This window comes from Gopherus flavomarginatus, chromosome 2 (genome assembly GCF_025201925.1).
Source record: "Gopherus flavomarginatus isolate rGopFla2 chromosome 2, rGopFla2.mat.asm, whole genome shotgun sequence".
Taxonomy (NCBI): domain Eukaryota; kingdom Metazoa; phylum Chordata; order Testudines; family Testudinidae; genus Gopherus; species Gopherus flavomarginatus.
This window is the reverse complement of record NC_066618.1, coordinates 222,263,114-222,551,471: the sequence shown is the minus strand read 5'-3', so window position 1 is coordinate 222,551,471 and position 288,358 is coordinate 222,263,114. Positions and strand designations below refer to the sequence as shown.

At 42.5% G+C, this 288,358-nt stretch overlaps 3 protein-coding genes across 17 annotated transcripts; 1 reads left to right on the top strand and 2 right to left on the bottom strand.

Annotated features, from left to right (window-relative positions):
- Window positions 1-6,751: 6,751 nt before the first annotated feature.
- On the bottom strand, window positions 6,752-15,540 carry RNF138 (ring finger protein 138). 6 transcript variants are annotated; one of them, XM_050942068.1, is made up of 8 exons: window positions 15,436-15,540; window positions 14,488-14,614; window positions 13,235-13,400; window positions 11,747-11,862; window positions 10,192-10,263; window positions 9,608-9,713; window positions 8,626-8,733; window positions 6,752-6,917 (listed from the first exon to the last, which is right to left on the bottom strand). In XM_050942068.1, the coding sequence occupies exons 2-8, from the start codon at window positions 14,592-14,594 to the stop codon at window positions 6,849-6,851; spliced, it is 744 nt and encodes a 247-aa protein (XP_050798025.1). In that variant the 5' UTR covers window positions 14,595-14,614; window positions 15,436-15,540; the 3' UTR covers window positions 6,752-6,848. The 6 variants fall into 6 exon arrangements, with proteins under 6 accessions (XP_050798025.1, XP_050798022.1, XP_050798024.1 ...); XM_050942065.1 differs by lacking the exon at window positions 15,436-15,540 and adding an exon at window positions 15,255-15,366; XM_050942067.1 differs by lacking the exon at window positions 15,436-15,540 and adding an exon at window positions 15,095-15,193.
- Window positions 15,541-100,001: 84,461 nt separating this feature from the next.
- On the top strand, window positions 100,002-215,397 carry TRAPPC8 (trafficking protein particle complex subunit 8). 10 transcript variants are annotated; one of them, XM_050941909.1, is made up of 32 exons: window positions 100,002-100,327; window positions 110,290-110,484; window positions 113,175-113,258; window positions 122,839-122,928; window positions 125,654-125,828; window positions 127,299-127,452; window positions 128,676-128,763; window positions 138,629-138,885; window positions 142,226-142,341; window positions 144,421-144,571; window positions 146,235-146,335; window positions 146,960-147,065; window positions 149,054-149,074; window positions 150,715-150,846; window positions 160,383-160,607; window positions 166,483-166,591; window positions 171,050-171,244; window positions 171,465-171,595; window positions 173,207-173,278; window positions 173,751-173,877; window positions 176,458-176,615; window positions 177,243-177,685; window positions 180,947-181,091; window positions 183,996-184,092; window positions 185,803-185,871; window positions 186,010-186,050; window positions 194,439-194,618; window positions 196,847-196,948; window positions 206,485-206,532; window positions 208,270-208,415; window positions 212,717-212,806; window positions 214,307-215,397. In XM_050941909.1, exons 1-32 carry the CDS (start codon window positions 100,171-100,173, stop codon window positions 214,539-214,541), a joined length of 4,440 nt encoding a protein of 1,479 aa, XP_050797866.1. In that variant the 5' UTR covers window positions 100,002-100,170; the 3' UTR covers window positions 214,542-215,397. The 10 variants fall into 10 exon arrangements, with proteins under 10 accessions (XP_050797866.1, XP_050797865.1, XP_050797871.1 ...); XM_050941908.1 differs by having other exon boundaries at window positions 138,626-138,885; XM_050941914.1 differs by lacking the exon at window positions 113,175-113,258 and having other exon boundaries at window positions 138,626-138,885.
- Window positions 215,398-242,315: 26,918 nt separating this feature from the next.
- On the bottom strand, window positions 242,316-244,703 carry CATSPERD (cation channel sperm associated auxiliary subunit delta). Its single transcript, XM_050939777.1, has one exon. It carries the CDS (start codon window positions 244,701-244,703, stop codon window positions 242,316-242,318), a length of 2,388 nt encoding a protein of 795 aa, XP_050795734.1.
- Between the last annotated feature and the right edge of the window lie 43,655 nt (window positions 244,704-288,358).

Here is a 288,358-nt window from a genome sequence, read left to right as displayed (position 1 = left end):
ACCTCCCATTGATATTCATGGAACATAAGAATGGCCATACTGGGTCAGACCAAAGGTCTAGCTAGCCCAGTAGCCTATCTTCTGACAGTGGCCAATGCCAGGTGCCCCAGAGGGAATGAACAGAACAGGTAATCATCAAGTGATCCATACCGCCATCCATTCCCAGCTTCTGGGAAACAGAGGCTAGGGACACCATCCCTGCCCATTCTGGTTAATAACCACTGATGGACCTACCCTCCAGTAATTTATCTAGTTCTTTTTTGACCCTTGCTATAGTCTTGGCCTTCACATCCTCTGTCAAGGAGTTCCACAAGTTGACTGTGCACTATGTGAAAAAATACTTACTTTTGTTGTTTTAAACCTGCTGCCTAATAATTTCATTTGGCGTTCCCTAGTTCTCGTGTTATGAGGAGTAAATAACACTTCCTTATCTACTTTCTCCACACCAGTCATGATTTTATACACCGCTATAATACCCCCTTAGTCGTCTCTTTTCCAAAATGAAAAGTCCCAGATTTATTAAGCTCACCTTATACGCCAGCCATTCCATACCTCTAATAATTTTTGTTACCCTTTTCTGAACCTTTTCCAAGTCCAATGTATCTTTTTTGAGATGGGGTGACCACATCTGCACGCAGTATTCAAGATGTGGGCATACCATGGCTTTATATAGCGACAATATGATATTTTCTGCTTTATTATCTAACCCTGGGGTTGGCAACCTTTCAGAAGTGGCATGCCGAGTCTTCATTTATTCACTTTAATTTAAGGTTTCGCATGCTGGTAATACATTTTAATGTTTTTCAGAAGGTCTCTCGCTATAAGTCTACATATTATATAACTAAACTAGTGTTGTATTGTAAAATAAACAAGGGTTTCAAAATGCTTCATTTAAAATTAAAATTAAATTAAAATGTTGATCTTACACTGCTGGCCCACTCAGCCCGCTCCTGGTCTGGGGTTCTGTTCATCTAGGCCAGCAGCGGGCTGAGCGGGGCCTGTGGCCAGCACCCCGGCTCGCAAGGGTCCGGCAGCCAGAACCCCAGACTAGCAGCAGGCTCTGTGGGGCCAGCAACCAGGACCCTAGACCAGCAGAGGGCTGAGCAGCTCAGCTCACTGCTGCCCAAGGGTTCCATCTGCCGGCTCCTGCCAGCCGGGACCCTGGACCCGCTCAGCCCGCAGCCAGTCTGGGGTCCCGGCTCTGCCCACATACAGTGGGTACCTACCTTCTCCCTCGTTCTGGCCCATTCTCTTCCTCTCTCTGCACTGAGCTGAGGGTGGGAGTGCACTGAGCACAGGGCTGGGGGTGAAGAAGCAGGCTGGGGGTTGGGGTTTAAGGTCTAGCCAGGAGCTAGAATGAGGGAGGGGGCTCAGGGCTGGGGCAGGAGGTTTGGGTGTGGGGCACTTACCTGGGCAGCTCCCATTTGATGCAAGGGGTGCAGGGTGGGAATGTGGGGTGGGGGTGCAGGAGCTCCCATTTGGTGCTCGGGGATAGGGGATGTGGGAGTTCCAAGAGTTAGGATGTGGGGGTTTGGCGCGGCAGTGCAACAGTCAGGACAGAGGGTGGGGGGGCATGTGAGAGGGCGCAGGTGTCAGAGTGTGGGGGTGGGGGGCTGGGTAAGTGTGGGAGTGCCAGAGTCAGGGCTGGGTTCGTGGGGGAGGGGGTGGAGTCAAGCAGCGGGCTGGGTGTGTATGAGGGGGGTAGAGGGCTCAGGGCAGAGGGCTGGGTGTGTGTGAAGGGGGTCAGGGCAGAGGGCTGGGCGGTGTGTGTGGGGGGGGTCAGGGGGCTGGAGGAGATATACCCCTATTCCACCCACCCACCCCTTCCCCCACGCCCTGCCCCTGCTTCTTCTCTGCCTCCGCCGGGAGCAGCGAGCATGCAGTGACTCTGCTCCTTCCCGACCCCCTCCCTCGTAAGGGCCATCAGCTGATCGGCCTGCAGGGAAGGAGGGACGGAGAGGCAGAGGAGGGGCAGGAACCCAGCACACTACGGGAAGAGCCAGGGAAGCTGGCAGGACCAAGTTTCTGCCTATAGGCATGCGTAGAACATTTCATTAGGGTGTGCACCCAGGGAGCCCTTGTCTAGCCCTGCACCCATCCACTCCCTCCTACTTCCTGCCCCCGACTGCCCCCCTCAGAATCCCCAACCCCCCTGCTCCTTGTACCCTCACTACCCCCTCCTGGGACTCCTGCCCTTAACTGCCCCCCAGGACCCCACCCCCTATCTAAGCCTCCCTGCTCCTTGTCCCCTGACTGCCCCCTAGGACAGTACCCCCTACCTGTCCCAACTGCCCTGACCCTTATCCACACCCCCACCCCCAGACAGACCCCCGGGTCTCCCATGCCTATCCAACCTCTCCCTGCCCCCTGACAGAACCCCCAGAACTCCCAACCCATACAACCCACCCCGCTCCCTGCCTGCCCCAACCCCTCTCCACACCTGCCTCCTGCCAGCGCCCCCAAACTCCCAACTCATCCAACCCCCACAGCTCCTTGCCTGACCACCCCCTCCAGAGACCACCCCCCCCAACTACCCCCCAGACCCTCCTTGCTCCCTGTCCTCAGACTACCCTGATCCCTATCCACTCCATGCCCCCTGACAGACCCTAGGACTCCAATGCCCCATCCAAGCCCCCCGCTCCCTGACTGCCCCCTCCAGAGACCTCCCACCCCTAACCACCCCCTATCCAACCCACCCTGAGAGTGACCTGGGTGAGAAGGGTATGGTCCAGCAATGCAATCAACCATATCTTCCCTTATGAAATGTTGCCTTCTTTAAGTAGATATATGGCTTGTCAACACACACAGTTACTCCTGATAGAAAAGGCCTAAAAATCAACAGGCCCAGGCCTGTATCTTCCTCTCTTTCCCTGGCTTTAGCCCAAAGAGGGGCCTAGGGATTTGAATAACAAGCAAAACCTGGGAATCCAGGACAAGACATGTATCTAGTCTTATTTAACCATGTCAGCTATTTACTAATTAGTCCGCTTGGCACAAAAGTTTATGCAGCTGTTTTCTCATGTATCCTCAAAGATATGTAATACCAAAGGTCAAGGTATGTACCTTATACTCCCTTCAAAATGATAAATGTATCCGCAACAGATGTATCTTGTATCCCCTTCCCCAAAATAATCATGTATTCTGTGTGACCTGTTATCTATAGGTCAGTATAATGACGTTTACTAAAGTTGTTTGTTACTGATTATAAAAGGGACTCATGTCCCCCATGTAAGGTGTGCTCTTCTCTGGCATTAGTCGAGAAGAAACACCCGCTCAGCTGAACGAAAATAAAGGTGTGGTACCCGTCTTCTTGTTCTCCGTGCCTCCTTGGTGTAATTAGGTAAGCTCCAGGGGGAAACGGGCCCTGTTTGGCCAACACTCCTGATCAGGTTCATCTGTAAACAAGCCCTTAAGATATCTCTTCAGCAACCAGATTTGCCATCTTCGCTAATGGCTGCAAGGCCACTCATACCCCTCCCTTTTAATACATTCTGCTTTTATCCGTTATGACCCTGGGGACAGCTGTAGCTGAATCTGCAAGTAGACTTGGGAGCATGTACCTCTCTGCACTGCTGGAACCAGTCTTGTGCTTCTAGCCCCAAAACTGAATGAAGAACATAAGGCCTCTGTCACTATATTGATAATGACCAGCTCAGAACGGATCATACAGTCAAACCAATATTAATTAGCTCACAGGACAGGTTATTAGTAATGTTCATGCTTAAATATTTATCATCATTTAAACTGTGATGCCACCAGAAGTAGTTATAGAGTTCCTGAATTAGAATGTCAAAGGACAAATAATTCCCAGCCTTATGACAAGATCCTCCTTGTTAGAGAGTGAAGACACATAGAAAATAAAGTGTTTTAATAGAAAACCAAGAAGTTACAATTCAAGCATCAGGCACCTGTCTTCAACATCAGTACATTAGAATGTGTTAATAAAATGGTTTCTCAACAGCACACTTCCAATAAAATGTGTACACTTTAGTGCAATCATCACCCATTACCAATATACAGCCTCCTCCTGCATACATTTGAGATGCAGAGTGGGAAAGAGAATGACAATGGCAGTGTAATATCTGATCAAACTGTTTATTTTCTTGTCATTCATCTGTTATCTAAAAAATGTAGTTGGAGGCTGTCTCACCACAGTAAAAATATAAAAACTTACACAAGGAAGATTTGCCAATATAAAGTTTACGATATGCAAAATAGGGAAAACATACCAGGCATTAAGGATTTTTATATTGTATTTAAATATACAAAATAGAATGCAAGAAATGAAAATTACTGTTCAAAGATTAAATTCCATGTAACATACTGCAAAAGGATCTGATATTTTTAAAATATGAATTCAAGTCTCAAAACATTTAAACTCTATTTCAATAATCACATCAAATGTGAATTATTAATTATTGCTGTAACAGTAGGAATATTTGTCTCTGAGTTAGTGTTTCAAAACATAAGTAATTTAAACTAGAGTTCTCAAGACATGTTCAGGTAGCTGAAATGACTTGTTCAGAGTCAATCAGGTGTTGATCTCAGAATGATTCAAAATAATCTGTATTGGCTCTATGCGTTTATTGCTATCTCCACTATATCAGTATTTTGTTGACTCTGAGAACAAATGTATTCATAACTGAACTTTGAAAAATAAACAAGTTCTATAAGAAGTGTACACAGTAGAAGAGTTAGCATGTTCTGAGCTTTTTTTTTTTTTTTTTTTAAATTACAAACTTTTTAGCAGCAGAATACCTTGAAATTTAATCCCCTCCCTCACATTTTAAGATATTGTAAACAGGCTAGAACTTTAGGGGATCTGTGAAATAGCCCATTCCGCTACATTTTTGGCAATCTAAGCCAGCAGGAGAGATAGTATAGTATCCGTTTACACTTTCAAATAAAGAATAAACATTTCAAATAATTCATATATATCCGGCATTATAGCTTTATATACCGCCCTCTCTCCCCTACCCACTGTAGATTCTGGTCTTTACATACATTCCAGTCTGGACAGATCTGGAATATGAAGCACTTAAGGAAAATGCATTGCATTCTCCAGATTACTTCGTTTGGAAATAGCATCACATACCTTTTAGGTGGAGGTTTTCCAAAGGCACAAATGAGTTAGCCACCTGAATGCCGTCTGTACTGTTGCTTGTGCTTAGACAATACCATTACTCAGATCACTAGCTGCACAGCAAAATTACTGAATGTTCTCTTTATGTACACAACACCCATGTACAATAATGACAGTTAGGGATATGGGTTAGGTGAAAAATATTGTGTCCCAATTGACTACACCTCTACCCTGATATAAACACGACCCAATATAACACGAATTCAGATATAACGCGGAAAACAGTGTTCCAGGGGAACGGGGCTTCGCACTCTGGCGGATCAAAGCAAGGTCGATATAACGTGGTTTCATCTATAACGCGGTAAGATTTTTTGGCTCCCGAGAACAGCATTATATCAGAGTAGAGGTGTATTTGGAAACATCCTATTTCTCCCAGCCTTGGGAATTCTCCATACACCTGATAAAGCCATTTTTTAAGGGGCATGCAAGGGAACAAAACAGGGCTTTTTGGTTCTTATATATAAAGGTCCAAACTTAAAAATGAAAGTTGTTTTTTTTAAAATTGTGGGAATATCAAGTCTTGCCTTCTCTGTTTTTGTTGGAGGTCATCTTGGAGGGAGAACTAGAATAGGAACTTTCGCAGCCCTTAGTGTATGGTATGGAGGTAGTGAATCTTCTCAGCAAGATTTTTTTTCCTCTCAACTGCTTATTCAGGTTTACAACACATGTTAAAGTTTTAAACGACTGACAAAACATATATCAATGCCTTGATACCAATTATGTCCTAATTCTACCAGTTTTCAAGTTTAATGTCTTCCCTGTTTTTCATGGTAGACACAACCTGGATTTCTAATGTAACTAACAAGAAAAATTATGTAAATTATGTAAAATTATGCAAAACACTCTGGCCTTTTTATCAAAAAGACACTTTTTTTTCTTTGCATGTTGTTATCTTTAAATCATTCACAAGGCACTCTGTCAAGTGACACAAATCACTTCCTCTCCCCACCAGTTTGGGGTGCATGGGAAGAGCTCACAGCCTCTCCGCCCAGGAAGCAAGATGTCCTATTTTAGTGATATACCAGAGAATCAACAAAATAGAAATAATTTCCTCCAGGCCATGCTATAGCATTCCTTCTTAGTGATGTAAGTGAAACCAATCTGCTCTAAAATGCTGCACTATTGAAAAGAACTATTTCAAACTTTCCAAATTGGCCATTTTCACGTTTATTATTAGAAATTAATGGTAGTAAAAATATCACGTCAGCTTTAAACAAAAGTTATAAACAAATATTCTCCCGAAGATATAATTTTGCAAATGAAACCCTGCCTATAAAAAGCAAAGTGCAAAACAGCATCTTTGCCTCTGATTCCCACCCCAAGCCCCAAATTTGGCATTAACAAAAATATAACTGCAAGATCAACAAAACCATGAAAATGTACACAGAAATCAAAAGACACCAGTGAATAACTCCTGCAAGGTCCCCACTAAAAGTAAAAGAACTCTACTCAGTAAAATGACTTAACACCTTTCCAATAGCTGTACGATCAATTATGTAGAATTAAGAAATATAGTAATAAAATTTACTCCATTTTTTTTCTAATCACAAAGCATTTTAAAAACTCTTGTTCTTGGAAAAGATATTTAACCAGAAAAAAAAAAAAAGATACTGAATTCCCTTTTTATTAATATACATTTCAGATTACTGATTGGATTCATGTAGCTTTTCCCTCAGAGTGCAGTAAGATGCAGAGGACCTACACTTTAAATAGCCACATGACAAGATTCTTCAACAGCATTTTGGTACTGGGTTTCTTCATCAAGCTGAAGATTCTAAACACAATAAGACATTTGATCAAAAACTGAGAAACGCTGTACACGCTTATCAAACTGTTTGACTCCATCCTGTTTTGTATTATTTGTTGCTCACATATGGTACTGTAAATGGCACCTAGATAATCTCTTGTGTTACAATATACGTATCAAGAACAGGATGAATAAAAATCAGTGAATTTAAAAAAAATCTGTTTTATTTAAATTGGATTTCTGAGATAAAATGTTTTTTTGAGGAAAAACCCTATGTAAACAGTTTTAATTAAGATACATTATAGCTCAAAGATATCTCATCATGGAATAGGGATTATAAATTCAAATTCTATAGTATGAGACAATATATTCATGTAATGTTTAAGAAAAGTTTTGTAAATGAGTTCCAATAGTTCATGGATTAGGGACCCAACCTTAGGGGGCTCCAGTATAGATTATTTAGATTAATCTTTCTATCTACCCAATGGGACTCAGTGCTCAGTATAGAAGCAACCATCAGAGATGCTTACTTTTGCAGTTCTCAAACTGTGGACTGTGTCTCCAGAGATAACATGTTGCTTAACAGCAAAAATGTTTTAAAATAAATAAAATAGAGAGGTGAGAAATAATAGACTTCCACCCTACTGTCCCTCTGTAAATTTGTGTACACAGAGTCAGTCCCTTACGTCTCTCTAAAAGTGCAAAGTTTCAAAAAGTTCAATGAATAGAAGATTGTTGGGGGTGGAATAGATCTGGACAAGGAGAAGAAGTCTGGAGATAAATGTGAGAAGGGAGGGACAGGCAATAGAAGCAAAAGTGAAACTATTTGAGCAGAGTATTCCAGGAGTCTTGAGGTCCTTCTGAGTGTAGCCTTCATTGATTTAAGATCTACCATATCATTTTCTCACTAGAAGGGAAAATCTATAATAGCAGCAGGCCGTAAAAGAGACCCAGTGTGGGTCTCATCTATTTCTGAGTTGTGAAGAATATGTATTCAGGTTATAACAACCAACAAGAATGCACTTGTATGTAGAAATCCATGATTAAATTGAGTCTTCCTGACTTCCTGATTTAAATCAAATTCACCCTGATCAAGAAGGTTGGCTAAACACTCAGTACTATATCTTACACAGATACCAAAGAGAGATGAAAGCAGAGGTGTAGAACTCTTCAGCTGAATGAACCCAATCCATCTCCTCTCCCTGATTTTATTGTGGACTAGTTAGCTAGGGAGAGGGATTCTCTACCATATAATTCTTATGAGAGGGTTTTCAGTCAGCCAGTATACCTCTAGGACATCAAAGGTGCACCCTAAAACCGTATTTCCAAGGCCTCTGATTGTTCTCTCTTTTGGCTGGCAAAGCAACAGACAAAATAAACGTGGCAGTCTGGAGTCTGTCACACTTCCCTTGAGATTAGGGGTAGTCTTGGGCAGCTGTGCAAGGCTGAAATTAGCTTTATGCAACAACCTCGTCTACACTAGATGGTGTTCAGCATGATTTAGCAGCATCTGTTGCCAATACCACTGTCAATGGCAGTTACTGTTTATAGTGTAGACAACAGTTTAGAAGTGGCAGAACTACCGCTAAATAGCAGGTTCCACAGCAGCTAAGCATGTAAAAGTTGCAAATCTTTTGTGGGCTCTGCAGCACAGAGGCTAATTTAGTACTTCCCTTCAGAGAAAAAAAAAGTTTCCCATTTCTTTGAAGATCAAGAAAAAAGGAAAAATACTTACCACAAATTCTCCATAGTCAAACTGGTGTCTTAGATTTAGATGGCTAACAAGATTTCTAGTAACCTGCCTGGGATCTGCCCATGGAAGAGACACACAAATTGGACAAATCTAAATTTGAAAAATTATTTAAAGAAAAAGTATTAGCCAATAAGACGACATCATTATATTGTGTATTCTATGTAAAACCTTAATCTGATACTTATCCACCTCAAAAGTGAATGTACTAGAGTTTTACATAAACATCATTTTGAATGTTACACAACTTACAATTTTCCAGAACAATATGACTAACACTTGAGACTGTCAACTTGAAGTTTAGTCTGTTTTTAAAAAGAGGTTAAAAGTAATTTGTTACTACATCTGCCTGTAAGTCCTTCTGCCAATTTGCCTTTTAAATAAAAATTTCCTGTATTTAAAAAAAATTATTCTGTCTTCTGCTCACTGATGTTTGTGTGGGTCTTGCACACAACTAGGGTGCAAGAGGAAACTATACAGAGGAAACAGTGAACCTGACTACACATAGAGTAAAATAAAAATATCTTTCCCTCTTTATCTTTTGGTTTTAGAAATGTTAGGTTTTACACATAATAATAGTAAGTTACAAGACAAATAAGATTTTTAAATTGACAATGTTTCTATAAGTAACAGCAGTTCTAGTTAAGGGACAAGAAAATAAAAGCATCAAGCTCAAAAAACGAAACAGTTTACATTTCAACTCAACACAGCAACTGAAACTAATGTGACAAAGAAAAAACAAATGCCTTATGACTGAAGTGAAGTAAGAAAAGTTATAGTTAATAGGGAAATGTTTTTGAATGAAAACCCCTTCTTCAACTTAACTACAGTGTCATCAATGCAATTATTTTCTTAGAGCATAATACTTGTTTGGAACTGTAAGAGCCCATAGAAATTAACTATTACTCTAAGTAACTAAAATAAGGGAAGTTTAAGGTGCTTACATTGAAAATATATATATACTTACGACAGGAACTATCTGATAAAGGTGTCTATTGTTACAATGATCCAGTAGGTGTTGCCGGGTAAAGTTGGTTTCCTGACACAGGGGGCACTTGAATGTGGGATGCGCACTGGAAATGGAAGTTATACAGTATTATATAGATCTATTAAAACAAAATTTAAGAGATATCAGAGGGAGATAACAGAACATCTGCCGACGTTGTCATAACTTTTTTGTTAGTAGTCAAAATAAAGGAATTCTGATGCCATTTTGCTAAATTGTAAATTTCAAGCAAAACTGTAGATTTGTGTGTCAATATGTATTCTATTACATTAGGGAGTTTAGACAATTCTTTTGTCTTTTTTATTAAGGCCATACAATGCATCCTAGAGATTCTCAAGTAAGAAGAAGCAACCAAGAACACCAGATTCTAACTGATAAACTTGCACGTACATGAATCAAAGGATTTAAAAAAAAAATTTTTTTTTAAAAGAAGTTTGTCAGACTCTCCTAAGAAGTTTGAATTGTCTTCTCCCTACTGGAAATATATCTGGAACTAAATATGGACAACTTAATCACTTTTACAATATTGAATTGAAGAAGCCTACCTTGCATCTCCCTGAAGTGTCTGAAGATTAGCCATCTCTCCGTTATCAAATGTAGATGTATCACTCCTATTACTTCATATAAAATGTTAGATAAAGTATACAAGTTTAATTTGTGTTTGAATATCTAGACACCAAAAATATAGTTTTTTTAAAAGAAAAAAAAATCCATTGAGTACCATTAATTGTAAACTGATCATATAGGTAGATCATATCGTAAGCATATATAACATGACAAAAAAATATCACCCCTGCTCAGAACTTTTATTTTGCACCAAGATGTTATTTTTCACTTGATTAGCAGGATGAACTTTAACAGAATGCAAAGTAATTTAGTATGAAAATAATGTTTAGTATATGCTTATCTATTCAACAGCAAGACTGAATTTTTGGGGCAGGGAGGGAACAGAAAGAGGACGAATAGCTCCAATGGCAGTATGGACTTTGTAAACAGAAGACAGGGGCTGTCTTCTAAAAGGTATTAGACAAATGTTTGCAACAGTAGTTACAGGCATTAATCCTCCATAATTTGAAACTGTAGAAAGGAGTTTCTCCAGTTTGTGCACACTAGATACTTCATACAGTGTGTCATAAGCAAGAATGCTACTTTCTTTAAATGCAGGTTTTGACCATGTATCTTTAACTAAGCAAGGCCAAACTGCTCGACTGTGCATGTCTTATAGCGTTAGACATGGGAATTCTGTGTGTGTAATTTGGTGTGCAGTAGCATGACAACTTCCAGAATATTTTTCCAACTCAACCACTTCAGAGCAGTATGGCGTGATAGTTATGGAAAATGCCCATATTTGAGTCCACTTCCAAATATTCCTCGTTCTTTACCACAGATTCATTTGAAACTCAAATGGATTTTTTTTCCCCCAACTGGTCGAACTACTAAAAATAGACGGTGATAAACGAAGGTACGCAGTATGTGTAAGTATCTATTAAACTAAATGTGAATTCTGAATGCCTGGCTTTGTTTTTACTCTGGTATTGGCAAAACAGGTTCTTTAGCCTTATGGCTTGCACCTGAGAAAGGGTAAATGGCATCTGGTTATATAATTTATAAACCAACATGTAAAGATGCCAAAGGGCTATTATTCACTTTCAAGATTAACTCAAGATGAGTCAAATCTGAAGACAAAATCCTAAACAGAAGACAGCAACATTCTGAAACAAGAGGAGGTTAGTGACAATCTATCCATTTAAATAGTAATAAGAATAAGGGAAAAATAAAACTTCTCTAAACCTAAGAGCAATTAGACCTCCTACAAAGCAACTTACTCAATTGCTGTTAAAGCAAAAAAAAAAAAGTCGGAGGTACAACCTTTAGGGAAGGCTTCTAGAAGTTATTCCAAAACATGCTGTAGAGCACTTTTCTAAATCCCACAGAATGAAGAATAAAGAACAGGATCTAAAGGTTGTTTCTAGAGAAATATTCATTTTTGAAGCACAAGAACTTAGACAATACTGTTTACAAAAAGAAAATGTGCCCTAGAAAAACTATTTCCCTTTCACAAAAAAAGGATCTGAGTCATACATGAAATACACTAATTACCTGTTCCCTGTTGAATCTTGGGAAATCTGAAAGTTTGGAACAATAGAAGGAACACCATATTCATCCTGATACTTCTTACATGTTTTATAATGGTGTCTCATGCGAGAAAACCTAACCTGTAAATGAAATTTCAAACCATTTAGATTTTACAGTGTAACTAGAACATCTGGGAAAAAAATTATGGTACTTCTGCCAACAGATAAAATAATGCATGTAAGAAAGGAAAACAGAACAACCCTGTACAACAATATATTAAATTCTAATTCCTCTTCTAATGCAACTTTAACAACTACATTCTGTATCCACTCCATCTATGCACTGAACACTTAATAATGTATTAGGCATTATATTCAACTCTTGATACAAAAGGAAAAGGCACTATGGGGTATTCATTTGTTTTAAATGCACCTTTCCCCTTCAGCAACTTTGCGATCCTAGCCCTCTTGCCATTTATGCAGTCAGTTACACCTCAAATTAACATTTTCAGGGATTCCTATTGTCAAGCAGGAGTACTGGCTCCCTTGAGCACAATGAAGAGCTTCACAGAAGGAAGGGAGAGCAGGACAGCTACAGATAGAAACATGTCCAAAGGTTCTAAGAACACATCTTTCACAGCTAGTATGCTCAATGACGTATGTAAGCCACTTTGTTATTTCCAGTCTACCAGTTTGCAACTGAGTGTAAATGGCATTTGGTTTTACAGTTTATCAACCTGAATGTTTAAATGATTCTCTCACCTTATTTCATTTTAAGCAGAGATCATGAGTAACAAAGCACCAAACTCAGTACTAATGGAGAAGCTTGTGTGATATCCTGAGATCCAAGAGTGAGGAAGGGTAACATTAAGACTTCTTGGATTCAAATGCTTCATAAACAAAATCTATTGGGTGAAATCCTGACTCCATTTAAGGAAAGACTCCTATTGACCACAATGGGGCAAGGATTCCACAAACAGTGTTGTGAACATTAGTGATCTCTTTACCAAAGGGAAAGCAGAGAGATTAAATAATATGGTAGTGTTTAATGGCATTTGTATTGCTGTTTGCATTTTTTATTTTTGTGCTCTTCTGCTGTAAATTTGAGCATTTAAAAAAAAATATAGCAGATTATGAGCTCTCGTTTATTTTCTAGTTGTTCTCCATTTCTCATTGTCATCGTTATTCGTGTTCTCTTGGCCTGTTTTAGAGTTTTCATTCATTTCTCTCACTTATTTTAACTTATGGAACACTATCAGTTTGGCACTTTACAAAAAAGAAAGTTAAATCTTTCTTGAAAAGCAACTTTTTCAGCAGCCACTTTGCTCTGATTTCAAATTTTGTTTCATAGCTAAGGACCAGCTTCTACTTCAGATGCATGTGTATGCACACCTGCCTCACTTAGTGCTCAATGCTGCAAGTCATTAATGACACATAGTAGCATGAAGAATCAGGTCCCAAGGAAGGAAAGTTTATTCCCTTGTAATAAGTAACTTTTATGTTTTTACTCCACCTGTTTTTCACAGCATCTACAACACCCAGAAAGCTTCTTCATGTTGTTTTCAACATCCAGAGCCCTTTTGGGACATGATCTTTCTTTTTTAGTCACAGTTCCACGGCATAGAGGACAATGTGTTCCACTTTCTCTGATTGCTGTCAGGAAACATTTCCTGCAGAAGCTAATTCAAAGTTAACACAAACACAAATTAGTAAAAAAGAAAAAAAAGTTGGGTAGGTCAATATCTTCTGCTTTAGCACCAAGGATAGTTGAGTAGCTATATTATTATTTATTATAAAAATAGTAGAGTAGGGCCCTGAACCAGCAATAAATTCTGCAGGATAAGGATCACTGGCTGAAGTCTGTATCTACAAGTCTTCACAAAAACAATATAGATCAAAAGAGGAAAAGTTATTATAGAAACATACTACTGATCTCAAGTTATGGGATGTTTGGCAATTCATTTTATACAGAGATTGCACTTTCTAATTCCAGTAAACCTGAGTTGTATAACTTGAATGATCATTAACGAGATACTGAACATGTGACATTGATCAGATGCTAATGTTTATTTCTAGACCAATAGCAATATAGCCCAAGAGTGCAGCCATTCACTCACCAACTGCCCCCATAAATTCCAATTTGTTGGTTTTTGCAGTCCTCCTTACTTTCCATACATAAACAGCATTCTTTTAAGTGTCTCTGTTGATTTTAAAAGGAATACTTTTGGGGTGGTTTTGGCAAATTTCTAATTTGTAATTAAACATTTCTCAGAAGTAACATACACTTTTTGCAGCATTGTGAATGACAGCTAGAAAATGAAACAGATTACACTCTTTCCATTTTCCAATCTGAGAGAATAGCCAATTGATAACAAATTAAGTAGCCATTCAATAAAATTTGTAAAATTACTTCACTTCTAAATATATAAGATAACATTAGTAATACAGGCAAGGGATTTTTTAAAAAAAAATTTTTCACCTGATGGTTCTTTCATTACAAATGAAATGAGGATGATAAAAACTCTGAAACACCTCCATACACAAGCTAAATTCAGCATTGGATAGAGGTTTATTATCAGCACAGTAGACTGGAAAAGCTTTAAAAAGATCTGTAAAGTTTTACTGTATGTATCATACTGCACTACAGGCTGCTTCCAGGCCAAGTGTTGGAAAGCTGGGGGGAAGAAACAAAAGGAATAACAGCTTCTCAGGAGGCTAGAGGACAAGCACTGGTAGAGGGGAAGGTCAGGGGCAACAGATACCTACACGTGTTGGCAGGTTACTGTCCTCACAGGCGTTTTGAACACCTCCTGGCACACGGGGCAGTAAAAATCCTCTTCATTGAAACAAATAGTGGCAGGTTCCTCGGCCATGGCAGTGAGTCTTGACCGCTCTGTGGGAGGAAGGGGGGAAATCACTCACGTAAGGAGCTTTAGGTCTTAACCGATCTCCCCCTTGTGAGGATGAAGGGCTGGTGGGGGAACAGGCCTGTGCCCTCTGGTTGGCAGCGTCCCTCGCCAGCTTACTGCGAGGGGGCGCTGATGCGGGCGGCTGGGGCAGAGCGTGCTCCGACGAACCAGGGCCAGAGCTGCAGGAAGGCTGCGGTGGCCAATGGGGAAGGGGGCTGGCACCGGGAGGGGATCGGTCTCTTCCCCCCCCCCCCCGCTCTGTTTCCGTCTCTCTACCGGGCCCGAATGGCAGCAGGAAGCGCCCTCCCCCCTCCGGGGCCGAGAGCGCGGCCCGCGGTACCTGGCGGGGGCCCCCTGGGCGGGGCCGCCGCTCCAGCGTCTCAGGGTCGCTCAGCCGCAGCCCCCGCCGGACCCCATGCTGCAGCCGCAGCAGCTGTCCCGGGGCGGGTTTCCATGGCGATTACCTGCGGCTGGGCCCGGCGGGATTGTTATGAAACAAGCGTCCCCTCCCCCCGCCGCGGCCTGCTGGATGGCCCTTGCGGGACGGCCCCGTTCCCGCCGCCACTCCGCTAGTGCAGAGCCCCCGGGAGCCCGCCACGCGCCCTGCCGCGCCCGCCTTCCCACCCCTTTGCTCCAGCCCCTCCGGCGGTGTCAGGCCCTGAGCTTCCCCTTTGCGTCGGCCAAGGAGGGGCCCAGCCTGTGACAGCAGTTCCGGGGCCCTGGGCGCCCGGCCCGTTCAGCCCCGCCGCTTGCACCGAACGCCTCGCGCCCGGGGCGAGCAGCCCCCGCGTCCCGCGGGAGTGACCTGCGTTGCGTTCGCACGGGGCCAACCCAGCCTGGCAGCAGAGGTGCCCGCAGCTCCCTCCCTCCCTCTTTTGTTTTCTGCTGTGTGGCTTTTCCTAGACCATTGTCCTTCCTGATGGATTTGTCCATTGCCCCGGGTCAAGCAAAGTGGGCGGAGTGGGCAGCAATTGTGCTTCTTCAATGGGGAATTAGCTCTGATTTCAGCCTGTATTGTAGCTGCATTGGTGCAAACCCCTAGGGATATGGCGGTGCTCAGGTGTTGGATGGGTGATCGACTTGAGCCGTTTTGTAAAGGTTAATCGAGGCACTCTCCAAATATTTGCCCCACAAGCAGATATTTGTCCCAAGTTAACTCAAGAGAAAAAACTAGCAGAGACACTCCCCAGAATTGGCACCTCCTGTGCACTAGGGGTTGGCACTGGGGTAGCTACACTGCGGTGGCTGAAATTGAAGCTGATTCCTAGCATAAACTAGACATTGATGCTGAGATCTCACAATTCTCAATCCTGATGAGAGGGAACAAGCAATGTTCACTATACAGCAATAATATGCAAGATGGTGCGGCAGTTGTAGGAGTACCTAATAGGGGAATTACAGCTGCTGGCCTGTGCTGAGCAGATTGCTTAACAGGAAACTAACTGGCTGTGTCTGCAGGAGGAAAATGATGAGATTGTTGGCCAGCATGGTTTGGGACATAAGAATGGCCCTACTGGGTCAGACTAAAGGTACATCTAGGCCAGTATCCCCAGAGGGAATGAACAGAACAGGTAATCATCAAGTGATCTATCTTCTGTCACCTATTCCCAGCTTCTGGCAAACAGGCTAGGCACACGTTTTCTGACCATCCTGGCTAATAGCCATTGATGGACCTATCCTCCATGAATTTATCGAGTTCTTTTTTTTAATATAGTTATGATCTTGGCCTTCACAACATCCTCTGGCAAGAAGTTCCACAGATTGACTGTGCATTTTGTGAAGAAATACTTAAATATAAGAATGGCCATACTGGGGCAAACTACTGGTCCATCTAACCCAGTATCTGGCCAATGCCAGGTGTTTCAGAGGGAATGAACAGAATAGGCAATCATCAAGTGATCCATCCCGTGTCCTCCACTTCCAGCTTCTGGCAGAAGTGTCCACAGAGCTGCCTTTTTTGAAATGTCCAACCATCATTCCCAATTGCTGTGCTTTCCAGTTACATTTGCAGCAGTGTGTTCTGGGGAAATCTGGCTAGTTACCTTAGACTGTGACAGTGTCTGTTGCCAGACAGAGGGGCTGTGTATTCACTTGATGAGTACACTGTGCAGGCAGTGACATCAGGGAATAACATTATTGCCAATGGCCATGATTATATGGTGACTAGCAATTGTGGGGTGTGGTTTTACCTGTCTCTTGTATACATAATAAAAGATGCCAACACACAATTTTTCCCTTATTCAAAATGGCCACCATCTCCTTTTACAGTCAATGGGGGTGAAGCCAGGATGATGGCTGTCATTTCCTTACATATGCTATCTGCATGTGGAAGTGTGTGTGTGTGGGGGGGGACCTTAATAAAGGTGGCTACCACTTCCCTCTCTTCTCAAAGAGATTTAAACCAGGCAAAATGGCTGTCAGTCTGTGCTTCAGGGGGCTAGATGGACACAGGGACTGTGAGGAGCAGCAGTGGCACTGTGAAAGGTGGATGAGAAAAGTGAGGAGTTGCAGAGGATAGAGATGGGGTGAGAGATGCATGAGTTGATGGCAGCTGCCTCAGCATAGAGATAGTGGTGAGCAAAGGGAGTCCCCTCCAAACAGCCAGGGGAAGGCAGGGTTGTAGTATTGTCAATTCTCACAAACTGATTGTGTGAGACAGGGGATGTTGGTGCCTGCAGGAGGAGTTGTCACAATGACATCAGAAGCTCCTGTGGACCTATGATTTTCAGGGCTAGGTGCATGGGCAGAGGTCTGTGTAAGAGTCTTGGGGCTAAGGACACAGACCTGACCTGCATTCCGGTAAGGGCCTAGTTCAGAGAGAGGAGGCCTAGAGTAGCAGCAGGAAGGACTTAGGATGGAGAGTAGGACCCTGATGGAGGAGAAACTCTCGGGGGAGGGAAGAAGTCAGCAAACAGCTGCCACTGGGTCACAGACAGAGAAGTCTGGAAGCAGAGAAGCATTGCTGTTAGGTCAAGACAGTAATAGAAAATAGATGGCGATTTCCTGTATTAGAGGTGAAAAGAAGAAGAGGAGGTAGAGGTAGGTGTGTATTTTTGTATGCATTAAAGACTTTTCAACCTGACGTTATCTCACACACATTGGCAGAAGAGTTAAAGTCAAAAAACAGACTAAAAAACACAATTTGAATGCACACACACACAAACAGGATTTCAGCTAATCTCATGATTTGGAAGGAGGAACACTCACTCATTAGTTTTGATCTCTACAGGTTGATAATAATCAAAAAATAATATTCACAGTATGTGCTTGCCAATATAACTATAGTGGTATAATTATGCTGGTAAATTTCCCTGTGTAGGTAAACCCTCAGACATTAAGCAGATTCTGTAGTGACCTACCTGAATTTGGGTCTTGGTGATTAACAAAAAAACAAGCAAACCATTAGTTCCTCTTTTAAAGATAAACAGGCCTCATCTGTAGAGATTAGATGACTTTAAAATAAAGCACAGTGCCTTTATTTGAGGCCTTTGTTGAAAAAAAGGAGGATGGGAGGATTGACTTCTACTCTGCCACCACTTTGAAGCTGACAACCCTCCACAGTGAATGTATAGAAGGGGTTGCCAGGCAGGGGAACCCCCACCCCTCTTTCTAAGTCCATGGGTCTTCAGATGGGAGGAATGCAACCTGAAACCCTAAACCCCTGGGCCTATGTGGCCTTTCAGGACCATTTATGATCCTAACAACCAACCAGAGCTCTATACTGCATCAGCCAGTGGTGGTTGCAACAGGTAGCCTTATGCTACTTTCTGGTACAGTGAGGACTACCCAAATAAACAGAATAATACCCTGAATATTGGTGGCCCTGCCTGACTGATCTTGCATGTCTGGAGGGTAAGAGCCCTGGCTCAAGATCAAAGCCTGCAGTCCAGTGGTTCTCAAACTCTTGTACTGGAGACCCTTTTCACATAGCAAGCCACTGAGTGCAACCCCCCCTTATAAATTAAAAAAAACACTTTTATATATTGAACATTATTATTAATGTTGGAGACAAAGCACGGTTTGGGATGGAGGCTGACAGCTCACAAACCCCCATGTAATGACCTGGTGACCCCCTCAGGGGTCCCAACCCCCAGTTTGAGAACCCCTGCTGTAGCCCCTTATACAAAGACTCACACTGGGCCTGTAGTTTTTGGGGAGGTTGAAGGTAAATCTGTTGGAGGAAACTGAGCTGGAGCTGAGGTCTATCCTTCAGGATCAGATCAGGAGATGTTGGGTATGGAGTCCTGATTCAGGCCTAACTCCAGTTACTATTAATATTGTTATGCAGAAAGATGCTAATTGATGCACCTGATGGCAATCTTTGATCCAGGCCATGGCTACACTAGAGAGTTGCAGCGCTGGTGAGGGGGTTACAGCGCTGCAACTTAGGATGTGGCCACACTTGCAAAGCACGGCCAGCGCTGCAACTCCCTGGTTGCAGCGCTGGCTGTACACCCGGTTGAGCCTCGGGTATAGCGATTCCAGCGCTGGTGATCCAGCGCTGGTCAGCAAGTGTGGACACCCACCAGCGCTTTTATTGACCTCCGGGGTATAAGGAGGTATCCCAGCATACCTTTTAAGCCTCTCTGGTAATCCTGCACACTCCACTACCCTGGGCTCAGCTGACCCCACCTTTAAATGCCCCGGGAATTTTAAAAATCCCCTTCCCGTTTGCTCAGCCAGGTGTGGAGTGCAATCAATCGATCAATCAATCAATCAACGATCATGCCTCCACGCCCCAGACGAGCCCCAGCATGGAACAGTTCCGAGCTGCAGGACCTCATCAGTGTTTGGGGTGAGGAAGCTGTGCAAGCACAGCTGCGCTCCAGCCGGAGAAATTATGATATTTATGGGCAGATATCACAGTCCTTGCTGAGAAGGGGCCATGAACGGGACGTGTTGCAGTGCAGGGTAAAAATTAAGGAGCTGCGCAGTGCTTACTGCAAAGCCCGTGAGGGAAATCGCCGCTCAGGAGCTGCCCCCACGACCTGCTGTTTTTACAAGGAGCTGGATGCCATACTTGGGTGTGACCCCACTGTCACTCCTAGGAGCACGATGGAGAGTTCAGAGCACGGAGAAGTGGGGGAGGGTGTAGAGGAAGCCGAGAGTCAGGCTACTGTGGTGGAGGGAGACACCCCGGAGTCCCAGAAGGCATGCAGCCAGGAGCTCTTCTCAAGCCAGGAGGAGGCTAGCCAGTCACAGCAGCTGGAAGTTGCTGGTGAGGAAGAAGCAGAGGATCGTGCTCGGGGTAAGCATATTTTTATGTTTTGGGAGAGGACGGTTTGGGTTATGGCTGCCTGCATGCATGCCTAAATGTGGAATAGCCCATTGATTTGCTCTATCACGTCTCTGTAATCTGCCTCGGTAATCTCTTGAAAAGTTGCAGCCAGAGCGTGGGCAATGTGCTTTCGCAAGTTTATAGGGAGAGCCACCGTGGTCCTTGTCCCGGTCAGGCTAACTCGTCCGATCCACTGTGCAGCGAGGGGTGGGGGGTACCATGGCTGCACACAGGCAAGCTGCATAGGGACCAGGGCGGAATCCACATTGCTGTAGAAGACCCTCCCTCTCTTCCCAGGTAACACGCAGCAGTGATATATCTGGCAGTAGGAAACCCTGTTGAGAATTTAGGGATACTTCAGTGCAGGGCTCCAGGTTCGCGGTCCCCCCCCCTTCCAGCAGGTAGCCAGCCCCGCGGTGCGCTCCAGGCTCCCCCCTCCCCCTTCCAGCAGGTAGCCAGCCCCGCGGTGTGCTCCAGGCTCCCCCCTCCCCCTTCCAGCAGGTAGCCAGCCCCGCGGTGCGTTCCGGTCTCCCCCCACCCTTCCAGTAGGTAGCCAGCCCCGCGGTGCGTTCCGGTCTCGCCCCACCCCCTTCCAGCAGGTAGCCAGCCCCGCGGTGCGCTCCGGTCTCGCCCCCCCCCCCCCCTTCCAGCAGGCAGCCAGCCCCGCGGTGCGTTCCAGTCTCCCCCGCCCCGCTTCCAGCAGGTAGCCAGCCCCGCGGTGCGTTCCGGTCTCGCCCCACCCCCTTCCAGCAGGTAGCCAGCCCCGCGGTGCGTTCCGGTCTCGCCCCACCCCCTTCCAGCAGGTAGCCAGCCCCGCGGTGCGCTCCGGTCTCCCCACCCCCTTCCAGCAGGTAGCCAGCCCCGCGGTGCGTTCCAGTCTGCCCCCCCCCCTCCTTCCAGCAGGCAGCCAGCCCTGCGGTGCGTTCCGGTCTCGCCCCCCCCCCCCTCCAGCAGGCAGCCAGCACCATGGTGCGTTTCCCCCCCCCACCAGCAGGCCGGCAGTTCCGCGGACCGCCCCCCCCCACCAGCAGCTCGCCAGCTTCATGTTCCCTACTGTCCCCTGTGCAGGCCACCAGCTACCTCCTGTACCCAGTGCAGATAAACCCCAGTGAGCCATCAGTCAATTCCCCCTCCCAGGTGAAGTCGGGGCAGAAACACTCACCCCATTGCTCGCCATGCCTTCGCTTCCCTGGCCTCTCTGTGTTATGTCAGTGTAAGCAGAGTCAGGATAAGCTCTACCCTGACATCTGGTAGAAAGAATTTCAGAGAGTGTATTTGCATAGGCACGCCTACCCTATCCCAGACTGCTGAGCTGTGGGACTGCTTGGTGACAAATGACTCACCCTCAGTTGGGTGGTACTTGCTAGACAAGGGACATGGGTTCCAAAACCCAGTGAATTGAGAGAGGCTGGGGACAGGTATCTGTGCCTGGTGGTGTAGTTGCCTTGTGGAGCTAGAAGCACCAGTTGCACCCCCCTCCTCTCTCCACTGTGGAATGTCAGAGTTGATTTTTTTATTCCCTCAAGAATCTAAATACAGGTTACTGAGCTGAACTCACTTTGGGCTAATGGTGCACTAGCATTGGGGCTCCCCCACTAAGAGCTGAGATCACTAAGAGTTGAAATCACTAAAGAGCTGAAATAACTGAGCTGAGAGCACTGAGTACTGTGCTAACTAGTGGGGGAGCCTGAAGTTATACTGTGGAACAGAGCAGCTGGTGGAGTGGAGCAGTTGCGGGGACGGCTGGAGCGGACCACGGGACGGCTGGTGGCAGCAGAGCGGCTGGCAGAGCGGAGTAGCTGTGGGACGGGTGGAGCGGCCCACAGAGTGAGCGGAGCTGAGCAGTTTGCAGAGCAGCTCATGGAGCAGAGCAGCTGCTGGAGCGGAGCAGTTTCTGAGGATGGCTGGAGGAGCAGAGTGGAGCAGCTGGTAAAGCGGAGCAGTTCGTGGAGAAGGCAGAAGCAGAACCCACGGAGAGGCAGGGCAGTTGGCCCTGGACCACATAAGGTGCCCCTTTCTACCCAGGCTGGGGGGAGGGACCTCTACAGATAAACTCTCGAACTCTGGGGTGGCATTGACCAGAGACTTTTGGGTTGTTGGACTTTGGGGTGATTGGACTTAAAACCCTAAGGGGAAAAGGGACAGTGCCAAACGTACTTGGAGGTGGGTTTTTGTTTATGGTTTGTGTTATAACCCTGTTTGTGGTGTTTCTCCAATGGGATGCCGCATTGATTCCTTCCTTTATTAAAAAGATTTTGCTACACTCAGACTCTGTGCTTGCGAGAGGGGAAGTATTGCCTCCTAGAGGCGCCCAGGGGGGTGTGGTATGTGAGTGTCCCAGGTCACTGGGTGGGGGCTCGAGCCGGTTATGCATTGTGTTACTGAAACGGAACCCCTGGATACTGAACCCGGCCCTTGTTGCTGCCAACTCAGAGGGGCAGAAGGGTTACATTTTTGGGGTCTCGTCCGGGATCCCTGGGTCAGTACCCCTCGCAAGCACCTATTGAGTGTTCCGCTGTATTGGGAAATAATTGTGTTTATATTTTGAGGAAACTACTGTTTGTATAATGGCTAATATGTCAGGTTTGTTGGGCCCCAGTCCTGCAGCCTCTAGCTCAGGGGCGGCAGACTCAGCCTATGATTGGGCAAAAGCACTGGGGCATATATTGGAAAAGATTGTGTTGGCCTATGCTACGTCAAACTCTTGTCGTAAGTTAAGGTTATTTGATGGGGAAGAGGAGTTTGAACTCTGGTCGGAGCATACTACTGAAATGCTGCGGGAGTGGGCCGTACCCGATGTAGAAAAGCGACGATGTCTAATAGAGAGCCTTAGTGGCCCAGCATTAGATGTAATTTGCACCCTGAAGCTCACTGACCCTGAGGTCAGTGTGAAGGACTGCCTAGAGGCCCTTGATAATACCTTTGGGAGCGTAGAGGGCCCTGAGGACAGTTACTGTAAATTCATTAATACCCGACAGCAAAGGGGTGAGAAAATTTCAGCCTATATACAGAGGCTGGAGAGACTACTTCAGAGAGCTGTTATGAGGGGAGCAGTGACTGCTGAGCAGATGGATCAGACCAGACTGGCTCAAGTTGTAAGAGGGACTCAGTATCGGAACCCAATCCTACTTCATCTCCGACTGAGAGAACGGCAGGAACATCCCCCAAGTTACTCCCAGCTGATAAAGGAGGTCAGGGAGGAAGAAGAAAGGCAGGCAGCCAGCGAGTGTTGGGAAGCCCAAACATTGGGGCCAGCCAGCACGACGCCACCGCCAATGGCCAGTGTACTGATGGTGAGCACCACAGAGGAACTTGCCCAACAAATGCAGGTCCTGACAGAACGGATAGCTGAGCTGCAAAGCATCATTGACCGAGCTAAGATTTCCAGGAATAAGGAGCCTCAGACTGTGATGATAGAGAAGTCAGTATCTAGAGTCACCGTCCCACCTCGCCGAATGGGGAAAGGACAATTCTTTTGCTACCGGTGTGGTCAGGATGGGCACAGTGCTGCTAACTGCCATAAGGAAGAGAACCCCTCCTTAGTGTATGAAAAGCTGAGGATTAGTTGGAAGAGATCCAGTAGCTGCCAGAAGGTCTGGGGACAGAGACCACCTAGGCCTAGAGGATTTGAAGATTCCCCCAGAAGAGACCATCCAGCTGGGATCCCTGCAGGACTGATAGGGCCTCGAGCAGAGGTCATGGTGAGGATTGAAGGGGCGGAGTGTAAAGCCGTGCTTGACACTGGATCTCAAGTGACTATTATATTTCAGTCATTCTACCAACAGATGCTTAGGCACCTGCCCATACAGCCACTGACTGGCATTGGTCTGTGTGGCCTCAGCATGGATGAATACCCCTATCAAAGGTATGTCATAGTGCACCTGGAATTCCCAGAGGAGGTTGCTGGGGTAAAGCAAGAGGTGGACACCGCTGCCTTAATATGCCCTGACCCGAAAGGGACCTCTGATGTGTCTGTGCTGATAGGGACCAACTCCAGCCTCTTCAAGGTGCTCGCGGATTACTGCAGACAACGGGCTGGGGACCAGTACCTGAGTACCCTGATGATCCATACGCTTTGTGCTGAAGCCTATAGGAAGATTGAGAGCACCAAGAAGGAGACATCTGAGCTACCGATTGGGGCACTGAAGTACATGGGTACAACCCCTTTAGTAGTGCCTGCAAGGACGGAGCAAGAAGTACTTGTCATGAGTACAAGGCTGAAAGGCAGTAAAGGGGCATTAGCAATGATAGAGCAGTCGGCTGAAGGACAGCTCCCGGAAGGAGTGCTGGTCCCCAGTGGAGTCATAACCCTACCTGCTGAAGCCCAGGAAAAGGTGACTATACTGATTGCTAATGAAACAAGTAGAGATATTGTGAGGCAAGGACAAAAGATAGCAGACCTCTTTGAGCCTGAATCAATTGTAAAACCCCAGTGTGAGACTCAAGTGCCAACAATAGACCCAGCAAAGTTTGACTTTGGAGATTCACCATTGTCCGAGGAGTGGAAAGATCGCCTAAGAAGGAAACTTTGTGAAAGATCCAAGGTGTTCTCATTGCATGAGTGGGATGTGGGATGTGCAAAAGGAGTAGAGCACAACATCAGACTACATGACTCTCGACCTTTCAGAGAGAGATCTAGGAGGCTTGCTGTCTCCGAGATGGAAGATGTGCGACAACATCTTCAAGAGCTGGCTGCAAATGGCATCATTACAGAGTCCCGCAGCTCATACGCCTCGCCCATTGTGGTGGTCCGTAAAAAGAATGGGAAAATCCGGATGTGTATTGACTACCGCACCCTAAACCGCCGTACTGTGGTTGACCAGTACACAATGCCTCGAGTTCAAGATGCCTTAGACTGTTTGCTGGGAAGCCAGTGGTTCTCTGTGTTGGATCTTCGGAGTGGATACTACCAGATCCCTCTGGGTGAAGAAGATAAGGAGAAGATAGCCTTCATCTGCCCGTTAGGGTTTTATCAGTTCGAACGCATGCCCCAAGGGATTTCTGGAGCACCTGCCACATTTCAACGTCTTATGGAGAAAGTTGTGGGAGACATGAATTTACTGCAAGTGTTAGTTTATTTGGATGACCTGATTGTGTTTGGAAGAACTTTGGAGGAGCATGAAGAAAGACTTCTTAAAGTGCTTGATAGGCTGGAGGATTATGGTTTGAAGCTTTCAATTGACAAATGCCAGTTCTGCAGGACCTCGGTGAAGTATGTGGGGCACATCGTGTCCCAAGAGGGTGTGAGTACTGATCCTGATAAAATAGAAGCACTCACTACATGGCCACGTCCAAGCAACTACAGAGAACTCAAGACCTTCCTTGGGTTTAGTGGTTATTACCGCAGATTTGTGAAAAACTATGCTACAATTGTAAAACCCCTCAATGATCTTACCAGGGGATATCAGTCCAGCAAGGACAAATCTAAGACCAAGAATAAAAGGCCTTCCGTTCAGAGACACTATGGCCCCTTCGAACCCTTTGGGCCACGGTGGGATGAGAGATGTGAAAGGGCTTTTCGAGCAATCATTACTTGCCTAATTCATGCCCCAGTCCTAGTATTTGCTGACCCAAGCAAGCCATTTATCCTGCATACTGATGCCAGTTTGGAGGCTCTGGGGGCAGTACTGTACCAGGAGGTGGAAGGCAAGCGTAAACCTGTAGCCTTTGCCAGCCGAGGACTGTCTGATAGTGAAACCCGCTATCCCACCCACAAGCTGGAGTTCTTGGCCTTGAAATGGGCCATCACTGAGAAATTTCGAGACTACTTGTATGGGGCTCAGTTCCAGGTGTGGACAGACAACAACCCACTGACTTATGTGTTAACAAGTGCTAAACTGGATGCTACAGGGCAAAGATGGGTGGCCGCTTTGGCTAGCTATGACTTCAGCATTCAATACCGATCAGGGAGAAGCAATGTAGATGCAGATGCATTGTCCAGGCGGCCACAGGCACCACGACTTGCTGTGATACCCACGGATGGAGTGAGAGCTATTTGCAGTGTAAGTCGCCGAGAGCCGGAGGCCCATGAGAGCCTTCATGGATGTGTTGCTGAAACTTTGGGCCTACCCCCTGAATGCGTGCCTTCTGCTTCAGTAAACTATATTGCTTTGGACCAATCTCCCTTGCCCATGCTCAATACGGCTGACTGGCAAGAGGCCCAGCTGCAAGATATTGACATTCGTGATACACTACTTGCCAAAAGAGAGGGGCGAGGCCCAGCTGAGGTTGTCCCACCTACCCCAGAGGGCAAACTACTATTGAGAGAATGGACCAAACTAAAACTGATTCAGGGAGTGCTACACCGCACGACCACAGACCCTCTACAAAAGCAACGGAATCAACTAGTGCTGCCAAAAGATTACAGAGCCCTGGCCATGAGGGCCCTGCATGATGACTTTGGACATTTAGGGATGGAGAGGACCCTGGAACTTATCCGCAGTAGATTCTATTGGCCACGGATGGCTGAAGATGTTCGCAGGAAATGTGAGACCTGTGCACGATGTGTTCAAAGGAAAACTCTGCCCACGAGGGCTGCATATCTGAAGAACATCACCAGCAACAAACCTCTGGAGCTGGTTTGCATTGATTTCTTGTCTTTAGAAGTGGACAAGAGGAATATTGGGAACATCCTAGTAGTGACCGACCATTACACGCGATATGCGCAGGCATATCCCACACGTGATCAGAGGGCCACCACTGTCGCTCGAGTACTGTGGGAAAAATATTTCTCAGTCTATGGATTTCCAGCCAGGATACACTCGGATCAGGGACGAGATTTTTCTGAAGGAGGTGCTGAGGATAGCAGGTATTAAAAAGTCGAAGACAACGCCTTACCACCCACAAGGTGACCCTCAGCCAGAGAGGTTCAACCGAACCCTATTGGATATGTTAGGGACTTTGCGGCCAGAGCAGAAGGCAACCTGGAGCCAACATGTTGCATTTCTGGTGCACGCCTACAATGCCACAAAGAACGATGCTACGGGGGTCACCCCATATCTCTTGATGTTTGGGCGAGAACCAAGACTACCCATAGATTTGTGCTTTGGTGTATCAGAGGATGGCGATAGCTATGAAACCCATCAGCAATATGTATCCCGACTACGAGAAAAGCTACGGGATGCTTATCACTTAGCTACGTCACAGCTCGGAAGAACGCAGACCGCAACAAACAGCGATATGATGCTAGGGTGCGTCTGCAAGAGCTCCAGCCAGGGGACAGAGTCCTGCTGCGAAATTTGGGTATTGCTGGCAAACACAAGATAGCTGACAGATGAAAGGCAATACCTTACTTAGTGATGGAAAAGCTAGGAGACCTGCCGGTCTACAAGATCAAACCTGAAGAGGGTCCAGGGCAGACCAAAACCGTGCATAGAAACCTTTTGCTCCCTGTGGGAGAATTGGTAGGCAGCCCTTATGAGATGGGCCACAACAGGGCAACTGGGCAGAACGAAGGTGTTGTACCAAAGCCACCTTCCAACGTGGACAGCCGGCCTACTGCAGCTAACCTACCCCTACTCAGCACATCTGACAGTGAGTCTGAGGAGGAAGACACAACCATGGTGTATCCTGGGATGAAGACAAGATTTCAGTCTCGATCCGCTGAATCAGAAGAGAGCACATCCTCTTCCGCCCTAAACCCTATGGCAGAAGTATTTAGGCCCATTCCTGACATCCCTGAGCCACTGGTGGGACCCCCGTGTAATGACTTACACAGGCTATTGGACAGTGGTGATATACAGATGGAGGATGTCCAGAGCACCTGCGACTCTCCACTGTTAGGACTAGAAATGCAGGAGCCTATGCCAGTATCTGAGGGGAACTCACAGGAAACCTCCCCATCCGGCACTCAAGAGGATGTCCCCCCTACCATAGCAACAGAGATTCTCAATAGGCAAGACAGGGTAATAAGACCAGTGAAACGGTTAACTTACGATGCACCTGGGGTGATTAGTGAGGAGCCTATACATTTAGCACACAGATTTTTGAAAGCTAAAGTAGGCTATCTAATGCCTTTCGGAGGGGACCAATAAGTTGGTATAGTAGGGAATGTGATTTGTCGGGACGACAAATTCTTGGCTGGGAGGAGGATGTAAGCAGAGTCAGGATAAGCTCTACCCTGACATCTGGTGGAAAGAATTTCAGAGAGTGTATTTGCATAGGCACGCCTACCCTATCCCAGACTGCTGAGCTGTGGGACTGCTTGGTGACAAATGACTTACCCTCAGTTGGGTGGTACTTGCTAGACAAGGGACATGGGTTCCAAAACCCAGTGAATTGAGAGAGGCTGGGGACAGGTATCTGTGCCTGGTGGTGCAGTCTCCTTGTGGAGCTAGAAGCACCAGTTGCACCCCCTCCTCTCTCCACTGTGGAATGTCAGAGTTGATTTTTTTATTCCCTCAAGAATCTAAATACAGGTTACTGAGCTGAACTCACTTTGGGCTAATGGTGCACTAGCACTGGGGCTCCCCCACTAAGAGCTGAGATCACTAAGAGTTGAAATCACTAAAGAGCTGAAATAACTGAGCTGAGAGCACTGAGTACTGTGCTAACTAGTGGGGGAGCCTGAAGTTATACTGTGGAACAGAGCAGCTGGTGGAGTGGAGCAGTTGCGGGGACGGCTGGAGCGGACCACGGGACAGCTGGTGGCAGCAGAGCGGCTGGCAGAGCGGAGTAGCTGTGGGACGGGTGGAGCGGCCCACAGAGTGAGCGGAGCTGAGCAGTTTGCAGAGCAGCTCATGGAGCAGAGCAGCTGCTGGAGCGGAGCAGTTTCTGAGGATGGCTGGAGGAGCAGAGTGGAGCAGCTGGTAAAGCGGAGCAGTTCGTGGAGAAGGCAGAAGCAGAACCCACGGAGAGGCAGGGCAGTTGGCCCCGGACCACGTAAGGTGCCCCTTTCTACCCAGGCTGGGGGGAGGGACCTCTACAGATAAACTCTCGAACTCTGGGGTGGCATTGACCAGAGACTTTTGGGTTGTTGGACTTTGGGGTGATTGGACTTAAAACCCTAAGGGGAAAAGGGACAGTGCCAAACGTACTTGGAGGTGGGTTTTTGTTTATGGTTTGTGTTATAACCCTGTTTGTGGTGTTTCTCCAATGGGATGCCGCATTGATTCCTTCCTTTATTAAAAAGATTTTGCTACACTCAGACTCCGTGCTTGCGAGAGGGGAAGTATTGCCTCCTAGAGGCGCCCAGGGGGGTGTGGTATGTGAGTGTCCCAGGTCACTGGGTGGGGGCTCGAGCCGGTTATGCATTGTGTTACTGAAACGGAACCCCTGGATACTGAACCCGGCCCTTGTTGCTGCCAACTCAGAGGGGCAGAAGGGTTACATTAGGTATGTGGGAATGATGCTACAAAAAGTCTACAAACTCCTTCACTGTGTGATAATAAACAATGTAGCCTCTGTGTATTACATGTTTCTATCTGTTTTTTTTAGTGACCTTGATTAATGCAGCCAGATCACCGGCCTCCCGTCGGTTGCAGAACTTGAGAAAAAATCCACGAAAATCAAAAGAGGAGTTGATCAAAGCAGTTATGAATCACTACAACAGAGAAAGTAGGAAGACGCAGGAATGGAGAGAGAAAATGTATGAGTGGAGGCAAACACAAAGCAGGAGAAAGGAATTGGCTACCAAAAAAACTTCAAAGCACATGATAAGCCTCCTGGCTCGCCAAACTGACTCTTTCGAGTCTCTCGTAGCCATGCAGGCAGATCTGTACCGTGGTAACCCACACCCCTCCCAAAGCTCTCTTTCTTGTTCCCCAGTATTTGCACAAAACACCTTTCTCCAGCAGCCAGTTTCTTATTACCCCCAGCTGCCCCCAACACCTGTACGATCACCTACCAGCCCTGATAACTACAATTCTTACCCTGTGCACTCCACCCCCATTACTCTGCAGCATAGTAATCCTGAAGTGCAGCAGACATTGAACAGTAATCCAAACAGGACATATTCAAACCTCTGAATGTACAGTCCACCACCCTAACCCCCCTGGACTTTTATGTACTTTACTTTGAATAAAGGATTTTATGGCTTTTACAATACTTTTTATTATTGCAGAAAGTGGTAAATACTGTACCCCAAGGTAGAAAGGAGCACAGCAAAGGCACCAAACATTACTGTTGGCTCTCAGCATCAAATTGCTCCCTTAAGGCATCCCTAATCCTTGAAGCCCTTTCCTGGGCCTCTCTAGTAGCCCTGCTCTCTGGCTGTGCAAATTCATCCTCTAGGCGTCGAATCTCGGAGGTCCATTCCTCACTGAATCTTTCACCCTTCCCTTCACAAATATTAGGGAGGGTACAGCACGTGGATATAACAGCGGAGATGCTGCTTTCCCCCAAATCTAGCTTCCCATAAAGACACCTCCAGCGGGCTTTCAAACGGCCAAAAGCACACTCCACAGTCATTCTGCACTGGCTCAGCCTGTAGTTGAACCGTTCCTTGCTCCTGTCAAGCTTCCCTGTATACGGTTTCATGAGCCATGGCATTAAGGGGTAAGCGGGGTCTCCAAGGATCACAGTGGGCATTTCGACGTCCCCTACTGTGATCTTGCGGTCTGGGAAAAAAGTCCCGGCCCTCAGCTTCCTGAACAGGGCACTGTTCCGAAAGATGCGTGCATCATGCACCTTTCCAGGCCATCCTGAGTAAATGTCAGTGAAACGCCCACAGTGATCCACAAGCGCTTGCAGAACCACGGAGAAATACCCCTTGCGATTAACGTACTCTGATGCCAGGTGGGTGGTGCCAGAATAGGAATATACGTCCCATCTATTGCCCCTCCACAGTTAGGGAAAGCCATTTCTGCAAAGCCATCCACAATGTCCTGCACGTTCCCCAGAGTCACAGTTCTTCTTAGCAGGGTGCGATTAATGGCTGTGAAAACTTGCATCAGCACCATTCCAACGGTGGATTTTCCCACTCCAAACTGGTTCGCCACCGATCGGTAGCTGTCTGGATTTGCCAGCTTCCAGACTGCAATAGCCACCCGCTTCTCCACTGGCAGGGCAGCTCTCAATCTCGTGTCCCTGCGCCGCAGGGTAGGGGCGAGCTCAGCACACAGTCCCATGAAAGTGGCTTTTCTCATCCGAAAGTTCTGCAGCCACTGCTCGTCATCCCAGGCTTGCAGGGCGATGTGATCCCACCACTGAGTGCTGGTTTCCCGAGCCCAAAGGCGCCGTTCCACGGTGCTGAGCACGTCTGTTACTGCCACAAGCAATTGAGTGTCTTGAGCGTCAGGCATTTCAATATCATCATCTGACTCCTCACTGTCACTTTGCAGCTGAAGGAATAGCTCCACTGCCATGCGTGATGTGCTGGCAACATTCATCAGCAAGGTCCTCAGCAGCTCAGGCTCCATTTGTAACAGAAATCTCAGAAATCGCGCTGCAGACTCACAATGCCGCCAAACTGCTCGGAATGTGTAGCAAAGCACCACGAGGCGTTGGAACAGGAAGCGGAAAGACCCGCACACTTCCTTCCCCTTCCCACAAGCCACAGCGCCAAAATGGGACGAGGTGCTCTGTGGGATAGCTGCTCACAATGCACCACTCCCAACAGCGCTGCAAGTGCTGCAAATGTGGCCACACTGCAGCGCTGGTAGCTGTCAGTGTGGCCACACTGCAGCGCTGGCCCTACACAGCTGTACGAACACAGCTGTAACTACCAGCGCTGCAAAACTGTAAGTGTAGCCATGGCCCCAGAGACTATCAAAGACCTGGTTAAAGCTGTTGGGTGTGCTAAGCACCTTTCTTTCAGACTTAGTCGGAGGAGCAGTAAAATCCCTTTTATGTTACTTAAGAGCTGGAAACCATGGTTACTGCCCAAAGTGATGGGCCACATGGTGAGGCCTTGTGAGAGTTTGCTGCTTGAAAATGCAGGAAGGGGTTAAGGGTTTGAGTTTGTGTCTGTTTTGTAGGAGAGACAAAGTGGGTGAGATATTATTGTTTACTTAACCAACTTCTGTTGGTGAGAGGGACAAGCTTTGGAGCCACACAGAGCTTTTCTTCCTGTCTGGGAAAGGTATTCCTAGTGTTACAACTAAATGCAAGGTGGAACAGATTGTTTAGCATAAGTAGTTAGCATATATTGTAATCTAAGGAACCATTCAAAATAGACAGAGAGTTCTATGGCACTTTATAGACTAACAGACGTATTGGAGCATGAGCTTTTGTGAGTCAGGACTCTGTCGCTTTTTACAGATCCAGACTAACACAGCTACCCCTCTGATTCAAAAAGAGTGGCCTGTTAACACCTTTGCAGCCATAGGACAAGAGGGAGTTAGTGGGTTGCAAATTGTTGTAATAAGCCATAAATCCAGTGTCTCTATTCAGTCCATGATTTTTAGAGTCTGGCAGAGTAATAAATTTAAGATCCCAGGCTCATCTTTTAAAGTCTCGTGCAGGTTTCCTTTGAGGATGAGAACTGACAGATCAGACACAGAGTGATTGCTTTGTGAAAAGTGTTCACTCACAGGTGATAGGGTGTTTTTGTCTTTTATCATTTTCCTGTGTGAGTTCATTTGACAGTGTAAAAAGCAACAAAGAGTCCTGTGGCACCTTATAGACTAAGAGACGTATTGGAGCACCCACAAAAGTTTATGCTCCAATACATCTGTTAGTCTATAAAATGGCACGGGCTCTTTATTGCTTCGGCTACCCCTCTGACATGGGCAGCAGGTTTGTAGAAATTTTGGTGGTGCCCAGAACCCACCCCTGCCCAAACTCTGCCCCCTCAAGCTCTGCCCCTCACCTGTCCAAGGCTCTGGGAGGGAGTTTGGGTGAGGGAGGAGGTGTGGGGTGCAGCTGCTGGGAGGGAGTTTGGGGATGGGAGGGGGTGTGGAGGAAGGAGGAGCAGCTTCTGGGAGGGAGTTTTGGGGGACAGAGGAGGTTTGGACTGGGGCTGGGTTTGGGGTGAGGATGAGAGGTTTGGAGTGTGGGAGGGGGCTCAGGGCTATGGCAGAGGGGTGGGGGGTGGGGTGAGGGATGTAGGTTGGGGCTGGGGATGAGGGGTTCATGATGCAGGAGGGGGCTCAGAGTTGGGGTAGACAGGGTGCGGGGGGATGAGGGCTCTGGCTGGGACTGGGGATGAGGGGTTTGGGGTTTGGGAGGGGCTCAGGGCAATGGTAGGGATGTAGGGGGTGAGGGCTCAATCTGGGGCTGGGAATGAGGGGTTTGGAGTGTGGGAGGGGCTCAGGGCGAGAGTATGAGTGTGGGGGGTGAGGGCTGGGGCTAGGGATGAGGGGTTTGGGTGTTGGAGAGGCTCAGGGCTAGAGCAAAGAGTAGGGGTAAAGGGAGTGAGGGCTCTGGGGCTGGGGGGTTTGGGGTATTGGAGAGGCTCAGGGCTGGGGCAAAGGTTTAGGGTGCGGTGGAATGAGGGTTCTGTCTGGGATGGGGATAAGGTGTTTGGGGTGTGGGAGGGGCTCAGGGCTAGGGCAGAGTGTTGGGGTGCAGGCAGGGGGATGAGAGGGCTCTGTCTGGGGCTGTAGATGAGAGGTTTGTGGTGTTGGAGGGGGCTCAGGGCTGGGGCAGAGGGTTGGGATGTGGGGGGGATGAGGGTTTTCAGAGTCTTGTTTCAAAGGTGCTAGATTAGAACATGGAAGAGTATTATTTAATTGTTGAGTTTCAATCAATGGTATACATTCTCATGCTTGATACCATTTAGTTAGTTACTATGTGACATGCTGTCATGTCTGTGTGTGAGGTTTCCTGGTTCTTTGTTCCCATTAGTGTGACCATGTCAGTGAGATGAGAAGTGGAATGTTCCACAGCTGTGGGGACCTGATGAGCCCATTAGGAAGAGGCTACACTGAACCCAGATTTGTGACATCTCCTTCCTCTGGAGCAGGCAGCTTGGCCTGAAAACCCAGAGCCAGTCTGCAGTCCTGACAGTTCCGTGGGGAGATCAACAACTTTTCTCCCTGCTGGGAAGGAAGCAGCCAAAAGCATGGACCTCCAGTAAGAGAAAGGACAAGTAGAAGACCAAGGCCAGGCTCTGAAGGAGAAGAGCCATGTCCCAGACCCAAGGGGAGATGAAAACTCTTTCCAAAGATCTGTGAAACCAGAGAGAGAAACCCTGATTGATGAGCTCTAGACTGCATGGATGCAGTGTGTGGGGAGGAGATGTATGAGGGCCTGTTTACATGTTGAGATTGACCAGATAGCTGTCCTGGAATAGCTCCCTGTGTGGACATTCTTATTCTGGAATAAGAGTGCCTTTTTCTGGTTTAGTTTAGCCCAGTTTGCACTACTATTCCAAAATAAGAGTGTCCACATGAAGAGTTACTCTGGAATAGCAAGAGGACTTTAAATTCACATCTGACCTTATTCCAGAATAATTTCCCTATGTAGACAAGCCCCCCCGAGAGTGAAGATTGTTCTGGTCTCCTGAGTTTTAGAATCTACATTGTGGATCCCCCAGGTTTTCTGGAACCTGCTGTTCCAGTAGAATGTAGATGTATCCAGAGACCTCAGGGCCAGAAACAAGAGCAAAGATGCTTCCTGAGCGTCTCTGTCCATTGGATGTATGGTTAATGACTTCTGAGAGCTGATTAAAGATTTTGTGTGTGTCACATATCCTAGGTGGGGAGCAGAAGTGAAAGTAAGCTGGTACAGGCCGGTACGGAGGTTCGGTAAGAAAAGGAGACTGCCTGAGGGAGAGAGAAGCCTGCCCCCTGCATAAGAATAGTTTAAACTCAGCTGTTCCTTGAGTGGTTCAGCCCCTGGGGGTTAGGAGTGGTTTCTGGCATCCTTGTTAATTTCACTCACAGTAGCTGGGGGGAGGGTGTGTTTGACCATGGCAGGGGCAGTCCTTTTGTGCCCCTGGAATGAGGGGATCTCTCCAATATTAATATACACAACAAATACAAGCATTTGGCTGCACAGCTTAAATCCAGAGCTAATAAAAGCAGGTGGAAGGGGAAAACTCACTGTCACATTGGTTTCTCGTTGCCTCCCTGCCCCTCCTCCAGCCAGAATGCAGAAAAGGCTTTGCCTTCCTCCTCCCCGGGGTTCTCCTCTAGGCTCTAACTTGCAGTAAGGAGACTGGCTGAGATGCCTGCTGCTGCCGCTGCCTGCACAAGAACAGTTTAAACTCAGCTGTTCCCTGCGCAGTTCAACCTCCAGGTTTAGGAGCCATTTCTGGCATCCTTGTTAATTTCATTCTCAGTTGTTGCTGGGGGGGGAGGGTGTGTGTGACCATGCCCCTGGGATGAGGGGGATCTCCTCTATACAAAAAACGCAATCAAAATCAGGAACCATTTCCAAGTTCAAATCTATCCCATTCCCTCCCCAGCAGAGGATCATGGTTGTGATGTCCAAACTGCTTGCAGATCCTCTTTGAAATGTTACTGAACTGCACAGGGAACAGCTGAGTTTAAACTGTTCTTATGCAGGAGGCAGGCTTCTCCCTCCCTTAGCCAGTCTCCCTGCTGCAAGCTAGAAGGAAGCCCCTGCAGCTGCTGAGTGCCAGCCAGGGAGAAAGCACAGAGCCTAGTGTTGGCAACCTGGCTGGAGAAGGAGGGAAGACACGGAGAAAAATCTGAGGGCTTGTCTACATCAGAAAGTTGCAGCGCTGGTGAGGGAGTTACAGCGCTGCAACTTAGGAGGTGTACACATCTGCAGGGCACCACCAGCGCTGCAACTCCCTGTTTGCAGCGCTGGCCGTACTCCCGTTTTGTCTCGGGTGTAGAGGATCCAGCGCTGGTGATCCAGTGCTGGTAATCAAATATAGACACTTACCAGCGCTTTTCTTGACCTCCGTGGAATAAGCAGGTATCCCAGCATACCTGAGGAAGCCTCTGGTAATCAAGCTGGTCTCCTTCCCCGGTTTGCTCTCGCGTTCCCCGAACCCCGAGCAAGCAGGTCTCCTTCCCTGAGGTTTGCTGGGTGGTTCCGGGAACGCGAGAGCAAACCGGGAAAGGAGACCAGCTTCGCCGCGGTTTGCTCTCGCGTTCCCCGAACCACCCAGCAAACCGCAGGGAAGGAGACCTGCTTGTTCGGGGGTTCGGGGAACGAGAGAGCAAACCGGGAAAGGAGACCAGCTTCGCCGCGGTTTGCTCTCGCGTTTCCCGGAACCACCCTGCAAACCGCAGGGAAGGAGACCTGCTTGTTCGGGGAACGCGAGAGCAAACCGCGGCGAAGCTGGTCTCCTTTCCCGGGTTTGCTCTCGCGTTCCCCGAACCACCCAGCAAACCGCAGGGAAGGAGACCTGCTTGTTCGGGGGTTCGGGGAACGAGAGAGCAAACCCGGAAAGGAGACCAGCTTCGCCGCGGTTTGCTCTCGCGTTCCCCGAACCTCCCTTGAAGCCGCCCAACAGCGCTGCAGTGTGGCCACATCTAACACCACTTGCAGCGCTGGTTGCTGTAAGTGTGGCCACTCTGCAGCGCTGGCCCTATACAGCTGTACTAATACAGCTGTAACAACCAGCGCTGCAAAATTTTAGATGTAGACATGGCCTGACAGTGAGTTTTCACTTTTTCAGGCTTATTCCAATAGTAAAGTTTTATTACAGAGTATTGGTAGTAGTAATAGTAGCTTTATTTTCTCTATCTATGTCATGCAATGGGAGGGATCCATGAAGTACATAGGAGAGGTGGGTTGCTTGCGATTGGACCATATGGGTAAGAAATGTAAATTACTTTCGCCCCTGCTCAAACCCCAGGGCTCCCAGCCGCCTCTGCAGCTGGTAGCTCTGGGGGTGATTTAAAGGGCCCAGCTCCTAGATTCAGTTGACTCCTCGAGCCCTTTAAATCCTGATTTAAAAGCCTGGGGGTTTAAAGGCCCCACCTCTTCCAACAGAGGCCATGCCTCTTCCAGTTGAGGTCCCTCCCCAGGACTCTGGAGTACTGGTAAGTCCGTTGTTACTTTCACCTCGGTGGGGAGTTGGGGGAGCTAAAGAAGATGGAGAGCTCAGCCTGGTTCCCAGTCAAACAGGTGTCTGCATCACACAAATAACCACAAATGGGCCTAACTGTCCCCCTCATTATAAGCCTCAGTAGAGAGATTAAGGGCTGAATGGCCCAGAGAGGCTGAACTCTCTTCTTGATCCTACAGGTTCCTTTCAGGCCGTGCTGAGATACATTGGCCAGGAGTCAGTGGGAAGACTCTCCCAGCTGTTGCCCAGGCTGTGCCCGCTCTAGGGATATGTGGGGTTTCAGTCTCCAAGGGCTGCTGATTTCTGCTCTTTTACCCTCCTCCCACAATGCCAAAGCAGCTTTCTCTTTTTCTGACCTGACATGAAGCTGCTGATAGCAGCAAGCCTGGCAGCATCTCTAGGGTATGTCTTTGCTGCAGAGTTATCTCAGGTAATTGGTGTCTGAGACTAAGTGCTTGGCTCCCAAAAGTGAGCAACCACACTGCAAAGCCATACTTGAGTTGCTGTGTCCTCACTAGTGGTGCACTCATCTATATATGCCACTAGGACTTCTGGGAGTGTATCACATGGTTCTTTGTACTGCAGTAAGATGAGCAGCTCTATGGTTCTTTCTTACTGAATTGTGGGAAAACCTGTCTGTCCTGGGCACCTGGGGGAATGATGGGAAGGCACTGGAGAACTATCAGCACTCTAGTTGTTCAGCCTGTGTCCTCATTGCAAAGTGGGAAGGTTACCAGCCCGACTGAAAGCCTCTCTCCGGCTTTAGCCTATAGCTCCAGCTACATTAGCTAGTTCAGGCTGAAAGCACCATCAGACTTGGTCACAGGTTTTTGTGCGGGGACAGGAGGATTAAGCTAACACCCAGTTGGAACCTGTGCTAACTCTGCAGTGAAGACATACCCCCCGAGAACATGTGCTAGCCTTCCCTATCACTAAAGAGAAAAAATGGTTCCTTAGCTGGAGCTTTCCCATGCAGAGCTGATCACAAGATCTGCATGTAACTGCAGCTCAGTGTGTCCCTATGTGTCTGTGTGCTGGTGAAAGTGCAAGCTGGACACAGCTGTACAGTGTAAAGGGAGCCCAGGCTGGTGGGTCGGGGGCTCAGTGCTACCCCAGTTCCAGTTGGCACCCTGGGGGGAGCCCGTCATAAACAGCTCTTTATACCAGCCCAGAAACAGTTGTGCAAGCTAATGAGGTTAATTCTTTCCTGTTTGAATTATAGATGGGAACTAGGCAGGGGTGTTCATTGCTTCCTTTACTCTGCAAACAGTTCCATGGCCAATGTGAAGAGGATAGGACTAGTGAATTTATCTCAAAAATAAAACTTGCAGGAATACATCAGAAAAAAAACATGGATGACCTAATGTTATTTTTATCTAATCTGAACATTTATCTAAAATTAGTGTCTGAAGAAATCTTTGGTCTGGTTTAAAATGAATTATGCCAGATCTGAAATGCTAGTTATAAATTTGCCCAATTTAGAGAACCTATCCCTCCGTAAAACATTGGGGTACAAATGGGCAACAAATGCTATAAAATACTGGTGAATTCAACTCTCAAACAGCCTACAAGAGCTATATGATTTAAATGTCAAATTGCTGTTTCAGCAAATGAAAAAAGATTTGGGATGTGGGAAAAGTATACAATGTATTGCTTAGGAAAAATAGTCAAAATGACTATTCTGCCAAGGATATCTTTCTTGTTTCAAAATATTCCTATAATCATCCTAGACAAAACTCTAGCAGGAATAGAGACTCTTTGAATTTATATGTAATAATAATAATTAAAAAAAAAACAGTGAGTGCAGATACTTTGTACAGACCCACTACACAGGGTGGACTAGCTGTTCCAAATGTATGGTACTATCAACCCAAAATGTTAGTGGATTGGGGTGCTCTAATTCAGCCAAACACTGGATCTTTACTGATTAAGAAAATGGTGGGAGTGTAAATATTGCTAGGTTACCAGTTTAATAAAAAAATCACACCCTTCAGCAATTTATATACATCTTTTAGCAAAGTCTACTCTGTGTTTAGGATAGAACTCGAAATGCAATATTTTTCTTCGCTAATGAAACCCAGTGCAAATAATTGAGATTTTAAATCAAATCACAAATCAGAGTTGTAAAGGTTCTGTGAGCCATGTAATAGATATGTCCGGCCAGCTGTTCATTGAAGAAACCTTTTTCTAACTTCTTAGAAATCAAAACCAACTTTAACTCACCAGCTCTCTCATAGTACAAGTATTTTCAAGATAGGCATTATGTTTATCAACATTATAAGAAAAGTTGTTTTATAGAGAAACTTTAGTAGACGTGCTGGCTTCTGGTAGATTTGGGGAAAAAAAAAACCTAATTTATTTCTGTCTTTGCAGTCAACATTCCTAACAAACAAGTGTCCATATATGACATGGTGGGGGAAAAGATTTGGATGACAGATTGATTTGGAAAAGATGAGCAACCTGAGTTTGTATTATGGTAAATAAAAATGTCTTTATGATTGTACCTCACATCAGTCAGGTTAAAAATATATAGAGAGATTTTCAGGCATATATGGTGGATATGCCCAGTTATTGGGATGTGATTAGTAACTAAATATTACAAATTGTTGGATATTTATTACCAAATGACCCTTTGCTAATCCTTCTGGGCTTCCTAACAGAAGTGTTCAGACTCAAAGAAATGAAGAATTAATCTGTCATCTGCTAGTAGCTGCTAGACTGCTGATAGCTTCTCACTGGAAAAAAAAAATAGCCCAAAATTAGAGGAATCATTCCAAAAACTATGGGAGTTTGTTATAGAAATATTGATGCATGTTGTGTACCCAGCAAAATAGACAAGGACAGATACTTAGATACGTGGTTATTGTTTAGCCAATACTCTTACAAATTACTGAAAAAATCCCAGCATACCTATCCAATGGTTTTGAACATTAATGTTTGATGTATACATCTGGTTTGATAAATATGAGCAGTGAGTACTTTCATTCAGTTTAATAAAATCACCAGAGACATAACTTGGGTGCTGTAAGGAGGTTGACTCTGTAATATGCTAACACCGGCTAGAGAGTTCATTATTATAATTACGTGCTGCATGTTTCCTCAGACAAAATGATTGTAATGATTAGTGTTTTATTTCTGATGATTACATGGCAGTGATTTGACTCCTGAGTACTGTTCCCAGCTCTGCTAGTACCTTTTCGGGTACATACACACTGGGAAAAGTTGAAGCCTTTTTTTATTTTTGCATTGATGCAGTTTCCCTGATGCTACTAGTTATAGCAGCTGCCATGTAGACAGAACAGTTTTTCCACACTTTGTTTCAAGGATTGGAAAAGGGGTGAATCTTACAAATCCTGTTCATATCCAGCACAGGTTTGAAAGTCATCATGGCCTTGTGATTAAAGCACATGACTGGGAGTCAGGGAGATCTGTATTTCAGGCTCTGCTACAGCTTTCTTGTGTTGCTTTAAGCAAGACACTTAACTTCTTTTGTGCTTCAGTTTCCACATCTGTAAATAGGAAATAATTTTTACCTACTTCATAGAGATGTTAGGAAGCTAAATTAATTACTGTTGGTAAAGAGGGTTAGGTACTATAGAAAACCAAATAAGATAAAAAGAAAGTGCTGGTCCATTTGAACTGTATTCATTAGACTGCAATAATTATTGATTAGCAGCTTCTGGAAGTGCTGTTGACCTCAAAGAAGTAAACTACAGGGAGGTTTGTGTGAAGGTGTTCATGTTGTTAATGTCATTGTAAATCTTAATCCTTTAATAAAGCTGTGACCTTGATGTTGACAGTATGCCATAGAGCAATATATAATGTGGCACCAACCTTGTACATCTCATGTCATTTTTGCCACTGACATAGACAACATGTAAAAAGAAATCAGACAGCAGAGGTTTATGAAGAACATTTATTTGAAGAAAAGCCTTTTAAATCAGACTATTTTTTTAAATGAAATCAACAATGAAAATGTGTAGAATTACACACAGAAGTTTGTGTGCTTACTTCTCTGTTGGAGGTACATTTTGAAAGAATGCTATAGCCCTATCTTCCGGTCACTTTAGAGCAGGGGTGGCCAAACGTACTGATCCTTGGAGCCACATATGACAAACTTCCGAAGTTAGAGAGCCAGGGTGTGATTGCCGGAGCTCCTGCCCCACAGGAGGCACCTGCTGATGTCCTGAGCCCCAGCAGGCATGCCCCTCAGGGCTGAAGCCACGGGACCCCATCCCTGCTGGGCAGAGAAGACCCTAACCCCACCACCCTGGTGCAGGCCAGAAGCGCTGAGTCCCCCTCCCCCCCGAGTCTGATAGGCTACCGAATCCAAAAAAGGCTGTGCCTTGTTTGCTGTCTGTCCCAAGCATTGCAACATCAGCAGTATCATGGAGACTCTGGCTTGCTCATGAAATGTGCAATCACAAGCTGCTCTCTGCTCCAGTCATTGCTTTTCCTTTGTATAAAGGTAAAGGTGTTTGTCAATGAGGAGTAGGGTAGTACAGGCAGACAGTAACTATTGCATTTTAGGTGTTCAAACCAGCAATATGTCAGTGTGATCTTTTACAGTTTCTGTGATGGAGTTGGAATTTAATTTAAAACAAAACTATTTTTTAAGTCAACCTGTTTAGGTCTAAAATCTGACAATGTCCCGGTAACGGTAAAAACTGAATTTGAATGAACAATGTAATCTGTTGAACATCTATCTCACCCTTTTCAGTAGAATTATGTGCTGTTTGGATGATTCACTTGCACATATTCTAAAAACAACAGGTGTAGAATGTTTTCAGTAAGGACTTCTTCTACTATGTTTATATTCTGGAATAAGAAAATAAAAAGATATTTAGGCATGCTGATAAAAACAAATACCGCTTTAACAAGCTACTTCTATTCTTGAGAGCTTGCTTAGACCATGACCCAACTAAACACTGATTTCAGTGGAAATCTGTGTTTATTCATGCTTAAAGTTAAGCACATACATAAGTAGTTTGCAGGATTGGGGACTTATTTTATACTAAATTTTAAGCAGTGGGAGAAATCTTTACTATGAAACTAATTTAATTATAAAAGAAAGAATTCCAGAGGAGATAGACAAGTAAAATACGATATGCAAACACCAGTAACTCCTATGTTATTTATTACAGGCCCCAGACATAGAGATGCATATTATGTAATTACATATACAAATAACAAAATGTTGTGTATCTCAGCACTCTGTTGCAAACAAGATAAAAAAATACATGAGTCATCAATAAAATATTACCCAACCCAGGTGTATTACTCTTATATGCATTTAGTATAGATTAACATTTTATTGATGGCACATGCAGTTCTCTCAAGTCTGGCACCACTTCCTCAGGGGTCTGCCCTCACTTTAGAAAGTATTAGATTCATCTCTTTTTTCAGGATGGTGTCTGGATGGACATCAGTCAGGGAGATAAAGGAAACCACTGAAAAATGTTTTTGGAATTTTTAATAGTGTTGTGACTTGTGATGAATAGTCTAAATTTTATTGAGTTAGGAGAGTGTAAGTAGCTGTTCTTTAATAGCTCAATCCATAGAAGCCAGTGGGGTAAGTTGAGGAACAGAGAGAGGTTAATATTTGCCAAAAGTCACACCATAACTTAGTAGCAGGGGAATAGAATCCATGTCTCCCAACTCTGCCTTGTATCTGTTAGATCTTTGTAACCTCACAACACGCGCTAAGCATGACATTCTGGCAATCTAATGCATACTCTCACATGACATATTGATCATCAGAGGTACGGAGGGAGATATGTAAAGAAGTCAGGATAGTAGCTTATAAAAATGATTATTTACTCACTATGTAGTCTTCATGGTAGAATGTGTGTCTGAGTTGAAGATGCCTTATAAAATTCCTGCTAAAATAGCTTGGATCTCCACCAGGTATTAAACGACAAATTGGACAGTACTATAAATATTGGAAAAACTATAAATATTGAGTTTTCATTACAAAGACGTTGCAGAAGGAAATATTATCAGTATTAAGGGGAGAGTGAAATATCTGGAACAGTAATAGCTAAATGGCATTATTTGAGTGACATAAATATATTTACCACCAGACACAATACCCCCGCAGACCAGCAGTAAAATTAGGTTAATCCCAGATGCGTGTTTTCTGTTCAGTAGATACCCATGGGGATGTCTGTCTGCCCTCATCTCATGCTTAACTCCTTCCCTGGTACTGGCTAACCCAAGACTGTAAAATGAAATGTTATTTGTTGTGCTCCCAATCTATGTGCCACATGATTTACTCTTCCACTGAATATAATAGGGCTCCCACCTACACATGTGGTGGTTTACTGTGCTACTTAAAACAAAAATGCCTTCATTGTTTTGGAAGGAGATTTTAGTTCCTTCATAATTTTTGGTCCTCTGCAATATAGCTAACCATTGTAATTGTTGCAACATTTACTTCAAATAATATCATAAAAATATTAGTACACACTTAAAACAGCATTAGAATAACATGCTTATAGCAAAGTGTAAAAGGCTAACTTATTGATTGATACTTTTACAGCTAAATCCTGCTCTGTGCTCTTCTGGTATGAAAGAGGAGGTAGAAACAGCAGACCTCAACTGAGCACTCTCAGAAACAGACATCTAATGTGCCAACCCACACAATACATCCCAGGGAGGGTGGATGGTCTAGTTATTACTTAGTCCTGCCTTGAGTGTAGGGGACTGGACTAGATGACCTACTGAGGTCCCTTCCAGTCCGACCCTTCTAGCAGTTTTAAGATTAAGGGGACAGGCCAGTCTTCTAGCTGCAACCACTGCCCTATGGAGTGTTCCCTCAACCTGCCCTGGAGAACCCTTTGCTATGTGGCAGGATTCTGGTAGCAAATTATGCAATAAACAGTGTCTATGCTCTTGCTGTACTAGTTAGTCACATTTATAGATCATGTTGTTATGACATCAGTCTGACAGAGAAATTTCTTGACTCTTTTTGGGGTTCTATAATCTAAACATTATTTAAATTAAACTATAGTTTGTATATTTGTGTGAGGTTTTCAAGGAAGGTGTAGACCATTTTAATGAAATGCTGTGTAATGTATATTATTTACTAGTCTATAAGGGATAAACTTGTTTAATTGCGGAGTGAGACCTTTTAACACAAGAGGGTTAACTAAGTTTTAAGGGCCTTATTCTGCCCCATAACTGCACACAGCTACTGCTTATGCTTTTGCTCTAAGTTCTATAAACAAACATATTTATGCTAAAAAAAATAACATTTTTGTTTGGCTATTACCAGGTTGGCTTCTGTATGTGCTGAACAATCAGTGGACTTGAACAAATAAATGCTGAACCTAATTTAAAACCACACAACTAAAATTTGGCAAAATATGGTCTGCTAGGGTAGTAACTCTTAACAGTGAACCCAATCTTTAACTGTAACCTTATTTATTCTTTCCTTAATTTGTACTCTCAGTACTAGACACCAGGGGTGGGCAAATTATGGCCCGGGGGCCAGATCCGGCCCTTTAGATGTTGTAATCTGGCCCTTGAGCTCCCAATGGGGAATGGGGTCCAGGGCTTGCCCTGCTCCGCACATACCGGGGCTCCGCGCAGCTCCCAGAAGCAGAGGCATGGCCCCACTCTGGCTTCTAAGCATAGGGGCAGCCAGAGGGCTCCGCATGCTGCCCCTGCCCCAAGCACTGCCCCTGCAGCTCCCATTGGCTGGGAACCGTGAGCGTTCATGGCCCGCCATACAATTTGCATACCCAGATGTGGCCCTCGGGCCAAAAAGTTTACCCACCCTGATGTACACAGACCTACCAAAATGTTAACATCAATATGACAGTAGTTAAGCAGACTGAGAACTAACCTTCACCATAAGAGAGAAGAGAGTGTCCTCCTTTGTTTTGTTAGTGATGAGGGATGGTTGTGTCATATATCAGTCATTCAATCTGTTAACTTTTTGACTTGGCATCCCTCAAGATCAGGTCTTAAGCAAATTTAACTCCAGTGAAGTCAATGGGAATCGTGCACAGAACTTGTCAAGATCAGGCCCATATAGAGGTCTTGATCCTGTAATGTGATCCACATAGTCAGATCCTTATGCCTCATGGAGCCCTAGGCTTGGGGCCATTCTTTATATTTTTGTTTGTACAACTGGAATAATTTGTCCTTGTCCTATGAATCCTTTGTAGCTCTTATGAATCACTGGAGTAGTTCTCAAATAATGATCCATAGATCGTTTTGTGCTCGGCAAGAGGACTATCAAGACAGACAGAAAATACTGCACAGAAAGTGGAGTCTGTGAGGTTAGGCACTGATATTGGGTCCATGGAGAGAAATGATGAATACAGAATTTTAAAAGTGGAAGAATTACTGAATCTAGTAAAGATGTTGGTGGCATGGCATTTTGAAAATGCATGCCATTAGTCCAAAGGGCTAACTATAAACTCTCCTTTGGAGCCATCATGACATATTGAGTGTATTTCTAGCGTAGAACTTTTGATACCATTTTCTAGCACCTGTGCTAGCTGGGGTGGAATCATTGGTACAGATTTAGCACAGGCCACTTATTTTTTTAATTACTGTGTCATCCAAGCCAAATTTGTAATTAACGCTTTTTTTTGGCCTGTTGTCATGTCTACTAGTGTCTGCAGCCAAACAGAATCAGTTTAATATGTAAGTTCAATAAAATACATATTTGCACATATAACTGACTGCAAGATAGTTACCACTGCTCTCCTTTCTGTTCTATGATAAGTGAGACAATGGTCCATTAGATCATCTTCATGCAACTCACATTGGCAAAATGGACAGGCATATCTGGGAATTACAAAGATGGTTGATTATGAATGACTTTTTGTTTATAAAAAAAAATGGGTAGATTTTGTTTTCCAAAAAGTAATGAGGATTTTAATTACCGTAAATATTTTAAAATGCTGATTCTTAGCTTTATGCTACATGATGGTTGACGTTTTTCAAAGAAAGAATATGATTTTTAAAAAGACCTTTTTTCAAAAATAAAAATGTTAATGAAAAAGCTATTGACTTGAATTTTTTTATTTTTGCAGTGTCAAGTTTCATATTTGTTTTTTATTGAAACATTCTCAAAATCATTATTACTGGGTTTCAATATACAAAAAACTGATGACCTTTTTGATAAAAAAGTGACAAATTGTGAAAAAACTGAAAATGGCTACATGTCAAACTCTGTGAAATGGAAACAACTTCCAAATTTTGACCTTTTTCTTTTTTTAACTGACAAGCTGTACTTCATACTATTTTATCCCAACACCTATACATAGTAAACTCAACAGCACAGTGGTTACATTATGATCATCAAAGGGTTGTACCTTGTTACTGTGTCTCCAAGCTCTTGCAGAGGTCCATATTTTTCTATATACTGCTCACAAGTCCTTAAATGAACTCTCATTTCACTCAGACATACCTAGGCAATGTTAAAAAGCAACAGACATGTTATACACCCAGTGGTCTTGTTCACTTAGCATAGCTTATTATCTTTGCCATTCTGAGGCCAGGTTTACATTATCTGCACTACAGTAGCATAGCAATGATGCTGTAGCTATCCTGCTATAACCCTGTAGTGTAGATGCAGACTACAGTGATGGGAGGGTTTTTTCCCTTCCCTTGGATTTTTCACCCCACTGAGTACCATAGCTGTATCAACTTATTGTAAACCAAGCCTGAAAACTTAAGAGGCCAGTTTGCTTAAGAGCTATTTTCATTAGAGTGGTAGCACTTTAATTATGAATATACCATATTTTCTTTTATTAGCCCAACTTCTCAGGAGTTACAAGATCTTACTGACTAAGCACATTATTTTAATATATTACCTAACAAAAAACTGCATGTTTTGAGTGTAAAATTAATTAGAACTAGATATCTAGCAGATTGGGGCTTTTGTTCTGGTTTTCAGACTAACACTTTAGATTGTGAAATGAACTGTTGGAGATAGTGGGCCCTACCAACCGGGTCTTATGCAGGTAAAAAGACCTATTTGATCACATTGTGCTCTGTTATACTGGTGCAAATCTTGACTGACTCCACTAAAATCAACGACACTTTTACTAGGCTGAGGGCCAAATCCCAGTCCTGACAAAGTGAGTAGCAAAACTCTCATTGCTGCATTGGGGCTGGTATTTGGGTCTTACACTGATGTAACTGAGATCTGGCCCATTCACTTTACTTCAGGACTGTGGTACGGTAAATCTTGTGAACTGGGCCCTTTAAGTATTTTCTACAAAGAAAAACAACAAGAGCCTTGTACTCCTTGACACATCAATGACATTTTCATTGCCTCTAATATGTCTCAAATAAAAAAAATTCAAAAATGCACATGTAGTAATATTAAGGCACTGCCTTAAACTATCCATTACCAATGAAATATAGTTTTCTGAAATACAAAACAGAAGGCAAAAATAAAAATTAAAAGTCACACTATTATCATATAACATTCCTGATATGTTTCTCATGCTGTTTGTAATCTAACTAATCAGATAACAACAGCCCTTCCTAAATTCATCCCTTCCTTTTGGCATATATGTTCATTTTACAGTTGATATAAAAGAATTTAGGTTTTATTTTGCAGCTTACAAAAGGAAGTAAGACACTGAGAAAGAAGCATGAGGAAGGCGATGCTGTTCTGGCCTGTACTTAAAATCAAAAGAGGGTGGATATTCATTATGCAGAATGAAAAGGGGACAAGTAAGCAGTGAAAAGTTGTGAACAAAGTGAAAAAATGTTTTGGTTTTGTATAAACTTTCAAATTAATGTATATGAGTAAAGTACCAATCAACTGTCTCCCTTGTCCAGACCTGTTAATTTACTCTTGCACTGCCCTGCAAAGTTAGAAACGATGGGCCTAATTCTCTACAGTTTTGCAATTTGTCTAGTGATTTACACATGTGCACAATGGTAGCATTTTACAAGCAAATTTGCATAAGTGTAAATAATAACACACTTTGCCTAAATTAAGAAAAAAGGTGTGTGTGTCGCTCCTCCCCCAGTTGTTAGCTCAATTGAGGTAGTTTAACTTGATGGGAAAACACGAGTAACTTTAATGTAGATGCAATTTAGTTTGATTCTAGCAGGTTGTTATAGCATAGGGTCTTGCAGCTGAGCTAACTCAATTTAAAAAAGCACTTTTCCCCCTCGTCTAAACAAGGCCACAGTCTAAGGTAGCAGAGACTCAACCCTGGCAAATCTGGACCTGGGATAAGTAGGTCTAATTGGTCTGAGTTTATTTTAGAATTTGTTTATATGAGGAAATTGACTGGCTACGCTACAGCAAAATATTCTGCTTGCCCGGAGGCCAGGTCTCTGCTAAAAAAATAGGTCTACCCAGCTACATTGTTCAGGGGTATGAAAATCCACACGCCAGAGTGACATAGTTCAAGGGACATGAGCCCCCAGGTTCACAGCACTAGGTCAATGGCAAAACATTCAGTTATATCACTTCAGTTATATCATGATTGTGTTTATCCCAAGATGAAACTGGAGCCTACAAACTGGGAAAGTTGGAAAGAAAGTAGTGTAAGGAGCTGGAAGAATTATCTAGTCAGACACCAGTCCTATTGGAAATGTGATAGAATTGGCTTTGGAGGTGTCTTTTAAGGCAGAATATTAATATAAATTGGTATAGAGGTGTGGTGTTGTGGCGTATCAAAGGGGTAGGTGTGTTAATCTGTATTCACAAAAACAACGAAGAGTCTGGTGGCACTTTAAAGACTAAGGGATTTATTTGGGAATAAGCTTTCGTGGGTAAAAAACCCCACGTCTTCAGATGCATGGAGTGAAAATTACAGATACAGGCATAAATATACCGGCACATGCAGAGAAGGGAGTTGCCTTACCTTACATCCTTAGAAGTTTTTAAGGCCCAGCTTGACAAAGCCCTGGCTGGGATGATTTAGCTGGTGTTGGTCCTGCTTTGAGCAGGGTGTTGGATTAGATGACCTCCTGAGGTCTCTTCGAACCCTAATCTTCTATGATTAGAAGTGGAGAACCAGTGTTGACAAGGCCAATTCAGTCAGGGTGGATGTGGTTCACTCCCAATAACTGATGAGGAGGTGTCAATACCAAAAGAGGGAAAATTGCTTTTGTAGTGAGCCAGCCATTTCCAGTCCCTATTCAAGCCCAAATTAATGGTGGTAAGTTTGCAAATTAATTGTAGCTCTGCAGTTTCTCTTTGAAGTCTGTTTTTGAAGGGTTTTTTTGTTGAAGGATGGCTGCTTTAAAATCTTTTATTGAATGTACTGAGAGATTGGAGTGTCCTCCTGGCTTTTGTATGTTACCATTCCTGATGTCTGATTTGTGTCCATTTATTCTTTTACGTAGAGACTGTCCGGTTTGGCCAATGCACATGGCAGTGGGGCACTGCTGACACACGATGGCATATATCATATTAGTAGATGTGCAGGTGAATGAGCCCCTGATGGTGTGGCTGATATGGCTGGGTCCTCTGATGGTGTCGCTAGAGTCGATATGGGGACAGAGTAGGCAATGGGTTTTGTTAGAGGTATTGGTTCTGGGTTGGTGTTTCTGTGGTGTGGTGTGTAGTTACTGGTGAGTATTTGCTTCAGGTTGGGGGGCTATCTGTAAGCGAGGACTGGCCTGCCTCTCAAGGTCTGAGAGAGTAAGGGATCGTTTTCCAGGATAGGTTGTAGATTGCTGATGGTGTGCTGGAGAGGTTTTAGCTGGGCGTTGTATGTGATGGACAGTGGTGTTCTGTTATTTTCCTTGTTGGACCTATCCAGTAGTAGGTGACTTCAGGGTACCCATCTCGCTCTCTCAGTCTGTTCCCTCACTTCCCCAGGTGGGTACTGTAGTTTTAAGAATGATTGATAAAGATCTTGTAGGTGTTTGTCTCTGTCTGAGGGATTGGAGCAAATGCAGTTGTATCTTAGGGCTTGGCTGTAGACAATGGATTGTGTGATGTGTCCTGGATGGAATCTGGAGATACGTAGCTAAATATAGCAGTCAGTAGGTTTCCAGTATAGGGTGGTATTTATGTGACCATCACTTATTTGCACTGTAGTGTCCAGGAAATGGATCTCCTGTGTGGACTGATCCAGGCTGAGGATGATGGTGGGGTAGAAATTGTTGAAATCCAGGTGGCATTCTTCAAAGGCCTCCTTCCCGTGGGTCCATATGATGAAGATGCCATCAATCCAGCACAAGTAGAGGAGGGGCGCAAGGGGACGAGAGTTGAGGAAGTGTTATTCTAAGTCAGCCATAAAAATGTTGGCATACTGTGGAGCCATGAGGGTACCCATAGCAGTGCCAATGACTTGAAGGTATAAGTTGTCCCCAAATCTGAAATGGTTGTGGGTGAGGACAAAGTCACAAAGCTCAGGCACCAGGTGTGCCAGGGCCTCATCAGGGATACTGTTCCTGACAGCTTGTAGTCCATCCTTGTGCAGAATATTGGTAAAGAGCTTCTACATCCATGGTGGCCAGGACGGTATTTTCAGGAAGATCACCAATGCATTGTAGTTTCCTCAGGAAGTCCATGATGTCTCAAAGATAGCTGAGAGTGCTGATAGTCTGAGGAGAGAATCCAAATAGCCAGATAATCCTGCTGTAAGAGTGCCAATGCCTGAGCCGATGGGGCAGTCAGGATTTCCAGGTTTATGGAGATATGTTCCTGTGCTAGAGCATGGAGTTTCTTGAGCAGATGGTGTAGTTTCTTTTGGTACTCCACGGAGGTAAGTGGTCTGTAGAATGTGGTGTTGGAGAGTTGCCTGGCAGCCTCCTCTTCATAATCCGACGTGTTCATGATGACCACAGAACCTTCCTTGTCAGATCTTTTGATTATAATGTCAGAGTTGTTTCTGGGGCTGTGGATGATGTTGCGTTCTGTACGGCTGAGGTTATGGGGCAAGTGATGCTGTTTGTTCACAATTTCAGCCTGTGAACGCATGAGGAATTTTGACCACGCATCCCCTGCCGTGCCAGCTCTACCATTTTTGCCAAGCAAAAAAAAAATAAAAAAAGCTGCTTGGGAACTAACGCATTTTCCTGCTATTACTAATCTCTGTAATTTTAGATGTATCATTTCAGGATCTTTTTCGGAAATGTTTTTTCCTGCCCTGGTCCCTCCCTCTGTCTGAGAAGGCATACACAAAGAGAGCACAAACATATGCCCTTCCCCCTCCCCCCATTTTAAAGTATCTTCTTTCTCCATTGGGCCTTCTGGTCAGGTGCCAGCTAGGTTAATTGAACTGATTGGCCCCTTTCAAGTAAGTGATTCTATACCTCTGGCCAAGAGGGACTTTACATTACTGCATACATAAAGGTTGTTACTCTTCCCTTTATATTTATGACAGCTGTATTGCGGAGTTATCAAATAAAAGTGTTAAGCAGAGCTTCTTAAAAAAAATTGTGGGGGGATAGGGCCTGCCACCCTAGTTATGTTAAATAAGGATTGAAAATAGCAGGCAGTCTGGACTAAGTCGTCATCTCATTAAAGTCAGTAGAGACTTACTCCTAACATGAGAGACATCAGGATTTGGTTTGTTAAGATTAGTGAAGTTATCAAGAATGTGATGGGATGAAACTGGGACTCTGGAAATTACACTGTGAAGCTTTCAACAGCAGGCGCACAAAAACTGTTATCAGATTTCTCTGTGGACATGCTTGACAAATGGCAGACTGCCAGAGAGTGTCCATGATTCTCTGAGATCATGCTGTGAGCATGCTGAAAGCTTTTATGATGTTTTGTCTAGGCTTGTTGTAATGAGAGCTGAAGCAATAAACCTTGATATTTTCACTTCATTTTTACCTTAATTTTTCCATTTTCTCCTCCTTCAGTGTGTCCAACAAGCCAAAAATGCAGTGAGGAAACAGCCTGCATATTGCACAAAATGGGCAACGAATATAGCTTCCTCAAATATACCTTTTTGATCCAGAATGTGCTAAACCATCACTCGCAGGTCCAGATGCTTCATTTCAGCCAATACTTAGTTCAGATAAATATATATTTTTTAAACTAGCGACCTAAGTGTGCCTCTGTTAGGAGACAGACTTATCTAGGGAGTCAATGAACCTGTAGTCAATAATCCAGAGCAGTGTGGTTATTTTCAGAGTAAATATCCCATTACAAGTTGGAAAAAAAAATTGTGTCATGTTATCTGAAGTTTATATTTCCCTAGTAAAAAGATTATCATCATAGCAATCTAATCAATGGGTCTGCAGTATGTAAATTAACCATGTGGAAACTGGCTGATAATAATGAGTTTTTCATAATTGTCCTTTACTCAAACTATACATTTAACAAGGTCTAAGGACCCAGCTGCACTAAAAAACCCTACCACATTTGACTATGAATGCGGGAAAATTGTATGATATTTTTTTCTTTCTTGCCAGGTGCAGTAGCACTGGTCCTGAGGATTTGGACCTAGAGCTCCAAATGTTGCTAACAGTGCTAGAGCTCAGCTGGTGTTAGCAACACTGGGAAATCTTTGGAAAATGTCCAAAATGTAGACACCCCCACCTAGGCTAAAACAATTCTGTAACACAGTTGTAGTGGTTCTGAATCTTCACTGCCTTGCCCCTTGTATAGTAATTTACACCTGTGCAAAGTAGGTGCCAAATCAGACTTCTCAGACTGATGGTGGCATTTTGCACCTACTTTGCCAAGTGCAAACAACTACACAGAGCACAAGGGAGTGGTACATCAAGCCTAACAAGTTTTCCATCTAAGAATAAACCATGTCCTAACATGATTTGATCTCAGCCATGTTTCACAGCCAGGTTTTAATCTGGATTATTTTTGTATTTTAGACAGGTTTTAAAAGGTGTTTCTGTTTCTCTAATAAACGGAATAGTCTTCCATAAACATCCATGATCATGGTTCAGGTGAGTTGTCGGGGGCCTTCCCCTATTAATGTCACATGGCATAAAACTGGATTGCTCTTTGTCCACCCTATCAAATCGCCATTGGGGAAGGGTGATATAGCATATCAGGACTGATGGAAACACAAGAATTTATTGCATACAGATAATATTCGGTTACTGGGCAGACTTCTTCCCTCTACTGACTAATCAGGAAACAATCTGGATACATTTCAGGCTATAACATAAATTACTTTACAGCTGAAATCCCCTACCATTAAAACAGTTTGTCATTCAGTTTTATTTGCTCCCTACAAATGTAAATACATAAATACCACAAAACAGCCAGGACAGAGGTAGAAGAAATAAGCTCTGAGCTTCTCAGGATGTTGTCCTTGAATCTTGTTGAGGGCCCTATTCCTCTGCTCTCCAAATACAGCTTCTGGATGATTGATTGAAATCTTGTGCAAGAACTCGTCTCTCAGGGGCACATGGGGAGGAATTGTAGGAAGGTTATTGGGAGGACAGCCTGCGTAGTGTGATGAGTTGTGCTAACTTGAGCTTTAGCCTGTATCCGCTACTAGGCCAGCCAACTTGAGTTAAAAGCAGCACCAAGTTGAAATTAAGGGGTTTTCTTTTTGGTCAGGACTTGATTTAGGGGCAAGACTTGAGTTCTAACCTAAGTTAACTTTGCAATGAAGACAAGACCTAAGAATACTCATCTGCAGTCTAAAGACATTGGGCCAAACAGATCTGTGATATAACTCTACTGAAGTTAATAGTTACCATGTCAGTTATGCTCTCTCTCCACCTTTTCCCCCCTAAGGATTGATGAGGTTTGGGGTTTTTTAGGGTTGTCCATTAATCGCAGTTAACTCACACGATTAACTCAAAAAAATTAATCGCAATTAAAAAAATTAATTGTGATTAATTGCACCGTTAAACAATAAAATACCAATTGAAATTTATTAAATATGTGGATTTTTTCTACGTTTTCAAATACAATGATTGCTGTTACAATGCAGAACAAAGTGTACAGTGCTCACTTTATATTATTTTTATTACAAATATTTGCACTGTAAAAAAGATAAACAAAAGAAATAGTATTTTTCAATTCAGCTCATACAAGTACTGTAGTACAATCTCTTTATCCTGAAAGTGTAACTTACACATGTTGATTTTTTTTGTTTGTTACATAACTGCACTCAAAAACAAAACAATGTAAAACTTGAGACTACAAGTCCACTCAGTCCTACTGCTGCCTTCTTATTTATAATGTCACCAGAAAGTGAGAACAGATGTTTGCATCACACTTTTATAGCTGGCTTTGCAAGGTATTTATGTGCCAGATATGCTAAACAGTCGGATGCCCCTTCATGCTTCAGCCACCATTCCAGAGGACATGCTTCCATGCAGATGATGCTCATTTAAAAAAATAATGAATTAATTAAATTTGGGACTGAGCTCCTTGGGGGAGAATTGTATGTCCCCTGCTCTGTTTTACCTGCATTCTGCCATATATTTCATGCCATTACAGACTTAGATGATGAACCAGCAGATGTTCGTTTTAAGAACATTTTCACAGCAGATTTGACAAAACGCAAAGAAAGTACCAATGTGAGATTTCTAAAAACTGCTACAGCACTTGACCCAAGGTTTAAGAATCAGAAGTGCTGTCCAAAATCTGAGATGGACGAGGTGTGGAGAATGCTTTCAGAAGTCTTAAAATAGCAACATTCCACTGTGGAAACTACAGGACCTGAATCACCAAAAAAAAACCAAAAACCAAAAAAACCCACAACCTTCTGCTGGTGGCATCTGACTCAGATGATGAAAATGAACACACATCAGTCCACTCTGCTTTAGATAATTATCAAGCAGAACCCATCATCAGCATGGACGCATGTCCTCTGGAATGGTGATTGAAGCATAAAGGGACATATGAATCTTTAGCACATCTGGCACATAAATATCTTGCGACACTGGCTACAACATTGCCATGCAAATACCTATTCTTACTTTCAGGTGACATTGTAAACAAGTGGGCAGCATTATCTGCTGCAAATTGTAACCAAACTTGTTTTGCTTAAGCTATTGGCTGAAGTAGGACTGAGTGGACTTGTAGGCTCTAAAGTTTTACATTGTTTTATTTTTGAATGCAGTTATTTTTTGTACATAATTCTATATTTTTAAGTTCAAGTTTAATTATAGAGATTGCACTACAGTACTTGTATTAGGTGAATTGAAAAATACTATTTCTTTTGTTTCTTTTTTACAGTGCAAATATTTGTAATAAAAATAATATAAAGTGAGCACTGTACACTTTGTATTTTGTTGTAACTGAAATCAATATTTGAACATGTAGAAAACATCCAGAAATATTTAAATAAATGATATTCAATTGTTTAACAGCACGATTTTTAATCGCTTGACAGTCCTCGTTTTTTTGTTTGTTTTGATAGTGGTTCTGTTTAGTTTAGGGTTTTTTTGAAAGGGAGGAAGTTGGGGGATAAATGGACTGAAGTGTTATTTTTTTAAACTACTTCACCCAGTTCTATTTTTATTTAGCAGGCTGGCAGCTAAGAAACTTGCCAACTTTCTAATTGCACAAAACCGAGCACCCTTACCATGCCCCTTCTCTGAGCAGGGCCGGCGCTACCATTTAGGCAGCCTAGGCAATCGCCTAGGGCGCCAGAATAATTGGTGGGCGCCATTTTGCCGGAGTGGGCGGGAGGCTGCTCCGGTGGAGCTGGCGCAATGGTGCCTGCAGAGGGTCCGGTGCTCCGTGGTTCCGGTGGAGCTGCCGCAGTCGTGCCTGCGGATGGTCGGCGGTTCGCGCGGCTCCGGTGGACCTCCCGCAGGCACGACTGCGGTAGCTCCACCGGAGCCACGAAGCACCGGACCCTCCGCAGGCACCACTGCGCCAGCTCCACCGGAGCCGCAGGACCAGCGCGCGGGGCGACAAAATTGCCGTCCGCCTAGGGCACTCAAACCCTTAGCGCCGGTCCTGTGTCTGAGCACTACTCCTGCACACCCTCACCCACTTTCATCGGGCTGCGGCAGGGGGCTGGGGTGTGGGAGGGGGTGAGGTCTTCACCTGGGGGGTGCAGGCTCTGGGGTAAGGCCAGAAATGAGGGAGGTAAGAGCTCTGGAAGGGGGTGAGGACTCTGGGGTGAGGCTGAGGATGAAGGGTTTGGGGGGCAGGAGGGGACTCCGAGCTGGGGCTGAAGGGTTCGGTGTGCGGGAGGGGGCTCAGGGCTGGGGAGTGGGCTGGGGTGTGGGCTCCAGCTGGGGGGTACAGGCTCTGGGATAGGGCCAGGGACGAGAGGTTTAGGGTGCAGCAGGGGGCTCAGCACTGGGGCAGGGAGTTGGGGTGCAGGGTGCAGGCTCCAGGCTCCGGGAGGGAGTTTGGGTGCAGGAGAGGTCTCGGGGTGGGCAGGGGGTTGGGGTGTGGGAGGCGGTGCAGGCCCCGGCCAGGTGGCGCAGGCTCCGGCCAGGTGGCGCTTACCTTAGGAAGGCTCCCTGCCTGCCCTGGCTCAATGTGGCTCCCTGAAGCAGCGGCATATCCCAGCGGCTCCTAGGTGGAGGACCCGCAAGCACAGCCCCCGCAGCTCCCATTGGCTGTGGTTCCCAGCCTAGAGGCTGCAGGGACATGCCACCGCTTCTGGGAGCCACACGGAGCCAGGGCAGGCAGGAAGCCTGCCTTAGCCCTGCTGTACTGCCAACTGGACTTTTAATGGCCCAGTCAGTGCTGACTGGAGCCTCCAGGGTCCCTTTTCAACTGGGCGTTCCGGTCCAAAACTGGACACCTGGCAACACCACCCTATGCGTTACTATAAAAAACTTGATTAATAATGAATAACTGCAAATGTAATTTAAAAGTGACAACTACAAATATTATAGCAAACATATAGTAAGTAGTTATTTATATGTACACAAACAATGCACTCAACATAAAACAATGAGGAGCAGTTACACAAAACCAAATTTAAATGTTACAAGTGGCCAATCACTAGGGCCATAAAAATCAGACCAATCCTCACCCTCTTCCAATTAGCTCCTGACCCATCTAAAAGAAGTATGCTGTCTTGAACAGTTCATTTACTTCAAAAGGACTACTCCACTGCATAAGTATTTGCAGGATCAGGCAGCTCCTGACATCTTACTTTGAATTATACAGAGAATGGAGTCTTCTAAATGCCATATATCTTATCTGTAATTTTTACTAGTGTTTTCCTTTAAAGAGGAAATGTTTGGCCATAGGTTATGTTAGGTTTTTATTACTTGACTACTTCATTCATATTGTTTGTTTCTGAGCTATTTCATAGAGCTTTTTCTGGGTTTGTATTTCTTGCTCTGCTTTAAAAACTGATCCATGGCCAGGGCCAGTGCAACCATTTAGGCAAACTAGACGGCCACCTAGGGAGCCTAGTGGTTGGGGGCGCCTAAAAGTCCCCTCAGGCGAGGAGGTGGAGTGGAGGTGAGCTGGGTGGGGGGCATGCGGGGAGGGCTGCCTGCAGTAACGGGGGAGCGCACAGGGGAACCGCTCCCCGCCCCAGCTTACCTCCACTCTGCCTCCTCCACTGACCACACAGCCCAGCTCTAAGTCTCCTTCAATCAGCGCCCTGGGCGGGGAGGAGAATTAGAGCAGTACCAGTGCTCAGTGGAGGAGTAAGAGCTGAGGTGAGCTGGGACGGGCTACCCAGGCAGGGTTAGCTGCCGTGGCTGGGGGAGGAGAGAGGAGAAGTCTCCCCAGGCAGGGTTAGCTGCCGTGGCGGGAGTCTCCCTGGGCAGGGTTAGTTGCCATGGCGGGACGGGGGGAGAGGGGTTAGCTGTCATGGTGGTGGAGGGTAGCTGCTGTGGGGGGGGGGAGCTCCCCGGGTCTGATGCTGAGTTAGCTGCCGTGGGTGGGGGGTTAGCTGGGGGGGGGGTGCAAGGTGGAAGTTTCGCCTAGGGTGCAAAACTTCCTTGCACTGGCCCTGCCTGTGGCCAAATATTACATCTTTAGTCAAAAAATTTGAGTCTTATCCTTCAGCCCTTCCTCTCTAGTGTAGTGGAAATAATTCACCTGAGCAAAGACTCTTGCATTAGACCCCAAATCTTTTTTTTTCTTCTGTGCTTCCCATTTAAATTATTGAATCAAAAGGAAACTTCCCCTGGGGTTCCAAACACAAGCACAGTTTAAACAAAGCTTTTCGTTACCAACTTTGGCAGAATAAATAAGTGTTTGTGCGGACTGGCATGATTTTCTAGTTTCAAGATCAGCTCTTTCCTGGCTGCCTCAAGTGTAAAAATCCTACTAATGGCATTTGTATGCTTGGCACAGCCAGGATAGGCAAATACATGCAGCCACTTTTTGGCTGTGTCTACAGCAGGAATCTTCTGGGCCCATAATTTCCAACAGTAGCATTAACAGAGGCTGTAAAACAGACATGGCTCAGGCATTTTTACCACTATACTATCTGACACTAATGTGACATGCTGTTAAAAATGCCTCAACTTATTTGAACCTGGTTTACACTACCCACATTCTCCCTCAATACCAAGTCTAGTGGAGCTGCATGCTCTGAAAATTACAGGTCAGAAAATAGGCCCAAAACAAGCTAACACATCAGGTTGCTGATCATACAACTGCTAGACATTGAAACTGAACAGAAACCATAGCATGCGCCTCGGTTACTGATTGATGACAAATTCCCTGGAGTTTTTTTCCTACCAAAAATATTAAGAATAGGCTGCAGAATAACAATGATAAAAAAAAACACAATAATCCTTCCCACTTTTAAAACCCCTTTGGACACAGTAAGTTGCTAGTGTAGCCTGGGTACAGAAAACTGGTTCTCCAACCCCAGCCTCACTTGTTAACCTGATCTCCAGCTTACTTGCCTTAAAGTCCCAGGTTAACCAGCTCTTGTGTGGGGGGTTTTAAATCGTGTTAGAGACAGTTTGTTTTAATCTTTGGCACTGCTGAAAAACAGAATATTGGTTCTGATCCTAAACTGGCCCAATTCTCCTTCCTATCCCCCCGCCCCAGTTTGTTTACACTCTTTGGGGCCAAGTTTGTCCCTGGTGTAACACCATTAGATTCAACTGAGTTACGCCAAGACCTGCTCCTTTCTTTGCAATCTTTCAAGCAGAAGAAGCCGGGCTTCAGCGGAAAACCAACAAGGGGTGTGGTGGTGGCTCAGTGGGAGGAAGTCTCTAGTCCCCCAGCCCTTTCCCCTGGCTGGGAGGAAACTACTCTTCCCGGCTGGAGCCAGACACAAAACGGCTGCGCTTACACGTGGCCACACTGGGTCCTCATGGGCTGGTGCAGCACCTCCAGGCAGATGGAGCAGTCAAAGGACGGAACCCGCTGCTGCTGCTCAGCAGCTCCCCCCAGATCCAGCGCGCACCGAGAGGTGGCCGCGCCGGTCCCGTGACTCTCGCACGGGAGCCCATAGCGCGAGGGGGTCGCTGGTGGCAAGGCCGGCGGGCTGGTTGTTTCGCTGTGTAGCTCTCAGCAATTGGGCGGGGCCGGGAGGGAGCAGACCCAGGCCCTTCCCCCTCAGCCTCCGCCGTTCAGAGTCAGACGAGGGCACCTGGGGGCTGGTGTGGCGCTGGAGGTGGGACGTGGCAGCGTGAGTCCCGCGGGTGCTAGTAGCAGAGACAAGCGTCCCCGAGCCACCCCCCTCCCACTGAAGTTTAGCTGCACACAAGAGGCTCTGGCTGCTTAAATCCGTCCCTCCTCCTCCCTGCCCCCCACGAGAAAGAAAATGGGGATTCTTTTCACTGGCAAGTGTTCACACGGGGACATTATTGTACATGGCAGCTGGGCCAGGGGCACTAACTCAATGAGTGTTCAACTTCCTTCAGCCTCTGCCTTTATATTTTACCCGCCTCCCTCTGTATTGTGACTAGATAGGGTTGCCAACTTTGTAATATTTAAAAACTCTAGCAGGAGTGCCCGAACCTCCCCTTGCCCACCAGACTTCACCCTGCCCTGCCCCTTCTCCCTGGGGTCCCACCCCCCATTTGCTCCTCTTTTCACCTTCCGCCCTGGCTCTCACTGCTTTTCCTCTCCCCACCCTGGTGGGTCTGAAGAGACTCACCTGCAGAGCCAGGGCTGGGAGTTGAAGCCACCGGATGCAGGTAGGAGGTGACCCTAGCTGAGTCGGGGCTGGTGCTGATGATGACTTGGTGCCTTCCCTGTCCACAGTAACCGGATTTTGGGTGTCTGGTCAGTAGAACTGACGACACCATCAGGTCCCCTTTTTGACCCGACTTTCTGGTCAAAAACCAGACACCTGGCCACCCTATGACTGATTGTAAATGTTTGATTACTGAGTATCTTGTCTTCAAATGTGTCTATAAAGTACCACAGTGCTGGCACTATGAGCAGTGGCTCTCAACCTTTTCAGACTAGTGTACTTCTTCTAGGAGTCCGATTTGTCTTGTGTACCCCCAAGTGTCACCTGACTTAAAAACTACAGTACTTGCTTAGAAAATCAAACATAAAAATGCAAGTGTCACAGCACACTATTACTGCAAAATTGCTTATGTTCTCATTTTTAGCATATAACAGTGAAATAAATCAATTGGAGTATAAATATTGTACTTACATTTCAGTGTATAGTATGTAGAACAGTATAAACAACTCATTGTCTGTATGAAATTTTAGTTTGTCCTGACTTTGCTAGTGCTTTTTATATAGCCTGTTGTAAAATAAGTCATATGTGGATAAGTTGATGTACCCCCTGGAAGACCGCTGCATATCACCAGAGGTACATGTACACGGTTGAGAACCACTGCTATAGCTTCATAATATGTGGATCTTAAAATGAAGCGAATTGTGTTTGTAAAGGTGTGTTTCTCCTTCTCTTACATTCTGCTTCCATGACTCTGGTTCTTAGACTCGCTAAGGTCCCAGTTCTACTGCTCTTACACTGGGTAAAACTCAATGTGAGTAAGGCTGGCAGAATATGGCCCTAAATTATTATTATGCTCTGCTTACTATTTTATTTCTAGCAATTCTAGTCTAAACAATACATACACAATAGATATTTGTTCAGGTACAATATTGTCATATGTGCCCTTTTTTTTTTTTGTTTGTTTATAAGCACAGGGAATTTCTAAATTCAGGTAACAGTTGGATACCAATTTGTTTTGTGATGGATCCACATTATATTACCTGCAGAGTTCCATTGTCCAGAAGATAGCCCTTGGGAGAATGACCCCCTTTAGCAAATGGCAAAAAAAATTTTGCAGGGAGGGGAGTAATAATCATTTTGGATGACATTTTACTTTCCTTAATTGCGTATAGGTACCTGGATAGTGTGGTGATAGGTGCCTTTAAAAGGTCAGGTCAAATCTATCTACGTATGTATTTTTAGAGAATGACAAAGATCAAAATGAAATATGGCCCAATGAGATCATAGAGCTGCTCGGGTGGAAGGCAGTATATGCATGAGTAATAATGTTATAAAATAAAATATAAGGATGCTTGAAAAGAGGTGATTTTAACCACTCTGCCACTTAACCCTGTTTGGTGTCAGTCTAATCGACAGTGTGCTTAAAACGGTGAAAGCAGTTAGCAGGTTTTTATGCTAGGGCTAGTGAAGCTATTAACATAGGTTCAAACACATTTTAAAGAAATTTTCCTTTGTGTTAAGTTATTGTTTCAGATGCAAACAGCCATGGGCCAGATTCACGTCTGTGGGCACAGGAGGAATGCAAATTACACCCATCCATCTCCTCCTCTGCCTAATGCAACCACAGGGCAGCTGCACTGGCATGCAGATACACCCTTAGGAAGGGTATGTATTTACCTGTTAAAAAAAACTTGCCCACTAACCATGCTAGCTTGCAGATTATCTAGTCTGTGAAAAGGCACCAAACTTTTGGAATTCAAAATCCAACAGGCTGGACTCCAAAGTACCAGTCTGAGATGTTGAGGTAATGATGGAAGCAGAGCTCTTTGCCTTTCAGTAAATCACAGCGTAACCCAAGTTGATACTCCATTGATTTAGAATGTTTTCCAGTGAAGATTCTTAAAGTGACCTGTGAAAGATATTGAAAAATTGGGATTGGGCACTTTTTTATTTGCTTCTTTATGATGCATAAAGGAGGCCTGTAAAGTTATGTAGTTTTTTATTTAAGGGATTTTTTTTTCTGTTTGTTTGCTTAGCTTCAAACTATCAGATATCTCAAGTCTAGTCTTTCCCTGGTTTTTCTGGTGGACTTCACATATGTGTGGGTGTGTATGTGTAGTGTTATTGAGCTTTCCCACCTTAAGTGAGGGCTACGGTATCCACCGCTGACTGCAGCTCCAGAGGCCTGCAGCAGCCTTGAGATCAGCAGTTCCCCCACAGCAGCTGGGAGCTGTGGGGTACTCCCACTGCCAGCCGCCAGCCGTGGCTGGGAGCTGCAGAGTATCCCGGCTGCCTGCAGCTCTGGGAGCCCGTGGTGGCCGGGAGCTCAGGGGTTCCCGCACCGCCTGCTGCGGCTGGGATGGAAGCTGTGGGATATCCTACTGCCTGCGGCGGCTTGGAGCTCTGGGGGCTGCCACAGACGGTGGGGGTACCTTGCAACTTCCTGCCCTTGCGGGGGGACGGGGAACCCTGCAGCTCCCAACTACCGCAGGCTGACGTCACAGAGGTCACTGAAAATAATGGATTCTGTGACTTCTGCAACCTCTTTGACTAAATCATAGCTTTAACTATAATCCCTGTAATGAAGACATGTCCTGAATATGCCTATGGTGTTGAATCTTTAACAAAGATATCCTTTGTCCAAAGAGTTTATTAGACACCGTAATTATAAAAGTGCTTCCAAAAGCTAGCAAAAACCAAAGTTTTAAATGGATAAAAATGCTTTTCCTTCTCAAACGCACACCTTTCAATTTGTTGTCACTTGTGGTGTCATTACTTCACTAGTTTTTTTATAAGGCCTACCTGATAGACAAACCTTGAATTTATAATATAAGAAACAAGCAGAAAATGAATACTTTTGAGGGGGTAGGAGTGGGCCTTTCTGCATATGTTATAATGAAACAACAATGGGTAACAAGCTCAATACCTTTAAAAAGACTGAGCAAAAGAATCCTGGAAGGAATCCTCAAATCTAAGAAGAATAAACAAAACAGAGAAATGGTGCAACCAGACATGTTTTCTTACAAATGATGCTTACTTTTTCTTGTCAGGTGTTAAAATCTGTAAGTATTCTACAGTGCATAGAATTGTAGGTTGTGGGTTATCAGTAGAATTGCATTGTTACTTCACTGATTAATGATCTTGAAAGTAAAATAACTTCATTTTTTTGAAAGGTCAGTACATTCATTCTGTATTATGTTAGGATGCAGTTTACTATTGCTTTGCAGTGTCAAATTAATGAAGAGAAGATTTTTAATTTGCTTTTCTGCTGACAGATCATTTTGAAAGCAGCCCTTTCATTTCTAATGACATAGATGTCACATGCAGGGAAAGTGGAGCAGATTTTTAAAACGACTCATTCAAATTCAGGAAACAGCTTGGGAGATAGAGCTTATAAACAAGGACAACAGGAATCTGTAGAGTATTGCAGCGATTTCTCACCGTCTTGCTTCCTGCAGTGGTGGAATTTTTGAAGAGTTTTATTTTTTTATTCTACCTATTCTAACTTCTGATTTTGTACTCAATACCCTGATGTTAAGCGCTTTAGAAATTCATGTAGCAAATAAAAATAGTTAACATTATTTACCAGAAAGATATAAGCAATGCATTGTCTTTGCTCAGGGGTTCTCAAACTGGGGATCAAGATCCCTCAGGGGATCATGAAGTTATTACATGGGGGTTGTGAGCAGTCAGCCTCCACGCCAAACCCCGCTTTGCCTCTAGTATTTATAATGATGTTAAATATATTTAAAAGTGGTTTTAATTTATAAAGGGGGTCAAACTCAGAGGCTTGCTGTGTGAAAGGGGTCACCAGTACAAGAGTTTGAGAACCACTGACTTAGCTGTTGCTGGACAAAGGGCATGATCCTGTGTTCATTGCCCACCCAAAATGGGCACTAATTGCACTGGAAGTTTTTGAGGCCCAGGGAATGCAGGATTGGGGAACAAGGCCTTGATTGTTTTTGCCAGATCCTCTCATAGAGGAAACGCTCCATACCTGGATCTCTCATACCCATATTGAAATTACTACTGATGGAAATGTAAAAGACAGGGAGATAATTATGAAAAAGGTGAATAAGCCTGAGCTTCTCACATTGGTCTTAATACTGCTCTCTGTTGTGGGTATGTCTGCACTGCACTTGGGAGGTGTGATTGCACCATCTGCAGACATACTAGAGTTAGTTTTGATGTATTTCAGAGTAGTTAGCTGGAATAACAATAGTTGTGAAGCCAACATGGCATGGGCTAGCCCCACCTGCCCAGAACTCTGGGCACAAACTAGAGTGGCTAGTGCATGACGCGGTGTGCTGCTGCTGCGTCACTGCTATTGTTGCTGGAGTTAGCTTTGCAGCACATGTAGCTAGATCAATTATACCTCCTGACTGCAGTGTAATCATACCAGTGACATAAACCCAGAGCAATTGATGCTAGCGGGGATACTCAGGAGTTACATCAATAAAAATGAAAGCAGCATTTCACCCATTACATTTGTTAATATGCAAGTATATGTTGAACAAAAATGGCATTCTGAAAATTATTAATATTAATATATAACAAGTACTGAAAGTTTTAAGTTTTTGATTGCTATATTCCAAATTTAGTAATGCACAGAAATTTATGCAGATTTTGATTCTGATTTTTAATATTTGGTTAAGAATGGAACCTGATATATAAGATATATTTGGAATGTGCCAGTTATCTTTTTGTGGTACATATTTTTGCTAAGAAAATGGGACCATTTATTAATATTAACAAAATATAAATACATTATCATGAAGCTTGCATAAATATTCAAGTTCTAGTCTATATTTTCTGTAGTTTAATACCTTTATATGAGAAAAATCAAATGTGACCCACTTTTTAGTAAGAAATAAAAATGAGAACCCTAAAGGTTTGACATAGCCCAGACAGAACCAGAATACTCTGTCATATAGATAATTTACATAGCTGTATCCAGACCTGACTGGAATTAGCCAGCTCTTGTTAAAGTTGTTTTCTTTATAAATTTAAGTTGTAGTTTTGATTTGGGAGTAAAATAATTTTTTTTCCAGTTTCTGGCATCATACTTTACAGGGGTGATTACATCTCCTTAATGTTTAAATATAAGTAACTTTTATAGTATTATTATTAACTTACCAAATAAAAGATGTAATGATAGTAAAAGGAATACTTCCTCTTCATGTAGAATATGCTTATACATCACACTACTGATGAATGATTACAATAAGTGTAACAGGAGTTATATTTATATTTCATGACAAATAATAAGTGGGGAAAATATAAAATGATGTACTTTTCTATTAAAAAATTGCAGCTAAACATGCCTTAATGCATATGATATATTTTAAGAGCTCAAATGCTGGTGCTGAAAAATTGATCAGGTCAGGATTACATTCCTGTCAGACCCCTGGAATTTAGTATTTTCTGTAAGTAAATGTACTTCCTTTTACCAGTTACTATTTTCCCTTACTTTTTCATGCTGCTAAAGAGCAAGGAAACAGTGTGTATATTCTCTGTTTATGGGCCAAACTCTAATCTAGGGTTTCTCAAACTTCACTGCACCATGACCCCTTTCGGACAACAAATAATACTACCGTATTCCAGGGGAGTGGGGGGGTGCTGAAGCCTGAACCAACCCAAGCCCCGCTCTCCGGGCAGGGATGCCAAAGCTAAGGCCCAAGGGCTTCAGCCCCGGGCGGGAGGCCTATAACCTGAGCTTCACCACCCAGGGCTGAAGCTGAAGCCTGAGCCCCACTGCCCAGGGCTCAGGCATTAGGCTTGGGCCTGGGCCCCAGCAAGTTTAACGCCATCCCTGGCGACCCCATTAAAACAGGGTCCTGACCCACAGTTTGAGAATCACTGCTCTAATCTAATTTATACCTGTGTAATAATGGAGACATTTTATGAGTGTAATCTCACCCTATGTCAGCTCAAAGTCAGTGGCAGACATTAGTAATACTACATGATAAAAATGTCATTAGCCAATACTCAGTGTATATCAATTCAATTTTCTCCAACAACAATGCAAGGAAATGTAATCAGTGACTAACAAACTATAGGCTTCCTGGTAAATTAGACTGTGCTCAAAGATTAACCACACTGATCTACTTTCTGTATGAATAATGTGTGAAATACACTATATTGTGCAAGATAAGAGCAATATGAATTAATAAGCAATTACACACTTATCTCTAATGTGTGGAAAGAAAAATTGCATATGCATGGAGCCAATAGTAAAATATCACTAGAATTTCTAAAAATTATAGATGATGATGAGGAAGGTGAGGTAAGGAAGATTATAAGTGAAATTGATTGGAAGGAAAAAATCAGACAGAAAAATGTGAATGAAAATTGGGATTTAATTTTAGAAGAGTTTATTAGATTACCAAAATACCACAATTCCACAAACATGAAAGAAGACAACATTAAAAGCCCATCCTGGTTAAGAGTAGTGAAGGCAGAAATTATCTACATAACAAATGGAAAAGAAGGGAAGTAGATAGCAATCAAAATAAATTAGATATAATGAAAATTGAAAAGGGAAGCTAATCACATCAGGGAAATATCCATTGCTGTCATGACTAAGAACAATAAGGAGGATTTTTTAAAGTATTCTAGGAACAAAAAATGCTGGCATGGGTATTTAGGCCCATTGCTAGATGGAGGTGGTAAAACTGTTATTCATGATCCAAAAAAGGCAGAAGCATTTAATAAATATTTCTGTTCTGTGTTTGGAAAGAAGCAGGATGATGTGTTTATATCACAGAAGGGTGATGACCTGCTTTCCAATCCATTAGTAACAGAGGCCTTTTCTATACTACAAAGTTAGACAGACATAAACTGCCTCTTGTTGACCAATTGTGCATGTGTCTACACTTAAATGTGTCTCCCAATGTCTATTATTGTCTGTTATTCTGATGTAGTGATCCCACATCCCCAAGAGGCATTGAGCCATGGTCAATGCACTGAATTTGATGCAGTACGAATGTAGCCACTGTGTTACCTATGTTGACCCTAACAGTCCTCTAGAAGCTGTCCCACAATGCTCGACACTGAGTGCTCTGGTTACAATTGTGAATTTCACTGGCCAGGGTCATGGAGATCAGAAGGTCCCTTCTGCTTTCAAGCCCTGCGAATTTTTGAAGTGCTTTTTCCTGGTTGTCCAAGTTGGTGAGCATACGTAGCAGCTCTCCTTTGTTGTGCACAACTGCCCAGCTGACCATCCCGTTTACATGATCCAGATGTGCTCTTGTTTGGAGTAGACAGAAGATATTGGATCTCCTCTGGGGAGAAGAGGCTGTCCAAGAACAGCTATGGACTAGCTGTAGAAAGGTGGACATCTGTGAGTGGATTGCACCCGGGATTCAGGAGAAGAGCTGCAACAGGGATCAGGAAAAGTGCCGTATGAAAGCAAAGAAACTGTGGCAAGCATATTAGAAGGCCAGGGAGCAGGGGCGACTCTAGGAATTTTGCTGCCCTCCGAAGCCGTGGGACCAGCGGACCCTCTTGTAGGCAAGCTGCGGATGGCAGCCTGCCTGCCGCCCTGGCAGAGCGCCCCCCACAGCTTGCCGCCCCAAGCACGCGCTTGGCATGCTGGGGCCTGGAGCTGCCCCTGCCAGGCAGGCCAAAAGTAGATACAGTGCTAGGTCGCAGACCTACTGCTTTTACAAACAGCTGCATGCCATAATTGTTTTAGATCACCACCACCACCATTGTGGAGACCTGTGAGGATCCTGAGTCACTGGCTGTCATAACATATTTCCCAGATTTGGACCTTAGCGTCCAAAATATGGGTGTTAGCATGAAAACCTCCAAGCTTAGTTACCAGCTTGGACCTGGTAAAGCTGCCACCACCCAAAAAATTAGTGTGTTTTGGGGCACTCTGGTCCCCCCAGCAACCTTCTCTGGGGACCCCAAGACCCAAATTCCTTGAGTCTTACAACAAAGGGGAATAAACCATTTCCCCTCCCTTCTCCCTTCCAGGTGTTCCTCCCTGGGTTCCTGGAGAGATACACAGAAGCAAGCTCCGTGAATCTAAACAGAGGGACTCCACCCTCTCTATTTCCAGTCCTCGAAACAGAAGTACCGAGAGGTCTAATCCCCCCCCCTCCTTCACCCAGAGGGTATGCAAAGTCAGGCTTAGTAAATCTAACACAAAGAGATTTTCCCCCTGACTTCTTCCTCTCACCAATTCCCTGGTGAGCTGCAGACTCAATTCCCTGGAGTCCCCACTAAAGAAAAACTCCAACAGGTCTAAAAAAAGAAAGCTTTATAAGAAGAAAGAAAAATATATAAAAATGGTCTCTCTGTATTAAGGTGACAAATACAGGGTCAATTGCTTAAAAGAAATATGAATAAACAGCCTTATTCAAAAAGAATACAATTCAAAACACTCCAGCAACTACACACATGTAAATACAAAAAGAAAACAATATAAACCTTATCGTCTTACTATCTTGTACTTACAACTTGGAAACAGAAGATTAGAAAGGCAGGAGACAGAAAGATCACTCTCAGAGCCGAGAGGGTCAGACACAAGACAAAGAACAAAGAACTCACACACAAACTTCCCTCCACCCAGATTTGAAAAAGTCTTGTTTCCTGATTGGTCTCTCTGGTCAGGTGTTTCAGGTTACTGGTGTTATCCCTTTACAGGTAAAAGAACATTAACCCGTAGCTATCTGTTTATGACATGCCCCCTAAATTGCAGACAGTGGGGAACCTCACTGGCGGCGAATTCCTCCTAGAACTTTAAAATAAACAGATTAATACAACACATGCACCTTTACATATACCACTAAGTATATAACTAACAGACTTTTACATTTTAAGAACACTTTTTAACTACTGGATTCTGGGAAACTCTCACGGGAGAAAGTGCGTGGCATTGGATAGTTGTCCGGACAAGTTACCGCATTTAGCTTACGGTAGTCCACGCAAAAGCGTATTTCCCCATCTGGTTTAGGTACCAGAACCACTGGAGATGCTCATGCACTGGTAGATGAGCGGATTATACCCATCTGTAGCATGTTCTGGATCTCCCGTTCTATAGCAGCTTGGGCATGAGGAGACACCCGGTAGGGTGGGGTTCTAATGGGGTGAGCATTACCTGTGTCAATGGAGTGATATGCCCGTTCAGTCCGTCCTGGGGTGGCTGAGAACAATGGGGCGAAGCTAGTGCACAGCTCCTTGATTTGTCACCGCTGCAGACGTTCCAGGGTGGTTGAGAGGTTCACCTCTTCCACGCCACCGTCTTTTTTCCCGTTGTAGTAGACACCGTCAGGCCACTCAGCATCATCTCCCTGGACTGTAAACTGACAAACCTGTAAGTCTCTGGAATAGAAAGGCTTGAGAGAATTAACATGGTACACGCTGGGCTTTAGTGAGGAATTGGGAAATGCTATGAGGTAGTTCACAGTTCCCAGGCGCTCTTGGACCGTGAATGGCCCTTCCCATGATGCTTCCATCTTATGGGCCTGTTGCGCCTTCAAGACCATAACCTGGTTTCCTACCTTGAAGGAACGTTCTCTGGTATGTTTGTCATACCAGGCCTTTTGCTCTTCCTGAGCATCCTTTAGGTTTTCTTTAGCAAGGGCTAAAGAGTGTTGGAGGGTGTTTTGTAGGTTGCTTACAAAGTCCAGAATGTTAGTCCCTGGAGAAGGCATAAACCCTTCCCATTGCTGCTTCACCAATTGTAATGGCCCCTTAACCTCGTGACCATACACAAGTTCAAACGGTGAAAACCCTAAACTGGGATGTGGTACAGCCCTGTAGGCAAACAGCAACTGCTGCAACACTGGGTCCCAGTTATTGGAGTGTTCGTTGATGAATTTACGTATCATGGCCCCCAAAGTTCCATTAAACCTTTCCACCAGGCCATTGGTTTGATGGTGGTACGGGGTGGCAACCAAGTGGTTCACCCCATGAGTTTCCCACAGTTTTTGCATGGTCCCTGCCAGGAAGTTAGATCCTGAATCTGTAAGGATGTCAGAGGGCCAACCTACCCTGGCAAAAATGTCTGTTAGGGCCTGACACACAGCGTTAGCCCTGGTGTTGCCTAGAGCTACTGCTTCCGGCCATCGGGTAGCAAAGTCCACAAAAGTCAGTCCGTACTGCTTTCCTCTGGGTGTCTTTTTTGGGAAAGGACCCAGAATATTCACAGCTACTCGCTGAAATGGGACCTCAATTATGAGGAGTGGCTGGAGAGGGGCCTTGACCTGGTCTTGGGGCTTTCCCACTCTTTGGCATACCTCACAAGACTGGACATACTTGGCAACATCCTTGCCCATCCCCTCCCAGTGGAAGGACTTCCCCAACCGGTCCTTGGTTCTGTTCAGCCCAGCATGGCCACTGGGATGATCATGGGCTAAGCTTAAGAGCTTCCCCCGGTACTTAGTTGGAACCACCAACTGTTTTTGCAGCTGCCATTCTTCCCGGTGTCCACCAGAAAGAATCTCCTTAAAAAGTCCTTGGTCTATAACAAACCGGGATCGATTAGAAGAGCTGAGAGGCGGTGGGGTGCTCCGTGCCACCGCCCAAGCTTTCTAAAGGCTGTCATCTGCTTCCTGCTCAGTCTGGAACTGTTCCCTTGAGGCTGGGGTCACCAGTTCTTTCTCAGACTGTGGACTTGGGCTTGGTCCCTCTGGAAGCGATGTAGGTGATGGTGTTGTTTCCGTTGCTGGTGAACCGCTCTCCGCTGGTGCACCTGAGGGTATTTCAGGCTCTGGCTGAGCCTTTTGGGTATGACTGTCTGTTGCTTCTGCCAGTTTTGGCTCGCTGGCACCCTCTGGCGTTGAGTTTGAAGATGTGGTTGCACTTGCTGGTGTTGGTTGCTGTTCCATTTCCGGGCCTGGGACTGGAGGTGCTGTGGCTGTTTCAGTGGTTGGCATGAAATCTGGGTCCACTACCTCTGTCTGGGTCTCTGGTAACGCAGACGGGGCGTCTGTGGACGGCTCAGGAACAGGAATGGGTCTGGAAGCTTGTCTGGTTTGGCTGCGTGTAACCATTCCCACTCTCTTGGCCCGCTTCACCTGGTTGGCCAAGTCTTCCCCCAGTAGCATGGGGATGGAATAATTGTCATAGACTGCAAAAGTCCACATTCCTGACCAGCCTTTGTACTGGACAGGCAGTTCAGCTGTAGGCAAGTCTACAGCTTGTGACATAAAGGGGTAAATTGTCACTTGGGCCTTTGGGTTGATGAATTTGGGGTCTACGAAGGAAGGATAGCTGACACTTGTGCCCCCGTGTCTCTCCACGCAGTAACCTTCTTTCTGCCCACTCTCAAATTTTCCCTTCGCTCCAAGGGTATTTGAGAGGCATCTGGGCCTGGGAATCTTTGGTGTGATGGTGGTGTAATGAACTGCACTCGGTTGGGGTTCTTTGGGCAGTTGGCCTTGATATGTCCCAGTTCATTACACTTAAAGCATCTTCCATCTGACTGGTCACTGGGTCGAGGTGGGTTACTGGAGACTGGTGAAGTGGAAGAATAGGGCATCTTTGGCTTTACTTGGGTTGTGGGTGGGGTCTTTGGTTGCCCTCAGTTGTAGGATTTATTGTCGGTGTGCCCTCTGGGGTATTCGCTCCCCTTGACAGTAGCTTTCTTGCTTTCTGCCACTTCCATCCATCTGGCTCCAATCTCCCCCGCCTCGGTGAGATTTTTGGGTTTTCCATCTTGTATGTACCGTGTTATGTCCTCAGGAACACCATCCAAGAACTGCTCCATTTGTATGAGGAGGTGCAGTTCGTCTATGGATTTAACATTGTTTCCTGATATCCAAGCCTCATAATTTTTCCCAGCGTAGTAGGCGTGTTTGGGAAATGACACATCTGGTTTCCATTTTTGGGTTCTGAAACGCCGACGGGCATGATCTGGGGTTATCCCCATTCTGTATCTGGCCTTGGTTTGAAAAAGTTTATAGTCGTTCATTTTCTCCTTAGGCATTTCAGCCGCCACCTCTGCTAAAAGTCCACTGAGCTGTGGCCTCAATTCTACCATGTACTGGTCTTCAGGGATGCTGTACCCAAGACAGGATCTTTCAAAATTTTCCAAGAAGGCCTCGGTGTCATCACCTGCCTTGTAGGTGGGAAATTTCTTGGGATGTGGAACCATAATTGGCGAAGGGTTGTTAGGATTGGCTGGAGCCTGTTGCTTAGCCTTTTCTAATTCCATGGCCTGTCGGTGGGTCTGCCTCTGGAGTTCTATCTGTCTTCTGTAGGCTGCCTCTTCTTCTTCTTGTTTCCTTCTGTGGGCCACCTCTTCTTCTTCTTGTTTCCTTTTGTGGGCTGCCTCTTTGGCTGCTTGTTCTCTTTTGTAGGCTGCCAGTTTGATGTTTTCTTCCTTTTCTTTCAGCTCCACCTCTTTTTGTCTTTTTTCCAGTTGTCGCCTGTGTTCAACTTCTCTGATTTGTTCTTCGGCCCCCATTTTTGTATTAGAAGGCATGGTTCTTGTTTTCTTGTGTTGGGGTGCCCTCTGGTGTTTATTGTCTGAACTGCACGCTCTGTTGCCTCCTGGGGTCTGCCTAACAACAGTGCCTTTTTCCCTTTCTTCCTCTAGCTAATCATTTAAATGTAAAGTAAACCAGAAAAACCACTTTATTTGCATGTCTATTGCTGGATACCTGACTCTTAATGGGAGTGCTATTGTCTCACAAAAGACCCGTAATAGTTCCTTAATGGTTCCTTGCTTAATATGCAAGCTACTGCCAGGAGAGAACAGAAAAAAAAATTCTCTCTGGTTCCTTTTAAAACCAAACCCTCTCTGCTTAAAAGCCCCTAGCAGACAAAAGAAAAATATAATATTCCTACTGGCTTCTGGATTCTATCTATCCCACAACGCTGCACACCATGTCATAACATATTTCCCAGATTTGGACCTTAGCGTCCAAAATATGGGTGTTAGCATGAAAACCTCCAAGCTTAGTTACCAGCTTGGACCTGGTAAAGCTGCCACCACCCAAAAAATTAGTGTGTTTTGGGGCACTCTGGTCCCCCCAGCAACCTTCCCTGGGGACCCCAAGACCCAAATTCCTTGAGTCTTACAACAAAGGGGAATAAACCATTTCCCCCCTCCTTCTCCCTTCCAGGTGTTCCTCCCTGGGTTCCTGGAGAGATACACAGAAGCAAGCTCCGTGAATCTAAACAGAGGGACTCCACCCTCTCTATTTCCAGTCCTCGAAACAGAAGTACCGAGAGGTCTATTCCCCCCCCCCGTTCACCCAGAGGGTATGCAAAGTCAGGCTTAGTAAATCTAACACAAAGAGATTTTCCCCCTGACTTCTTCCTCTCACCAATTCCCTGGTGAGCTGCAGACTCAATTCCCTGGAGTCCCCACTAAAGAAAAACTCCAACAGGTCTAAAAAAAGAAAGCTTTATAAGAAGAAAGAAAAATATATAAAAATGGTCTCTCTGTATTAAGGTGACAAATACAGGGTCAATTGCTTAAAAGAAATATGAATAAACAGCCTTATTCAAAAAGAATACAATTCAAAACACTCCAGCAACTACACACATGTAAATACAAAAAGAAAACAATATAAACCTTATCGTCTTACTATCTTGTACTTACAACTTGGAAACAGAAGATTAGAAAGGCAGGAGACAGAAAGATCACTCTCAGAGCCGAGAGGGTCAGACACAAGACAAAGAACAAAGAACTCACACACAAACTTCCCTCCTTGTTTCCTGATTGGTCTCTCTGGTCAGGTGTTTCAGGTTACTGGTGTTATCCCTTTACAGATAAAAGAACATTAACCCTTAGCTATCTGTTTATGACACTGGCCCATGGTATGAACAGCATGGATGAGAAGAAGGTGGAGGAGAAAGAAGAGGATTTGGAACATGTGACGGGGGGCCAGCTATGCTGTGAGCCAGGACTTGATTGAGACTCCACTGAAATCTAGTCAGTCCTGGTAGTTGAGCACAGGCAAGCCTGACGCAGGAGATGGAACCTCAGGTAAGAGTGTAAATTTATTTCCCATTACAGTGCTGGTGCCCCCAACTTAGCAGGACAGAGCTGTTAACTTTTCATTAATTTATTTTTTACTAGAAGAGGTAGCAGAACAACAAAGAGAGGTAGCACTGTTATTGGCTTTTCATTCCCCCTGTAGAGTTATGCAGAGTAGTTTATGTACACAGGGATGTCCCTTGGATCCTCCTGAGAGATCTTGGTGAAACTTTCATGGAGGTATTCTGCTATCCTCTGCTGAAGGTTTCTAGGGATGAGAGCCTTATTTCTTCTGCAGTAGGACACTTTCCCTTGCCAATTGACAATAACTATTGCAGTAAACAGTAAATGATAGAATATCAGGGTTGGAAGGGACCTCAGGAGGTCATCTAGTCCAACACCCTGTTCAAAGCAGGACCAATTCCCAACTAAATCATCCCAGCCAGGGCTTTGTCAAGCCTGCCCTTAAAAACCTCTAAGGAAGGAGATTCCATCACCTCCCTAGGTAACTCTTTCCAGTGCTTCACCACCCTCCTAATGAAAAAGTTTTTCCTAATATCCAACCTAAACCTCTCCCACTGCAACTTGAGACCATTGCTCCTTGTTCTGTCATCTGGTACCACTGAGAACAGTCTGGATCCATCCTCTTTTGAACCCTCTTTCAGGTAGTTGAAAGCAGCTATCAAAGCCCCCCTCATTCTTCTCTTCTGCAGATTAAACAATCCAAGTTCCTTCAGCCTCTCCTCATAAGTCATGTGCTCCACCGCCCTAATCATTTTTGTTGCCCTCCACTGGACTCTTTCCAATTTTTCCACATCCTTCTTGTAATGTGGGGCCCAAAACTGGACACAGTACTCCAGATGAGGCCTCACCAATGTCGAATAGAGGGGAATGATCACGTCCTTCAATCTGCTGGCAATGCCACTACTTATACAGCCCAAAATGCTATTAGCCTTCTTGGCAACAAGGGCACACTGTCAACTCATATCCAGCTTCTCGTCCATTGTAACCCCTAGGTTTTTTTCTGCAGCACTGCCGCCTAGCCATTTGGTCCCTAGTCTGTAGCAGTGCATGGGATTCTTCTGTCCTAAGTGCAGGACTTTGCACTTGTCCTTGTTAAACCTCATCAGATTTCTTTTGGCCCAATCCTCTAATTTGTCTAGGTCCCTCTGTATCCTATCCCTACCCTCCAGTGTATCTTCCACTCCTCCCAGTTTAGTGTCATCTGCAAACTTGCTGAGGGTGCAGTCCACGCCATCCTCCAGATCATTAATGAAGATATTGAACAAAAATGGCCCAAGGACCGACCCTTGGGGCACTTCGCTTGATACTGGCTGCCAACTAGACATGGAGCCACTGATCACTACCCATTGAGCCCGACAATCTAGCCAGCTTTCTATCCACCTTATAGTCCATTCATCCAGCCCATACTTCTTTAACTTGCCGGCAAGAATACTGTGGGAGACAGTATCAAAAGCTTTGCTAAAGTCAAAGAATAACACATCCATTGCTTCCCCTCATCCACAGACCCAGTTATCTCATAAAAGGCAATTAAGTTAGTCAGGCATGACTTGCCCTTGGTGAATCCATGCTGACCGTTCCTGATCACTTTCCTCTCCTCTAATTCCTTGAAGACCTGCTCCACGATTTTTCCAGAGATTGAGGTGAGGCTGAGTGGCCTGTAGTTCCCCGGATCCTCCTCCTTCTCTTTTTTAAAGATGGGCACTACATTAGCCTTTTTCCAGTCATCTGGGACCTCCCTCGATCTCTAGGAGTTTTCAAAGATAATGACCAATGGCTCTGCAATCACATCCGCCAACTTCTTTAGCACCCCTGGATGCAGTGCATCCGGCCCCATGGATTTGTGATCGTCCAGCTTTTCTAAATAGTCCTGAACCACTTCTTTCTCCACGGAGGGCTGGTCACCTCCTCCCCATACTGTGCTGCCCAGTGCAGCAGTCTGGGAGCTGACCTTGTTCGTGAAGATGGAGGCAAAAAAGCATTGAGTAAATTAGCTTTTTCCACATCCTCTGTCGTTAGGTTGCCTCCCTCATTTAGTAAGGGGCCCACACTTTCCTTGACTTTCTTCTTGTTGCTAACATACCTGAAGAAACCCTTCTTGTTACTCTTAACATCTCTTCCTAGCTGCAACTGCAAGTGTGATTTGGCCTTCCTGGTTTCACCTCTGCATGCCTGAGCAATATGTTTATACTCTTCCCTGGTCATTTGTCCAGTCTTCCACTTCTTGTAACATTCTTTTTTGTGTTTAAGATCAACAAGGATTTCACTGTTAAGGCAAGCTGATCGCCTGCCATATTTACTATTCTTTCTACACATCGGGATGGTTTGTTCCTGCAACCTCAATAAGGATTCTTTAAAATACAGCCAGACCTCTTGTGGTCTCCTACTCATGCTTCCTCCCGGTATCCCATTTCCCCATTTACCTCAGGGCTTTGGTCTCCTTCCCCTGGTGAACCTAGTTTAAAGCCCCCCTCACTAGGTTAGCCAGCCTGCTTGTGAAGATGCTCTTCCCTCTCTTCGTTAGGTGGAGCCTGTCTCTACCTGGCAGTCCTCCTTCTTGGAACACCATCCGATGGTCAAATAATCCAAAGCCTTCTCTCTGACACCACCTGTGTAGCCATTCATTGACTTCCAGGATTCGATGGTTTCTACCCGGGCCTTTTCCTTTCACAGAGAGGATGGACAACACCACCACTTGTGCCTCAAACTCCTTTATCCTTCTTTCCAGAACCACATAGTCTGCAGTGATCCGCTCAAGGTCATTCTTGGCAGTATCATTGATGCCACGTGGAGAAGTAGGAAGGGGCAACGATCCGAGGGCTTGATGAGTCTCGGCAGTCTCTCCGTCACATTGTGAATCCTAGCTCCTGGGAAGCAGCAGACCTCTTGGTTTTCCCGGTTGGGGAGGCAGATAGATGACTCAGTCCCGCTGAGGAGGGTGTCCCCGACCACCACCACCTGCCTCCTTCTCTTGGGAGTGGTGGTCGTGGAACCCCCATCCCTAGGACAGTGCATCTTATGCCTTCCAATCGGTGGAGTCTCCTTCTGCTCCCTTCCCTTAGATGTTTCATCTAGTCCACTCTCTGCATTAGTACCTGTGGAGAGAACATGAAAATGGTTGCTCACCTGTACCTCCATTGCTGGTACATGGACACTCCTCTTTCTTCTTCTGGAGGTCACGTGCTGCCAATTTTCTTCCTCATGCTTCTGTTCCCGCTGCGCAACCAGTCTAATTCTTCAAAATGTTGTTCCTGTAGAAGCATATCCTGACATCTGTCCAGGAAATCTTCATTTTCTCTTATGCAATGCAGGGTTGATACTTGTTTCTCCAGACCTCGAACCTTCTCTTCCAACATGGGGACCAGCTTGCACTTTGTACAGACAAAGTTGCTTCTGTCCTGTGGAAGAAAGACTAACGTGGCACAACCTGTGCAGGTTACAACAGGCCCAGGCGGCTTCAGGACACCAATAGGAGCAGCTATGCTTTCTTTGCATTTGTTGCCCTCATGTTCTTCCTTCCCTATTGGCTCCCCCCACCCCCGCCTTCAGAGTCAGGTGAGCATTGCCTCATCTCAGTCCCAAACTGACCAAAGGAAGGGGGGCGACTCACTTGAGAGTCCAACAGATCCTTTGTTGCTGCTTAGGCCAGTCTCCTTTGTTCCTGTGAGGCTGGGCTGGGTTTGTCCCATATATGCCCTGATGAGGTGTGAACTGCCTCTCTGCTCTTGGAGAGTTTTTCCTGGGCCTGCTTTAAGCCATGAAGACACATTTTCAGCCTCATAACTATATACATGAAATTACAACCTATAACATAACATTACTATAACAACAATGCTCAGTACATCATGAGCCTTCCGAAGACACTCAACATGACAAACTTTGCATTAGAGACCACACAATCATATTATAAGGATGAACATGGGCATGTAGTATGTTCCCCCCGAGGTACATAATGTCACAATTATTAAACCCAGTTTCTGGAATTTCTAACTAGGGGAGGGGAAAGAAGTTGTGCATGTCTCCCTCCATATTGAGGGAGGGGAGACATTTCTTTGGGTTTGTACCCCTTTAAGGGAGTTGGTACCAGAATGTTGGGGCGAGCCCCTAAGGCTGAATCTTTCCAGAATGGATCTCTGTCTCTCTCTGCAGCTGGGTGTAGCCCTGCCTGTGTGCCTGGCTGGAAGAGGCTTGTGATCCTAACCCACCAAGGCCAGGTAAAGGAGACCCAGGCTGGTAGAATAGGCTGACTCAGTGGCACCCCAGCACATCAGGTGATACCCCAAAGAGCCCAAACCCATCACAAGGGGAAGGGGTGGCATGGAGGTTTGTCAGGAAGGGGCAGTGTGAAGGCAGGGCCTTGGGTGGAAGGGGTGTCCCAGGGGTTGGGCCATGGTTCAGATGCTGATGTCCCCTCCCCCCCCGTTAGGAAGCTTCCGCTGCCCCTGTCAGATGCACAAGGTGGAGTGGAGCTTTTGGGCACCAAAACAAGCACTGGAAAATGGAATTTTATCATACCTGGGACTATCAGCAGTGGCTGCAGAACTTTTGGATACAGTGGGCCACATTCCTGGATCTGGGTGCTGAGCCCTTTAGGCAAGAGACACCAGAATGAGAGCTTCTTTGAGAGTGGCGATAGAACACATCCAAATGTCATCCAGGGATGCCACTAAGCATGTGCTGTGGCACACTGGGGAAATCTGAGAAGAGTTGAAGAGTTCTAATCTTGTGCCAATATTTGGAAAAGGCAAGTTGGATGACCCAGGTAATTCTGTCCTAGTTAGCCTGACATATATCCCGGGCAAAATAATGGAAAAGCGGATGTGGGATTCGGTCAATAATGAACTAAAGGATATGAATATAGTTAATAGCAGTCAACATGGTTTTATGGAAAATAGGCCTTGTCAAACAAATTGATTTTATTCTTTGAGGAGATTACAAGTATAGTGGATAAAGATAACCATGTAGATTTCTGTAAGTAATTTGACTTAGTACCTCACAACATTCTAATTAAGAAATTAGCACCATAATATATCAATAAATCACATATTAAATAAATTAAGAACTAGCTAGCTGAGTGATCTCAACAATAATAGTTAATGAAGAATCATCAAATGATGGTTTTCTAGTGGGGTATGCAGGGATTGGTTTTAGGCCTGATACTCTTAAATACCTTTATCAAGTATGTAAATATAAAATGAAGTAAATATAAAATTGCTGATAACATTTGTGGATGATACAAATATTGGCAGAAAGATAAATAACAATGAAGACAGCGCATTCATATAGAGCAGTCTGGATCTGCTGATAAGCTGGGCCTGTTCAAACAAAATATCTCTTAATACAGGCAAATCCAATGACCATACGTCTAGGAACAACGAGTGCAGGCAGTACCTACAGGATGGTCCTGGAAAGCAGCGACACTGAAAAGGATTTAAGGGTCAGTGTGACAGGGCACTCTGGCGCCTGCCTCTGCTCAGAGACCATTGCGCTGGCCAAACATCTTGTGCAGTTTATTTCTAATATGGGTTCCCACCACCTTCAGTACTTTAAACAGCTCTGCTCCAACAATCCTAAGGAGCCCCCAGCTCCTGCAATAGGCAAGGAAAACATCCTCCCCTTACTACCTGCTTTCTCCCCCTTTCTACTTCCTTCCTGTGCCTATTTGTAACCTCTGCCTAATGGCTTAATCAGCCTTCCAGCTCTGCTCCATCCACTAATTAGGCACAGCTCTGTTTAACCAACTCCACTCTGCATTGTTTGATTAGAGCTGCCATGATCAGAGTGCTGGATCAGATTCTTGCCTAGCGCTCTGTCACAGAATGGACAAAAAACTGAATATGTGCTCCCAGTGCGCTGCTGTGCCAAAAAGGGCTAATGTGTTCCTTATATAAACAGGGGAGTAGGAGTAGAAGGGAGGTAGTTTTACCTTTGTATATGGCATTGGTGAGACTGATACTGGAATACTGCATCTAGTTCAGGTATCCACGTTTGTAAAAAGATTTGAAAAATTGGTGAGAGTGCAGAGAAGATCCACAAAAATGATTCAAGGACTGGAGAAAATGCCTTACGGTGAGAGACTTAAGGAGCTTCATCTGTTTATCAAAAAGAATTTCAAGAGCTGACTTAATCACCGTGTATAAGTACATTCACGAGAAGGAAATGCAGGCTACAAAGGCTCTCTTTAATCTACCAGAGAAAGATACAACTTGAAGTGGCTGGAAGTTAAAGCCTGACAAATATAAATTAGAAATGAGGCACACATTTTTAACAACAAGGATAATTAGCTATTGTAACAAACTACCAAGGTAAGTGTAGAGTCTCCATTGCTTGAAATCTTCAAGTGAAGATTGGATGCCTTTGTGTAAGATATGCTTTAGTCAAACACAATGTGAAATTTACTGGATGAAATTCTACAGCTGTATTATAGGTCAAATTAGATCTCTAATGGTACCTTCCGGCCTTAAAATTTAAATTATAAGTAATCTGAACTCATGCATCAGAGCTAAATTAACAATTTGGGGTAAAACATAGGTACATTTCTACTTCTATTTATTTTTATAATACACATTATAATAAAAATTAGAGGTGGGTCAAAACCAGAATCTTGAAATGGAGCCCCTTTGAATTTTGGGAGGGATTCATTTTGAATTCTTGGCCAATCTCAAGTGCTGGTAAACTGGGAAATTCAGAGTTAAGGTCCTAAAATATACCTTTTAAAAAAAGTAAAATTACAAAGAAAACCAAAGAGGAAGTGTTTGAAAACAGGGAGATGCAGAGTTAGGGTGGCACTCCCACAGAAGACAACCTCATAAATTTAATGCTGTCCCAATATGAAAGTGAAGAAGAAATCAGAACATCACAGTACCTTACCCCTCCCTGACAAAAACAAATGAACAAACTCAATTTTCTTTATATCTGCTACATGTCCAAATCAGGATTTATATTCATATTCATGTTCTCTTGTAAGACTATGTGATTTGTATAGCAATACTGATCCAGGGAATAACTGCTCCTGAGTTGACTGAGATCACAATTGACACACTGAGCTGTCTCTCCTTATTGCCAGCTGCACAATCACAATTAAATATACTAAAACTCAGGGGATTTCCTCAAATTACTTTCCTGCAGTTTACACAAGTCACAAACAAAAAAAAAAAAAAAAAAAAAGCCAGGTGCTACACAGGCATCAGAACAGAGTACAGATTATGTGGTTGTCTCCTTGAAATGTGAATTCAGTCTTCAGTAAGCTTGTTTGCATGATGACGGTTCACCTATTTTACCTGGTTTGCTTTAGTAAACTATATTATAAGAAAGAACACTAGGAAAGGCCTGTTGCATAAGGAAGCAGCTATAACAAGGATGTTACTTCAGCTCATCTCTCAAAATTTTTAATAACTTTAACCTTCATTACACTGAGTAACATTTTACAACTAAAGAATACAATTAAGTAATCGGATAAGGTAATCTTGGGTAGACAAATACTTCCCACTGACAATGTGCTGCTGCCATGTAGCCAGTTCTTCACAAATTTCCTGGAATAACTCTAATCTTTAATGTATATGGCTTGTTCATTAATAGCAGTAATGGTTTAAGCCCTTTTATCTGCTTAATGGACAAGGTAGATAAAGAGAGAATTTTTAAAGAACTTGTCTGACTACAAGCATTTGTTTTATACCCGGACTATTAAGAGTGCATTACAATCCAAATCTTGTCACTGATTTATAAAGTTATTGATAACCTCAAATTTGTCTTTGTTTTATATGAGAAAGTGCCACAAGAATAACCAGAAAAAATACCCTGGCATTTTAATATTTCTGGTTATCAACATACGTGGAAGTAATTATTTTGCAGACAAATAGTAAAACCTTCCTTGTTCTGTGTTTTCATTTCTGTCCATTTTTTTAAATAAGACAGCTGTATCTCTGAATCTCTCCATAATTGGAACTACTACCTCAGTTGCTACTGTTACTCCAGATTGAATCATCTTTCTCTCTCACTTCCCACCTTCAACCAGATATGCCATTCACTCCACTTGTTCTTAGCTTAATCTGAAATCATGAGCTTCTCCTCTGATTGTCCTATCTATAATAACGCTAGTCCAACTCTTACTCCTTATGCCACCACCCTTCATACCGTAGCTCCATTCATACATTATTCCATCCACGTCCTCTCTGTGACTCAGTAATTCCATGTTCCTTATCTTATGCTCCTGAACTTTCTGTTCATCCTCACTTACTATTGTGCAATCAGCAGCATCTGGTGTTGTGCTAATTCCCTGGTTACTCTGATCAGTTTGAAGTAGAGCTGAGCAAATTATTTTTAACTGATTCACTTAATTAATTTTGTCTCTGTTTCTGTGTGAGAATGCATGTCTGAGGCTGCAATACATTTTCCATGCCCCCTCTCCAGTGCATGTCACAATGCGAAATTTTCCTTGAAAATGGGCGTCTGTGGCAGCTGCTAGCTGGGGATTCCTGGCAGCATGCTCCACAGGATGTGTGCTGTCAGAGAACTGCGGGGGGCTCAGGAGACGGAAGAGCTGGCATGAGGCCTTTGTGTGAATTACCCTGGTCTTTGGAATCTGTATGTGTGTCAAGGCATCTGGGAGTTCTGAGGACAGAATCATTGTTCATTCGAAGAATGTGACAACTCTGCCTTCAGTTGAATAATTTTAGGTTCTTCTTCGAGTGCTTGCTCATATCCATTCCAGTTAGGTGTGTGCGCGGCACGTGCACGTTCGTCGGAAGATTTTTTCCCTAGCAACACTCGGTGAGTTGGCTGGGCGCCCCTGGAGTGGCGCTGCTATGGCGCCGGATATATACCCCTGCCAACCCAGCCACTCTTCAGTTCCTTCTTACCGCCCATGTCGGTCATTGGAACAGTGGAGTGCGGCTTAGCTGACCTCCACTTCCCTAGCTACTTGTAGTTCTCGTTTGTTATCGTGTATATAGTTATATAGTTATAATCCTTTTATATTTATATATATAGTTGTTATATATATATATATATAGTTATACTTTTTTTCTTTACTAGCATAGTTAGTTTAGTAATAGTTAGCAGGGTTTGGGGAGTGGCCCCTTCCCCACACCCAGTGCCGGAGCCCATGTCCGGCTCACCGGGTTTCAAACCGGGCTCGGCCTGCCACAAGCCGATGCCGACAGAATATCCGCACGACTCCTGTTCGAAGCACCTCGGGGAATCGCACTTGACAGCTAAGTGCCCCATTTGCAAGGCTTTTAAGCCGAGAACAAAAAGGAGCGGGACTTTCACTTACCCCTCCACCTTTGGCACCGAGCGCTGGTCACTTGGCGAGCAGAAGCACCTCCTCGGCACCGGACCATGCCGGTACTGCCAAGGCCTCTCGGCACCGGCCGTGGCCGGCACCGTCGTCGACTCGGCACCACTCCCTCTCTCCGAGGTCGAGAAAGCCTAAGACTCCTCCTGCTTCCGTGCCAACTGCACCGCAGCCAGAGAGCTCGTCTAAGTCGGATCGCCTGGCACCCACACCTGCAGAGGCACCGATGACGTCGGCACTGTCGATTCCGGTCCCACGGGGCCGCCGAATCCAGTGCCTGACAGCTCCCCGGCACGCGCCGTGGTTGAGCTCCCTGCTCCTGCTGCTTCCGTGCCAACTGCACCGCAGCCTGAGAGCTCATCTAAGTCGGATCACCCGGCACCGACACCTGCCGAGGCACTGGTGACATCAGCACTGTCGATCTCGGTCCCATGAGGGCCATCGAATCCGGTGCCTGACAGCTCCCTGGTACGCGCTGTGGTTGAGCTTACTGTTCCCTCCACGCCGGAGACATTCCCAACGGCGAGGGATCTCATTGCCATGACAGAGTTGATGCTTCCTGAACCCCCGGCACCGCCGGTGTGCATATTACAGTCTCTTGGCAAGCCTCCCTTGATAAGACCATCCTCTGTCGGCACAGCAGAGCGGCACCGTTCATGATAACGGTCCCGCAGACGCTCTAGGTCTTGTCGGCACTCTCGCTCCTGAAGCCACTTGGAGTCCCAGTGCTGTTCTCTTCCTCGGTACCGGTCGCACTCGCCGCACCAGTCGGTATCCCATTCGCCGACCTGCTACTCTTGGCACTGTTCCAGCTCCCGGCACCGCTACAGGCACCGTGACTCCCGCAGCCGCTCCCGGCCTCGAGATCTCGGTCGACCTCCCGGCACCGCTCTGGCCGCAGGTCCGGATCTCGTTCCAGGTACCGGTACGCCCCCCGGCACCGGTCCCCGGCACCAAGTTGGGCAAGGTCCAATAGAGACAGAGACTCTGCCTATGGCTTTTCAGCACCTCCATGGCCATCCAGACACGCATCAGTGTCATCCCACGCGGACAGCTCTTATGCTCAGGACTGCGATTCTGATGTGCCCACCAACAACCTGAGAGCCCATCAGGACCTCTTAAGGAGGGTAGCACTCAATATGGACCTCCAGGTGGAGGAGGTCCCGGAGGTAGAGGACCTGGTAGTGGACATTCTATCGCCGGATGCCCCGCTAGAGGGGCCCTACCCGTTTATTCGGACCATCCAGGTGAATGCCGATACTATATGGCAGTCCCCAGCCTCTATCCCTCCTGCGGCCAGGGGAGTCGAGTGTAAATATATGGTGCCTTCTAAAGGGTAGGACTACATGTATCTCCGTCCTCCTCCCTGCTCACTAGTCATTCAGTCTGTTAAGGAGAGGCTATGGCATGGCCAGCAGGCGCCAGCCCCGAAATCGAAGGAGGCTAGGTGAATGAACCTACTCGGCTGCAAGGTGTACTCTGCAGGGGCCTTACAGCTCTGGGTGGCAAATCAACAAGCCTTGCTTAGTCACTATAATTATAACACCTGTGTGGCGGTGGGTAAGTTTATGGAGCTTCTCCCTCAAGACTCCTGCCAAGAGTTCGTTGCCCCCTTGGAGGAAGGGAAAAAGGTGGCCAGAACTTCCCTCCAGGCCTCGTTGGATGCAGCAGACTCAGCAGCCAGGACTCTGGTCTTGGGTGTTACCATGAGGCGCATCTCATGGCTTCAGGTTTCAAACCTCCTGCCGGAGGTGCAGTATACCATTCAGGACTTACCATTTGATGGTAAAAGGCCTCTTCGCGGCAAAGACTGCCCCAGGCTGCAAAGCCTGAAGGACAACAGGATCCTAATGCGCTCTCTTGGCATGCATACGCCGGTGACCAAACGCAGGCCTTTCCGTCCCCAGCCACACCGCCGTACTCTGTGCCTAGCCAGGGACAGGACTTTGGCAGGCGGCGTGGCCGAGGTGGTCGCAGACGGCCTTCAGGATCTCAAGAGGGCCAAGATCAAGGTCCCTCGCAACCACCACCGGGACCAAAGACGAACTTTCGAAGGTGTGCCCGAGGGTGGCGTACCAGTTACAGGCCGGGATCCCACTCCTACTTCCTCCTGGCGGGGTCCCAGTTAACTTCAGATCGCTGGGTCCTACGCATGGTGGAGTATGGGTACCACCTCCAATTTGTTCCAACCCTGTCCCTCTTCAGGGACCCCTCTCACTAGCAATTCCTCTTACAAGAGGTGCAGTGCCGATGGACGAAAGGGGCAAGGGGTTTTACTCCCGTTATTCCCTAATCCCCAAGTCGAACGGAGGCCTCAGACCTATCCTAGACCTGCGAGGACCCAACCAGTTTATGATAAGGTTGAAGTTCCGCATGGACCATTATCCCGTCCTTGGATCCTGGAGACTGGTATGCCACCCTCGATATGAAGGACGCGTACTTTCATATCGCCATCTTCCCTCCGCACAGGAGATACCTCCGCTTTCTAGCCAACCATCAGTACTTCCAGTTTACGATCCTGCTGTTTGGCCTTTCTGCAGCCCCACTGGTATTGACCAAGTGTATGGCCGTAGTCGCCGCCTACCTCCGCCGATGTCAGATATGCGTTTTTCCGTATCTGGACGATTGGCTTATCCGAGGAGACTCCGAGACACAAATCACTCAGCATGTGGGTATCGTCAAGGACCTATTCACACGTCTAGGCCTGATGATCACTATAGAAAAATCCACTCTGGTTCCCACGCAGAGGTTAGACTTCATAGGAGCTATCCTGGACTCCGATCTAGCCGGAGCCTGCTTACCACACCTGCGGTTTCAGGCGATGGCAACAATCATCCGAGGTCTGCAGACTTTCCCAACGACCTCGGCTTGCACTTGTCTCGGTCTTCTGGATCCCATGGCTGCCTGCAAGTTTGTAACCAAAACGCCAGGCTCCGTCTCTGTCCTCTCCAAGTTTGGCTCAACTTGGTGTACCGCCCGGACAGGAACCCAATGGTCACGATAGTCACCATTCCCTCGAGCACCCTAGGCTCCCTAGAATGGTGGCTAACTCCCTCCCTGGTGTGGGCAGGGATGCCATTCCATCTGCCCCAGCCCTCAATGTCCCTGACGACGGACGCGTCATCTCTCGGCTGGGGTGCTCACCTCGGTCACCTTCGAGCTTAAGGCCTTTGGTCTTCTCAGGAGCTGGCATTCCACATAAATGTCCAAAAATGAGAGCAGTCCGCCTGGTGTGCCAGGGGTTCCAGCAACAGCTGCGAGGCCATAGTGTCTCAGTGTTTACAGCCAACACAACAGCCATGTGCTACATAAACAACCAAGGAGGGACATGGTCCTCCCCGTTTTTTCAGGAGGCCATCCATCTCTGGGACTTTTGCGTAGCCTGCTCGATAAATCTGGTAGCGTCCTTTCTCCCAGGTGTTTGGAACACCTTGGCGCATTGACTCAGCAGGTCTTTCCTGTCTCACAAGTGGTCGATCTGCCCCGATGTAATGCATTCTGTTTTCCAGAAGTGGTTTTTTTTCCCCCCACATAGACCTGTTCACTTACAGTGAGAACTGGACATGCCAGCTGTTCTGTTGCTTCCAAGGTCTCTCCCGGGATTGATCTCGGACGCTTTCCTGATGCCGTGGAAGGGCCAACTCCTTTATGCCTTCCCACCGTTCCCGCTGATTCATAGGGTCCTGCTGAAACTCCACAGGGGCTGAACGCGCATCATTATGATCATCTAGGCAGCACTGATACATTATGTTGCTCGACCTGTCGATAGCCAACCCAATTACCCTGCCACTCCACCCAGACCTCATAACTCAGGACCACAGCGGGCTTCGCCACCCGGACCTGCAGTCTCTTTACCTCATGGTGTGGCTGCTGCGTGGCTAAGCCAGGGTAGCAGGAAGCCTTCTACCTGGTCAACGTACCTGGCCGAGTGGAAGCATTTCTCCTACAGGTGCGAAATGCTTGATCTTACTCCTACTGAGATCTCCATCCCTCTATTTTGGACTACCCCTGGCCTAAAACAACAGGGCCTAGTGGTATCATCGCTGAGGGTACACTTGGCAGACATCTCTACCTTCCACCCAGGCTAAGGTGGGCGTTCCGTGTTCTCACACTCTATGGTTTCGAGGTTCCTCAAGGGCTTGGAGCGCTTATACGCTCAAGTACGCCGCCCAGCCCCAACCTGGGACCTCAACCTGGTTTCAACCAGACTTATGTCTCCCCCATTCGAGCCATTAGCGACCTGCTCGCTGCTATACCTGCTTGGAAGACAGCTTTCCTTCTAGCCATTACATCGGCCAGACGAGTCTCCGAGCTCAGGGCTCTTATGGTGGTTCCGCCGTACACTATGTTCCACAAAGACAAGGTGCAGTTACGACCACACCCGGCTTTCCTCCCTAAGGTGGTTTTGGCCTTTCATGTTAACCACACTCAACGCAATGGGAGCAACAATTGCACTCCCTGGACGTCCGTAGAGCGCTTGCATTTTATATTGAGCAGACAAAACCATTTCGTAAACCCCCCAACTCTCTGTCGCGGTAGCAGACTGAAGGATAGGCCTACCGTTTCCTCTGAGGATCTCATCTTGGGTGATGGCGTGCATCTGCACTGGTTGTGATTTGGCTCATATTTCCCCAAGCCACATCACCGTGCCTTCTACCAGGGCTCAGGCTTTATCTGTCGCCTTGCTGGCTCGTGTACCTACCCACAAGATCTGTCGCGCAGCTCCATGGTCCTCGGTCCACACCTTTGCTTCGCATTATGCTCTAGTTCAACAGTCAAGAGATGCTGCAGCCTCTTGCTCAGCAATTTTAATTCTGCCACATTTCACTCCAACTCCCCGCCTATGTAAGGCTTGGGAATCAGCTAACTGGAATGGATATGAGCAAGCACTCGAAGAAGACTGTTACTCACCTTTGTAACTGTTGTTCTTCGAGATTTGTTGCTCATATCCATTCCAAACCCATCCTCCTTCCCCACTGTCGGAGTAGCTGGCAAGAAGGAACTGAAGGGTGGCTGGGTCGGCAGGGGTATATATCTGGCGCCTTAGTGGCGCCACTTCAGGGGGCACCCAACCGACCCACCGAGTGTTGCTAGGGTAAAAATCTTCCAACGAACGTGCTTGCGGTGCGCACACACCTAACTGGAATGGATATGAGCAACACATCTCGAAGAACAACAGTTACAAAGGTGAGTAACCGTCTTTTTCCTTTCCCAGAACGTGCTCCATTTCTAAAGGGAGCTGCATCCTGGCTCAAGACAGTGTGATGACTTGAGTGAAATGGTAGAGTGTAGAGCTGGTTGGCAACTGGGGATGTCCAACACTTTTTGAAAAACAACATTTGTTGTGAAATTGACCGAAAAGCAGAAATTTCACAACTTCCCACAAAACAAAATGTTCAAAAAACCTTTTTTGATAAGTGTTTTGTTTCAGTGTGGACTTATTTTTAATTTTTTGTAATTTTATTTGTTGCATGTTTTGTATTTCATATTATAATTTACAATGTATTATAAAATAAATTTCAAAACAAAAGGTCATTTCAAAACATAAAATCAAAATGTTCCCTTCCAAAAAGGTTTCTTTCAATTTTTTTTAAAACTAAATTTGATCAAAATTGGCATATTCCTGTGGAATATTTGTGAGAAATCATTTTCCAAAAGAAAAATGTTCTGTTAGGAAATTTCTGACCTGATCTAGGTAGGTGCATACTTTTAAAACTTTTTTTAAAAATTAGAGAAATACTTGAGACATTGGCCCTGATAGATTTGGCTGCACTGCAGCTAGCACATGACATAAGCAATGGGGGAAGAAGTCCTTATATGCCATATTTTTGCTTCTTTGATCTGGGAACCAGGACTGCCAGAGCTTGGTTTGATCCTCTAGCACAAGACAGAACTATTTGAACTGCTCCATTACCAGTGGTAATGGCCCCCCAAAGGTATTTATGCTGGCTGGAAGGGGATGGAGCCTGGAATGCTCTGGCCGTACTCCTCTTCATTCACATCTCACTTCCCTGTCCCAGCTATTGACTGTATCCATATAGATGACCTACGGTAGTAACAAGTATCCAGGAATGGTATATTAAGATAATTCACTTCTAGAGTAACTAGGATCAGAATTTAGCCCTATGAGCTTAAGAAAACAAGTGGAAAATCAGGAGGGAAATATATTACAGAATTAAAAATTACTTTTTGTGCCCAGGAAAAAGACGACACTAAATAGAACTATTACACTTTGCTTACTCTAATTAAACACAGTTGTAACCTGCTTTATAGTGTCTTACCTGTTAATTTACAATCTTTTGGATCACCTGGGAGAAGACATCCTCTGGCTGTCTACTGAGATACTTTGTGGAAATCCCACTGGCTAGCTCCCCTGCCCCCCTTTAGGGAGTAGTAGGGGTAATAGGACTATTAATTCTCCAACCTTTTAAAAGGCTATTTGGACTGTTCCAGTTTCTCCCAAACACTCCTGTCAAAAGTCAGCGTACTTTCTCCCAGTTACCTTCCAACTTTAGTGTCCAACCTTTAATGGATCCTGGGGATCACTCTCCAATATAAAGGTGCACAGGATATGTATCTGTTGTATTTAAAATGTCATTAAGCCATTCTACATGTTCCACAGCAGCCAGCTGACACTCTCCTTGATTATCATAGATTTAAAGTGTTTTTATAGTTCTACAGAAGTGTGCATTATACAGGCACAGATGGGCATTTCAAGGGCTAGTAATTCAACTATGATTCAGAAATATTTGTATATTGGCAAAGTTAATTGGTTTCCTCTTTGGCAACAATTTTAAGATTCTTGCTCAGTATTATTGTTGTGAATTGTCTTTTTAAGGGAATGCTGGATCATGACATTGGTAGGAAAAAGCATCTCTTGAATACTGTTTTTTGCTGGCACGGATATATTCATGGTACTTTGGGGAGTTTAAATGTTATTTTTCCAGCAGCACTGCAAATTCGCATCGTTAAAATCTGAGTGGCAAAAATGGTAAGTTCATACTATAACTTTTCAAATCTGATAGAATGCAATATAAACAGGTTTCCTAGTTTATCTTGTTTATTTGTTCTTTTAATTTTTTTTGTTTGGCATGTGGTACAGTAGATGTATGCTGTCTATTATACCATTGCTACTGTTATGCTGTATTAAAGTTTAAGATGGCATTTCTGTTGCCTGTTTTCAGTCACTTATAATGCACTAAAATACCTTTTGCACTTGTGAGCCAAGGAATTAATTCCTTAAAATGTTTAGTAAAATTCTGTTTGGACTTATTTGAATGTGGTTAAAAAAAAGCTATGTCAGTGCAATGTTAAAGCTGAGATTTTAATCGTGCAGAAGACAAGAAATTCTAGATTAACTTTACTACCCTGAGCAATATCTGGAGAGAAATAATAAGAACTCAGATTCCATTTTTTAAGACATTTTTAATATTAATAGCCTGAAAAATAATTATTGTAATGTTTTGTTTGGTGACTATAACCTGAGAAAATAATTCTTAGTGAGCTAGAGAGTTCTACGTAGAATAGACTCTACTCTTATTCATGGCCTCACAGAGGTTTTTTGATGCCTGGGGCAAAATCTGAAACTAAGGCCTGCCACCCTTCAAAACAAACCAACCAACCGAAAACAAACAATCTGCTCCCTCAAACACCAAGGGTGCAAAAACACTAAAGGGAGGACCTGAGGAGGATGAGGGTTTTGGGGAACATGCCCATCTCAAATTCCCCCTGCAGCAACAACTACTGTCCTGCGGAGTTGGGCCCAGCTCTCTACTTTGGGTGTTGGACCTGGTGCACATGCTCAGAGCACCATATCTGAGCGGTCCTGTCTGCGACCCAATGCGCCAGGTGACAGCATCACTCAAATTAGGCCCTGCAGCCATAATGGAGGGCTGGTAGGGCCAAACCTGAGCGGTGCTGCAACCAACCCTACCTGCTTTGGTTGGCCTCTCAAATGGGGGCCTGGAGAAAACTGCCCCTTTTCCCCTCACCTTTTGGTGATCCTGTTCCTATGCTGTTTCTAAAGAGAAGTGCATCTGCTGTTTATTTTTTCCAAAAGTAAATTGCTTATATGTTCTGATAAGCAGAACTATCTGCAATAATAACAGCTGGAAACCTCCAATAATGTTAACCCTCTTTTTATATGAGAAAAGGAAATGATCAAATTTACTATTAAAATACATTTAAAAGTTGCTCTAACCAAGTATTCCAGCACATTGCCATTTAACTCCAAAAATATTACTAAAATATGAACTTAATAGCAAATATTTATACATTGAATATTTCAGGGGATTTAACAACATGGCTAGCATAGATAACAGAAGTATTGTCAAAATCTTTTGTTTTTTCCATTGACTATGGGAACAAAAACCTAGGTGCTATAAGAGGTGGTGTATTCTGGTTTTAAATCAAAATACACATCAGAAATTTAATCCATATGGTTCTTATTAATTTCATGCAACTTGAGCAAATGATTACTTCTAAACTTTCCTCTATTGTCTGTCTGTCTGTACCAAATAGGGTTGCAGTGTGCATAACTTGGTTTTAAGAGTGCTTCGCTGGAACTGATGAATCACTCAAGATTTTACATATCCATGCTCTCTGCTTGCTAGGTTTTCGTGTTCCTGCGGCAACAATATTGTTCTTAAAACTCACCCCTGCCATAATGGTTACAAAAAACTGCCTCTTGATAATAGTTGGACAAGTTGGTTGGTTAAGATTTGTGCACATGGCTACTCTGCTAAAAACCCTATTATATTTTATCCTTTCCACTCCCGCACCTGCTTGTTTGTGCCATCCACCTCTTATGTCCTGTCTTTTCATCCATAAATTCTTTGGTGCAAAGACTGTCATTTAGTATTTTTAAACTGACTCAGATTTTTTTAAACCGTAAGCTTCACACTATGTGCATATTCAGGAATTAGAGCGGTTGGCAATCCGGATGCCAATAGTCAATAGCACCATCTACTGTAGAAACAGTAATTGGAATTCAAGAGCATCAGGGATAAAATCAATGGGAGTTTGCCACTGACTGCAGTGGAGCCAGATGTATAAAACAAAAACACAGCTATGGGATCTCAAGAGCTCCCTAATTTCTGACTACAGTTGCATGAAGATGACAAAATCTGTTTGCAGAATGGTCTTGTACTATATTACATAGAATTTGTTTGTGTGATCACTTTTCTTAGTCAAGACAACCCCTCTGTGATTGTGCATTTCCAGGAGCTTGAAATGAACCAAAGCTCAACTTCGGCTTTCAAGATCCCAGGCAATAGGGAGTCGATGGTGCAAATTTCCAAGCACCTGGTGTAACCACTAACATGTATATGTATAAATTGGCTTCTGCTCATATGTGAATAATTGCAAATGAACTTATTGGGTTCATTTGCAGATCCCAATGTTTGCAAGTTTGATTAAGTTTATTTTATTTTTCTCTGCAATCAACATGTCCAACAGTAAGTGCAACATTCTGGAGCTGTGGAAGAGCTTCTTCAAGGGCATCAGGCCCCAGCACACTCCCCATTGCCTAGCTGCATGAGCTGGGAAAAGAATCACAACACTTCTAGGGTCAGAGTCAATTCTAGGAGCAAGAGTCTGCTGGGCGATTGCTGGGAGCAAAAGTGGCGTAGAGTGAGGTGCCTTAAGACACAATGATGTCAGTATCCTGCTTTTTACAATTTGAGTTTTAGACATTATTCTCTGTCTGCTGGTTGGTTGTTTGCTTTGATCTCCCACAACCCATTCTCTCATTCTCTGGGCTGCTATCATAACCTTAGTCCCAAATTTGGACCTTAGCGTCCAAAATATGGGGGTTAGCATGAAAACCTCCAAGCTTAGTTACCAGCTTGGACCTGGTACTTGCTGCCACCACCCAAAAAATTAGAGTGTTTTGGGGCACTCTGGTCCCCCTGAAAAACCTTCCCTGGGGACCCCAAGACCCAAATCCCTTGAGTCTCACAACAAAGGGAAATAATCATTTTTCCCTTCCCCCCTCCAGGTGCTCCTGGAGAGATACACAGACACAAGCTCTGTGAATCCAAACAGAGTGACTCCCCCTCTACGTTCCCAGTCCTGGAAACAAAAAGCACTTTCCTTTTCACCCAGAGGGAATGCAAAATCAGGCTAGCAAATTCAACACACACAGATCTCCCCCTGATTTCTTCCTCCCACCAATTCCCTGGTGAGTATAGACTCAATTTCCCTGAAATTTCCCAGAAAAGAAAACTCCAACAGGTCTTAAAAGAAAGCTTTATATAAAAAAGAAAGAAAAAATACATACAAATGGTCTCTCTGTTTTAAGGTGACAAAATACAGGGTCGATTGCTTAAAAGAATATTGAATAAACAGCCTTATTCAAAAAGAATACAAATCAAAGCACTCCAGCACTTATATTCATGCAAATACCAAAGAAAAGAAACCATATAACTTACTATCTGATCTCTTTGTCCTTACACTTAGAAACAGAAGATTAGAAAACAGAAACTACTTCTCCAAAGCTCAGAGAAAGCAGGCAGACAGAAAACAAAGACTCAGACACCAACTTCCCTCCACCCAGAGTTGAAAAAATCCGGTTTCCTGATTGGTCCTCTGGTCAGGTGCTTCAGGTGAAAGAGACATTAACCCTTAGCTATCTGTTTATGACAGCTGCCAGCCTCACTCTCTCTTCCTTCTGCTTCTTTCCTTCCTTCCATCTGTCCTCTCATTCATTTACTCTCTCAAGCGTCCTCCATGTCCCACTTCCCCTTTCTTTTTTTCCTCCTCCTTCCTGCCATTTTTCTCACCTCCATCTCTTCCCTAATAATAATGGCTCTGAATCGTTTAAATTTTTTATTATTTATTATTATTTTTTATAGCTAGGCTGTGGAACTATGTTAACTTATTACTATTACCCTTATCCTATCTTTTTATCCTTTCCTCCTACCATTTATCACACCCACTTGTAAACTGTAAGCTCTTCAAAGCAGAGATTGTTTCTTTGTACAATGGAGCCACAATCCTGACTGAGGCTTTTGGGTGCTACTATAATACAAATAATTAATAATAATAGCATGTGTCCTATCCAGTGCCCCTCTGGCCTTGTAAATAAAAGTGGTTTTATCTGAATCCTTTTTGACTGCACAATGTTAAGGGATGGTGAATCTGGGATACAACACCCTGAAGCAAATCTGTGCATTGAAGATTGGGCTATCTGACTTCCATTAGAAAGGCAGACAAGTGAATGCTTGAAACAAAAACTCCAAAGCATAATAAAGCCCTTGTCTCATTCTAAGACAAGCCCGGTGTCGACGAGAGGGGGGGGTGCCGATACAAATTACCGGGGCCCCTGCTTTGTCGGCCCTGTTTAGCCGGTCCGCCCTTGCTGGGGAGGCCGAAAATTTTTTTTCATTGGGGCCTGAACCCGCTCTCAGTGGCCCTGGACAAGCCAGGAGACCACACCACAGAGATGAAAATTTGGGTGTCTGGGATAAGATCAGGGCTTATATTGAAATAAGTATTCCAGAAAAATTGTTCCAGAATAACTATTTCAGTACATTTCCAAGTGTAGACAAGCCCTAAATCTTTGCAGGATCTGAGCCTTGCAGCCTGATCCAAGCCCAGTGAAGTCAAAGAGTATTTTTCCATGTCTTCAATGGGCTTTGGGCCAGGTCCATCAGTCTTGCAAGATGCTGAGCACTCTAGCCCCATCATCTTGCAGAAGTGAGCTCTTAATACATAATACAATAATGTCATAGTTTTTCTTAATGTTCCAATTTACCTAAGAACTATAGTAGTCCTTCACCAGAGGAGAAGGTGCAGAATTGAGTTGAGGCAGGAGGTGGAGTTGCAGTGAAACCTGGAGTGCAGGAAAAGGTTCAGAGAACATTGAGGGGGACTTGAATTTGCTGGGGAAGACAATTAGATACTCTGTACTGGTAATTCATAAAGTTGTTGAGTTTTATTTGATTTTTCTATTAAGACACACCTCATAAAAAAAATTAACATTCTCTTGGCTTTTTTCAAAATCTTATTTATGAGTAATGAAGAATAAATACTGCAAAAATAAGATGAGTCTAAAAAAGGTAAAAAAACAAGCCTTGTGCAGAATGTGATGCATTGTTCTGTATTTCAATAAAATTAAATTAATACTTAAATATAATATTAGATAATTATGTGGTGCTCAATATATACCACCTTGGACTGCTCGCGCAGAACCTGTAGTAAGTCTAACCGGGACTCCTGGCTTTCCATGGATCTGTGACCACAGAATTTGTTACACAGTTCACTCACTGTGGAATCTCCAATATCTGAGATTTCATTTTGTTTTAAAATTATGTTTCTAGTGCTTATGGTTAAAAAGGCTTGTTCTATACTAAAAACTTGTATCAGCATAGCTTTGTAGGTTAGGGGTGTGAAATAAATCACACCCCTGACTGATACAGCTATGACAACAAAACTCCCAGTGTAGATGCAGCTGTGCCAACAGAGGAGTGCTTCTGTTGACATGGCTAACATTGTTTGGGAAGGTGATGTTCCTGCATTGTCTGAAAAACTCCTTCTATAGGGTGTTTTTATCTGCATCTGTGCTGGTATAGTGTAGAGACAGCCATAGAAAACTTCCAGAATATGAATCATATGTAAACCAATGCAGTGTCCTCTACCTGTGTGTTTCGAGAGCTTGAAACAATGGGTGTGAAAGGTTATTCATTTCAATCAGGGTCCTGTGGATACCATGCTTCCATGGCTGTAGAATATGGTAGTTTCTCACGATTTAATAGAATTCAGCATTTCTGCCACGGAATTCACTAATTTGCTACAGTCAGGTGTCAGACATTTTGTTTTCTATCTCCTTGCCCAGCCGGGTCCTGCTCACAGCTGCCTCTTGCTTGCAGCTATCCCCACAGTCACAGTGAGAGTAAATTGGCTAAAGTGTATGTTCCCTGCACTATTCCATGGAAGTAGACACAAGAAGTTTGCCACCCAGAGATCGAGAACTGGAGTTCAGCTTCCAGCCAGGTAGGGGAGAAGAAACAAGTGTAGGCTGTGTAGTGATAATGTACAAAGCAGGTAGCCTGGAAAACAGCACAACTGTTGAGCTTTGGGGAACAAGGGAGATAAATGCTGTAGCTGGTTAAAAGAGCTGAGGCTCAAGAAGTGGAATAGCTGCCTGGTGAGCAGAAAAAAAATCCCATCCTCAAAAATAACCATGGCTGGAAAAACCAGCAAAGAGTCCTGTGGTACCTTATAGACTAACAGATGTATTGGAACACCCACTTCATCAGATGCATGGTTGGAAACAATCACCAAAAATACAGATGTCAATGAGTGTTTTCACCTATGAGCCACAGCTGTGTGTTTTTGAGGGCCTGTGGGTGAGGGAAGATGGAAACAGGAACACCTGCTGTGGAAAGTAAGGTTGCTGCTGTAAAATTTAGGCATGGTCTCGGGTGCCAGAATGGGGGGCAGCAGGGGGCTATGGCCCCCCTCACTTTTTACTGGCTGTAAGGGCGAACAATGGGGGAAGGGAGAGTGGGGGAAGAGGACCAAGTGGGGGACGAGGTCTTGGTGGGAGAGGCGGTCTGGGAACAGGGCCCTGGGGAGAGAGGTGGTTCAAGGACAGAAGCTTGGGGAGAAGGGGCAGCGCGAAGGCAGACCCTCAGGGGAATAGGCAGTGTGGGGACAGGGCCTCAGAAGGAAGGGGCGGGGCAGTGGGGCCACGGTTCGGCTTCTGTTGCCCGCTGACTTTTAGGGACCTTCTGCCACTCCTGCCTGGTCTATACTTAAAACTTGGACTGAAATAGCTACAGAAGCCAGGGAAGTGAAAAATCCACACCCCTGATCATTGTAGCTATGCCAACCAGTGTAGCTGTAGCTAGATTGGAATACTTCCGTCAGCCTAACTACCATCACTCAGTGAAGTGGAGTTCCTACAGCGATGGAAAAGCTCTTTCTGTTGCTGTAGTCTGCGTTTACACTATGGGGTTACACTGGCATAGCTATGCCACTGTAGTGTCCATAGTGTAGACGTGACCTTTGGAAGCTGAGATTCTCATGTAATCATATGACTCCAGTAGTGGGGTTTATAAAAAACATGAAATATCATATGACTTGCAATAAAATCATAAGAGTTGGCAACACTACCATGGGGTACCCCTCTCCCCACAAAGGAGAAAACCTCCTTCCTCTGTGAGTCTTTGTTTCTGAAGCTCTTAATAAAGACAGGTGAGTAACAGAAGTTTTGGTTCTCTGGCAATTCAGGTCAAACAGAAAACAATTTTAAATTATTTCTCCCTCCCCACCCCCCACCCCCGCAAATTGAAAAGTTTTAAAAAAAAATGTTTCCGGTTGACTGAAAAGTTTTGTTTAGATGTTGACCATTTAAAAACATTTTTGATTTTTTAAAAAATAAAATTAAAGGAAATTTTGAAACAAAGTTGTTTTGAACTAAAGTATCAAAATGTTTATAGATTTTGAGGTTTTTCTAACTGAAACCAGTTGATGAAATCAACACAAATTTTGAAAATGTTTTGATGTCACCAAATGTACATTATTTGTCAAAAAAGCATCAGCTGAATATTTTCACTTAGTTCTAGCAGTCAGCATTGTGGGTCACAGTGCTTAATTGTGCATTGTGCCCTCTGGAGACAATCATCTCTGTGATGTTCTGTTTGGTTCAATGTGGTGTTCTCTAAAAGCCGTATACGCTGTGGGATTTCCTGGTTTGCTCTCGGTGTTCTGTCCCCTGGGGGCTGGATACTGTGTGATGCTTGGTAAAGCATGAATCATGTTGGGGCTGTATGCGTCTCAGGATTTATGTTCCTTGGCACAGGAACTGTACACAACTGGCTGTTTGCCTGAACCCTGGGAGCTGGGGTCAGTGCTAGTTTTACAGTGGCGCCAGTAGTGTCATGGAGCCAGGCTATGCTCAGAAGGGGCCTTGGCCTGCTCTGCTTGCACTGTGCCCTGAGACCCCAGGAGCCTGCTGGCTCTCCTCTCTCTGCCTCCCGCTCACCACTTGCTCCTCTCAGCCTGCTCGCTGGCCAGCTGAGGGCTCCTCTCCACCCTTTGGCCACACCCACCAGCTTCTCTCTGCCTCCTGGCTGGACCCCAGTACATCTCCGGCTCTGGACAGTCTCTGCTTCCTATCACCTGAGGGGCCCCACCTGTCTCCCTGGAGCTGAGCCACCTGGCATAGGTGCAGAAGCCTGGCCAGTCTCGGTCAGTTTGTGGAGGCCGACAGTGTGAGGGGCTTGGCTGGGTCCCTCAGGCAAGTGGGTCCTGAGACAGCCTGGCCAGAGCAGTCCCTGTCCTGGCTGATAGTGCTACTCCTGAGGGGCAGGAGCAATTCCTCAACCCGGGACCTGCCCTGGCCCCTGGCTGCACTGGTGGTGCAGCCTGGCAGATATAGTCACCTTGCAGAGGGCTGGTGAGTGTGCGGGGAGGCAGGGCGTGTGGGAATGGGTCTCTGGAGGGCCTGAGTGGGGGTGCTGGGCTGTGAGGGGGTAGGAAAGATCTCTGGGAAATGGGGGTTCTGGGGGGGATGCTTGGCAATTGCGGTGGGGCTGTGAGCAGGGGGGCGCTAGGCAGAGGTGGTGGTGTGCAGGACGCTGTGCATTTGTGGTGGATTCTGGGGTGGCTCTAGCCATAGGGAATCATGGGTGTTCTGGTGTTGGGCAGCGGGATGTGTGGTGCGGCACGCAGGGCTGGTGCTACCATTTAGGCAGCCTAGGCAATCGCCTAGGGGGCCAGAATAAATGGTGGGCACCATTTTGCTGGAGGGGGCAGCAGGCAGCTCCGGTGGAGCTGCCGCAGTGGTGCCTGCGGATGGTCGGCTGCTCGCGCGGCTCCGGTGGGCCGCCCGCAGGCACCACTGCGGCAGCTCCACCGGAGCCGTGGAGCACTGGACCCTCCGCAGGCACCACTGCGGCAGCTCCACCGGAGCCGTGGAGCACTGGACCCTCCGCAGGCACCACTGCGGCAGCTCCAACGGAGCTGCGGAACCAGCGCGCGGGGCGGCGAAATTGCCGTCCGCCTAGGGCGCTCAACCCCCTAGCGCCGGTCCTGGCGGCATGGCCCACCCGAGGGGAAGGGGCATACTGGCAGCACAGGGCCGGGTGGGCGATTGTGTATCTGGCAACTGCTGATCTGGAAATAGTGCCCTCGCACTGGGCTGGGTGGAGCGGGGCCGCACCTCACTACAGAGACCAACCTCCCCATGTCATGCTCCACTGCCCCCAAGGGAGCCCACAAATAGGTTTGGCACCGGGTTAAGCCAGCCCTGCATAGAGTCCCCTGGGTGGTTGAAGGCTGCAGGGCCAGCTTTGGTAAATGCGGGGCCCAATCTGAATACCCGGTGGCAGTCCAGGTCTTCAGTGGCACTTCGCTGGGTCCTTCACTCGCTCCGGGTCTTCCGCAGCACTGAAAGACCCGCTCCCGAAATGCCACCGAAGACCCGGAGTGAAGGACCCGCCACCAACGACCCTGACCGCCACTGGCTGAGTAAAAAAATTAAAAAGGAGCCTAAGTTAGGTGCTTTCCTTATGAGCACAGGGCCCGCGTCGGGGGAATTGGCCTAAAGCTGGTCCTGCAGGGCTGTGCCTTTGGTTGAGCGTTATGCTCCCCAGCAGTGTGGGGTCTACACATTTGGCGGGGCAGGTGCCCCCTGGCACGTTAGAAGCTGTGCATTTGGGTGGGCCCGGTGCCCGCCCGGCTGGTTGGGGCTGCACACGGTGCACCTGGGCCGGAGCGCTGTGTAAGGCGGGAACGCGCCCTCAGGGGTCGATGGGGGACGGGGAGCTCCCTGCCGGGGTGACAGAGGAGGGCGCGCACGGGCACTCAGCCGCGCTCGTGCTGGCAGCCCGAGAACGAACGCGCGCAGCGTCTCACTGTGACGCGTCGCCTCACAGCGGCCAGAAGTCTCGCTTTGCGCGCGGGGCCGTCACCGTTCCACGCCGGCGCTCCGCTCAGCTGGCGGCCCCGCCCCTACCTTCCGCCCCATCACGTGAGCGGCCGCGGAGGCTGCCGGGGTCGGGCTGTAGTCTCGGTTCGGGCTCAATATGGCGGCTCTGGGCGAGCGCTGAGGAGCCGGCGGGGTAGATTTGGTGGCGCTGGGGGTGCGTGCGGCCCTGTCCCGGCCGGAGCGCGTTATCCGGTTCGCGGCTGAGGGGGGCGGCGCGGGGCCTGCGGCGGGGAGATGGCCCAGTGCGTGCAGTCGGTGCAGGAGTTCATCCAGGACTCGTTCGTGCCCTTGGTGGCCGCGCTGTGCAGCGAGGAGGCGGAGAGACTCACCCGCAAGAACAACCTGGGCTTCTCCGAGCTGGTGAAGCCCTTCTGCCGCCTCACCTCGGAAGGTCTGTGCCGGCGGCGGGTGGGACGGGGCTTGTTTACATGGCAGTCCCGGGGCGGGGCAGAGGAGCTGTCACTTGCACCCTCCCTAGGGCTGGGGGTGGGGTGGGGTGGGGTGGGGGGGAGGTTATTGGGGGCGTCCTGCTGCCGCGGCCCGGGCTGAACGGTACTTGTCCTCCTCGTCAAGCCACCGGGGCCAGGAGATGCGAGCCCCTCCCAGTCCTGGGCCCGAGTGGTTGTCGGGGAACAGATGCAGATGGGGGCAGGTGTCCCCGAGCCCCGCTACCGTGTCACGCCGGGGGAAGGGGCGATTCTCAGTCAGTCTTATCTGACCCGGGTGGTGGCGGGGGGGAGCTCCTGGATATAGGGCTGCTCCGGGGCGTAGCAGTACACACAGCTTAGAAGTGACTCTCTTTTCGGGGAGGTATTAACCCGTGAAGTTCTTTGTTTTAAATACCAGTGTAGTGAAATCTCGCTTAGTCAGGTTTTCCCCCGGAACGTTTGACATCCCACTTACTGCAGTAGATGCTTGCAAACTTCTGGCAAGGCCAGTTTTAGAGGAACAGTGACTTTAAATTGAATGTCTTTTTAAAGTTCAGCTCATGAGAATTACAGGTTGTTCTGCAGCATTTAGTATTGGTTTGTTGTCTAATCAGCATCAACTGAACTGAGTTTTATGTCAGTTTCTTATGGTGGGGAAAAATTACAGAAGTTCAAGCAAGTCCAGTTCCTCAAAATGCTTCTTGAATTGCATCTGAGTTACTTTATAAAGTGTTTCAGTGGATTCTACCAACTTGAAATCTAAACAGTTTAAAATGTTAAAAGTAGTTCCATGTATTACACCTGCCCTGAATTCACCTGCCAATCTTTGTTTGCAACCATATTTTTCTGCTTTCAAAAATATTTTCTCCCTCTTTTTGTTGCAATATGGAAAAACTCTCAAACTACAGAGGAATCTGGCTGATGGAAGATGACAGACAAAATGTGCATAGTAAATACAATGCACAAAATACATTTTTTTAATTGTCCTTTAGTTATAGCCATTTTAGGTGTTGTAATAGTAGTAGGTTAAAAAGTGAGCCCTTTTTTAAGGAGAGTAGCAGCAAAAGTAGGCCGCCTCCAACCCACTGCTATCATTTGAATGTCTCACAATTGCCAATAGGCAAAATTGAAAGTCAAATTTGTATGAGATAAACTTACATTTAATCTTTCTCGTCTGAGGCAGACCCAAGTAAACCTTGACCATTCCTGGCAGGGGTTTATCCTGTTTTTAAAATCTCTAAGATGGGAATTCCAGAACCTCCCTTGGAACCCTATTCCAGTATTTAACTGTCCACGTGGTTAGGTTAGATAGAGGGAAGAACTTTCTAACTCTCCCCTGCTGTAGATTAGGCTGATATTCTTATCCTATCTTCAGTGGACATGGAGAACAATTAATAGTTATCCTCTTTATAATAGCTCTTAACATAGGCTGCATCTATACTTGGAGCTGGGGGCTGTGATTCTTAGCTCAGGTAGATGTACTTGTGCTAGCTCTTGAGCTGTCATACTAAAAATAGTAGTGTAGCCAAAGTGGCAATGGCGAGAAGCAAGGAGGGCTAGCTTCCCCAAAATTTTATGCAAAGGTCCAAATGGATTTGTACTCAGGGTGACTAGCCCGTGCCATTGCCTGCCACTTCCCATTCTACACTACTGTTTTTAGCACGCTCGCTAGATGAGAGCTAACATGAGTATATCTAGTTGAGCTGAGAATCCTACCCCCAGCTCCAAATGTAGATGGAGCCATAGTTGAAGATTATCAGGTTTTCCCTCAGCATTTTTTTCTCTAGACTAAACATGCCCAGCTTTTTAACCTTTCCTCATAGGTCAGGTTTCCTAAACCTTTTATCATTTTTCATTGCTGTCTTTTGGACTCTCTCCAGTTTTTCTGCATCTTTCTTAAAGTGTTATACACAAAACCAGACACAGGACTGTGTGGGACAGTTACCTCCTGTGTTTTAAATATGACAGGAAAGTTGCAGGAAAAGTTGTAGTGGACAACTAGGGAAAAATTTTGCTATAGAGGAAGTTTCTTCCCAATGTCTGTCTGGTTACATTTGTCAGAGGCAGAAATATTTAATTTCTTAACTTTTTCCATCCTGTTAATAGATCCCAGGATATTAGCCTTTTTGACAATAGCATCACCTGGTTGGCTTGTAGTCGACTTATAATGCCCTATAGCCCCTAGCTCTTTTCCAACAGTACTATTTTTGCCTTGCCAACTATTCTCCATTTTGTATCTATTTGATTATTTTTTTCTTAAGTGTAGTACTTTGTACATTTTTGAATTTTATCTTGTTGATTTTTAGACCAGTTCTCCAATTTCAGTTATTTTGAATTCTAATCCTGTCCTCCTTAAGTGCTTGGAACTCCTCCCAACTTGGTATCATCTGCAGATTTTATAAACATGCTTTCCATTCCATTATCCAAGTCATTGATGAAATTGTTGAATAATAGTGGACCCAGGGCAGACTGCTTCAAGACTAGATACTTCCTCCCAGTTTGACAGTGAAACATTGATAGCTACTGTTTTGCGTACAGTCTTTCAACCAGTTATACATCTACTTTACAGTAATTTAATCTAGATCACATTTCCTTAGTTTGCTTATGAGAATGTCACGTAGGCCTGCGTCAAAAGGCTTGCTAAAATGAAGATGTATCACGTCTACTGCTTCCCTCATCCAGTAGGCCAGTCAAGGAAGGAAGCAGTGCTGGTTTGGCATGATTTGGTTCCCTCTTGTACCAGTTGTAAATGTTCCATATTTTTCTAAATTACAGCTATTAACTTATTCTATAGTCAGTGATGTAAAGATGCTGTGTTTGTGACTTCAGTCACTACCTGCTACTTTTGTTGATGCCCATATAAACAGCTCTGTTTACTCCATGGCAAGGTGGAACTAACTTCCAAAGCAATGTTAATTTATTTTTATCGGAGTGAAATATCTTCAATCCTCCGTCCAAACACATACAACCATGGCTCATAGTTGAAGACTTATTTGATGACTTTTGAGGATGAATTTTTTCCACTGTTTTCTCCAGGCACCTCGGCTCCATTGTCCAGGCTGCCTGGTTCCAAATGTCCTATGTATGTCAGGGAAGTGAAGAGCTTGTAGCCACTTCCAGTGGCTTGGCTCTCTGGGCTTTGGCTGATATATCTTAATTCAGCAGATCGCACTCTCTGGCTGCAAGTTGACTCCTGCTTTAATTGCATGGAAAATACAGGGAATACACACTATAGTTAACTCCCTCTTATGAGGAAAGCTGGAGAGCAAGAGGCAGCTTTAAATCAGAGCAGAAAATGTAGTATCAGGTTCTTAGCTGTGGCCAAATGGAGAGTTCTGTTTATGCTATGGCATAGCTATGCTACCTGTATCTATGCCACCCTCTTGGTCCAACTTAGGTGACTGTCCTGAGCCATTGCCTCAGTGTTCACACTGCTAGTTTGAGCCCCAGCACCAGCCTGTCTGCTCGTGCTGAGAGGCTTGTTCCCAGCTGCAGTGCAGACACACCCTTATTGGCAGTTTCATAGACTCTAGGACTGGAAGGGAGCTCGAGAGGTCATCGAGTCTAGTCCCCTGCCCTCATGGCAGGACCAAATACTGTCTAGACCATCCCTGATAGACATTTATCTTTACTCTTAAATATCTCCAGAGATGGAGATTCCACAACTTCCCTAGGCAATTTATTCCAATGTTTAACTACCCTGACAGTTAGGAACTTTTTCCTAATGTCCAACCTAAATCTCCCTTGCTGCAGTTTAAGCCCATTGCTTCTTGTTCTATCATTAGAGGCTAAGGTGAACAAGTTTTCTCCCTCCTCCCGATGACACCCTTTTAGATACCTGAAAACTGCTATCATGTCCCCTCTCAGTCTTCTCTTTTCCAAACTAAATAAACCCAGTTCTTTCAGCCTTCCTTCATAGGTCATGTTCTCTAGACCTTTAATCATTCTTGTTGCTCTTCTCTGACCCTCTCCAATTTCTCCACATCTTTCTTGAAATGCGGTGCCCAGAACTGAACACAATACTCCAGTTGAGGCCTAACCAGCGCAGAGTAGAGCGGAAGAATGACTTCTCATGTCTTGTTTACAACACACCTGTTAATGCATCTCAGAATCACATTTGCTTTTTTTGCAACAGTATCACACTGTTGACTCATATTAACTTGTGGTCTACTATGACCCCTAGATCTCTTTCTGCCATACTCCTTCCTAGACAGTCTCTTCCCATTCTGTATGTGTGAAACTGATTGTTCCTTCCTAAGTGGAGCACTTTGCATTTGTCTTTATTGAACTCATCCTGTTTACGTCAGACCATTTCTCCAATTTGTCCAGATCATTTTGAATTTTGACCCTGTCCTCCAAAGCAGGTGCAATCCCTCCCAGTTTATCGTCTTCAAACTTAATAAGCGTACTTTCTATGCCAACATCTAAGTCGTTGATGAAGATATTGAACAGAGCCAGTCCCAAAACAGACCCCTGCGGAACTTGTTATACCTTTCCAGCAGGATTGGGAGCCATTAATAACTACTCTCTGAGTACAGTTATCCAGCCAGTTATGCACCCACCTTATAGTAGCCCCATCTAAATTGTATTTGCCTAGTTTATCGATAAAGATATCATGCAAGACCGTATCAAATGCCTTACTAAAGTCTAGGTATACCACATCCACCGCTTCTCCCTTATCCACAAGACTCGTTATCCTATCAAAGTAAGCGATCAGATTGGTTTGACACGATTTGTTCTTTACAAATCCATGCTGGCTATTCTCTATCACCTTACCACCTTCCAAGTGTTTGCAGATGATTTCTTTAATTACTTGCTCCATTATCTTCCCTGGCACAGAAGTTAAACTAACTGGTCTGTAGTTTCCTGGGTTGCTTTTATTTCCCTTTTTATAGATGGGCACTATATTTGCCCTTTTCCAGTCTTCTGGAATCTCTCCTGTCTCCCATGACTTTCCAAAGATAATAACTAGAGGCTCAGATACCTTCTCTATTAACTCCTTGAGTATTCTAGGGTGCATTTCATCAGGCCCTGGTGACTTGCAGGCATCTAACTTTTCTAAGTGATTTTTAACTTGCTCTTTTTGTATTTTATCTTCTAAACCTACCCCCTTCCCATAAGCATTCACTATGTTAGACATTCCTTCAGACTTCTCAGTGAAGACCGAAACAAGGAAGTCATTAAGCATCTCTGCCATTTCCAAGTTTCCTGTTATTGTTTCTCCCTCCTCACTGAGCAGTGGGCCTGCCCTGTCCTTGGTCTTCCTCTTGCTTCTAATGTATTGATAAAAATTGATGCCGCCAATTTGTAGCTTGGTTCTTTTTAAGATTAATTTATTTACTGAAAAAGTGTATTCCTACTTTACAAGGGCTTGTCTAGATGGGGAAATAGCCCACAGTAGCTATTCCTCAGTAGCTACCTGTGAACATTCTTATTCTGAATTAGTTTAAAACCGCACAAAGGCACTCTTAATGAGGAATATGAGTGTCAACTTGGGGAGTTAATGTGGAATAGCTGTTGTGCTTTGGATTCACACTATAGCTTATTTTGCAATAGCTTTCACCTGTGGACAAGCCCTTTTATATAATAAAAAGGATATGAATTGCCACACTGGACCAGATTAGTGGTTCTTCTAGTGCCATATTCTGTTTCTGACATCAGCCAGTACAAGATGCTTTAGAGAAAGTTGCACGAAACCTTGTAGTGGACAACTAGGGAATAATTTTGCTATAGGAGAAGTTTCTTCCTAGTGTCCATCAGATTAGCACTTGTCAGAGGTAGGAAGAATTAATCCCTTAACTTTTTGTATCCTGTGTAATTTATACTCTTGTTTATATAAATGTCTATTCCTCTTTTTGAATCTTGCAAAACTATTGGTTTCAGTGATGATTTGTGGAACTCATGAGCACAAGTTAATTATTCATTGTCTTGATTAAAGAAAACCATTTTTTTTTAAAGTTTAAATTTGTCACCTTTTGAATTTCATCAAATAACCCATTTTATTATGGAAAAGAATAAGTAACTGTAGGAGTCCTCAGATTATTTTTGGTATCCGATTCAATATTTTGTATACTTCTTTCATGTTGCCTCATAATTGTTTCCTAACTGAACAGTTGCAGTTTCTTCAGTCTTCATTTGGAAGCCTTTTCTTACTTCTGATTGTTACTGGTGCCTGTCGCTGAACCCCTGATTTCTGCTGTATCTTTTTTTGAGCAAGAGTAACCAGAGCTGAATATAGTATTTCAGGAATTAATATGAAAGTTATTAGCTATATCATGCCATGTGTCATCTCAGTTTATGGGTTGTTGCCCACTGCTACATTCTGAGCAGAAGTTTTAATTGACCTTTTATTTTTATTTAATTTAATTGACCTCTGATTATTGCCTGATTAATCAAAAAGTCACCTAGAACAGTAACATCTTACATAGTAAATTCTTTGGAGCAGATAGCTATCATCATGTTATCTGTTTGTACTGTGCCTAGCACAGTGGGACTCTGATCCACAGCTGGGGCCTCTAGGTACTACCATAATACAAATAATACCTAAAGCATGGCTCTACTTATAAGATAAAATTAGTACCATCAAACATATAAGACTTATTTTGCATAAACTGCCAAATTAGAGAGGGAAATTTAAAAGGGCATCTTAAACCTCTCTGTTTCATTATTTTGAGTTTCTGGTATTTTGGCAGAAGAGCTCTCTTTTGTATGTGTATAAAGCTGTTTCACAGTGAGGGCCAATCACTGTTTGAGATTCTTGAGATGCTACTGCAATACAAATAACTTTTGTACAAAGAAATGTAGTTTTGGTTAAATAATGGATCTCGGTTTTAAATAAAAAGACGAATGGGAAACTGATGAATATGCCATGGTTTGTCACAGCATTTACAGGAAATCTATTCCTGTCAAGAATAATTTGAAAAAAATTCTGACTTTATCAAACTACATGATTAAAAAATGATTGGTGTTATTTTTGACACTGGCAGTTTGTCATCTTAGTATTTTTGATACACCGTTGAGTGGATCTTCTTGGCAGTTTGCTATGCTTGTCTCTTTTTAAAATCCAGCTAAGACAGCCAAGTTTCTGGGTTTTTGGTTAAATGACATCTAATTAGGTCATAAATACATTCAAAATTAACATTACTTTTTTCATAGTTAATCTTCATTGAAGGTAAGCTAATTAATTGTCTATCCTATTGTCAAGGTATTGCAGTATGTCTGGTATGTAACAGGAGACAGTAATTAGAGGCTGAGAGAGTTTGTAGGCATAACTGAAGTGTGATAGTCTTATCTCTGAATTATTTTGTTCCAGTTTGTGAAAAAAAATTTGTGAAACAGCTCTCTGGATAGTCACCTTTGATGGCTTGCTATTAAAGCTTCCCCTGAAATAATTCTGAGAGCTCCATAACAAGTCTCTGGGAGCCTTTTTGGTTAGCTTTTATTGAGGATTCTTTTGTAACTCGTTGGCTTCCATGTAGCTATTGTGCTCGCTCATTACAACTGACGTGCACATGCCCAATGTTTTCTTTGCGTTGTGGGAGTAAAATGAATTGAGGTAGCTGAATTCAGGTCCTTAAATGTACTTGGCTGTTGCTCTGCTCATCATTACAACACCTAACCCCTAGTGGCCTGCTCCTCAGTGGAATTTTTAGCCTCAAGCTAGGTGCCTACCTTTTCCATATAATGCCTGGAGAGACCCAAGTGCCTGATAAGGGATTTTCAGAAGATGGACAGTTGAATGGGGAGCTTCTTGAGCTAGCCAGGAGTAATGCTGAGGAGCGGCTGACTTGATGCACTTGGTGAGATAGGTGACTACTTCCACTTGGGATCCTCAGCTATGAACCCGCTCCTAGAGTTAGGTACCGAAGCCAAGTCAACTGATCCAGTATTCCATGTCCTTGCAGCTGAAACCATATGTCTGTCTTCTACTTATGCTTGATTCCACCCATGTGTTTGCCCTACATTTTTCTGTGCCCTCCTGTGTCCTTTGTGCAGGTGCTCTGCTGCTTTTCCATCTATCGATGGCCTGCATCTGGGCTTCCTGAAGTGGGGGCTGGCAGGCAACAGTGTTAGGTATATTTAGAGCACACTTTTGAGATTGAGTCCTCCAGTGACGTGGTGGTTTCTCTGTTTAGTTTGAGAATCCAACTTTGGGGCCACCAGAGCTTTGGCTTGTTAAGTGTGGGGTGGTATAAGTGCTAGTATCAGACTAGGGGGGAGCATAAGCATCTATGGATTTAGATAGTAGCTGAACAGTGGCTTTGAAAATGTCAGTGGTGCCTGAATGGTGGACTGAGCCAACTGAAGAGTCAGACATGGGGCTAAGTCTATTTAAGGATTGGGGTCCTAGCCTATATATTTTCATTTAATACTTTGGTATTAAAGACTATTTTATTCCAGCATGAAATTAGGGTGACATTGTTCTTGGGTTAAATTATAATTTTCTCAATCTTTTTAGTTATGTAAGTTCTCTTTAAATGTTGATAAATTGTTGAGCAATAGTCAACATGGTTTCTGTAACGGGAAATCGTGTCTTACTAATCTATTAGAGTTCTTTGAAGGGGTCAACAAACATGTGGACAAGGGGGATCCAGTGGACATAGTGTACTTAGATTTCCAGAAAGCCTTTGACAAGGTCCCTCACTAAAGGCTCTTACGTAAATTAAGCTGTCCTGGAATAAGAGGGATGGTCCTTTCATGGATTGAGAACTGATTAAAAGACAGGGAACAAAGGGTAGGAATTGTAAATTCTCAGAATGGAGAGGGGTAACTAGTGGTGTTCCCCAAGGGTCAGTCCTAGGACCAATCCTATTCAATTTATTCATAAATGATCTGGAGAAAGAGGTAAACAGTGAGGTGGCAAAGTTTGCAGATGATACTAAACTACTCAAGATAGTTAAGACCAAAGCAGATTGTGAAGAACTTCAAAAAGATCTCACAAAACTAAGTGATTGGGCAACAAATGGCAAATGAAATTTAATGTGGATATATGTAAAGTAATTCACACTGGAAAAAATAACCCCAACTATACATATAATGTGATGGGGGCTAATTTAGCTACAACGAGTCAGGAAAAAGATCTTGGAGTCATCGTGGATAGTTCTCTGAAGATGTCCTCGCAGTGGCGGTCAAAAAAGCAAACAGGATGTTAGGAATCATTAAAAAGGGGATAGAGAATAAGACTGAGAATATATTATTGCTCTTATATAAATCCATGGTACGCCCACATCTCGAATACTGTGTATAGATGTGGTCGTCTCACCTCAAAAAAGATATTCTAGCACTGGAAAAGATTCAGAAAAGGGCAGCTAAAATGATTAGGGGTTTGGAGAGGGTCCCATACGAGGAAAGATTAGAGGCTAGGCCTCTTCAGCGTGGAAAAGAGGAGACTAAGGGGGGATATGATAGAGGTATATAAAATCATGAGTGATGTGGAGAAAGTGGATAAGGAAAAGTTATTTACTTATGTCCATAATACAAGAACTAGGGGTCACCAAATGAAATTAATAGGTGGCAGGTTTAAAACAAATAAAAGGAAGTTCTTCTTCACACAGCGCGCAGTCAACTGAGGAGGTTGTGAAGGCTGGGACTATAACAATGTTTAAAAGAGAACTGGATAAATTCATGGTGGCTAAGTCCATAAATGGCTATTAGCCAGGAAGGGTAAAGAATGGTGTCCCTAGCCTCTGTTCATCAGAGGATGGAGATAGATGGCAGGAGAGACATCAGTTGATCATTGCCTGTTAGGTTCACTCCCTTTGGGGCACCTGGCATTGGCCACTATCGGTAGATAGATACTGGGCTAGATGGACCTTTGGTCTGACCCGGTACGGCCGTTCATATGTTCTTATAATACATCCAGAACTAAAATACAGCTGCTGCAATAGAATACTCAGTTTAACACAATCGTTTTCTTTTCTTTTAGTTCACATGAGAGATCCTAACAACCAGCTTCACATAATTAAAAACTTGAAAATTGCTGTCAACAACATTATTACCCACTCACCTCAGCCAGGAGGCATTCGGAAGCTTCTAAATGATGTTGTATCTGTCAGTCAGCCAGCTGAAGGATTAGTAACTAATGTGATTACTGCAGGAGATTATGATCTCAACATAAGTGGTATGTAACAAGATTTATTCTGTGTATTTTTTATATTTTTTCCACTGTATCTTAAATTGGAGTTTTCTACATTTTCAAAACATTTGCAGCTTATTTTTATTTAATATAGTTTCCTTGAAGATTGAGTACTCCCGCTAAATTTTTTATATTGTGATGCTTATTTAAAGTGCTTCAGTAGTACACATTACAATTTTTACTCAATAACTTGTTTCATCATATGTAACTTGATTCCAAATGTTAATGTAATGCTAAAAACACTTGTTGATCAGATTTAATAATAAATCTGGATTGTTAATTGTGACAAGGAAAAGTTTGATCTATGAAAAAAAAAAAAATCCTCCAATTATTTTGGGCAAATACTCTTCCAACAGATTTTATTGCCACCTTTCAAGTTTATAAAGCTGCCATTCAGATTTACATTCTGAAATCAAATGTTTAAGGCATTATGCACTGTTGTAGTATAGAAAATTATTTTTTTACTGAATGTAAATGTAAGCATATAGTGTACTTGATCTGGGGCATCTAAATCTGTGAAAACAAGCCCATAACGCTGCCACCATAGTACTGTCATATTTTGAAGCTGTACCTAACTTTTTTTCTTTCTTTCTATACTCATCCTCACTAGATTGGCAATACTGGAAGTTGCCAACCCCATGCTCTTAAAATCATGATTTTAAAAATAAACTTTAGGAAGTGGTGGGAAGATTTGCTTGCCTTCTTGTTTTTGAGCCTTTAAGATCTACATGTTGTTTAAATTCTTCACTGCAGCTTTGATGGTTACAAACAGTTTTAAATGAAAGGTAAACTTTTTATATCATTGCCCGAAACTTCAGGAACTGAATCATTAAGGAAAATATCAGATATCATGAGAGATGATTGGCAATTCTGAACTCCGCCAAGTTAAGGCCATAATCCAGGAAAGCATTTGCTTAACTGCAAACATGTTAGTATGAATATCCTGTTGAACTACTTGTGTGCTTAAAAAGTTCAGCATACACTGAAGTCCTTTGCTGGATTTAGGACCTTATTGAACCATTAATAGTTTCTGTTATCTGCTTGTTACTCTGTGAGGATTAATAGCTTTTATTGTAGTGTGTTTTGTTAGAATATCTGAATATCAGCATTAATGTTGTAGGGCATCTTTCGGTTTTAAAGAACTAAACCCTGTAACATGATATGAAATGTTGGTGATTAATTTATTAAATTTCAGTGTTCAGGGATAGTTTCTTGCAGAAACAATTAGTTTGTAGAGCCACTTTCACAGTTTCTATGTCTCTAGCTGCCTATAAAAGATGTTGCTTAAGTCTTCCTTACATAGTGAAAATCTTCAGAAATATGGAGATTTAGATGCATATGGAATTCCTATCTTGCATGTACCATAGTGCATTATTCATGAGGAAGTCTTCCATAATCTTCTTCCAAACATTGCATTTTTTCAGGTTGAGTATATTTGAATGCAACATTGGAATATCTGTTTTTCCTGTAATGCTGTAAATGCTGGGTCTAGTTATCTACGATTTTGAATACCTGTTTCATAACTAAGAAAAGCGCACGCACACACACGCGCACGTGCGCTTAGGTGGAAACAAACTCTGTGTCTGTTCTTTCTGTTAAAACTTAGTTTCTTGTTTCTAATCATCCTTGTCAGGAAGCCCCCTGACAATATATAGGGAGAGCCATATATTCTAGATGCATGAATCTGCCTCCCCTAGAATACTATCTTTAAACTGAATTTTATTAGTTTTCTGTGCTTTTGTACTCTTCTGTTTTAGGGCATTCTGGGGAACTAGCAGTGTGCTGCCAGGATATATCTGCTCTTACTGGCCAGTGTAAATCTGCTGCATTATGTTAGGGCATGACAGACTCCTTGGTGTCTGTGCTGAAAGCTGTTACGAAAAGTACTCAGAGTGGTGTTCCACCGCCTTCTCCCTCAACAAGTAATATGAATGTTGTTTTTTTTTTAATATTGCTGTGAGTTTAATTACAAACCTGTGAGAGCCTGTGAAGCTACTTCTCATGGCCATAGTAACTATTGTTTGTTTTATAACCGTAAAGTGCTTTAGCCTTTTTTCTTAATTAAGTCACTGTTCTTTATCAGTTTACCACAAGGTATCAGTCTGAAATTTCAGTTACATGGTATTTTTAAAATCCTTTTTATTAATAGCAAAGAACAAGGAAATGACCATCAGCTGCAGTTCTTAAAAATTAAGAAACTTAATCCTGGAGAACTGTGACGCATTATACAATTTAGCTGACCTGTAACTAGTTCTGTTCATTACTCTTACTTAATCCCTTTTCTGTTACAGCTGTCTTCTTCGTAATTTGAGAAATTTGGCAAAGGATTAGCTGGTTAAGGTTATAGTCTCTCTCTCTCTCTCTGGAAAAACTGTGACAAATAGAAATGTTTAATCCTTTTAATGTATGGTTCTGATTCTTCATGTGCAAACCTCAGTGTCCATTGAAATCAATGGGAGTTTGGGGTTCACAAGAAACAAAGATTTCTGATAGCATATGGTGAAATGTCTAACTTGTAGCGTGAAATACTTAGTTTTCAGGAAACAAAATGTTTCAGGCCCTGCTGGCAGATGTGGTACTGTACTTGAGTCTTTCACATTACCAAAACCTAAGAGCAGATAGTATATTTGCACCTGACAATGGTAAGCTTAATAATACCATGTTTTCTCTATCAGATCGCTCAGTTACAGCTAGTGTTCCTTGGTACAATAATTGGAAAGACACACTGATGGAACTGAACGCATCCACGTTTTATTCAGGTATTTTTTTTTGTGATTGGTGCGGGTTTGCCAAATTGCTCTTTATCTTTTCCTTTTCCGTGTACCTCGCCCACCTTTCCTTACCATCCTGCTGTAGCGGTTTGGCACTTTCTTTACCATAGATGTGTGTATTCCTCATTTTTTTCAAAAATAAAAATTGTTGGTGATGGTTGTATGATTTTTCTTCTATTATCCATATTTCTACTCTTGCTTCTAATTAACAAGTTATTTGTGGTCATTCCATAGGGTCAAACTAAGTGAAGAGTGGACAGATAGATTTCTAATACACAAGTTGTTGTTTTTTTTCCCCCCCCCTTGTTTGGCCACATGGAATTGTACATTGTCAGATTGTTCTAGTATTTCAAATGAAAATACTTCCCTCTTTTTTTTATTTTTCTCAATTATTTTATGCGAGTTGTAGTGTCACTCATTTTAACCTTAATACTAATATTGAGGTACAGTAAAAGCTCCTTCATCTATTGAAGTTTTCTGTGTGGATTTGATTCATTCCCAAGAGGAGAAAACTTTATAAGAGCTCTTCTGTCTTAGTTAATAATTGTTGTTGCAAAAAAATGAGGTGGCTTTTACTTAGTTTGCTAATTTATAACATGACATGCCGTTATAACTAAGGCTAAGGTTTTTGTCATGGATATTTTTAGTAGAAGTCATGGACAGGTCATTGGCAATAAAGAAGTAGTCATGGAAGCCTGTGACTTGTCCATGACTTTTACTAAAAATATCCCTGACAAAATGAAGAGCCCAGCTGCAGGGTATCCCCACAGCCTGCAGAGTTTGGGCAGCTGTGGGGCACCCTTCCAAGCTCTGAGGTCCCCCACCGCCTTTGGGGGCTTGGAGCTCCGTGATACCTATTTCCATCCATGCTGGCCGGGAGCTTTGTAAGTGGCTTGGAACTCCGGAGGCCCAGCTGCCCTCAGTGGCTCAGAGCTTTGGGGTACCCCTACGGTGGCTCCCCGGTCTCCCACGGCAGCCAGGAGCTCTAGGGAGCCCCCCACCATCCACAGTGGCCAGGAGCTGCAGGGAAGCCCCACTGCCCAAGGTGGCCAGGAGCTATGGCCACACCACTTGTGGTGGCCGGAGCTTCAGGGGGCAGGATCGCCACCTGGGACGCTGCAGCTCCTGGCCGACTTGGCTGAATTCATGAAGGTCACTGGAAGTCATGGATTCCTTGAAAAAATCGTAGCCTTCATTATAATTTATAAAAATAACTATATCTGTTATCTTAAATATTTAGCTTCAAGGTTGTACACAATGAAGTTGCACATGCAATTTAAAAAATCAGGTTTGCTATTGAAGTTTCCTTTTCAGAGGGTGCTAAATGCCTTCTCCTGAATGTGCCAGGACATCAGGTATATGTACTTTTTGATATATGCACTTTCCTTTTACTCTATGAGCAAACTGTACGTAAGACTTGGATAAATTAAACTCTCATTTCTTTGGCTTCTAATAGAAAGTAAATGACTTATTTCCATATGGAAAATGTTTGCTGTATTTGCTACCTTAATTAAATTTTCAGGTGTGCTTGTTACTGGTACTCTAAACCTCATGCACTCTAGTGAGGATTGGACAGGGTTGGTGCTGCATTTTAAATACAATACTGGGCAGTATTGCGTGCATCTAGACAGATGCAATGTCCCTTTTTTCCTAAAACCGTGGTGTTATAAACAGATAGTTAAGGGTTAATGCCTCTTTTACCTGCAAAGGGTTAAGAAGTTTACCTAGCCTAGCTGACACCTGACCGGAGGAACCAATGAGGGAACAAGATGTTTCAAAAGGAAAGAGGGAAGTTTTCTTTGTTTAAAATCAGTTTCAGTTTCAACCGGAGTGGAAAAGATCAAAGAACCAGTCTTTTATCAGAGCAGTATGTTTTAGAAAGGAATAAATACGTTTGTTTATTTTTTTTGTAGCTTGTCTTTGTGCAATTAGGGGAGTAATCAAATTTGGGTATTCTTGTGTGTACTAAGGTTTTGCCCAGGGGAACATCCTGTGTGTTAAATCTGTTGTCTGTGAGATCAGCTTGTATTCTGTCTCCCAGAGTTGTTTTTTTTTAAACTTTTCTTTTCTTTAATTAAAAACCTTTCTTTTTAAGAACCTGATGGATTTTTTCCCCTGTTTTTTAAGATCCAAGGGAATTGGATCTGGACTCACCAGGATTGGTGGGGGCGGAAAAAGGGAGGGAGAAGGAGTAATTCTTCCTTGTTGTAAGATCCAAGGGATTTGGATCAGTGTTCACCAGAGACTTGACTCTCAAGGCTACCCAAGGAGAGGAAGTTTTTGGGGAGGAAGACAGTTTTCTCCAGATAACTCAGAAATCTGAATGGTGGCAGCAAGACCAGATCTAAGCTAGTAGTTAAGCTTGGAGGTGTTCATGCAGGTTCCCACATCTGTACCCTAAAGTTCAGAGTGGGGGTGAGACCTATGACACATGGCTAGAGTTCTACATAAAATCAGTTTAAAAAATCAGTAACTTCCTTGCAGTATTTGGTTTTAAAGAGAGATTTGTTGTATTTACTACTACAGTTATCATGGCTTTGTAAATGCTTTTCAATGCTCAGCGCTCTGTATTAGTGCATACAGTATATTGTGATTAAACAGCTGGAATATCCTTGCTTTGTCCACTGTTTCCTGGGGCAGTGGGCGAGAACTCAGTAATAGATGGCAGTGTCCCAATCTGAGATGCTGTCAAGTGTCTTCCCTTTCCATTATGCGTGTGACACCAGTACCTGCTACACTGTACTTGAGAACTGAAGGCTCTTGAAACTCAAAGTGCAGTTTGAAATGATATGTGATACACAGACTCTTGTCCTTTAAGTCTATTTATACCTGAGTTGGCTTGTGTATTGGAATTGTGGAATAGATCTCTGTGTATATATATGATGCATATACAAAGTATGGAAAGGAAACAAGTCATGGAAGAACCAGCATTTCCTCATCCTTTCTTTTAATAACAAACTATGTTTAACCTGAGGTGAAGATCTAAAATATATAATATTATTTGGCTTCATATACTAGTTTTTCCTCAAACCATAAACTGTGTCTAGATTTTAATAAGAAATCTGTATATTACAGATGACTGCTTAAATTACATGTACATAGTTTTCTACATTGTGATACAACCTGAAGGTTCCCAATTTAAATATGTATAACAAGTTGATATAAGGCATATTGTGAGACTTCAGGCTAAACATAGTAGCTTGAAATTAGTATGTTAACTATTTTTTTATAATTAAAAATAAAATTACCTTAATTGGTTGAGGTGGCATAAAGGTACGTGAATATAATGTTCATTTGAAAGATTGATAAAATGCTTTACAAGTTGTTTATTATATACAGTTTCTTATCACTTTTGTTCCAGGCCCCAAGGAGTACGGTGGGTGGGTTGAAGAGAGGAGGAGGTAGAGTATGGCTGTATTGTCAATAACGTTACACAGGTTACTTTTTGGGAGCTGAAGAATGATGGAAGGATTGTTCTTCACTGCACTGCCATTTGCAAGTAAAGGAGGAATCCTGAGTAGACTGAACATACTGTACTTACTTGTATATAACTCAAATTACCATAGAAATACACATATCTTCCTTTATACCCAGTGATGAAAAAACCATATAGTTCAGCTGTTTTTTGTATTAAATTGTGAGACAATGCTGCAGCCTCATTAAAACGTTCTAATTCTTTTGGTTATTTACCCAGTAAGTAATCCTCTATTTATCAGGACTGGTGATTAGTCAACGTGACAACCTTTTGATTCTCCGACTGATTCATATGAGAACCTTGGATGTAGCTACGTATGAAATCTGTATTTATCTCTGTGCTCCTGCCACCTCTAGTAAAACTGAGAAACTAATATCAAATGCATGAGTCAGAATAGAGTTGTATTCATCTTGGCAATTAAGTTAGGATTCCTTTATTGACTCAACTTAGGCAAAAGCCTTGCAAAATTATCACTCTTCCATGAAGTTGATAAAACTTGAACCAGTTACAGCACCATACGTCTCTACAGAGCTTGGTCCCAATCCTGCAGTTGACAGCATATAGCAATCTACCTATGTTGTGCCCCCTGTAGTCAATAGGGCTCTGCATAACAGTTCATCTATGCACTGTCAATTATAGGATCAGGGCTTTAGTCTTACTATGTCAGTGGCCTTGGGTCTTCCAGGAATTTCATTAATTTTTGGTAGATGTGCCAAAAATATATTGCTGGAAGGATATGAATACAATTAAAATTTTTTTAAAAGGCCACCTAGGCTGGCTAGAAGAATGTAATTCTAGAGTCAGGTTTTATTGTTTGTTAGCATACTGAATACACTAGTGATCTTCCTGGTCTCTCGTTCACCAGTGGTGGCAAACACTAACAACAAAATGTAAGCACAGAGGCATGGGCTTGTTTGCTAGAGACCTGGGCAACATTCAATCTGCTTTTTAAAAATCCACATTTAGATTGTTAAAATCTGATATACTACATATGTATTTCTGTTAAGAACATAGGAATTACCATACTGGGTCAGACCAGTGGTAGATATAGCCCAATATCCTGTTTTCCAACTATAGCCAGTACAGATGTTTCAGAGGGGGAGTGAACAGAACAGGGCAATTTCGAGTAATCCATCCCGTTATCCAATCCTGACTTCTGGCAGTCAGAGGTTTAGGGACACCCAGAGCATGGGGTTGTGTCTCTGACCATCTTGGCTAATAGTCATTGGTGGACCTATCCTCCATGAATTTATCTAATTGTTTTTTGAACTCAGTTATATTCTTGGCCTTCACATCATCCCCTGGCATAAAGTTCCACAGGTGGACTGTATGTTGTGCAAAGAGGTACTTCTTTGTTTGTTTTTAACCCTGCTGCCTTTTAGTTTAGTTGGATGACCCCTAGTTCTTGTGTAATGTGAAAGGATCAATAACACTTCTTTATTTATTTTCTCTGTACCATCCATGATTTTATAGACCTCGATCATATGTCCCCTTCTTTTTCTCTTTTGTAAAAATGAACAGTTCCAGTCTTTAATCTATCGTGAAAGATGTTCCATACCCCTAATCATTTTTGTTGCTCTTCTCTGCATCTCTTACAATTCTAATATATATTTTTTGGGATGGGGTAAGTTGAACTGCATGCAATATTCAAGGTGTGGGCGAGTCATGGATTTATGTAGCGACATATTATTTTCTGTTTTAGTGATCCCATTCCTAATGGTTTCTAACATTGTTAGCTTTTTTGACTGCTGATGCACATTGAGTGGATGTTTTCAAAGAACTGTCCATGATGACTCCAAGATCTTTCTTGAGTGGTAACAGCTAATTTTAGACCCCATCATTTTGTGGGATTATTTTTTCCAAGTGCATTACTTTGCACGCATCAATGTTGAATTTTGTCTGCTGTTGTGCTATCTTTGCTGTCAGCTTTGGACTTAACTATCTTGAATAATTTGGTATTTTCTGCAAATTTTGTCACCTCACTGTTTGCCCCTTTTTTCCAGATTATTTATGAATATGGTGAACAGTACTGGTCCTAGTACAGATTCTTGGGGGATTCTGCTATATACTTTTCTCCACTGTCAAAACTGACAATTTATTCCTACCCTTTTGTTTCCTATCTTTTAACCAGTTATTGATTCATAAGATGATCTTCCCACTTATTCCATGGCTGCTTAAGACCTTTTGCTTAAGACCTTTTGTTAAGGGACCTTGTCAGAGGCTTTCTGAAAGTCCAAGTACACTATATTCACCGGGTCACCCTTGTGCACTGCTTATTGACACCCTCAAAGAAATAGATTGGTGAGACATAATTTCCGTTTACAAAAAGTGAGATATCCCCCACATATCATGTTTAACTACGCATTCCTGTTGTTTCAACCAGTTTGCCTGGTACTGAAATTAGGCTTACTAGCCTGTAATTGCCAGGATTCCCTTGGGAGCCTTTCTGATGTTAAATTAGCTCTTCTCCAGTTATCTGATACAGAGGCTGATTTTAAGAGAGAGGTTACATGCCACAGTTAGTAGTTCTTCAGTTTCATATTTGAGTTCCTTCAGAGCTCTTAGGTAAATACCATCTGGTCCTGGTGACTTATTACTGTTAAGTTTTATTAATTTGTTCCAGCACCTCCTCTATTGATACCTCAATCTGGGACAGTTCCTTAGATTTATCAGCTAACAAGAATGGCATGGGTGTGGAGATCTCTCCAACGTCCTCTACAGTGAAGACCAAAGCTAAATGAATTCTTTGCATCTCTGCAAGGGTCTTGTCTTCCTTGAGAGCTCCTTTTAACATCCTAATTTTTTTCCAGTGGCTTCAGTTGACTGCTTGGCAGTTTTCCTGCTTCTGATGTAGTGTTTTTTTTTTTTGTTTGTTTTTAAGTTGCTGTTAGTTTTTGTCTTTAGCTAGGTGCTCTTCAAATTCTTTCTTGGCCTGCTTAATTATAGTTTTACACTTGGCTTGGCAGAGTTTATGCTGCTTTCTATTTTCATCACTAGGATCTGACTTACAATTTCTAAAGGAGGCCTCTAACTGTCTCTTTTAATTTGCTGGTCAACCATGGTGGCACTTTTTTGGTTCTTACTGTTTTTTATTTGGAGTATACAGTTAGTTTAAGCCTCTGTTATGCTGGTTTCAAATAGTCGCCAGGCAGTTTGCGGGCATTTCGTCCTTGTGACTGTTCCTTTTAATTTCCATTAAACTAGCTTCCTCATTTTTGGGTGATTTCTTTTTTGAAAATAAAATGCACTGTGGTGGGTTTCTTTGGTATTTCCCCCCCTGACAAGAAGTATTAAATTTAATTACCTTATGATGACTATACTAAGTGGTTCAGCTGTATTCACTTGTTGGACCAGATCCTGTGCCACATCTAGAACTTACAAGAATTTCCTCTTCTTTTCTGGATTCCAGGACTAGCTGCTCCAAGAAGCAGTCACTAATGGTGTCTAGAAAGTTTATCTCTACATTCCTTCCTGAGGTGATAGATACACAGTCAATATGAGGATAGGGTGAAATCTTCCACTATAATAGCCTTTTCTGTCTTTATAGCCTTTGTAATCTTGCTAAACTTTTCAGTCACCGTCCTGGTCAGGAGGTTGGTAGTATATTCTTACTGCTCTACTTTTGGTTGTTTTAAGCATGGAATTTCTAGTCAGAGAGATTCTATGGTACAATTTAAGTCTCAAGATTTTTATTTTAATTGATTCTGATTTCCTTGGCACATGGTGCCACTCTCCTACCAGCAAAACGTGTTGTCATTCCTCTATATTTTGTCCCTTGATATTACCGCACCTTGTTTATTTTCCTCATTCCACAAGTTTCTACAATGCTGCTTCTATCAATATCCTCATTTAATGCCAAGCACTCTAGTTTACCCATCTTAGTATTTAGGCTTCTGGCATTAGTATATAACCCTTTGTACCTTTTGTCAATATTGAGTTGCTTGCCGTCATGTGTTGTATTTAAATAAGACTTTTTAACATTTGACTGTTCCTCACTAGCTCCTACCTGCATGCTACCACCTTCTTTCCTATCCTGTTTCCTGACATAACATAGTGAAAAGAACTTCAGCTATACTGATATCACTGGAAAAGCTAATGGATCATGGACATCTCAGTATACACTTATTGGAAATGGGGAGAAAGAAGCTTGCAGAATAACTTATTCACTGTGAGGAACTAAGATACTCTGTGCGTCTGTATGGCAAATATAGTGTTACCTATGAAATACTAGTAATATTTACAAAGAAAACATAACAGCCATACTGGATCAGGCCAATGGTCCTTCTAGCCTAGGATCTTGTATCTGACAGTGCCCAATACCAAAGCTTCAGGTGGAGAGTGCAGAATAGGGCAACTGGAATGATTCACCCTCTCTTCCCCTTCTGGCAGTCAGAGGTTTAGGATTGTCCCAAGCATGGGATTGCACCTCTAGCCATCTTGGCCAATAGCCATTGATGGACCTATCCTCTGTGAACTTTTATAGGTCTTTTTTGAACCCAGTTATATTTCAAGTGATCACGACATCCCATGGCAATGAGAGAAAATATTTATCCTGTTTTGAATCACTGTTCACTAAAATAAGTATAATTTGTTTCTTATGGGCTTTTTCATATTTGACTTCAAGTCACTTTAGAGAAAGTGTTCTCAATTAAAGTACCAGTAATTTGTTTGAGATTTAATAACTGTTGAAAAATTGATCTGGTATTCTGGTATTGGATATGACTCTTTAGTTCCTTTTAACTCTTCATTTATGGAATGTAGGAAATTCCTTTTTACTACTTGTAGGTATTTGTTAGAATTTAAACAAGGATAATCTATCTCCATGGAAATAAACCTGGTTATTCTTTTTGTACATAAGGCATGGGTTCTCAGTCTGGGATTTGTGAACAAGTCCAGGAAAGTGGCAATCATTCTTTCATCTATGCCTAGATAGGAGTGGGGAAAGTCCCTACATTTGTGTGTGATTATATGAGGTGGAAAAGTTTTGAGAAACACTGAAGTAAAGGATTCTCTTTGTGTCATTGTCTTTGTATAAAGTCCTACCTAATATGTGAAATTGAGAATATTCGAAAACTTTATAAATTACTGGAACCATACACTTGAAGCTGTAGCTGGAAATGAGATTTTTCTCCCTTCTAGCCAGCTTAACTAAAATGTAACAATTTTTCTATTTTCATGATCTTTCAATGTCAATATATTTCCTTATTCCTGGGTCAGCTTTGTTTTTTTCTGACTTATAAATTGCAATTTTTGTTTCTTTGCTTTGGTTTCCCTTTTAGAATTTATTGTACTGCATAATAATGTCAGAAATAGATTACCACTATACTGCTCCACATTTTCAGCCCTGTGGAAATATTTATTCCCCACTCCTGGGAGACAAGCAAGTATTATTCTTGCAGTAAAATTGGGAAACTGAACCAAAGAGATTAATTGACATGTTAAACAGCTCACAGTCAATGGTAGAGCTAGATTTAGAATTCAAGAATTCTTGGCTTCTGGGTCCATGCTCTGTGAACTAGGCTGTCTCTTTGTAGAAGCTTTGAGGGATACCTAAACTGCAGTCACAATATTTGGAAAGACTTTAGACAAGGATTCAGTAATCCTAGTGCCCCTCTATATATTCCAAAATCAGTTTGGTTTCCAATTCTGTGGAAGATGGCTATAGCAGATATACTACATTCAAATTTAGGCACATCTCTTGTGCTAAGGGAATCAGAGTCTTGACTATAAGTGATGCTGAAGAGTCTTGGCTGAGTCCACATGACCTGAAAATATGGAAGATGTTAAAGTTTAAAAGTACTTCAAAAAAGTGGTGAGGATGCAGATTAAACCCACTTTCCTCAACGCCCACGACCCCTGTCCTAAGGTTGACAGCCTAACTGGAAAAAGTCTCTGCAATCTTAATTTTTGCTTCTTCAATAAATTAAATGAGATCTAGAGTTAAATATGGTTTACAAACAAATCACAAGAGGACAGTTGCATATTCATATCTAGTCCTCTATTAATTGTTAGAATTTGCCAAGTTATGTTGTTTCATTCTTCCTGTATGTTTTCCAGTCTCATTAAGACTTTTATAAACTTTGTATCTTTCAGCTACTACTCCGTGGTTTGAGGCTTACAGAGAGAGCTTTCTTCAGTCCATGCCTGCATCAGATCATGAATTCCTAAACCACTATGTAGCCTGTATCCTTTGAGTCTTAAATATTGACTCTGATTCTCTAAAATTAAATGAGTTGGAATGTTATAGCTGACTCTTCATTGCGAAACATAGTATATAAGGAGTTTGGGGGTTTTGAGTGTAACTTTAAAGCTATTGATATTGCCACTATGCTTTTACTTCTATTTAAATTCCTCTTCCTCAGTCCCTCTAGCACACATAATTACACACACTTGCTAAAGGACGAAAATGCCTGCATTATGTAGGAGAGTTGTAAATTTATTATTGTAGATAAGTGCTCTTGGTCTATATAACCAGATAATCAAATCTGTTACTCATGGTACAAAAGATGAGAGAGTCTTGTTCCACTTTCAAGTGGAAATGGCTAGGTCAGATGCACTCTGCTCTTTTCACCCCACAGCTGAGGAAGGCGAGGGTTCTGAGATTTCTGTTGGGGAGTTATCCCTGAGCCCTGCTTCACAATTCTGTTCTCATATAAAATTCTGGTAATAGGTATCTGAAGCCACAGTCCCTCACGCTGGTAAGGGCAAGGAGTGTTTTTTGGGTTATTTTGTTTTTTTCCAATTCCAGAGCTCCCTGCTGGTACAACAGTGGGTTTTGACTCTGCTACTCTATCCTGATCGAGTTTCTAGTTTTGAGTTTCTAGTTTTGAGTGTATCTCCTCAGTGAAAACTAGTACACTGTTGTATTTTATAAACAGCAGCAGTGATATTGATCTGATTGTGTCCATATCACTGTTGCTCACAGAGTTCTGAACAGCGGCAGTAAAATCTAGTGGTGCTGGCCATTTTCATTCTGTAGCTGGAAGACAGTACTGCATAAGATAACTTAACACTTGGAAGGTTAACTGAACTACAACAACTGACAACTTTCTTGTCTAGGTTATTGTGAAGCTGATGATTTTTGTCTAAGTTTTGTACTCTTCCTGGATGACACATTTTTTTTCATGTCCTCCAAATACTAGTCTACATATACAACTAACCTAGTTAGTGTAGCACTAAACTTTCCTCTTGACATACTGTTACAAATATCTAGCAACTCCTTTCTTTCCCCTAGCTATATGCTTTTAAGTAAGATTGCCAATATATCTTCATAGAACTGAGAGGCTACAAAAGTTTAGGGTATTACCGCACTGTCCAGTTTGATTTTATGTTGAGCTATTAAACAGATTTCATACCTCATGGGGTAAACTCTAAAAATCTTTTCATCTTTACTTTTGGTTTGAACGGGAGTTAACAGGATGCACACTGAGGATTCTATGATGATTTCTAATCTCACCTTTTAAAAAGTCTGTAGGCGGTTTTAAAAAATCTGCACCTGTTCTAGCAAAGAGGTTTTAATTACTGTAGAAATTATTCTTTAGTATGTGTCTGTGACAGAAGGCAAGTTCAAAGTTGTAGTAGTGTTGCATGATTCTTTAAAAATGCCACAAACAAAATCTTTTTTCTCAAACAGCCCCACATAGAAGGCATTAGTATTGATAATCTTGTGTGCTATCTTTAACTTGGACTTTATGATTATTGTATAGGCTTTGTTTAAACTTGAAAGTTCAGATATTCTGTTTGAATTTGCCAGTGTAATGCTGGATTAATAATATTGGAAACTGAGCAAATATTTTCAAAATTAAGAGTAGAAAGTTAGGCTCCTAAAATACAGTACTTTTGAAAATAACATGATATGTTTAGGCAACTAAATTTAGGGTACTTTTTAAAAAATGGTTCAGGATTCCTGGGCATGTTTACTAAGATTAGCATTGGAACACTCTCTTGGGCAATCTTTTATTTTTTTAAAACTAACCAAACTTCTCTCTTCCTTTCTCATTCCTACCTCTAAGACAAAGTATGTATTTCTTTGGAATATTGTTCAGTTATTACTGTCATGCATGTGGACAAACACATGTTCACCGTAATCACTTACTGTTGGCTTTACTTGTGAAGTGGTTCTTTCCCCAAAATACCAGTGATTAGGTCATTTTCTTTACATAGTTATATTAGTAAGTGACACCTGGATGCCATTACAAAAAAGTTGTGAGTTCAACAAGTTTAATTTAAACTCCTACCAATTCCCCCCTGTCCCCTCCCCGCCCCCATTTATAATTATAGAATCTTAGAACTGGAAGGGACCTTGAGAAGTCATCTGGTCCAGTTCCGTGCATTCATGGCAGGAATAAGTATTATCTAGTACAGGGATAGGCAACCTATATCACGGGTGCCGAAGGTGGCACGCGAGTTGATTTTCAGTGGCACTCACACTGCCCGGGTCCTGGCCACCGGTCCGGGGGGCTCTGCATTTTAATTTAATTTTAAATGAAGCTTCTTAAACTTTCTGAAACATTATTGACTTTACATACAACAATAGTCAGTTATATATTATAGACTTATAGAAAGAGACCTTCTAAAAAGATTAAAGTGTATTACTGGCACACAAAACCTTAAATTAGAGTGCATAAATGAAGACACGGCACATCATTTCTGAAAGGTTGCTGACCCCGATCTAGTATTATAATGTACCATTGATTCAGCTGACTTTTTTTTTTTTTTTTTAAAGTTACAAATATCCACTTGTTTAAATTGCTTGGCCAAAAAAAAAAAACACTTTTGCAGCAATCAAAAATGGATAATTGTATAGTCATTAATATAGATGTAATCTTAAACGTAGTGAAGCAAGCAGGCTATGATAACATGAATTGATGGTATTTGTGATGAAATCATATCCTTAATGTGAATTCAGGTATGCTTGTAGTTTCTTCTGGTGAGCCTGAACCTGTGGAGCAATTTCTGAAGCTGTCGCAAGAGCAGCATAGAATTCAGCACAGCAGTGAATATGCATATCCAAAATGGTTTATACCAAACACACTCAAATATTATGTATTGCTACATGATGTAAGTGCAGGAGAGGAACAAAGGTGGGTTTTTATCTTTTACCTTATGGTTTTACTGAACATTCAGAAAAGCTTGTTTTGCTGAAATGCTGACTCTGGAAACTAACGTGTGTGCATGTGTGTGCACATACAAAAAATTCAGTTGCCTCTTTTAATATAATGACCAGTATGGAGACTGGTCCAGGCAGATTTACTTATTAAATGTTTTCTCTCAAACTTCTTTTTGTATGTGCATGTGAAATACACAAAGAACTAATTCCAGTTTTATGAAGTAGGCAATATCTAGTGTCTTTAATTTCTTTCTAAAGTGAATTATCTTAATCATCTGCATCTTGTATTGCAACCTGTTTAATTGATGCTAACATGTATGTTGAGGGGTAGGTGATTTGTTTTTTCCAAACAAATTTTTTTTAATCTTTGTAGATTGCTAGATTAGATTGTAAATATCTTGGGCATATTGGGCATCACAGACTTGAATACCACTTACCGTATTATATATTATTTCTAGCATGTTTAAGAAAGAAAACTGTCTGGTTAGAACAGTGTCTCAGATTTAGCGTGATTAAAGGTGTTGGCTACAATCGTGCTAGGAAATAAGGAGATGTTACCATTGTTAGAGTGGTATGAGCCCATCTCTGTCCTCTTGTTTTTCAGCTATGCATCCCTAAATGCTTTAACATAAACAAATTTGTTTCATGTGGTAATCCAGTGGGTTACTATAATACTTTTCTCCTAATTTTTTCTACAGGTCAATAGAAATGCCATCATTAGGACTACTGTTATCTTAATCCTATCAGTTTATCCCTTCGTTCGAACTTTTTTCTCCTCTGCTTGTTTTAGTCTTACTGTCATAGCTCTTCCTTTCTGATCTCTTCTTTAGCTTCTAACTTTTCTTGTTGCCTTCCTTTCTCCCGTCCTCTTCTTAGTAGAGAATAAGCAGATACTGCCAAATAGTAGCAGTTACATCTACTCAGTTTCCCTTTGCACACCTTCCAGGGGTCGAGTGTTTCTGCACTGGAGTTCTGCTATGTTGGCTTCCACTCTGTCTCTGCTGCGAACTGCTATACAAAGTGTGCCTGGGAAAGTAGCAGACACAGCTATTGGGAAGAGTTTTGTAGATGCTGATGGGAGATTTGCAAGCAATTTGTGTGTCAGAAATAGAGTAGAAAACTTGGGAACTACACTTCTGTTCTACAACTTTTGTCTGACAGGAAATCTGTGAACACTGTTTTTAATATGTACTCTGAACCCACCCCCTACACTTGAGCCTGATCAACTCAAGTGTAGTTTGATTGTATGCCAGTAAAGAAACCTCAGTAAAGAGTCCAGCTGAACTGGATAAAGTATTCTCCCAGAATTGGGCAAGATGTTCTGGATAAGACAAGTGGGAAAAGTCTCAGAGGGAATCCCAATACTTTGCAATGTGTGAATTGCTTCAAGAAAGCTACTTTCAGTTTGAGACAAACTGACTATTTTTGAGTTGTTCTGTTTCAGAGCTGACTCAGTATATGAAGAAATGAAACAGAGATATGGAACTCAAGGTTGCTATTTACTTAAAATAAATTCTCGAGGATCTAACAGGGGAGCAGATGAACAAATACCAGATCCTTGGAGTCAGTATCTCCAGAAAAACAGTATCCAAAACCAGGTATGTGTTCAAAAATGTTTGAAACGCACACTGTAATGACTATTGTAATCATGTTGGCTAACTTTGTTTCTGCAATTTTGTCATGGCTCTGTATTAGCAGTGCTATTCCTGTGGAATTGTGCCATGATGGATCATTCACCAAAGTATTCCCAAACACAGTAGCATAAGATTTATTTCGTCCCTTCCCTACACTATTTTTGTTTGTGAGGGCACTAGGTCAAGCAAAAGTCCTCTAAATGAAGATTATGTACCACTTAAATATATAAAATCAATGATTGGAATAGTGGAATCCTTGAGCACCCAGAGAAATAACTTCTGCACTTTGTGAATTTCTCCAGTTATTCTTGTCCTCCAGCCCCAGGTAGTTAACAGCGTAAGCGCTGTACACATGCTTGCTTTCTCAAAGCTTTCTCAGGCTAACTTTCTTCCCCTCAGTTGAAGATTTTGGAAGTGTTTTAGGAAATGAGTGAACAAAAAGAGTGCCAAGAGGAAACAAGTAAGTGCTTCTTTAGTGGTGAAGTATTGCAACCAGTCTGATAGGGTCTATCTGCCTTTGTCAGGACTTTTAATAGCAGTGCATGTCAATCTCTGAAGTATTTAGCATCTTCTTCATCACAAGTCTGAGAAGCAGATCTCTGCAGCCAAAGAACCTCTGATGCAGAGGGAAACACTGCACTGCACTAAAAACAGCTCCTCTCCTTTGGGGATGTGGCACCTCTTTCCCTGCTCTGTTTTCTCTGATAAAAAGTCTTTGACTAAAGTGTATTGCGGAGTCTCTCCCTCATTCCTGCTAAATATATGGTGACACCTGAAATTTAATGGAATTGTTGTCAAAGCCACTCTGCCACTGAAGGCTGAAGTTGTTTCTACCTCCTCTGCTCTATTTGATATAACATATCTAAAATATCTGATTATTTTCTAATGAGCTAACTTGGAGTGGTTCAGCTGTCATGAATTTGGACCTTTTCTGAACCCCTCATCTGCCACTGATTCTCTGACTTTTTTTCACACTTCCAGGCAATTTCTCAAAGCTTTAAGAGTTAGCTGTTGAAAAGCTAACTTCTAAGAGGAGCATCCATTTAAAATATGGGTTGACACTGCTTCCGAAAATGTAATATCTGAATAATCAAACTTCTGTGGGAAGACTTGACGGGAATTGCTAATGATTTGCAAACAGCTTTTTAAAAACTGGCTGTGCTAATGCTCTTTGTTTTTCCTGATAGGAATCTTACGATGATGGTCCATATACTGTAATTTCACATAAGAATGCTGACCACTTAATACCGGATGGCTTAGATAATGACATCCAAGGTATTTTTGTAACTTTTTTTAATTTTTGTTCAAAATATAATGTTAATGTAGGCATGTACATGTAAAGTAAAATATAAATGTCATTTGTCTTGTATCATTATAAAACAAACAATGTTCAGTTGCACAAGGAATGGGATGGTAAAGAATATGAAGAATATATTATGCCTTTATATACATTGGTTATGTGGCCTCATCTGGACTACTGCATGCCTTACTGGTCACCCCATCTCAAAAAGAACATTGCAGATCTAGAGGGATGTCAGAAGTGTAGTGAATGACAAAGAGCATTGGAAAAAACTCACATCAGAAGACGATTGTTTACCTTAGAAAGGAGACAAGAGGGGACATGAAATCGTCTACAATAATGCATAGTCTGGAAAAGATAGGTTGAGAACTTCTGCTCTCCTTGTCACAGCAAGGGGGCATTCAGTGAAATTAAAAGGTGTGAAATTTAAAGCTGATAAAATACTTTTTTCATACAATATGAAATTAAACTGGAACACTATTTCAGGAAGTTGTGGAGCTCAAGAACAAGATTCAAATAAGGATTAGTGACTTACATGGAAGTCAAGAATGTTCCGAATTATCAATAACAATTTGTGGAAGGGATAGTAAACCTCATGCATCAGGATTTTAGACACTTTCTAAGTATTAAAAATCAGGATGGGACCTAACGTGATGTGAGAGACAGCTTACTTTGCGTAGTCATAAAGTTTAAGACCAGAAGCGTCACCAGATCATCTAGTCATGAGTCCTGTGTATCACAGGATACCAATGCCACCCAGCATCGCCCGCTGTGAACCCAACAACCAAAATTAGACTGAACCAAAGTCCATCAGGACCTCCTCAATGGCAGGGAAATGATTGAGATATACCCAGATCAGTGCTTCTCTACCCATGGGCTGTTAGCAGGCCTGTTAGCACACAGCTGTGGCCCAGCTGTTTGCTCAAAAAATTCAAAGGTTCCCACACTGATTGCTTCACTTCTGGGTCCCTGCAGGGGCCAGGCCAGGACCAGCTGAGGGAGATGGTGCCAAGGAGTCCTGCCTGAGCAGGAAAGACAAAGCAGGGGAGGAGCTCAGGTCGCAATCAGCCAGCAGCCTACTGCTTCCTCCCTTCATGCTCTGCAGGGATGTACTAAGAGTGCTGCTGTCAAGGGGAGTGCTGCCTCCTTGCCTCTGGGCATCTGCGCCTGGAGAAATGTGGGGGAGGGAGACACGACAAGGACGGGGGACATATACCTTTCCACTAGCCACAGCTATGTGTCACCTCTTGAGGGGATGAGCATGCTCTGCGCTGCAGTGCATCCTGGGCTGCTGCAGCAGATAGCACCCACCTGTCTGTCCGCTGCTGGCCATGTCTGGGCCCAGAGCTCACAACCAGAGCAGGAGACTGCCTTGTAAGTCATTACTTACAAATAATGGTACACATTTTAAAGCAACAGCTGATGCAGAGTCGAAATGTCTGGTGGCTTCTCAACTGGAGTCCCCCATGGCTTGGTGGGTGGAATCACCCCTGTCCCGACTGTCTGGGAGCAGGCGTGGAGAGACATGTTCCCAACCGGGCAGCCACAGCAGGCAGGGTGGGGAGGAGCTCTCTCCCCACTCCTGTGCAATCTCTGCTACAGGGCTCTAATGCCTTCTGAAACAGCAACCTTCTCTGACCTGGACAGCGCTCCAGTGTTGAGCCCACCGTGGGGCTGAGTGTATGCTGCTTGTGCGCTGAGCTGGGCTTAGAGCAACCCCCTCTAACCCAGCTGCACCCCCTCCATATTTACTGCTGCTAGCCGGAGGTCAGTGCTCGCTCACCTACACACAGGGACAGCAGCAAAGCAGCCTCCAGCAGGGCTCTGCCCCCACCTCAGAGGTGCCCAGGGCACAGAGCTGCTGTGTGCCATGTGCCATGCAAGCTGCCCTTGTACTACAGCACAGCAGTCCAGAGGAGGACACACTGTTGACACTGCAGCTGTTTTGTGGGTCAAGTTCAGGCAAGGCTTAAAGTGGGCAGAATCACAAGGGGTCACAGTCCTGGCAAAAAAAGAATTTAAAAATGGAGTTGGGTCAGTGCACTTTCAGCACTGCCCTACCAAGTGCATGAACATTTATTTCAGTTTATCATCATAGACAGCCCATCCACCCACCCTCGTGTGCTTTTTCCAGGCCACTTTAAGCACTGTGCTCAGGGATTCACAATTACCTTGCAGTCATCAACAGCCCAGAACAAGCCCGACTGTTGTACAGTAACTGGTTGATTCATCCCCCCTCACCTCCTCTCCCAAGTATTATATATCATGGGCACTGGTATTGTGTATTATGTGAATGTGGCCCACATAGCACCGTAGGTGTTGGAGCTAAAGGTGGCAGCGCCCCTGGATTGAAGTGATATCCATCATATGCGGGGTTTACAGTTTGGTTCAATGGCTCTTAGCACTCCCACTATACAAATTGTTCCACAACCCCTCCCTAACACACAGAGCCGCATATGCAGCCCACAATGGTAAATGGGTTGAGAACCACTGAACTAGATAATCCTGGCAAGTGCCCCGCATCCACAAGCTGCAGAGAAAGCGACCTTGGAGAGTTTTGGCTGCTAATCTGAGCTGGGGTAAAATTCCTTCCTGACCCCACATACATCAGTCAGCTAAACCCAGACTATGTGAGCAAGAACCTGCGAGAGAGAGAATGCTCAATGCCACCTCAGAGCCCAGGCCCTCTCTAGCCAATGTCCCATCTCCACCATAGCCACCCCTGGTCCTTTCTGACCCCTCAGGTGACTGGCTGAAAGCCTGAAGCATGAGCTTGGGGAACATAAAACCTAAACTGGAAATGAGTTCCAGGGCTGCTGAGCCCTGCTCCTTGTCATACAATCACATTCATAATCACACATCTGCCTATTATGGGTTTCTTGCATCTTCTTTTGAAACATCTGATGTCATTCACTGTTGAAGACAGGATGTTGGAGTAGATTAAACCCTCACAGTTCATCCAGTAGAGCAATTCCTATCTCAGCTTCTAAATGTTATGTTAATTTTCTGTAGTTCAGAATATTTTTTGAGTATTTTTGCTATTAGTGCATGCCCTTGAGCTATGTGTTGTGCTACAGTCTGGAACCTTCTGGCAAGTGCTGATCATTCAGGGGCTATCTAGACTCCTCCAATCATGGAGCATTCCTGGTGAGGTTATATAAAGAAGCATGTCCTCCACAAACCCTCTTTCATCCATTAACCTTGTAACACACTGGAATTTCTCTAGTATGTCATCTTGTTGGCAGTTTCCTTCTTTTAGAGCAGGCTTCTTGTAAATAGCTGGATTAGAGTAGGAGCTGATAACAAAACTAAACAACTTGTTCCATTGGAAGGGGCCGGAGGGGACTTTTTTTTGGAGTAACTTTGATTGTAGGAGCTACTCTAATATTGTGATTAACTTGGGGGAAAAAAAATCTGGATGCCCACCTCAGAACAGCTTCCCAGTCTTAGACCTCTTTTGTCTGATGCTTGGGTGAAGGACACTTGTCTATATGATGTTCCAGCTTCCTTAAATTCTTCAACCAGGTCCAGAAGAGTTGGGGGAACTGTGTTCCAATCCATACTTATGGACAAAGCCCTTAAAGCTTCTAATGCAGATTCAGGGTTATAACAAGTTTCAGGGTCTTGCTGAAATTCTAATTTCTGAATGTCTCTGAATCCAAAAAGGAGTGGATGGTTTAGTTGGTATCACAGCTTTTTTTTTTTCTCTTGAGGTTGGGCGACTGAGAAGAGAGCAGAATACACAATCATTTCCTGGAGTCCCATGCTTCCAAGAAATCCTAAAATTTCAGTGCCAGAGTTTGGTCTTTGCCGGATAAAGGGCAAGGCCTGCCAATCCCTGTTGAGGTTTTATCTACCACAAGGGAAGGATAGAGACACCAGTGATTTCCAAGATGTTAGTCTACTGTGGTGGATTAAGTCTCAGTGTTTGCAGAAGGGTTACTTGTGGATTGCTACCCCTTCTTCTGTAGTTTAGGTGATGGACTGGAGCACTCTTCTAAACCAGCGAACCACTCATAAATTTTAGCTTTTTAGAGGCTTGGTACTGTTCTTAAATCTCCCAAGAGTGGAGCTTTTTACTGACCATACATGGAGAAATGATGGTTACACAGCTGAAATTGGAGGGGTTTTGAGTAGACTTTCAATTTAAAAAAAAAAACAAAAACAAAACCCCACAAAAACAAAACACAACCCTCCCCCCCCGTCGTCAAACCACCTCAACCCACATGCTTCACCAGCCTCCATGCTGGAAAAGAAGTGCTACTCTAGATTCTGAGATATGATGATCTTGCATAATTTTATCTGAAATGATCAATTGCTTGAGGCAGCTAGTGAACAGGAGCAGCAAACAGGGAAGTTTTGCAAGGGAGTTCTCCAAGTCAAACAAGTGTAACCATGTGACACTGGGGGTGAGTTTGTTTGTGTGCCTGCAGTGTACTTGCTTGATGTTTATAGTGTGGTCTGTTCTGGGGACTGTTTGCTGGGCCAAGCATCCTGCTAGGCTAGGTTGAGAGTTTAATAACGAGGCTTTAGCCTGCTCTTTTCAATGCAAGCAACTCATGGTCCCCAGAGGTAGTCTGGTCTCAAGAACCCAGATTGCTGAACTGGAGGAGCTAAGGTAGACAGAGAGGTACATATGTGAAACTTTCAGGGACACGATAAAGTGGTCCCACCTCTTTGTTCTGTTGAGGAAGATGAAAGTCTTGAGGAAGGAGCCCTAAAAGTGGAGGGAAATGATCTCATAGTTGAGACCCTCCTTCCAGATAATGTCATGGTATCTGCTTGCAGTAAGGATACCCCTCTAGGGGAGGAGACCCCAGTTATTAGGAAGAGACAGGTAATAGTATTGAGGGATTCATTATTAGAAATATGGATAGTTGTGTTTGTGATAACTAGGAGAACCGCATGGTGAATTGCCTGCTGGGAGTGGAGGTTGCGAGCTTCTTGAGAAATCTAGGTAGACTATGCAGAGTGCTGGGGAGGAGATGGTGGTTGTAGTACATGTAGGTACCAGTGACATAGGAAGAGGTAGGAGCGAGACCCTGGAGGCCAAATTTAGGTTAAGTAAGAAATTGTAGTCCAGGACCTGCATGGTGGTAGTCTCTGAAATGCTTCCAGTTCCATTCGTAGAGTCCATTAGACAGGGAGACCTGTAGAGTCTCAATGTGTGGATGAGACCAGTGGTGTCGGGAGGAAGGATTTAGGTTTATTAGAACTGGTGAACCTTTGGGGGAAGGGGGAACGTGTACAGGAGGGATGGACTCCACCTAAACCAAAATGGAACTAGATGGCTGGCAGGTAAAATTAAAAAGGTTGTATTGGACTTTTTAACAAGAGTTTCCCCTGACCTAATGGGGAAAGCTGACGTGTGGAAAAGCACACAGTTTGGACAGCGACATTCCTTAAGGAGAATTTATTAAAGGGGGTACTCTATATCCTAGTAAAGAAGAGAGGATAGAAGTTGACAAAATGAGAGTCTCATTCAATTAGATCATATCAAGCCAGGCAACTAAATATTGACAGATTTTTATAAGTGCTTGTATACAAATGAGAGAAGTCTAAATACTAAGATGGGTGAACTCAAGTGCCTGGTATTAAATGAAGGTATCAATATAATAAGCGTCACAGAAACTTGATGGAATGATGATAATCAGTGGAACATAATACCAGGGTACAAAATCTATAGGCATGATAGAGCAGGTCATACTGGTGGGGGATTGGCATTAGATGAAAGAAAGCAGTCAAATATAGTAAAAATCTGAAATGACTTAAACTGTATTATAGAGTCTCTGTGGATAGATATGCCATACTTGAATAATAAAAAATATAGCAGTAGGAATATACTGCCCACCACCTTACCAGGATGGTGATGATAATTGTGAAATGCTCAGGGAGAGAAGAGTCTACAAAAGCAGAAACACCAATAATAATGGGGGATATCAGCTGTCTCCATTTTGACCAGGAACATGTCACCTCAGGACAGGATGCAAAGATAAAATTTGTAGACACCATAAATGACTGCTTCTTGGAGAAATTAATCCTGGAACTCACAAGGGAAGAGGCAATTCTTGAGTTAGTCCTAAGTGGCACACAGGATCTTGTGGTCATTAGCTGAACCACTTAGCAATAGCAATCATAATGTAATTAAATTTAACATCCTTATGGGGGGAAAAGTGCCAAAGAAACCCACCGCAGTATCATTTAACTTCAAAAAGTGGAACTACAAAAAATGAGGAAGCTAGTTAAACAAAATTAAAAGTAAGTCACAAGGTTGAAATGCCTGCAAATTGCCTGGGAACTATTTAAAAACACCATAACAGGCTCAGACTAAATGTATACCCCAAATTAACAAACAAACAAAAGGACAAAAAAAATGCCAGTGTGGCCAAACATAGTACAAGAGGTGCTTGGAGGCCAAAAAAAAAAAAGGCACTTTTAAAAATTGGAGTCAAATCCTAGTGAAGAAAATAGAAAGCATAAATTCTTCCAGGTCAAGTGTAAAAGTTTTTAATTAAGCTGACTAAAAAAGAATTTGAAGAGCAACTAGCAAACACCACACACTCTAACATCAAAAAAATTAAGTACATCAGAAGCAGGAAGCCTGCCAAACACTCACTGGGGCCACTGAACGATCAAGATGCTAAAGGAACACTCAAAGAAAACAAGGTTATTGGAGAGAAGCTAAATTTAATTCTTTGCATAAGTCTTCACTGCAGAGGACATGAAGGAGATTCACATACCCTCAATTTTGTCACCTAAACAGAATGGCTTGGAACTGTCCCAGATTGAGATGTCAGTAAAGGAGGTTTTGGAACACATTGGTACAGTAAAACAGTTATAAGTCACCAGGACCACATGGCATTTACCCAAGAGTTCTGAAGGAACTCAAATATGAAATTGCAGAACTACTAACTGTGGTATGTAACCTGTCACTTAAATCAGCTTCTGTACCAGATGACTGGAGGATGGCTAATGTAACGGTGATTTAAAAAAGTGTCTCCAGAGCATGTCCTGGCAATTATAGGCCAATAAACCCAATTTCCATACCAGGCAAATTGGTTCAAACTATAGTAAAGAACAGAATTATCAGACACATAGATGAATACATGTATGAAAACGTACAGCACTGTCCAATACAATGGCTCAGTCTCTGAGGCTTTCCAAATTCGTAGTGGAGTTAAGGAACTCTGTCCCAACTTTGGGATCTTCTCCCTGCTACTGAAGCAAGCTTTTGGTTCTTCAACTGAGGGGATCTACGTGCACACAAGATCAGATGGAAAGCTGTTTGGTCTTGCAAGACTCAGATCTAAAACAAAGACTCAAGAGGCCCTTATCCAACACCTCCTCTTTGCCAATGATGCAGGAGTGACAACCCACACCGGAGCTCATCTTCAAAGCCTAATGGACAGTTCTTCCAAAGCTTGCCAAGACTTTGGGCTTACTATAAGCCTAGAAAAGACTAACATAGTGTGCCAAGGAGTTGAGGAAACACCCTCCATCAAGATCAACAACTATGGACTTGAAGTGGTGAATGCATTCACATACCTGGGATCCACTACCACAGTCAACTTTTCACTTGAAATGGAACTCAACATCCGCTTTGGAAAAGTTACCACAACAATGTCTAGACTGAACAAGAGGGTATGGCAAAACAACAAATTGACAGAACACACAAAGATCTGTCTATCGTGCATGTGTTATCAGCACACTTTTGTATGGGAGCGAGACATGAACTTTATATTCTCATCAGGAAAAGAGGCTCAACAGCTTTCATATGTGTTGCCTTTGTCGAATCTTTAGAATCTCCTAGAGGACAGAGTCACCAGCACTGAGGTGCTCAAACAGGCCAGCATACCCAGCATGCAAACACTACTGAAACAGAGATGCCTCCGCTGGCTTGGGCACGTGTGCTGCATGAGTGATGGGCGCATCCCAAAGGATTTCCTCTATGGCCAATTGGCATCTGGAAAAAGACCCAAAGGATGCTCAAAATTGTGTTTCAAGGCAGTCTGCAAGTGAGACCTTGAAGAAGTGGATGTGGACAAATGGGAAGATCACACAAGACTGCAGCCTTTGGAAACAAGAGCTTAACAAAGGTCGCCGGAGTTATGAGAGGAAACAGTCCAGCTAAGCAGTGGAGAAAAGAGCTCTCAGAAGGCAGAGCTCAAAGGCTTGAAGCATCGCCTTTAAATGCGACAGATGTAGCAGAGATTGTGGGTCTCTTCAGCTGAATAAATTCTTTACCTCTCAGAGGCACATACCCATGGTCTCTCGAGACTAAAGGATGCCTACTGCTAGATGACTACGATAGGTTGGGGAAGAGTAAACACAACTTTTACAAAGGGAAAACATGCCTCGCCAAACTACTAAAATTCTCTGAGGAAGTCAAAAAGCATGTGGACAAGAATGATCCAGTCAGTATAATATACCTGGACACTTTGAAAGGCTTTGACAAAGTCCCTCACCAAAGGCTTTTGGACAAACTAAGCAGTCATGGGATAAGGGACTGAAAAGTGAGGTGGAAACATTTGCAGATGATAGAAAATTACTCAAGATAGTTAATTCCAAAGCTGATAGCGAAGCATTACAAAGGGATCATCATGAGACTGGGTGACAAAATAGCAGATGAAATTCAATGATAAGTGCAAAGTGATGCAGATTGGAAACATAATCCCAAGTATTTGTACAAAATGAGGTCTAAATTAGCTGTTACCATTCAAGAAAGAGATCTTGGTGTCGTTGGGGATAGTTCTCTGAAAACATTTGCTCAGTGTGCAGTGGCAGTCAAAAAAAGTTAACAATGTTAGGAACCATTAAGAAAGAGATAAATAAGACAGAAAATATAATGCCACTATATAAATCCATGGCTCACCTACACCTTGAATACGCAGTTCAATCTCCCCATCTCAAAAAAGACATTAGAATTGAAAAAGGTGCAGAGAAGGGGAACAAAATGATTAGGGGTATGGAGTGGCTTCAGTGTGAGGAGAGATTAAAGATAGGAACTTCTCAGCATAGAAGAGAGATGACTAAAGGACCATGTGATATAGACAACCAAAGGGGCATATGATAGAGGTCTATAAAATTATGAATAGTATGGAGAAAGTAAATGAGGAAGTTTTACTCTTATTTACGCCTTCACATTGCACAAGAACTAGGGATTATCCAATGAAATGAATAGGCAGCAGGTTTAAAATAACCCAACATAACACACAGTCAACCTGTGGAACTTATTTCTAGGAGATGTTGTGAAGGCCAAGAGTATATAACTGAGTTTAAAAAAGAATTAGATAAGTTCAGGAAAGTTAGGTCCATCAATGACTATTAGCCAAGGTGGTTAGGCATGCAACCAAAGGATGTCCCTAAACTTCTGACTTCGGAAAGCTGAGACTAGATTACAGGGGACAGATCATTTGATAATTGATCTGTTCTGTTCGTTCCTTCTGAAGCATCTGACACTGACCACTGTCAGAAGACAGGATACTGGGCTAGATGGTCTGACCCAGTATGGACATTGTTCTTAAATCACTTTGCTCCTCCCTCTCCTCCTCTCCCATTCAAGAGGGTTCTAGGTCTTGGTGCAATGTGCTCTGTTGACAATCTGGTCAATCCACAGTTTTAGGAGAACAGCTTTCATTTACAAGTTGGCACAACTAATTACGTGAATAACTAATCATACACATGCATTTAACAAAGCTTTGGATAGGGGAAGTTAGAGTAAGCATATGTGTAACAGGCTATAACATAAGCTTGTAAAGATTACTTAAAATATAAATTTTTGTTTTCAGGAAATAACTGAATGCACAACTAGTGAAATAGAACCTTTTTATTTTTCAGTAGATGGTTTATCAAATAACTTTAAGGCTCACCCTCTTCAACTGGATCATCTAAGTGATACTAGTAGCAGTTTTGATGGCACTGATTACATAAGGACTACTTCATCACTGCATGAATCAAAGAAGACAAGTTCTGGGACTCCTCATGGTGCATGTTTAACGCTCACAGATCATGATCGCATCAGACAATTCATACAGGAGTTCACATTTAGGGGGCTTTTGCCACATATAGAGAAAACAATTCGACAGCTTAATGATCAGGTAAGTCGCTCAGTAAAACAATTTTTGCCTACTTAATAAATGTGGTGCTCTGAATCTTTTGTAGCATGGATCTGAATATCCAAAAGGCTCTTATCTAAAATAGATATGGAGGGACACAACCCTATTAATTACTTTTAATTTTTTTTGATTATTCAGTCTTATGTCCCCATCAAATTTGATTTATTAGTGATTGATGTGTATATCTAAAACATGAACGTGAATAAAACACATTGCTTTTATAGTAATGTCAGTGTTCAGTACCTGCATGTTTGAAAAAATAATGAAAGTAGGCTTTTAACTATTTAACAGACTATTGGAAGTTATAGGTTAAGTGTTTTTAACCTAAAGAGTTAATCTGATTTTTGGACTGTGCAGTGCATCACACACACACTATTTCCTCTTATCCAACTTGAACTGAAATGAAGTCCTGTAAACTTTAACCATGACTCAACTTGTGGCATGATGTAGCAACTGTGGTGATAGCATAGCTGTAATATAATTTAGTTACTTTAGCAAAGCCAGTAACTTCTCCACTATCAAGAGCATATGCCTCAGCCCTGAGGCACTTAAAGACACTGAGGTATTTTTTTCCTCAGCCTTGAGATACTTTGACTTCTCAATGCAAATGAATGCTTAATAGTGCTGATGACCAAAATCCATGTACTTTCATCTGTAACTGGCCAGAATATTGTGCTTTGATCTGGTCAGAGGTTTCCAGGCTTCCTTTCAACTCTTACCTAGTAGTGATTTCACCTCTCTCAGAAATAGAGGACATGTACCACTGACAAAGTGCAGCAGCTTTCTTGCTTATTAAGATAAATTACAGTAACCACATTTTTCAAGTGTTTGCTCTCTTCTCCTGATATTCAAATGTCTCCATGGGATTGGATCTAGCTAGTTGAGAAGTTGCTTCTCCCTCAGCATCCATTACTTCCTATGATAACACATGGGAAGTGTTGAACAACAGGAGGAAGCTCACATGCAGGAGGCAGAACTTCCACAGGAGCTGAGCCTAGAGCGTGAAAACTACTCTCAGAAATCAGAGTGACTAGATCTCACTGCCTTGAGAACCAAATGCACACCACCTCTTTAGAATTCTTTCTCTCAAAGGAGCAAAGATATATTATGGTGATGAAGACCATATGAATACCAAATAGATTGTCTGTATACACAGTAATCAAGTACTTATGTTGCTTCCTGGGAAGGAAGAAAGGGTTGAATTTTTGTTTTTAAATACTTGGGAGTCCCTTACATCCTGCAATAAGGGCCACAAGTACTTGAAAATTCCTCCCCCATAACCTAAGATACTGTTACATGAGCACAAACTACTTCACAAGTAGCTAAAAGCATCTGTGCCATAATGCATCTGCACAAGGAGTTGGAGTGTACAGTCTTACCTTTGTAACTCCTGGTGTCTCAATGCTGAACCATGCTATTGTATTGTTCTTTTAGTTTAATTTCTTTAGAAATATTGCTCATCTCCAGACCCTTTTGCACTCCGTAACCCTGTAAGTCCTGTGATTAAGCTCAAGAGTTAGTCCATGATACACAGAATTACCTCGCTGCACATTATGTGATGGGGACCTATGGCAGGTTTAGCAGAGGAGGTATGTTGCCCCCATTAAGGGCAACTAGAGAGCCAACGTGTTACCTGCGACATGGAGGCAGCCTATTCCAGGTCAATGTGGGGACTCTGACCAATCCCCAGTGGGGGCTATTTGTGCCCATGTCTGGGCAATGAAAGCCATCTTTTCACTGGGACAGGCTGAGTAGCACCCCCATTCTGAACCGTTAAAGTAGCTGAAATACACGGTTTTCATCATGATCTTCAGAGGATGTTAAGGTAGTCACTCCTTTCTCGGGGGATGGGGAAGGAATCTTTCTCCTCATCACCAGATTGGCCAAGGTAAAGTGGGATTTTTTGCCTTCCCCATAGTGGGTTGGGGCTTGAAAGGAGGCAAAGAACAAAACAGGATGTAGGTGGTTGTGATGTCTCGCAACTCCTTATGTTAGCATGGGGCAGGTGTCCAGTGCAGGTATTCCATAGAGAATAGATATGATGATCAGATAAAATGGATTGGAAAAAGATTTAAAGAAGGTATTCTTTAAACCTGTGGAAATGGTGATGGTGGCGAATTAAGGGTTCCTCTGACTGGTACAGCTGGGAATCAGCCCCTCCATCATTCGAGGGGATGTGGGGGCAAGATCCCAGCAGTGGGTTTGTTGTGGACCAGTAGGGGTGAGGAGGAGGGATGCCAGCCCAGTGTATATGTAAATGATTATAGAATTACCTGCATTGTACGATTTTTATCTCTAAACATTTAGGAATAAAGTTGCAGCCTAATTAAACCACATCTAGTGTCTCCAGTCCTCCTTCCAGCATTGCCAGACAAAGACATACATTTAAAAAAGTGTATTTTATTTGTTAGACAATATAGACAAACTTTTTAATGCTGTTGAAAGGAACTGTGATGCTCTTCACTTTGCATAAAAGAAACAAGCAAACTAAACCTTTCCCCTAATTTAGAAAAGGTTTAAACTTTTGTGGAAAACTTCCTGCTGGTGCAGCTCCACATGTGGGAGTACTAGTCTGAAAAAGGCAGCTGCAACCACCAGCATTTAACCCTGTTCAAAGCAGGGCTAACCAATAAACACAGTGTGTATAGAATCACTGGTTGCTGTGAGAGCCTTGTACACTGTACAATGATGGGAAAATTTTACCTGAGAGCCTAGTATAGTCAAGGCCTAACTTGAAATCTAGCCTAACCCAGATATGAACATGTCCTCTCAACCTATGTTTGGGGCTAAACATGATAATAAAAGAACTATATATTGCAGCAAAGAGTCCTGTGGCACCTTATAGACTAACAGACGTATTGGAGCATGAGCTTTCGTGGGTGAATACATCCGACGAAGTGGGTATTCACCCACAAAAGCTCATGCTCCAATACATCTGTTAGTCTACATGGTGCCACAGGTCTCTTTGCTGCTTTTACAGATCCAGACTAACACGGCTACCTCTCCGATACTTGAACTATATATTGTAATCAAGCATAGATGACAAGTAGTTGAACTGATCGAATTCTTTGAAGTTTTCCAAATCTGAGTACATTTATGAAATAAACTCTACATCCATGCAAGGGGTGTACTGCTTTAACTATATCAGTTTTTGTACCACCTTGCACATTTAAACTATGTACACAAGCCTCAACAAAGCTTCGGCAGTCTGGATTTTTCTGAGTTGTACTGACAGTTTTTACTGTTTCTATTAAAGGAATTCAGACTTTATGTTGCAGTTAATTCAGTAACACAATTGTTTTGTTGTAATTTTCTCTTCCAGTTAATATCCAGGAAAGGTTTGAGTCGATCACTATTTTCTGCAACAAAAAAATGGTTTAGTGGCAGTAAAGTTCCAGAGAAAAGCATAAATGAGCTGAAAAATACATCTGGCTTATTGTAAGTAAAGCTATTAATCTTCCATTTGTAAGTTTTAGTGAAAATACTAAACATTTTGATTTGGAGAAGCTCCCTAAGTATAAGTTATGTCTTCAGAATGGTCTTAGTTTAAAGCTAACTTGACCAAAATGTTGATAACATGAATGTACTGTATATAGCGTTCATTAGCAAAATTGTTGATATTTACTAAAAATTTATGAACTTGGGCAAAACAAAGCATAGCAGAATTTTATTTGGTCTTAAACTTTTTTCCTAACCTGAGTTAAAACAGAGGGTGAGAGAAGTTCTGTTTTTGAACAAATCAGCTTTACTAATGCAGCCTTTACACTTCCCTTATTTCAAATGTTTTTATAGAAAAATTTCCATGGACAAGGAGGGAGGAACACATCTTAAGAGAAATTAGGTTAGCCATGGCCTTGTCAAAAAGTTGCACTGGTTTAACTTAAATCAGTTTTTAAATTGTTTTAGTTAAAATGATGTAAATCCATTTGTGAACATAGTTATTTTAGTGTAAGTGTCCTATGCCATTTTATCTTAAACTTGTTCCTAATCAACATGGAAGCTAAACCAAAATAAGCCTGGCTTGGACTGAAATGAATGTCCATGCAGCCTGTTTTTGGACTTAAAAGAGATATAAGGTAAACCAGAGCAACTTTTTTGAGCGCTATAACATGAAACTAATGCATGAGGGCAGATAATCCTTGCAAGCGGAAATTTAGGGACAAGCATTGCCCTGTAAACACCTATCCTTAGCTACAGAGCTTGAAGTTGTTACTGGATGCCAACTAGCCAAGGTATAAAAAGAGAGGAACCTAGTGCCAGGCTGGGTTCTCTACTTTCTCCCAGATTTTCTCATCTTAATTGTCCCTCCCCAAAATATATTGGTCTCTCTAACGCACTCACACTGGGGCTTGCAAGTTTTACCAGAGGACCAAACATAGTTGCCATAGACAATGAGTTAAGAGAGGTGTAAAGCCTTGCTGTCCAGTAATGTCTTTGACCTGAAACTGGGAAAGGAGCTGTGAGTATACCGGAGTTCTTACCACCATGTTGTGTGTGGATGCTGCTCTTTCATATGCCTCTATTCTTAGTAGATTGGCACTGGTTTAAAAACTAGCATGGCCAAATGCATTTTTTTTCTAACTGGCTATTGGTTTAGCTTGGGCCTGTTAACTTACTGATGCAGGCAAAACTAGTATAAGCCAGGGTTTAAACTGTGAGAATGGGAATGGTGTTAGGCACAGCGCAGAAGAGAGAGTGGACTCTCCGATGATGTCACCTCGTTTGACCTTTGGTCAACAGCTGGAGTGGTAGATGTGTTTAGTTTTCATGGCACATAGTTAGGGCAGATGTAGGGGATGAAAGGCTATGGAGTCACTGGTGTGCAGCCTTACTACTTTAGCTGGACAGTGGGGAGTTAAAGGGAGCTACCATTCCCATTATTGTTGCTGGGCCAGAATAAAGCCATTTTGTATTACAGCACTAATGTATCTTGGTGACTAATTGCAGTTGCAGCTACTTAACATTTTGCATTGTTTGGGCCAACTTCATAATATAAAAGAAACTTCCTTGGCCTGGCTGTTGGAAATGGAAAAGGTTTTTCCATTGCTGTGGTAAATCTATCCCCTTGAGAGGTGGTAGTTAGTCTAACAGAATTCTTCCATCAACCTAGGTGCTTCTGCAAGTGGGAATTAGGTTTACCTAACTTTTGAACAGAGTGCAATGTTTTTCCACAGCCCAGAGTGGCATAGCTAGTCGATCTAAGTTTCAGGTGTAGGACCAGGCTCTTTCAGCTGGTGAATGATGAGTTTGAAGGAAGTCTCATACAGTCCACAGCCAGAAGGATAGTGGCTTCACTGTTTGAGTAGGTGTACTAAAATGAGCAAACATTGAACTAATATAAACATCCAGCCAACTCATTCCTCCTAGGCTGGGGTTGAGTGGCAGGGAATGACTCTTCCTTTAATGTTTCAGTTTTTCTTTTTATGCTGGCATCTATCTTGTTTGTGTCTTGAAAATTGGCACATAAAATGTAAATGGTGTTTTTGTTACAAATTGTTTGCTTTTGTGTATTTATAGATATCCCCCAGAAGCACCAGAGCTTCAAATCAGGAAAATGGCAGACTTGTGTTTCTTGGTCCAACACTATGAACTGGCATATAGCTGCTATCATACAGCAAAGAAAGACTTTTTGAATGATCAAGCAATGCTTTATGCTGCTGGAGCACTGGTAGGTATATTACAGCAATCTAACCATTCTGTGCATTGCTTATAGTAATCTGTTTAACATTAACACTTCTAGATAACAATATACAGCAAAAAAACTGCAATTTAAAAAAAAAAACTTATTGGCTCCAAATATGAAAACATAGCCAAGTTTTTTGTGGATGCCAATAGCTAACAAAATCACATCACACTCCTTAATATTTGTCATAGTTCTGTGTAGAGAATCGTTACTGTTGCTACTTAAATATGTAGGAAAAAACTTGAAACACTTTTGAGGGAGAACCTCCTTTTGGAATAGGTTAAATTTAAATAGTTCTGTTGTAATGTGCAGAGTAGTTCTTCCAATTATTTTGAAACAGATAAAGAAGTTCAAATATTGGATTTTTTACTTTGATTGTAAGATTTCAAATTGACAGAATACTTAGTTATCTGGAGCTTTTAGTAAACATACTATTACTATCAATGTACTAGTATATCAAATATACTGGCATTTCCTATTTAGACTATTGAGGGTTTACTCTATTAATGCCTATATAAATCCCTTAGGCAATTTCTGTTACTGCCTTTTAGCTTCATGCATAAATTCATGCTCCTACAATAGGAGAATACAGACCTAAATATATAGTAACTAATGGGATTACTAAAAAATAAAAATAAAAATTTTTTCTTTGTGCTCACACTTGGTTTTTTTTTTTTTAAAGCTGTTGCCTCATTTTAGTCACTAATTTCCAGCAAGCATAAGTGTTTATTAATGGGTTTAGGGGAGGGATAACGCAATGGTTTGAGCATTAGCCTGCTAAACCCAGGATTGTGAGTTCAATCCTTGAGGGGGCCACTTAGGGATCTGGGGCAAAAATTAGTACTTGGTCCTGCTAGTGAAGGCAGGAGGCTGGACTCGATAACCTTTCAAGGGCCCTTCAAGTTCTAGGAGATTGTTATATCTCCAATTATTATTATTATACTCGTAGCATGCGTACATACATATAATAAGTTGTACTTGAAAAGTTCATTTAGATAACCTCAAACATTTCAGTAATATAAAATAGCTTAAATTTACATGGCACCTTTCTTTCAACTGCAAGGGTTCCAAACTGTTAAAAGTGTATATTTATAAACATGGAAATGAACACATTTTGGGAAAGGTGCAAGGTGGGAGTTAAAACAGCTGGAATTTTAGAGGATGTGGTTGTGCAAGAAGAACCTAAAATCTCCAATTTTATGTTTACAAAAAAACCAAAGACATAAGTACCACAAATGGAGAGCCGCTGTATTGTGGGAAAGACTGCATCTCCAGTAGAATAGTGACACTTAGACCTGTGCTACAGCAGTGACTTAGTGCTGACTTGGAGGGAAGTATACTGTCTGCGGAATCATCAGCCCCATTTCTTGCAGCATCTAAATCTTCTTTGGAGGTTTCCCAGAGAAGTAAGAAGGATTGTATCTGTTCAGTTTATACTCTTTGGAGATCACAGCCCGAAGTGGTATGGCGGGTGGCAAATAAACCAGCAAATGAAGTTCACTGCCACCTTACGTTAAGTAGGGTGTTATTGTTTAAACATCCAATCTCCCCAAAGCTGTGAGTCAGTTCAGGTAAAAATTCTTTATGGTTGATATTCGAAAATATCATTTTGGCAGCATTAAATTACATTATTTTTTTTATCTTGCAGGAAATGGCAGCAGTATCAGCTTTTCTTCAGCCTGGGGCACCTAGACCGTACCCTGCTCATTATATGGATACAGCAATTCAAACATATAGGGATATCTGCAAGTAGGTGGTGGCTTACCTTCCATTTCATCCAGTGAATAATGCTATTCAGTTCTATGGCCTATGTTTGCTTTCACTACACAGTAGTGCAAATTTAACATCACTTGCCCACCTTGTGTTCTAGTAGGTATATAACAGCTACACCAAGGAAGTAAAACTGTGATTGTTAACCTATTTACCAGTATGATTATGGGGTGGAGGAACACTTTTTGTTCTTGGCAGAGATGTAATTAAAACTTGTGTCTCTGGTTCTTAAACTAGTATTCAGTCCATTAGACCACTTTGTTGCTTTGCAAAAGTTTATTTTAAGAATTTTACGGGGATGTTTTCCTAAGGAAAAAGTATTGTAACAGCTTTGATTTAAAAGCATGTGGAGTTCTCATCCAGGAATATATATTTTTATCAATATTATCTAGATTAAAACATTTTTTTATCACAGGGAATTATTTTCAGATTAAAATAGTATAAGAAGCAGATACATGCATTCATACATATAACAAAATAATATATGCTAGTCAGGTACTACACAGCTAGATTTAAAGGTGTGTCAGGCAGATTTAAAGGTTTTCTACCATTTACTCCAAAATTTTTGTTATAATACACGTAATTAATTTCTTGTCCTCTTAGGAATATGGTGCTGGCTGAGAGATGTGTGCTGCTTAGTGCTGAGATTTTAAAAAGCCAGAGCAAATATTCAGACGCTGCTGCTCTTCTGATACGATTAACCAGTGAGGTAGAGAAACCTTAATCTTTCTGTTTTCCCTACAGTAAATGACTTTAAATAATAGTGCTAATTTTTAAAACCAAATAGATGTCTTGTACATGGGTTCCTTTCAAAGGTGGAGATTTCCAGGGGCAGAAGCTAGCTGGAAGAAAGTTGGAGTGTTGGGGTATAGCTCAACTTGCCCCTGTAAACCAAGTCATTTTTATATGCTTTTTTGCAACTTGTTACATAAATGTACCTAGTTTACCCTGTGTTCAGTCTTCCTCTTTCACTTGAAGTGATGTACATTATTTTTATTAAAAAAAAAAAAAGGCCTCCTTGAATCATACGTTAGTCCCTATCTTCATAATCTATTCCTTATGCTTGACCTCTCTGTTAGCACTTGAGAGGGATTAGACTTTAAAAAGCAGCACTATAAAAAATTAGCATGTTATTTGCAAGCCATCTGTCTTCATGTGAGTGAGTGACATGGTGTTCAGTAGAGGTGGTAAAACTAAAGAAATAAGGGTTCTGTTTCAGTTGGGGTATCTTCAATAATTACTGGGTCATTTTAGTTAAGTATTCACTGTCACTTTCAGTTCTGATAAGTCTTTCTCTTAGCTGTAGAAGCTTGATAAACTGTAAGATGGGAAGTAGTCTACCTCACTGTGTGCACATGGCACAGCTCAAGGTAAAGAAGTGCAAAGGTGGTGTACGGTTCACCCTTGTGCTTGCCTGCTCTGATTGTTGGTTGTAAGTTAGAGAAACTTGTTGGCTGCTAATGACCTGAAAAGTGTTGTGGCATCCTTGCCATGCTCACTAACATAGCTTTGACAGCAGGCTGGAGGTTTGATATAGAAGACACTACGACTGTGCTGCTGGAGGATATTGTCTCTTCCCCACAACCCCTGAACTAGGGTGACTAGATATCCCGGTATTAATGGGACTGTCCTGATATTAGGAGCTTTGTGTTATAGGCAAATATCTCCCCTCCTCCCCCTGGAAAAAGGGGAGGAGGGGAGATATTTTTTCATACTTGCTATTTGGATACCTGGGTTGATTTACCTGTGGCTGGCTATGCTGTCCTCATGGCCAGGTTGCACTGGCAGTGTGGCATGAAATGGCCATAGCACACACTAGCATTTTGATTGTACATACTTCTCAGTTCAGACTTTGGCCAAGTTTCTCTAAATTTGTCCACAGTGCTTATTTAACAACAAATTGTGTTGGTAATTCTATATTTCCTTAATAGCTAATAGAGCATCTATTCATTTATACCTCTTGATTTTTTTACTATATCCTGACTTAAATAACGGGGAAGATATAATGACAAATAGACATTGAAATTTGCATGAGGAAATTGAGTGCTGCTGACTGTGCTGAAGGTTTTATTGTCTCTTTCATATCATAAATGATAATCTTGGATGTTTTTAGTTGCACAAGATCTCTGTGGTGCATGTAGTTACTCTAATTATGACAAAGCCTAGTGACAGCCTGGAAAAGCATTTTTAAAAAGTAGACTTGTGTATCTAATGTAATGTCCATGTGTATTTTAAAATAACGAGGTAGAGAACTACTCCATTTAGTAATAGCCTCAATGATTTTAATATATCCGGTGGTCAGAATTGTTTTGTCATTCCAGAATCACTGATTTTTCTGGGATTGGTTGGTTTTGCCACACACATTATCTGTGACTCCATTTCATGCATCCAGTTAGGTGAAATTCAGTTAATGTAATTGTGTGCTCTTGGGTATATGATTTATGACTGTACCCGCAATATGCAGTGGGTGCTGTTTATCAGAGATCTGCTTTTCTTGCTAGCTTTAAAAACAAAGACAACTCAGGTGTCAAAATGAAGTAGATTAAACAAATGGGTTGGGAAACTTACTGCCAACTTTTTCGGATAAATTCAGTGCCACAATTGCACCTTATATTTCTATACTTGTTCTTATGTTAAAATAAAATGTATTAAAGCTGATGTTCTTGTTTTTAATTTTTCTGGGGGAAAAAATGGCAGCAGCTCACTTGGATGGGAATGGTAAGTGTTAGAAATTCCTGCCTGAGTAGCTGAAGGCTTTGGGAGTGTTGAAATAAACATGTTTTGTCAATCCTTTGTATATCAATCTGTTTCAGTATTTTCTAGGTCACTGATAAAGTAACAGACTGTATATAAGGTAGAATTATCCATGCTAATGGATTTGTGTAGTTTTGAAGAGAGTCTCTAAAGCATAGCTGTACTCACTCTGAAATAACTTTTGTAAACATGAGGCTCAGATGAGAACAATTTTAGTATTTCTTAATAAAACAGTTTTTCATGTGTATAATTTAAATCTATTTAACCGTTATAACATCTATAACAAATATAGGGATGAAAATAACTCCGTTATATCTATATAAGGAAGGCTTCTCAACTTCCTTATTTATTATAGGTAGCATTTTTGGCCGTTGATCCAGTTCCATTTTGATTCCTTCTGTAAGTATTTGTGATGGGGCCACATCCACTGTTGTATACAGTTATTCCTTGGCTCTGGAAGCAAGGACAGTGCTAATAAGAAGAGATATGCTTGCTGTTTTGGATTACAGTAAATTTTTATTTTACTTCTGGAGTGGGATTCAGGAATTGGGTCTGCCAGTGGTTCTCTTGAACAATACAGGGAGTCCTCGGACTTACGACACAATTTGTTCCTCAGAATTGCGTTGTAAGTCAATATGTTGTAAGTCGAAACTGCTTTTCCTATAGGAATCGATGGTATGAAGGGTGAATTGGTTCCTGAACCAAGGCTTGATAAGCTATTTTCACCACAATAATCCAGATTTTTGTACTAAATGAATTATAGATGACTAATGTTGCAACATCAGTGTATTTACTGTACACAGTATTTTGTAAACAGCATTCAAATAAACATGTAAACTCTCATATGCTACTCAGAATGCTGGCAACACATCCTCAGGAAGCCAGGGAGAAGGGCACACGTGCTGAGCCTCAGCCTATTACTGTTCAAGCTTTGATTGGCTGAGCCCGGGGCTGGGAACCAATCAAAAACAAGTAGCAACCAAACCCAGCACCAAGCTACTCTGTTGCCTCGAAGCCAATTAGAAGCAACCCTATCCAGCTCCATATCGGTGTAATGCAACCAGGAAGTGATTTCAAGTGAACTTTATGCAAATCAAGCGTGGCATGGAGTCAATTGAAAAATGTCGTAATTGGTGTCTGACGTAAGTGACGTCCAACGCAAGTCCGAGGACACCCTGTATTTGATTATGTCATAAGATTCAGAAAACCAATAGATTAAAATATTCATGGCTTCATCTTGTACACTCGCATTCTGCAAGTAAAATACAGAAAACAGTGATCAGGTATACTATTTTTTTCATAATGGACTTTCTTCAAAACTGTGTGTGCGCCCGCATAGGTGTGTAGGACAAGGAACCTGATCACATTGTAAATGCTTGCAGGAGGGATCAAAGTGCGGCTGGATCAGCAGACTGGAACATGTTGCCTATGATAAGTCTTCCAATGAGCAGTAATGTGATTTTTATTTTTGTACTGTTTAAAAACCTTCTTCAGCTGAGCCTTATCTCTTAAGAGTTTGTATTAGTGAGTATAGCTACACTTTTATTACTGGTTTCATTTGTATATTTCAAATTTGAGATTAATAATTTTTTCCCCTTAAATAGGATTCTGACCTTCGCAGTGCACTTCTGTTGGAGCAGGCTGCACATTGCTTTATAAACATGAAAAGTCCTATGGTTAGAAAGTTTGCCTTTCATATGATATTGGCTGGCCATAGGTATAGCAAAGCAGGACAGGTAAGTGTATTTCATATTCTGAAAAAATATGGACTGTAGGTTGTATTTAATCTGAACTGTGTTAAAAATAGCAAATTCCATGTCATGCTTTTGGGTAAAAATAACTTGAGACTTTGTAGTCCACTGTGGATATTATCATATAAAAATCATATAATAATGATCACATTGCCCTTCTGGACTACCAAATAAATTCATCCTGCCTTGAACAAAGCGGTCACTTAACATCCATGTCTAAAGTGATTGTTGATCATTACCCTGGATGAAATTTAAATAGTAATCCTCATTTCTATAGCGCTTTCCTTCTGATCTTCAAATGCTCCTTAAACAATGAATTAGGACTATTCCTGTTTCACAGATGGAGAAACTGAGTCACAGAGGTTAAAGATTTACTGTATCATAGCAGTTAGTAAAAGAGCTAGGAATGGAAACCGTTACCTTGACAGTGGCCTGTGTTTTAACCACTTGATAATACTTCCTCTTTTAAATCTGTTGAACTAATTAGAGATTAGTTAAATTCACAGATGCAGTTTTATACCATTTGCACTTTAACATGTATTTTTTCAATTCCAGCTTCTTGTGATTGTATTTACCTTAAGTTTAGGTTAATATAATAAATTTGACTACTTAAAGTTGAAACATTATTGTGAAAACTCCAATCCTGCAACTGACTCTGTGCAAATGGATACAGTGTAGCCTCATTGAAGTCTAATAGGGGCAGGCTCCAGCTCTGCCTGCATGCAGCCAGTTGTAGGATTAGGGCTTTAAAGGAAAACTGAAATGGTTTTTAAAAAATGTAAAAATTTATATATAATTTCTTATCACAAGTCTTAAAACTGTATTTAAAACCAAAGTTTGAAGATGAACTCCCCCTTCATATTATCTGCCAAGACTAGAGTTTGGGGTTATCCTCCTTCATGTAGTAGCTGATTGTTAAACACTTAGAACCTAGAATGTTAGCTTTTGGTTTTATTGTTGTAGTGAACTGTTGAAAGGAAGATGGAGGCCTGAACTCAGCGCTTGTTAGAATTTTTTTTAAAAAGCTGCTCCATTCTGGTTGTTGAAAATAATGAAAAATGATCAAAATACTTGATAGTGGTAGGGTCATCTTAAATGAGGAGGGAAAAATTTGTCTCAATACAATATTAAGAGCAGCAGCTGTTTCTGTGCTTGGTATATGTATGTATAAATAGTTACAAAATGAAACTGTTTCTCTTCTTCTCTGCATATCTTTAACTGGTTTTTGGTCCTGCTTCAGCTGAAGATATGAAGGAAAGTAGTCTTGACTACCCTCCACTTGGTTGTAATATAAAACTATATGTTTGAAATGTCTTTCAATGTGGCTTTGAGCAACTTTCAGAGTCTTTCTTTCTTAGCAAGGTTCTCTTCCTACTGTAGGTTTTCCCCTCTGTGTTGATTAGCGATAGGACCAGACTGTTACCACAATAGTGGGGTTTTTTTAATTTTAAAATCTCAGTAGTGTTACCACCTGAAATGCTCTTTATAGGACCGCCTATATCAGTGCTTCTTAAAGCCGGTCTACCACTTGTTCAGGGAAAGCCCCTGGCGGTCTGGGCCAGTTTCTTTGTCTGCCATGTCTGCAGGTTTGGCCGATCGCAGCTCCCACTGGCCGCGGTATGCCGCTCCAGGCCAATGGGGGCTGTGGGAAGCGGCGGCCAGCATATCCCTTGGCCTGTGCTGCTTCCTGCAGCCCCCATTGGCCTGGAGCAGTGAACTGCAGCCAGTGGTAGCCGTGATTGGCCAAACCTGTGGACACGACAGGTAAACAAACCATCCCGGACTGCCAGGAGCTTTCCCTGAATAAGCGGTGGCTTGATTTTGAGAAGCATTGGCCTATGTGACCATTTTTGGATGAGCTTAATGAAACCCACAGTTTTTCTATTTCTCTAATCAGTGTGACTTCAGCTTGCTTGGGCTTTGCATTTTCTAGGATCGGACTCTCCAATAGAGGTTTGCTGCTCCACACCTAATGGCAGATAGGCCCTCCAGCTGCACAGTATACCACCTTCTACAGTACTAAACAGACAACAGCATGGCTTGTTAGGATCTTCCATACACCAGTACAGTTTCCCCTCCCTAAATATATTAAAAGATCAGTCCCATTATTTCAGTCCAAACTATCATAGTTAAAATGTCAGGTAAATGGGATTATTAGTGTCATTTTTGCAAGACTTTATGCAATCATACTTGTTATGTGCAATATTATCTATAGTTTTTAGTGCACCAGCTCTAAGTTTACTTTAAATAATCAACATTTTAAAGATGCCAACTTGAAAAATCACATTTGTTTGAGGATAGCTATAACTGAAAGCCAATGGAAAAATACTCCACCCCCTCCCCCCATACTTTATTCACCTCATGTACTTAACACTGTGTATAACCAGTGTGCATTTTGGTTGCTGTTCAGTTGCTCTTTCAGCAATTTAGGTAGAAGGTGCTCTTGAGCCCCCTCTTATCTAGCAGGGGAAAAAACCTTTATAAACTTCAATAGGTGAGTAGAAAAAACCCTTAAAAATAATCAGTTCCAGGGCAAACTATTTAAAGATGTGCTGTCAAACGTGATTTATTTTAAACTGATTAGTATTACAAGGTTAAATTGACCTTGTCTCTTGAACAGATTTTGGAATAAGCTTAAAATATTGGTTGATTCGCTCTGTACAATAGCATCATCCTCTTTTGAGACTTCTGTTATGGAAAGGTAGGGTTCAGTTGGGGACTAGAACTTCATAGGAGCTCCTGCAGCAGAGGTTGTCATCTAAAGAGCTCTTAATTCTCTGAATTGGTAGAGCTGCTGGAAGGCCATTGGTGGTTTTTCTGTGAGGATTGTGTTCACCTTTTTATTGCTAGGGATCAGTTCCCACGGTTCTACTGGAAGAAGGTGGTAAAATTTGGGAGTCAATCTAGCTCAGCACATAGTTGTTTAGCTTTTTTCCAAAGGGTGTATAGTGGCTGTATTTTTCTGTTGGTCTGTAGATGGAGCTGCAGGTCTAAATTTGTGCTCTGACATGTATTGGTATTTCAAGATTTTTACATTTTATATATTCAAGTATATATGTTTAACCTAACTTTATTTGCAGTGTAATGGAAACCAGCCCAGCCTGAAACCATTTATTTTTGGCTGATTACTGTATGTGCTATCAGAGCTAATGAAACTGCATCATTTGGACTTCCATGTCATTCACGATAGCCAGCAAAATGTACTTATTGTAATCAACTTTACAGGAAGCTGTCAGATGCTTGGACTGCATATAAAAGCCCAAATTAATCAGAACTCCACATTTGTTTTGCAAATTTAATAAAACTCATTTCTCTAAGATCAGAATTTATACAAAATAGTGAAGGACAACTAAACCAATAAAATTTGGAGTGACCGTTTCATTAGTGTTGTAGTGGCTCCAGTGACATTCACATTGAATTTTGCAGTAGCCTTATTTCTGCTCTCGCTGGTATAAATCTGAAGTCACTCCACTGAACTGAAAGCAAGTGTGGGATAAGAGTCAGGCCTCTAGTGTTATGTTTTGTCATGACCTCCCCAGGAACTCTGAGCCTAATGAAAGTATCACAGCTTTCATGTCTGTAAAGTAAAACATTTTAAAAAGTTTTTAATTTTTAAATCCCATTTGTGGTACTGGCCTATTAGGTGTAAAGCAAAGTGTTACAATGTGTTGGTGCAGCCAAGAAATGGCCACAAATTGATAATCACTACTTTAAAGACGTGTTCATGATTTAAGATCATTAGAGACATTGATCAGTTGTTTTTTGTTATCTACTTTGAATCTTAATTGGCAGTTGAATCAGTCCTAAAGAATAGGCCCATAGTATGTGGGATTTCCTGACTTTGATGTGGGATCATGCCAAAGCTGGAAGTCTGCTGTATGGTGACAGAAATTAATGGCTTAAAATACTAATATTTTTCCAGTTTCTTCATTGTCTCTTTTTAGTTAACATAAGATATCCCAGAATTATGTCCTGGGGAGAATTTCAGACAGGTTGGTTAGCTTATTGGAGTGCTGAATTCCACCAATAGCCTTGTTATTTAAGGGTGTTACAATTTAGTTTACCTCAGTTTATATTTTAGCTTTGTAGTTCATCTTTAAGGCTCATATTCTCTCTTTCACATCCCAGTGTATCTAAGCATGTATTTTAGGGCACTTGGAAAATTTTCTTGCATACAGAAGCTTGGGAGACCTGGGTTGAATTCCTGCTTTGCCATCGACTTCCTTTGTGACTGCGGTCAAGTTACTGGGAACTTCTCTACACTGGGGGAGGATCAATCTAAGTTAAGCAACTTCAGCTAATGAATTACATAACGAAAGTTGATGTACTTAGATTGACTTACCGTGGTGTCTTCAGTGCGGTGAGTCGACTGCTGCTGCTCCCCCGTCGACTCCGCCTCCGCCTCTCACTGAGCTGGAATACAGGAGTCGACAGCACAGTGGTCAGGGTCGTTTTTATCGCGTCTAGACTGGACGCACTAAATTGATCCCTGCTGGATCGATCACTGCCCACCGATCCGATGGGTAGTGTAGACGTACCCTAGAAAATAGTAGGTCTGTTAGAGGTATGAAAAAAATTACACAGCTGGCAAAAGCTGTAGTATAGATGCCGTTATACCAGCAAAAAAGTCCTTGGTCATTCTATCTTGTTTGGTTTGGTATAGACTCTTAGACTCTAGGACTGGAAGGGACCTCGAGAGGTCATCGAGTCCAGTCCCCTGCCCTCATGGCAGGACCAAATACTGTCTAGACCATCCCTAAAAGACATTTATCTAACCTACTCTTAAATATCTCCAGAGATGGAGATTCCACAACTTCCCTAGGCAATCTATTCCAGTGTTTAACTACCCTGACAGTTAGGAACTTTTTCCTAATGTCCAACCTAAATCTCCCTTGCTGCAGTTTAAGCCCATTGCTTCTTGTTCTATCATTGGAGGCTAAGGTGAACAAGTTTTCTCCCTCCTCCTGATGACACCCTTTTAGATACCTGAAAACTGCTATCATGTCCCCTCTCAGTCTTCTCTTTTCCAAACTAAACAAAGCCAATTCCTTCAGCCTTCCTTCATAGGTCATGTTCTCAAGACCTTTAATCATTCTTGTTGCTCTTCTCTGGACCGTCTCCAATTTCTCCACATCTTTCTTGAAATGCGGTGCCCAGAACTGGACGCAATACGCCAGCTGAGGCCTAACCAGCGCAGAGTAAAGCGGAAGAATGACTTCTCGTGTCTTGTTTACAACACACCTGTTAATGCATCCCAGAATCACGTTTGCTTTTTTTGCAACAGTATCACACTGTTGACTCATAATAAGCTTGTGGTCCACTATGACCCCTAGATCTCTTTCTGCCATACTCCTTCCTAGACAGTCTCTTCCCATTCTGTATGTGTGAAACTGATTGTTCCTTCCTAAGTGGAGCACTTTGCATTTATCTTTATTGAACTTCATCCTGTTTACCTCAGACCATTTCTCCAATTTGTCCAGATCATTTTGAATTTTGACCCTGTCCTCCAAAGCACTTGCAATCCCTCCCAGTTTGGTATCGTCCGCAAACTTAATAAGCATACTTTCTATGCCAACATCTAAATCGTTGATGAAGATATTGAACAGAGCCGGTCCCAAAACAGACCCTTGCGGAACCCCACTTGTTATACCTTTCCAGCAGGATTGAGAGCCATTAATAACTACTCTCTGAGTACGGTTATCCAGCCAGTTATGCACCCACCTTATAGTAGCCCCATCTAAATTGTACTTTCCTAGTTTATCTATAAGAATATCGTGCGAGACTGTATCAAATGCCTTACTAAAGTCTAGGTATATCACATCCACCGCTTCTCCCTTATCCACAAGGCTCGTTATCCTATCAAAGAATGCTATCAGATTAGTTTGACACGATTTGTTCTTTACAAATCCATGCTGGCTATTCCCTATCACCTTACCACCTTCCAAGTGTTTGCAGATGATTTCTTTAATTACCTGCTCCATTATCTTCCCTGGCACAGAAGTTAAACTAACTGGTCTGTAGTTTCCTGGGTTGTTTTTATTTCCCTTTTTATAGATGGGCACTATATTTGCCCTTTTCCAGTCTTCTGGAATCTCCCCCGTCTCCCATGATTTCCCAAAGATAATAGCTAGAGGCTCAGATACCTGCTCTATTAACTCCTTGAGTATTCCAGGATGCATTTCATCAGGCCTGGTGATTTGCAGGCATCTAACTTTTCTAAGTGATTTTTTACTTGCTCTTTTTTTATTTTATCTTCTAAACCTATCCTCTTCCCGTAAGCATTCACTATGTTAGACATTCCTTCAGACTTCTCAGTGAAGACCGAAACAAAGAAGTCATTAAGCATCTCTGCCATTTCCAAGTCTCCCGTTACTGTTTCTCCCTCCTCACTGAGCAGTGGGCCTACCCTGTCCTTGGTCTTCCTCTTGCTTCTAATGTATTGATAAAAAGTCTTCTTGTTTCCCTTTATTCCCATAGCTAGTTTGAGCTCATTTTGTGCCTTTGCCTTTCTAATCTTGCTTGTGCATTCCTGTGTTATTTGCCTATATTCGTCCTTTGTAATCTGACCTAGTTTCCATTTTTTATATGACGCCTTTTTATTTTGTAGGTCACGCAAGATCTCGTGGTTAAGCCGTGGTGGTCTTTTGCCACATTTTCTATCTTTCCTAACCATCGGAATAGCTTGCTTTTGGGCCCTTAATAGTGTCCCTTTGAAAAACTGCCAACGCTCCTCAGTTGTTTTTCCCCTCAGTCTTGATTCCCATGGGACCTTACCTATCAGCTCCCTGAGCTTACCAAAATCTGCCTTCCTGAAATCCATTGTTTCTATTTTGCTGTACTCCCTTCTACCCTTCCTTAGAATTGCAAACTCTATGATTTCATGATCACTTTCACCCAAGCTTCCTTCTACTTTCAAATTCTCAACGAGTTCCTCCCTATTTGTTAAAATCAAGTCTAGAACAGCTCCCCCCCCCGGTACCTTTTTCAACTCTCTGAAATAAAAAGTTGTCTGCAATGCAGTCCAGGAACTTATTGGATAGTCTGTGCCCCGCGGTGTTATTTTCCCAACATATATCTGGATAGTTGAAGTCCCCCATCACCACCAAATCTTGGGCTTTGGATGATTTTGTTAGATGTTTGAAAAAAGCCTCATCCACCTCTTCAACCTGATTAGGTGGCCTGTAGTAGACTCCCAGCACGACATCACCCGTACCCCTTTTAGCCTAACCCAGAGACTCTCAACACTTCCGTCTCCTATGTCCATCTCCACCTCAGTCCAAGTGTGTACATTTTTAATATATAAGGCAACACCTCCTCCCTTTTTCCCCTGTCTATCCTTCCTGAGCAAACTATACCCATCCACACCAACATTCCAGTCGTGTGTATTATCCCACCAAGTTTCAGTAATACCAACAATGTCATAGTTGTATTTATTTATTAGCACTTCCAGTTCTTCCTGCTTATTACCCCTACTCCTTGCATTTGTATATAGGCATCTAAGATACTGGTTTGATCCTGCCTCCCAGTTTTGCCCTGACCCTCCTTTCTCTCTGCCATTATAGCCCACGCTCCCTCCTGTTTCCGACCCATCTCCCAGGTCTTGTTCCCCACTTACCTGTGGGGTTTGCTCAGCTGTCCCCGTCGAACCTAGTTTAAAGTCCTCCTTACTAGATTAGCCGGTCTGCGCAAATAAGGCCTTTCCCCTCCTCGAAAGGTGAACGCCATCTCCGCCTAGCAGTCCTTCCTTGAATAGCATCCCGTGGTAGAGGAAGCCAAAGCCCTCCTGGCGACACCATCTTCGCAGCCAGGCATTCACCTTCCTGATGCATTTGTCTCTGCCCGGGCCCCTACCTTCGACAGGAAGAATCGAAGAGAATACCACCTGCGCTCCAAACTCCTTAACCTGTACTCCCAGAGCCGTGTAGTCACTCTTGATCTGCTCTTGATCTGTATATAAGCTGCATCTCCACTAGGGGGATTGCCAACATAGCTTTACCAGGTGTATATCTATACTGTTTAAGTGCAGACAAGGCCTTAGGCCCTCCGAGCCTCTTTTCCCACTTGTAAAATGGAGATAATACATCACAGGGTATTGAGAGGATAAATACATTAGTTGTGAGGCACTTAGGGTCATATAAGAGAGGAGAGAGATTTGACCTTTAGGCATATATACAGCTCCTGGAGTGTATGTTTCAGTATTTTAGCACTTCCAAGTGCATGCATTCATCAAGATAGTAGCCATTACTGGATATTTTAAAATATATTGCATTAGAGTTTAGATTTAATAGTGAGTACTGCTGTGCTAATTTAGATGGAAAAGGCCAGAGGCGTTACTATAAACCAGTCATTGTCCAACATTAAACATTGTTAAGTGAGTTCCAGGGTTTGGTACACAGATACTTCAGTCTGCTTAGTCCCGTGGCAAAAACATAATTAAAAATCTTTTAAACATTTATTAAAGATCTAGTACGGAAGGAGAATCAGTTCAAGCATTTGAATTGTAAAGTATTAAATAAGGCTTTCATTTTAACTGCACCTCTTTTTCTCTTTTTCCTTTTCACTGGACAGGGTTTTTAAAGGAAAACACCCCCTTGTTTGACAGTCTCTTAGATGCTACTAAAGGTGGCAATAATGTCCTTTGGCGGCGGGGGGGGGGGGGGGGGAGAGAAGTTAATTGAGATAAGCTGCTGTGTTGAAGTCCTTTAATCCCAGAAGGTGTTGGGGATTTAGCTGGGGCTGGTGAAGTCCTCTGGCGCTCTCTCTCTCTGGTCTGGTCTGGTCTGGTCTGGTCTAGTCAGGACACTTCTCAGGATCAGGATGATGGAAGTCTGGGGTCCCAGGAATTAGTGGGGATGGCAGCCATCAGAGTGATGTTGCTCCAGTAGCCTCCATCTGTTCTCCTCTGATCTTTTTGTTCTTTCGAGAGTTCTTCTCTCTCTCCCTGCCCCCCCAAAATCATCTTTTTTGGAGGGAGCGATGGGTGGAATACCCCATCCCTTCATATTTTTTTCCGACAATTAGGCCTGATGTCCAACACACCAATTTTAGTTTTTTAACTTTTGGCTCTATCTGTCTGTCATCTGTCTAACAAACATAATTTCAGCAGTCCTTGGATTATACCAATATGGCCTTTTTGGTTTAGAGTAATCCAGTTTCTCTGTCTGGTTTTCTTGCATCTTTTCCCATTCACGTTTGTTATTATACATTATTGTGATGTTATGAATTTACACTCACTTTTTACAGTTTGTAGGCCCAGTTGTCACAACAGTACTGTTGTTATAGCAACAGTCTTTCCATTCACCTCTGGGTTAATGCTGACTGGATATTGTGTTGTACCCCCTTGCTTGCATTGCTCTCCCACCTTCAATAACAATTTAAAAAAAATGTTGAACTAAAATCTTTGTTGATGTAAATGATTTCTCTTTTTTGACTCTGTTTGCTAACGTTAAAATTGAATTGGTTCAATCACACAGTAATAATATTTGAGGAACAGTTTCAGTTTCAATTTCATTTTCTTGCAGAAGAAACATGCCCTGCGTTGCTATTGTCAAGCCATGCAAGTTTACAAAGGGAAAGGTTGGTCTCTTGCAGAGGATCATATTAACTTCACAATTGGTCGTCAGTCTTTTACACTTCGTCAGCTTGATAATGCTGTGTCTGCCTTCCGGCATATTTTGATCAATGACAGCAAACAACCTGCTGCTCAACAAGGGACCTTCCTCAGAGAATACCTTTATGTTTACAAGGTAAGATGTACATTTTTTTATTCTTAAAGATTAGCTTAAAATTCTGTTAACTAATAATCATTTTACATAAAAACAGAATTCAGTGACTTAGCACTTAGAGTATCTTTTCAATTCTAATGTAATTCTTCAGTTTCCAAGCTGAATTTTACTACGTATTTGAATAATTAAAATACTATATTTTCACCGCACCGATCTTATGCCTATTATAGCACGGGTTCTAAATTTCTTTTGTTCTGAGGTTCCCCCCTCACCCCCCCCCCATGCAACAAAAACTCCACGGCCCATCTGTGCCACAACTACTGCTTTTCTGCATACTTAAAAGCCAGGGCTGGCATTGGGGGATAGCAGGCAGGGCAGTTGCCTAGGGCCCCATGCCACAGAGGCCCCCACAAAGCTACATTGCTCAGGCTTCGACTGTGTCGGCCAGCATGAGAAATGGAAATATTGGGTTCTGCAGCTAACTCAGTCATCCTCACCTTCATTTTCCTTTTTGTTTGTAATCTGGAAAAGAAAAACAAGCTTTCCTGCTTTTCCAGCTCCCAAACGATTTCTCAGTTTGGAATGAATTAGTCCAAAGAGAGAAAATATTCTTTCTACACCAGCAGAAGAAGCTACTGCTGTTAAAAGTGAGATTATCACTTCAACGGTCTCTGAATCCAAGCACTTAAATGACTTCCTCCAGTTCACTGGTGTGACTTTCTTTAAAACATCATTAGCAAACATATATTTCTTGAATGCTTCACCCTTAGCTCTGAAGTTTATTGTAGTTGGCATTATGGAGAGATGGTTGCTGAATGTCCATATCATAGCTAACTCCTCTTATTCAGCAGTTAAGGTTTGACCCTGGTGACAAGTATTGAGAATATTTGCAAGAAAATGAGCTGGAGGTAGTGTTTTCCCCATCTGTTTTTTCATGCTTGTAATTTAACTGTCATAGCATATTTCTCTCTTTAAGATTTCACTCATTTCCTTCCAAATTTCAGCAGCATCAGCAATAAAACAGCTATTTCTCTTCATTTTGTTCAAGGCTACAGAAATAAGGCTTCCAGGTACTCCGCATGTGTTCAACATTTCTCTTAAGCCCAGTGTTGAGAACATTGCCATCTATTTTTTTCACTATTTTGTTCACACACTGTCATCAGATTAGTTCTTAATATAGTGCTCAAAACAGTCGGCTACTGAGTTCCATCACACATCTTGTGGGAGAGTTAGCTTGGCTCCTCCCACTTTTTTCAGAGCAGCAGTTGTTGCAAAGTGGTTGTTATGGAAGTATTTTGCAATTTTAACATTAGCCTTTATTTCTGGAACACAGAAGTCTTTGGCTAGGAGATGCATCAAATGCGCACTGCAACCGTATTTTATTCGCTTGGGACTCTCTTCTAAATTTCTTCTCATCTTGGATACATCTGCAGCATTGTCTGTGACCAAGCTGTGTACTAGACATTTTGAATTTTTTTCCCACAGTTTATTATAGATTTTACTGCTGCTACTTGTAAGTATTCTGCGGTGTGTGCATTTCCTAATGTATCAATTGTTTCTTTAAGGAAAACATTCCCTTCTTCTGTTACACAAGCACATACAACCGGATCATTGTGGAGAAGACTCAGGGTAACAATTTTACCCTCTAGATCTTTTGCACACTGCTCAATGTCTTGGATATGCTTTATCCAGCAATTTGCCTGCGACATCTGCTCTGTTGGGTGGACTGTATCCTGGTCTTTATGACTGAACGATGTTAATGAAGTGTGGGTTTTCAATCGTACAGAAAAGAAAGTTTGTTACATAAACAAACTGGGCAATTTTTTCATCAATTACCTCTTTTTGTAATCTGCTGGTTCTTATCACAAACTTATCTATGGTTGTTTCTGGATGATAGAGATTTTTTTTTTTTTGGTACAGGTGATATACTGTGCTTATGTGATATACATGATGTGACTGAAACACTATCATTGACTGATAACTGTAAAACTATAAAAAATGATGGTGATCTTGAAGTCTTCAGAATCCTGTATGTTGAGGATGGATTCTCCTAAACAAAATGTCAATGCAGTTATTTAATTTTTATTACCATACTGTTCATTTAGTATTACTCATTGCATTCACTGACACTCAATACTACTTTAAAAGTGAAATTGTAAAAGGAAGATCTGCCTATTTCAATTATTTATTTTTTATCACAACTGCATTTACAATGATAGTACCATAGAGGAACAACTATATTTTTGGCTCAAACATGAGAATTCAAGAATAGTCCAGAAGGAAGACAGGCAGTCCTTAAGAAAGAAGTATGAAAAAAAAAAAGTTTACCAACCTGAAGATTCTGCATGTTCAGACACGTTCCTTTCATCATCTTCAACGCAGCTTCCTGCCGAGAAGGAACACTTCTCATGATGATGTTTCTTTCGGGCAACCAGGCCTTGCATTTCTTTGTTACACTGTTTGCATTTTGCACGCATGCCTGTCTTACCCACAGATAAAGGTACTTCATTAACATATTTCCAAACTGAGTCTCTTTATGGCCTGCTGGCATTATAGGTTTTCCCTTCTAACTAGAGAATGCTGTGGTAGATCTCAAATCAATTAAGACTACACTCAGAAAGACCTCAAGACTTCTGGAATATGCTGCTCAAAGAGTTTCACTTTTTTGTTTCTGTTGCCTGTCCCTCACTTCTCACATTTGTCTCCAGACTTCTTGTCCAGATCTATTCTGCCCCCAACAATCTTCTATTCATTGAAATTTTTGAAACTTTGCACTTTTAGAGAGAGGTAAGGGATTGACTCTGGGTACACAAATTTACAGAGGGACAATAGGGTTGAGCTCTGTTATTTCTCACTTCGATATTTATTTTTATTTATTTAAAAACATTTTTACTGTTAACAAGCATGTTATCTCTGGAGACACAAATCCACAGTTTGAGAACTGCAAAAGTAAGCATCTCTGATGGTTGCTTCTAGACTGAGCACTGAGTCCCATTGGGGAGATAGAAAGATTAACCTAAGTAATCTATACAGAAGCCCCTGAAACCCCATAAAATTGGGTCCCTAATCCACGAACTATTGGAACTCATTTACAAAACTTTTCTTAAACATTACAGGAATTTATTGTCTCATACTATAGAATTAGAATTTATAATCCCCATTCCATGATGAGATATCTTTGAGCTATAAAGTATCTTAATTAAAACTATCTTTAGGTTTTTTCCTCAAAAAGCATTTTTTCAGATTTTTGATTTTGTTTTAAATCATTTTTATCCACCTTGGTAACCATTAAAGTTAATTGGCAATCTTACTTAACTCTTATTTCATCAAATTTAAAAAAAGTACCTGACAAGTTATAAAAGTATTACCAATGTGTACCCTTGGGTATTTCAAACCTCTGTTAGAGAGGGTAGCGAATAGAATTCCTGGTAGTGAATGGGTTTTTATTTCCAAATCTACTTAGCATTGTTCACTTCTAATTCAGCGTCAATATGCTTAAAAGAATGCCACAACTGCAGAAAATCACCATGGATTAAATTAATATATGCTTTAGGGGAATCTAGACTCGAATTTCCAGCCAGCAATGGGGTAAAGTAATTCTAAGATGATGTATTGCATCTACTTGATAGTAGGGTGTACCTGACTTTGAAACATAGTATACCATATGCTCCTGGGGGAATTCTGTGCTATTGAGCATGTGCAGAATTCAAGTCTGGTCACAGAATTTTTTTCCTACTCAAAATACATTCTGCCCAAGAAGTGCTTCAGTTCAGCCTTTCACCCACCAAAGGCTGCTGTGGTGCCAGAACAGCCAGCAGCTTGAATGCAGCTGGCTGCAGGCTCTTCTGGCACCACAGTGTCCTCTGGTGGGCAAAAGGCAGAACTGCAGCACTTCTTAGGCAGAATGTATTTTTTTTCAGGAAACATAATATTGTGCACAGTAACCCAGAATTCCCCCAGGAGCAGAAGTTCATCAGAGCACGCTGCTTGCGAAGACAGGGTAGAACGGACAGACAGAGTGGGACACACTTGTCTGCTAGTGGCGGGGGGTGGGGGTGGGTACAAACTCCAGTTCAGAATGACTAGTGAGGGAGATTGTTGGGGTGAGGGCTCAGAAGCTAGAGGGGGTGACAGCATTAAGCCAGGAGCTGAATGGGAGTAGTGCTGCAGGGCCACTTGGGGGCAGGGATACATGGGGGGTTGGGGCAGATGTGCCTGACTGAATGGGAGAGGCTTGGGGTCAGCCAGGGTCTGCATGGGGGAGGCTCCCCAACTCCTTAACAATCCCTCCTACCCTACCCCAACCCCCCCACCCTGTTCCATACTTCTCCCACACACACCCAGCAACCACAAAGTTCACTCAAGGCTCCTTCGTTACCCCTGACTCCCCCAAGCCTTTGCACTGCTTCTGACAGGTGCAGGAAATATGTTTCTGTATTATAGTTTAAATGAATTACTCAAAGTTCTGTATTAATATGCCTGGCAAGAAATGAACAAACAAATAGTCAAAAAAATTACCAGAATCTTTTTTTGTTTGCCTGTATTGTTACAGACATACTTGCTGACAGGTATTTTAAAATAAATTACCAAAATATTTGAAACTGTCATGATTATATTGGGTTATTTTAGCAAATAAAATATACAGAATTTTCAAATATTGTGCACAGAATTTTAAATTTTTTTGGTGCATAATTCCCCCAGGAGTAACCATAGAATGAATGCACAGTGCACACAGTACCACTTTCTGCACACAAATTAAATGTCAACTTGAAAAGCTTATTTAAAAAAAAAACATATCAAATAGTTAGCAAATTGTATATGTATACCATAAATATTTTAAAATTAGTATCTTCTTTACCCAGAATCCTGAATTAATGAATTCTTTGCAACTATTGACCTAAAATACTCCAAAAAAGCACAGAGGAGAGAAGCTGATGTCCACATGTTTTGCTTATAATTGCTTTTGAATTTCCAGCTATATTATAGCAGTAAGCTTACAAATATTAAGTTAATATTTGACAGCTTTGCAGATTCAAAATCATTAATATACCTGGAGACTTAATTAGGAATGGTTCCACCTTAACCTGGATTTTAGAAATATATTATACATACATGCATGGTTCTGTTTTTCCAAAACATCTTTGCACTATAGCAACCTATTTTGAAGGGGCCTTCTTAGAGGGCTATTAGATATTTACTGTTGTCCCTACTACCTGCATAGAGAAGATTAAATTCAGTGAGATGGATCTTGGTGTCTTTGCGTATGATTAGGATTTTGTAGCTTGTATGCGACGACAAACTTTTCTTTGTTTAGTAGGAAAGATCAATTTGAGAAATAGTATCTTAATTTAAAATGTAAAAAAGGAGGGAAAGTGCAATAGATTATTTATTTTAATTAGCAATAATTGGGTATGTGAGCTTACATCTCACAAATAGAGTGCAGTATAAAGGTGGGTATCATTTAAAATTACCCAATAATACAGAGCCAATGTACTTGGTTACTAAATATTGAAACAAAGGAGAGAACTTTACAATTTAATGTGTTCATCAAAAGCCTGTTGACAAAGTTAAGATTAGAGTGGTGAATTAAAATGCTGATTCTTTTATTTACAAATCTTTTAATAGATTCCCCACTCTTAAAATAGGGAGCTAGGTCCACTCCTTTCATTTTGCTGTTTAATTTTTTGAGTTTTTAAAACTATTTCGACAGTTTAAAGTTTGTGCAAAGAAATGGGTAAAGCATAGCATAGATGCAGATCTAATTTCTTTGCTTTTTATCAATGCGTAGCAACTGAACTTGTAAGTTGGTCTCCAGTTTTTGAACACAGATTGTAAAAAGCATATTTATGTAGGTGCAATGCATTTAAGAAAAAAAAATCCTGTCATCTTATTCCAGAATGTAACTCAGCTATCACCCGATGGCCCTTTACCACAACTTCCTTTACCATATATTAACAATTCTGCAACACGAGTATTCTTTGGACATGATCGACGACCAGCAGAAGGTTAGTGAATTTTCAGTGATTGTTTGATGCAACTGTTTTATGATGGACCAAAAGAGAGATGAATAAGGTAACCAGAAGAAACTTCAATGTTTTTTCAGCCTAATCAGTCTTTTTCTTTTCCATTCTTTGTCATCTCAGCTTTATATATCTCATAAGTTAGTTTTGTAGGTCAAGCTTATTTCTCTTGTTGCTGATTACTGAATTATATTAAATTTCCCTCAAAATCAAGGGAGAACTTTGGGTTTGAAATGCTTTCACCCCCTAAGTTAGGATCTTATCCTTGAGGTACAATCAGTACCCATTTCTAGGGCCTTACCAAATTTACAGTCCATTTTGATCAATTTCATCGTTAGGAGGTTTTAAAATTGGTTAATTTCACATTTTCAGGTGTTCATATCTGAAATTTCATGGGGGGCCCAACCCAAAAGGTACCCAGAAGTGGGTCTGATCTTCCCCGCTCTTCCCCCAGCTGCCATGCAAGGGAAGGACAAGTCCTGTCTCACCTCAGCCCAGCAGGGACTCTCAGCTAGGAGCTCCCTGGCTAGGGCGCTTCCAGTAGCTGGGGGATATCGGACCCACCTCCCCAAGTCTTCTCCAACTGCAGGAATCTCCGGTGCTGGGCAGGGAGCTACCTGCAGCAGGGAGAGGCACTCAGAGATGGGTGTGATCTCTCTCACACTCCAGCACTATGCAACGGAAGGACAAGTCCTATCCCTTCCCAGCCCAAAAGGGACTTGCAGCTAGGAGCCCCTCTTAGCTGGGGCACTACCAGCAGCCAATGAGAGATCAGATTTAATGGGGAAAGGCTTATTTTATGGTTTGAGACACATTTTTCACAGCCGTGGAATTGGAAGGACTCTACCAATTACCCTCTATTTTGATTGTTTCTAGTAGCTTGGGAGTAGCTACTAGGTATTCCAGTGTGAGTCCATATAAACATCATGAAATGGGTCCTTAAATAATTACACCTTGTGGAAACTTGGAAATGAACATGATATATGCTTATTTTTAAAAGGGTATTTACAAATAAAATGAAAAGTTTTGTTACTAATACTTAATCATCTGCTCCTTATTCTCCAGTATGCCACAACTATTTCCAAGCCAAATAGTTATGTCAGGAGCAGAAGGTTCTGATGCCATCAGAAGCAGAATTAGCAGCCTGGGGAATTTGCCCCAACCAGAGATTTGTATTTCTTTGAGGGCCTTTGTACATTCCGACTTCTGTCTTCAGCTATTCAGTATTATGTATTAATAATAATGTAAGGGAGTAACTAGAGTTATTTCTAAAATATGTCAAGGAATTCATAAAGGGTAGGTGGACTTTTTTTTTTTAATGGAATGCAAATCAGTATACATTAATAGGATGCCTGAAGCATATTTCTCGAGTTCTGTATCCATAATCCTTAAGATATTGGTCCTCTTAGCTCTGATTGCTCAGTCTGTGGGTTTCCTCCTGGATCCCTTTAAAGTTCTATCTTCGGATCTCCCTTTGCCATCTTATATTCATGGAGCACTTAGATCCTTAACCTTATTGATGAATGTGGGCACAGCAGACAATTACAGGTGATTGTAAGAAATTCCAGAAGGGGTAACCCGCTAAACTAGTTTGTTGGTGTGCTCTCGGTCTCCCCAGCTGATGAGTTCAGGCTTCTGATTGGCTGGAGTGATGGACCTAGAGTTCATAGGAACTGAAAACTCCCACTGTTTCTTAGACCTCCAGTCAAATCAACCCAGTTAAGTGGCTCTTTTCAGTGACACCAACAAAAGAGATCCCTGGCTGACCCCTTGTATCGTCCTTTTTAATTTCCAAAAGGGCAGGTTGATCTTGCAATGTCCCTCCGAGGCAGTCTGAACACTTCTACATCTGTCTAGTGCCAGGCTTTGTTAGTCTCAGCCAGTGAAATGCTGATCCACCATCATCTGTGATCTTCCATTCGCTGAAAGTATGGAACGGTTGACCAATATGGGGAGGTTCTTGAGTGTGGAAGAGAACTTTCAAAGGAGCTGGACTTGGACTGTACAGGGCAGTCATTCATTAGGCAAGAATAGCTATGGATCTAGAAGTTTCAGAAATAATTTGACATTGCTTTTCTTCAATAAGTTCTGCACATAAAATCATACATACAAAAGAAGTCCTGGGCAAGATTTTTTTTAATATATGTTGCTTATAAAACTCGGCTCTTAGGGGTAGGATTTTCAGAAGTGTCTGAATGACAGTGCAAGTCCCACTGAAACAGTAGCCTTTAACTACTTGAGCATGTCTACATGCCTTGTCTATACTAGACTTTTAAAACACATTAGCCATGTGTTAACTAACGGTGCTAACATCACACTTTAAATCATAATCTAGGCACGGTCAACAGGCCTGTGGAGTTTATATATTTGGCCATTAAAGGTGTCAGTACTGAAACTTTTTTGCCAACCACCACACTGTTACACCAAAAACTGAAGAAAGTTTGAAAGATAAATAAATGCATAATGTCCAAATACTTTTCACTCTTTAGTATATGTAACTTTCAAAAGTTAGTAAGTTATGTACATATACTAAGGGGGAACATATTTCCTGTCACTTGAGGGAATTTTAAAGTTTAAATGTTAGGAAACCTCCATTTAACTAGTTCTAGAGCATTTTCTTTCAGAATTGACTTATTGGCATAAAATTTACAGAAGAAAAAAGATTTTCCTAGCCTTCTACATAGTGGTATAAATTATTTTACTTGATTCTTTTTTGTAAATAAGTGAAACATGCTTTATGTAGTGATTTTTGTCTGAACAAAATGTGATGTATTTATAGTAGAGTAGTAATGACTAAATTGTACTGTGTATTTATGATCCTTGGGGGAACTATGTTAAGTAGGCTAGGAAAAGAGAGCACAGAGACAAATTGAAAAAGATGAGTGATTGTTCTTTCTTAAATGGCTTGGATCCATATAAAAGTCTTTATGAAAACAACTTTAACTGAGGAAATGTGTAAAAGAAACTGTCTTGATGCCGTTATATATGCTATGTGGTAGTGTTCAGGTGAAATAGTAGTAATGTTAAAGAATAAATTAGCCTGAAAAATAAGAGAATGTAAGGAGATCCAAAAAAGGTCTATATTTTGCAATAATGTAGAGGAGTGTTAACTTGAGCATGATTTTTATGAATAATTGAATGATCTGTACTAAGTTACTGAGCAAGGATAGAAATATTTATATTTGACAGTTAATAGCAATGATAAAATTTTAGTTAACAATGTAATCATGTTTTGGATTAGGTGTTATGTAGCATTCTGAACTTTTAAAAATATTAAAATTCAGTTATACAAAATTTTATAACCAGAGTATCTTCTTTGTAACAGGATTTATTACAAGCCCATTTTTTAGATGCATATAATGAGTAAGAGTATATGTTGGTCTAGATTGGCATCGAGTGTTTTATTCTGAGAGCCAGTTTGCTTTAGTAAATTTCCAAGAGGTGTGGGTTAGAAGGTACAACACTTGCCAAGGATGACCCTCAGATTTGTTACTGGAATATGTCCCAAATGTTCTGAAAGCGTTTTCTCCACCCTCTGCTATTCGTGATTGAAAGCCTACACATTAATGTTTACATCTTCTGTGTCCTTCCACCCCCATTAGGTCATCACCAAACCAACTCTGGGAAACATTAGTGAGATCTTCATAATATAATACTTCCTTGTTTCTTACACGTTTTATTGCCCAATAGAATTCTTTATATAGGCATTAACTGTCATTGGCATTTGAGTTAGCTCCATTTAAAATGATTTGGGTAGTCAGAATCTCAGAGCTATTGATTCAGGCCCAAGCAACCATTGCTGCATTGGTTACATGCTTCAACTTGTGAAGATTTTCTTCACAACCATAACAGATTTCACATTTTAAAAATAAAAGCAAAGACTTTGAACAGTTGAGAGTTCTGCCTGCACTGTACACTTTGGGAATCATAATCTTAAACTGATTCTGTTGATCTGTGTGCCAAATAGCCATAATACTTACCTGCCTCCTCAGGTAAAATGTCTGAAGTGTTTTGAGATTCTCAGATAAAATGCTGAATGCAAATTAAATATCTTTTTCTGTATTTTAGTGTAGACTTTTAGTCTGTTTTTAGTTCATAAACTGAACTTTTGCTGTTGTAAATTAGTTTAGTTTTTATTCCACTTGCACACTTAAGCGTGTGTATTTAAAAAAGATTGTGTGCAACTCTTAAATTATCTGCACCTACATTTTAAAATCAAATGGCTTGAGAAAATGTGAATATATTTTGAGTGTATTGTACTTCACAAGTGCACGTGAGTAAAGTATCTCACATGACCCACTTGGGAAGTGATATCAAATGAATCAGATATAAAAATTGATTAGGAACCTTGGGCCCCTGGCAAGTTGCCAATACAGCCCTTTATGTTATAACTGTTGTGCACCACTCTCTTATGCCACTTAATTTTGATTTATTCTCTATTAGGTGAAAAGCAGGCAGCCACACATATAAGTCTTGATCAGGAATATGATTGTGAATCTTCTCACCAATGGAAGGAGCTTGAAGAACAGGTTGTGGCTGTGGTTAACAAAGGAATAATACCATCAAACTTTCAACCGACGCAGTATTGTTTGAACAGCTATTCAGATAACTCCAAGTTTCCACTTGCTGTAGTAGAAGGTAAATTTATAGCATATGGATTCTTTAAAAATCAAAGGTCTTTAAATGTAATCTGCAGGAAGTTTTCCATTGCTGTCGTGGAACTAACCAAGCTACTTTTTGTGATATGGCTTGTTTGAGGTGAATATTGAGTTTCAGATCGTATTAGGAATATATAGCCTGTAATCACTTGTTGAAATTTGTAGTCCATGTAAAGTACATAATAGCTTTTTCTTAATAGAACCAGTAACAGTGGAAGTAGCCTTTAGAAACCCATTGAAGGTTCCACTTTTGTTGACTGATTTATCATTGCTTTGGAAATTCCAACCTAAAGATTTCAGTGCAAAGCATAATGGAGCAACAAAAGAGTTGGTGAGTAATTAAGAACATTTAACTGTTGCCGAACTATTTTTTACAATTTAAACAATTTTATTCTTAAATGTACTCTTCTGTGGCAGAATATTGAGATGTTGCTTTTATTAAAAAGGCAATATTTGTCAGCAAATACCATGAGTTACTACAGTTATTTTCTGCTGTAATTTTGGGGGGGGGGGGGTTTGGGGGAGGGTGTCTGTTAAAAGCTGGCAAATGCTTTTAAAGGTTTTACACTATTCAGTGGTAAATAGTGTAAAAGTTTGAAGCACAGATATTATGTAAAGTATTTCTAATCTCTGATTTTAACAAGATTATTTAAATTACACACCCTTTGAAGTAGCTTGAGTCATCTGTTCTCAGATAGTTGAAGCGTGGCATAACAGCAGCAGGGTGAAACTTTTTATGCATTCTTAACTTTTGCATCAATACCTATTTTTTCTTACTACACCTCTACCCCAATATAACGCGACCTGATATAATGTGGTAAAGCAACACTCCGGGGTGGGAACAGCTGTGCGCTACGGCAGATCAAAGTAAGTTCAATATAACGCAGTTTCACCTATAACATGGTAAGATTTTTTTGGCTCCTGAGGACAGCGTTATATCGGGGCAGAGGTGTAATTAGGTAGGATCACTTAATCTGCATATTTATAATTAACATCTGCTATGTTTATAATCAAGTAATATAACTCTGTGGCCAGTCGATTCCTTATGTTACATTTGAATTTGCTTAGCTTTTCAGTTCTCATTGGCTTTCTTTTAACATAAATTGTTTCATGTAGTCTTTTATGTAACATGGGTATTTTCTGATACCTTTCATTATTATTTTAGTAGCTTCATAATCAACCCCTTGATATTTAAAATAACCTGTACTTATAATGGCACTTTGGATAATGTCTCTTGGCAGAATTTCCTCTTAAAATGACCCTTCTTATTGAAAGAGGTCTGTCATAAAGTTTGTTGTTCTGAAACGTTTAATACATTTGTCATATCAAATTGATTTCCTGTGAAAAGGTGTTGTTTAGACCACTTTCTTAATCTTTCAACTAATTACTGTTTTTACATGATACTGTAGTCCCTCAGTATTAATGACTGATTATTTCTAGCCAACCATAGAAAGAAGCAACTTCATACTTGTGGTTTGGCTAACTTTCTCTTTCAGAAACCTCCTTTTTATTTGCTGTGCCTGGGGTACAAGCCTATGTAACCTCTGTAATTCTCAATGAAATCCATATTCAGAGCTGATCATCTCACAATATGTGATGAATCTCACATGCACTGTCATGATATAAACAACAAAATTGGTCTCTGGAATGCTGTTCATTAATGAAGTGGCTCACTAGGCCTAGAAGGTTGATCAGTGCTTTAAAAATTACCTATCTACCTTAAAAGTGGTAATAAAGGGAGTCTGCTGGCGCTGGTCGCATTTCTACAGGTCCCTGTTTACAGTTTCAAATTGTGCATTCTTTTGCTTCTTTGAAGTGCCCTAAAACAACCCACTGTTGCAGGAACTAGTATTTGTAGCAATTTAGTTCAGAGGAACATTGTGAATAAGGAAATAAAAACAGCTCTTCAACCAATTGCTTTTTTCCCTCCCTTCCTTCCTAGGGATGTGGAAATGACATGATAGGAGCTGAAGTAATAGCTGAGTTCTTAATTAATAGCGAAGAAACAAAATTGGTAAGTAGGTAAATGTTTATATTTACACTTTGAATGTGCATTATCCAATATTGTATGTTTAGGTACAATTTATTTCTTAGAAATGAAAGACAAGTTTAGATATTCTATCAGACAGAAGTAGTTCCATTTGGAATAATTTCCTTTTACTGCAGTGCTTGGTACATCAGTATTATCCTTTGTTTTTAAGATCTCTAACAGGCTAATTCCAGATTATACATTTTTCTTTCTGAAGAGATTTTTTTCCTATGTGCTTGATGATTTTCTGCTGATGTGCAAATGAACTATTCTGCAAAAATGTAAAAACAAAAATCTTGTAGATATTGAGTTAGTTACAATTAACACTTTTCTGATTTAAAAGTGCATTATTATATAATGTTGCTATGAATTTTTGTAAAAATGGGACATTGAATATAAAAAATAAGTGGATTTTTTCTTAGTAGCAACAACAACAAAATTTAACATATCTCCACAGGCAAGACTAAAGCTCTTTCCCCATCAAACAGGGGAGCTACATATTCTGGGAGTCGTTTACAATCTTGGCACTATTCAGGGTACTGTGATGATAGATGGGATTGATCCTTCTATTGGATTGCAAGCAGGTAAGGATATGGCATTCCCCTGAGAAATGGCAGAAAATCTTAGTTTGTACCACAGAATAGAACTGAAGTCTGCCAGGTAAACAATGGCAGCTGGTGGTGGTGGAAGGAGCATGTCTAAAGAAAGAGGGAGAGACTGATAAAGTAAGTGGACACAAGTGGCAGACTGAAACAGCACATAGAAAGAGGATGGAAGGGAAGTAGAGGTTTTCTGTTGCCTAAACTACTTTTCCTTCAGCATTTGTATCCTAGGTTTCAGAAAAAAACCAGGAAAATTTAAAAATCACATCTAAATCAAAACAAATTCACATTTACTATGTTTTGCCTTCTTTAGCCTTTGCAACTTTCTTCTTCTCTAGAATCCCTCTCCATTTTCTTCTCTTCTAGCTGTCTCCTCCTATCTCAATGCCACTTGAGCTTTCATCTTTTCCACCTGTTTATAATCACCAGCTTTTTTTCCCAGTATTGCTTTGAAAATGTGAACTTCTCAGGCATAGTTTGTTGTCAAGCTATAATTTAATCAGATTTGATATGACATTAAAAATTACTTCAGCCAAGGACTTCTTAAAAGGTTTCAATTGTCACCCCTTTTTCCTTTCCTAAAACATGCTATTCCTTTGGATACATACTTTGTATAGAGTAAGCTGGGTTAGTGGTTCTTACTTTTTAGTCTTTCAAAACAGAGCTCACTAAATGTGGCCATCTATCATGTTTTACACTCCTTTTTACTTTGACCAGTGTGGGTGGACAGTGGCGTGTTCTGAACTGCTTTCATAAAATTTTTAACTTCATTTCAAAATAGGTCTATAACTTTCCTCCTTCTTTCTAAATCATCTTCCAGGAAAGATTTTGTTTTCTAACTTTATATGGAAGTTCAATTAAGGTTAGGAGTGAAAAAAAAATATTTTGCTATTTTATGCCTGTGTGATTGGTCTCAACCCAGTTCCTGGTTAAGAACTGTCAGAAGACCCATCTAACTGGATTTTCTGACATTTCTGCCAGGATAAGAATTAATTAGGTTAAAAATTGAACTGTATTGTTTTGGTCCTTCCAAAACAGTTGAGGCATGGCTTCTATGCAGGTGCAGATTGCACTGCCAGTACAATTCCTGTTTCATGAATACTAGTCTCCAAGGGTGCCATTTAATCTGTAATAATTAGGGCCTTACTAAATTCACAGTCCATTTTGGTGAATTTTACAGTCGCAGGATTTTAAAGTAATCTCATGATTTCAGATATTTAAATATGAAATTCCACTGTGTTGTAACTGTAGGGGTCCTAACCCAAAAGGAGGATGTGGAGGCATCACAAGATTTATTGTAGGGGGGTTGTGGTATTGCTACCCTTACTCTTGCCATGCAGCTGCCGGCAGTGCTCCCTTCAGAGGTGGGAGCCCAGCTATGAAGGCAGCACCACCGCCAGCAGCAGTGCAGGAGTACGGGGGTAACATGGTATGATATTGCTTTCCAAATTTTTCTGTACTGCTGCCTTCAGAGCTGGGCCCTTATCCAGCAGCCACCACTCTTCGGATACCCATTGCCACCCTTACTTCTGCACAGCTCCTGGCGGTGCTGCCTTTCAGAACTGGGTGCCTGGCCAGCAGCCGCTGCTTTCCGGCCATCTAGCTCTGAAGGCAGCACCGAAGTAAGAGTGGCAATACTGTGACCCCCCTACAATAACCTTGCAGCCTCCTGTGACCCCCTTTTGGATCAAGATTCCCAGTTTGAGAAATGCTGATCTCCCCTGTGAAATCTGTATAGTATAAGGTGTCGGGGAAAAGACCACCACCCAGTTGATTTGATCAGACAGCCTGAGACGCCTTTATTTCATACAAGCATATATGCAGGGAGAGACAGCATAGACCAAACGCAAGAGGCTGGCTGCTGCTCTACATGTTACAAATTTTACCAGGCTTATAAAGGTTAAAACCACAAAACGTAGCACGCTGGTTACACATGTTATTTGCCTTATTTGGAATATAATGATAACAAGCAAGCTGACCAATTAATTTTCCATGTATGGCAAAACCCCAATCTTCCATCTATGGCTTTTCCTGTTATTCTCTTTGCCAGTCAAGTCTGCGGTTTGACCGTTCTATTACTTTTTCTTATAACTCAGCTGTTATAACTAAACAGATCTCCTGGTTCCCCTTTATCCAATTCTAGTTCCTCTTTTTGGGGCCCTGACCACATCTTTTTGCCTCAGCGTGCCATTTGTACAGAAAAACAAGTTTAGCAGGAGTTAAAACTCTTGCTTCTAGCTAAGGGCCTACTCTTACTTTATTTTCAGCAAAAAAGCCTGGGGCCTTGGGTAAGGTGGGGTCGAGGGGTTTCCCTATCAAAGGTAAAAGTACACAGAAGACCAGATTTCATGGTCCATGATGTGTTTTTCATGGCTGTGAATTTGGTAGGGCACTATTAATAATCATTATGTTCACACTTAAAATGAAAAATAGTAAATGGTTTTCAAGTATATCTTCTTTTTTAGAAAGCCATGAAATTGAAAGGGTTTGAGGCTAAAAAAAACAAGTAGACAATTTTGTTTATGTAACTTCATGGTTTCAAACTGCTGGTTGTTATTTCAGGAAAGTTTGTCTATAATGGGATGTCTGTACGAGGACGACAGGACTTAGAAATTCAGGGCCCTCGACTTAATAATACAAAAGAAGAAAAAACATCCATTAAATATGGACCAGATCGACGTTTGGATCCTATTATAACTGAGGAAATGCCCTTGTTGGAGGTATTTTATATTCTCCCCTGCTAATAACTTGAGCACATAATCAAATGTTCAGCTGTACTTTTATAAAACAATAATATTCTTTACTTTTGGTTTAACTTTATTTATAGCATTGCGATCTTTTGACCTAACATCCAAAATGGCAATCTTATAAAGGGGCAGAATGTAGTGGTTTATGTAAGTCATTCTTTTATAGCTGTACCAGTTTTTCCAACTACCAAGTTTGTATCTAATTCAGGTGAAACCTCAGAGTTACAGGTATCATCACAAATTTCTGCCCCTGTTGAAGTATAGACACTTCTGCCAGAATTTGAGTTAAGACAACTTTATTAGTAAAAGCTGCAAGAAAAAAAATATATCTGGCAAATTAGCATTTTGTTTTTCCTATATCCAGTAGCAAAACCTAATTTCCCAAAGTAGGGCCTTATTTCCTGAGTATAAAGGGGGTCAGGGAAAGCAAAAATGAAACAGAAAAATCCCTTCATTTACTAGGGTTCAGTGTGATTCCCTTTACTGTTAAATTTAACATTGACAAATTTAGTTTATAAATACTGTGGTGGCTTCAAGTTATTTTCAGAAATCTGTTACTATTAAATTGTTAACCTTATAAATTTTTTCCCCCCAATGCAGGTTTTCTTTATAAATTTTCCTACAGGGCTGCTCTGTGGCGAAATCAGAAAAGCATATGTAGAATTTGTGAATGTGAGCAAGTGTCCTCTTACTGCATTGAAGGTTGTATCAAAACATCCAGAATTTTTTACTTTTGGTGGAAATACTGGTGTTTTAACACCGCTGAGTCCATCAGCTTCGGAAAACTGTAGTGCTTATAAGACTGTTGTGACAGATTCTACCTCTGTATGCCCAGCACTGATGTCATCAGCTTCTTCTGTAAACTTTGGGCTTGGCACAGGAAGTCAGCCAGAGGTGATACACATCCCACTTCCTGACTCGGTCCTCCTCCCTGGGGCTTCAATCCAGCTTCCAATGTGGTTACATGGACCAGATGAAGAAGGGGTTCATGAAATAAACTTTTTGTTTTACTATGAAAGTATTAAAAAACACTCAAAAATGTGGTAAGATTTTTTAACTAGCTTTTTCAAACTACATTAGGTTTTACCTAGTAAACTACTTGACACTAAATGTATTTAGGTATGTTAAATACTTCTGGACTCAAGTGCCCTAAAAATGAAAGTGTTGTCTAATTGGTGTCTAACTTTGCTGTAGTAGTAAAGCAAAGCATAAACATCAGTGGCTATATATTACGCTGACCTCACTGCTTGCTAGATTAACTTTCTGGTTAAATTGTCAAACTGATTGAAAAATTGCTCTGTCCAAAACACGTGCAAAGTACTACACTCATGAATGAAAGAAATCTCCCTGAATTCTTAGCAAAGGACAATGTACGTGAAGTCAGCCCTTCACCGTGGAAGCATATTTAGTTCTGGTTAGTGGGTTGTCTTGCTTTCCTAGGGGAAGAGTGTGTGGAGTGGTTGGTATTGGATACTGTAAAAGGGAAGCTCTGTCCACATCAGAGCCTCAAGGAAGTTTGCTTTCAGCTCAGAACTTGGCCAGCAGTTCCAACTTATTAATTTCTTCAACCAATAATCAAAAACAAATAGCCTTTTCACAAAAACAAAATCACAGTAGTCTCTTTTCATTTTCTTACTCAATATATTTGTTTTGCCACTCATCTGAAGAGAAGGCGGCCGTACCATTTGTGATGTTTTTCTATACCTCCTTTTTATTTTTTTTATTTTTTTTTCGTGTTACCACTTACAAAATACCAGCTAATCAGGTTGACGTAGGCAGGAAGAGATTGTTCACACTGGAAGAATGACAGGAGACCAAGGATGTGGATTAATTAAGCTGCACCTTTTATTTCCTTTTAATAGCTAGGAGTATACGGAAACAAATTGTACAGTGCAGGGAGGAGGGGGTCAGCTCTCTGCTGTTCAAGATGTAGGGGCGCCAAACCCACTTCTGCAGATCCGATAAGGAGTGCTTTCCTTTAAAACCTTTTCCAATCCGTATTACCTGATAACCATATCCCTTCCATACAGAGTTCCTGCGTTGGATATCCGCCAGAAGAAGCCACCAACAAAATTCTGGGCTGCCTCCCCCCACTCCATTACCGCTCCAGATTCCCAAATATCCACAGATTCCTTCTTCCTTTTTTCCCTTGTAACAGAGGTGAAGCACATTTAAATCCAATGTCCACTCCCAAGGTTCCAAAGAGTGCACAAGATGCATCAGCTGGTCCCATAACATGCCGTTCCTTATTGTGCCTTGTTCCTCTGGTTCTACAGAGAGACTTATACTGCTTCTCAGGTTCAGTCCCTATCCTGGCTAATACAGTTGAGGAGTAGTAGCAGATAGGGGCTGAGTCTTTTGTAAACAGTGTGGTTCTTTAGAGCCTATCAGTTCATCAAGCGTCAGTTGTCCAGACCATGGAGGAGTGAGCCTTCAGGAGAAACTAGTGAACCAATACATTCACCTAACATTTTAATTTCTATCTGCTCATAGATCAGAGTGGAGAATTCAGTATTTTCAATCCCTCTCTTCTTTTTCTGCCTTTCATTTTTCCCCCTTCATAACATATGTCCTGGCTGGTTCTTACAGTTTCAAATCAGTGCAGGGATGTTCATATTCTTGGCTTGCTGCACCTTCTCAACCTCTAGCTTTACCTAGATTAAGTCACTGGGACTTGGGAGATCTGAGTTTTGTTCCCAGTTGTACCAATGCTTCCTATGTGACCTTGGACAACTTACGTAGTCATTTTCACAGTTCCCCATCTGTAAAGTGAGAATACTTCACTACCTCAAATAGATGTTGAGGATGAATTAATGAGGCTGAGCTACTTGTATATTATAGTGATGTTGTCCATAAAAAGCACCTAGCTACAGTTCAGATTACCTGTTAAATCTAACAGGAGAAGAGCTCTGTGGAGCTCAAAAGCTTGTCTGTCTCACCAACAGAAGTTGGTCTAATAAAAGAGATTGCCTCTCCCACCTCGTCTCTCTCAAGTCTAATAGAAGTGAGTTCTGTAAACTGGACTGAAGAACTTTGTCGTTTAGCTTCCTATAAGTTACCCATCCTACAGGCTTAAGTGGGTTGTGTCCACAGAGCATATACTGTAACTGGATACATACCATCAAATATTGATTGACTTTGCTATGAGCATATTATACTTGTGCTCTGTGAATTTCACAGGCCTCCTGTCATCTTCAGAGTGCAGAGAGTCTCAGTGAAAGGTCTACAGAACTCACTTTCTGGTGTATTGCAGAATACAGGCAGATCTGCTGACCTTCAGAAAATTGGTCAAGTTGTATCTTTTTGTTAAGTACTTGTTAGCTAGAAAAATATAAAGCTCACAATAGTTGACTTGCTCTTTCACTGCTAACAGGGTTAAAAATAAGCCTTTTTTTTTTTTTTGCTGGAGTAAGCAGTTTAAGATTCTGGATGCGCACAGGTATCAGATGTTTTTGAATGTGTGGTGCCATTTGTAGTCTTTTTGGACTAAAACCACACTTTAAAGTGGTCGCATATTCAGCATATGTGTGTGACTATAGCTAATTGAAAGTTGTACTTTTCAAAATACAGACTGATATATGGGAACTTTGGGCACTAAAGAAATTAACGTATTTTGTTTATCAGCACTGAAGTACTCACTAGATCAGGGGTCGGCAACCTTTCAGAAGTGGTGTGCTGAGTCTTCGTTTATTTACTCTAATAAGGTTTCGCGTGCCAGCAATACATTTTAACATTTTTAGAAGGTCTCTTTCTATAAGTCTATAATATATAACTAAACTATTGTTGTATGTAAAGTAAATAAGGTTTTTAAAATGTTTAAGAAGCTTCATTTAAAATTAAATTAAAATGCAGCACCCCCCAGACCAGTGACCAGGACCTGGGCAGTGTGAGTGCCACTGAAAATCAGCTTGTGTGCCGCCTTTGGCATGTGTGCCATAGGTTGCCTACTCCTGCACTAGATTAACACTTAAAATTTTGACCAGCAGTTATAAACTCCTCCCCCACCCCCACATCTGGCTAGATCTGAACCTGTGTCAGTGTTATAGCTCTTGTATTTACATTCTCCAGAACCTTGAGCCTAATCAGTAGTATAGGTTTTCAGAGACTACAAAGATGTGTCAACTTGCTGCATCTTTTATCTTGGTGTGGGAGATGCTATATAGCAAAGAATGTCTTCTCAGCGGGAGCTGGAAACAAATTTATGGCCTGATTACACCTGCTTTTAAATGTAAAAGCATAATTGTTAATGAGAATTTCTCTGATAAACCAGTATTGCAATTTAGAACCTGATGCTTTCTTTCTAGTCATAGAGTATTAAGACACACTGCAGTTATTTGTACCAGCCGATCTTTGAATGTTCGAGCTACTGTCTGTAGAAGTAATGCCCTTGAGGATGAAGGCAAAGGGGACAATATGCTGGTGTTTGTGGATGTGGAAAATATCAATACTGTAAGTTTGTTTAGAAAAGGGGATTTTATTTTGTCTTTATACTCTTTTACCAAGGTTTACTCTCATGGCTGCATGTCTGGATAGCATATGCTTGGTCTGCTGATAGACAAGTTTCTCTTTAGCGTGCTAATTAAGACAAACTATTTTGCAAAACAGATTTATTATAAACATGAAGTTCTAAGTGAAACTTGCTCAATAAAATGCATTGAAACAATTTAGGACTCTTCAACTACAAGTGGAATTTCACTAAATCAAAGTTCAGTGTAGACAAGTTCCACTGTAATTCCTCCCTCCCCCCAAATATGCTTTAGGAACTGTGATAGGTGTCAGTTTTTATTTGACTTGAAAGGGTGTACATTGTAAGTTGCATTTGAAGCATTCTTGATGCCCATCAGTTGCAAGCATGGATAACCAGCTCTGAATTGCATATCTAAGCCTTTCATTCTATCACACAAGTTTTGTTGCTAGCTGCAAATGAAAAAATGATTCAGTTCAACATTGTGAACTTGGAATCTGAGTCTTTGACTCTTGCTTACACCTACTAGCCAAACTCTCAATCTGGTAGGTCCCCGTAATTGAAGTAATGGGTGCTGCTGGTACAGTAGCTTGGCATGATCTGTAGCGCTGGTTTGCAATCTTTTCACACTACTCCCAAAACCCCAAATGTACTTTCTTGTTACAAGCCAAGGTTTAGAAATTGGGTCATAAGAAATATCGGACTTTTTTTTGTGTGAGGCTCTGTCATAGTAGGTCTGTTATATGGGCACTTGTAAGTGTGCTTCTCACTGACCACATAGCGTTTAACTCTTGTTCACTGGAACACCGTTTCTGATGCTGTGCTGGTATTAGTTATAAAGAGGGAGGGGGGCAGCAGGTGGAAGGCGTGTGGGGTAGCTGCTAGTTTGCTCTGTACTCTTACTGGGTCCTAGGGCTTCCAGTATTTTGCTGCTTTATTCCCCCTCAACCAGCTGAGTACAACCCAGGGTATGAACCAATTGCGGGTTGCATTCTATTCATTGTGAAATCCTGATTTTTAGGAATCAATAAGTGCCTTTTTTGCTTTGTTTTTTAAAAGATGTACTACCACCAAGATATAAACTATTGTAAACTAATATTCAGTATAGTGTTTAAATTCTAACAATGGGGCGGAGGAGAGGCTTATTACTTTGAGGCCAACTGTGTAATCTGACAGAGTTTTTCTGGTAATGTGTTATCACCAGTGTAGCCTATGATAGGCTGCCACAGCAAAGCGTGCTGGAAGACAAGAGCGAAGAAAAATGTTCAGTAGTTCTCTAACCTGGCTGTGGGAGGGAATTCCACATGTAATGCTAAATTTAGTGAGCTTTTCACTATTACCTTCGACTCATTAAACCTATTAATATTGTAACTTGAATATTTCTTAATTTGTAGTTATATTTGGGTAGCACTAGAAATTGATACTGTTAGGTAACTTTAAAAAACAGATTAAACATCACAACATTCCTTTGAAGGAGAGAGAGATTTTTATACTGATAAAGTGAGGCAGAAAGGTTAAATGACTTGTCTAAAGGCTTTTAAGGAGTTTGTTGGGTACAACTAGAAACCAGGCTCCTCACTGCCATTTCTGAGTTCAGACCACTAGACCATTCCATTTCACTAGAAATTATTGGCATAGCCTATAGTGGAATTATGCATATTTAAGAGTTTCCATGCTCCAGCAAGGTGAAGCTACAGTGTCTGCACTAAACTGCAGAATAATATAACTGACTCCCTACTGATGAATTTTTAAACAGTTGGGTGCTAGTTGAATCACTGAACTAAGCCAATATTTCAGTGGTTCTCAAACTTTTGTACTGGTGACCCCTTTCACATAGCAAGCCTCTGAGTGCGACTCCCCCCCTTATAAATTAAAAACACTTTTTTTATATATTTAACACCATTATAAATGCTGGAGGCAAAGTGGGGCTTGGGGTGGAGGCTGACAGGTTGCATTGCCCCATGTAATAGCCTCGTGAATCCCTGAGGTGTCCCGACCCCCAGTTTGAGTACCCCTGCAATATTTGATATGCACAGGCACATTGTGTTGCTGAGGGCATGTGTAAGGCAGGAATTCTGACATCTGTAGGCTTCCATAGCTTCAAATAAAACATTTTTAATTAGTGTTTTAGATGTAACTGAATTGTGCAGAATGTTTTTATCATTCTTGGAAATGTTAAGAAAAACAGGAGTTATTAGGCAACATTAAGTCTTAAAGTTGATTTAAAACATAGGTTTTGTCCTTCTGGCCCACCTGATTTGGCATATTTACCTAAGTAATTTTAGACAGTGATATGGATAGAGTCAAAGTGTCCTAATGGGTAGAAAACTGGACTGAGAATTAGAAGGCCTTGGTTCTGTTCAAACTCTGCTGCTGTCCTGCTGTGTTAAACTTCCTCTCCATGCCTCTGTTTCTCTTCCATCCTTTCTCTTGACTGATTATTTAATGTAAAGGCTCTTCAGGGCAAGAACTTTCTTGTTGTCTTTGTACAATGCCTAGGACAAAGGGACTCCAATCTGTTGTGGCCTCTGGATATACACCTCTACCCTGATATAACGCGACCCAGTATAATACAAATTCTGATATAACGTGGTAAAGCACTGCTTGGGGTGGGGGGGGGGGGCGCGGGGCTGTGCACTCCGACGGATCAAAGCAAGTTTGATATAATATGATTTCACCTATAATGCAGTAAGATTTTTTTGGCTCCCGAGGACAGTGTTATATCTGGGTAGAGGTGTACCTGTATTACTAATAATATGGATTGGGGCTTTCCTAAAGATGCCAAATCTCCTAGATTTTGAAATAGGGTTCTTCATTTATAGAATAAAAATTTGCTCCTTTTGTCAGTTGGTTTAGATTGGCACAATTAACTTTCTCTTTTTATTTAGAGTGAAGCTGGTGTTAAAGAATTTCATATAGTACAAGTATCAAGTAACAGCAAACACTGGAAGTTACAGAAAGCTGTAAATCGCTTTGAAGACAAAGGTTTGTATTTGTATCAAGTATGAGTTAGTCACTGTTCTGTTTGGCAAAGAACAGTTAATCTTATGCAAGGAAGCATCAAATTATACTGTTTAAATCTACTTATATTTTCTCTTTTGTCTTCTTTTAATAAATTTCTTGTAATTCTGTTTTTTACCATTTCAGAAACTAATTTGTCATTATCATTAAGAGACATTTCTGCTCTACCAATAAACTAGAAATCCATCTGTATAATGAGAGTTCAACCCAACTCTTTGGATTGGTTGACTGGTGGAGTTCATTTCTCAGTTTCTGCTAATTTCCGTCTGCCTTGATTCCTTTGTTATGTTACATCTGTTTATTTTTATAGTGGTAGAATGATACTTAATTTAGTCGCAGAAAGAACAGGAGTACTTGTGGCACCTTACAGACTAACAAATTTATTTGAGATTAAGCTTTCGTAGGCTAAAATTCACTTCATCGGATGCATGAAGCGGAAAATACAGTAGGAAGGGGTGTGTGTGTGCGTACACACACACACAACATGAAACAATGGGTATTACCATGCACACTATAAGGAGAAGGATCAGTTAAGATGAGCTATTACCAGCAGAGGAGGAAGTGGTAATCAAAATGGCCCATTTCCAGCAGTTGACAAGAAGGTGTGAGGAACCGTGGGGGGAGGGGGGGGGAAATAAACCTGGAGAAATAGTTTTACTTTGTCTAATAAGCCACCCACTGCCAGTCTTTATTCAAGCCTAATTTATTAGTGTCCAATTTGCAAATTAATTCCAACTCAGCAGTCTCTTTGGAGTCTGTTTTTGAAGTTTTTGTTGTTGTGGTATTGTGACTTTTAGATCTGTAATCGAGTGACCAGGGAGATTGAAGTGTTCTCCAACTGTTTTTTGAATGTTATAATTCTTGACGTCTGATTTGTGTCCATTTATTCTTTTATGTAGAGACTGTCCGATTTAGCCAATGTACATGACAGAGGGGTATTGCTGGCACATGATGACATACATCACATTGGTAGATGTGCAGGTGAACGAGCCTCTGAAAGTGGGGCTGATGTGATTTAGATCCTATGGTGATGTCCCCTGAATAGATATGTGGACAGTATTTTCCACTGCATGCATCTAATGAAGTGGGTTTTAGCCCAGGAAAGCTTATGCTCAAATAAATTTTCGTCTCTGCAAGTACTCTTGTTCTTTTTGCAGATACAGACTAACACGGCTGCTACTCTGAAACTTATCTGGTTATTCGGTTTTCTATTTCCAAGCACCTGGGCTTCCTGTTGCACTAGAATTGATGGCCAGACCAGTCAGATCTACTATGCTGTAATTGTTTCCTTTCCCATACCTGCTCCTTCTTTCTCTATTCCAACACGTTCTACTCCAAGTTAGAAATAATTGGAGGTGCAAATGGGAGTCTTTCATTCACTGACTCATATTATCTGTATACCAGATAATTATAGCAAGATGGATTCCTTGTATATGTTAGCAAATAAGATACAGAATCCAGGTTAAGTAAATTCTATTATAGTAAGTTTTTGAGACAAGTAACTTGTACAATATTGGTTCATGAGCAGTTTCTAAATACTTAGTCTCCTATATGCATCAGGCTTACAGATTGCAAAGACTGGTTTTGGGAAGTCCTCAGGTGCTACGGTAGTGGAGACCATATAAGTATCTAGGTCAATGGGAAATACAATTTTTTTCAACATCTTTCTTTCAGATTATAAGCTTGCCAGTAGAGAGAGAGGAAAGCTATGCTTCAAAGCAGTAAGATGCAAAAACTCTGGAGGTAGGTTCACTTAACTTTATTGGACATTGGGTTTGGGTGGGATTTTCAAAAGCGTTTGTAACTTCCGTGAAACTTAAGTGCTCATGTTGTGACTTTGCATGCAGATGAAGTGACACTTCCTCTCTTTCTGTCCTTTAGAAAATTACACATTTGCAGACGTTGTCTTTGGAAATGAGCAGGTATGTAAATTGATACAACTTAATACTTTGTCAGTATTATTTCAGTGTTAAATACCTGTTTTGTGCATATGACCCAATCAAAACCTTTATTGCCCAAGAAATACCTCCGTATGTGGCATACAATGATCTTTTGCACTTCATGTTTGTGCTAATATTTTAAAAACACACATTCTTGTACCCTGAAGTATTTCTCTTTGCTTCCTCAGTGTACATAGATGTAATAAACAATATGGACATAGACAATATAGGAGCATGATCCAATGGATAGAGTCATGGATAATCTGGAGACCTAGATTCTATTTTTGGCCCTGGCACTGAGCAATTCACTTCACCTCTTTCCCTTCCTACCTTTTTTTTTTTTCTGTTTAGATCATAAGCAGTTCAGTACCTAGGATAGGGAGACCCTAATCTGTTGTGGCCTCTAGATGTTACTGTAATAGAAATAATAAAAATAACTATTAAATTTGTTGATGATTTTTAACATTTATTCTGCTCGCACATGTTGTAAAAAGTATGTGGGGGTGAGGGGAGGAGGGGTTCCACGAGTATCTCAGTGAATTCCAGATATGCTTGTTGTGTTGCAAGTAGATCTTTTCCCTAATTGCCAGTCCTACAAATCCCACCTATCACCAAAAAGTCAATCTGTGTTTTTTGTCTTGTGCATAATCACTAATAATAAAGACTTCACAGTCAGGCATACCTGTGCAACTTCTTGTTTTCAGTGGGGTTGTGTAGGTATATTTGGAAGAATCCATATTCTTTCATAGTCATTGAATGCTTATAGCAGAGGGGAGAGTGGAGTGGGGGATGGGCGGAGGAACTGTGACTGAAGTAGCCCTCTGACTCTGAATGCAAATGGAGAGTTTGTCTGTTGAGTTAAAGCTGCTAGTTTTATGTATTTACAATATGGTATTGTCTAGATGATGACTGGGGCTTGCTATGTTAGGTGCAATACAGAGAAGGTAATGTCTATCTTCAGAATCACTTTTCAGCATAGACTTATGCTTCAAATGTGACCACTATACCTAAATTTTTGAACAGTTGTGCCTTCTTACATTTTTTTTACTAGCTTGTATATCTGACACTTCCCCAAGTTGAGATTTCACGGATATTGCTTGTGATTGTGTGTGTGTAACATTGGTTTAATCTTGCTTTAAATTCACAGTATATCTGACCTGTTCTGTGTCTGATTTTACTGAGCTAAGAGTGTATCTGATGCCTTCAGTCAAATTGACCATAGACAAGCCTAATTTGCTCCTATTGAAGTTGGTGGAGGTCTTGATGATGACTTCAGTAGAAACAAGATTGAACACTGTTCCAAAGCTTTAGAGTATCTTTGTGTCAAAACCAGTAACAGTTCATACTGAGACTTCATAGAGCAGTTAATATTTACATGTGTTTATAAAAAAAGATTTGTTTGACTTTGTATGTAGTTGAAAGACAGCACATTCTATAGAAGTCACTGTAAATGTGACTTTAAACTTCAAGATGAGAGCACTGGTAGACATAGAGTTTGTTCTTTTGTGCTTTCATATGATCACCAGTGGAGATACTCATAAAGCACCTTTTGCTTTTTTTCTTTACTTACATATTATAATACCAGTTAGTAATTTTCTCCTCCCAGCAGATAACACCCAGCTTAATCTGTATCACCTGATCCTGAAGTAGCACTTTCTCTTAGTGTTCGCTAATTTAGTTGATCATCTTTGATTGCATCTGAACACAGACAAAACAAGATGCTCATCCTTATCTTGAAATAAGGGTTAGACAGTTTCTCTGCATTTTAATATTTTCCACTGAACTGTTACAGAGAAAATTGAGTTTTCTCTGTGAAAACATGCTGATACATTTTAAAAAAATTTTTATTCTCTTAGGAATGTGGGTAGGCTTGGCTTTCATCTATAGCAAACTGGTCCAGTTCAATGGCATTTTTGTAGGTTTAAATTACTTACTCATAAGACTTAAACTATTAAGACTCTCTCAATAAAATATTTCCCAATCAAATAATGCAGGGCTTGCAGTGCATATTTTGGAACAGAATTTTGTACCATTTACTTGTCATTCACAGCAGGTAAAACACAAGCATCTAATTGTATTTACAATCTTAGATATCCTTTATTCTGCTATAATAAGTAAAAATTAAGTTAATGTTTAGTCAGTGCTCAATGTATAGATGAGCATTCATGGAAGACAAGCGCGTGCACTTTAATTGTTGCTTTTTAGAAATTTTGGCAAACTAATGCTACTATCCCAGGTACGCTAGAAAGGAAAATGAGTTCAAAACTGCACAAGATACAGATTCTGCATTGCCACTAAGTTTTGTGCAGATCCATGTGACGTTACGTGAACTAGCTTAAATATTTACCATATGATCATAAACTTCGTCTTATTGTCAACACACTCTGCCACAAACCATGCTAAGGATGGGATCTGGGGGTGCATAAAGATGAGTGATTGGTGAAGGCTGTAGGTGGGTGCTGGATAGGAGCTGTCTGGGGGAGAACTTACTTATAACTGTACCACCTAGGAATTCTAGTCATGGAGCAGGACCCCATTGTGCTAGGTGGTTCACCGACAGTCCCTGCCCCTGAAAGTTTACAATCCAAGTACACCTCTACCCTGATATAACGTGACCTGAAATAACACGAATTCGGATATAACGCGGTAAAGCAGCGCTCCGGTGGGGATGGGGCTCTCACTCTGGTGGATCAAAGCAAGTTCAATATAACGTGGTTTCACTTATAATGCGATAAGATTTTTTGGCTTCCAAGAACAGCGTTATATCGGGGTAGGGGGTATATAATAAGAGACAACAGAAGATTATAGACAAATGGAGTACAAGGAAACAAGAGACAGTATTGTCAGTGATAGTGGTCTGAGTACACTAGCAGTCTAACCGTTGTCAAGGTTTTGTTAGTGTATCATGGCAAGAGGAAGGTTTTTTCAAAGAGGGATCTGAAGGAGGATAATGAGGTGGTTTTGCACATGTTTATGGGAAGTACCCTGCGAGCATGAGAGGGAGCATGGGAGAAACATGAAGGTTCTTATTTGAAAATTTAGCAAATGGATGGTTGGCAGCATGGTCCGACTAGTTGACCTTGATAGTGAATGAGATATGATACATGGAGTGGGGATAAGTTGTGTAGAGCTTTAAAAGTGAAGACAAGCAGCTGTTGGATGTGATAGAGAAAAGGGGAGCCAGTGGAGAGGTGACATGAACAAAGCAACATGCAAGGAGAATTATATTTGCAGAAGCATTGAATAGATATCCTTGGGACAAGATTGCACTTGTCCAGGCCAGAGAACAGAGTGTTGCTGTGATTGAGGTGTGAAATGAGACCCTGGATAGGGATTTTAGCTGGATGGATGGCATATCTTAAGTCTTATTTCTCAAGTCTTATCATAGAATCATAGAATATCAGGGTTGGAAGGGACCTCAGGAGGTCTAGTCCAACCCCCTGCTCAAAGCAGGACCAATCCTCAATTCCCCCCCCATCCCATCCCTAAATGGCCCCCTGAAGGATTGAGCTCATAACTCTGCGTTTAGGAGGCCAATGCTCAAACCACTGAGCTATCCCTCCCCTGCAGAAAGAATTAGCAAGAGTTAAACATAATGTGAAAGTCATGTCCTAGAGAGAGATCAGAGCCTAAGGTGAGGCAAGATTATGTATCTGAGTGACAAGCAGAAGTATTGGGCTAGGGGAGAGGGCAACAGAAGGTTGTTAAGGCTGGCGAGTTACTGGTGGAGTTTTGTGACTCTGCCCCGAGGGATACCTTGAGGGAGAAGACAGGGACAGCTGGGAGTGGGGGGAAATTGTGAAAGAGGGATTTGATGGAGAGTAGTTGGGGAGAGGGGTATCTGGGAGGTAGCTGTGGAAGGGCTCTGTTGGAGGATTTCAGAGGCTGGTGGATGTAAGTATCTGATAAGCTATCTTGATGCTGGCTAGGGAGGGGAGAGCCTGGGACCAGTTTGGGATCCCAATAATTTTCTGTCACTGCTTTGTTAAACCCTTCCAGGCTACTCTCCCCTGGACTCTCTGTGAAGGAGGGGAGGGGAAGGAGGCCACAAGGCAGAGGCTGCTTACTCAGCTGGCACTATAGTGACTTCTTTTGGCCATGAGCCACAATTGCAACTCGCTTGCAATATAGCTCACTGCACAGATGTGACAGGGTTGTGTTTAAATGTGTGTGTCACAGATTAAATGTGTGTGGCACTTTATAGCCCTGATGTTGGCAGTATGAATGGTACTGTTTGAACTTATTTGTAAGGAATTTATGAAAATACAGTAATGCTGGGATATTTTCGCAATCAGAAAAACACAAAATTGCTTTTAGCTGAGTGTTTGTGGATGGCAATAGATCTTAATCAGAATGAATTGGTCCAAGTCATTACTTTTTAAAAGGGCATCACTTCCAACATTTTTGTATTCTACATTGTTTTTCTGAGCCTCAAATTCCTAATGGTTGGGCTTGCTCCATGCTGCTCAACTTAGCACATCCAATCAGTGGCTGAAGATTTTAACTGTTCTTGCTGGTTATGCCAATTTCCTGTGGACTAGAGTTCTCTTCTGTGTATGAGACACAGCATGCCACGTGTTCAGGTTCCTTTGTATTTACTTGAATGGCTGAAGTCTCATGAGACAGAGCCAAAAATGCCCCAAATGCAAAACCTTGCTAATTTCCCCCGATTTTAGCACTGATCTGCTCAGTATACACGTATTTAGAGTTCTCTGAAAGGTGGCTTTTCTGTCAAATTCTCCTGTGCCTGCCTTGCTATCATGCACCAAATGACACGCTATAAAATTCAGGAGACTGACCATTCCCACCAGACCGGAACTATGCCTTGTCCCAGCATGAGCTTGGGTGGCTGAGTGGCAATAGAATTGCAGGTACATCTGATCACTACAATGGAGTAGGGGGACGAGGAGGAGATATGAGCAGCAGTAAGAGAGTCTCTGTGATGTTTACTCAATTGTTAGTGTATCTTGTCCATCGTTGGTGCAAGTTTAAATGGTAGTCTTTAATCCAGGGTTTCAGTTATATGAATACAGGTGTTTGTTAAGTGTAAAAATCCTGGGCAGTTTCATAACGTAAGGCCTCCAAAAATGGCAGGGCAGTATTTATTCTGTGTTTCAAATTTAGTATAGTCCCTGAGTGTCATCAGTCTCCTTTATAGGAAAACATTCTAGAAAGACCATTCTCCCATAGACCATTACTTCCCCAAGCCCAGGGTTGATCATTCCTCTCCCATGGTGTGAGTAATCTGCCAATACACAATAGCTAACAGCTTTGCACAAGGTAATATAGTTTGGTCATTTTGACAGACCTCTGAAGGGTGGGGATGAAGGAGTAGGAAGACGTGCCAAATATTGCCACCACCTCCTTGTTGAGTCTTCTCCCAAGGACAGACTCCTTAGCTGCTACTTTATTCTGTGAGATTTGGTTGAAAAAGTTCTGGAGTAAGTGATGGATCCTAGTTGTGTATACACCACTACCTTGATATAACGCCACCCGATATAACACAAATTTGGATATAACGCGGCAAAGCAGTGCTCGGAGGGGTGGGGCTGCGCACTCCGGTGGATCAAAGCAAGTTCAATATAACATGGTTTCACCTATAACGTAGTAAGATTTTTTTGGCTCCCAAGGACAGCATTATATCGAGATAGAGGTGTAGATATCTATACATAACTAGGATCTGTCTGTTTAACAACTTAAGGTTTGCCTCATAATGACCTAGACCAGGGTATTGGCCATTGTCTCCATCAAAGTCCAAGCCTCAATTTGGGTATCGTTAAGGGCAATGAAAGTGGCTTTCTTGGTTAAATTTATTGGGCCTGCAGAATGAAATTCGAGGTGTTATTACCCCATATATAGACTTTGCAGCCTTAATATATGGTGTTTTGGGTTTTTTTAAGTTTGCTATTTTAAATGCATAGGAAGTTGTATCCTGATTTAATCCTGGGAACCATAGTATTGCTATCACCAAGAGCTCAAAAATGAGTCTGGCCTGAAAAAAAAAAAATCAGGAGGCCCAATTTTTTGTTTTGTTTTTTGCATCTGGTTTTCAGTGTGCACTCGGGACACAATTTTAAACTCTTCTCTAACCATGAAGGCTTAATGTTTTTTTTAAATGAAAGTTGAGATTTCATATAGTCAGGACTGCAGGATTGGGAAACCTTAAGGAAAACATCAAATGCAACATTTTAACCATATTGATGCCCTCAAGAATCATCGACAGGGCTGGAACCTTTAGCCCTACAGCACAGGCCTGTCTCTCTTGAGCAACGAAGTATCAAATAGCAGTAGCTAGTAGTTTGTCTTCCTCTGTATTAGTGTTCCTCAACTTTTTTTTGACCAGCTTGCTGCCTTCCTTAACTGTGTCACGGAGGTCCATGGGCTGGTCATTGAGAGAAACAGTTCTATATGGACTAGCCAGTAGAGAGGGATGAGATCTAGATTTTACCAGTGGGTTTCACAGTGATTTGCAGGAGTGTCTCTGGTCTCAGTTCTGGGGTCTGGCCCCCAGGAAACAATTGCAGTGTCCTGCTTAGCTCCTGCTGCCCAGACACTGAGCCTGCTCATTCATTCTGGGAGGATGATGAGTGCACAGACTAGTCACCACAAAGAAGATCTGTGAGGGTGGAGCATGTTCATTGCTGATCGAATCTTTGGAGAAATTAGCTGCCAAACTCTAACACACCTCTAATGAGCATGGGTGAACTGTGATATTCAGGCTTATAACTTGGCCAGATTTTCCTGGGGATAGCAAACAGCACATCCTTGTCAAAAATCATGTTTTGCTCCAAATCATAAGAGTGCTAGAGCTTCCCATAAAAATGGCTGAAATAATGTAATAAGGGTAAAATATGGGTATGCATGAAAATAAAAAGGGTGTTCTTAATTCTGGTTAGCTAGCTAGAGTTGGTTAACTTGAGGTAAAAGCCTAGTGAAGACAGAGCAGTTGTAATGTTTACATGAGTTAGCAAGTAGTTAAAGCCTGTTGGGGAGTCCCAAACCATAATCAGTTCAATAGGGCAGGCTATCATTTGGAATAGTGGCCCCAGCCCCTCAGTTCCCCCTTGGTCATGGGATAGAACTGGACCGTCTGCATTGATACGGTCTCGCATGATATTCTTATCAATAAGCTAGGCAAATATAACTACTATAAGGTGAGTGCATAACTGGCTGGATAAATGTACTCAGAGAGTAGTTATTAATGGTTCCCAATCCTGCTGGAAAGGTATAACAAGTGGCACTCCGCAGAGGTCTGTTTTGGGACTGGCTCTGTTCAATATCTTCATCAACGACTTAGATATTGGCATAGAAAGTACGCTTATTAAGTTTGCAGATGATACCAAACTGGGAGGGACTGCAACTGCTTTGGAGGATAGGATCATAATTCAAAATGATCTGGACAAATTGGAGAAATGGTCTGAGGTAAACCGGATGAAGTTTAAAAAAGACAAATGCAAAGTGCTCCACTTAGGAAGGAACAATCAGTTTCACACATACTGAATGGGAAGGAGTACAGCAGAAAGGGATCTAGGGGTTATGGTGGACCACAGGCTAAATATGAGTCAACAGTGTGATGCTGTTGCAAAAAAAGCAAATATGACTCTGGGATGCATTAACAGGTGTGTTGTGAACAAGACACGAGAAATCATTCTTCTGCTCTACTCTGCGCTGGCTAGGCCTCAGCTGGAGTACTGTGTCCAGTTCTGGGCACCGCATTTCAAGAAAGATGTGGAGAAAGTCCAGAGAAGAGCAACAAGAATGATTAAAGATCTAGAGAACATGACCTATGAAGGAAGGCTGAAAGAATTGGGTTTGTTTATTTTGGAAAAGAGAAGACTGAGAGGGGACATGATAGCAGTTTCAGGTATCTAAAAGGGTGTCATCAGGAGGAGGGAGAAAACTTGTTCACCTTAGCCTCTAAGGATAGAACAAGAAACAATGGGTTTATACTGCAGCAAGGGAGGTTTAAGTTGGACATTAGGAAAAAACATTGGAATAAACTGCCTAGGGAGATTATGGAATCTCCATCTCTGGAGATATTTGAGTAGGTTAGATAAATGTCTATCCGGGATGGTCTAGACAGTATTTGGTCCTGCCATGAGGGCAAGTGACTGGACTCGATGACCTCTCGAGGTCCCTTCCAGTCCTAGAATCTATGGATTCCTCTCTTCTACGCTGGTTTATTTAGAGCTGGTATGGAGTTAACTTCTGTGGCACAGAAGGTGTGCAAAAGCCCACATGCATGACTGTTTTGCTTACCACGGAGTTAGTACCGAGAAGCTCCACAATGGAGGAAATTCCACCTTCATAGAATAAACTTGAATCCGTTTATTACATGTACTGAAAGCAAAATATGTTGTTTTCTTACAGATAATCAGTTCAGCTAGTCCGTGTGCAGACTTTTTTTTCCGAAGCTTATCCTCTGAATTAAAAAGAACACACGCACAATCTAATATATTTCAAGGAGCTGCGAAACAGTCATTTGATGAGGCAGTCAGATTGATACAAAAATGTAGTGAGGTGGATTTGAATATTGTTGTTCTCTGGAAGGTATGTATGGTCTGTTTTCAATTATCCATATAATAACTTGATTATGAAACAGGATTGGTAGAAAATAAGAGCCAATGAGATTGTTTATATCTAACGTAATGTTCTTGAGATGTACACCTAATTTTCCAGTCAAATGTTAGGTTTTGTTTTCATTAAACTTTAATTTGTCAGAAAACAGGAAATTAAGTTAATTGAAACCACAATTGGGACAGTATTTGAAAGTTATTACTTAACAGTGAGTAATCAGGAACCATTTTTTGAAACATGTCTAGGATTAAATGTGATTAGCTTAATACTTGAGAGATCCTGTCCCCTCCATGTGTGCCTATGTTTCCTCATGGTGAATGAGGCTTTCTTTTTGCAAAGATAGTAAATCAAGTTCTGACCCTTTGAACCTTACACAGCCAGAGTCTTTAACTCTCTGGACACACAGGTAGACTCTCCCACACTTTGCTCACATTCTTAGAGGGTTTATTTGAAGTAATACTCCCACTCACTTTTTAAAGAGGTGGCTCCAATTACCAAGTATAAACATGAAAAATGTATCAACGTAACAGATTACACTAAATTTAAATACTATGTTGGTCAGTATAAAATTCCAGCATTTGTTCAGCAATCTGCATGCTAACTTTTATATGTTGTTTTCATCTCCACGAAGCACCAGACTTTTTCCACTTCAGTTATGGGAGAAATTGTGGAGGGTGAAAGCCTGCTGTTTTCCTCATTGGACTAGCCCATACATGCAAGACATGTTAGACAGCAGTAGAACACTGCTGGATTCCTGCTTTAGGGTTTCTCTTCCTAGCTCTGGGGGCAGATTGTGGTTACAAACAGTATAGCTAAATGTAACAATGCCCCCAATTAGGGATTGTCTTCAGGGACTGAACCTGACACCTCTGGATATAAAAACAACCACCTCTACCATTTGAGCTACAAAAACATGACCTATTACTACAGAAGCAATAGAAGAGCCATAAAATCCTTTATATGGTCTAGCCATTTACGGATGACATAGAGCCTACCTACTGTTCGTGTGTAACACAGCACCTTTTCTAGGAGTGGTATTTTTGAAAGACAAAATAGATGAGACTTGAGTTCATTATATTAGAGACCTGAGGTCTAGACCCAGCTCTGTCTCAAGTGAGCTTCTGCAAACTGTTACCCCTCTGTACAGTGGGGGAATAAGTGTCCCTCCGAAAGTAGTAGTAAGAGACCTTGATTCATAATGAGAGTTGTGAAGAGTTCCTATAGAGGGACTTGTCTGCACTAAAAAAGTGTTGCCTCTTGTAACTGCTGACATGCAGTGGTGTTCCAAATGAAGAGTAATTGCAAAAACAGTAAGATTTAAAATTCCTTTATTTGAGATGAAATAAGTGACTGACTTCCCCTGAAGTTCACAATGTGTTCATCTAAGATCTGACTTCAGTGGGAGTCTTGCACTCTGAGGCTGCAGAATACGACCTTGGTGTAAACAGTGGAAAATACAGGTTCCTCCCACCCATGATAGCAACCTAGAACCTGCCAGGAGACTTGCATAAAATCTCCCTTTAAAATATGTAATATAACAAATTTGTATGGCTTTGCTGAGTGTGAACAAGGCATCAAGCATTAGATAGCTCTGTGAACTTAAACTGCTGAACAGTCCTCTGACTCATGCAGCAGGGCTGTACTGAATTCTACAATTAAACCAGGAATTTATGCTGCAATGTTAACTAAGCACTAACTCACTTGGTAATCTTTAGTAGTGTTGAAATAATTCAAAATATACCACAATGCCAGAATGGAGCAAAACTGATTTAAATAAGTGTATCTACAGTGTATCCTAAGATTTTACATAATTCATCTGGGATTTTGTTTAAAGTTAATTTTATTTTTAATAATTTTTGTGAAATTCACTGCATACCCAGCTCTTCAGTTCCTTGAGTTAGAAACATTAAAGCAACACAGAGGACTGTTCTAGATGGAATTTATGAATTAGCTCCTTAGCTTTCTACTGCAAAATAATTGCACTTTATTGGAAGGTGAAGTGATTCCTTTATTCATAATTTTGTAAATCTGTTAGTAGTGATTATGATGTACTTTTGAATATTTCTAAATAAAACGTGGTATAACTGTAAGATCATTATCACTTCTAAAGTTTGTATTATAAAAGAGAAGTGTTATTTGATAACCTTTTGAGGTTTGCAGCAAATTAAGAAATATTAAATGTCTGTTATCTTTCCATTTAGGCCTATGTTGTGGAAGACAGCAAGCAGCTTATTTTAGAAGGCCAGCATCATGTTGTTCTTCATACAGTAGGGAAAGAGGCTTTTTCCTTTCCTCAAAAGCAGGTAATCCTAATGCTTTTTTGTATTAAAAACCTCTTGCTTTACAAAAGCCTTTCCAAAGTGTTCAGTGTGTATCTAAATAAATTAATGAGATTACCTTGTAAAGGCTTCTGTAATATTTATTTTGTAAAGCTCTTGTAAGTATACATCTTGTAAGTTAAAAGGAATTTGCTAATTTTAGACTAATTTTGGCAACATACTTTCAAGTCTGTTAAATGACAGAACTATAAAAACAAAATTTTCAGTGGAAGACTTAAATATATCTGAGGTCTTAGAGCAGTGGTTCTCAACCTATTTACCATTTTGGGCTGCATATGCAGTTCTCTGTGTTATGTGGGCCACAGCCACACAATATTATATACTACCTGTATGACTCTGAGAATGTCATATGGATCGCAGTGGTGTGCTTATTGGACCACAAGTGGCCCGCAGACCACGGCCTGAGAACCACTGTCTTAGAGGTTTTCTGCAGCTGCAGTGTAACACAATAAATGTTGAAGGGAGTTAACGTATAATATTGGATAAGTGTTTTTAACATGTAAAAGTGTAAGCCACAGAGGTGATTGTTTGACAAAGACATGAATAAAATTTTAATTTTAGATACTGTCATGTGGCATAGTTCCTAGTTATATTTTGATATAGGCACTAAGGATCCTGTAAATACATGTTTACATATTGGATCTGAATAATGTCTTGGAAGTTGTTAGTGTGCTTCAATGATCTGCTGATGATGGGAATGTCAAGTATATGGAAGAGTGTCGTTGAATGTGCAAGCTTTTTAGTATAGAAGCCTAATTAAACATAATATAGGATATTCAGACAAATCTATTAAGAGCTAAAGTTCAGTGTTTTAACACTTATTGGCTTTACTTTATTTTTAGTAACATTCATTGCTGTATCTCAAAATGATTAACTTAAGTTCATATTAAAGGAAAAAAGGCAGTAAGCCCATGACCTGTGTAGATGAGATGTAACTGCATAATTGTCTTAAATAAATTAGTTCCTGTGTTTTTCTTGCAGGATTAAAATACATTCAGAGATCTTAATCCAATATTAAGTTAGTACAATTCTTATACTAACATGCTGACTTCTCTATTGCCTCTTAATACAGTATTAAGTATTATACAGTACTGTATTAAGAGGCAATAGAGAAGTCAGCATGTTAGTATAAGTAAGGTACCTGGTAATATAGTAGTAGTGAAACTTAGGTGAGTTCTCTCTGGCACAAAAAAACCCCAATCAGCTTGGGATAAAATAAAATAAGTTGATTCCAAAATAAGGATCTTGAGTTTTGCTGCACTAAGGGATTAAATAAAAATACTTGAATCTTTTGTATTCTGATGTATTTTGTGCACTAGTGTAGCTTTCCCTGTTAAACTTAGCAGAGTTATAAGAATTAATAGAACTATCAGAGGAAATAGCTTGAGAAACTGGCAAACTGAATTGTGAGAGGTCAGTCAATAAAATCTTTTACCATTGTAATTAAATTTTAAAATATCTGGACTCATAGACTTTAAGGTCAGATCTCACTGATATCACAAAAACAGCTATAGAAGAAAATGAATAATTTGGGTCTGCAACAAACCAATGAATATCTGATATTGTGTATGTGCAGCATTGGTAGTCATAAGAATTAGTAGTGTACAAAACTGTATTAACTCAAAGTGTAATACTGAACACATGAATACTCCAATGTATTTGTGAATGTGAAGAAGAATTTAAAACAAATAATGTGCAAGGTAAAGTAGGTGAGTCTCAGTAACTAAAAGTTAAGTAACACTATCCTGCCCTTTTTTGTTTACGTGTTAGCTATCTGTTTTCTAATTGCGTCTGAAAGCTGATATGGTTATCTATCTAGATATGTACATAGCCCCTGTCACTGTAGCAGCTGAAGATGTAATGAATTTTTCCTCATAACCCTTCTATGGGATGTATTAACTCCATTTTGTAGATTGGAAAATGAGACCTAGAGTAAGTGGCTTGCTTTGTGTCTCGTAGCAAGTCAATGACAGATGTGGAAGTTGAACCCTGGTCTCCCTGGGTTCCAGTCCAGTGCCTCACCTATAAGAGCATCTTTCCTCTGTGGTATCCAAATTCCATTTATGCTTAAGAGGAGCAGGCTTCCGAGTTCTTAACCATTTCATATCAGAATGCTTGTATTTTTGTCACTAGTGTCTTGTAACCAGTCAGCACTTTTAAAAATGCTATTATGTAGATATTTCACTATTTTATCTAAAATTGTACACATTATAATGTCTTTCGTTCTTGTGCAATCTTCAGACCATGAAACTGACTTATACAATAGATTTTGTGACTACTGAAACAAACCTCTGCCATGCTGAAAAGTAGCTTTGTTTTGAGAATTGGCGGAACCATTTTTTACTGAATCTTACCCTCAAAATTCAGCCCTGAGCAGACACCTGGCATGGAAAACTCTCAAATTTAAGCTACTTTGACTTAAATTCGCACCTGAAACCAATGGCTTACAGGTGTTGGGCAACCTTAACTATAAGCCTCACTATCTGTAACTGAACAGAAGAGATTACAAGGTAGAACCATGCTACTCAGGGAGAAATTATTCAGCCATAGTTCTAGGTGGTCTCAGAGGAATTGAGGTACAGTAAAGCAGTCATGGTGCCATTTTATTCATGGTTTGTGTTGGGGGTTTCTCAATTACCCAATGCTGCTAAACTGAGAACATATAATTGCCTTTCCAGCAGTTGCCAGCAGGAGATTATCATCCACAACTGACTGAACCATAGTAATTTTTAAGACTGTAAAACCAAGATGCTGACCACATGAAATCCATAATAATTCCAGCAGAACTCTAAAAAACTTAGTGTTATCCTGGACCTGGTCAAATTCCAGTATGAATAATTGCATATTACCTGACTAATTAAATTGCACTTGCAACATCAAATTGATACATTTCCTTCCCTAAACTTTTGGCCATAAAATTAGGAATTCTAAATCACTTTTCGCTGTCCTAGCTAGCACAGGAGTAATAAAATCATATGCTTCAGGGCATAGCTTTTTCCCTGTGAAAATCAAAGATTTTTCCCCTCATATGTACAGTATTTTTCCACTGTCTATATATGCATTACGAGGAGACAGGATTTTTACTTTCATATTCTACATTAGGTTTTGGTTACTGTTGGATGCAGAATATTGCACTAGATCAGATATCTGTTTTGGCACATCTTAGTCTTAATAGTCTGTTCTAATAAGTTATAAATAGAAATTACAACTGACAGTGCTGCTACATCCATGTGCTGTGCTCTGACACATCTAATGTTGCTAAGCAACATTGCTTTTTAAAAACTTGATTCATGTGAAGTAGTGTAGCAGTCTCTTTAATGAACAGACAGTTTTGAATCTGTTTATCCCCTTGGCTTTCCCCACTCCTCCAACTCTACACCTGAGAAACTGCTCTTGAGATAAAATTAGAATCAAAGAATGCCAAATGTAGCTTATTCCTTTGAGCAGCCCAAAAAAGAGAGGCGGGGGTGGGAAAAAAAGGAAACTAGGCCAAGTGTGACTGAGTTCTTAAAGAACTAAGTGATACAATACAGTTTCTAGCAATAATACAAAGCAGAAATTAGAAATAGGAACTTATGAATATAAACTGAGAATTGGGTTTTTATTTATAAAACAGAATCAATTCAAGCAAACTACTAATACAGCCAAACATGTGAATAGAGATGTTATGGTAAAAGCTGTCTGGCCTACAAAATTACAAGCTTCGGCAATAAACCTAGAATGTGTACACACACTTTTTATTTTTATATATATATATATATAATATTTTTAAAAGTGTTCATGCTCTGCTGTTGCCTTAGACATCCTAATACTGAACCAGCTATGCCCACTAATATTTATTTTAGACAAAGGTCCATCGATGAAGATACTTATTATAGGATAGGAATTACTGCAATTCAGTGAAAAATAGATATTTGTAAGAACCTTCCTTTCCACTGCCATAATGAAGCTCTTTTTAGCACGTGGAGTCTTACCTGTCGTCTTCATCTGCAGTGACCAATTAACTTTAGCTTGGCAAAGCTCAAAATGTGGTGTCTCTCAATCTATAATTGCCCTGGCTCACTTCAGTTTTCAGCAGCTTCATCCTCTTCCCCCTTTGTTTCCCAATCTACAGTAACCTGAAATCCTTTACTTTTTAGTTTTCCACATTCAAGTTCAGCCACTTCTCCATATTATAATATTCCTTACTGTTTGTCTAAGCATTTTTCTCTTGATCACATGGGTAGAAACTCAAGCTAAAGGAATCTCGAGACAAGAAAATAATAGATTGGAAGGGGATTGGGCTGGATAATGTTGCAATTTTAATTAAAAGTAGGGTTCTCAATTGTAGTCAATTCAAGCAATTAATTACAAAATTAACTTGATAATTATCACAATTAATCAGTTTTAATCACACAGTTAATATAATACCAATTTAAATTTATTATAAATATTTTTAAATGTTTTTCTACATTTTCAAATATATTGATTTCAGTTACAACACAGAATACAAAATGTACAGTGCTCACTTTATATCATTTTTATTACAAATATTGCACTATAAAAAAGATAAACAAAAGAAATATTTTTCAGTTCACCTCATATAAATACTGTAATGCAGTCTGTTTTTGTGAAAGTGCAACTTACAAATGTAGATTTTTTTTTTTGTAACATAACTTCTCTCAAAAACAAACAATGTAAAACTTTAGAACATACAAGTCCATTTAATCCTACTTCCTGTTCAGCCAATTGCAAAGACAAACAAATTTGTTTACATTTACGGGAACTGCCTGCTTCTTATTTACAATGTCACCTGAAAGTGAGAATAGATATTCACATGACTCTTTTATAACCAGCATTCCAAGGTATTTATGTGCCAGATATGGTAAACATCCGTACACCCCTTCATGCTTTCGCCACCATTCCAGAAGACATGCTTCCATGCTGATGAGTGGTTCTGCACGATAATGATCCAAAGGTTTAGCATTTCAAGCCTCTGCCATACACTTGAATACAAGTAGTATCTCAGACTGTGGCCTTGCCTAGGCTTGGATTTAAAGATGTTGTTTTTAGCTCTTCACTAGGTTTTAATTCTGCCAGGTTAGCACAAGTTAAAGGTAGTGTGCCTTATCTATAGTAGACTCTTAAAATGTGTCAGCACATGTTAGCTGACACATGCTAATATCACCTCTTTAAATCCAAGTCTAGACAAGACCAAAGACTGGGCTGGAGAAATTTGGTTAGAGAAGGGAACCTTGGGGCAAAAACTGGTAGCTATGAAGTGACTATTTGTAAGTTATCAGAGGGAGGAGGTAGCTTGTGCCAATGAAGCTTCACATATGGGATAGGAAATTAGAGGATAAAATTGGGTATTCTTAATGGAGTGTTCAGGCTAAACATAATTTATAAGAAAGAGGATGTTACAAATAGGTCAACACTTTTGGCCCACATCATGAGTCGCTATAGAAAGAACGCAGGAGATCTCCTCTTCTAGTACCCATTTTGAGACACATACTTTGAGGTTGCCATTTTTATATTGTGGGTATTAGTATACTGTTATACCACTGTTTATTAGAGGGTTCTTTTCAACATGGGCACATCAGTAAAATGGGTTCCTCTGAGTTTGGTTTTTTAATAGTTTAAAAAAAATGCACTTTTCAGAGCCCAATCGTTCTCATAAACTCTCAGATTCTCCCGATATTTCCAGTTTCTCCAGATCCCTTTTATTTTTGTTCTCACTGGCACTTTACAGCACTTAAAATCTGGTCTTTTTCCTTTCCTCTCTAGCTCTTGCTCCCTCTGGCCCACTCACTGTACAGTCGTAGTCAGTTGTCTCAAGAGCTGTCTCTTTACAGCCCTTGCAGCCTTCCTATTTATCTCAATCTTTCAGACTCAGCTAAGAGCATGTATTTTTCTCCTTGGAACTGCATGAGACTTGTGTAAAATTATATTGAATATTCTTTTTGCTAAATACATCAGTTAATTTTAAAAACAAGTATTTTTAACATTATCTGGAAAAGGTGTAAATAGCACATAGACATCTCCAAGTGACTGGGAGGCTTTGCCATTGAAATCTATAGACCTGAAGGTGCCCAACACCTCTTGAGATCATGTTCATTGTACAAAAACTTCAAACTGGTTTAAATAGTTGAAGGTGAATGTGTTTTTAAAAAAGCTTCTACCTACTTGTTGAAAAGCAGCACCTTTTGACACTTATTTGGGAGACCTTTACAAGTGTACCAAGCCTGCTTTAGTACTGACTTCACAGTTTAAACTTGGCTTGAACACACTAATTCTTAGACTTCGTATAAGCCAATATTAATGCAGGATGGAGATTCTAGTATGGTTGCAAAAAACATTCCAAAACCACGCTGAAGAAACCAGCATAAGGTACATGGTCATTAGTAGTACAGGTGAGGATAAACTCATTTGAAATACAAGCAACAGAGATCAGGTATTAGCAAAGATCTTTACATTTTTCTCAGTAAAATTAAAAATGTGTTTTTCAGTTAAGCTGAAGTTGAATGATAACAATGTTTCCAATGTTAATTATGTGAATCCTTTTTCAAGCTAACATTCATTGATGGGATTTCCCAATTTTTGTGATTCATTTGCCTAACAAAGGGGTTTCTTAGCTTCATCGTTCTGATACAGCAGTTATTCTCACAATTAATAGGAGGAATAGTAGTTTTATATTTGAGTGTTCCCATTCCCATTGGTTTTTAGGAGTGTAATTGTGGGAGGTAATATAATTGGTTCTTTTAGTGGTGTCTTGTAATATTGAACAACTCATTTTCAAAAACTAATTTAGAACAAGTCAGATGATCCTGATTGTCCACATCTTTTTTGACTCCCACCATTCATGTCATTTATGGTAAAAACCCATTCTGTCTGCCTCTTCAGAAGATGCTTACGCACTAGTCTGGAGTGGACAGTTACGATTTAAAGTTCAAAACATTTGTGAGTTTAAGTCAGTAGCCAGAATTTATTTAATCTGGGTATGAATCTGTTTTTATCAAATTTACATGAATGGGATTACATGAGAAAGTTAGTGCTATTAGCAGTAGAGTGTATATTTTAGCCATAGTATTTTGTTTTGAAGATTTTGTTTTTGAGTTTATACAAAGGTTCTCATTGTTTTAACAGAATTATTGATATTAGTTCCAAGTATCAGAGGGGTAGCTGTGTTAGTCTGTATCCACAAAAACAATGAGGAGTCCGGTGGCACGTTAAAGACTAACAGCTTTATTTGGCCATAAGCTTTCGTGGGTAAAAAAAACCCACTTATTCAGATGCATGGAGTGAAAATTACAGATACAGGGATAAATATACTGGCACATGAAGAGAAGGGAGTTAACTTACAAGTGGAGAACCAGTGTTGACAAGGCCAGTTCAGTCAGGGTGGATGTGGTCCATCCCTAGTAATGTTGGCATACTGTGGGGCCATGTGGGTACCCATAGCATTTTTATGGCTGACTTAGAATAGTGCTTCCTCAGCTCTCGTCCCCTAGTGCCCCATCTCTTCTGGTGCTACATTGATGACATCTTCATCATGTGGACCCATGGGACGGACGCCCTTGAAGAATTCCACCTGGATTTTAACAATTTCCACCCCACCATAAGTCTCAGCCTGAACCAGTCCGCACAAGAGATCCACTTCCTAGACACTACAGTGCAAATAAGTGATGGTCACATAAACACCACCCTATACTGGAAACCTACTGACTGCTATACTTACCTACATGCCTCCAGTTTCCATCCAGGACACATCACACGATCCACTGTCTACAGCCAAGCCCTAAGATACAAACACATTTGGTCCAATCCCTCAGACAAACACCTACAAGATCTTTATCAAGCATTCTTAAAACTACAGTACCCACCTGGGGAAGTGAGGGAACAAATTGACAGAGCAAGACAGGTACCCAGAAGTCACCTACCATAGGACAGGCCCAACAAGGAAAATAACAGAACACCACTGGCCATCACGTACAGCCCCCAGTTAAAACAGCTCCAGCACATTATCAGCTTTCTACAACCTATCCTGGAAAATGATCCCTAACTCTCTAAGACCTTGGAAGGCAGGCCAGTCCTCGCTTACAGACAGCCCCCCAACCTGACACTAATACTCACTAGCAGCTACACACTAGACAACAGAAACACTAATCCAGGAACCAATCCCTGTAACAAACCCTGTTGCCTACTCTAGTAACACCATCAGAGAACCCAACCATATCAACCACACCATCAGGGGCTCGTTCACCTGCACATCTTCTATGTGATATATACCATTATGTGCCAGCAATGCCTCTCTGCCTTGTACGTTGGCCAAACAGGACAGTGTCTACATAAATGGACGCAAATCAGACATCAGGAATGGTAACATACAAAAGTCAGTAGGAGAACACTTCAATTTCCCTGGACATTCTATAACAGATTGAAAAGTAGCCACACTTCAAGAAAAAAACTTCAAAAACAGACTTCAAAGAGAAACCGCAGAGCTACAATTCATTTGCAAACTTAACACCATTAATTTGAGCTTGAATAGGGACTGGGAGTGGCTGGCTCACTATAAAAGCAATTTTCCCTCTTGGTATTGACACCTCCTCATCAATTATTGGGAGTGGACCACATCCACCCTGACTGAATTGGCCTTGTCAACACTGGTTCTCCACTTATAAGGTAACTTCCTTCTCTTCATGTGCCAGTATGTTTATGCCTGTATCTGTAATTTTCACTCCATGCATCTTAAGTGGAGTTTTTTTTTAACCCACGAAAGTTTATTCCCAAATAAACCTGTTAGTCTTTAATGTGCCACTGGACTCCTCATTATTGATATTAGTGGAATTCTATTTAAATTTGTTTCTGAGAACAGAGATCACTTTTTCTTACAAGTTAACAATTGTATGGTTTATGCAGTGGTGCTGTAGCCTTGTTTGTCCCAAGATATTAGAAAGCCAAGATGGGTGAAGTAATATCTTTTAATTGGGCTAACAGAAGTTGGTCTCATAAAAGACATTACTTCACCCACCTTGTCTCTCTAATTGTATGGTTTCTCATCTAGATTTTCCTAAACTCTCCAGGTTGCTTAAAAAGGAAACTCAGTGAGATGTTAGTGGAGAACAGCACTCTGAGTCCTTGTGCTTTGAAAACCTTTCCTCCCAAATTCAAAAACTGTGGGTGGAATCCAGGCCCTATTGAAGTCAATGGGAGTTTTGCCATGACTTCAGCATAGCCAGTATTTCATCCTCTGGTTACAAAGAAAGTTGTCAACATGTCTTATTTAGGAACCAAAAGACTAATCTTAAATCTGGGGTGTTAAATTGTCCAATTTCAATCTGTTGCCAGCCCAACAGTACCAAGGTAATGTTGCTTTGAACTAAGGGTTTCAAACATGTTAAATTAATCAAATAATGAAATGTAATGATGCCAGACTTAATTTGTCTACCTGTTTTTCTGTAACTTATCCTATTGATTTTTGTCTGTCTGTTCAGATAAATTTTGATATTTGTTTTTTGTAGGGTTTTAAAAAAATACTCGGGAATTCTGATTGGGAGGACTTGGAACAGGTAACTGACTTTAGGGGGAAAAGCAATTTCTAGGATGTTGATATATGCTATCCAAGATAATATTGAATATTCTCCAATTAGATAAACTTTCTAACCTTCCCTCCCCACCCTCCATGGAGTCGTATAGTCTCTAAATATAGCCAGTGTTACACATGGTGTCACCTTTCAGCAAGATGGATTCCATTACAGCAGGACCAGAAATACCAACTGAATTAAAAAGATAGTTTTCAATTATATTCCATTGTTAATAAGAATATTTTTCTTGCTTCTTGAGCATTTAGGTTGCTGGTCTGCGTGCAGCAAATTATCTTTGGTTTAAAGGGCATAATTTTAATTTTTTTTGAGCATATGCTGTTATCTGATGACCTATGCCTAGTACAGCCAGACCTGGGGATGCTACTATAATGCAAATAATTATTTAAATTTCCTGGGTGAAATTCTAACACCATTGAAAGCAGCAAAGAATCCTGTGGCACCTTATAGACTAACAGACATTTTGGAGCATGAGCTTTCGTGGGTGAATACCCACTTCGTCAGATGCATGAGATGAAATGGGTATTCACCCACGAAAGCTCATGCTCCAAAACGTCTGTTAGTCTATAAGGTGCCAAAGGATTCTTTGCTGCTTTTACAGATCCAGACTAACACGTCTACCCCTCTGATAGTTAACACCATTGAAGTCAGTGGCAAAGCTCTCATTGACTTTAGTGGGGGCTGGCATTTTCCCTGCTATCTTTTATTGACTCAAGTCACAATCTCAATGTGTTTCTCATAGTTTTGTCTTCAGTATTTTAAGAAATTGTTGTAATATAAGTTGACACAAGCATAGCAGTAAGCTAAGAATACTGTAACTGTTTCTAAGTGTAGTGCAGAAATGGGATTGATTAATCAATCAACTCCTTGTACTTAGCAGCTGCTGACATGTTCATTACTGTGAGTGCATTTTATGGCACTAATTATTGACTCTGCATCAATGGTTCATAAGTGAATGAGGAAAGCTAACCCCTCATCAGTGACTTCTTGATTGGAGTAGATAACAGACTGGATGGTGCTGGACAAGTACCATATCATCTAGCTTCTGAACCAGATGCAGCCAACGTAATGCACTGAAGTTACACCTTTCCACATCATCTAATCTCCTCTGTCCTTGGGGTTGTACTCCACCACCTGCCTTCCCTTGGGCTTTCCACTATTTGTGATGGGGAGGTAGCTTTCATTTCTGGAGGAGCTTCCTAGCTTCCAGCTTTAGAGATGTACTGTATTAGTACATGTTCCCTTGCCACCCACTTTGGGGGTTTTCCTGGCTACCTGTAGTTCTTTGGTGGCAACCTCCCCACGATAGACTTTTCATTGTAGCTGCTTGATTTTTGGGGAAAACCCAAGATGAACTTGGAGCAGTCTAAACATTGTTCCATTTTTATTTTACCAGTAATACGTTGGTTTTAAAAAGCAGTTTTGGGAGAAGGAAATTTAATAGTCTGCCTGTGATATAGCACCCCCATCATAAGAATTGCACCACTTCCTCATCTAAAACAGTAAGACACAGTAATTTCCTTAATTGCCTCCTATAAACATTGTGACACAATAGTGTAATCTGTTGGAAGCTACAGTTCTTAGGAGAAAATGGTACCATCAAGTTAACATCTGGCTGGTTAGTCCCTTGTTGTACAGTGTGTGGTGTTAGTGTATTTATAAGAGCATTTTAAATGAAGTTATCTGAATATTTGTGTGTTCCAGGAATCTCCAGAAATGGTTCTCTTAAAGTTTTTTCGACCAGAAAACACTTCACTACCCACAAGACCAACACCAGAACAGCTTTCTAACCTTATCAAGACTAGTCTTCATTATCCAGAGTCCTTTAATCACTCATTTCATCAAAAAAGGTTTGATTAATGTTAGCTTTTAAAATGTTTCAAGACTCCTTTAAGAAACTATTTTTTTCCGTTTCTTTAATAAAAATCCTCTTTAGATTGTGCTCTGTGGAAGGGTGAAATAAAGGGATAAAATAAAATTGCCATGAACAAGGACAAAATCAACACAAACTATAAAGGAAAAAAAATGATTTTTTTGGAAAATGTATTGATAAAATTGCAACACAATAGCATTTTCTAGCAGTTGAAGACTGGACACATGAAATGAAAATGAAGTACAATAAATCAGAGTAGTCAGTTACTTTTTATCAAGATCCAAATTTCTTGGTCAAGGTCCAGACTCCAGAGAAAATAATAATAAAAATACAATAATGATAATAAAATTAAAAGGTTTTGGGGTCTGTTCAAACGCATCTTGTAGTCTGAATTTGGCCCAGGGTCTGCCTGTTGACTACCCCTGCTACAGATAATTTTGCTTTAAAAATTAATAGGAATGTTAAGTTAGATAACTCATTAAGTAACTAATGAAAGTAATGATGAAGAAATCTGTAATATCTTTCACAGCCTGAGAAAATCACTGCATAAACAGTCTTTAAGAAGTGAGTTGAAAGTGAACACTATATGCTGCAAAATGACAATATTTGAATGAACAGATAAGAGCTTCTTGCTCTAGTTATTAATATTTAGTTACAATGTCTGTAGCATATCTTAAATTTTCTGAATGTTAACATGGGTTGGGTATAAAGTATGGCAGGAAAAGGATGTTTAACATGACTGAAATTGGAGACTTAATGTAGTACCAATGAACTAAAGCACTCGTACAAAAGATTTTTCATTTTGATAATTGTGTTCCTGTAGCTTCTACTTTGTGGTTATGCAGCTCTCATTGAATTGACAGTCTTGTCAATTTTTTGGTAAGCATTACACTACAAAAATAAATGGAACTAGTCTAGGTTTCAAATTTTAGATTGCTTTGAAATTTTTTACAAAACTTGATTTTAATGATTTAATTGTTACCAAAACAATTGTTTTGTTTTTAGAATTTATACATTTCCTTGTTGTGCTTTGACAACTTAACTATTACATTCTTATACTAGTGTAATAGATATTGAAGTGAAACTAAAACAGCCATTTTTGCACATCATTCCACTTATGCTGCTTAATTTTGAGAGCCTCCACTTATTCAAATAGGGGTCTAATTCTGGTCATATTCCAATTTGGGTTATCTGCTTACTACCTAAATTCCTGCTGCAGTGATCAGCTCTTGAAGGCACTCTTTACTTCCTGTCTTAAAGTGTTTACTGCTAAGCAATCCCAGTGATGCATTTCAGTGGTGAAGTGATACCTCTAGTTCATGGTCCCCAAACTATGGGGCGCAACCCTCTAGGGGGTTGCGGAGGAACGTTTGGAGGTGCGGCAGGATCCAGACCAGTCCCCATAGGGGGGATGGGGAGGGAGCCACCACCCAGTCCCGCTCCTCCCCCAACTCTGCTCCAGCCTACCCCTAGTGGTGATCTCAGCCCTGCCCCAACCCCCTACTGTGGCCTGGCTGCGGATCTACACACAGCCCAGCTGTGGCTCTGCTCCTGACCCCATCCCTGGCCACAGCTCCATTCCTGACCCAGCCTCGTCCCCCTTACCCTTCCTGGGGGCTGGGGGAGCGGACAGGAGTAAGGGGGACACGACCCTGAAAAGCTTGTGTGTAAAGGTGCTGTGAGATCCTTCTGGAAGTAGTGTTCTGTATAAAAGCGTTAGTGTTAATTAGCGTATTCAGGTAGAATTCTTCAGGATATTAAATACAAAGCAATGCCTACATTTTAAAAAACTACATGTCCATACTTCTCCAGCTTGAGTTGAGCATTGTACACCTGCCCTGGCTAAAATACCTGTATTTCTTCAGGCCGCTAAAGCAAATAGTTTAAATAGCCCCTTTAGTCAACGATATGCAGAAGGAGATAGAAGTATATGGAGAGAAAGTGTAAAGATATTGCAGCAAGTCAAAATTTAGACCAGCGTGTTGGGTCAAATGTTCTTTCACATTCTAAATTTTTTATTAATGCACCTTGCTGTACATGATTTTTATAGAAAACTTGCAAAAATCAAGCTGGGCTATGAACTATTGCTTTACCAGGTCTCATTTAGACAAACTGAGGAGATAGTTTCAACACTGACTTATAATTTTTTTTTTCCTCCGAGGTCGCAATCCTAAATCTACTTCAATGAATTTCCTTTTTCAGAAGTAAAAATTATCTAACAGCATGTAAGAGCTGATATTAGACTGTAATAATGCCATGCAAAATATTGCTACGTATTTTGATGGTTATATCAGGGGTCGGCAGCCTATGGCACGCATGCCAAAGATGGCACGCGAGCCAATTTTTAATGGCACGCTGGGGCCTGCCAGGACTCCAGTGTGCCATTAAAAATCCTGCTGGCGTGGCAAGCTGCAGGGTCCGCGCTCCCAGGTCGGAGCGCTGGGCCGAGTGCAGCAAGCCGCCGGCCCCTCCCCCGCCTTCCCCCCTCCCTTCCCCTGGAGCCTGCCGCTGCACGCAGCACTCTGGGGGCTGGGCTGTATGCTCCCGTGGGGCAGTGTTTGGCTCCGTGGGGAGGGAAAGACCTTCCCTGCTCATCCGGCGCCCCGCCCCTGCACGCGCAGCCCCACCCCTCAGAGCACTGCACGCGTGACAGCAGGGCTCCGGATGAGCGGGGAGCCTCATGGTAAGGGGTACGGAGCGGGGGGGTGGGGGGGTTGTATAAGGGGTGGGGGCAGTTGGGACAGGGAGCAGGGTGGGTTGGATGTGGGGGTGGGATCCCGGGGGGTGGCTAGGGGCGGGGGTCTCTGGAGGGGGAAGTCAGGGAGCAAAGAGGGTTCTGGGGGGGGCTCTCTGGAGAGGGTGGTCAGGGGACAAGGAGCTGGGGGAGTTGGATGAGTTGGGAGTTCTGGAGTGGCTGTCAGGAGGCAGGGGTGTGGAGAGGGGCTGGGGCAGGCAGGGGGCGGGGGTTGGATTGGTTGGGAATTCTGTTGGTCCTGTCAGGGGGCGGGGAGCGGTTAGATAGGCTTGGGAGTCCCAGGGGTCTATCTTGGGGCAGGAGTGTGGATAAGGGTTGAGGCAGTCAGGGGACAGGTAGGGGGTAGGTTCCTAAGGGGGCAGTCAGGGGACAAGGGGCAGGGTGGCTTACATAGGGGGTGGGGTCCCAGGAGGGGGTAGTCAGGACAAGGAGCAGGGGGCGTGGTTGAGGGTTCTGGGGGGAGCAGTCACGCAGCCTTCTGCCCTGAGCCCTGTACTACCCAGCCCTCTGACTCCTTCACCCCCCCACATGACCCCAGCCCTGACTCTGGCACCCCCAGACATACCCCAGCCCCCCTACCCTGACACCTGTGCCCAGCCCTCACATGCGCACAGCCCTCTGCCCTAACTCTTGAACCCCCTATATCCCCAGCCCCCCTCAAATCCCATGCACCCCGCATATCCCCACCCCCACCCTTAGCACCAAACGGGAGCTTCTGCACCCCTACTCACATTCCCACCTGCACCCCTAATGCCAAATGGGAGCTCCCCAGGTAAGTACCCCCACACCCAAACCTCCTGCCCCAACCCTGAGCCCCCTCCCTCATTCTAGCTCCTGCCCAGACCCTTCACCTCCAGCCCTGTGCTTGGTCCGCTCCCACCCTCAGCTCAGTGCAGAGAGAGGAAGAGAATGGGCCAGAACCAGGGAGAAGGTAGGTACCCACTGGAAGTGGGCAGGGCTGGGACTCCAGACCGGCAGCGGGCTGAGAGGGTCCGGCAGCCGGGATCCCTGCTGGCAGGAGCGGGCAAATGGAACCGCATAGCGGTGCCAGTCTGGGGGCCTGGCCCGGCCCGGCCCGGCTGCACAGACCCTTCTCAGCTGGGGTCCCAGCCGCAGGCCTCACTCAGCCCACTGCCAGCCTAGATGAACAGAACCCCAGACTGAGTGGGCCGGCGGCATAAGATCAGCATTTTAATTTAATTTTAAATGAAGCTGCTTAAACATTTTGAAAACCTTGTTTATTTTACAATACAACACTAGTTTAGTTATATAATATATAGACCTAGAGAAAGAGACCTTCTAAAAAATATTAAAATATTACTGGCACGCGAAACCTTAAATTAGAGTGAATAAATGAAGACTCGGCACAGCACTTCTGAAAGGTTGCCAACCCATGGTTTATATGATTGAGTAATTAAGAACGTCCGAATTTTTTTTAAATAGATTTGTTACATTTTGTACTTCTCAAGACTGACCAGTAATATGTATAAATCTTGCATAGTAAAACAATTTTTCTCTTGCAGCCTTTGTTTAGTACCTGTCACTCTTCTACTTTCCAATTGTTCTGAGGCTGATGTTGATGTAATAATTGACTTGCGGCATAAAACAACAAGGTAATAAACTTCTAAATGTTAAATTGCAACCAATTTGATATTTAAGAGATCTCAGGAGCAGTAAATATCACAATCTGATTTTATTTTCATCACTTTATATCAAGTGTCTATTAAATGTATCAAATATTTAGGATAGGACTTTCATCGTCAGTGGGAGTTTTTCATCATCTCAATGGGAGCATAATTAAGTCAATGTGAGTATTTTTCAAAAACCCATATTCATTTGGAAGTAAAACAGAAATTGATTGTATTGCTAAGAGGGCTGGGAGTAATGACTGGATTATAAAGGAAGGTGAGACAACAATATTTTATTTTTTGCTGTTTAAATCTCCTTGTTTTGGGGAAATGTTTCCTACAGTGAACGTATCCACAAAATGAGAGGAACATCAACAGATGCTGTTTTCATTACAAATAATTTATTTTGTTTGACACAATTTCTCAATAGTAAAAAGAGTTCTTTTAAAATATAGTTACTTTCATCTAAAATTCTTTTAAAATGTTGTACAGTAAGAGTACATTGTTTTTAAACTGTGTAGATAATTGCTATGTTTGTTAGAATTATTGTGTAGAAATCCATATACTAGGATAAGCAATACAAAATTCGACAAATTACTTGTCATCCTAACAAAAAGTATAACTTCTTTAACAGCACTTATCACAAGTTCTTAACTTTTATCCACTGCTGCACGTGACTGTAGTTTTTACTTGGAAATATAGCAGTTCATCGCTGTTCGAAATTATCAATAACACTGGGGAAAAACATTTAAAAACAAATAATGAGATTTTTAAAATAAAAGTTGCATAAAAAGAGGCAAACATTAGATACCTTTGATGCACTACCTATAGTACAGCTGGTTGAATTGTATGTAATAATTTATTCTCTTGGAATATCTTATTCCACAATCTGTGTAAGTGGATGAATACAAACAAATATTCAAAGTGCCTGATTGACTTAGTGTAATTAAATAGCTGAATAGTATTCTCAGTAATGGTCCCAAGTAGGCATTCTTAAAAGTTTATCAGAGATGGATTTTGAAGGGCAATAATTGGGACAGATTTAGCAAAACTCAATATAATCAGAATGCATTTGCCCAGTGCCAAGGGGTTGCCCAGTGTATTTAACCAGATGGATATGAAACTCAGGATGCCAGGCTTTTAATACAAATGGACAGATAGAAGATAGTAAGGACAGTAGTCCACCAGGAAATCCCAATTAAACAATTTTGTTAAGGACTAATATATAAATGAGTTAATAAAATTAGTGTAAAGCTGAGCACTAGTCAGCTCATCTGGTCACTTTCCAAAAACATCAGACAGCCAAAACACCAGAGATACAGTGCATTTGCATGCCAGTTAATACAGGAAACATATTACACAGCGAAGTAAAATATTTCGTAGGACTGTCATTTTGAATATGTGCATGTTTGGTAGCCACTTAAGTATAAGAGGATCCGAAGTAGATGTCTGATTTTTATTCTCTCTCCTCTCTCTCTCTTTCAGTCCAGAAGCACTAGAAATCCATGGTTCTTTCACGTGGCTTGGGCAAACACAGTACAAACTTCAGCTTAAAAGCCAGGAGGTCTACAACTTGCAGCTGAAAGCTTGCTTTGTTCGTACAGGAGTCTATAATCTTGGAACTCACAGAGTATTCGCCAAGTTAGCCGACCAAGTTACTTTGTTTGAAACAAGTCAGCAGAACTCCATGCCAGCACTGATCATCATCAATAACATTTGACCACTTACTAAAAGATCATACCAAAAACCAAAAGAATCTGATTTTTCTTATTCTGCGGATTGACATTTATTCCAGTTTTGGAATGTTACCCCAACATCTAACTTGTTACAAACTATTGTATAGGAGACAATAGCAAAATATTCAGACTACTTGCCATTTGGTTTCTTAATGCAAAGCACGTTGGATGGAAAATGCATATATCCTTTTTAATGTCTCTTGCATCTCTGGTAATTTATACTCATAACACTGAACTAAAATACTCCTTATAAAACTGTTCAAATTAACTTGTGTATCCCAGGCCCTGTCCAAATAATAGTAATAAAGCAGCTTGACTGCTGTTACAACTTCCAGCATGATGTTTTAAATATATTTTGTGGCTATATTAAGACAGTTCAAAAGACAACCCTTGTTGTCTTTTTTCCTGACTTAAGCCATTATTCGTCAAATGCCAGCCTTACTGTGAAGTTTGATAAGTTGTTAAATACAAATTATGCTGGCGGGGGGGTTTGTTTGGTTGTTTTTTTTCACTTTTCAGTTTTTAAAATTAGTTTGGGGCTTTGTTATTGTGTCCTCATGTTCTGATAGCCAGTGATCCTTATGGCTTACACACAACTTCACCGAAGATGTTCTGAAAATAATTTTGAAACTAGTTTGAGTGTTTTCTCATTCATCTCAGTACAGAATGCACTATTCCACAACCATGAGATTGTCATTCACTTTATTATGTAACTATAACAATTGAGTTCATGTTTTAAAAAAAAAAATCTACTCAAGTTAATTAAGCTTTTCAAGAAATGTATTATATTTATAACAAATGTACTGTAAATAGAATAAAACATACACCATATTCACTGTATAGACTTCCATTGCATACTTTTTTCTCTCATCTTATCTACAGCAGTAACCTGTCAACAAAGATTTCCTTAATTGGAAGTCGTATGCTAGTGTAAATAACAGTGATGCAGTGCATCCACACTAGACAGAGTTCTAGTCAAAAGTTGCAGTTTGTCAGAAGGCAACCCTGCTTGGAGTGTCCTTTTGCAGCAGACCACGGTACAAACATGCACCTACCTTTTGTTTCCTCTTCTGTTTTACCATGAAAGGATCAGTCTCTATTTTCAATACTAAGTTTCATCTCTGGTGATAATTTATTTCCCTAAAATCCTTGTTGTAAAACCATTATCAGCAAACTTACAGTAAAAGTGAAGGTGTATGGAAATCTTCTGCTCTTCTCCAGGGACGACATTCAGAGACACCTACCTTGGAGTTCACCAGCACTCGGTTCCCAGTTCTTTCTGCTTTTGTTCCAGGGTCCCACTCTCTCCAGGCCTTTCCCCTTGAGAGTGACCAGTTTCATCACTCACCTATTCAGACACAGTCCAACAGCTCACATCCCTTTTCAGCCTCATGGTATTGACTCTCTGGCTCAGGTAGATCTGCAGGGTAGGTCATCTGCTGGCTTGTAGCCTTTAGCCCTTCTTATCTTCCCTCCACAGGTTCTCTGGCTAAGGACCATCAGCAAACTAGCCCGTTTGCCAGCCTCTAGGCCAATCTCTCACTTTTCCCAGGGAGGGCTTGCAGAGCTTTCTGCACTTTGCAGATTGTCTCTCAGAAGTGGCTCTCACCAGCCTGTTTTCTTTGCTCCTCCAGTCTGTGGTTTCAGTCAGCCCTGACTAAGCAGGTCTCTCCTCAGATTTTCCCTGATCTTTTAAAGCCCCAAGTGCTCCTTGGCCTACCCAGTTGGCCAAACTGGAAGCACATGTTCATAGATTCTAAGGCCAGAAGGGACCATTGTGATCATCTGGTCTCATCTGTATGACACAGGCCATAGACCTTCCGCAAAATAATTCCTTGGGTGGGTATATCTTTCAGAAAAACAGCGCATCTTGATTTAAAAACTTCCAGTGATGGAGAATCCAGCATGGCCCTGGGTACATTGTTTCAATATTTAATTACTCTCACCATTAAAAATGTAGACCTCGCTTTCAGTCAGAATTTGGCTAGCTTCAACTTTTGGTAGAGGAGAACTGGACATGCTGGACACTTAAGAAGAACATACTCGATCAGACCAAAGGTCCATCAAGCCCAGTATCCTGTCCTCTGACAGTGGCCAATGGCAGGTGCCCCAAAGGGAATGGACAGACAGGTTATCAGGTGATCCATGCCCTGTCACCCAATCCCGGCTTCTGGCAAACAGAGGCTAGGGACAACATTCCTGCCCATCCTGGCCAATAGGGACCAGCCACCCTGTGACATCAGGGCACTGCTGAGTCCCCTGGTTCTTGGCACAACTCTATGAATCCAATGGGATGGCAAAGCTCAAGTAGTTGCCATGTACTAGGGATTTCTGCCCTTACTTGGAATAAAGGTCACGTAGTGGAACATGGAGGGGTTTATGGAAAGGGCCACCAAATGTCGGTCAAGTGGAGCCAAACCAAGTGCAGGAAGGAAGGAGCTTCCATTGGTTGTGGAAGCAGAGTTGGGAAGGAAAGGATCTTAACAAGGTAAGGAAAAGTCTACACTTCTGCTATCATGTGAGGCTGCATCCACCAGTTTTGCAATAATGAAGGTACCTACATAAATGCAGAAGACTCTCCGTCCAACCCCATACATGTAAGTCCCTCTCCAGTTCGTTTTTTTTAAAAGCCAGTGTTTTCCACCTTCACCAAAACCTGCTTTCCTGCTTGTCTGCAGGGCTGAAGAGACTGAAAAAGTCTTGGAACCTGTGCATATCATCTGATGTCTCTGGTCCTCTGCTTCATCCATGGTCTCTAACTGGGTTACACTAGATGTGTCATTGTTTTCCTTGTAATTTGCCAGATGGATGCTATCCAGTAGCATCTGGGGCTGGGGAAAAGCCAAGAATATGCTCTAGTTCATTAAAAAAATGGGTAGGGTTTGCTCCCTGCCAATGAGGTGGCTATTGGCATGCCACCTTGTTACATTGCATCTTCAGTCCTCTTATTTTCTCCTGGCACTGTTTACTGAAGTGACTAATACTGCATGTTCAACGAGGCATTTAGATACCCAGTCAGAGGCCAGGGTTTTTCAAATTAGGGTTTAGCTATAACTGAATCGTTCTCATCCCATAGACTCATATAAGTGTGCAGATGTCAGCCTTGGGCCGGTTGGCACAAAATGCTCTTCAGACACATGTTTTGAAATCTGCTTTCTTTAAACACACTGATTGCAAAGAATTGGCAAGAAATAGGACCTAGTGCTATTGTACATGGTAAGGGGGCTTATGGCAAACTTGACTCTGCTCAGCTGGGTACAGAAACTCTCCTAGCCAGGCCACACATACATTGAGTTGTGTACTGGGGGACAGTAGTTAGAGGACTCTTTGAACCCTTCAGGTTAATAAGCCAGCACTTGCCAGTATGAACTCCCATGCACTGCTGGGAGCATGTTATATGTGATGAATTAATGTTGTGCTAGGAGTCTAAACAATGGCTAGCATACTAAACTTCTGTAGTGTAGACAAGAATTGCAGCTGCCATTGGAACATGATGCATCAACATGGATGCTTCCATGTTTTCACTTTATCTAGGAGTCCAATAAATATATCTTTTGAATGAATGCCAGATCTTTAGATGGAACAGCTGACAAATATTAAGCTCTGCAATATTTACTCATAGAGCTGATTTACAGGGTTAGGACCTCATCATTAAAGGAGAGAAATTTTTTTCAGTACACCTCTACCCCGATATAACACGACCCGATATAAGGCGGGTTCACATATGAGGCGGTAAAGCTCTGACACGCTGCTCTGAGCAGCGTATTAAGGGTGCCAGGCCAGGCCTGGGCCGAGGGGTCCGATAAGGGGCAGAGGGTCTTGGGGGCAGTCAGGGGCTCCCCCCTAGAGTCTGGGGGGCAGGAGCTGTGGGAGGTCACTTGGGGGCCCTGCAGTCTCAGAGTGACCCGGGGGTTTAGCGGGGGGCCAGGAGCAGCCCATTCAGCTTACCTTGCCCTGGCCCCAGCTGTGTCGCTTGGGGGAAGGGATTCCCCAGCACTCACCAGCAGTGGCAGAAGCAGAGCAGCCCGGCCCCAGCACTCTCCACTCCGCCAGCTCCCAGCTGCAGAGCTCTGCTTCCTGTCACAGGTGAGTATGAGGGGCGTCATTTCCCCAACCTCCCCACACTCACCTGTGGCAGGAAGCAGAGCATTGCTGCCCCAGTCCACTCCACTTTCCTTCCCCTGCCCCCAGCCGTGTTGCTGAGGGACGGCTGGGGAAAGGTCCTGCAGTCATCTGCCCAATCGGAAGTGGAGCACTGTGCCTGGGAGGTGGTGCAGTGGAGTGGGCTGAGGCCTGGCTGCTCCACTTCCTGCTGCTGCTGGTGAGCGCCTGTCAGGGGGCAGGGGAGGGGGGGATAGGGGTCGGAGCAGTCAGGGGATGGTAGGTTGGGAAGGAGGTGGTCAGGGAACAAGGAACAGGGGGGCCAAAGCAAGTTTGATGATAACGTCGTCTCACCTATAATGTGGTGAGATTTTTTTTGTCTCCTGAGGACTGCGTTACATTGGGATAGAGGTGTATATGACTACATAGTTAAAAGGAAATGTGCTGATAGTTTTTGCTCAGCATAGCTGTATGAAAGGTCCTACTGAGAAGCACTGTTCGCAATATTTTAACCGAAAAGGACAAAAGATTTTAATTCTGAGCTAACTGCTCATGACAACAGCCTTGCTCAAAAGCAATACTTCGTTTCTAGCAGTATGGGATCCCAGTGCTTTAGATTATGAAAATTGTTTGCCTCTATTCTGTAGATGTCCACCAGTGAGGACCCACATGATGATTAAATTATTAAAGTTCAAATGCTAATTTAAATTGAACTTTATCTGCCAGTAAGTTTCACAGTTTATTGCAATACTGTTCATTTTCGGATTGCCATGTTAAGCAGATGAGTGGCAGCTTTCTTCTAAAATTAAAAAATAAATCATGCTAAGGTTACACAATTGAATAGAAAAGTTATTACAGGATACAAACGGGGGGTTGTGGAGAATCACCATTGTCCTGATACCTTAATGACTTGCCAGAGGATGCAATGTGAGTGCAAGTAGCTGCTGACAAACGCAGTTCTTAAATGTTGGCAGTGGTCATTAGGAAACTATATCTCAGTATAAGCAGTGAGTATTGTTGCAGAGATGGTAACTTTTAGGTTCCACCGTGCCAGCTGCAGAATAACATCTTTGCCTGTTCATTTGTAAACTCAACCTCTTTTTTGGGCTACCACATTTCTCTTTCTTTGGAATATATGTAAATATCACTACTTCGAGGAATCTTCCATGGTATTTCCCATCCCACTATGGAAAGAAATCTAATATGTTCCACATGCATCCAAGAAGAAACCAGAAGAGGAAGATGATAGCAATGTCCAGGACGAAATGAAAGGGGACGCAAATACTGAAGTTGAGGAGTACAACTGAGTAAATAGCTGGCAACTGCAAGACTAGCAGCTTATACTAGGGAGGACTACTGACCATTGCTGGTGGGGATAGCACAGGTATAATATCCCATTTTAAATCATGTTGACTGGAAATTGCTGAAAATTAAAGCACTTTACAAATTTCAAGCCAACTGATCAGTTTCTGTCCATGATGTCTGCCTGAATTTACCTAGTGTCCATGCCGTGTTTCTAAACCAGCAGGTTACAGCCCCCAGAGGGTCAGCAAAGGCAATTGGGATGAGGTGGGAAGACCACAAGGTGGTAAAAATTGCTTACAATGTAAAGCAAAGACTCACTCCCTGCATGCCCATACCCTAAGTCTCGAAACACACAGGTTACATAGGCTTAGCATTGATATTTTATTTTTGTTCTCTTTTATAGTCAAGTGTTAGGGGCTTGTGAAACTTGACTTCGAATATGGAGTCATCAGTCTGGAAATGTTGAGGAAACACTGATCTACAACATTTCATAATGCTAGTGGCTACAGGTTCTTATACAGGAGATTCTTTGTATATATAATTTAATATTATGTATAATCCAAAGAGCATCTGTATAGTCTCAAATTGTAGTGGGGCAGGTCTAGGTTAGATATTAGAAAAAAACTATTTCACTAGGAGGGTGGTGAAGCGCTGGAATGGGTTACCTAGGGAGGTGATGGAATCTCCATCTTTAGAGGTTTTTAAGGCCCAGCTTGACATCGCCCTGGCTGGGATGATTTAGTTGGGGATTAGTCCTGCTTTGAGCAGGGGGTTGAACTAGATGACCTCCTGAAGTCCCTTCCAACTCTGATATTCTATGATTCTATGTATATAAAACAAATTGTTCTAAAGTGCCAGTGTAAGTGCTTATTCATTTTTAGTGCGGTAGAATCCACACACTCGAAGCAAGATTAGAACCTTAGTGTCTTCGACCCTGTTGAAACATGAACAAAGCTTGTCCTCCTCTGAGGTGCTTAGAATACCAAAAGTACAATTTACACATAAAAACCATTCCAGTAGATACTGACACTTATTCTGAAGTTGGGGGGAGAAGCCAGGAAAGAGCATCCTGCTTTCTTAATCATCTATTAAAACAAATGAGTAGAGCGGACAATTTTTTTTAAATTGTGTATTTGTTTTGAAGATTTTGAAATAGTGGAAAAGAATATTGACAAACAACTGAATGAACAAAAGAAATCATGAGTAATGCCACCTACACTGTAAGGTATGTGTCTACCCTGCAGTCAGACACCCCTGTCTGGCCTGTGCCAACTGATTCCAGCTTGCAGAGCTCAGGCTGTGGGGCTGTTTAATTGCAGGTAGACTTCTGGGCTCGGACTGGAGCCTGTGCTCTAGGACCCTGCAGGTTGGGAGGGTCACAGAGTGTGGTTGCCAGCCTAAGCCCTAATGTCTACAACACAATTAAACATCCCCTTTGCCTGAGCCCCTTAACCCAAATCAGCTGGCATGGGCCAGCCATGGGTTTTTAATTGCAGTGTAGAAATACCCACAGAGTTTGAGAAGTAAGGTGGCTGAAGATCTGTGTGCATGGATGTGACAGAATATACCCCGTGTTCACGCCCTACATGCCATTGTAATAATTTTGTACAAGGCATGTCTTGTAAGGCATCATTTGAAAAGTCATAATTAGCTGGTCAGTATTGTCCTGATAAAATGTGTGGCAGCATTGTATGTAAAATTATAACATTCCCCTGCATGGAGTTAACACATGTTCCAAACCCCACAGCCCTGCCCAAACAGAAGTTGGCAAACAGTTCTATCCTAAATAAAGAAATGTGTGTGCTGCTTAATTTGCATTTAAGCAGTAAACAATCATCAAGCAGGAAGGGGAACAAAGATAGCTCTAACAGGTGAGAAAAAGCCAGCAGGGAACATCCTTCCACATAGACCTTGTCACCTCGTGCCTGGCTGGACATGTCATTCAAGAGGGGGACTGAAACTATAAAAAGGAAGAACAACCCAAGGGCCAGCTCTCTCTCCCCCTGCTCATCACATTCATGGCACTTGAAGGACAAAGGAAACATTTGTTGAGCTCTGGGGAAGGAGTGCTGACCTATAAGGTTTGGTCAGTAAGACTGCTGAAAGCATGTGGTGAGAAACCTTGCTTGAATCTGATAGAGTTTAAGTATTAGTGAACGTCTTATCTTTTTTTTCTTGTAACCATTTTTTACTCTTCTGCCTCATTACCTGTACTTACTTCAAATTGCTCTGTAGTTAATAAACTGTTTTATCTAATCCAGCGTGTTTAAATTGAAGTGTCTGAATAACTATTTGAGATAATAAGATGGCATATTATTCCCTTCAAGGATTAAATATTTGTACTATCTAGATGAGGGCTGGACAGGACATACATTCCTGGGGGAAAGCTGAGACTGGAGTGTGTTAGGGTCACCCAGCAGTATAATCAAGACTAGTGAGAGCCAGAGTGTAACCCAAGTGTGGCTGGCAGGCTGCGGTTAAACACAGACACTCAGGGTCTGGCTTGCATGCTCAAAAGCTGTTTGTGAACAGCCCAGGAGAAGCTGCTTCAGCAAGGCGTTGTAAGGCCCTCAAAGTTGCAGGGCAGGAGTGACACTGCCCCTCACTGGTATGGATTGCAGCCCAGTATGTCACAATGGATTAATTCTGCATATTCAACAAAACTAAGGTTTTTTTGGGGAGTGGGAAGGTGGAGTTGTGGAAAAGTTAAATTACAGTAAGAGTATCTTAAATTAGAAAAAGTCGTCTGGTCTCTCAAAAAATACATTGGGCTTTTTTTCCTTGGAGATTATATTAAAAGCAATTTTTAACCTGAGATCATGTTTTGGATATCAGCCGGCAGTCAATTTTTACAGCCAAGTTGTAAATATTCTTGGAATAGATATGATGGAAATAGATAACAAAAATTCCCAGAGGACTTGACAGTTATTAAAGTATTGCTTAATACCTATTTAGTTGTCCTAGTTTTTACTTAATTAGGAAGTCAATATTTGTCACAATCCTGAGTTAAAACTTCATCTGCATCAGATGCATCTAAGTGACTGTGCAGGTGAAATCCTTATAAATTATTAAGTGAGTAAGTCTGCAGAAATTCTTTGCTGTCTAATAATTATACATATGAGTAGCTCTCACCAGATGGAGGAAGGTAACAATTAAGCAGACACTTAAGGCTAGGTTTTGTTTCAGTTACACTGGTGTAAATTGTCAAATTTTTGAGGGCGGTTGGGACCACAGCCATCTTCAGCCCCTCTTTGTACATACAACAGATACTGCTAGCTAAAGATTCCAAACCTCTGTGTGTGTGTGTGTGTGTGTGTGTGTGTAAGTCCCAAGTGCATAGACCTGTATAGGAAATCATCAGACAGGAAAGAGTCACAGTTACCATGGTAAATAACAGGGCATTATATAGCTCTTCCTTTACCAGATAATTTACAGTAATGTCAGCTGAGCAAAGTGGCAAACTTGTGTGACTTCACACTAAAGGTTCTAATATGAACTTTGTGGGATCCTGCAAACCAAACAGTGGGGAAAGAATTATTTTCGTAGCCGAGAACTCTTCATCCCAATGCATATCAGTTAGGCTTTTTAAAAACATAGATGCCAGCTTAAAGGAATTTTGATCAGAAGATGGCTAATAGTATTCAGTGTTACAGAACTGAATTTCAGTGCAGCAAGCTTTCAGCAATACCATCCCTATAAAAACAAGCCTTTTCACACGTTCTTCGGTCTTCATTTTAATCTGTGTGATTAAGATAAAAGAATAGTAAACAATTTGTTAAATGTTGCTTGAAATTTTGAGATAAAATTCCAAGAGAAATAAAAAGTGATTGATGTCAGTTGTTTCGTTTGCTTTCAAAGCTATCTTGAGTTTTTGATAGTACCAAACAAGCATGTGTTGCATAACGAACTGAGTTAAAGGCCCAGAAATCAAATACTTCATGGACATTCCTAAGTAAATATTTCTGAATAATAGGAATCTAGCCAAAGGCCCATATTGAGAGACTGCATGGTTTTCGAAGTAGGATTGACATTCACTGGTCTGTAACGCTGAAATGAGAGTAAACAAAATTCCTTGGCCAGTTTCCTCAGAATAGACTAAAACTTGATCAAAGTGAAAATGTATTGAGTTTTGAAGTAGGTGCTTTAGTTTAAAATGCACTGTGAAATGGCAAATTCAGAGCTTTCCTGAATTTTGCTGTAAAGTAGCTTTTAAATGGCTCAATTTGCTATGAAGTGTAAAGGAAATAGTTTTTTTCTTTCTAAGTCTTAGACATTCTAGTATGAGGGACAAAAGGATTATCTAATTGTAAAGACAAAAAAATCATATTCTGAGATGCAGAAAAATAATTTTGGAGTGTTAAACCACTACTGATAGTAATCCACTATCCTTGTGATTCTGTGTCCTAGGAATCATTCAGTTAGAGGGGGATTTTCCCTCAATGTGATCTCTTTTCAAATAACCTACTGTTGCATCTAAACTAGAAGGATTGTGGGAACAACTCCCTTAAGTAATCTACGCAGGCAATGAAGGGGTTTGGTAACAGACTAAGTAAGTTCTGTTTACTCTTTAGAGAGAACCTGTTAGTTCCCTTGTTACAACTGTTCTATGACTAAAAGTTATTCTTGCCCTATTTATTTTCTCTTGCTTTTAAAATTCTCCAATGGGTTTAATTAAAGTTGCCTTAGACACTTGCTTCACTGAGGTCTTCACTTAATTAAGTTAGGTTTTCTAAGTCCTGAGAATTCCTAATATGGATATTCTTTCTCTTTCTCTTGTGTATATATTTTCCAAGAGACAGAGAAACAAAAAACTCCAAAAGTATTATGGTAACCTGCAGTTAAGGTTGAAGGGTAAAAAACCATAAGAACATTGTAATTATTCCAATAGAAGCATTAGAAACCCAGACAAAATTAAATTTTTAAATTTAAAATATAATAAGATATGGAAAAACACAAGGCATCTAAACAACCTTAACTATGGCTTGTAGTTATATTGCAAGTGGGGAAAAGCACCTTTTTTAAAAAAAAATTTAAATTTTATTTTTTTGTGCATTTTCAGCTATATTCAATTTGGGTCTTTAAACACTAAAATACCAACATAATTGTATGGTGTCACTATCATAGACTCATAGACTTTAGGGTCAGAAGGGACCAATATGATCATCTAGTCTGACCTCCTGCACAAAGCAGGCCACAGAATCCTACCCATCCACTTCTATAACAAACCCCTAACCTATGTCTGAGTTATTGAAGTCTTCAAATTGTGGTTTGAAGACCTCAAGCTGCAGAGAATCCACCAGCAAGTGACCCATGCCCCACACTGCAGAGGAAGGTGAAAAACCTCCAGGGCCTCTGCCAATCTGCCCTGGGAGGAAAATTCCTTCCCAACCCCGAATATGGCGATCAGCTAAACCCTGAGCATGTGGGCAAGACTCACTAGCCAGCACTCAGGAAAGAATTCTCTGCAGTAACTCAGATCCCATCCCATCACAGACCACTGGGCATACTTACCTGCTGCTAATCAAAGATCAATTGCCAAAATTAAGCTATCCCATCATACCATCCCTTCCATAAACTTATCAAGCTTAGTCTTAAAGCCAGATATGTCTTTTGCCCCCACTACTCCCCTTGGAAGGTTGTTCCAGAACTTCACTCCTCTAATGGTTAGAAACCTTCGTCTAATTTCAAGTCTAAACTTCCTAGTGTCCAGTTTATACCCATTTGTTCTTGTGTCTACATTGGTACTAAGCTTAAATAATTCCTCTCCCTCCCTAATATTAATCCCTCTGATATATTTATAAAGAGCAAGCATATCCTCCCTCAACCTTCTTTTGGTTAGGCTAAACAAGCCAAGCTCTTTGAGTCTCCTTTCATAAGACAGGTTTTCCATTCCTCGGATCATCCTAGTAGCCCGTCTCTGAACCTGTTCCAGTTTGAATTCATCCTCCTTAAACATGGGAGACCAGAACTGCACACAGTATTCCAGAGGAGGTCTCGCCAGTGCCTTATATAATGGTACTAACACCTCCTTATCTTTGCTGGAAATACCTTGCCTGATGCATCCTAAAACTGCATTAGCTTTTTTAACGGCCACATCACATTGGCGGCTCATAGTCATCCTGTGATCAACCAATACTCCAAAGTCCTTCTCCTCTGTTGCTTCCAACTGATGTGTCCCCAGTTTATAACTAAAATTCTTATTATTAATCCCTAAATGCATGACCTTGCACTTTTCACTATTAAATTTCATCCTATTACTATTACTCTAGTTTACAAGGTCATCCAGATCTTCCTGTATGATATCCTGGTCCTTCTCTGTGTTAATAATACCTCCCAGCTTTGTGTCATCCGCAAACTTTATTAGCACATTCCTGCTTTTTGTGCCAGGGTCAGTAATAAAAAGGTTAAATAAGATTGGTCCCAAAACTGATCCTTGAGGAACTCCACTAGTAACCTCCTTCCAGCCTGACAGTTCACCCTTCAGTACGACCCGTTTGAGTCTCCTCTTTAACCAGATCCTTATCCACCTTTCAGTTTTCATATTGATCCCCATCTTTTCCAATTTAACTAATAATTCCCCATGTGGAACCGTGTCAAATGCCTTACTGAAATCGAGGTAAATTAGATCTACTGCATTTCCTTTGTCTAAATAATCTGTCACCTTCTCAAAGAAGGAGATCAGGTTGGTTTGGCATGATCTACCTTTAGTAAAACCATATTGTAATTTGTCCCAATTACCATCGACCTCAATGTCCTTAACTACTTTCTCCTTCAAAATTTTTTCCAAGACCTTACATACTACAGATGTCAAACTAACAGGCCTATAGTTACTTGGATCACTTTTTTTCCCTTTCTTAAAGATAGGAACTATGTTAGCAATTCTCCAGTCGTACGGTACAACCCCTGAGTTTACCGATTCATTAAAAATTCTTGCTAATGGGCTTGCAATTTCATGTGCCAGTTCCTTTTAATATTCTTGGATGAAGATTATCTGGGCCCTCCGATTTTTTCCCATTAAGCTGTTCAAGTTTGGCTTCTACCTCAGAAGTGGTAATATCTACCTCCATATCCTCAATTCCTATTTGTCATCCTTCCATTATCCCTAAGCTCCTTATTAGCCTTATTAAAGACTGAGGCAAAGTATTTATTTAGATATTGGGCCATGCCTAGGTTATCCTTAACCTCCATTCCATCCTCAGTGTTTAGCGGTCCCACTTCTTCTTTCTTTGTTTTCTTCTTATTTATATGGCTATAGAACCTTTTACTATTGGTTTTAATTCCCTTTGCAAGGTCTAACTCTACATGGCTTCTAGCCTTTCTCACTTTATCCCTACATGTTCTGACCTCACTAAGGTAGCTTTCCTTGCTAATCCCACCCTTCTTCCACTCCTTGTAGGCTTTCTGCTTTTTCTTAATCACCTCTCTGAGATGCTTGCTCATCCAGCTTGGTCTACAACTCCTACCTATCATTTTTTCCCCCTTTCTTGGGATGCAGGCTTGTGATAGTTTCTGCAGCTGCGACTTAAAGTAATTCCAGGCCTCCTCCGCATTTAGATCCACAAGTTCTTCAGTCCAATCCACTTCCCTAACTAATTTCCTTAATTACTTAAAGTTAGCCCTTGAGAAGTCAAAAACCCAGTCCCAGATCTATTTTTGTTTATCCTTCCATCTAGTTTGAACTGAATTAGCTCATGATCACTCGAACCAAGGTTGTCCCCTACAACCATTTCTTCTATGAGGTCCTCACTACTCACCAAAACCAAATCTAAAATCTTGTTGGTTCTTCAACTACTTAGTGAAGAAATCCATCAGCTATCACATCCAGAAAAATCTGAGCCCTATTATTCTTACTAGCACTTGTCCTCCAGTCTATATCTGGGAAGTTAAAGTCTCCCATGATCACACAATTCCCATTAGTGTTTACTTCATTAAAAACATTAAAGAGGTCTCTATCCATATCCAAATCAGATCCTGGCGGTCTGTAGCACACCCCAAGCACTATCTCAGGGGAGGCTCAGTAGCTTTCTTTCCCAGTGTGATTTTTGCCCAGACAGACTCTGTCTTATCCATTCCATCATTTCTTATTTCTTTACAGTTAACCTCATCATTGATATACAATGCTACTCCACCACCTTTGCCTTTATTTCTGTCTTTCCTAAACAGCACATAGCCTTCAATACCTGTACTCCAGTCATGACTACTATTCCACCATGTTTCTGTTATCCCTATAATATCCGGTTTCACTTCCTGCACCAGTAGCTCTAGTTCCTCCACTTCGTTACCTAGGCTCCTCGCATTAGTGTACAGACATCTTAATTTTTGCCATTTGGCTTCACTGACATTCTTTACCCAGTTAGGCACAGACATTCTACCACCAGCATCACCTGTTAGACTGGTATCTACATTACCTTTAATCCTTATGTCAATTCTTCTGTCCACGGCTGTATCCCCTCTTACTTTGTTTTCTTCCCTCTCAAGGTTAAATTCCGGCGTGGAGATCACCTGGACATCTCCCAACCATCTCCCCCAAATTCCTAGTTTAAAGCTCTCTTAATCAGTTGGGCAAGCCTCCATCCTAGAAGTCTATTTCCCTCCTTACTCAGGTGAAGTCCATCCCGAGAGAACAATCTTCTATCCGTAAATGCTTCCCAGTGGCTGTACATCCCAAAGCCCTCCTTATAGCACCACTGCCTGAGCCATCTGTTGATCGCCATACTCTTGTCACACCTTTGTTGCCCTTCTCTAGGAACCGGCAGAATCCCACTGAAGATCACCTGAGCCTCGATTTCCTTAAGCGTCTTCCCCAGTCTGGCATAGTCTCCCTTGATACGTTCCAGTGAGAATCTAGCCGTATCATTCATTCCCACATGAAGGACAATCAACGGATTCTTTCCCACTCCCGTTGGGATCCTTTTCAGCCTCAGGTCCACATCCTGTATCTTAGCACCCGGCAGACAGCACACCCTTCTGTTCTCTGGATCAGCTCTAGTTATAGGCCTGTCTATTCTTCTCAGTAAGGAGTCCCCAATCACGTAGACCTGCCTTTTCCTGGTGATAGTGTGATTCTCCGGTCTATCCCCTGCACCCACTGGCTGCAAGTCCTCTCAATTCCTATTCACCCTTGCAATCCTCCTGGGGCTCATATTTGGTGTTGCCTCCACTGACTCCTCCCCTCTTCCTGTAGGACTAACAGCTCTTCTCTTTTTCCTTGCCCTCTCTCCTTCAGCGACCACCTGCTGTGCCCCTTCTTCATTTTCCAACTCTGCAAACCTGTTCCTGAGTTCTATTCCTCCTTCTCTGGCCCGTCTTTTCTTCTGCCTGGTTCTCTTAGTCACATGCTTCCACCGTCCACTTTCCTCACCCAGCAGTATCTCCTCAGAATTCTTTGGTCCTGCTTCCATCTGCAAGTCTGAGCTTATCCCTTCAGCCTCCTCATGTCTTCGCTCCATTATCTGCTCAAACCTCCTTCTAAACTTGACCAGAGTTTCCACCTGCATCTCCAGTCCTCGGATCTTTTCTTCCATCAGCTCTATCAGGCGGCACTTCATGCAGACAAAACTCTTTTCAGGTACCCCCTCCAGGATCATGTACATGCCGCAGCTTCCACATCCAGTTATCCTCATTGTGTCTTTCACTGCTGCCTCTGTATCAGTCATAGCCTTCCCACCTAAAACCTGGTAGTCCAAGAAACACAACACACAGCAAACCCCAACAGGCACCAGAACACTGGCAGACCACCACCCACTCCCTTCACTAGCCTGTCAGTTCCTCTGTCTAGGTCTCTTAGTCTCCCCCACAACCTCCTCCAAGAGAACTCCCTCTGAAACTCCCCTGTTTACAGCTCTGTTTGCCGGCTGCTGTGCCACTGCAGCTGTCTATGCTGCTGCCTGACTGGCTGGCTACTTTTATAGGACCCCTAAGCAGGTAAGCCCCGCCCCCTAAAAAGGGCTCAGCTTCTCTCCCAGCACACAGCCCCTAGCAGCCTCCACACATACAAACTACACAATACAATTCACAAAATACGAAAACCTGCTCCTCCAAGAGAACTCTCTCTGAAACTCCCCTGTTTACAGCTCTGTTTGCTGGCTGCTGTGCCGCTGCAGCTGTCTTAAATGTGTACTACCATTTAATAATTTAAGAATGTGTATTACCATACCTTAACACATCTGAATTTCATTTAAGATTAACTCTAATGCTGAATTTGTAATTCTTTTGGTTTTCTATTCTTGAGAAACAACCCCCCCCACCAAAGAAACAGCAACAACCACCACAAAAAAAATACCCCACACCAAGCAAACAAAAACAACCCAGCAACCTGGGAAATTCCATGCAAGACACTGGTAAGAATGTTAAGTTTGCACAGTTAAGCTCTCAAAAGTCCAGAAATGCCAAAGTTGAAGTTGAATGCCTAAGTTTAACTTTGCTCTGTGTATGTGCATTACAATACAGTCCTCAATGAATTTCTCAAACACAACATAGCATATGTTTTCTTCTTTTGTGACAGTGCTTATATTTTTAACTTAATGTCATCTTACGTAAGTTGTTGCTATTATAAACCTAACACTAGAACACAATGGATGTCCATGCACAGCCTCATATCATAATAATGGTAATTGAATTGTGTACTGATGAAAAATTTCATTGATTCTTTGGATTCCCCCTTGGGGAATTGGATTTATAATAAAATTCTGTTTCACAGTAGGTAGTGGTGAAAATAGTTTGAGTCAAAAATAATTGTTTAGACTTCAATTTGGTTCAGTTATTTAGATTATTGGCTTCAGAGACATTTGAAACTAATTTTAGATCTTGGAGAAGATACTTATGGATACTTAATTTTTTATTTGTAGTTTAGCATTGTCTGTTATGTTTGTGTAGTATGGCCACAATTTCATTTAGCCTTAATCTGCTCCTGTTAAAGTAGATGAGATTTAACAGATATTGGGGCATGCTCTACTTTGCTACCGCTGACTTCAAGGGTAAGAAAATGGGAGCGCTATGGCAGGTCAGCCAGCCTTGTGCTAAGAAACATAGAACTCATGAGTGAGAATCCTCCATGGGTAGCTGTCATAACCTTAGTCCCAGATTTGGACCTTAGCGTCCAAAATATGGGGGTTAGCATGAAAACCTCCAAGCTTAGTTACCAGCTTGGACCTGGTACCTGCTGCCACCACCCAAAAAATTAGAGTGTTTTGGGGCACTCTGGTCCCTCTGAAAAACCTTCCCTGGGGACCCCAAGACCCAAATCCCTTGAGTCTCACAACAAAGGGAAATAATCCTTTTTCCCTTCCCCCCTCCAGATGCTCCTGGAGAGATACACAGACATAAGCTCTGTGAAACTACACAGAGTGACTCCCCCTCTCTGTTTCCAGTCCTGGAAGCAAAAAGTACTTTCCTATTCCCCCAGAGGGAATGCAAAGTCAGGCTAGCAATCCAACACACAGATCTCCCCTTGACTTCTTCCTCCCACCAATTCCCTGGTGAGTACAGACTCAATTTCCCTGAAGTAAAGAAAAACTCCAACAGGTCTTAAAAGAAAGCTTTATATAAAAAGAAAGAAAAATACATACAAATGTTCTCTCTGTATTAGATGATACAACACAGGGTCAATTGCTTAAAAGAATATTGAATAAACAGCCTTATTCCAAAAGAATACAAATCAAAGCACTCCAGCACTTATATTCATGCAAATACCAAAGAAAAGAAACCATATAACTTACTAGCTGATCTCTTTGTCCTTACACTTAGAAACAGAAGACTAGAAAGTAGAACTACTTCTCCAAAGCTCAGAGAAAGCAGGCAGACGGAAAACAAAGACAAAAGACTCAGACACTCAATTCCCTCCACCCAAAGTTGAAAAAATCCGGTTTCCTGATTGGTCCTCTGGTCAGGTGCTTCAGGTGAAAGAGACATTAACCCTTAGCTATCTGTTTATGACACGCCCCCCAAATTGCAGACAGTGGGGAAGCTCACTGGCGGCGATTTCCTTCTAGAACTTTAAAATAAACAGATTAATACAACACATAGACCTTTACATATACTCCTAAGTATATAACTAACAGACTTCTACATTTTAAGAACACTTTTTAACTACTGAATTCTGGGAAACTCTCACGGGAGAGTGCATCAGCTACTTTGTTAGAAGCTCCTGTGATGTGTTGAATTTTAAAATCAAAATCTTGGAGAGCTAAACTCCAACGAAGAAGTTTCTTGTTGTTCCCCTTGCCAGTATGAAGCCACTTTAGTGCAGCATGGTCAGTTTGTAGTTGGAACCGCCGTCCCCAAACATATGGGCGTAGCTTTTCCAGGGCGTACACAATGGCATAGCATTCCTTTTCACTGACTGACCAGTGACTTTCCCTCTTAGACAGTTTCTTGCTGAGAAACACGACAGGATGGAAGTTGTGATCTGTTGCTTCCTGCATGAGCACCGCTCCTATACCACGCTCAGATGCATCTGTGGTTACTAGGAATGGCTTGTCAAAATCCGGGGCCCTGAGCACAGGGTCAGACATGAGCGTTGCCTTAAGTTGGGTAAAGGCCTTTTGACACTCATTAGTCCACTTAACTGCATTTGGCTGGGTCTTTTTGGTCAGGTCGGTCAGTGGGGCAGCGATTTGGCTGTAGTGGGGTACAAATCGCCTGTAGTATCCGGCCAAGCCTAAGAAGGATTGGACCTGCTTCTTGGACCGTGGGACAGGCCACTTTTGGATAGCATTCACCTTGGCCTGTAGGGGGTTTATGGTTCCTCGACCCACCTGGTGCCCCAGGTAAGTCACTCTGTTTTGGCCTATTTGACACTTTTTGGCCTTAACAGTTAGTCCTGCCTGCCTGATGCGCTCAAAGACCTTTTCCAGGTGTAGTAGGTGTTCGGGCCAGGAGTCTGAAAAAATGGCCACATCATCGAGGTAGGCAACTGCAAATTTTCCCATTCCAGCTAGTAGACCATCTACCAGCCTCTGGAAGGTGGCGGGTGCATTTCGAAGGCCGAAAGGAAGGACATTGAATTCATACACCCCCGCATGGGTGACGAATGCTGACCTCTCCTTGGCAGGTTCATCTAGCGGTACTTGCCAGTACCCCTTGGTTAAGTCTATTGTAGAGATGAACTGGGCACGTCCCAACTTTTCCAATAGCTCATCGGTACGTGGCATTGGATAGTTGTCCGGACGAGTTACAGCATTTAGCTTACGGTAGTCCACGCAAAAGCGTATTTCCCCATCTGGTCTGGGTACCAGAACCACTGGAGATGCCCATGCACTGGTAGATGAGCGGATTATACCCATCTGTAGCATGTTCTGGATCTCCCGTTCTATAGCGGCTTGGGCATGAGGAGACACTCGGTAGGGTGGGGTTCTGATTGGGTGAGCATTACCTGTATCAATGGAGTGGTATGCCCGTTCAGTCCGTCCTGGGGTGGCTGAGAACAATGGGGCGAAGCTAGTGCACAGCTCCTTGATTTGTTGCCGCTGCAGACATTCCAGGGTGGTTGAGAGGTTCACCTCTTCCACGCCACCGTCTTTTTTCCCGTCGTAGTAGACACCGTCAGGCCACTCAGCATCCTCTCCCTGGACTGTAAACTGACAAACCTGTAAGTCTCTGGAATAGAAAGGCTTGAGAGAATTAACATGGTACACTTTAGGCTTTAGTGAGGAATTGGGAAATGCTATGAGGTAGTTTACAGCTCCCAGGCGCTCTTGGACCGTGAATGGCCCTTCCCATGATGCTTCCATCTTATGGGCCTGTTGCGCCTTCAAGACCATAACCTGGTCTCCTACCTTGAAGGACCGATCTCTGGCATGTCTGTCATACCAGGCCTTTTGCTCTTCTTGAGCATCCTTTAGGTTCTCTTTAGCAAGGGCTAAAGAGTGTCGGAGGGTGCTTTGTAGGTTGCTTACAAAGTCCAGAATGTTAGTTCCTGGAGAAGGCGTAAACCCCTCCCATTGCTGCTTCACCAACTGTAATGGCCCCTTAACCTCGTGACCATACACAAGTTCAAATGGTGAAAACCCTAAACTGGGATGTGGTACAGCCCTGTAGGCAAACAGCAACTGCTGCAACACTAGGTCCCAATTATTGGAGAATTCGTTGATGAATTTTCGTATCATGGCCCCCAAAGTTCCATTGAACCTTTCCACCAGGCCATTGGTTTGATGGTGGTATGGGGTGGCAACCAAGTGATTCACCCCATGAGTTTCCCACAGTTTTTCCATGGTCCCTGCCAGGAAATTAGACCCTGAATCTGTAAGGATGTCGCAGGGCCAACCTACCCTGGCAAAGATGTCTGTTAAGGCCAGGCACACAGTGTTAGCCCTGGTGTTGCCTAGAGCTACTGCTTCTGGCCATCGGGTAGCAAAGTCCACTAAAGTCAGTACGTACTGCTTTCCTCTGGGCGTCTTTTTTGGGAAAGGACCCAGAATATCCACAGCTACTCGCTGAAATGGGACCTCAATTATGGGGAGTGGCTGGAGAGGGGCCTTGACCTGGTCTTGAGGCTTTCCCACTCTTTGGCATACCTCACAAGACCGGACATACTTGGCAACGTCCTTGCCCATCCCCTCCCAGTGGAAGGACTTCCCCAACCGGTCTTTGGTTCTGTTCACCCCAGCATGCCCACTGGGATGATCATGGGCTAAGCTTAAGAGCTTCCCCCGGTACTTAGTTGGAACCACCAACTGTTTTTGCGGCTGCCATTCTTCCCGGTGTCCACCAGAAAGAATTTCCTTGTATAAAAGTCCTTGGTCTATAACAAACCGGGATCGATTAGAAGAGCTGAGAGGCGGTGGGGTGCTCCGTGCCGCCGCCCAAGCTTTCTGAAGGCTGTCATCTGCTTCCTGCTCAGTCTGGAACTGTTCCCTTGAGGCTGGGGTCACCAGTTCTTCCTCAGACTGTGGACTTGGGCTTGGTCCCTCTGGAAGCGATGTAGGTGATGGTGTTGTTTCCGTTGCTGGTGTACCGCTCTCCGCTGGTGCACCTGAGGGTATTTCAGACTCTGGCTGAGCCTTTTGGGTATGGCTGTCTTGTGCTTCTGCCAGTTCTGGCTCGCTGGCGCCCTCTGGCGTTGAGTTTGAAGATGTGGTTGCACTTGCTGGTGCTGGTTGCTGTTCCAGTTCCGGGCCTGGGACTGGAGGTGCTGTGGCTGTTTCAGTGGTTGGCATGGAATCCGGGTCCACTACCTCTGTCTGGGTCTCTGGTAACACAGACGGGGCCTCTGTGGACGGTTCAGGAACAGGAATGGGTCTGGAAGCTTGCCTGGTTTGGCTACGTGTAACCATTCCCACTCTCTTGGCCCGCCTCACCTGGTTGGCCAAGTCTTCCCCCAGTAGCATGGGGATAGGATAATTGTCATAGACTGCAAAAGTCCACATTCCTGACCAGCCTTTGTACTGGACAGGCAGTTGAGCTGTAGGCAAGTCTACAGCTTGTGACATGAAGGGGTAAATTGTAACTTTGGCCTTTGGGTTGATGAATTTGGGGTCAACGAAGGATTGGTGGATAGCTGACACTTGTGCCCCCGTGTCTCTCCACGCAGTAACCTTCTTTCCGCCCACTCTCAAATTTTCCCTTCGCTCCAAGGGTATTTGAGAGGCATCCGGGCCTGGGGATCTTTGGTGTGATGGTGGTGTAATGAATTGCACTCGCATGGTGTTCTTGGGACAGTTGGCCTTGATATGTCCCAGTTCATTACACTTAAAGCATCTTCCATCTGTGGGTCACTGGGCCGAGGTGAGTTACTGGAGACTGGTGAGGTTGAAGGGTAGGGTATCTGTGGCTTTACTTGGGTGGTATGTGGGGTCTTTGGCTGTCCTCGGTTGTAGGGTTTATGGTCTGTGTGCCCCCTGGGGTAATCGTTCCCCTTGACAGTAGCTTTCTTGCTTTCTGCCAGTTCCATCCATTTGGCTTCAATTTCCCCCGCCTCAGCGATATCTTTGGGATTTCCATCTTGTATGTACCGTGTGATGTCTTCAGGAACACCATCCAAGAACTGTTCCATTTGTATGAGGAGGTTTAGTTCTTCCAAGGTTTGAATGTTGTTTCCTGTTATCCAGGCCTCATAGTTTTTTGCAATGTAGTAGGCGTGTTTGGGAAATGACACCTCGGGTTTCCACTTTTGGGTTCTGAAGCGCCGACGGGCATGATCTGGGGTTATCCCCATCCTGTATCTGGCCTTGGTTTGAAAAAGTTTATAGTCATTCATTTGGTGCTTAGGCATTTCAGCTGCTACCTCTGCTAAAGGTCCACTGAGCTGTGACCTCAATTCTACCATGTACTGGTCTTCGGGAATGCTGTACCCAAGACAGGCTCTTTCAAAATTTTCCAAGAAGGCCTCGGTGTCATCACCTGCCTTGTAGGTGGGAAATTTCCTGTGCTGTGGAGCAATATTTGGCGCCGGGTTGTTAGGGTTGGCTGGCACAGGCAGCCCAGCTTTTGCCAACTTCAGTTCATGTTTTCTCTGTTTTTCCTTCTCTTCATTCTCTTTTTGTTGTTTTTCCATTTCTTTTTGTTGTTTTTCCATTTCACGGTGGTGGGCCGCCTCCTCTTCTTCTTGCTTCCTTCTGTGGGCCAACTCTTCTTCTGCTTGTTTCCTTCGGTAGGCTACCTCTTCTTCTTCTAGTTTTCTTTTGTGTGCTGCCTCTTGGGCTGCCTGTTCTCTTTGGAAGGCTGCCAGTTTGATGCTTTCTTCCTTTTCTTTCATCTCCATCTCTTTTTGTTTTATTTCCAGTTCCTGTTTGTGTTTTTCCATCTCTCGCCTGTGTTCAGCTTCTTTGATTTGTTCTTCGGCCTCAATTTTTGCCTTAGAAGTCATGGTTCCTGTTTTCTTGTGTTGGGGTGCCCTCCGGTGTTTATTTTCTGAACTGCAGGTTCTCTGTTGCCTCCTGAAGTCTGCCTAGCAACAGTGCCTTTAGCTAATTTTCCTTTTCTCTCTCTAGCTAATGTTCAATGAAGGGAAACCAGAAAAACCACTTTATTTGCATGCCTATAAGTGCTGGTACTTGCCTCCTAATGGGAGGGCTATTGCATGACAAAAGACCCTTAACATGCAAGCCACAAACTGCGAGAGAGAGCAGAAAAAGAAAATTCTCTCTGGTTCCCTTTTAAAACCAAACTGTTTCTCTCTGCTAAAAAGCCCTTAGCAGAGAAAAGAAAAATATAATATTCCTACTGGCTTCTGGATTCTATCTATATCCCACTGGCTGCCACTCATGTCATAACCTTAGTCCCAGATTTGGACCTTAGCGTCCAAAATATGGGGGTTAGCATGAAAACCTCCAAGCTTAGTTACCAGCTTGGACCTGGTACCTGCTGCCACCACCCAAAAAATTAGAGTGTTTTGGGGCACTCTGGTCCCTCTGAAAAACCTTCCCTGGGGACCCCAAGACCCAAATCCCTTGAGTCTCACAACAAAGGGAAATAATCCTTTTTCCCTTCCCCCCTCCAGATGCTCCTGGAGAGATACACAGACATAAGCTCTGTGAAACTACACAGAGTGACTCCCCCTCTCTGTTTCCAGTCCTGGAAGCAAAAAGTACTTTCCTATTCCCCCAGAGGGAATGCAAAGTCAGGCTAGCAATCCAACACACAGATCTCCCCTTGACTTCTTCCTCCCACCAATTCCCTGGTGAGTACAGACTCAATTTCCCTGAAGTAAAGAAAAACTCCAACAGGTCTTAAAAGAAAGCTTTATATAAAAAGAAAGAAAAATACATACAAATGTTCTCTCTGTATTAGATGATACAACACAGGGTCAATTGCTTAAAAGAATATTGAATAAACAGCCTTATTCCAAAAGAATACAAATCAAAGCACTCCAGCACTTATATTCATGCAAATACCAAAGAAAAGAAACCATATAACTTACTAGCTGATCTCTTTGTCCTTACACTTAGAAACAGAAGACTAGAAAGTAGAACTACTTCTCCAAAGCTCAGAGAAAGCAGGCAGACGGAAAACAAAGACAAAAGACTCAGACACTCAATTCCCTCCACCCAAAGTTGAAAAAATCCGGTTTCCTGATTGGTCCTCTGGTCAGGTGCTTCAGGTGAAAGAGACATCAACCCTTAGCTATCTGTTTATGACAGTAGCATGGTATGTTAAGCGAAAAGGTATAACCAAGCATACCATTTGGTGCAATTGGATGAAAGATTATGGAATCTTCACTGAATATTTTAGGTCTTAAATACACAATAATATGAAACACATTCATCTGAATGTGGGTCAGAATGGCTGCGACGTAAAGAAAAGTTAGTATAACTGAAAATGGATGGAACTAAATGGCCTTCATTATACGGTTACCAATTCCTTTCTGTTTACCTGTAACTTTTACACTGGTCTGTCATGGTATATTTCCCCAATCTGAACCTTAGAGTCCAAAAGTTGGGGTACCAGCATGAATTTCTCTAAGCTCAATTACCAGCTTAGATCTGATAGCTGCCACCAATCAGGACTTGGAGTGCCTGATAAATTCTGGGCCCCCCCAAAACCTTGCCCGGGGACCCCCAAGACCCAGACCCTCTGGATCTTAACACAAGGAAAGTAAACCCTTTCCCTCACCGTTGTCTCTCCCAGATTTTCCCTCCCTGGGTTACCCTGGAAGATCACTGTGATTCAAACTCCTTGAATCACAACATAGAGAAATCAGGTTTGTTCCCCCCACCACCCTTCTCTTCCCCTCCAGGTGTTCCCTCCCTGGGCTCCTGGAGAGATAGACAGATTCAAGCTCAGTGAATCTAAAACAAAGGGATTCTACCCTTCTCCCCTCCGTTCTCCTTCCCTGTTAAGTACAGACTCAATTCCCTTGAGCCTCAACAAGGGGAAAAAATCAAACAAGTCTTAAAAGCAAAACTTTTAATAAAAAGAAAGAGAAAAGTAAAAGGTTATCTCTGTAATTTAGATGGTAAAAGTTACAGGGTCTGTCAGCTTATAGACACTAGAAAGCAGCCTCCCCCCAGTAAAAATACAATTTAAAATACTTCCAGCAAACTACACATTTGCAAATACAGAAAACAATCAAAAGACTATAACCGCCTTTTCTACTAAATACTCACTATTCTGAATATATAAGAGACTGTAGCAGGGAGATTGGCAAGAAACCTGGTTGCACGTCTAGTCCCTTCCAGGACCCAGAGAGAACAAAGCAAAACCCAAAAACACAAACAAAGGCTTCCCTCCACCGAGATTTGAAAGTATCTTGTTTTCTGATTGGTCCTCTGGTCAGGTGTCCGTTTCACTGTTTGTTAACCCTTTACAGGTAAAAGAGACATTAACCCTTAACTATCTGTTTATAACATGGTCCCAGTAGTTCAGCCAGCTTGTCCAATAATTGCATACTCCCATATGTTCCTCAGAGGAGGATTTTCTCCTTCCTGGCTCTGGAGTTTCACATGCAGAGTGAATTTGTCTAGAAACTGTTGTGTGGCAACCAGGGGAGTTTATACAGCAAATAAGGATTGGGGGGCAAATCCATTGTGGAACTACAACAGTTTACTCCAGCTATTGGTCAGCCCCTTGATCCTTCTCCTAAGGAGCTTATGACCTAAACTGATCACAAAACAGGACTCTCAGAGAAGATAGTCACCCATTGAGAATAGAGGAGAGGTTATGGGTTAGGTGGTGCTCAATATGCAGCGTGTTAATTCTTAGTTTGCTTTCAAAGTATGTGGTAGGGGGAAAGATTTTTGAGGAAGGAGTTGAAAGAGCAGGAGGCTGCCAGGTGTACAGGATCAAAGTGAAGATTCTAGGTATGGGGCAGGTGAGGTACTTGTGGAGGGGAAAAGTAAGAAAAATAGCATGGAGGGAGGCAAAAGTGCAGAGCACATGGCCTGAACAGAGGAGTGGTAGGAAAAATATGAGTTGTAGACAAGGGCAGAGTTGGGAGGAGCCTTGTAAGCAAGAATGAAGGGGTTAAAATGATTAAAAGGATATAAAACTAATAAAGAGATGTGTCAAGATGGTGGTTGTAGTCAGAGTGGATGAGGAAAATGAATTTGGTGGCATTTTGAATAGACTGGAGGGGAGCTAGGTGATTATTGAGAAGATGATTATACTAACCCAGGTGGAGATTATCAAGGAACAATTGTGGGATTTGACAGTACAGTTGAAAAGTAATGGATGGGTTCTGAAAAATGTACACCAAAAAGATGTAGAATTTAACAACAGTCTGAATGTGAGAGGTAAAGGAAAGAGAGAGCCCAGTAGGGCAAGTCTGAAGAGCAGAATTATAGTCATAATAAATTATTTAAAAATGTTTGCCAGAATATCAAACATCCATTTAGCTGTTATCCAGTAGCTGATGCATAATTGTCTCTAGAGTTCCAAGATAACTATTGATTGGTTATTGTTGACTTAGAAGAGATGAAATCTTGGACTTGTAAATAGGTTTGTGCTGGTTATTAAAATAAGCTTGGTTGTACATCATTTAAGGATAATCAAATAATGTGTTTGATAAATCTTATGCAATCATTTGATTCTGCCAGTTTATTTAAAGGGATACCTCACAAAATGTCAACATTTTTTCATCAATCAGAGATAGGTTGTATTTTGTGCTTTCATTACCATATTTGCCTTCTGGGAGAGGAGGTCTTCTCCTTAATTCCTGCCCTTAGTGCATCCTATTGATTTAGTTTCGACACGCAATTTTGCTACTTTTTGCAGTTTCTAGAGTCCTTTTTTCTTGTTTTTTTTTTTCTTGATTACCTTTCCAACAACGGGTGAAAAATCAGACCAACAGAACACCTTCCTTTCTTCCTTCACTTACCAGGAGTCTCTTCCAGGTTGTTGATCTAGACAGTTGAATTCCCAGCATGGAAACCGTGACAGGGGGTAGATTTTACAGAAGCAGTAATCATGAGGGAACTCACTTTTAACTATTCATCTTACATTCCAGAGTCACAGAACAAACTATTACCATTTTTTTAAACTGACAAATTTTTATTTTTAAATCTAAAGAACATCCATATAATATGCACGTAAAAAAAGCAAAAGTTCTGTCCTTATAAGCATAATGAATCTAAGCACCTTATTTGAAGAAACTATATTGTTTCTTCACTTGCTCTAGGCCTAATAAATACAAGAAATACACAAATGAGCCCTCATTTAACAACAAATAAAAATGAACAATTTTACTACAAAGATGTAAAAACAATTGTCTAAAATACTTTTGCTATATTAAAATGTTAATTAACATTAAAATACCTTTTCTATAGTCAAGACAATATGAAATGTGCAGACAAAATCCCAGTTGTTTCTTAAACGATGAATGTCATGGTTTTTGGTTTGTTTCTGTTGCATGCCACTGTTGTGTTAGCCCATACCTTGTACTCACCAGTAAAGTTTTTTTTTAAATCTATTAATACAGATTTGAAAGGTCCTTGCAAGTGTGTGTGTGTGTGTATGTGGGAGGAGTTTGAGAGTCTCGATGGTGAAGAGTATGAATTGATTATGACAGTGGACCACGTAAGTTTCATGGTACATTCATTAAATAGGTAATACTTGGTTGCCCACATGACACAACAGGAAACCATGGGTCTGTCAACTAAAAAAACCTAACTTAATGAATTAACCCAGGGGCCACATTCTGAAACCTTTTTTCATGTTAATTCGTATATACTCAGGCTAGTAATCTCGTTGAAGCCAAGTGCTATTCAACCTCAATAATGTTTTCAGAATCCATTCAATTCTCTCATATTGGAGAATAATTGTATTTTACTGTTTTGATGGAGCGTTCTTTAGAACCCAATAGAAAAGTTAGTATTCTGCCATTCAGCAAATAAAACGGAATGGGATATAAACTAAAATTAATATTGCAAATGATGGAAGAGGAGGAAAATCACAACAGGAATGCAAAATAGAGGAAACAGAGGAATCTCTTGGATTTCCATTGACATACTGTCCATGGAACAAGCACTAGCCATGTTCCAAGGACATCCTTATTCTTTTTTGAGAAAAGGGTCAGCTGGATTAGAAGATCCAGCTCTTGAATAGGTTAATATAATTGACTACATTAACAAAAGGTGACACACTTAAAAGCAATATATTAGCAATAAAATAGATTACTGCATGAAAATGAGAAAAAGAATCGGGAAAGATAAATTAGTATGTTAAAACAGATCTAAAGGAACGTCCACCCTTTAAAGATCTAATTGCTTGGAGTAAAAACATTACTGCTCCAACATCTCTAAAGTTAGAAAACATATAACAGTTCCTTTTACCATTTCCTCTTTCATACATAGGAATTCCTTATTTTAATCAGCTTGCCTCAGTCGGGATTATTTCATAAAAAACTAGCCAATTAGAATTCTTAACACTACTCACATCAATTCCCCTGACCACCGTACTAGGTTTCTAAATGATTATGCTCAAAATACTTTAACTTTTGGGGATTTTTTCATAAGTGATAGTTTATGTAATAGGTATCCCATCAAAACTGCAATCAGAATGACAGTCAGAAAAGCTGTCAGTGTTATCCAAGCATGTATGTAAGACTTTGGGAGGGCACCAGTGACATATACACTGACAGTTGCAGACAATTCACAGTAACTATATAATTTGTCCACCACAATGGCTTCAAAGATATAAAAGCCATTATAGTGTGAAAAAATGATCTTGTTCTTTTCATTTTGACCAAGAATTTGATACTTGGCTGAGGGTGATACTAATTTAGGTCCATCGTGATTCTTACAGCTTTCATAGTTCATTCTGCTCCATGCAGTATGTGGATTTGGAGAATCTTGCTTTTGTATCAAAGCAGTCCAATTCTGAGGTTGAGAGATACAATTGGCTTCAGCAGCTGTCAAGAGATAATCATAATTATACATTCCATTGACTTCAAACACAACAAAGTCAGCAGGAACATGCTCCACAAATGCATCATTTTCCCACAGTTCAAGGATTGGCAGCCAAGGAGTATCATAATACAGCAGAAGAGGACACCCCAGTTTATTATACTTGTATAGAACTTCAAGATCACTTTGACCTAACTGTGGTGTGGCAAGAAAATGTGGGTCATATAAATTGTGGCTGATAGTATAAGTGAAGTTATCTTGCAGCATGCCTTGATTAAACAGGCCTTTGCTGCATGCTGTTGTGTTTTTAAAAACTTTAATGTGTTTAGTAGGTGGGCAACCTACATTGATAAGTGCAGACAAAGGCTGCATATCAATGCAGCTGGGTCCTTTGTTGGGGATGTCCACAGTAAGGATAGACATCCCGCCAGAGGGGAAGGTGTCACTGAAATGAGGATCTGCCATGCCAGAGAAGTACTGCTGCAGGAGCTGCATGTGCAAGCTGTACTTGGTGTTCCCGTCATATGTGTACCCATCCTCTGTTATCTGTGCCCAGAACCCTAGCACATGGGGGTTGCTCACAGTCACCATTGGAAAAGCCCCAGTGCCTGGCTTTGGCACAAACGTGGCACTAAAGTTCAGCTTCTGGTGCATGTCGATATAATGGATCTTGTTGTGGAAATGGCAATTGAGGATCTCAACTGGGCAGTCTTGCAGAGGTGGCCAAAACTCCATGATCAGCAACTGCACGTTCAAGGTGCATTTCTGGAAGTTATAGGCCCAGGAACTATTGGTAGGTATAGGGCTCAACACGGTTAGCATCCCTACTTTGTCGAACATCAGCGCAGCATTGCACAGGCCTTTCTGGCTGCTGTTGCCCTCTTCAAGCTGCACCATAGTTGTGGAGACCATGTCTAGGCTGCCATGGAAGATCTGATGGTCCTGGGTCAGGGCTGCAATCTCAGTGTTGCTGATGGCCACGTGACAGAGGCCGCCGCCAGGGAAAGGAAGGGAGGTTCTGGAAAACTCCCTTGTCTGCACAATCACTGGCTCCACAAGCAAGCCATTACTGGAGGAGATCAGCAGAGTATCTTTGGTCCAGAGGATAGTGAAGCCCCACAGGTAAGGGTGTTGGATACCCTGGACATCACGGCCCCCTGTGGACTTTAGGTTGAAGCCCATGGAGCTGTGGCTGTACATGTGGCTCATGTTGCTCCCGGTGTATGAGAAATAGGCTCCTTCTCCTTTCCCCTCCCCACCACTGTGGGTATGATTGATGAGCAACCCAGTCTGGGAAAGGGAAACAAAATTGTAGACACCAAGCAGCACCCCTTGCAGTTCTGGGCTCAGCTTCAGTGCAGTGAATGTGTGGCCTCCATCCTCTGACCGGAAGATGTGGCTTTTGGAGACTGGATGCCCAGTCTCATAGGCAAAAATAGTCATACTGATGGCCTGGCAGGCTGGGTCCTGCCCTGGGTAGCAGCAGTGGGTGTTTGAGAGCTTGGTGACCAAGAAATTGATCCCCTGTACTGGGAGCCATTCCTCCTCCCCAGCTCTGAAGATGTAGAGATAGACCCGTCCGTTTATCACCATTACTAACTGATCCTTCTTCACAAAGGCTGCAGCACTGACTGAGGCATTTGGGATCTCTAGCTCAGAAGGGATGGTCAGTGGCAGGAGGCTGGTTTCAAATCCATCTGTGCTGAGGAAAACCTTCTGTCCCAGGTACAGGGCTGGACTAGGGCGTCCCCAAGGGTCACCGTCATTACATGGGTACTGTAGAAGGGAAGGTTCAGTGCTGGTGAAACTCAGGACAGTGCCTGACACCTTGTCCCGGGCACTGAAGGACCGAAGTGAGTACACTAGCCTCTCACTAATGCATGACCAGGAGGTAATTCTTCCCACTGCAAAACACAGCCACAGCCAGAGTTCAGCTAGTGAGACTGGCCAGGAGTGAGGCATTTGTTGCGATGTTATCAGAATATCCCCTCCTACCAACTTAAGCTGGAGATTGACACCTCATGCTCCTTGTGGACAACAGCTCAAAATGGCTCCTGGTTCTGCTCCCTCCCTGCTGTAAAATAGAAGGAGATTCCGAGAGGCAGTTGGTGGCTGGGCTGGGCTATGAGTTGTGTGTGGCTGTTGTTCTGAGTGTTTCCTATACAGTATCTGTCACGTGTAAATGATGTTTGAGGCTTGCAGTTTTGTGGCTGATTTTACATGACCAACAATGGCCCCTTCTGCTAGATTTTCCTCACATTTGCTCCACCCCATTGGCCAAGAGCCCTAGTAGTCAGTTGTGCCTAATGCTAATTTCCTTAGGGTTTTGTATGTGTCACTGGTGCTCATGATCATAGAATCACAATAGAATAAACCAAGCCAGTAACAAAAGTGACCTACTGCATCATTAGTTAACAGAGAGCCAAAACAGTCACCTATAGGCATTTCAGCCTTATCACCACCCAGATAACTGGCTCTTTGTGACGTAAGGTTATTAAAATGAAAAGCATCACATGTAAGGTTTTTCCAGTTTCAGAGAACCAGCCACACATCCCAGGTCCAGCTATAGTTCAGATCTTACCAAATACCATGTTGTAGCCTAAACTAAACATTGTTTAATAAAAAAAGAAAAGAAGAGAGTTATTAATTGGTTCAAGGAATCCTACACATTACAACTGATTTCAGAGTCTGTAGGTCAGGATATTAGCAGTGATGGTAATTCTGCTAGCTTGCAATAAATCTCTCTGGATCACACAAAAGAGTGGGGGTGGGGGTGTCATCAATCCTTTTATTCAAAGCTTCCCTTTGCTAGAAATCATAGTCCAGAGATGTGGAGCAGGAATGAAGTCTGAGAATTATGGCACAGTCTGCAATTGATACCCATAGTCCAGGTGCCTGGAAAGTTACTGGTGCAAACATGGAGTCCTGGGTCACATGTGCCTTGCTGAGTTATGAGACATTCATTGCCTAGGTGCTGCCTGAAGAGACCTCAGGAGGGGTCCCCGGAACTGCTGATTGTGCTTAATGGGCCATCAAGCAGATTGGCTAGCCAATCTGTTTTGTGCAGGGTTTAAATTCTCAGAGATTATGTCCAGGAGCCCTCCCCTGCCACTTCCACATCCCTTCAGCACTCCTGGCTTCAGCTGTGGGGTGGAGGGGGGTTGGGGCTTTAGCCCTTGGGGGAGGCACTGGGGCTCAGGGATTTAGCTTGGGGACAGGCGCCATGGCTTGCAGCTTTAACCCTGCAGACGGGGGGTGGAGGGTGGCATGGAGGCTCAGGGATTCAGCCCCATGGGGTGCACTGGGGCTCGGGGTTTCAGTCCTGCAGGAGGTGGGAGGGCTCCTGCAGGTTTTTTAAAATTTACCTGCACTCGGCTGCAGACAGCTCAGGCTGAATTTAAACCCTGGTCTTGGGGGGTGTTATCCAGAAACACAACAGGTTTGAGAAACAAACTCAAAGTTTCATAACTTCATATACAATGATGATACATGCATATAAACAGGTAATCATGCTTTAGCAGACTACAGCTTTTCCAGTGATACCATAACATGACATACTTTGTACAAGATTTATCACAATTGTGCAACATTGATAATACATCAGTGGTGACACATCATCGTAAACATGGTCACCTCTCTTTTATACAGTGTCACACCTTTTGAAGCTCATCCCAGTGTGAGACTTTGTCCCTCTGATGCATGTGTGCCTTAGCAGCGCAGCTCACCTACTGCCATGTTAAGATCCCTCTTTGGACTGAGTGGCTCTTATTGTTAGATTTATTGGTGTATTTCCCCTATCACTTTTGATTTTATTACTGGATTTTTGCCGATTTTATTACTGGAAATAAAGTGGCTTCATGATGCTCTCCTGGGCTCCTTGAGCCAGCTGTATTAATAGTTGGGGAGGGGAGGGTTACTGGTGAAATATAATTTTAACAACAGTAATATTGAAATATTTTTGAAAGAAAAACTGAAGATTTAGCATTGCATCTGGATGTCTGAAATGGCTGTAGGGTTAAGTATCATTGTTACAAAACCCTGATTGTAATATCTGATGAATCAGCATGTATTTTCTAAGGAATTCACGTGGCTTGAAAAAGCCTCACAGGAGAGGAGGCTGAATAATGTTAGCCAACACAATCATGTAACTTAATAGTTATCAAGATCTTCCAGACAAATGGAAGTAAGGGGTGGGGATGAGAAGACACTGTAGCCAGCAATCACAATTTTATAACATATGCCACTATATTTGGTGGGTGGGTTTTTTTTCTTTTTCTTTTTAAATAAGTCTCATGATTTTCTAAGCTCTGTCTTCTATTTGATGAAGTTTTGCCTTGATATAAAATGGCCACCAAGGCCTGCTTCTAGCAATGGAATTGAAGCCAGAGGCTGCCCAGTCCCTTTCACTTCTTGTAGATGACAATGAAGCTATCTTCAGTAAAGACTGCCGCTAGCTCTCATGGTTTCATTACAAGTAACATGATTGGCTCCAGCAGGTACCAAATCTCACTGGGATGTAAGAAGTCCCAGCAGTCAGGTAAATTTCAGCTCTGACTGAGGGAAAGCCTGCCCCACTTCCCTTCCTTCTGGGGTAGAGCAACCAATCAGGGTTAGTGCAAGAAGGAGGCAGAGCTGTCCCGCTGCCCTCTTAGGAACTGAGGAGTTTTGGGATACAGGACGGGGAAAGGGAGCATTTAACACTATTCCTACGAGAGGAGAGGGGAGGAAGGAGCAGAAAGACTGTTTTGTATATAGTCGCTGTGTCAGTATGTGTGTTTTATGGGCTGTTATGTCTTATGTATTGTTATCCTCTTTTGCTGGAATACACAGTTAAAGAGCAAGAGCTTCCTATTATTTTATATAAGTCAAGGGTGCACATTTTATTCTTTTAGGAGTCTGCTTGTCTGCTCTTTAAGTGCCCCCATGCTTACCTGAAAGGACTTTTTCTTTGTTAGACTCTTGCTTTCCTGATCATTTGTATAGCAAGATGCTCTTATACTTGTATGAAACAGTTTGTGGAGGATGCAGTCAAGTAGTCAGATGTGATTTTTCACTAAGCTTCATAAAACTGTCTCAAGAGCATGAACATTGTTGCTGTTTTTGTTATTGTCAACAGAGGAAGTAAAGTCTTAAGTCTCCTATAAAGGCTTGCTCTGGTTCCTCAGACAGATCACCCCGAAACAAATTTTTATGGCTACAGAGTCTTTGGGCCATAGAGAGATAAAGCAATTATGAGAATGACTCTGTAGCCTGGTAGTTAGCGCACTGCCCTGGGAGGTGGAAGACCCGGGAACCAGTCCCCCTGCACCAGTAACTTTACTGATTATTTCTCCACAGTGAAACAGCTTCAAAAGGAGAGATTGAGGGATTCCCTACATCAGATTATCCCATAGCCCGGTGGTTAGGGCCCTCGCCTCAGAATTCACTGATCCCAGTTCAAAGATCTATATAATACTTAGTCCTGCCATGAGTGCAGTGGACGGGACTAGATGACCTCTTGAGGCCCCTTTCTTCCCCTGAGGGGAATGGGGGGACACGGGAGAATCTGGTGTTGGCCACATCCCAGCTAAGTACCCTAACCACTAGGCTAGAAGTTAAGAAGGAAGAAGTTCTCCCTCACTTCAACATTTAATGTAAGTTTACCTATGAGGGCTGCAATGTGCACAGTCAGAAGCAGAAGCGAAGGTCAGCAACTTTTACTGCTAAAATTGAAGTGCCAGGTGAGGTTAGATGCCTTAAGGGCTCAATGGCAGCTAAGTGGGGGCCTTGTGAATCCCAATGGGGCCTGATTCTGGGATTTAGTTGCTTAAAGTGCCAATTAAGTGTCTAGGTCCTTTTGTGAATCCAACCCTTAGTTTTAGAAAAATTGTATTTGTGCACTGATGAAAAGACATGTGGCTGCTCTCTTGCTTGCTTGTTCCAGTTAAGCCAATTCCTTATTCTTCAATATTGCTAACATCCAGTTAGGGTTGCAACTTTCTAATTGCAGAAAACTGAACACCTTTGTCCCATCCCTTCCATGAGGCCCCGCCCACCCCTTCCTGAAGGCTCTGTCTCCTGCTTGCTCCATCCCTCCTCCCTCCATCTCTTGCTCTCTCCCACTCTTGCTCATTCACTCATTTTCATAGGGCTGGGGGAGGGGGTTGAGGTGCATGTGGGGGTGAGGGCTCTGGCTGGGGCTGTGGGCTCTGGGGTGGGGCCAGGGATAAAGGGCTTGGGCTGCAGGAGGGGGAATCAGGGTTGGGGCAGGGGGTTGGGGTGCAGCGTCCGGGCAGTGCTTATGTCAGGTGGCTCCCAGGAAGCAGCTGGCATGTCCCTCGGGTTCCTAGGGGAAAGGGTAGCCATAGCAGCTCAGCGCGCTTCCCCCACCCATAGACGCCACCCCTGCAGCTCACATTGGCTGTGGTTCCTGGCCAATGAGAGCTGCAGAGCTGGCTCTCAGGGCGAGGGCAGCATGCGGAGCCCCCTGGCAGCTCCTACACCTAGGAGCCAGAGGGTCATGTCTTCACTTCTTGGGAGCTGAGCAGAGCCGGGTAGGAAACCTGCCAGCCCCGTTGCACCACCAACAGTTTCTTACTCTAAATACCTCTGTGGTTCTGGAGGTCTGTGTAGTCCAGTGGTGAATGTGTGTTACATTTTCTGTCAAAAAACTGGTCACTCAGCTGTCATCCCCAAGGGCAAAACACGGAACCATCTGTTTGCACCAACCAAACTCTGTCCTGGTAAACAAGAGACTGAAAACAGCCTTTGCTCTCTGGGATGTGCTTTCTGGCAAGGTGCCAATGTGGGTGGACCATTATCTGCTACTAGGCGATAAAGAGTCCTGTGGCACCTTATAGACTAACAGAAGTATTGGAGCATGAGCTTTCGTGGGTGAATACCCACTTCGTAAGATGCATGCAGATTCACCATGAAAGCTTATGCTCCAATACTTCTGTTAGTCTATAAGGTGCCACAGGACTCTTTATTGCTTTTTACAGAACCATACTAACATGGCTACCCCTCTGATACTATCTGCCACTATTTATTCATGCCACTGTTAGATTCATATGCTTTCTTTATTTAGCTTATTTCTGTTAAAAAATATGCATGCATTGTAAGATCTCAGTAACAAATAAAAGTATGAGCTTTCACTCTCTGATTAAACCATGAAATTAAAGGTTTCATTGTCTTTCTGGTGAACATTTGGACATGATTTTGCTTCACTGAAATTATTTGAAAAGAATGAAAATGCAATCTCTGTCTATGAGAATATTCAAGGGAGTACGACTCACCAAACATGAATACTTCAGTGGGGCCAAGATTCCATCCAAAATGTATTATTTCCAAAGAAGGTATTGAATTGTAGGCCCAGGGATGCTACTCAAAAGCTATAGTCACAAAGCTTTTCCTCTAATGCAGCCTCCACTATGATAAAGCTCTTCCTGAGACAAAGATTAATTTAGCCCATATATCTAAGATAAAACTTCTCAGATTTACTATAGCTATGTCAGATACTGATTGCTAGACATTTCCATTCTCCACTTGCCACTGTGCCAATCAATCTGGAGTTTACCCAGTAGGATTTAGATGAAAGATTATTTCTGAATATTTAAAAAACAGAAATATCTGCTATAAATGTCTCTGAGGAAATTCATTGAGAGAAATTCAATTATTTCTCATATGTACATTGCCAAGTTCTTTGGCATACTAGTTAGAGTTAAACCTATAACATACATTGATCCACTAGAAATCTCAATGTGCTAATATATTTTCCAACTGCTCGCTACTTGTGACATCAAATTATTTTCAGGGACAGCAGTATTTCTGGGAGCTATAAATTAGGGTACAAAAGAGGAAAAATCACAGCATTGTTTTCTCCATCTTTTTCTCTTTTTTTCATCATGAAGTAGTGATCAGACTCATACCAGAATTTATACCAAAATTTCTTTCTTGATGAAACATTTAAATAAAGATTTAATTATAATGTGTTTATACAATTTTACAAGAATAAACTCATTGATTTCTAATACATAACTTGGATGTTGAGCTCCCATTATTAGATTAGTATTAGTTGAAACCCCAGTTGAACAACTATAATATGACAAAGAGGCTGATTATAAAACTACTGCAATGTTATATCTAAATTCAACTGATGTCAATGATTGTGTGACAGTATCCAATGGGTTTTACTTTTTCAGACTAGAACAGAAGTATTATCCTCCCACTGCAATCCATTGCCTAGACCCTTTTAGCATATTTCATGCCTGACAAAGTGGGAAAGTTCATCTTTATTCTACTGACTAATAAATCTGAGCTGTAGATTTTCCTTTACTGAATGAGCTAATCTAGATACATACTTTAAATGTCATGTTGAGATAACCTTTCAACACATGTGAATAGCACGGTAGCGCTGAATAAATCTGAGTGATTATAAATACTCAGAGAATCATTAAGTTATGCTTACAATACTCTGTTTACTGAAACACATGGCATATGTAATGATTATAACTCATTTGCAGCAAGTCTTTTTAGCTGTATTTAACATGGTTAAAGAAAGAACTCATTTCTTTAAGAAACAGTATGAAGTTGTAGAAAAGGAGCAATACACCTAAACAACAGTATTAACATATATAACAGATTGAAAACTAGAATGGGCCAGATTCTCAGCTGGTATAAATTTGCACTGCTGAGAGTCGTATCCTGAGTTTCTAACTGATTTCTGCATTTAGCACTATGACAATTACATGTCTGCATAGATAGTTGTATCTTTCTGATACAAATGCCTTCTGAGCTATAGGGGTATTGAAAATAATTGTATAGGAGACATTTCTATTTGCTGTTGCCTTCCCATCACTCCCCAATAATAGCAACCATTTAAAATCATGAGAAGTTTCCAGTTTCATGTCAAGTTCACAATTATACAAAAACAGTATTTAAAATAAGTGTTTCCAAATCCAAAACAGCATCTGAATCCACTCTCAACACCTCACAGGATTAGATATTCTTTTGCATTTGTTTAATTTGTAATTGAGGAACACTGGTTAGCAAAACCTTTAGCTTTTCTGAGCAACTGGCCTGAATTTGTTCTTGCAATGTTCTTTCTGAGGGTGTTAAATTCATATGAGAAAAGACTATTATAAGAGTGGCTTAGTACTCAGAATCTTCTGTTTAAAACAGGATGTTTGCGCTCCTTGCTCTGGATGACTTTATACAGTGATATATTCTTTGCTGCCCAGTGTGCAGGAGAATATATAACAGGATAAGGGCAGAAAGGCAGCTACGTGATAGAAAAATCCTTCACTGCAGCGCCACCTCCCTCCTTTATGTGGCTGGTAGGCACTAATGGCAGGAGCAAAGGAGCAGCGCATTTTCCTCTCTTAGAATATTTACAATGCAAATATGATAACAAATTACTGCTGTCCTGAAACAGCTGTTGCTCTGCCTCTATGTCTTGAATAGCCACCAAAAGGATGTGGGCAGCTGGATGGCATTTGCCAAGCTTCTGGCAAGACATCGGCTGCAGGAAGCCTTGGAGGAAGAGCCTGGGTAGGGTGAGAATTTTGAGACAAGGCTTTTGCTCCTGTGGATCTTGGTCCCCCACAACTATAGCAGCCCCACTGCCAGCTGTTCTCCAACCAAGCTCAGCCTCCAGAGATAAAGATGGACCAGTGATCCAGAAAAGAACACACTTCTTTGGAGGGCTGCACTCCCTTTCCACATGATGGTAAATGGAAAGATCAGAATCTGCACCATAATCTTCATTCAGACCTAGCACTTAAATAGTCAACCCCCATAGCCAGCAAATATATGGCTTTCCTCATGGAGAATGCTCTGAATTAACGGCTTAAAGAAACCACTAGACAGCACTAAGCAATTCCTTTTGTTAAACAGGTCATTAAGCCTGCCTGGTGTGTTTAGCCAGCTACGGATACTTAATGATGATAGTGTTAATTCATCATGATGTTCCCTACTCAGCAGCTGCACAACATGCCTTAATCAATGTACCATTTCCAAAGATCCTGGAAATTCACTTCACGCTCATTGTCCCAAAAGTCCATTCTTGTCTTGCACAATATAGTTCTTTGAACTAACAAGCTTCACATCATATTTTCCTCCTAGAGAGATTACATACAATCCTGGCCCACAATAATACATCAACTTTGCATTTAATAAGTTTGCCGGAGTAAAAAGTGAGTAAGGTCTACAGGATTTGGCACGGTACAACGAGACATGGACTTCCTTCCTCCATCCCTAGCATTTTCCCACTCATCTCTACATTTCTCTTTACATAATTTTTCATTATGTGAGTCAATGCCTCAAAATAATTCAGTAATATTAATGACAGCTAACTTGTCTATGGTTTTGATTTGCCATTAGCCTATAGTTTCAATCTTTAATCACAAAAGAAGGGTGCCAAAAGAATATTCATTTTTTTATCCAAAGTACAAAATATATGTTAAGGAGGAAGGTGGTTGAGATGAAATTCAGTGTAATAAAATCCTGATAATGCCTTTGTGTGATGAGACTATGCGTCTTTGCTCCGTGATCTGTTTGGAGCTGCGAAGTTATAAGAGAGAATTTTTAGAAAGAAAGAAAGAAAGAAAGAGAGATAAAAGAAAATCATAATATTCATACAGTTTTGAGAAAATATGGTCATTAGTTCTGCAGGTCACTATTAAACTGAACATAACATGCTTGGAAGGATTTTATTTTTATTAGTAAACATCTATTTCACCACACACACACAACCTGAAGAAAAAATGTTTCCATCAATAATTGAAATTTCAGACAGGCAAAGTAAGAAAAATGATGCTTGAGAATTTATTAGAGTTGGATTTAAGATTGTTTACTTGGTATATTTTGATTTGTGTTTTAATTATTATAAAACTTTAACTTTTTAATCTCAGTATCTATTGTCATAAATTAATATTGTCTGATCCCACCTTGTCTGATACCACCGTAATTTCCTGCAACTATGAAAATTAAAATCAAAGTTGAAAAAATGCTTAAATCTCATAATTTTGCACAACTGCAAAAATTTTAATGGTTAAAAACTGAAAAAATGTTTATGAAGAAACATTGGTATCTGTTGAAGTTATACAAAAAAATCAAATTCTGCCAAGCCTACATAAAAACCATAAAATAACTTCAGAGGGTTAGCTGTGTTACTCTGTATCAGCAAAAACAATGAGGAGTCCTTGAGGCACCTTAGAGACTAAAATAATTGTTAGTCTCTAAGATGCCAAAAGGACTTCTCGTTGTTTTTATAAAATAACTTGAACCTGTCTGTACATGCAGCTCTATACCAATGATTCTCAAATGTTTTTTGCTGGGACTCCCTTTTTCAGGCTATGACGGCCCCCCTCCATACCATGCCACCCTTACTTCTGCGCTGCTGGTGGTGGCAGCACTGCTTTCAGAACTGGGTGCCTGGTCAGCAGTTGCCATTTTTGCAACCCCCTGTCCCATACAATAATCTTGTGACCTCCCCCTCTTTTGGGTCAGGACCCCCAGTTTGAGAAACGCTGCTCTGTATGTTAGCTTATGCATTCATCCCTGCTTGTCTTTACCCTGATTTTTAAAAATACAATAGAAAAAAGAAGATAGAGTTTATGATAGTCAAGTAATAACTGTTTGATAATACCAAATACTGTCAGGAACAATCAAGGAGTGAATGAGCTTTTGACAGTACTTGTAATACACTTAATTATATTTTTTTCATGCTGACTTTTGTGCACAGGGGTCCATACATCAATGACTCTGTGGTAGGTTAACCAGGGCCGGTGCAAGGATATTTTACGCCCTAGGCGAAAATTCCATCTTGTGCCCCCCCCCCCAAATCACATACATTATACACAATACACGGTCACAGAGTAACATGTTATAATTTAGAATTTATGTTTCCGCGCTTTAAGTTTAGCAAATTTAGAAACAAGTTCCTCCAAGTCAATGCTGTGAGCAATGTCATGTTCTATTGACAAGGTAGATAGCCCAACAAGTCTTTGTTGCAACATTGATGTTCGCATATATGTTTTTATCAACTTGAGCTTCGAGAAGCTTTGCTCACCACTGGCCACAGAAACTGGGAGAGTAAAGAGGATGCGAAGAGCAATAACTGTGTTAAGGACCCTATCTGTTAGCTTATTTTCCCATATGAAGTTCAATACATCTTGGGGTGATGAACTCCTTTGGACTCGTCTTGCAATAGCTTGCAATTCACTGCACAAGTCAAAGGCATCAATATCCTTGGATTCACCATGTTGCAAAGCTTTCTCCAGATTCAAGCAATGTTCCATAATTTGCTTTGGTGTTTTATTTTGCAAACTCTAAACATCATATATGAAGCCAAATACTGAACTAATTTGCTGCATCAATGTGAATCTTTCTTCAACCGAATGTATTGCTGTGTCAATGACTGCAAAGTAAAAGTTCACTTTGAATTTTTCTTTCCGATCATAAATAGGTTCATCATCTGCTTCATATGTGAACTGCTTCCTCTTGTTTCTAATACGGATTGGATCTGGTTCAAAAAGTGCCGGTACATCCAACTCCTCCGCAAGTTCACCTGCATCTACCAATGTTTTCTCAAAGGCTGCGTCACTTCTGTGGCCCACAAGAAACTTCTTGGTTTCTCCAAGTTGATTAATGGCATCACATATATCAAATTCTTTTGCCTGAAGTTGTTTGCTAGTTATGTTGATCTCAAACAATATGGCATACCACAAAACAAGAGAAACAAGAAACTTGAAACTAGAAATGGCTTTTGTAAGAGCCTTTGCATCAACTCATGATGTATTGCCAGATGATCCTGTCAGAGTATTTTCTTCATAGATGTCTACCAGAGCATCACAGATGTCACCAATGAAAGCAGGATGGAGAAGCTCCCCCCCCGAGAAGACCTAAGACATGATGGCTGGATACATAAACAGACACCTGTCCCTCACAGGCAACTACCTCATAACATGCCAATTTTGCTCAGGACAGAATATCATAGAGAAATACTATGCATTCAGTGGTCTCTACACTGGCCAAGCAACAGCATGACAACTAACCATCCAACTTTTTTGACTGCTTCTTGGGCACTGGTGAGGGGTAATGGTGCCAGACTGAGTCCGGTGATGGGTACAGTACAAGTCTACAAACTGAGGCCTAGAGTCCTGCTGAGACTGCTGTCCTGCACCAAGTGGAGCACAGCCTCCATGAGGAGAGAACTCAAACAAATATCACGCTCCTTCTGCATGATTCCCCCAAGCACTTCTTCAGGCAGCTGCTATGGGGGTCACTCACAGGCTTAGGCCTGCCTGTTGCAGGCAAAACACAGCAGCAGGGCTTAAAACTCAGACAGGGCCGCCCAGAGGACTCAGGGGGCCTTGGGCAAAGCAAAATCGGGGGCCCCTTCCATAAAACATTTGCAATACTATAGTAACATGTATTAGGAAATGTAAAAAATAACTAGTGAAATACATTCAAAAATTAATTTGTAATAATTTGAAAATAAACTAAATACATTATTTAAAAACATTAAAAGCTGTAATGGTCTGTATACATTTGCAATTACATAATGGGCAGTTGCTGGGTGATTGTGATAGTTGGTACCAATGGGCTGTCGTTGCCTGGGGGTGGTGCTGTTGTTGCCCACGGCTGGGTGGGGAGCTGGGCTCTGGGTTCAGAGGTGCCCAACTCACAGGGGCTGGGCTCAGAGATGTGGGGAGATAGGGTCAGGGGGATGTCCAGCTCAGAGGGACTGGGCTCGGAGCTGGGGGTAAGGGCTGTGGGGGGATGAGGTCGAGGGGGTTTCCAGCTCAGAAGGACTAGGCTCGGAGCTGGGGGTCAGGGCTGTGGGGGGGATGGGGTCGAGGGGGTTTCCAGCTCAGAGGGACTGGGCTCGGAGCTGGGGGTAAGGGCTGTGGGGGGATGAGGTCGAGGGGGTTTCCAGCTCAGAAGGACTAGGCTCGGAGCTGGGGGTCAGGGCTGTGGTGGGGATGGGGTCAGGGGGGTGCCTGGGGGCACTGGTGCAGCTCAGTTCTGCAGGCTGCTGTTCTCTCCAGCTGTCCTGGCACAAGGGGAGCAGGAGCAGGGACCAGCTAAGGACCAAGGGGGCAGGAGCACAGGCACCTGAGGCTGACCCATGGGGAGGCACTTGCTTACCTTGCCCAATGCACGAGCGCTAGGGTACTCTTTTTCCCTCCACTCCACCAGACCACTGCTGAGGCTCTTTTCTTCTCCGTGCCCCGCGCTGGGGCTGACGTGGAGGCTGAGCCAGGGGGCAGCCGTGGCTTTCCTCCAGAAGCGAAGCCCTGGTGTTGCGCTGCTGTCGCAGAGCCCCTGCCACGTGCCCTAAGCAGAGCTGCGCAGCTCTGCCCAGCCGCCGGTGCCCCCGCCGGGCAACTAGAAAAATTGCATAGGCTGGAGCCCCTGCTCTGGGAGGGAGAGGGATTCTGAGCCTCTGCCTGCAGCTCAGGGATTCCCCTGGGTCAGCGCAGCTGCCGTCAGCTCAAACCTCTGTGCTGCCGCGGCGACACGCTGACCCCAGGGGCGCCCTGAGCTGCCGGGCTGCCAGTGGTGCCCTGACCCCAGGGGCGCCCTGGGCTGCCAGGCTGCCAGTGGCTCCCTGACCACGGGGGCGCCCTGGGCTGCCAGGCTGCCGCGGCAGCTCCCTGACCCGGGGGGCGCCCTGGGCTGCCGGGCTGCCGCAGCGGCTTCCTGACCCTGGGGGGTGCCCTGAGCTGCCGCGGCTGCCACACTGACCCTGGGGGGGTGCCCTGGGCTGCCGCGGCTGCGTCCTGACCCCGAGGGTGCCCCGGGCTGCCGGGCTGCCAGTGGCTCCCTGACCACGGGGGCGCCCTGGGCTGCCGGGCTGCCAGTGGCTCCCTGACCCGGGGGGCGCCCTGGGCTGCCGGGCTGGCGCGCTGACCCCGGGGGCGCCCCGGGCTGCCGGAGTGGCTCCCTGACCCTGGGGGCGCCCTGGGCTGCCGCGGCGGCGCACTGATCCCGGGGGCGTCCCGGGCTGCCACGGCAGCGGCGCGCTGACCCCGGGGGCACCCCGGGCTGCCGGCGGCAGGCAGCTGCTGCCGCGGGCAGCTCAGACTGCCTCTCCAGCAGCAGCGGCTGCAACCATTTAAAAATTTTTTTGAGGGCGCTGCTTTTTGGCGCCCTCAAATCTTGGCGCCCTAGGCAACCGCCTAGTTCGCCTAAATTGTTGCACCGGCCCTGAGGTTAACCAATGGAAGAACCATGTTAAACCCAACCATTGATCTATATGGGGGCTCTGACTTTACAAGGCATGTAACTTGGCCAGTGAAGGCTCTTCAGTCAATTGTTTACAGCATGTATTAGCACAAAACAAGGTCTCCTTGATGACCATGAAAAATTTGTCTACTCTGTCAAGGTCTGTGGAATTCTTCCATCTGGCTTAATGTTATGAGCAGGACTGCTGCTTTATTATCTTTGCACTAGAAGCATAGATGCCAACTCCATGGGTGCTCCGGGGCTGAAGTACCCACAGAAAAAAAAAATAGTGGGTGCTCAGCACCCACCAGCCACAGCTGTTTGGTGGCCCCACTGATCAGCTGTTTGGTGACTGGCTGGAGGCACTTGTGGGAGGGAGCAGAGCGGGGGCAGGAAGAGGCGGAGTGAGGGGAGGGCCTTGGGGGAAGGGGTTGGGTGAAGGCGGGGACTCAGGGCAGAGCAGAGGTGGAGCACCCACCTGGAAAAATAAAAGTCAGTGCCTGTGACTACAAGGTCACTTTCTGTGTGACAAACTAACCCAAGAATTAAAATGACTACTCTAAGACATGTCCCTGAGCTCATCTATTTGTTGCTTCTTTTTCCTCCCCTAAATCCAAAATAATTTATCATTTTACTTTAAATCTGCAAATGATTTGTTCTGATGGGGTGTCTATCCCTCACAAGGCCTTACTAGGTAAAAAGGGCCAATTAACCAGGCTGCACCTGCAGGAGAGTCAGGGCTGATAAGGCCAAATGGTTGATGAAGCACAGAGAGGGGAGGTAGTTTGCTTGGCATAAAGAGAGGCAGTTAATAGGAAAAGGCTGTAGCAAAGAACTTTGTAATCATGAGAGAGAGAAAAAAAATGTTGGCAACAGACTACTGGTGTTGTGGTCTAAGCCTGGGATCCTGCCTTGGAATACAGCCTTTGGCAAGAACCCAAGAGGAGGTGAAATAGCCACAGGAGCAGAGGAAGCTCCAAAGGTAGCCCAGAGAGAGGCCAGAAGATAGAAAGATAAGGTAGGAAATAGCCTAGGGAAACAGCAACTAGGTCTGAGCTTAAACAGACCATGGTTGCTGGGCATAGGGCCTCTGGGCTAGAAGCTGGAGTAGTGATTTGGCCCAGGTTCCCCTGCTAGCTACTGGCGAAGTGACACAGGTGGGCAGTGGAGCAGAAGGCTGCCTGAGACAGTTTTTGTCCAGTAGGAGTTTGATCTTCCAGGAGGGAAGGACTACAGCAATCTGGCCAGAGGCACAAGCTATGAAAAGAGAGTAATCTGACTCCAGAGAGAGACACACACACACCAAGGGGTAAAAAACTGAAGGTGTCAGAATGTCATGAACTAATCCCCCACCCCCTGTGGACTCCAAGGAAACACCACAGTGGTGAGTAGTGAACCCTATGACACCTGTGTAACCTTTAATTATTATGTATTTATATAGTGTTCTTCAGTATCCCATTTAGATGCTGTCCAATGCTAGACAAATTCAGATTTCTCATGCTAAAGGCTCTATTTGGTATATATAGCATTGGTTAGAATAGGAAGAAAATGACTCTAACACATTTTTTCTGTGGATGTAACACCATTGACTTCAGTGGAATTATGCTAACAGAGAATTCAACCTGTGATGACTAGAAAAACCTGCTGTAAATTCCCCCCTCCCCTCCCCCATGCACACACTTCCAGATCACTCCTATATCCAGCAAAGTGTGACCTCTTTAGTGGAAGTGTTGCCTTACAAACATGATATTCCAGAACCAGACAATTATTATTTCTTATGATATCCACTTACTTCAGGGTGGTGATTCAAAAGTGGTATTTATAAAAGTGACAGTGGTAATTATATTAAAAAAAAAAACAAAAAAACCCTATAGGTAAAGGGTAAACAGCAAATTATTCTAGCCATCAGCTAAAACTTGTCTGGAACAGCTGATATCTCTCGTTATAAAATTTTCTGTGCATCATGTCTGGATAAGTAAGGGAACGGTTTAGAAATGAGAGAGAGATGACAGATGTTCTTTCTCTTTGATAACCTCTTTAGCTTAACCAATGCTTTTAAAACAGTCCACAGCTGTTTCAATTTACTGATTGTTAATTACTAATTGTGTATTCATAATCTTCTTTCCTTGTTTGTTTGAGGGTGGATTTCCCACTGCATCCCTCTCTAGGATTTTCTTTCTGTATTTGAGGGATTTTTTTTCTCCTTTTAAATCTTTAGAATGGTAACCTCCTGTTGCCTTTCTGTTCTGTGAGGAAGTCAATCATTCTAAATGTAACTAATTAGAATTCAGGTTGGATCTGGTTTCATCAGAGATCTTGATCTGGCACAAAGAAACTTCACTGATGGAAAAATAAGAGAGATTGAGGAGAGAAGATGAATGAAAGGCCAGTTGCAAATACAATGTACTCATCTTTAGCAAGGGTTTTATTGAAGATAACATTGCTGTTCATCAAAAAAATTGAGGTTATGGAAAATGTCCTACCCAATTCTTTTATATGAATGAATTACCTGGAATCTATGGAAGGGGGAGAAATTTTTGTTTACGAAACTTCCGTACTCAGTTTGATTCCCAATTATCTACTCTGCAAATATTCTGAATATCTCTTTAAATCTTCCTCCATTTAAATATTCTTTAGCAACTATATTTGTTAGAACAGTTCTAGTAACTCTAGCATTACCCCAGTACCAGGAATTTATTATGACTAGAGTGTGGCAAAGAAAAGGTAACATACAATTTTTAGATAAAACTTATTTTTCCTGATACCAGAAATACTCAGAAGAAAATTATTGGCACCACACTTTGAATTCTTAGTATTATGCTGCCAAGTTTATGGGTTGTCTTTGACAAAACTGAAACTTAAAGAATTTTTTAAAAACCAATACATTTTTACTACAAGGAAGCCAAAATCACTGTTACGGTTTTTTTTCTTGCATGGCATACATAACTCATTGGTCTTGACTGTCTAATTTGAGCTGCAATCTCTTCCTATGCTAAGATAAGCTTTCACTGGAGAATAAGGAAAGGGTCTTGAAGTCAATCTTTAATAGCAAGCTAAACTTATTCTCCTGTATATGATTTATTAGAGCCCTGAGATGAGCATTTTGAGAGAAGATGGGTCAGGACTCCTATTTTCCTTAGTGGTAGCAGGCTGCTTGTTTTTCAGGGGGAGGAAAAGACTAGGAAGCGGGTTCTGGGAATTAGCCATCTGTGAATGATGGAGCCACTCGGTTAAGAGTTGGGGAGTTAAGAGTTGGCCTGTCCATCCCTCTTCTCATGGCAAACCAAGCTGGGAAAGGAGAGGAGGCTGTGGCTTTTGTAATACAGGTTCCCCTCTCTCAGGTAGCTGTAGGGTGGACAACATCAACGAAGGAGTTGGTATCTGCTGGACTGATGATGGCCCGGTGAGGCAAAGCCTGTGGAACATATTGACAAGGATGTGGATCGGTTCTTCTGCTTGGCTATATTTTAATCCAATGTTTATATTGCAGAAATTCTTGAGATGTCATTTTGGGAATGTTTGTTAATCTTTGTCTTAATGTGTAATATACACCTTGGTTTTAGGAACAACCTCGTATCTCTTATTCTGTGGCATTGCAGGAACATCCTGTCATTTTGTTGTGGGCTATTGTTGTTGTTCCATACCTCCATATTGTAACAGTGGAGGGTATGGTTTTTTTTTCTAGTGATTACAATTATGCATTTCCTTGCTACTATTTATAGTCTGAGAAAATATCAAACACTGATTGGTAGACTTCTGGAAGTGTCCTCTAAAACAAGAGGGTGATTCTCCAAGAAAAATACATATTAAAAAATTTCTGGAAGGTTCTAAGTACCCAAAGTGTTTTGTGTTTATGGACAGTTACAGAATTTGTGCGTCCATAGATGCAGTTAATTAGAGAGGTGCCTAACTTTCTGAGTTGTCTTGAAAATTCCACTAGGTACCTATTTGCATCTTTAGGCACCTAAATACCTTTGGAAAATCTGCCCCTAAACCACTATTCAGACAATGAAAGACTCTCATGGCTTCTCAGCTACATGTTTTATCAGTTCTTCCACTGCCATTCCAGCACAGAAACCAAACAAACACTAAGTGACTTATCTGAATGCAGAATTTGTCTGAAATATGTTAACCCTACTTACATTTTTTTTAAGACGCTGCTATGATGAAAGGGTTATTTAATACCCAGGTAGATAAATAACTTAAAATCTATTTGGTCTATGTTTCCATTACAGAACAAAATTGCATTCTGTGACCCAAAGCAATGATATCTGTGTATGGAAATCCATATCAAAGAGTGTTCCAACACAATGTGAAATTGACTATGATAAAATGTAAATATTTCTACCGAGTTTGTGCAGAAACTTGCATGGTGTTTGTCGGTAGATCTAATGTCACATAATTTTTGTTTGCAAAGCTGGCAAAATGTTTAGGTGGGGGGGGAGACATAAACTGAAAACCTTTTGTTAAATCAGCTTTTCATTTCAAGCTTCATGATGAAAAATACAATCTAAGTTGATTCAAGAAACAAAACTCAAAGCCTCAGTACTCTAACTGGCAGCATCATATAGCTATAATTATATCTGGCATCCTAGCAACTCTATCCTGCAGTTCATGGACAGTCAGACTGAATTTTGTGACACAAATCTCTGAAAAGCAGGAAGGATAGAAGAGAACACTGATTTCTAAAGGTCAATATTGATGCTCCTTTTGGTCCAAGTGGTTGGCCAGTATTTGGGGCCTTGCAGGATTTCCTTTTGCTAGGACGAGAAATGAATGATGGGTCAGGTGTATTTTTACTAAGAAGTTACACAAAGTCCTGCTTTCCTGAATACAGTAGAAACAAACAGTTTCCTTGCTCAGATTACCAAACCTGCCTTTCCAATCAGTTCTGTACCCAAGAAGCTCTGTTTCTTGGCTTCCTCCCAGGGTCGTGCTCAGCACTGCCTCTCACTTTCGACTATGTTTTTCTTTCTCACACATAGCTTACCAAACAACGCCCTAGCCCAGAGATTTCCCTACACTTCCCCCCAATGAATTTCCCCAACACCTCCCCCAGTTTTTTGAACTAGTTACATGCAGTGTTGCCAGTTTAGTGATTGTTTGGATATTTGAATTGAAAATGAAACATTAATACACACTTTAAAAGCATACACATATTTTATCATACACTGTATATCTGAAAAAGTATTATAGATTTGAAAAGTATGAACATAGACTAGCTTCCTTGTACAGCTTTTTGTTTTTTATGGCCATGTCAGTGCATTCATTTCAGGGACATTGGCCAACCTAATAATTTCAAATGATGATTTGTAAGCAAAGTCTAAATGAGCTCTCCCTGACAGCTAGAGATGAGCTAGGGGCTGGGGAAAAGGCTTCAGGACCAGATTGTATTTACATTCACACCTAATCTACCTAGGTATCCAGCAAACAGAGCTGCATTGCCCAAGTGATAGATTTTTGGCTGGGGTTGGGTTACACATAACTTGAATGTGGGGTGGGGGGTAATGTAGTGTTGTTGTTCTGATTGTATGAGTAAAGGGCAGTAGAACTGTACATAGCCTGTGCTGATTGAGAGCATCAAGAAAGAGGGTGGGGAGAGGTGTTTTGCTTGATGGTCTGCTTGAGTAGCAAGTACTATTTGACCTGCCCCTTTCCACTGTTTAAAGTCAGAGCTGATTAGGTTCCATAAATAGTCTTCTGCTTTAAGTGACCACTACAGCTGAAATCAGGTTTAAGTGCTTAGACCTGCTGTGGGACAGTGTTTCTGTGGAAGAGATGGCCCAGTCTGCATTAGCAGCGAGGTTCCCCCACTGAGAGCTCAGCTGAACTCACTGAGAGCTGCGTGGAACCTCAAGAGACCAACTACAGAAGTCACATAGGCAGGTGGCAGCAGAAGGTGATAGTACAGGACCACTGGCAACAGAGTGGTGGAGTGAATGGTGGCACAATGAACAACACTGGCCAGAGCGAACAGTGAACAGATGGAGGAACGAGCAAGGTGCCTTCTTGCCCACTGCCTGGGTGGTGAACTCATATGAAAGCACCTCTGAACTCTGAGTCTCCACTGACCAAGGACAACACTGGTGAGCATTAATGACGATGTTAAGAATGCTGGAGACAACACAGTTCAGGTGAACAAATATGGCTATGGCATCATAGTTTCTATTTTAGCAAAAGATACCACACACTGGTAGGCCAATGTTAAGTGAATTCTCACTTGTTCATCCTGAAGTTGAACACTGGCTCCAAACAAGACTGGCAAATGCTCACTATCTTTCTGCAAGAAACTCAACTGACTGGCTAGAAGCATGTGGTGCAACAGTGAAGGCTCAACAGTTGAAAAAGTGAAGAACTTTCTCACCACAAAAAATTTGTATACATGGATGATGAATGCACCGATGCAAATGGGCCTCAAGTATTAAGTCATTGTGTACGTTATCCTGATGTCAGCAGTAGGCCAGTAGATGCATTTCTAGATTTTCATGTTATAGAAGACACATCGGCTGTATCTGTGACAACCCACATCTTAGAGTTAAATGCTTGTTAATTAGACCCCAAATAAATGGCTGCTTGGGCATTTAATGGAGCTGCAAACTTCTCTAGAAGACATGGTGGAGTATAAGTTTTGCTCAGAGAAAAGTGTAACTCTAATCTCTCCTATACACATTACAGAGACTATCTACTCCAACTAGCGCTAGTATGAGCTGCAGACTCTTCCAAGGACATTAAAAAGCTATAAATTTAATGTCTTCATTATATTTTTTCAGCAAGAGTCTCAAAAGACTGAATATCTTGGAAAATATAAAAGATACACTGGGACTGCAGTTCAAATTAGTCCAACCTTGGAAAACCCTTTAGCTTTCTCATGAGCGATCCTTGGCTTTTGTCTTAAAATTACTCCAGCCATTATTATTGGCTTTGGAAAATATCTACCAAGATGGGATGGATCTAAGTAGTGAGGCTGGTGGATTACTTTCTCTACTATGTTCAGAGAAGACTATTGCCATTCTCTCTTTCGTAAATCTACTGTTGAAACTACTTGGGTCATTAAACAATGCCATCCAGGCATCTGCTACAACAGTAGTAGATCTTTGTCCAGCAATAGAAGCTACATGTAGATCAGTTAGAGAACTATTCATTGAAAAAGTACTGGAAGAAGCAAAGACTGTCCAGAAGTTGACTAATGAAGGCATTTATATTGAATCCTTAAGTGAAGAGGACAAGAAGTGTTTAAGACAACTGAAAGTACACAGACTTGATTCTTAATCTACAACAGCGACTTACAGATTCTACTCAACCTCTACGTAGCTTTTACAAGTCCCTGTCCTATAAAACACCTCCAGTTGAGTGGAGTGAGGCACTACCAGCAATGGGGCTGCCATGTGCTCAGGACAGAATAGAGAATTTGAACGCAGACTGGAATATCATACAACAAGTCAAATCTTCATTCATTCGAACTTCTTTTTTTATCATTACTAGTGGCTTGACCCAATCTTTATGCTATGTTTCCTGGGATGAAAGAAATAGGGAAGTCATCTCTTGCTACTCCCAGTCACAACAGCTACAGTTGAGCGTTCTTTCAGAACACAACATTCTATTCAATGAGGCAAAAGATGTCGCCTTCTGCCTGATCATGTGAATGATCTAATGCAGTGGTGAGCTGGAGATGGTTCACACCAGTTCGCAGGGACCGGTTGCTAAATTTAGAAGCCCGTCTTTAGAACCGGTTGTTAGGGTTACCATACAGCCAGCAGCCACGGCTGCTGCTGGGGGACAAAACACCTTGTTCTGTGCAGCTAGAGCGTCCTTTGCCCAAGCGCTACCTTCCCCTGGTTTGCCCTGCAGCCCCCCCCAAACCTCATCACCCCGAATTCCTCTCCCCCCTGAGCCTTGTCACCCCCGGATTCCTCCCTTCCCCCGATTCCTCCCCTCCGAGTCTCATCTTACCTTGGGCTCCGGCAGGCTGATTGAATCAAACTGTAGCTCTCCTGCTGGAGCTGATTCAATCACTCTGTGGGAGCCCAAGGTAAGATGAGACTCAGAGGGGAGGAATCAGGGGAAGGGAGGAATCCGGGGGTGATGAGGCTCGAGGGGGAGAGGAATTGGGGGTGATGAGGCTCAGGGGGCTGTAAGGGAAACCAGAGGAAAGTAGCGCTGGGGCAAAGGACGCTCTAGCTGCACAGAGCCGAGGGAGGGTCTTGGGAATCGGTGGTCAGGGGACAAGGAGCAGGGGTGGGGTTGATGGATTGCAGGTTCTGAGGAGTGGAGTTGGGGGCAGGACGGGGGGGGTGTTGGATGGGGAGGAAAGCTGTTTTGGGAGGCACAGCCTTCCCTACCTGGCCCCTGATACAATTTTGCAACCCCGATATGCGGGGACAGTTTTAGGAAGTGTGGGGCCCGATTTGAATAGTTTTGACATGGCCCTGGCAGGGATGACTTAAAAAAAACATGTAAAAAACCACGTGGGGCTTACTCACTGGGCAGCGCTCCAAGTCTTCAGTGGTACTTTGGCGGCGGGTCCTTCACTCGCTCTGAGACTTTGGTGGCACTGAAGAACGCGCTGCCAAAGTGCTGCTGAAGACCCGGAGCGAATGAAGGACCTACCGCTGAAGAGCCGGTAGGGAACTGGTTGTTAAGATTTTGGCAGCTCATCACTGATCTAATGAGTATATCAACTGAAGGAATGGAAGTACTGGACACATGAGAAGCCACCAAAGAAGGCTTCCACCATTCAAAAAGTTTATTAACAGAGTTGTGCAGAATTATAACAAGAAACCAAGAAAGATGTAGATGTAGTGCTTCATAGAAGGCTTGAGTAGCCAATTTTAATTTGTGTGATTTTAAAAACAGTTAAAGCTAATAAAATAGTCATGAAACATTTTTCAGTTTTTTACTATAGTGCCATAGAGCCCACTTTCACCCTCACTGTCTTACCCCTCATCAGCCCTGCCCCCTGTAAATTCAGACACTCACCTTAATTTCAATTCCTGGGGAAAATGCTGCCCAACCCCCTGTGTTTGCCACCAGTCCTAGCTAATCCCCTCAGTCCACATAGTCTAGCTTCTGACCAGACCTTACCATGTATCCCACTGCTTTGGCCTATGGCTGGAAACAACAGAAGCCATCACTACATAGTGGCATTTAACTGCTCTCTCCTTTTAGTCTGATCAGAGTGCTTAGCGCGCACACCTGATTTAACAACGACTTTGCTTGTCTATAGATCCAACACCTATTTGATGGCAGCCTTTAAGTTCCAGACGAAATATGAACCTGAATATACACATTATAGTTAAATAGTTTTTTACATATTGGTAAAGAAAGGACTTGAAAAAGGAGCAGTGTAATGGAGGTATTGGCATTTGCCATAAATATGGCATAAAACGTGTATATTAAATGTGAACTCTTTTTTTTTTTTATTGGCGGAATTCCAAGCAGTATCTTGTGGTGGTTTTAATTTTTACTTCCTGGGATTTATTAGAAGAATACACTTGAGAATTTAGTTTTGGTTCTTGTCCTCACTGTGAACATGGAGGTGGATCTTTATCTATGATTAAATCAGGCTTTTGCTTCTTGCACATAAGCAGGGCCAGTGCTTCCATTTAGGCGACCTAGACAGTCGCCTAGGGCACTAGGATTTGCGGGGGGCGGCATTTTGCCACCCTCGGTGGCAATTCAGCGGTGGGGGGTCCTTCCGCGCTCCGGGTCTTCACCGGCAATTCTGTGGCGGGTCCTTCACTCGCTTCGGGACCAGCCGCCAAAGTGCCCCGAAGACTGGGAGCCGCGGAAGGACCCCCCCGCAGCAGAATTGCCACCAACGACCGGGAGCGCGGAAGGACCCCCGCCTAGAGCACCAAAAACCCTGGCGCCACTCCTGCACATAAGCTGTCTATTGCTGACCAGCTGGGTGGTTCAGACTACTTGCCTAAACTGCCCAAGAGAAATCTGCTGCTTGCCTAGTATTCACACTCCTGCTAGGACAGGGAAAGGGAGGAATTAAAAAGAAAAAAGTGAGATGCTATTGCATTTTCCTGTGACTTCAGAATTGGCAAAATGCTTCAAAGGGAAGAATATACATTAATGATGTTGCTTGATCTTGAGTAATGGAATTGCTTGGCACCTTCCAGCTCACATAGACATAACTGAAATAATGACTGTACAAATATTAGAAGCCTTATCACTCCAGGCTAGATCCACTACATGAGACAAGGAGGCAGAGCCCTCAGCTGATGTAAATTGTCACAGCTCCATTAGAGTGAATGAAGGATGTGCCCCAGAATATCTTCCTGGGACATCAGGAAATGTGAGTGAGAGTAACACCTCAAGGGTTAGCAATAGAAACAACAATGAGGCACCTGCAACATTTCTCTTTAAAGGCTTTATAGCATTTCACATAGAAAACACAATAAATAGGTGCCAAGGCACATGAGCCAAGAATTCATTTGTAGCATGTAATATCACATTACTGAATGCTGAACAGCATCTGAATAGGGTAGTTTGACTTTTTTCCCCCATATACGCTCCAAGTGGAGCCAAGATATGTAAGAAAATGAAACCGTATGCTACGTCGTTAGGAAAAAGTTACATAATGTCCACAGACATCAAGAAAAATACCCTTTTGTCTATAAGGAAATAAAATGACATGTGGCAGACTCTGGCAAAAATTGCTGTTTTCCTGCCTTAGGCCAGATCTGGTGGGGAACTTAGAATTTTTGGTTGCATTTGTAAAACAATTCTTTTTGCTGCCTTCAACCAAATTGTAGTCCACTCCTGTCCACCATGATCATGCTACTGTCCATAAGGATGGCCTGACGATTCAGATGTGGATTAGTGAGCTGATTCTTGTGATCTTCCCCAAACTTAATTAACACTCTTCTGTGTAGTATATGTAACCTTTAGGGCCCCATATAGGCCTGCTAGCTATGTAGTGCTTCAGGGTTGAAGCTAATCTCCGTATCTGAGAAATAAGGATGAGATTTAATGTGGGAGGGCAGATTATCCTGCATATGCCTATCATGAGATTCTTACTCCTTCCTCTGACGCATCTGCCAGAAACAGGACACTGACCTAGAGGGACTCTAGGTCCGATTCAGTATGGTAGTTCCTACGTGAAGCCCAGGCTATTTACTCTGGACTCCATGCACAGTTGCCCACTTTAGAAAAAAATGGAAAAGGAGAGTTATCTAATTAAACTGAGGATTTGTGGGCCACCACCATCTCAGCATTTTCTTGGCGGCTAGATTGGGGGTGACTGCACAATACATCCTAATGAATTTTTAGAATAGTGGTGTAAAGTGTTTAAATACTACTATCCCCATTTTATAGCTGAGGACAGGAAGGTTAAATAACTTGATTAATCCCACAAAAAGTGTCTGTATCAAAACCGGGGTTAGAGTGCAGGACGTAGTGTTCTCAATCCCGTATCTAGTCCACTGGAGCTCTCTGCCCTTCAGCTATTTAGACGTGAGACTGTAACATAAGAGAGGCCGTACTGGGTCAGACCAAAGGTCCATCTAGCCCAGTATCCTGTCTTCCAACAGTGGCCAATGCCAGGTGCCCCAGAGGGAGTGAACCTAACAGGCAATGATCAAGTGATCTCTCTCCTGCCATCCATCTCCACCCTCTGACAAACAGAGGCTAGGGACACCATTCCTTACCCATCCTGACTAATTGCCATTTATGGACTTAACCACCATGAATTTATCCAGTTCTCTTTTAAACGCTGTTATAGTCCTAGCCTTCACAACCTCCTCAGCCAAGGAGTTCCACAAGTTGACTGTGCGCTGCGTGAAGAAGAACTTCCTTTTATTTGTTTTAAACCTGCTGCCTATTTATTTCATTTGGTGACCCCTAGTTCTTGTATTATGGGAATAAGTAAATAACTTTTCCTTATCCACTTTCTCCACATCACTCATGATTTTATATACCTCTATCATATCCCCCCTTAGTCTCCTCTTTTCCAAGCTGAAGAGTCCTCGCCTCTTTAATCTTTCCTCATATGGGACCCTCTCCAAACCCCTAATCATTTTAGTTGCCCTTTTCTGAACCTTTTCTAGTGCCAGTATAACCTCTAGTCAAGCTGATCCTCTGGCTGCTCAGCTGACGAAGCTGGCTCAGCTGCAAGTAGCTGGTGTGGAGAGAGTAGAGAAAGCACGGTGTGATGGTCTCCGAGTACCCAGGGCTGAGAGTCACCTTGTCACCAGGGCAGTGTCTTGCTTGTGTTTAGATGGGTGTTTGCTCCCTGACACCAGCAGCCCATTAGCCACTCAAGCACTCATCTCTGCCCTCTGCCAGCCATTATTTTGTCTTGCAGGCTGTGACCGAGGGTCCCAGTGGGGAGCCAGCTGTGGTCACTCGATTAGGCAGCCAAACCCCCAAAAGCAGGTAGATATTCCAATAGTTGGATTCACCAACCCAGCATATAACAGCTTCTTTATTACCTTACTAGTTATTCTGAAGTCCAAACAACACAATTCCCTTAAAGTGATCCAGCCTCAGGCCTCCATCCAGATACCCACGTCAAATATGATGAAAATTTCTGTAAATCTTATTTCATCACATAAGAGAAGGTTCTACCAATCTCAAAGGATCGGACACTTTAATGAATGAGGTTAATGAATGTTTCATATCTTAGCCAAATACACGCTACAGCCGATTCTTATTAACACAAAAGAGTATGGTTAAAAGATCAATATACATACAGACATGCGCTCAATTCACTGAGGTGCAGATTGATTCATAGCTGAGATGGCGAGCTTTGTAGTTGTGAAGAGTTCCTTTAGAATTTAGTTCACAGGTCATAGTCCAATGTTCAAATCTCATATTCAGGGTGTACCAGAATAACTTGGACCTCAGTCTTTTGACTCAAACTTCCCCTGATGAAGTCTAAGCAGTTCTGAAATGACAGAATCAGGACCCAAGGATCTTCTATCCAATTTCATGTCCTCTTTGACATGATGGAATTTCCTCTGGGAACAAAAGGTAATTAGGATGACTTTGAAGGAGGTTCATCACCGGTACTTGGCTATATGAATTAACTTAAGGCCATTTTGCTTTTTCCTCCACCATTCACAGTACATTTCAAAGAGAGATGAATACCATGATATCCTGAAATATCCCATATTACAATTTCAGTTAAGTGATATCCGAATATAGCACAGACAGGGACTGTTGATTACATTGTGGACTCTACTCGTACATATGTAAACATACAAACAAACAGTATCTCCCTAGTCTTTTGAGGGTTATTTATTTTGCAGGATGTTTAACCCTTTCTAGCCATGCATAACACAGGCTAACAACAGATACACCTGAATCCCTTTGAACTGTTCCTTTGTAGTGTCCAGCCCCTTCTCCACTGAACACCCACAGAAATAACAGCTCTTCTCTCCCCAAATGAACAGTACACGTCAGCTTGTAAGAGTCAGCTCAGGACCAGCACTGTGCATAAAATCACTGCATTGAGATGTATTTATAGTGAAAACATGGATAAGTCTAGTACACAAGATTCAAGTGATAATGAGTAAGGGTATTGGAAACAAAAGGTTGTATATAAAACAAATTAAAAACATGCTTTCCAGAGACTGGACTTAACTTACAGGTTAACTAACAGGTAAGTGGGGAACAAGACCTGGGAGATGGGTTGGAAACAGGAGGGAGCATGGGCTATAATGGCAGAGAGGAAGGAGGGTCAGGGCAAAGCTGGGAGGCAAGATCAAACCAGTATCTTAGATGCCTATATACAAATGCAAGAAGTATGGGTAATAAGCAGGAAGAACTGGAAGTGCTAATAAATAAATACAACTATGACATTGTTGGCATTACTGAAACTTGGTGGGATAATACACACGACTGGAATGTTGGTGTGGATGGGTATAGTTTGCTCAGGAAGGATAGACAGGGGGAAAAGGGAGGAGGTGTTGCCTTATATATTAAAAATGTACACACTTGGACTGAGGTGGAGATGGACATAGAAGACGGAAGTGTTGAGAGTCTCTGGGTTAGGCTAAAAGGGGTAAAAAACACGGGTGATGTCGTGCTGGGAGTCTACTACAGGCCACCTAATCAGGCGGAAGAGGTGGATGAGGCTTTTTTCAAACAACTAACAAAATCATCCAAAGCCCAAGATTTGGTAGTGATGGGGGACTTCAACTATCCAGATATATGTTGGGAAAATAACACCGTGGGGCACAGACTATCCAATAAGTTCCTGGACTGCATTGCAGACAACTTTTTATTTCAGAAAGTTGAAAAAGCTACTGGGGGGGGAGCTGTTCTAGACTTGATTTTAACAAATAGGGAGGAACTCGTTGAGAATTTGAAAGTAGAAGGAAGCTTGGGTGAAAGTGATCATGAAATCATAGAATTTGCAATTCTAAGGAAGGATAGAAGGGAGTACAGCAGAATAGAGACAATGGATTTCAGGAAGGTGGATTTTGGTAAGCTCAGAGATCTGATAGGTAAGGTCCCATGGGAATCAAGACTGAGGGGAAAAACAACTGAGGAAAGTTGGCAGTTTTTCAAAGGGACACTATTAAGGGCCCAAAAGCAAGTTATTCCGATGGTTAGGAAAGATAGAAAATGTGGCAAAAGACCACCTTGTCTTAACCACGAGATCTTGTGTGACCTACAAAATAAAAAGGCGTCATATAAAAAATGGAAACTAGGTCAGATTACAAAGGATGAATATAGGCAAATAACACAGGAATGCAGAGGCAAGATTAGAAAGGCAAAGGCACAAAATGAACTCAAACTAGCTATGGGAATAAAGGGAAACAAGAAGACTTCTTATCAATACATTAGAAGCAAGAGGAAGACTAAGGACAGGGTAGGCCCACTGCTCAGTGAGGAGGGGGAAATAGTAACGGGAGACTTGGAAAGGGCAGAGATGCTTAATGACTTCTTTGTCTCGGTCTTCACTGAGAAGTCTGAAGGAATGTCTAGTATAGTGAATGCTTACGGGAAGAGGGTAGGTTTAGAAGAGACAATAAAAAAAGAGCAAGTAAAAAATCACTTAGAAAAGTTAGATGCCTGCAAGTCACCAGGGCCTGATGGAATGCATCCTAGAATACTCAAGGAGTTAATAGAAGAGGTATCTGAGCCTCTAGCTATTATCTTTGGGAAATCATGGGAGACGGGGGAGATTCCAGAAGACTGGAAGGGGGCAAATATAGTGCCCATCTATAAAAAGGGAAATAAAAACAACCCAGGAAAGTACAGACCAGTTAGTTTAACTTCTGTGCCAGAGAAGATAATGGAGCAGGTAATCAAAGAAATCATCTGCAAACACTTGGAAGGTGGTAAGGTGATAGGGAATAGCCAGCATGGATTTGTAAAGAACAAATCGTGTGAAACTAATCTGATAGCATTCTTTGATAGGATAACGAGCCTTGTGGATAAGGGAGAAGCGGTGGATGTGATATACCTAGACTTTAGTAAGGCATTTGATACAGTCTCGCATGATATTCTTATAGATAAACTAGGAAAGTACAATTTAGATGGGGCTATTATAAGGTGGGTGCATAACTGGCTGGATAACCGTACTCAGAGAGTAGTTGTTAATGGCTCCCAATCCTGCTGGAAAGGTATAACAAGTGGGGTTCCGCAGGGGTCTGTTTTGGGACCGGTTCTGTTCAATATCTTCATCAACGGTTTAGATGTTGGCATAGAAAGTACGCTTATTAAGTTTGCGGACGATACCAAACTGGGAGGGATTGCAAGTGCTTTGGAGGACAGGGTCAAAATTCAAAATGATCTGGACAAATTGGAGAAATGGTCTGAGGTAAACAGGATGAAGTTCAATAAAGATAAATGCAAAGTGCTCCACCTAGGAAGGAACAATCAGTTTCACACATACAGAATGGGAAGAGACTGTCTAGGAAGGAGTATGGCAGAAAGAGATCCAGGGGTCATAGTAGACCACAAGCTTAATATGAGTCAACAGTGTGATACTGTTGCAAAAAAAGCAAACGTGATTCTGGGATGCATTAACAGGTGTGTTGTAAACAAGACACGAGAAGTCATTCTTCCGCTTTACTCTGCGCTGGTCAGGCCTCAGCTGGAGTATTGTGTCCAGTTCTGGGCACCGCATTTCAAGAAAGATGTGGAGAAATTGGAGAGGGTCCAGAGAAGAGCAACAAGAATGATTAAAGGTCTTGAGAACATGACCTATGAAGGAAGGCTGAAGGAATTGGGTTTGTTTAGTTTGGAAAAGAGAAGACTGAGAGGGGACATGATAGCAGCTTTCAGGTATCTAAAAGGGTGTCATCAGGAGGAGGGAGAAAACTTGTTCACCTTAGCCTCCAATGATAGAACAAGAAGCAATGGGCTTAAACTGCAGCAAGGGAGATTTAGGTTGGACATTAGGAAAAAGTTGCTAACTGTCAGAGTAGTTAAACACTGGAATAGATTGCCTAGGGAAGTTGTGGAATCTCCATCTCTGGAGATATTTAAGAGTAGGTTAGATAAATGTCTATTAGGGATGGTCTAGACAATATTTGGTCCTGCCATGAGGGCAGGGGACTGGACTCGATGACCTCTCGAGGTCCCTTCCAGTCCTGGAGTCTATGAGTCTGAGTCTTGTTTAAAGTCCTTTGCAGTGTTTTCAACCAAGGTTGGCTGGGATCTCATCTTCATGAATGTAAATACGTTGTCTCTTTACTTCCTATGTGCAGGATGAGAGGGTGTCTTCTTCGCCTCCTACCAGTCCTTAATTTGTGCCAGGGCTTGCTGGGGCTTAAACCTGCCACCTCTTGTTTCAGCAGTTTGTAGCCCCGGCACCTTTGGGCTTGCTGCATCAGTTATGAATGTAAAAAGATTGCTTGAGCCCCAGCATCTCTTTCAGTACAAATGAAGCACTGACTCCTATATATACCTCCCAAAGTTCATTGTCTGTCTTCAGACAGGATAACCACACATGGCTGAGTGCCGCTTCCTTCTTGACTCTAAACATCTGACTGTGTGTAAATGGACATCCATCGTTACTTTACAATGCTTAATTTATGTGCTGATAGAAATTTAGATTTCTGATTGCCTGTCTGCAGGAAAACCTCTTTTCACCTCTGCTGGCGATTAATGCCTTGATATAGCCTTAAACATATTTTTGGTATATGTGTGTGGGTTATATAATTACAGCTCCTTACATAATACCTGTACATACATTTCATTAATATTGTTATGAAATGTCCAATGTGACCCCAGCTTTCATTTAAGACCTCATATGACATTCTTTGCTGAACCAGAATGCATACCCCAGAATCAAGATATTCTTGTAACCTCCTTACCAGTTGGCATTATGGGGTTCTTGGGCACAGATGGTCCAGTAGTTAATGTGCTAGTTTGGGACCTGGCTTCAGTCTCCTGCTCTCCTCTAGGCTTCCCATGTGACTTTGGGCAATTCACTTGATCTCTCGGTCAGTTTCCCGCATCTGTAAAATGGGAATGATAGCACTTCCCTACATCTCAAGGATGTCGAGGATAAATACTTTTAAAGATTTGTGAGGTGCTCAGACTCTACTGCAAAGGGAGCCACAAGTACCCTAGATAGACAGTTTGTCTCAACTGTAATGTAGTTGGTGGCAAACTGACCAATAATGGGCCTCACAGCACGTAACAACAGAGAGAACTATTCCTATGGTTCTCAGACTCCAAAAGCCAGGGATCTGTAAATAATCTTTGAGATACTGACTGTTCAACCAGTAGATTTTTTTTTTTTTAAGGGCACCAAGTGGATCAAGTATCCAGTTACTCTGGTATTTGGTGCTTTCATTTAAATACACTTAGGTGTACTGATAGTCCATTAGTTTGTGACTCAAACTTTTGTTTTCAGATCTCCTTGCTAAAGTAGGCACAGTCCATAGTCTTTGGAGTAATTTGCTACCCATGCAATATTCTAGCTTTAAAATTTCCTGAATGGTTGGTAGTTTCTGAATTCTAAATGTTGCCTACTTAAAGATGGCTTAGTAGAAGGAATGGAAAAATTAAGCTTTTTGTATCTGTTCATATCCTATTCAGCCAATTGTCTGAGGGCAGATCAAGTAATAAAATGGGAAGAGGCATTGGTGTTTAAGCCTAGCTGAGCAGAGGAAAGGAACATGGTACGAGAGTCAAGCTCAAGAATTAGGCTAGGGAGGAGGGCTCTTGTAGAGTGAAGAGCTCTGGGTGGAATAAGGAAAGGGTCTAACAATTTATATGGGGGTGCAGAAATCATTGGCTGCTCCACATGATGGCTCCTAACAACATCTGTTAAGCAATATCTTAATATCTGTGTAATTTTACTTAAATCATGGAAGACTGTTTCCTGGTTGATACAATATAGATATTCCTCTCCCCCCCTCCCTGCCAGTTTGGCTAGTAGAATGTTTTTGCAGGTGGGTGGAGACTACCTAATATTGACCTCCCACTATTAGGTCATGTATTTGTTTTATTTAGACACTTGTATGGTGGTCTATGTTTATGTTTGTAAAGAGAACATCCCATATGACTTGTAAGCCACTAGGGTTAGAATAAACTAAGTCTGTGAATACATACACCAATTAGGAAAAGGTTGAAATAACATCAATAATCTCCACAGTAGGAAGAGGGACCCATTTTCTTACCACCTAATTTGTTATAGGTTTGTGATAATTACTGAATTAACATTTGACATTAACTTAATTGAAGTAAAATTTTGTGGCTTTTGTCATCACTGAATTAAATGAGCAGGAACAAGCTTGACGACTGATATATAGTTCTATTTGAAACCAAACATTTGGCTAGATTGTTTAGCTAGCGTATATAATTGTCTAAAGAACACATAATTAGAAAATGATTTCATCAAAATTTTTTTTTACTGGGGGAATAAATATCAAGTTTAGAACAGAAATAGATTCAGAAGCCAAAATTGTCATCCTCAACATCTCTATCAATATAATTAGACATCTTTACAGGCAAAAACTAACCAGAATAATCACACTTGTCATTCATACTGTGAGTGGCTCTTTAAGAACTGAGCAGTCATGTTGGAGACATATGGCTGCTTGTTTAATAAGGGGTAGTTGTTCATGTTCAGTATTTGATTTGCCAGTTATGGCTCTGATCCTGCAACCCTTTACTCATTGTCACTGCTTGAGGGCGGGAGGGCTCAGTTTCTCCTGACCAACCCTCCTTGCTCTCAGTCAGATCAGATCAGTTCTTGCACCCTTACCTTTGGTTAAGTCTATCAGTCCTTCACTTTTTGCCTGGTTATTTTTTCTTGGAGGCAGTCTGATGCAGGGCTGTCACCACCTTGCTATCCCAAGCCTTTCTGCCTCCCTGTCCTTCTCTGTACTCTCCCTTTTATGGCAGCCCTTGCTTCCTCTATTGATTGCTGCTGTGGGTGCCTACCTCCATGACTGGCAGCTGCATGGGACTATGATAAAGCTGCTCGCTTGCAAACAGGAGAGACTCTTCTTCCCCTCACCCATCCATGTTCAGTATGGGATTTGTAGAAAAATTGCTGCCCTGAGCGCAGCAAGTTTGAGCCCTTTAAAGTGCTAGTGGAGATGGTGCTCGGAGCTAATCCCCTTGAGGAGCGCTGGGAGAGCTCTCCCAACACTCGCGCCTGACCACTCTTGCACTTCAAAGTGTTCCCGCGGCAGCGCTTTGAAGTTTCCAATGTAGAAACACACATGCATGTGAGCAGTCCCATTGTCTCACACAAGTAAAGCATGGCCTTTATTTTCTTGTTTGTGTGTGAATCTTGTGTTTGGTGGTATCTGTTGGAAATACTGCAATATATACAATGTATTTGAATTTCATTAAGAATATATAGGTTGTCTACCCTTAATTCTGTGTGTGTTTGTGTGACAGTGTTTAGTTTTAGTGCCTGAAACCATTTTAAAATGGTGATATGATATAAATATTAACTTTCATTCCCTCGTACATGAACGTTAGAAACTGTGTTTATAGGCCTACTTTTTCTTTTTTGTGTTGCTTCTATTTCTTCCCATTTGTCCTTTTGAAAATGACTGACTTCATGCTGAAACGCAGCTTGTTCACACATTTTTTTCTATTCACCTCTCACCATAACAAATGAATGGTTTGTTGATTTGTTGAGCTCACTTTAATAATGAATGAGCAGCAAAGAATCCTGTGGCACCTTATAGACTAACAGACGTTTTGGAGCTTGAGCTTTTGTAGGTGAATACCCACTTCGTCAAAGTAGGTATTCACCCACGAAAGCTCATGCTCCAATGTCATAACCTTAGTCCCAGATTTGGACCTTAGCGTCCAAAATATGGGGGTTAGCATGAAAACCTCCAAGCTTAGTTACCAGCTTGGACCTGGTACCTGCTGCCACCACCCAAAAAATTAGAGTGTTTTGGGGCACTCTGGTCCCCCTGAAAAACCTTCCCTGGGGACCCCAAGACCCAAATCCCTTGAGTCTCACAACCAAGGGAAATAATCCTTTTTCCCTTCCCCCCTCCAGGTGCTCCTGGAGAGATACACAGACACAAGCTCTGTGAATCCAAACAGAGTGACTCCCCCTCTCCGTTCCCAGTCCTGGAAAGCAAAAGCACTTTCCTATTCCCCCAGAGGGAATGCAAAATCAGGCTAGCAAATCCAACACACAGATCGCCCCCGATTTCTTCCTCCCACCAATTCCCTGGTGAGTACAGACTCAATTTCCCTGAAATTTCCCAGTAAAGAAAACTTCAACAGGTCTTAAAAGAAAGCTTTATATAAAAAAGAAAGGAAAAATACATACAAATGGTCTCTCTGTATTAAGGTGATAAAATACAGGGTCGATTGCTTAAAAGAATATTGAATAAACAGCCTTATTCAAAAAGAATACAAATCAAAGCATTCCAGCACTTATATTCATGCAAATACCAAAGAAAAGAAACCATATAACTTACTATCTGATCTCTTTGTCCTTACACTTAGAAACAGAAGACTAGAAAGCAGAAACTACTTCTCCAAAGCTCAGAGAAAGCAGGCAGACAGACAAAAGACTCAGACACAAACTTCCCTCCACCCAGAGTTGAAAAAATCCGGTTTTCTGATTGGTCCTCTGGTCAGGTGCTTCAGGTGAAAGAGACATTAACCCTTAGCTATCTGTTTATGACACGCCCCCCAAATTGCAGACAGTGGGGAAGCTCACTGGCGGCGATTTCCTTCTAGAACTTTAAAATAAACAGATTACTACAACACGTGCACCTTTACATATACTACTAAGTATATAACTAACAGACTTCTACATTTTAAGAACACTTTTTAACTACTGAATTCTGGGAAACTCTCACGGGAGAGTGCATCAGCAACTTTATTAGAAGCTCCTGTGATGTGCTGAATTTCAAAATCAAAATCTTGGAGAGCTAAACTCCAACGAAGAAGTTTCTTGTTGTTCCCCTTGGCAGTATGAAGCCACTTTAGTGCAGCATGGTCAGTTTGTAGTTGGAACCGCCGTCCCCAAACATATGGGCGTAGCTTTTCCAGGGCGTACACAATGGCATAGCATTCCTTTTCACTGACTGACCAGTGACTTTCCCTCTCAGACAGTTTCTTACTGAGAAACACGACAGGATGGAAGTTGTGATCTGTTGCTTCCTGCATGAGCACTGCTCCTATACCACGCTCAGATGCATCTGTGGTTACTAGGAATGGCTTGTCAAAGTCCGGGGCCCTAAGCACAGGGTCAGACATGAGCGTTGCCTTAAGTTGGGTAAAGGCCTTTTGACACTCATCAGTTCACTTAACTGCATTTGGCTGGGTCTTTTTGGTCAGGTCGGTCAGTGGGGCAGCGATTTGGCTGTAGTGTGGTACAAATCGCCTGTAGTATCCGGCCAAGCCTAAGAAGGATTGGACCTGCTTCTTGGACCGTGGGACAGGCCACTTTTGGATAGCATCCACTTTGGCCTGTAGGGGGTTTATGGTTCCTCAACCCACCTGGTGCCCCAGGTAAGTCACTCTGTTTTGGCCTATTTGACACTTTTTGGCCTTAACAGTTAGTCCGGCCTGCCTGATGCGCTCAAAGACCTTTTCCAGGTGTAGTAGGTGTTCGGGCCAGGAGTCTGAAAAAATGGCCACATCATCGAGGTAGGCAACTGCAAATTCTCCCAGTCCAGCTAGTAGACCATCTACCAGCCTCTGGAAGGTGGCGGGTGCATTTCGAAGGCCGAAAGGAAGGACATTGAATTCATACACCCCCGCATGGGTGACGAATGCTGACCTCTCCTTGACAGGTTCATCTAGCGGTACTTGCCAGTACCCCTTGGTTAAGTCTATTGTAGAGATGAACTGGGCACCTCCCAACTTTCCCAATAGCTCATCGGTGCGTGGCATTGGATAGTTGTCCGGACGAGTTACAGCATTTAGCTTACGGTAGTCCACGCAAAAGCGTATTTCCCCATCTGGTTTGGGTACCAGAACCACTGGAGATGCCCATGCACTGGTAGATGAGCGGATTATACCCATCTGTAGCATGTTCTGGATCTCCCGTTCTATAGCAGCTTGGGCATGAGGAGACACCCGGTAGGGTGGGGTTCTGATTGGGTGAGCATTACCTGTATCAATGGAGTGGTATGCCCGTTCAGTCCGTCCTGGGGTGGCTGAGAACAATGGGGCGAAGCTAGTGCACAGCTCCTTGATTTGTCGCCGCTGCAGACGTTCCAGGGTGGTTGAGAGGTTCACCTCTTCCACGCCACCATCTTTTTTCCCGTCGTAGTAGACACCGTCAGGCCACTCAGCCTCATCTCCCTGGACTGTAAACTGACAAACCTGTAAGTCTCTGGAATAGAAAGGCTTGAGAGAATTAACATGGTACACTTTAGGCTTTAGTGAGGAATTGGGAAATGCTATGAGGTAGTTTACAGCTCCCAGGCGCTCTTGGACCGTGAATGGCCCTTCCCATGATGCTTCCATCTTATGGGCCTGTTGCGCCTTCAAGACCATAACCTGGTCTCCTACCTTGAAGGAACGTTCTCTGGCATGTCTGTCATACCAGGCCTTTTGCTCTTCTTGAGCATCCTTTAGGTTCTCTCTAGCAAGGGCTAAAGAGTGTCGGAGGGCGCTTTGTAGGTTGCTTACAAAGTCCAGAATGTTAGTTCCTGGAGAAGGCGTAAACCCCTCCCATTGCTGCTTCACTAACTGTAATGGCCCCTTAACCTCGTGACCATACACAAGTTCAAACGGTGAAAACCCTAAACTGGGATGTGGTACAGCCCTGTAGGCAAACAGCAACTGCTGCAACACTAGGTCCCAATTATTGGAGAATTCGTTGATGAATTTTCGTATCATGGCCCCCAAAGTTCCATTGAACCTTTCCACCAGGCCATTGGTTTGATGGTGGTACGGGGTGGCAACCAAATGATTCACCCCATGAGTTTCCCACAGTTTTTCCATGGTCCCTGCCAGGAAATTAGACCCTGAATCTGTAAGGATGTCAGAGGGCCAACCTACCCTGGCAAAAATGTCTGTTAGGGCCAGGCACACAGTGTTAGCCCTGGTGTTGTCTAGAGCTACTGCTTTCGGCCATCGGGTAGCAAAGTCCACTAAAGTCAGTACGTACTGCTTTCCTCTGGGCGTCTTTTTTGGGAAAGGACCCAGAATATCCACAGCTACTCGCTGAAATGGGACCTCAATTATGGGGAGTGGCTGGAGAGGGGCTTTGACCTGGTCTTGAGGCTTTCCCACTCTTTGGCATACCTCACAAGACCGGACATACTTGGCAACGTCCTTGCCCATCCCCTCCCAGTGGAAGGACTTCCCCAACCGGTCCTTGGTTCTGTTCACCCCAGCATGGCCACTGGGATGATCATGGGCTAAGCTTAAGAGCTTCCCCCGGTACTTAGTTGGAACCACCAACTGTTTTTGCGGCTGCCATTCTTCCCGGTGTCCACCAGAAAGAATTTCCTTGTACAAAAGTCCTTGGTCTATAACAAACCGGGATCGATTAGAAGAGCTGAGAGGCGGTGGGGTGCTCCGTGCCGCCGCCCAAGCTTTCTGAAGGCTGTCATCTGCTTCCTGCTCAGTCTGGAACTGTTCCCTTGAGGCTGGGGTCACCAGTTCTTCCTCAGACTGTGGACTTGGGCTTGGTCCCTCTGGAAGCGATGTAGGTGATGGGGTTGTTTCCGTTGCTGGTGAACCGCTCTCCGCTGGTGCACCTGAGGGTATTTCAGGCTCTGGCTGAGCCTTTTGGGTATGGCTGTCTGTTGCTTCTGCCAGTTTTGGCTCACTGGCGCCCTCTGGCGTTGAGTTTGAAGATGGGGTTGCACTTGCTGGTGCTGGTTGCTGTTCCAGTTCCGGGCCTGGGACTGGAGATGCTGTGGCTGTTTCAGTGGTAGGCATGGAATCCGGGTCCACTACCTCTGTCTGGGTCTCTGGTAACACAGACGGGGCCTCTGTGGACGGTTCAGGAACAGGAATGGGTCTGGAAGCTTGCCTGGTTTGGCTACGTGTAACCATTCCCACTCTCTTGGCCCGCCTCACCTGGTTGGCCAAGTCTTCCCCCAGTAGCATGGGGATAGGATAATTGTCATAGACTGCAAAAGTCCACATTCCTGACCAGCCTTTGTACTGGACAGGCAGTTGAGCTGTAGGCAAGTCTACAGCTTGTGACATGAAGGGGTAAATTGTAACTTTGGCCTTTGGGTTGATGAATTTGGGGTCAACGAAGGATTGGTGGATAGCTGACACTTGTGCCCCCGTGTCTCTCCACGCAGTAACCTTCTTTTCGCCCACTCTCAAATTTTCCCTTCGCTCCAAGGGTATTTGAGAGGCATCCGGGCCTGGGGATCTTTGGTGTGATGGTGGTGTAATGAATTGCACTCGCATGGTGTTCTTTGGACAGTTGGCCTTGATATGTCCCAGTTCATTACACTTAAAGCATCTTCCATCTGATGGGTCACTGGGCCGAGGTGAGTTACTGGAGACTGGTGAGGTGGAAGGGTAGGGTGTCTGTGGCTTTACTTGGGTGGTATGTGGGGTCTTTGGCTGTCCTCGGTTGTAGGGTTTATGGTCTGTGTGCCCCCTGGGGTAATCGTTCCCCTTGACAGTAGCTTTCTTGCTTTCTGCCAGTTCCATCCATTTGGCTCCAATCTCCCCCGCCTCAGCGAGATCTTTGGGTTTTCCATCTTGTATGTACCGTGTGATGTCTTCAGGAACACCATCCAAGAACTGCTCCATTTGTATGAGGAGGTGCAGTTCTTCCAAGGTTTGAACGTTGTTTCCTGTTATCCAGGCCTCATAGTTTTTTGCAATGTAGTAGGCGTGTTTGGGAAATGACACCTCTGGTTTCCACTTTTGGGTTCTGAAGCGCCGACGGGCATGATCTGGGGTTATCCCCATTCTGTATCTGGCCTTGGTTTGAAAAAGTTTATAGTCCTTCATTTGCTGCTTAGGCATTTCAGCTGCCACCTCTGCTAAAGGTCCACTGAGCTGTGACCTCAATTCTACCATGTACTGGTCTTCGGGGATGTTGTATCCAAGACAGGCTCTTTCAAAATTTTCCAAGAAGGCCTCGGTGTCATCACCTGCCTTGTAGGTGGGAAATTTCTGGTGCTGTGGAGCAATAATTGGTGCCGGATTGTTAGGGTTGGCTGGCACATGCAGCTCAGCTTTTGCCAACTCCAGTTCATGTTTTCTCTGTTTTTCCTTCTCTTCATTCTCTTTTTGTTGTTTTTCCATTTCTTTTGTTGTTTCTCCATTTCTCGGCGGTGGGCCAACTCTTCTTCTGCTTGTTTCCTTCGGTGGGCCACCTCTTCTTCTTCTAGTTTTCTTTTGTGTGCTGCCTCTTTGGCTGCCTGTTCTCTTTGGAAGGCTGCCAGTTTGATTTGTTCTTCTCTTTCTTTCATCTCCATCTCTTTTTGTTTTATTTCCAGTTGTCGCCTGTGTTCAGCTTCTTTGATTTGTCCTTCGGCCTCAATTTTTGCCTTAGAAGTCATGATTCCTGTTTTCTTGTGTTGGGGTGCCCTCCGGTGTTTATCTTCTGAACTGCAGGTTCTCTGTTGCCTCCTGAAGTCTGCCTAGCAACAGTGCCTTTAGCTAATTTTCAATGTTAAGTAAACCTGAAAAACCACTTTATTTGCATGCATATAGTGCTGGTACTGACTCTCAATGGGAGTGCTATTGTGTGACAAAAGACCCTTAACAGTCTGGTAATTGCTTCTTGCTTAACATGCAAGCCACAAACTGCCAGAGAGAGCAGAAAAAAAAATTCTCTCTGGTTCCCTTTTAAAACCAACTGTTTCTCTCTGCTAAAAAGCCCTTAGCAGAGAAAAGAAAAATATAATATTCCTACTGGCTTCTGGATTCTGTCTATATCCCAACCGCTGCTACGCCATGTCATAACCTTAGTCCCAGATTTGGACCTTAGCGTCCAAAATATGGGGGTTAGCATGAAAACCTCCAAGCTTAGTTACCAGCTTGGACCTGGTACCTGCTGCCACCACCCAAAAAATTAGAGTGTTTTGGGGCACTCTGGTCCCCCTGAAAAACCTTCCCTGGGGACCCCAAGACCCAAATCCCTTGAGTCTCACAACCAAGGGAAATAATCCTTTTTCCCTTCCCCCCTCCAGGTGCTCCTGGAGAGATACACAGACACAAGCTCTGTGAATCCAAACAGAGTGACTCCCCCTCTCCGTTCCCAGTCCTGGAAAGCAAAAGCACTTTCCTATTCCCCCAGAGGGAATGCAAAATCAGGCTAGCAAATCCAACACACAGATCGCCCCCGATTTCTTCCTCCCACCAATTCCCTGGTGAGTACAGACTCAATTTCCCTGAAATTTCCCAGTAAAGAAAACTTCAACAGGTCTTAAAAGAAAGCTTTATATAAAAAGAAAGGAAAAATACATACAAATGGTCTCTCTGTATTAAGGTGATAAAATACAGGGTCGATTGCTTAAAAGAATATTGAATAAACAGCCTTATTCAAAAAGAATACAAATCAAAGCATTCCAGCACTTATATTCATGCAAATACCAAAGAAAAGAAACCATATAACTTACTATCTGATCTCTTTGTCCTTACACTTAGAAACAGAAGACTAGAAAGCAGAAACTACTTCTCCAAAGCTCAGAGAAAGCAGGCAGACAGACAAAAGACTCAGACACAAACTTCCCTCCACCCAGAGTTGAAAAAATCCGGTTTTCTGATTGGTCCTCTGGTCAGGTGCTTCAGGTGAAAGAGACATTAACCCTTAGCTATCTGTTTATGACATCCAAAACCTCTGTTAGTCTATAAGCTGCCACAGGATTCTTTGCTGCTTTTACAGATCCAAACTAACATGCTACCCCTCTGATACTTAGTAATGAATGTGGTTCTTCTTCTTCTTTTTTACATTTGTTTTCCCTAGGGATTTAGAACAAATAAATAAAAGCAACTTTACTGTATCTGACTTCATTTTGGGGTGTTGTATGTAGGTGGCTTCCCCCCCAATACCTGTGGCATCCTTTCAAAATCAGTTCTCTTTTGCAAGTACTTTGGAGGCCAACACATTTCTCTTGATGCTTTATGACAAGTGAATAATTTAGTGAAAGTGACATGAAAATACACTTCATTGGCTTTGCTATGAAATGTGAACCGTTAGGCAGAGTTTTCATGTTTACATAATCCCCTGGCTGACTGCACATTAGAACAACACTCTGCCCCTGAAGGGCTTCTGTAGTTGTGGACACTGCCAGAACTGCCGCTCCGTGTTGGGAAGGGAACACTAAAGGCTGGAGGAAACAGGAAGTTACCCCTCACTTGCACCAAAGCGCTGCGTGAAAGCCTCACTTGCGGGGCACAGACCTGGCAGGACTGGAACCAGCTACCACGTATTAATATCTGGACCTACTGTTGTTGCAACAATGTGTAAACCACTGCCAGTAGCCTCCCATGCTTCTCCTTCCTTTCCGCCCTATGGCTGGAGGGGTGTTCACTGGCCCCTTCACCTTGAATAGTCCCTTGCAATATGTTTAGTCACAGTTTGTTCCACCCTTGTGTTTAGCAGTGACACCGAGCTGCCTAGCGCTGCAGAAGAGCTCAATAGCTATTCCTATTCTCTGCCCTCCCCCGCCCCTCATACTAGCAAGCCAAGGTGGGGAAGAGAAAGGCACCCGAGGTGGGGGAGGTGCAGGCTGAGCCTCCAGGCGCTGAGGCACAACCCCGCCTAGCGCAGGGAGGCCAGGCACCCGGGCTCTGGCTGGCTGCGCGGCTCGCGAGCCGCAGGGGGCTCTGCCCAGAGCCAGCAGGTTGCAGGCTTGTGCCGAGCGAGTCTGCGTGCTTCGCGCAGCGCTAGCCAGGGGCGGCGCGTGAGCAGGGCGGTGCCTCCGCCGTCAGCCCGCGGGCGGGCGAGGCACGTGGAGACAACCGGGCTGTGCGGGGTGTTTCCGGGGGGGAGGGGGAAGCAGTGCGGCTCCTCACGTGGCGGAGTCTGGGCCCGCGCCTGTTAACACTTCATGCGCCTGCCAGTGTCTGCTCCTCACACAACCCATTCCCCGGCCGGCAGCTCCCCCGCTGCAGCGGCCCCTTACTGGCAAAGCTGGGGGGTGGACGTTACACTCCTGAATGCGATCTGCCCTTGTGTCCGACGGGCTCTGCTTTCTATCCCTTCTCTGCCTCCCCTCATCGGATCGCTGGCTCCCCTTCTCAGGCCTCCCTGGCGCGGATCCTGGGCTTGTGGCCGAAAACCACTTGCAAGGAAAAGAGCCTCCAGGCATCAGCCTCTCCGGAACTCCGACTGCAGCTCCCCGCCTCCGCCTCTCTTGCAATAAAGTCCTCGAGGGGGGGGAGGGGGGAAATCCCCCGGAAAAGCCTGCTGTTTGTTGTAATGGTGTTAAACATTAGGCGCAACCAGTGTTTTTTGGCAGCCCCGAGGAGAAGGGGAAACTCCGGGGGATGAGATCGCTCAGCAGCCTGAGCAGCACTGCCTGCAAAAACAGTGGGAAAAGATAAAGCTGGGGCTACCTGGCCTGGATCCTATTTTTGGTCCCCATTTCCCAAACCGTTTAATTAAAGAGTACAAGCCTAGCAGCTGCTCCTGCACTAAACAATGCCAGAGCATGAAGCTTCTCCGAGCATGAGCGCTTGCAAAAACTTGGAGCTGGCACCCAGACCTAGCCCAATCTTGCCGGCAGAAACTAGTGCATAAACTGAGAACAGGTTTTAAAAGCCGCCCCTGACGTCTGCTGGCCCATCATGCTGCAAAACCCCCGCTCTGGTTGGCGCGTGGATCCTACTGAATTCATCCAACAATGTGGTCCTTGTCCTCCAACTTCCATGGCATGAGTGGAGAACAGGTGCAGCTGCTCCCTTTATACCTCCAAAATTCCCGCCAGTGGTACATCACACACCTGATACAGCATAAGCGCTACAAAACCCAGTGCCAGCATCTGGATCCAGCTTGATTTTTGGCCGCAAGTCCCAAATATGCAACGTAAATATTCTTGTCCCTCCTGCAGTGGAAAAGCTGGATCTTGGCGCATCCTGTCCCAGTAGTGCTGGCAAAACACATCCCTGGTGCACCTTGTGGCTAGACAGCAGATGTAGTCATCCCTTTAAATCAAATACATCTGTACCCGATGCACTGAGTTTCTATGAAGCCACAGTAATCCAGGTACCGCATCTTGATCTTTCTAGATATTGCCATATTTCAGACCATACACTTGAGATTTGGCAGTGAAAGGAATGTAGCCGGTCAGGACGACCATTCTATATGGTTTTAGCTAATGAACTCCTCATTGGAGAGTTTTTTCCCAGGGCAGGCTAGAGTACTTAGGAACACATCTTCCATTGGGGTTCTCAAACTGGGGGCCGGAACCCCTTCGGGGGTCGCGAGGTTATTACATTGGGGGTCATGAGCTGTCAACCTCCACCCAAACCACGCTTTGCCTCCAGCATTTATAATCGTGTTAAATATATTAAAAGGTGTTTTTAATTTATAAGTGAGGGTCGCACTCAGAGGCTTGCTATGTGAAAGGGGTTACCACTAAAAAAAAGAATAAAAAATTGAGAGCCACTGCATACCTCTAGTAGTCACTTGCCAGGATTTATCGTGGATGTTTATAAGTAAGTGCAGCTACATTTGACTTTTGTTAATACAGTACAATGTAGAGGTTTGCGGCAGTAACTAAATAGCTGGATCCAGCACGAACTAGGTGCCACAAATGGGTTCGTTCTTACACTAATGTTGGAGCCTGAATTTTTGTGCTCAAATAAGAACAGCAGCAGGTGTTACCTATTTTGATACAATATGAAGCCGTCGGACCAAAAATGGCAGGCTCCAGGTGAGGTGTCTTTGCAGTGCTATTGAGCAGGAATTCACTGAGATCTGGAATGGCAGCAGCTGCCCTTCTCTGTTTAGTTGGTAGGGTCTTTGGGTTTACAGCAAAACAAAACACGAACAGACCACTGGAGCTGAATCCAGTAGGAGCCAGAGGCTGGGTTGATGGATGTAGAATTGTGAAACT

Bases quoted from the DNA above. Each gene is read 5' to 3' on its own strand.
- RNF138 (XM_050942068.1), bottom strand. From the start codon at position 14,594: ATGGCCGAGGAACCTGCCACTATTTGTTTCAATGAAGAGGATTTTTAC. The intron at 9,714-10,191 runs GTAGGCTTCTTC...TTCCATTTCCAG, and splicing joins ACACTTCAGGGAGATGCAAG to TGCGCATCCCACATTCAAGT. The intron at 6,918-8,625 runs GTAAGTATTTTT...TATTGTGTTTAG, and splicing joins TTGACTATGGAGAATTTGTG to AATCTTCAGCTTGATGAAGA.
- TRAPPC8 (XM_050941908.1), top strand. From the start codon at position 100,171: ATGGCCCAGTGCGTGCAGTCGGTGCAGGAGTTCATCCAGGACTCGTTC. The intron at 113,259-122,838 runs GTATTTTTTTTT...TGTATCTTTCAG, and splicing joins CGCATCCACGTTTTATTCAG to CTACTACTCCGTGGTTTGAG. The intron at 176,616-177,242 runs GTATTTTATATT...CCCCCAATGCAG, and splicing joins AGGAAATGCCCTTGTTGGAG to GTTTTCTTTATAAATTTTCC.
- CATSPERD (XM_050939777.1), bottom strand. From the start codon at position 244,703: ATGCCTCACTCCTGGCCAGTCTCACTAGCTGAACTCTGGCTGTGGCTG.